A 261,775-nucleotide genomic window follows, 5' to 3' on the forward strand; every position below is an offset into this window, starting at 1 on the left:
ACCCGTCTGGGTGAACATAAAAGGAACTGCGGCCTCGGACATATTGATAAATCAGGGAGGTGATCATGAAATAAAGTTTAGTGAGACGGCCGTCAGAGCAAAGACGTCGCATTATTATTCGCGAATGTACAGAGAGGCCATTGAGATTGCCAAACACTGCGATAATTTTTAAAAGAAAATATGAAGGCATTAATCCGGATAAGATATGGATGTCAACATTGCAGCAACAGCGTGACAATCGATTAGTTTCAGTTGAGAAAGTTGGCAGTATCAGAGATCATAGCACAGCCGACGTGACGTGATTGACAGCAGCGTCCTCTGGATGCCCTATATATACGGCTCTCACTCGTGCTCTCGTTGCAGTTCGCCGATTGTCCTCGGAGGATGCCTTCCGCAGTCGAAGGCGAAACGTCAGGGGAGAGTCTTATACGGACCACAGCATCTCAGCCCGGAAATGTTAAGTGGTGACAACACCTGCCGTGAAAGCCTTCATTCTATGAAAAATATAACTAAATTGCGGATAATAATTGACTTGCCCTCGTAAATACCTAGGAATTAACATTAAGAACAACTTAAACTGGAAAGAACACATGGAAAATGTGAAGGAGGCAACCTAAAGACTACGTTTTATTGGCAGAACACTTGGAACATGTAACAGATCTATTAATGAGACTGCCTACACTATGCTTGTCCGTCCTACTTTGGCGTACTGCTGCGCGGTCTTGGATCCTTACCAGCTAGGATTAATGGTGTGCGTCGAGAAGGTTCAAAGAAGAGCAGCACGGTTTTTATTATCGAGAAATAGGGTAGAGAGTGTCACTGCCTGGATCTGTGGTGGACATAATTAAATCAAAGGTGTTTCTCGTTGCAACGGGATCTTCTCACGAACTCTCTTCCTCCTCCGAATGCGAAAATATTTTGTTGACGCCAGTCTAGATGGGCAGAAATGATCATCATAATAAAATAGGGGAAATCAGAGTTCGCACGGAAAAATACAGGTGTACGTTTTCTCCGCGCGCTGTTCGAGAGTCAAATAACAGAGAATTATTGTGTAGGTGGTTCGATTAACCCTCAGTCAAGCACTTAAGTGTGATTTTTAGAGTATCCGTGTAGATGTAGATATATAGAACCCTTATTTTTCACAATATACGCATTGTTCAGAAACAGCCTGTAACGGTATTCCAGGGAAGGTTGCGCTGAGAAATAATTGTTAAGAAAAAAAATTAGATACGTTGCGCCGTTTCCGAGTTAAATGGCATTGCAGTTAGTGAATCGGGCCGTTTTGCGCACATATTGTAGCGACCCGCCAGATACAATATTAATGTCAGTTGTTTTCGTAGCATAGATAACAGCGTACGGGACTGCTGGGCCTTTGGATTGTGTCTGATCGCTTCTACTGTCCCGTGTCCAACTTTTGTATCGCTCTCTTTTTCGGGTTTAGCCAACCAAACGAAAACATGTTGGATGACGCCATCTCTGGCGGCCTACTTGAATTGCTTGTGCAGCGATCTGACTGCCTAACTTCAATGTTAATTAACTCGATAGCTAGACAAAGTACCTAACTTTTTTTTCTTAACAAATATTTTCAGCATAACCTACCGTGTTAAAACCTCACAGGCTCCTCAGACTGATTGTGGCCACCCTTTATGTAAATGACGTAATACAAATCATCGCCGCGCGTAGTGACTGAACGGTTTGAGGCGCAATGTCACGGTGGAGGTTCGAGTCCTCGCTCGGGCGTGGGTATGTGTGTTGTTCGTAACATAAGTTAGTTTATGTAGTGTGTCAGTCTAGGAACCGGTGACCTCAGTAGTTTGGTCCCTTAGGAATCCACACACATTTGAACATTTGAACATAACATTGAAAGTTCCATGATGATTTCGTGGATGATACTGTTGTGTACAGAGAAGTGGCAGCGCTAGAAAACTGCAGGGAGGCCAGCGGAGGTTCGATGCTTGGTGCAGTGAGCGGCAATTGATACTCAACATAAACAAAAGTAACGCGTTGCTAATAAACAGACTGAAGTGGTGTAGGGGTAGCGTCTTTGATTACTAATCAAAACGTTCTCGGTCCCGAGTTAGAAACCAGCCACCACTTAAATTCTGATTAATAACTAGCATTGGTGGCCCAAAACGTCCGGCATAAAAAGTCGCCCTCATTCTGCCAACGGCCTTGTCAAAGAGGGCGGACAGATGTTCAGGGCACTCTCTCATCCTTGGAGTGGGAAACTGCCCCTAAAGGCGGAAGAATCAGCCATTATCAACGGCATGAGGTTGCAGAAGGCAATGGAAACCACTGCGTTAAAGAAACATTCTGTGTATTGAAAGGTGGCTACACTGAGCCACTGCGCCAGAGATTGCGCCAAAGAGTATTATTAAGCCGCCTCCACAGTGCTTGGAGAGAGCTCGTGGAAGTCAGTGCTTGTCGAGAGCTCGTGGAAGTCAGTGCCTGTTAAGAGCTCGTAGAAGTCAGTGCTTGGAGAGAACTCGTAGTAGTGAGTGCCTGTCGAGGTCTCGTGGTAGTCTGTGCTGAGATGTTGTAGCAGGGAGTGTTTGTTGAGATGTGCTATTAGGCAGTGCTTGCTGAGATGTGATATTGGAGAGTTCTGGTTGAGATATAATGTAAGGATTAGAATGATTTTCATCAATATAAATGAGGTAATTAACTCCGTTTGTTTTTTTTATTTTCAGTGTCCTAAATAATGCGTCATTACAGGTTCAGTCAACAAAGCATCTGGCGTGTGTTCTTGTATTAGAGTGTAATTCTGCTTTCCTTACGCAATTATAGTATTTCTAATTTTCTTTTATCACGTCAGTATAATTGGTATTAAAAAAAATTCTTGTCTTGTTGAAGAAGAACCGTGCCAGATGTACGTTGAGTCACACTCCCACATACAGAACAGTTATACTTGTGCTTTGGTTTAGTAGGTTTTATAGTTGCTGGGGACTTAATTAATTAACTGTGTTTATGAAAATTTTCATTTCATTCTTTGTTGTTGTTCTTTGCAGCCAGATAGCGTAATAATATTAGTCAGGGCCAACCGATTACGAAACAGCGTGATCGGACTTACAGCTACTAAAAACTAAAAATATTTTCAATCTTACATTTAATTAAGCCCCCATGCACGTGGCGACCGCTGCTTCGGATCGTCCCTCGGATTCTTCTGATTGTAAAAATAGTAGATGGTAGTATTGTTGTAGTAATTTGTAGTTAGTAATTGTAGTCTATTTTGCCTGTGTAGATTTGGTAATTGTCATTCTTCTAATGGTATTTTTTTTCTCAGAATTTGATTTGTTGTCTTGTTTACGCGTTTGACAATCTAGTGCAATTATGTCAATTGTTTGTTAATCATGTTTGAGGGAAACATTTCATGTGAATGGTATTGTTGGAGATAAGGAGTCATTGTGTGTAATTTTCGTACAGTGACGAATTTTTTGTATGTTTTGTAAATGATTACGCGATCTATGAAAAAGGCGAAAATGATGAATAGTGAGAATGATGAAATTGTTGACATGGCGAACTCGCCAACACAGGACAACATTATGATGAATAATGAAGTGGAAAACAATTTAATAAGTCGGGAAGATAGTCCGGAACCATTTCAAAATTTTTCTCAATCAGAAAATTCACAGAATACGAGATTAACGATAGAAGATTCTGGAATAGTATCGAGAACAGATAGCTTTACAGCTATGACGAAGGAAACTGGTTTTGCGGGAAATGTTAGGGGTGAAAAGAATTTAGAACAAGCTAGTACGGAGCAGTTGATGAGTGCAATATTAAATTTGGGATCACAGTTACGATCTGAATTAAAAACAGAGATGGTAACTTTGGCAACACGGTTAGACTCACAAATAGGAACAATTAAAACAGAAATGAGAACTTTGAGATCTGAATTAAAAACAGATAGGGGAACAATGGAGCAGTTTCGATTTGAATTTAAAACAGAGATAGGAACAATTAAAACAGAGATGGGAACTTTGGAAACACGGTTAGATTCACGAATAGGGACATGTTTCAAAAATATGAAAGATGAATTAAAGAAAGAAATCAGAGAAGAAGTACAACCAATTTGAATTCTCACAATAATAGATTAATTGCTGTAGAGATTAGACAAAGGGAACAGGATAGAGAACAGGAGGAAAGAGATCGCGTGATAGTACAGAAATTTTCAGAGTTAAATTTACAACGTGCACATGATAAGGAAGAAATATTTGAGAGAATCGAGGAATCCGTACCAAATGACAGATTAAATAACCTAACACAACAGTATGAACAGTTAACTACCAAATGTGTCAATACTGAAACCCGAGTCACGACACTTACGGAAGACGTAAATAAACAGAAAGAACAAATAGGTGACTTATCGGAAAGAGTTGAGGAGATTTCAGATAAATTGACAAACCTTAGTTTACATGGGGACAGAGATTCGGATGATACTGCACCATTGACATTTGCAGAAACCGAAGAGTATCAGAACATAAATAAACATGTTGAAAATCAGGGAAAATTTAATGAACGCGTGAAAAGGGAATTTGAGGCTTTAAAAAAGCAAGTCAAACAAATAGAAGGCGAAATTGTAGGAAAAGACAGTAGAAGAAACTTAGAATCACAGATAGCAGAGGGGTTTGAAGAAAATAATTTGTTTCATTTACGAGAAGCAACAAGAGAGCGCCAGGCGCGTGAATTTAACAATAATCGTCATTGGGTCAGGGACAGGCGCGGCAGGTCTTTGTCGCCACGAGGCGAAAACTTTGACTATAAACACTTTTTGACTGTTCGGAAATTTAAGATCTTTCGTAATTCTAAGAATGAGATACATCCATGTTCATGGTTAGATCAATTTATGTACGCACTCCCGCCAAATTTGCCACTAAGTCACAAACTGGAAATTATGTGCGGCTATTAAAGTCCTCAGGGGATTCACTACTCTAAGTGAATATGTGCCGTAGCGAGCATAGGGCCCAGAGCTGTAGTGGTGCTATTTCTCTTTTAGTTTTCTGTACCGCTGCCTACTCTTTTACTATTCTTTGCATCTGTCAAAACAACTCTTCGACTATCGATCTATCTAGTGAGTAAGTAAACAATAACCGGATTTGACTAATTTACCCAAAAGTGATTTCGGAAATTACCATGTGGAGTTACTGTACCTTCAGCAGCATTCATTCGTAGCTTAAATGAAATTTTACCTGTTTATCTTCGTGACAATATTACTTCATATGTTGACGATATTCTTATTGCTAAACGTTCTTGGAGTGAGCATAACAAAATTTTGGATTCATTATTACGTATTTTTGCACGAGTTGACATTACTGTGAACTTAGAAAAAACTGAATTTGGTCGTTCTCAGGTGAAATTTCTCGGTCACATTATTTCTACAGAAGGTATTCTTCCTGATCCAGAGAAACTAGATGCTATTCAGTCCGCAATGACATTCTTTTTAAACGAAAATCGGTCGACAACTCTGTTTGGTTAGTTTGTATTCCTGATGAGTGGGTTAATAAGCTGATTTGGTATACGCATTTCAGTTATGCACACTTTGGTCCCAGAAAATGCTTTCACAAATTACGAGAAAATTGCTACTTCAGTAATATGGAAAAACGTATTCGATCTGTTCTGGCCAAATGCAAATTATGTCAAAAGGCTAAGCCGCCGACAGTTTCTCACAGAGCACCGTTGTTTCCTATCATTCCAGCGAAATTAAAGGAGATGGCTGCAGTCGGTTTGTTCGGTCCAGTGGTTCGTTCTACTAATGGTTTTGCGTACATTTTCGTAGCAGTGGAGTTGACGTCAAAATATGTGTGTTTTACACCTTTACGCAAAGCAACAGCTCGTTCAGTATCTAACGCTTTCATCAAACATTTTCTTAAAGAAGTTGGTCATGTTGATAAGGTTATATCAGATAATGGATCACAGTTTCGTTCTAAAATTTGGCTTCGTACTCTACAGCGTCGTAAAATTAAACCAATTTTCATTTCACTTTTCCACCCTCAATCTAACGCTTCAGAGAGATGGATGAAGGAAATCAATAAATTGTGTCGTCTTTATTGTCATCAGAATCACAGAACGTGGGATCAGTATCTTCACATTTTTCAAAACATTCTGAATGAACTTCCTAATGATTCAACTTCTTTACCGCCTTTACTGATATTAAAAAACAAAGCACCGACAAATCGCATTTCTGAAATCGTTCCTTTTCCGCCTTCACGGAAACTGCGGCATTCTGAAGTTGTCAACCTGTCTCTACAAAATATTGCATCTGCGGCTGCTAAAAGAGAGAAATCAGCTAAGCGTCCTGGTCGTTCAAAAATCTTGTCAGTTGGTCAAAAGGTGTTAATTAAGTCTCATCGTTTGTCGCACAAAGGAAAAGGCTTGTGTCGCAAATTTTTTCTGCTTTATAACGGTCCATGTAGAATTCGTAAAATTATTCATGATAACACTGTCGAAGTAGAAACTCTTAAATCTCGACGCTCTAAAGGAATACATAATATATCTAACGTTAAAATTTTTGTGGAATGACATACTTGTGAGAAACTAACAGCTACATGTAAACATGCGGAGAGTACAAGGATACCGCGCGCCGCACAAGGCAGTCGTTGACCGCGAACAATTGCTTCCTACGTCACGCGCCTACAGCTGATCGAGCGCTCAGTGCGAATGCACTGACAGCCGTAAACAAATACACAGTTTAATTTCTCCGATTAAATTCAGTATAAAGCTATAGTGACTTGATGAATTATGTTATTAACATTCAGTATTTTCCAGGTTACGGTTCTATAAAATATTTAAGAACTTCAGGTAAATTCTGTGTGTCTCCGACGTTAAGAGGACTTGCTATCGAGAAATTTTCAGGAAGAATGTAATTTCGAAGAAGAAACTAATGCCGGCCGAAGTGGCCGTGCGGTTCAAGGCGCTGCAGTCTGGAACCGCAAGACCGCTACGGTCGCAGGTTCGAATCCTGCCTCGGGCATGGATGTTTGTGATGTCCTTAGGTTAGTTAGGTTTAACTAGTTCTAAGTTCTAGGGGACTAATGACCTCAGCAGTTGAGTCCCATAGTGCTCAGAGCCATTTGAACCATTTGAAGAAACTAATAAACTAAAAAGGTAACTATTAATTGAGTTCATTTTTCAGGTAACATATTTCCACTTAGGTACGTACTTTAGACGTAATTTGCTGCTCGCGATTACGGGATTCATACTTTGTGCTAATTTCATGTTCTATGAATTTACGTGTGAAGCGACGTGCTTGCGTACGTTAACTGATTTTGACAATGATTATTAATGAACAGGATTGTTATTTGTATATATTATGCATCGCTTGGCTGCACTGCTTATTCATTGATTTCATTTTTTTTTTAATTATGTGCCTGCTGTGCTTATTTATTTAAATTATAATTGTAACCTGATTTATTGTGCTGATGTGTTTAGGTATGTAAGTTATACTTTGTGATTTATCTGCTTGCGCCTTCAGGTTTACTTATTAAGATGACATATGAACATTTATTTGCTTATGCTGATATGATGCTAATGACCTGTTTATTACGTTATATATGTTTACTGCTATGCGTATGGATTGCATATTTATACATTTCTGTTTGTTGTCATAACTACTCTTTAATTTGGTGTATAGAAATGCTGATATACTGTGTACGAACATAGAGTTTAGGTCACACTATGGTATTAATTATAGATTGTTCGCTTGGCAGAGCCTCGTTGTAGGATTTGTGCTGCATCCACTTGTTGACATTCTGTTCACTACTGGTATATTTACTCTCTCTTGCTTGTTTTGCTTACGCTAAGTGCCTTATATTTTTAAGATAAGAAAATGAACTGCTATAATTCGACGAACAACGTTGGTACAAGAAACTTCATAGAAGTCACATGAGCTGAGGTTTTATGGAAGCTGTATAAATTTATGCTGATAGGAAGGAAGCTAACGACATGACATAACGAAACTAGGTTTAGACCATTGGCAGTTATTACACTGCATTTTTCGTGAGCAATTGAAATAGGAAGTGACACTTGACACAAGAAATACTCCACATGTTTGCTTCTGTTTGCCATAATTCTTGAAGTGGTGTACACACTGTGAAATATTATTATCATTCACATTCCGTAATCGTACTTAATTACTGAGAGTTATTCGAACTAAGTCTGTTAGAGGTCATGTATGCATTTCTTTGTTTATAATTCATAATGAGTAGAAGATTTGGCTCAGATGGATTACACAGAGGTTGTGTGTTGACAATGTGTCTTCGGATTGTATGGGATGATGAGGTTTGCATTAGGATTTTATCTGTACTTGTTCGAGGAGACTGGCTAGAGGAAAGAGTTGTTATGGAAGTGAAATGAGATTGGTAATAAGGTTTATATGTATCGACGCATTGAAGAGGTATTATTGAGGTATTATTGAGATTGTGTGAAGTTGATGATTATTGGAGTTTTTGTGGATAAGAGGTAAAGTAAGTGAGGAGCATATATTGGCAATAAGGTTTATATGTATCGACGTATTGAAGAGGTATTATTGAGGTATTATTGAGATTGTGTGAAGTTGATGATTATTGGAGTTTTGGTGGATAAGAGGTAAAGTAAGTGAGATGCATATTTTTTTTGTTGGTCTTATGGAACAAGGAGAATGAAGATAGCAGACTAGAACACTAAAGTAGAAGGAAGATAGTCTATACACACTTTGTTAAATCACTAAGCAGTATTTTTTTTTTGAAGAGAGGAAGTATTTGCATATCTTGGCTCACTGACAGTTGTTCAACAACAGTACATTTGATCTGGCTTGGCAAACATTGGTCTTGACATGATGACTATGACGTTGACTTAACTATTATTGACTGTTATACATTGCTGCCACTACTACTTGATACACATGATGAACATCAGATTTTGACAGAATTGCGTTTACACAATTAACACTATACAATTACACAGTAGCACTTAATGTGGATGAAAGATGAATGAGTGTGTTTTGTGTGTTTTTCTTTCCTAATCCTACCCACCTATCTCGTAAATATTATTTTATTTGTTTGTAGTGGCTTGCACTGACACCCATAAATATTATAGGTTTACTGATATTTGAGTATTTGTAATAGTTAATATGAAAATTATCTGACATCATTTGTGTGTTTGTTATGGTTTGTATGTTTAGTGTAAAAGCATTTGTATGTGCATTCAAACTATTGTTCATGCCTGAACTGTCTGATTAGTGAGGGTAAATATTATGAACTGTTACCTGCACTTTTCAACATGATGTGTGACACTTAGAAATGTTTAATTTCTGCTGATGAACTGTGTGATCAGTGATAGTAAATATTATGGACTGTTACTTGTACTTTTTCTACATGATTGGTGACACTTAGGAATGATTAATTTCTGCTGATGAACTGTGTGATCAGGGATAGTGAATATTATGGACTGTTACTTGTACTTTTTCTACATGATTGGTGCCACTAGGACATGTTTAATTTCTGCTGATGAACAGTGTGATCAGGGATAGTGAATATTATGGACTGTTACTTGTACTTTTTCTACATGATTGGTGCCACTAGGACATGTTTAATTTCTGCTGATGAACAGTGTGATCAGGGATAGTGAATATTATGGACTGTTACTTGTACTTTTTCTACATGATTGGTGTCACTAGGACATGTTTAATTTCTGCTGATGAACAGTGTGATCGGTGATAGTGAATATCATGGACTGCTCTCTGGACCTGCTCATCATTGCTAGGTGTAACTGATGAACTACTTGTATGGAAATGATGTCACTTGTTGGTGTCTGTACCTCTTCAACATTACTGGGTGCAACTGATGGACTGCTTCAACTGAAATGATGTCACTTGTTGGTGTCTGCACCTGCTCAACATTGCTGGGTGCAACTGATGGACTGCTTCTGCTGAAATGATGTCACTTGTTGCTGTCTGCACCTACTCAACATTGCTGGGTGCCACTGATGGATTGCTTCTACTGAACTAATGTGACTTGTTGCTGTGTGTACCTCTTCAACATTACTAGGTGCCACTAATGGAACTGCTTCTACTGAAATGAAGTCACTTGTTGCTGTCTGCACCTACTCAACATTGCTGGGTGCCACTGTTAGAACTGTTTCTACTCAAATTATGTTACTTCTTGCTGTCTGCACCTGCTCAACATTGCTGGGTGCAACTGATGGACTGCTTCTACTGAAATGATGTCACTTGTTGGTGTCTGCACCTGCTCTCAACATTGCTGGGTGCAACTGATGGACTGTTTCTGCTGAAATGATGTCACTTGTTGGTGTCTGCACCTGCTCTCAACATTGCTGGGTGCAACTGATGGACTGTTTCTGCTGAAATGATGTCACTTGTTGGTGTTTGCACCTGTTGACCATTGCTGGGCTGGAATTATCAACTATTTGTTTTTTTTTTTTTTTTGAACAATTAAAAGTATTTTATGTGAACATTTGTATAAACTGATTTTTTATGTATTGTGTAAACTATTATGTAAAGCCACATGTATGAAAAGAATTTGTATTGCCTACTGTATTTTATATATTAGGTTATTGAAAGGTCAGTGCAAAGCCAAAATTTTAACTAATTATGTGATATTTAGGTATTAATATTATCCTTTATTTTTGTCTTTTTTTCTGGACGAATTTGGTGGTATTTTCACCACCAATGCTGGCAAAAATACCATCAAATTCTGGCCCGTGGAGGAGGGGCATATGAAAGGTGGCTACACTGAGCCACTGCGCCAGAGATTGCGCCAAAGAGTATTATTAAGCCGCCTCCACAGTGCTTGGAGAGAGCTCGTGGAAGTCAGTGCTTGTCGAGAGCTCGTGGAAGTCAGTGCCTGTTAAGAGCTCGTAGAAGTCAGTGCTTGGAGAGAGCTCGTAGAAGTCAGTGCCTGTCGAGGTCTCGTGGTAGTCTGTGCTGAGATGTTGTAGCAGAGAGTGTTTGTTGAGATGTGCTATTAGGCAGTGCTTGCTGAGATGTGATATTGGAGAGTTCTGGTTGAGATATAATGTAAGGATTAGAATGATTTTCATCAATATAAATGAGGTAATTAACTCCGTTTGTTTTTTTTATTTTCAGTGTCCTAAATAATGCGTCATTACAGGTTCAGTCAACAAAGCATCTGGCGTGTGTTCTTGTATTAGAGTGTAATTCTGCTTTCCTTACGCAATTATAGTATTTCTAATTTTCTTTTATCACGTCAGTATAATTGGTATTAAAAAAAATTCTTGTCTTGTTGAAGAAGAACCGTGCCAGATGTACGTTGAGTCACATCCCCACATACAGAACAGTTATACTTGTGCTTTGGTTTAGTAGGTTTTATAGTTGCTGGGGACTTAATTAATTAACTGTGTTTATGAAAATTTTCATTTCATTCTTTGTTGTTGTTCTTTGCAGTCAGATAGCGTAATAGTATTAGTCAGGGCCAACCGATTACGAAACAGCGTAATCGGACTTACAGCTACTAAAAACTAAAAATATTTTCAATCTTACATTTAATTAAGCCCCCATGCAGTATCCACAGGACATGTGGTCTGTGATTCAAAAAGTGTCATGATAATCTCTCCATTGGCAAAAGATTCCAGAATAGTCCCCCATTCGCATCACCGGGAGGGGAATGCCAACGGGGAGGTGTCCATGAGAAAAAGAATGAATAATCAATGAAAGGATAACGTTATATAAGTCAGGGCGTGGAATGCCCGAAGCTTGAACGTGGTAGAGAAGCGAGAAAATCTGAAAAGGGAAATGCAAAGGCTCAATCTAGATATAGTATGGGTTAGTGAAGTGAAATGGAAAAGACAAGATTTTCTGGTCAGTTGAGTATAGGGTAACATCAACAGCAGCGCAAAATGGTATAAATGGAGTAGGATTCGTTATGAGTAGGAAGGTAGGGCAGAGAGTGTGTTACTGCGAATAGTTCAGTGATAGAGTAGTTCTTACCAGAAGCGACAGCAGGTCAACACTGACAACGATAGTTCAAGTATACATGCAGACGTCACAAGCTGAAGATGAAGAGATAGAGAAAGTATATGAGGATACTGAAAGGGCAATACTGTACGTAAGGGAGATAAAAATCTAATGGTAATGGAATGCAGTTGCAGGGGAAGGAGTAGAAGGAAAGGTTACACGAGGATATCGGCTGGGGGCAAGGAATGACAGAGGAGAAAGACTAATTGAGATCTGTCATTAATTTCACCTGGTAATAGTGAATGTTCAAGAATCACAAGAGCAGGAGGTATACTTCGAAAAGGCCGTGTGATACGCGAAGATTTCAGTTACATTGCGTCATGGTCAGGCAGAGATTCAGAAACCAGATACTGGATTGTTAGGTGTACCCAGGAGCAGATATAAAACACAAATGAACATGTAGTAGAGATGAAGAGTAGGCTGAAATTTAAGACATTAGTCAGGAAGAATCAACAGGCATAGAAGTGGGATACGGAAGTTCTAAAGAACGACGAGATACGCTTGAAGTTCTCTAAGGCTATAGGTACAGCAATAGGGAATAGGTCAGTAGTCAGTACAGTTGAAGAGGAATGGACGTCTCTAAAAAGGGGAATCACAGAAGCTGGAAAGAAAAATATATGTACAAAGAAAGTAACTGCGAAGAAAGCATGGGTGACAGAAGAAATACTCAGCTGAACAATGAAAGAAGAGAGTACAAAAATGTTCAGGGAAATTAAGGAATACAGAAATACAAGCCACTGAGGAATGAAATAAACAGGAAGTGCAGAGAAGCGAAGACGAAATGGCTGCTTGAAATATGTGAAGCAATCGAAAAAGAAGTGAATATCGGAAGGATTGACTCAGTATATAGGAAAGTCGAAAGAACCTTCGGTGAAATAAAAATCAATGGTGGTAACATTAAGAGTACGATGGGAATCCCACTGTTAAATGCAGAGGATAGAGCGAATTGGTGGAAAAAGTACACTGAAGCCATCTACGAGGAAAGATTTATACGATATGATAGAAGAAGGAACAGGAGTTGATTTAGAAGAGAGAGGGAACCCCGTATTAGAATTAAGAGAGCTTTGAAGGACTTACGATCAAATTAGGCAGAAGGGATGGATAACATTCCATCAGAATTTCCAAAATCGTTGAGGGAAGTGGCAACAAAACGACTATTCACGTTTGTGTGTAGAATATATGAGTTTTGTGACATGCAACCTGACTTTCGGAAAAGTGCCATCCGCACAATTCCAAAGACTGCAAGAGGTTACAAGTGTGAGAATTATCGCACAATCAGCATAACAGTTCATGCGTCAAAGTTACTTACTAGAATAATATGCAGCTGAATGGAAAAAAAGAACTGAAGATGTGTTAGATGACGATCCGTATGGCTTCAGGAAATGTAAAGGCGCCAGAGAGACAATTCTGGCGTACCGGTTGATAATGGAAGCAAGACTAAAAAAAATCAAGACACGTTCACAGGATTTGTCGACCTGTCAAAAGAGTTCAACAATGTAAATTGGTACAAGATGTTCGAAATTCTGAGAAAAATAGGGGTAAGCTAGAGGGACAGACGGGTAATACGGGTAACGCATAATATGTAAAAGAGCTAAGAGGGAATAATAAGAGTGGACGACCAAGAACGAAGTGCTCGGAATAAAAAAAGGGTTTAAAACTGGGATGTAGTCTTTCGCCCCTACTGTTCAATCTGTACATCAAAGAAGCAATGGTGGAAATAAAAGAAAGGGTTAGGAGGGGAATTAAAATTCAACGTGAAAGGATATCAATGATACGATTCGCTGATAACATGATCTCTTGAATGGAATGAATAGTCTAATGAGTACAGAATATGGACTGAGAGTAAATCGAAGAAAGACGAAAGTAATGAGAAGTAGCAGAAATGAGAACAACGAGAAACTTAGCATCAGGTTAGATGGCCACGAAGTAGATGAATTTAAGAAATTCTGCTACGTAGACAGCAAAACACCCAATGACTGGCGGAGCAAGGAGGACGTCAAAAGCAGACTGGCACTGGCAAAAAGGGCAGTCCTCGCCAAGATACGCCTACTAGTTTAAACACAGGCCTTGATTTGAGGAGAAAATTTCTAAAAATGTACGTTCGGAGCACAGCATTGTATGGTAGTGAAACATGGATTATGGGTTAAGCGGAATAGAAGAGAATTGAAGCAGTTGAGATGTGGTGCTTCGGACGAATATTGAAAATTAAGTGGACAGAAAGTAAGGAATGAAGAGGTTCTGCGCAGAATCGGAGAGGAAAGGAATATGTGGAAAACACTGACAAGGAGAAGCGACAGGATGATAGGACATCTCTTAAGACATCAGGGAATGACTTCCATGGTACTAGAGGGAGCTGCAGAGGGCAAAAATTGTAGAGGAAGACAGATATTGGAATACATCCAGCAAATAAATTGAGGACGTAGGTTGAAACTGCTACTCTGAGATGAAGAGGTTGGCGCATCACACCAGTCAGAAGACTGAGGACTTAAAAGAAAAACACTGGAAGCAGTTACTTCCGTAGCATAACTAGGCGTATGCGTACGGAGCGATGTGAAGTGCAACGACTACATAAAATTAATTGTGGGGCAGACAGATTCACTGGAAGAATCCTATGAATGTACTCTATCATCAAAGGAAGTACATAGCTTACAAAACACTCGTTCGATCAGTACCAATACTTGAAAATTGCACGTCAATCCTACCTCGTCCGTTCGGGATAGGATTGATAGAGGAAACAGAAAAGATACGTACAAAGAAGAGGAGCACCTTTCCTTACAGGTTGATTTAGTACGCGGCAACGCGTCACGGATACGCTCAGCCAACTTCAGTAGGAGACGCTACAAGAGAGGCGTTCTGTATCACGGAATGCTCTACTGTTAAAATTCCGAGAGCGTACTTTGCTAGAAAAGTCCTCCTGCGTATCTCTCGCGTAAAGACCACGAAGGCAAAGAGATTCGAGCCCACACGGAGACTTAACATCAATCATGAGAACCATACACGACTGGAACAGGAAAAGCAGGAAGTGACACTAGTACACAAAGTACCCTTCGCGACCCACCATAAGGTGGCTTGCGGAGTATAGATGTAGATGCTGATGTAGATGTAAAAAAAAGATCTTAAAATTTAATGATTTAGACCGATGCCTGTGAATTAATTATTCGACAACGACAGGGAGTAATAAGGTGCAGCCTTTATTCTTTGTTGGCACGATTCCCAAATGCCGTGTCTCGCTCAGTATTGTTATTTTTTGATGGAAGTGCGATACATCGCAATTCAAACAAGTGGTGATTTTCTGTTCTAAGTAAATCCCAAGTACATGTAAGAGTTGGAAAAGATGCCACTTCAGGTTATATTATGGATCGAGATGTAATCATAATTTCTGTTCGGACATTATTAAGCCAGACAACTCATTACGGGAAATAATCAAGTTCCATGTGGCTCAGTGTTGGTAAGATTTGAGCAAATTTATTGAGGGAGCCTTACGAATGTTATCTCCTGAGATGTCTCGCAAGATGTCAAGGAGGACATGGAGACGCTTTAACCTCTTGTAAGATACGATAGTACACATACAGACCCATTGGGTCCATACTTTTTATGTTTAAGTAGTACTTCAAAATACAATATACTGTTTAGATTCACGTGTACAGGGACTTCTAGAAAACACTATACGTCTTCGTCCTTCGAAATGCTTTGATGATCTCCTGCTTATCTTCTAGTATTTTTTTTCTATCATGTGCAAGCTATTTTCCACTGCACCTTCAAAAATTCGTCCTATAAACTCTTACCTTTCTCTGCTCGCGAGAACTGTTTCATCGCACGCATCGATTCGCTAAATCACACACCAACCTAAAGACAGTTTTGTCTGTTCTAGTACACCGATTTCAATAAAACTTTACACCAAACTTTTAAATAGCAATAGTAGATCAGCATGCAAACCTTATGTTGATAACTTTAATAGCTACTGAAATATATAAATTTACTTAAAACCCGAAATTTCCAGTCTTCGTAAGAAATCAGTACCCGGTACACCAATATGACGTTGTATATCTGCCACAGAAGAAATTTCTCTAAACACAAACATAAAACAATTTTTAACAATAAATCTATCCTCAAATCGGGAAGCTAACAAACAAAGAACGGCAAAACTCTCAACAGCCGACAAATCTACATGGATCAGAAAGAGCAGAAGGGCAAAAGATTATGTTATGACGCAGTAGTTAAAACAGAAGCTTTTACGCATCTGAAAACATCGGAAATTGCTAAAAGACCCCAAATACGAGCAAGAAAGTAGAATTCTTAGGAAGACTTTAGGACTACAATACGAAAATGGAATCTGGATGAGAAAAGAATCATGGGAGATCATCACGTAACGGGAAACAGTCTCAGTTGCCACAAGGAACTGGCGATTATAATTTTTTGGTCAGCTATATAGAACGGACAACGAAAGGCTCAGAAAAATTCTAAACTTCGCCTTGTTGATGTGAACCCACAACAAGTGGTTAACACGAACTTAATGAAGACCCAAAAGAAATTGTCACTGATGAAGAAATCAGTCGAAATTGAACGGAATTTAAAACCCTGAACAGCAAACACAGTTTACTGAAACTCCTACTCGACAAAATTCAGTATGGACAGATGAATGTTAAAATAAAGACGATGATCAAGTAAAGAGATTTTTCAAGTAAAAGAAGGAACAAGTGCTAAGCCAGATCAGACACGCTCCTTATTTGGACACGACGAATAAAAGAATAATACTTCTGCTAGTTCAATTATTTAGAAACATTCCTTTTCGTTTCGCGTTGTTTTTCCTCAGTAAGAGACAGCTTATGTACTGTCGGAATGTGTAGCTGAGTGAATGAGGAGTGTATGGGAGGATTATGATTAAAATTAGTTTCAAAATGCTGTAAAAAGCGAACCACAGCTCAGAATCACGTCAGATATTATCAAAGAAGGAGGAAACGTTATGGAAACGAGAAGAATTAACAAAAATTTTACCATCAGATGGTGCTGTAAGCGGCAGACTATGCAAAATAAGGCGCGAGGTGGACGGCCGTCCCCAGTGTGCACCTGAGACGCAGGGCACTTCTGTCTCAATGCAGGATCGTGTGCTGCTGCTAAAGCTCCTTTAGAAGAACTGTGAATGTGTGCCAGTAACTCTGCAAAAGTTGCAGACACTCAGAGGTTTGATAAAAGGCGTTGGTCTTACGTCTGCCAAAGTCTGGAGAAAATGATTACGAAATTTGGAAAGAGAGGTTCTTCTGAAGTGCGGTGTGGCAGAGAAAGGAAGACAACTGATCCCAAGGCAGTAGAAGATATGGTCACGACGTCAGAAGACATGGCCACAGCATTGCAGGAGGGGTGAACGATGGTGTTCAAACATGCAGTGCATGGGGAATTGCCCGAACCTTGGACATGCCTGTGAGCACATTGCATAAAATCCTACGAAACATCCTACATCACTAACCATACAAAAATAACCACGTTCTGGAATTGCTTCATGCTGACCTGCCTGTAAGACAAACGTTTGCTCTAGAATTTCTTGCTCGCATGGAAGTGGACAATTAATGACCATGGAACATTCTCTGGGTAGTCAAAGTCTATTTCCATCTCCAAGAACATATCAGTACACAGAATGGCAGAATATGGGCAACGGAAAGTCCGCTCTCAAACCAACCAATAACGCTTCATTCTGAAAAGGTGACTGTGCGATGCGGATTGATAGCATCGTTTACCGTAGGACCATATTTTTTCTAGGAGACGGGTCCTGCGGGTCGTGTTACCTGTACCGTCGCTGATAAACAACGAAAGTCTTCTACATACAATTGGCATTCCACCATTTAACAGTGTGAATGTGTGGGTAGGATCATTTTTATACAAGGTGCATTTTGGAAATGCTAGAATTATCAGCCATAATTTCCCTACAGCCTGGCCGTCCAAATCACCTGACCGCCTTCCGTGCGACTTATCTGAAAGCTGCTGCGTTCAGTTATCCGATTCCAAAGCAGCTGAATCGAAGGCATGTATTTCGCAACGCATTGTAAACGTGACCCCTGAGACATTTCGATCTGTTGTGAAACAAGCTTTCCTCGATTTCAGCTTGTGGAAGAAAACAGTGGACAGCACACTGAATATGTCTTGCACCAGTCTCGCGGTAGTTAAAAACCGATGTCATTGTTGCCTTTTATGCACTTTTCGGCCTCAGAACAGTTAAAAACCGACTTTTCCCATCCGATGTGGTACGATCTTGCCATGGAGGGTGGTCTTACCTGACAGTGCCACAGCTGTTGAATCCCAAACTTGTGTGCTCTTACACATTAAAAAATACAGCTGGTTTAATGTGCTTCCCACACCATAGACGTCGTATTGCGATTCATCCGTCATTTGTAGCCAAACCCGTTTATATTATGATGCTTTCAGCGCCACCTAGTGGGAAAATGTACATTAACTCTTTTTCGTATATAAAACGTTTCCCCCTTCTTTGGTCAATTTTCCATTCAAATTTGACGATGTTCTCGGCAGCGATTGTATTTTTTATTTTTTTTTACACCTTCTTGAAAGTGAAACTGATTATAATCACTCTGTACATGGACAATTAATCTTTACTGTAAGTTATTAAGTATGTCTGAGCATGTACACAGTATTTTTCAATCATGCAACGGATCACGTATACAGTACAGAAAGTCCAGTCGCATTACTGTGACCACCATCTATACTCATTATCAATGTGAAATAAACAGACACGGATGGCAGGTGGCAATATAAGCATTGAAGGGTATATAATGCATGTCGGAAGGACACAATAAATAGTGCAGTCATTGTCGTGATGCGTAAAGGGGACAATTTATCTCACATCCAAAAGTGAATAATCATTGGCTTTCAAGCCAAAAGTGGAAGCATTTCCGAAATGGGTAATGTAAATTGTTCGCAAGCCTCCGTGATAAAAGTATACCATGCATGGCGAAATTATGCTACCCAAAACTGGCGCTGAGACAATTGTGGTACACCACAGGCCATAAATAACAGTGGTGGATGATGACTGCAAAGATGTGTATGGAAGAATAGACGTGCAAGTGTTGAGCAGATGAACCAAGGGGCTACCAACACTGTCTCCTCAACGATCACTCAGTGAATGTTGCTGCATATGGGTCTCTGTGATAGGCACCTGGTTCATGTACCTATGCTGAATCGTGCTCACAGGCGACGATCGCTGGGAATTTGCACACCAACACCGCTGCTGGATACCCACTAAGTGGTGACAGGTGGCCTTTTCAGATGAGTCGTGTTTTATGGGTAACACCATAGCTCTTATGCTGTACTGATTTATTTTGCTTTGGTTTAATGTTATAACATTGAGTATCTGTAAATGTGATTGAATAGATAACACAAAATTGTATACTCTTTTCTTTGCTTAAAACTTTGATGTCATGGTTGGTTCTATGCAAAGTAGTGTATCTGTTATTTAAATTCTTTGTCCCATTTGGAGGGAACAAAACTTACTATATATAATTGTAATTCTGTGTGAATAATTTTTTGTAGAAGTGTCAATATGTTCAAACGTTCTGTTTTATTGAAAATGTTTGTTTACTGTTATGTAAACTGCTGATCCTCACTTAGGGTTCTTAGTTCTTTAGTATATAAAAGGTGTAGTGGTTCCCCTCGGAAACGGAACTGAGTAGCGCGCGCAAATTTTGGTTGGCCTAGGTAGAACGGGTGGAACAACAGTCGGGGACGAGCTACCAAACTGTGCACTGCCATGTAAATGTTGCATTTTGTGCTGGTTCCGAGAGAGGCTTTTTCTGCTACTTTCTAATGCCTCGGATGGATGGATAAATAGCTGTAACGATTCTGGGATTGGTATTCATCATCGCCACCAAGAAGGGCCAGAGTCCAGCAATTCTGTCTGCAAATCCGCCTACCGACATGCAGTTGCCACCACATTGCGCAATCACTATAAAGTAGTACTATAATAATGTACAGTGAAGGATCAGCTTATTGGGCGATTTAGTGTGCACAAATATACGGTAACTTATAACTGAATTATGTACCTACCTTAATTTTTTCCTTATCATAACACCTCTCAGGTTCCTCTACGTTTGAACTAAAGTTATTACCGAGTGTCCCTACTAAAGAACATTAATGACCAGTGTTTTGCTAATCAATGCCTCTTGAACATAGTAAAAAGAGAGTTAAAGTTAATGTGGCAAGAGAGTGAGTGAAAGTAAATGATGCTTACTGTAAATAATTTTCCTATTAAAACTGCTTATTAAAGTGTTGTTGCCAGCTTGAAAATTAAGAGTTCTTAAGACTGAGGCTTATAAAGTTTTGCTTAGTAAATGATCACATTGCTGTCTGTAGTAAATTCTCTAAGGTGCGTCAGTTTCTCGCAATTTTGTCAACATTGTGTCTCACTGTAGTAAAAGTCGTGAATTGCATTTATGGAAGGTTATATACTCGTCTGCTAAGTGTTTGTCTCTCTTGTGTATTGGAAGTGCATATTAATAGTATAACAGGATCCACAGTTTGTCTATCGTGTTAATGCTGGGTAACAAGTAATGGGAAGACCACTATCTATGAAAACATTAATTTCTTTATTCAAAAGACAGTGAGAAGTAACCTGTTGATGAATTCCATATAACCTTCATTCTTAATAGAAAAGTATTTAGTTGAGAGAGACTTACCCTGTGATCAGTTCATAATTTTGCAGTGAACTACATTTATAATTTTATGTCTGCTAGGAAAATGTTTGAACAATAATACTGAACCTATGTCCAATTAATGATTCTGCAGTGAGTATTAATAGTAACGTTATAAAGACCATCCAGTTTGAATAAGCCCTGAAAGTAATAGTGTGTTTCGTTATCTGTTATATTTTTGCAAATTGTTTGTGCTGCTCTAGCTGATAGCTTCAATCTTACCGTAAACGTACGTATGTGTCAGAGTTCATTGCACTCGCGTGTGGCCAAGGATAGGTTGTGTTTGTCCGTTAAAGTTACTCATACCAACCTTCTTAAACGATAACGTTAATCTTTCTCTTGCCTAATTAGTCTGGCGACCGTTTTTCTTATTCTTTAAACAGTATAGCTAGGCAAAAATATTGTTTGTTACTGTTCAAATATTTACGTAATTCTGACTTCTGTTTCCGATAAGCCACCTCCGTTAGGTACAACAAGGTCAACATTACAAAATTCCTTTCAGAGGGTAACATTGCTCTGTTGCTTTATACCATAATTGCTTTAACAAGATAGTTTAATTTCACGACCTGCCTCCAACTTTAAGGTTATGGTATAGCAGTAGCAGACGGTAGTGTTATATATGCTCCATGGGCCTGAAATGTCTGAAAGCAGACAATCTGCAACAAATAACGAAAGGGTCCAGTACGAAGGACGGAGTGTTGGGTTCTGTGGAATATTTTTGTGGCATTTCCTAGGTGATTTCGTCATTCTGCAAGGCACGATGCATCAGCACAAATATACATTATCCTTGTGGACTATTTCCACCCCTACAAGCAGTTTGTTTCATCCCTGGCATGATGCAACCTACCAGCAGGACAATGCAATGTGTCACATCTCGCAGAGCATGTGAATGCTTCGAGAAGCACCAGGATGTGCTTGCTATAATCCCCTGGCTGTCGAACTCCCTGACTTTAAACCCAATCAAGAATCTGTGGGTCCACCTCGACCGAGTTGAGACACTCAAACAAGATACATAGCACAGTTGGCATGGCACTGGAGGTGGTATGGCTGCACATTTCCCATGGTACCTTCCGGAACCTCATTTACCCTCTTGCTGCACGTCTGCTGCACTTGCCCGCGAAAGGCAAAGGTCCGGAATTCGAGTCTTGGTCCGGCACACAGATTTAATCTGCCAGGAAGTTTCATATCAGCGCACACTCCGCTGCTGAGTGAAAATCTCATTCCAAAAATTCAATATATTAGCTAAATTTACGAGCAACATATCATGGAATAGGCACCAAACGCAAAATCATAACGACTTCTATTTTTCATCGCAAACATTTTCGAATTTTGCACAGTACCTTACTTAATTTCAAATATCACAGTAACTATGACCATGGGCACTTTGTCTTGAAACTGACATAAGAAACTTTAAGTAAGGCAGAAACAATTATTTTTCGAATAGTTTCAGCAAAATCGTTTGAGAAAGATTGCAGGTAGTTTGCCTGAGTTCTGTCATCGCAGCAGACTGAAAGTGGGCAGGCAATGTTGGCCTCCCCATCCGAACAAATGAATGAACTCGCCCACCACTTCGGACGAAAACTGGTCACTGTGCATAGCCCACCGCATCCTGCGCAGACTGTAGCTATAAGTATGCAGAACAACGGGCTCATCCTGTAAAATGACAATCACTGCCTTCACACAGTAGCATGTGTGTGTGTGTGTGTGTGTGTGTGTGTGTGTGTGTGTGTGTGTACGCAAATCAGTACGCTGTTTGACATAAATAATGGATACCTTTCAATGTGACGCCATTTTTACACATTATTTTGGTATTATGCTGGTTAAATACAGAGGTATGTATGTGTACATAAATATCTTTGAGAAGTGACGCAACTTGGCGCCATTTTCACGAATCTTTTTTAATATTATGCGGATTAAACACAAAGATATGTATGTGTAAGCAAAAAATGCAACTTGAAATCACTTTTACGCATCATTTTAATATGACGCTGATTACACACACATTATGAATATGGATGTAAATATCACAGAAATAATATAACTTTGACTTTCAAGTGAAGTTACGCAATTTTTTGGTGCATATCTTCATTAGCACCTCTTTTCTACGTCATTTCAAAAATATGGTCTGATTGGCTGGAGAGGAGAGAAAAGAGGTGTGAGATCCAAAGCACAGCTGAACAAGTTGGATTATTTAAAATTTAATTTATTTACTGAAATTACATTCAGACTGGCTGCCTCATATTAGTGTTTCACTGTGATTGGCGGAAGGTATGATGATGATGATATTTGGTTTGCTGGGCACTCAACTGTGTGGTTATCAGCGCCCGTAAAAATTCCCAATCTTTACACTGCCCAGTTTCGCCACCTTCCCGAATGATAAATGATGAGGACAACTCAAACAGGTCCCCAGACAGAAAATCTGTGATCTGGTTGAATAGAGGGAAGGTATTACATTTCCCACTTGTGCAAATGGGCTATTTCAGCCATCTTGGATTTCGATTGGCTGTTTGAGTTTACTTTTAGGGTGTGACTTATTTGAGAGGGAAGGGGGAGCAGTGAGGGGGAAGGTAAGCAACCATAACTTGGTCATTTGTGACACCTCAGATTTCTGTTTATGTCCCACTAACACAACTGGGCTAGTTCTGTCATCTTGGTTATTGACTGGCTGCAGATAGGGAGAAGGGATGGGGCTGTGTCACATGGAAGACAAGGGTATATGGCTTGTCACGGAATAAATAAGGGGAGGAGGAGAGGCTGTCGCTATCTTGGATTTTGAGTTCAATGACCTGGGTTATGTGATGTAAACAAATTAAACCTTTTTGGCTTGCAAACACAGTTAGTCAGTATCAGCATAGATATACTAATTATGTTAAAGACTCGAATTTCACACGATACGAAGAAGTATAGTCGGTGAAACCTAGCAATGTGTTCCATAAGTTTCTGCTTGGTGTCTCGTGCTCTACGATCCATTACTGCGCATCCCTCTCAGGCAGTGGCCGATTCTTGGACTACAGATGTATCGTGTATTGCGTTTGTTGGAACATACTGTACTTCGGTCTTCAGATTCTTCAACATCTCTTCCAGTGGGTAATTTTCTTTTGCACACCATGACTCCAGGAGGAAAAAAATCAAAAAGTTCTTAAGATGCTGGGTGTAGAAGCATTCAAACCTCTGAATACTCTTCTTCGTTCATGACTAGCAAATGGATTCTAATCCTTCTCGCCTTGTGGTGATTTTGATTCTGCCAATATCTCCTCAATGAGAATGATGCAAGGAATTTTCTTTGCTCTAAAGTCTTTATCCATCCTGCAGATCAGATATTAGTCAAGAACAAAAGAGTCAGGCAGCAGCAGCCAGCCAAGACACATGCAGCAACACGGAAGTAACCGATTTTGTGACATACTACAAGTTCCTAATCAGGGGCAAATTATTTAGTTTCATCTGAGCGAATCTCTCCGTGTTAATCTAATGTATTAGACACAACTCTAGCAGTTTCTTCAGTGTCTACAGTAGAGTTGTGCAGAATGTGCCGATAGTCCATTTATCTGCATAGTTAGTTTTCCACGGTCTTTAGTATGGACAGGGATTAAGATTGTTGTGTGCAGATGTGAGCCAAGTTGGTTACACTTCACTCTCAGCTCCAGGCTGTGATGGCTTCGGTTACACAGCTGCTGCTGCTGCAGTGGATGGTCACCACTGTTGTGGGCTGGCTGTGGGGATCCAATGGACGTCCAGCACGTTCTAGTCCTCCAACCAGGCCTCACCGGTGGCCAGCCCAGTTACTGCTCGCACTGAGGTTGACCCCTGTGGTCGAGTGGGAAGTCGCCCCAGTGCATATCAGGCAACGAACGACTTTCCAGGTGGCCACATGTAAAGCCTCCCTGGTTAGTCTGGCAAAGAGGTTAGCAGATGCTTGTGAAGGCATTGCTAAATACGCATATAAAAATTTTTTTCGTGATTTTCTTTAGATTTCCATTCTTTTTCTTTTGTTCATATGGGCATTTCTAATTGTGATTATGTAACATTCTACTGTGGTTTTTAAATGTAAAGACGTAATTGTGATTATTTAGCTTGCCAATGGATAAATATGTTTCTTGCTTTGTACCTGTGGTAAAGTTTGTAAAGTTCTCTTTTGGAATATTATTAATTGTGAAAAATGCAGTCAATAACATTTATAAAGGTTTATGTAATTTACGATAACGATATAACATCTATAGACAGGGGACAGCGATAGTGATATCGAGAGTCGAAAGGTTGTTGTGTAGTAGAGGGGATGGTGGATGGTGTGTCTGTGAAGCGTGCGCGGGAAAATAGTACTGTTTTTTGCGAAAAGCATAAGTAAGTGTATGGACAGTGATACCGAACTATCAGATTGTTAATTCTCTTTACCATTGCGGTATGTAATGCCATCGTCAGCGAACTTTAAGAGCAAATAAACCGGACTGTGAAAGTGCCGCTAACATTACATTGTTGTGGCCGACGCGAACTGTGCTTTTATGCGAATGAACTTTGCTGGTATTGGTTTTGGGTGGTGGAACTGTTGTATATCACATTCTATCAAGCCGTGAAAGTGAAGACTAAATAACTGTGCAATATAAATGGCTTTCAGTGACGTTGTCGAAGTTTGAAATGCGAGAACAGAGTGGACATTGTTTGCGGTGTGCTTCACACACAAGAACAATTCTATGAGCTGTGTATTTGTGGCTAAGACTATATGAATGTGACGAACCGTGTAATTATGGACAATAGCGTCACGGACAGTGCATAAAGTGTAAAAACGAGCGATGTCTACGTCATGTACTTTGAAAGAGAGGACGTGTCAACAACGTTCGTATACTGGCGTCTTGTGGTTTGTTAATCACCACGGGGTTAATGATACAGCTGTGACGGAACTTTATTTGCGTTTCGCCGGAGAAGATTAAGCAGCGGAACTGTCTGTATCCTGCTCTCATCATCGTAACCCGCCGACATCGTGCTGCCTAACGCAACGCTTCGTATGCAACAAAAAGTTAAGGGATTTCGCCGAACGCTATCCCCTGACCTAGAAACTTTCTTTCTCTATTAAAAGTATAAGAATTACAGAGCGGCTAACAGAAGTGGTAAAGGCTGCCAGTCTTCCTTGCAAGATTAAAGCAGAACTGGCCATTTGTAGCATAGACGACAGGACCGATTGCAGACCTGTGGTACAGACCCGAGTGGAGGGTCTGAATCAGGGGCTCAGACGTTTCTGCGACCGTGTAGGCTGCAGATTCCTCGACTTGCGCCAAAGGGTGGTTGGGTTTAGGCTTCCGCTGAATAAGGTCAGGTGTCCACTATACGCAGGAGGCGGCTACACGGGTAGTAGAGGCTGTGTGGCCTGGACTGGGAGGTTTTTTAGGTTAGAGGGTCTCAGGAAAGCACAAGAAGGGCTTCAGCCACAAAGGGTGCAGGCCGAACACAGGAGGAACGTAGATACAGGAGCCATCGGTGTAACAGTTGTAAATTGTCGTAGCTGCGTTGGGAAAGTACCAGAGCTCCAAGTGGTAATAGAAAGCACTGATGCTCAAATCGTTATAGGCACTGAAAGCTGACTAAGCCGGAAATAAGCTCAGCCAAAATTTTTCCGAAGAACCTAACGGTGTTCCGAAAGGATAGGCTAAACACGGTTGGCGGTGGCGTGTTTGTTGCTGTTAGAAGTAGTTTATCTTGTCGCGAAATTGAAGTAGATACCTCCTGTGAGTTACTATGGGCAGAGATCATTGTTGGCAATCTGTATACAATAGTAATTGGACCCTTTTACCGACCTCCCAATTCAAATGATACAGTTCCTGAAAGTTTCAAAGAAAACTTGAGTGATTTCAAACACGTACCCGACTCATACGATTATAGTCGGTGGTGCCTTTAATTTACCCTCGATATTTTGGCGAAAATACATGTTTAATTCCGGAGGTACGCATAAAACGTTATCCGAAACTGTGCTAAACACATTCTCTGAAAATTATTTCGAGCAGTTAGTTTATAAGCCCACGCGAATAGTACACGCTTGTGGAAACACACTTGAACTTTTAGCAACAAATAATTCTTAGTTAATGATGGTTATGATGAGATCCCATACTCCGAGGAGCGTAGGAGACGATGCGGTTAAACCCGCACCGCCGTACTAGGCAAGGTCCTAGCGGAGGTGGTTTTACATTGTCTTCCTCCGACCGTAATGGGAATGAATGATGGTGAAGACGACACAACAACACCCAGTCAGCTCGAGGCAGGGAAAATCTCTGACCCCGCCGGGAACCGAACCCGGAACCCCGTGGGCGGGAAGCGAGAACGCTACCGCTAGACCACAAGCTGCGGACTTGAGTTAATAAGGAGCATCAAAACGAATACAGGGATTAGTGAAGACAGGGTTGTCGTAGCGAGACTGAATATTGTAACCCCGAAATCCTCCAAAAATAAACAAAAAATATGCCTATTCAAAAAAAAGCAGATAAAAATTCACTTGACGCCTTCCTGAGAGACAATCTCCACTCCTTCCAAATTAATAATATAAATGCAGACCAGATGTGGCTTGAATTCAAAGAAGTAGTATTAGTAGCAATTGAGAGATTTATACCAAATAAATTATCAACCGACGGAGCTAGTCCTCCTTGGTACACAGAACGGGTCAGAACACTGTTACAGAAATAACGAAACAAACATGCCAAATTTAAACAGACGCAAAATCCCCTAGATTGACAATCTTTTACAGAAGCTCGAAATTTAGCGCGGACTTCAATGCGAGATGCTTATAATAGTTTCCACAATGAAACTTAGTCTCGAAACCTGGCAGAAAATCCAAAGAGATTCTGGTCGTATGAGAAGTATGTTAGCGGCAAGAAGCAATCAGTGCCTTCTCTGCGCGATAGCAATCTACATCTACATCTACATCCATACTCCGCAACCCACCTGACGGTGTGTGGCTGAGGGTACCTTGAGTACCTCTATCTGTTCTCCCTTCTATTCCAGTCTCGTATTGTTCGTGGAAAGAAGGAATGTCGGTATGCCTCTGTGTGGGCTCTAATCTCTCTGATTTTATCCTCATGGTCTCTTCGCGAGATATACGTAGGAGGGAGCAATATACTGCTTGACTCCTCGGTGAAGGTATGTTCTCGAAACTTCAAGAAACGCCCGTACCGAGCTACTGAGCGCCTCTCCTGCAGAGCCTTCCACTGGAGTTTATCTATCATCTCCGTAACGCATTCGCGATTACTAAATGATCCTGTAACGAAGCGCGCTGCTCTCCGTTGGATCTTCTCTATCTCTTCTATCAACACTATCTGGTACGGATCCCACACTGCTGAGCAGTATTCAAGCAGTGGGCGAACAAGCGTACTGTAACCTACTTCCTTTGTTTCCGGATTGCATTTCCTTAGGATTCTTCCAATGAATCTCAGTCTGGAATCAGCTTTACCGACGATCAACTTTATATGATCATTCCATTTTAAATCACCCCTAATACATACTCCCAGATAATTTATGGAATTAACTGCTTCCAGTTGCTGACCTGCTACATTGTAGCAATGGAGATACTATCGAAGACAGTGCTGCCAAAGCAGAGTTATTAAACACAGCCTTCCGGTATGCCTTCACAAAAGAAGACGGAGTAAATATTCCAGAATTGGAGTCGAGAACAGCTGCCAACATAAGTAACGCACAATTAAACATCCTCGGAGTAGTGAAGCAACTTAAATCACTTAATAATAGCAAGTCTTTTGGTCCACACTGTATGCTAATTAGGTTCCTTCCAAAGTACGCTGATGCATTAGTTTGTTGCACAGGTTCTGCCGGCGGACATACGGAGGAACCTGTGCAGCACACAAGCTCTACCAACTCGGCTGTAAGGATTACCTAAAATCCATAAGAACAACGTTCCACTAAGAGCGATTGTTAGCGCTCCAGGCTCACCGACGTATAAACAGTCAAAACACTTGGCTTCTCTGCTCCAACCGCACATGAGAAAGACTGACACATGCATAAAGGACTCGGGACATTTCCTTGAGAAGCTGAATAAGCTAAAACTTGCACCAAACGACATTGTGGTCGAGCTGCTGCTACGGTCGCAGGTTCGAATCCTGCCTCGGGCATGGATGTGTGTTATGTCCTTAGGTTAGTTAGGTTTAAGTAGTTCTAAGTCTAGGGGACTGATGACCTCGGATGTTAAGTCCCATAGTGCTTAGAGCCATTTGACATTTTGGTCAGCTTTGATATTGTTCCTTTGTTTACGAAAGTGTCACTGTGACACTCTGGACCATATCGGTTCCATTTTTTCCCCACAAGACATCACAAAGCTCTATCATGCATGTCTCATCACGAGCTATTTCACGTGGAATGGCAATTTCTACGAACAGCTGGAAGGCGTCGCCATGGGTAGTCCTCTTAGTCCAGTGGTGGACAATTTCTTCATGAAAGATTTCGAAGCACAGGCACTAGACTTGGGGACTTATAAACCTAAGGTGCAGTACAGATACGACGATGATACTTTCGTTGTGATGAGCCATGGTGAAGAACAGCTCGGTGATTTCCTAAAACATTTGAGCAGCTCCGTGCCAACATAAAATTTACGATGGAAGAAGAAAAGGACAAAAAACTACCATTTCTAGATGTGCTGGTCACAAGAGATGGCAAAAACCTGGGACACAGCCTGTATCGAAAAGCGACGCACACGGACTGGTACCTGCACGATTTATCAAACTACCACCCGAGCCAGAAAAGAGGCAGGATTAATACGCTCGTAACGCGAGCAGGACGAACATGTGAGCCGAACCACCTTAGACGCGAAATGCAACACCTGGAAAGTGTTCTGAGGAGCAATGGGTACTCCACAAATTACATTAGAAGTGTAACAGAGCCAAACACTCGGCGAAGTGAAATGTCGGATACGGCCTTTCTGCCATACCTTCTCAGAATGACGGACAGAATCGGCCGTATATTGCACAAACAAGCCGTAAAGACGATTTTCAAACCGGCAAAGAAGTCCAAAGAGTGCCTTAGATCGGCAAGGGAAAAAAGGGACCCACTTGCAATGTCTGTAATATACCACGCACATGCGGAGAAGTTTATGTCGGAATGGCTGAACGATCAATCGACACCAGGGTCAAAGAACATAAGCGACACTGCAGTTTGGGGTAGGTGGAGAAATCGGCCGTGGCAGAGCACTCGCTGTGTGAGGCCGACCACGCAGGAAAATTCTGCGACACGGAAGTTCTGGCTACAGAGAAGCTATAGAAATACAAAAACACGGGAATAGCTTCAACAAGAAGGAAGAAAGTCATAAGGTAAACGGATCGTGGCTTCCCGTGCTGCAGCGAACGACCGTCACAGGTAGAAAGAGGAGAACCGCACCGGAAATGTCCGCGGAGAATCCCTCTGACGTTGGCGTGCCTGGTACATGTAGTCTGCGCCCGCGAGCTCGGCTCCAGTTCACCACCAGCAATGGATGGTCAAGCTTTGACAATGCCAGCCACTCGTGCTGGCGAAACGTCAGCAAAATCATCAGACGAACTTCGGCCGAAGAACCCGAGACAGAAACCAATAGGCAGTTTATCAAAAAGTGGCCACGAAAGCCTTAAAAGTTTTGTAACAATGGCCCTCTTTCACATTCGGTTTTTTTGTGCTTTTCAAGTTGGTTTGTAGAATCTGTGAGTCTCGAGATGTACCATCATTTTGTTATCAATATTATTCATGCAATCCCGAAGATAGCAAGGGTAGATAAATACAAAAACTGTCGCCCAATTCACGTAAGAGCTCATTCATGCATACCAATTGCTGACAAAAATGATGTCCTGATGAATGGAAAATAAAATTGAGGATTTATTATATGAGGGTCACTTTGTCCTTAGGAAAGGTAAAGGTACCAGAGAGTCATTCCTGACTTTGCCATTAATAATGGAACTAAAACTTAAGACAAATCAAGAAACATTAGAAGGATCTGTCTACTTAGAAAAAGCACTGGACAGTGAATGTTTGAGCGATATGTTCGAAACTCTCAGGAAACTACCTGTAAGCTGTAGTGAAGTACGGATAAAACAATATGTACAAGAACCAAGAGGGAAAAATAAGGATGGGCGACCAGGAACTAAGTGCTCGATTTGGGAAGGGTATAAGACAGGGATGTAGTTTTCGTCCCTACTGTTCAATCGACACAACGAAGAGGCAGTAAAGGAAATAAAGGATATGTTCAGCAGTGGGATTAAAATTCAGGGTGGAAAGGTAACAATGATTAAGACTCACTGATAACATTACTACCTCAGTGAAAGTGAGGAAGAATTCGCTACGGTCGCAGGTTCGAATCCTGCTTCGGGCATGGATGTGTGTGGTGTCCTTAGGTTAGTTAGGTTTAAGTAGTTCTAAGTTCTGGGGGACTGATGACCTCAGATGTTAAGTCCCATAGTGCTCAGAGCCATTTGAACCATTTGAGGAAGAATTACAGGACCTGTTGGCTGGAATGAGCAGCCTGGTGAGCGCCCATTGTGGATTTAGAGTAAACCGAAGGAGGACTACAGTAATGAATAGTAGCAGAAACAATTTAATTTGTTATGGCCTGTCACATAATATACACAATTCACAATTACCGGTTTCTGCCACTGCCGTTTTCAGATCTGTTACAAATAGGAAAGCAGATGCGTAACAACCTATTTTGAATTAGCTAAAGCAATTTCTACAATAGATCTAGTGACACATAAGAAAAATAAAAAATTCTAACATGATTAAGAACCATGCACAGCAGCCATACATACCATAAAAATTATGTATATAACAATATCAATCTGTACATCAAGGTACGTAGTACCGTAAGTGCTGGTAGTGGTCTGGGTGCGTACTGTATTTATACAAATAATTTTGGCCAGTAGAGAGCACTAATGCCAGGGTACGTGAGTAACCAATATCGTAAATTCATTAGTTAAAATGCAGTATGCTTAGTCATTGATTAAAATTATTTCGTATGGCAGAAAGAGCGTCTGGCAACTAAATTTGAACTGACACACAATATAGGGAAATAAAATCAATACTTAAAACATGTAAAAACGTGTAATGAGTAATAATAGGGAGCTCGTAGCCTGCCAAAGAGAGTAACACATAAATGTGTAGATTAAAAGTAACATCACATCTATAGATTGAAAACTTCCGCCGGCCGGTGTGGCCGTGCGGTTCTAAGCGCGTCAGTTTGGAACCGCGTGACCGCTACGGTCGCAGGTTCGAATCCTGCCTCGGGCATGGATGTGTGTGATGTCCTTAGGTTAGTTAGGTTTAAGTTGTTCTAAGTTATAGGGGACTGATGACCTCACTTAGTTAAGTCCCATAGTGCTCAGAGCCATTTGAACCAAAACTTCCAGCGTGACAAAACATTTGACATAACTGTAAGATAATCAATAGGACAATGACAGTTAATTAAAATCTCGATAGTCGTTGACAAATTCGGAGTGGAATCTCTGTGGCGCCGCCTTGTGGCTTCTCTGTAGGCAGTTTTTGTTTTCCTGTGGCGGAGCTGATGGCCGGCGCACACGACCGCACGACGAACTGCTGGGACGTGTGATGCTGCTCAAAACTGGTGTATTTCTGAATATCTCAAAATAAGCATTCAGTTTAAACTCATTCTGTTCATTCAGCAGTAATTCCGGCTGCCTTTTTCCATGTACGTAAATCTCCATGTCCTCCAGTAGGTTCAACAATTGTACTTTCGGCGCCTTACGAAACAACTCCACATTATCGACTACATTTTCCAACAACATGTTTTTCTTTATCCAAATGTCTAGCGAATGCTCTCTTACTTTAGCTATATGTGTGTTCTCTAAGACAAGTTTTGAAGTTCCTTCCCGTCTGACCAACATAACATTACATTCTTAGCGACTGGTCTTGTAGACACCAGATTTTGGTATTTATTGCTATTGTCATCAATTTTGTGGCGTAGCCTATAACCGACTGTACCTTTCGTTTCAAACCCAATTCTTACTTTCGTTTTTCTGAAGGCTTGCTCAATTCTGTCAGAAATTGCACTATTCTCGACATAGCATCAATCACTTGCACTCTGTGGATTTATGGTCTCCTTCTTGTCACGTATTTTTGACTTTATAATAAGCTTAAGTTTTGTTACATCACGGTCCTTATATCCACTCTCCCCCATTACTTATTTAATTACATTTAATTGTTCCGCCCCCCCCCCCCCCCATGAACCATGGACCTTGCCGTTCGTGGGGAGGCTTGCGTGCCTCAGCGATACAGATAGCCGTACCGTAGGTGCAGCCACAACGGAGAAGTATCTGTTGAGAGGCCAGACAAACGTGTGGTTCCTGAAGAGGGGCAGCAGCCTTTTCAGTAGTTGCAAGAGCAACAGTCTGGATGATTGACTGATCTGGCCTTGTAACAATAACCAAAACGGCCTTGCTGTGCTGGTACTGCGAACGGCTGAAAGCAAGGGGAAACTACAGCTGTAATTTTTCCCGAGGGCATGCAGCTTTACTGTATGATTAAATGATGATGGCGTCCTCTTGGGTAAAATATTCCGGAGGTAAAATAGTCCCCCATTCGGATCTCCGGGCGGGGACTACTCAAGAGGATGTCGTTATCAGGAGAAAGAAAACTGGCGTTCTACGGATCGGAGCGTGGAATGTCAGATCCCTTAATCGGGCAGGTAGGTTAGAAAATTTAAAAAGGGAAATGGATAGGTTGAAGTTGGATATAGTGGAAATTAGTGAAGTTCGGTGGCAGGAGGAACAAGATGGCTCTGACCACTATGGGACTCAACTGCTGTGGTCATTAGTCCCCTAGAACTTAGAACTACTTAAACCTAACTAACCTAAGGACACCACACACACACACCCATGCCCGAGGCAGGATTCGAACCTGCGACCGTAGCAGCAGGGCGGCTCCGGACTGGAGCGCCTAGAACCGCACGGCCACCTCGGCCGGCGGAGGAACAAGACTTCTGGTCAGGTGACTACAGGGTTATAAACACAAAATCAAATAAGGGTAATGCAGGAGTAGGTTTAATAATGAATAGGAAAATAGGAATGCGGGTAAGCTACTACAAACAGCATAGTGAACGCATTATTGTGGCCAAGATAGATACGAAGCCCACACCTACTACAGTAGTACAAGTTTATATGCCAACTATCTCTGCAGATGACGAAGAAATTGATGAAATGTATGATGAAATAAAAGAAATTATTCAGATTGTGAAGGGAGACGAAAATTTAATAGTCATGGGTGACTGGAATTCGAGTGTAGGAAAAGGGAGAGAAGGAAACATGGTAGGTGAATATGGATTGGGGCTAAGAAATGAAAGAGGAAGCCGCCTGGTAGAATTTTGCACGGAGCACAACATAATCATAGCTAACACTTGGTTTAAGAATCAAGAAAGAAGGTTGTATACATGGAAGAACCCTGGAGATACTAAAAGGTATCAGATAGATTATATAATGGTAAGACAGAGATTTAGGAACCAGGTTTTAAACTGTAAGACATTTCCAGGGGCAGATGTGGACTCTGACCACAATCTATTGGTTATGACCTGTAGATTAAAACTGAAGAAACTACAAAAAGGTGGGAATTTAAGGAGATGGGACCTGGATAAACTGAAAGAACCAGAGGTTGTACAGAGTTTCAGGGAGAGCATAAGGGAACAATTGACAGGAATGGGAGAAAGAAATACAGTAGAAGAAGAATGGGTAGCTTTGAGGGATCAAGTAGCGAAGGCAGCAGAGGATCAAGTAGGTAAAAAGACGAGGGCTAGTAGAAATCCTTGGGTAACAGAAGAAATATTGAATGTAATTGATGAAAGGAGCAAATATAAAAATGCAGTAAATGAAGCAGGCAAAAAGGAATACAAACGTCTCAAAAATGAGATCGACAGGAAGTGCAAAATGGCTAAGCAGGGATGGCTAGAGGACAAATGTAAGGATGTAGAGGCCTATCTCACTAGGGGTAAGATAGATACTGCCTACAGGAAAATTAAAGAGATCTTTGCAGATAAGAGAACGACTTGTATGAATATCAAGAGCTCAGATGAAAACCCAGTTCTAAGCAAAGAAGGGAAAGCAGAAAGGTGGAAGGAGTATATAGAGGGTATATACAAGGGCGATGTACTTGAAGACAATATTATGGAAATGGAAGAGGATGTAGATGAAGATGAAATGGGAGATATGATACTGCGTGAAGAGTTTGACAGAGCACTGAAAGACCTGAGTCGAAACAAGGCCCCCGGAGTAGACAACATTCCATTGGAACTACTGACGGCCTTGGGAGAGCCAGTCCTGACAAAACTCTACCATCTGGTGAGCAAGATGTATGAAACAGGCGAAATACCCTCAGACTTCAAGAAGAATATAATAATTCCAATCCCAAAGGAAGCAGGTGATGACAGATGTGAAAATTACCGAACTATCAGTTTAATAAGTCACAGCTGCAAAATACTAACACGAATTCTATACAGACGAATGGAAAAACTAGTAGAATCCAACCTCGGGGAAGATCAGTTTGGATTCCGTAGAAACACTGGAACACGTGAGGCAATACTGACCTTAAGACTTATCTTAGAAGAAAGATTAAGGAAAGGCAAACCTACGCTTCTAGTATTTGTAGACTTAGAGAAAGCTTTTGACAATGTTGACTGGAATACTCTCTTTCAAATTCTAAAGGTGGCAGGGGTAAAATACAGGGAGCGAAAGGCTATTTACAATTTGTACAGAAACCAGATGGCAGTTATAAGAGTCGAGGGACATGAAAGGGAAGCAGTGGTTGGGAAGGGAGTAAGACAGGGTTGTAGCCTCTCCCCGATGTTGTTCAATCTGTATATTGAGCAAGCAGTAAAGGAAACAAAAGAAAAATTCGGAGTAGGTATTAAAATTCATGGAGAAGAAATAAAAACTCTGAGGTTCGCCGATGACATTGTAATTCTGTCAGAGACAGCAAAGGACTTGGAAGAGCAGTTGAATGGAATGGACAGTGTCTTGAAAGGAGGATATAAGATGAACATCAACAAAAGCAAAACAAGGATAATGGAATGTAGTCTAATTAAGTCGGGTGATGCTGAGGGAATTAGATTAGGAAATGAGACACTTAAAGTAGTAAAGGAGTTTTGCTATTTGGGGAGCAAAATAACTGATGATGGTCGAAGTAGAGAGGATATAAAATGTAGACTGGCAATGGCAAGGAAAGCGTTTCTGAAGAAGAGAAATTTGTTAACATCGAGTATAGATTTAAGTGTCAGGAAGTCGTTTCTGAAAGTATTTGTATGGAGTGTAGCCATGTGTGAAAGTGAAACATGGACGATAAATAGTTTGGACAAAAAGAGAATAGAAGCTTTCGAAATGTGGTGCTACAGAAGAATGCTGAAGATTAGATTGGTAGATCACATAACTAATGAGGAAGTATTGAATAGGATTGGGCAGAAGAGAAGTTTGTGGCACAACTTGACCAGAAGAAGGGATCGGTTGGTAGGACATGTTCTGAGGCATCAAGGGATCACCAATTTAGTATTGGAGGGCAGCGTGGAGGGTAAAAATCGTAGAGAGAGACCAAGAGATGAATACACTAAGCAGATTCAGAAGGATGTAGGTTGCAGTAGGTACTGGGAGATGAAAAAGCTTGCACAGGATAGAGTAGCATGGAGAGCTGCATCAAACCAGTCTCAGGACTGAAGACCACAACAACAACAACAACAACAATTGTTCCGCTTCATCATTAAGGCTGAGTTATAGTTTTAGCATCCTGTTGATCACGGCTCTGAGGTATGCCTATTTGTGCTTTCTAGAGCTAAAGGATTTTGCATTTATAACCGTGTCGGTAGCCGTTGCCTTCCTAAATATGCTAATTTGTGCAAGACGCTGATTATGCTATATGAAGTAATTTTAATGACTAGGTGTGTTGCATTTTAACTGTTGAATTTACGATGCTAACCACTCATGTACCTAGCATTAGTGTCCTCTACTTCCCCCATTTATTTCTATCAATACAGGACGCACCCGGGCCATTACCAGCACATACCGTAATATGAAGATTGATGCTGCTACTTACGTCAGAATATTTTATGATATGTATGACTGGCATGCATGTTAATCATGTTGATATTTTTTATTCTTCTTATGGATCATTAGGCCTGTTGTAAAAACTGCTCTAGCTAATTCAGCTTGGGTGGTTACACCGCTGCTTTCCTGTTTGTAACAGATCTGAAGATGACAGTGCCCGAAACCGGTTATCGTGATTTATACAGTTAATTGTGCTCAAGACGGATCTTCACAGGCGGTGCCATAACATGATCGTGGACCTATTTGGAGACTTTGTCTTCAGTCGATAGAAATAAGACTAGTGATAAACTCAATATCAAAACCGAGAACCGAGAAGTAGAGGAACTGAAGAAATTCTGCTGCCTTGCAGGCAAATTAACTCATGACGGACGAAGCAAGGGCGACGAAAAAACCAAACTAGCACAGACAAAAAGGACATTCTTGTTCAAATGTAGTCTACTTGTATCAAACATAAGTTTTAATTACAGGAAGAATTTCTGAGAAAGTACGTTTAGAGCATAGCGTTGTTCAAATGGTTCAAATGGCTCTGAGCACTATGCGACTTAACTTCTGAGGTCATCAGTCGCCTAGAACTTAGACCTAAGTAAACCTAACTAACCTAAGGACATCACACACATCCACGCCCGAGGCAGGATTCGAACCTGCGACCGTAGCGGTCGCTCGGCCCCAGACTGTAGCGCCCAGAACCGCACGGCCACTCCGGCCGGCATAGCGTTGTATGGAAGTGAAGCACAGACTTCGTGAAACTGGAAAAGAAGAGGATTGAAGCATTTGAGATGTGGTGCTGCAGAAGAATGTTGAAAATCAGATCGACTGATTACATAAGAAATAAAGTTGTCCATGGACTCAGAGAGCAAAGGAACGTGTGGCAAACACTGGTGAGAAGAAGGGAAAGGATACAAGGACTTGCGTTAAGACACGAGGCAAAAACATCCATAGTAGCAGAGAGATCTGTAAAGAGGAGACAGAGATCGTAACATACCCAGAAAATAACTGAGGACGCTGAATGTAAGTGCAACTCTGGGATGTAGAATATCGCGTAATTTTAAATGATAATAAATGATTGATTGAATAATTCAAGCAACGATAACCATGCCGTTATTCTTATTCACGAAATATTTTTGAAAAATAGAAGTAATGAATCTTATCTCTTTTATCTATGTTAAAAGCCACGGCTGATTTTTCTCAGGGTGCTATCACCAACAATACCATATATATGCCAATGTGAAGACATCCGTCCTACTCACGATGGATTAAAATCCTTTTTAACTATTACGCGATAATATATTTAAACAACTCTTCATTACCTTTTTCTGAGGGGCTGGATGTTCCAGGGTCGCTGCCTATGTGCAATGGCAGCGTAAGCATTTATTGATATTGTTATTAATAAAAACTGTACCTCTGCCCTAATATGAATGGAAAAATATTTCAGGACGCCGTTTTCAGATTATTTAAACTATTCGTTTTATACTTTTAGCATTATATGTCTGTTGGAAGAAGTTATATCATTTTTGTCATAAATGGCGTCGCCACAACAATGAGCCTACACAGGAATGGCCAGGGCAACATTTAATTATTACGTACTGAATCATATACGGGACAGGTACTACCTGGTCGGAAAAATACGCACTACAATTATTAATCTCATATGTATTCAAGAAAATTATATTCCTACTACAAATAATTGTATCAGTTACAGACAGTGAAAATTTAACGTCCGTCTGTGAGGACCGCAGAATCGACAAGACAATGAAACAAAAACCACTCATCCTCCTTCTAAAAAAAACGCAGATAATAATATTTGTGATTCTGATACCACAGATAACTCTTCTCCATTCTTAAGTCTCTGAAATTTGTTTCTACTATTTTTTAACGGAGTCAATGCTGTAAGACGTTGGCACAGCAGAGGAATTAGGGCCAATTAACTAGTCAGAAGACTGATAACACAATAATAACAAATCGAGGCACCAAAGTATTTCTGTTGTGGTCAGCAAAATAACTCAAGCCACTGTCAATATTTAAGGGGCGATTAAAAAGTTTCCGTACAGTCCCGAATCGGTATGCCAACCGGGCAAAATTGCCTCGAACATTGAAGCACCAGGTTGAACATACCCGTTTAGTAAGACACCGTGTCCTGCTCTGCGAAGAAGTCCGTAACTGGTTGCTGCACATCCTCGCCCGACAAGAATCGTCGACCCTTGAAGGACTTTTTTAAAAATGGCTCTGAGCACTATGGGACTTAACATCTGAGGTCATCAGTCCCCTAGAACCTAGAACTACTTAAACCTAACTAACCTAAGGAGATCACACACATCCATGCCCGAGGCAGGATTCGAACCTGCGGCTGCAGCGGTCGCGCGGTTCCAGACTGTAGCGCCTAGAACCGCTCGGCCACAGCGGTCGGCGGGACTTCTTTAAGGGACCGAAGGCGTGAAGATAGCATCGGACCTACAGATCAGAGGCTCGAGTGCCTCCTGCTTGAGTTGGCGAAACGTCTGCGTTACGACATTTGCGAAATGGGAACGTGCGTTATCATGAACTTGGTATACCATTCCGCAACGGTGGTTATCGGCAGCATACTACCCCATACACGCTTTTCATTCTTCGATGCATATCTACCAGTGTTAATCTTGACTTGCTTCTCATGACCATTAAAACATTCTGAGTGCTAAAAGCCTTGTCGCACAGGGTGCTGTTTAGGGCAAAACGGGCGCGTTTGTCTGGGATAACCTGTTCTTCGACGCCACACCCTACGCCATAAGACCAGGCGACCAGCAGAACAGTAACTAGTTGTACAAGCTGCCAGAGAGAGAGAGGGGGGGGGGGGGGGGTAGGCAGGCGATCCGTTGCGTTGCCTGTAGCTCCAAACCGCGCCGGCCAGCAGCCCACAAGTTGGCCTCAATTAAGCCTGGTACGCCGCGTACGACGCAGTTCGCGACACCGTCAAGAGTGTTCACCCGTGTCCTTGATCACTGGAACAAACGTAAGTAAGTCTTCGCCGTGACGACAGTTACTTTTTTTTATTCCTATACTCGTTTTTTGAATACTTTACACTATGGTTAACAGTGAATATCATTTACAGAGCAAAACTACGAGAGCTTCCGAAATATATTAAGTACAGTTATTACGTCTTACCTAGATCTTTTTTCTGGAAGACCACCTTCAAAGCAGTTCCTCTGGGAACGAATACACCTATCCCAACTTTCCTGCCACTTTCGAAATACAGTACGTTACCACCTTGGGTAGTGAATTCCATAAATCGTACATGATGTACAGAAAAAGTGATATTGAAAATTAACAAACGTTTTTAAACGTACAAAAATGAACAAACTATGCTGTAGGGACGTTTTGTGTAAATGTCCGATATTAAATTATATGGTGGACAATGAAAGAGATGTAGATGCAAGCAAGCACACACATGTAAATAGTGTATAAATAACAGCTCACAGTTAGCATCGCTTCGTTAATCTTTATTTTGATCTTGTTGCTCGTATATCGTATCAAACTACTTTCGTTTCATTTGTTATAAAAGTGATTGTTCTTATCTGGACTTACAGATCGGTGTTGTGGTAAATGATCATGGTTATGTATCGAAATACACCGTAAAGCAATGCTGATCGTACGTGTACTCATTTATTAGATAATAACCTCCATTTGCCACTTATTTGAGATTTTCCAGAAATTTAGCACAATTGCCGCAGAGGCGAAAAGGATTATCGCTGACCGCCATTTGATCCACCATTAAGCGGACTTTTTAAATTTCAGTATACTTAAAACCAACAGCGCACTCTAAGGCGCAATCAATGCTTAAAATATGGAATAAATGATACTGACGAATAATTAAACACAAAAACTTCGATAGAATCCCAGAAATTGACGTATGTTGAAAAGGGTAAAACATGCGATTCTGGCTCGACTGTATGAAATTGCGTAAGTAATTGACATTTAATTTCCAATTGCACTGATAGTGAGGAGTGAGACATTTTTCGACATTTTTTGCAAATCATTTTGTTTCCTCAGGTGTAGGTGTGTTTTGTGGTGGATATACACTGAAGACCCAAAGACATGGGTACACCTGCTTAATACCGTGTAGGGCCTCCGCAAACACGCAGAAGTGGCGCAACACGACGTGGCATGGACTCGACTAATGTCTGCAGTAGTGCTGGAGGGACTCACACCATGAGTCATTCAGGGCCGTCCATAAATCTGTAAGAGTACGAGAGGGTGAAGATCTCTTCTGAACAGCACGTTGCAAGGCATCCCAGATACGCTCAATAATGTTCATGTCTGGGGAGTTTGGTGGCCAGCGGAAGTGTTTAAACTCAGAAGAGTGTTCCTGAAACCATTCTGTAGCAATTCTGGACGTGTGGGGTGTCGCACTGTCCTGCTGGAATTGCCCAAGTCCGTCGGAATACACAATGGACATGAATGGATGCAGGTGATCAGGCAGTATGCTTACGTACGTGTCACACGTCAGAGTCGTATCTAGACGTATCAGGGGTCCCATACCACTCCAACTGCACACCCCCCATACCGTTACAGATCCTCCATCAGCTTGAGTATTCGTTAGGTTGTCTCCATACCCATACACGTCCATCCCCTCGATACAATTTGAAACGAGGCTCGTCCGACCAGGCAACATGTTTCTAGTCGTCAACAGGCCAATATCAGTGTTGACAGGCCCAGGCGAAGCGTAAAACTCTGTGTCAAGGCTACACTAATGGTCCTTCGAGTCCGAAAGCCCATATCGATGATGTTATGTTGAATGGGTCGCACACTAACACTTGTTAATGGCCCAGCACTGAAATCTGCAATAATTTGCGGAAGGGTTGCCCTTCTGTCACGATGAGCGATTCTCTTCAGCCGTCGTTGGGCCCGTTCTTGCAGAATCTTTTTCCAGCCGCAGTGATGTCGGAGATTTGATGTTTTACCGGATTCCTGATATTCAATGAAAGTTTAACATCTGTACATACCTTATTACAATAGTGCACTGACAGCTTAATTGATTTGCACTGTTTAAAACATGAGAAATCACAACGCAAAAAAATTTCTAGTCTTAGCAGAACGAAAAAATCGTGTAATGCCCTTTTGCTTAGCAGACGACAATTTGATTTTTGCCACTATGTCCCGCCATTTCCTAATCCACGAAGTGTCTATTGGAACTACGTTCGATGAATTAGAGAGCTACCGTATATCAAATGCATTTTTAGCATTTGCATGAGTAGTGGTACAAACTTCGTATGAGCGCATTTTGTTAGTGTGGGTTGCCTACACCAGGGGCAAGTATGTACTCAGGGGTAAACCTATTGTTCTCCTTTGATTGGCAGGTACTTAACCTATTGTTCTCCTTTGACTGACAGGTACGTAACCTATTGCTCGGCTAAAAGGATCCTTCCTTTTGATTGACAGATACTGAACCAGTTGTTCCCCCACTCCTCCCCCTCCCCCCCGCTGCTACAAGTACCGTATCAGGTCTGAGTGATTAGAATGGCCCCTCTCACTCTTATAAATTTGATTGGATTGACTACTTAATTAAATTGATAAATTAATTAACCCATTCCCATCTGGTAAATACGCTCCCTCTCCCTTTGTACCTCCCCCTCCCTCAGAAAATGGCAGGAAGATCAAATTTAGGTGGGGAAGAAATGGCACTTGGGCTACTTCCATTAACCTAAGAAAATGGTGGGAAGATATGTCACTTGGGCTACCTACACTAACCTAAGTTGTCTGATTGCCACATCTTCCTTGGAATTAGTGATTAGTGGGGAAAGCACTCAGCCTGTGCTGGATAGGATGGATGTAAGTCTTTATTTTGCAGGCAGTCTTTAACCAATTAGAGGCAGTACATCCATCCAATGTGTTTACCACGAGATCTGGAGTCCAACTGACCTAGTACACAGTACCACCACCGAAGGGCACTGTCGTCCTTTCTGTGATGTAATCCAAGATGGCGGTCTGGGGGGAGGGGGGGGGGGGGGAAATGGCGGGAAAATGACTCAGCCTGTGATGGGCTGCTGGAGAGAGGAAGGAGTGTACTTTATTTATTTCGGAACAAGTTATTTAGGGATGGATTTCACATAGTTTATTTATTACACTGGTACAAAACACTCGCTCCGATGTACTTGGGGTCACAATAAATACGGAGGAATGACTATTACATGACTAACTACACTAAATACAAACATAAGTACAAAGAATGAAATCCATGTAAAATATGTAGCTGTGGTGTAGTGGTCATCTATACAGTTCGTGTATACATGTGAAGAAAAGGTCCTGAGTTCGATTCCTGGCAATTGCTATATTTTTAGTGACTCAATTACGAATCTGTATACTAAGTTTTGTGTATACTGTTTACACTGCATCGTTAAGTATATTTTTAAGGTCTTGTCAAAGAACTTGTCTTCACACCTATCCCAGTATGTCACAGACATTTAATTCCTAATAAATTACAATGAACCAAGAAATTTTACAGATATTTCACGTTGCGAACGTAATTCATCAGCAGTCAGTGTTAAGAACAAGCGTTTCAGTTACTCTAAATAGTCTGTAAAAGTAAAGCTTACAAAATTTTTGAAAAGAACGTTTTGTGTAATGATTTGTCTAAAATATGAAATAAAAAATATTAGTGAAACGTTTGGTGCACCTCATTTTCCGTTCATGATTTCGAGCATCTTTCAAAGGCACGTAGAACGTTTCTCTGATCTACTTATTTCTTTTACACAAATAATTTCATAAAATATTTGAGTGATTTCTTCCATTTTTTAATTTCAAGTTTCATTCAGAAAGCATTATCTTACTGACTCCTCGTTTGCCTTCGTGACGTATTTGATTCGAAGGAAGCCTTTTTGACATTTAAATACCGCACCAATGTATCTTTTTGTGTGCAAAATAGCTAGGTCTTGAACAGACGACATTTTTGACACTTCATTTAAAGCAGCTTTCCGTGAAATATTTCAATTTTTCCTCAGCTTATTAATTAACTTGCGTTCATTACCGTGATTACTTTCAAACAGTTAAATATTTTCATGCCAAACTAGACCTCATGCTGGTCACTTTGATACCTCGTTTACCTGTTTCTCTCCCTTTGTTTGCCTTTGAAAATTTGGATAAAACCTCATGGTGTAAGTTACAGAGAGTCTTGTTTTCGCTCTGCTCACGCGTTTACAAAAACGCATCGAGTGTTAATCATATGATAAAATAGTCCTTTCTGCGTGCTGTCATTTCCAAAAATCATCGTTTCGATATCTTGAACCTATTATGAGATACGACGTATTTTACGACTACTTGAGTCCCGAAGCGCAGGAAAAGTTCGGACGCGACGCGAGCGACCCGTCTGCGGATATAACAACCAATATCTCAAGAATGGAGAGAGATATCATTCCGGTCTCAGCTTTAAATACAATTTAGAAGTATTGGTTACATTTCATACGCAATAATGTATGGCCTTAAATGAACTATACGGAAAGTCTACACAATGTGATTTTAGCTCTGCAAATTCTTAAAAATTTCGTGCAGCCATGTACTCAATTTCGTGCAGTCACAGTAACTATGACGAATAACGAAAATTATCATTTAAGGATATCAAGCTATAGGTTGCGGAAGAATCAAATTTTTTCACCGAATATTTTTCTTAAAATCGGATGTTAAGTAATTCATAGCTGCCGTCGAGTCCACTCCACTGCTTTGCCGAGAAGACACGTGCGTGGCTGTCGCTCTGTGTCACGCGTGCCGCAGCGACAAGATTCAAACACGTTTCAATTCAAATGTCGCCAGTTGTAGCGGGAGACAGGCAGCAACACAGATGTCGCTCACATAGGACACCTCCGTAACTACACCTGTGGTTGTTTTGTCGGCTGAAGCTGCCGCTCGCTTCTGTCGCTCACGTAGGACACGGCCTAAAGTTAGTAGTGCCTGATGCTGTAATAACTTTAATGGTGAGAACTATGAAAGACTTCAGGTTCTGGAGAAGTTAGGGGGAAAAATTTGGATAGAACACAGCTAAATGACTGCAGGATCTTAATGAGCTTCGTATACGTGAAGCAGAGTTAGCTGCTCAACAAATGACAAAAGAAGCAAGAAAGAAAAGGAGGAGGCAAGCACTGGGCTGTTATGACAATGAAGTGCATAAAAGATGCAGAAATGTAAGTCTGTATAAGAATTTTAATAAAAAAGTTTTAAACCTCAATATCTCTGAACCACATTTTTTGCAATAAATGACCTGTTTTCTAAAAAGAGTACTGATGGTAGAGACACGAAATTTTCACAGCATGCCAAGTGTTAGATTCAACACATATGGATCTAGAATAATTAAAATATCCTGAGTTGTTTTGTTTCTATGTTCATTTATTTACAAAATTCTGTCAAAAAACTGAGAGTTTGAAAAAAAAATAACATGCCTCACAATACAATTTGAGTAATATTTCTAGTTCAGTGTATCTAGAAAGGTGCATTCAATAATCATGGAAAATGGTAAATTGGTGTCTTCAAAAGTTTCCAAGATAATGGGTCACAAAATTTGATAATTTAACATTAGCGGCATAGGACATACAATGTCTCCCTTGAGAAACAGTTGAATACTACTTTCAAAAATTCTCGAGAGAACAGGCTATGAAGTTTCACAAGTGTGTGTAATACTGAAATGAAAGACCCAGAACTCGACGAGCAGTGTAGCGCTGTTGGTACAACTCTAGACTTTGAAGTGGAGAGCAATGATTCGATTCCCAGGTGGTTTGTATTTTTAAACATAGGTGCATAGTTGATATATATTTTTAAACATAGTTGCATGCTCTACAAGCGTTTCCGCGAGGAGTTAAATACATAAAGACTGAAAAAAAAACATCTCAAGACTTAATTGCTGGTTTGAGTCTACTTTCAGTGATTACTTTTTTAGTTTTTTCCGTTCAGTTAGAATACCTATGTCATATAAATATAAACTAATTGACACATGTCTAATTGCCATTTTTATGAAAAATGCGTGTGTTCTTAGTTCTAATTACATATCACACGTAAAAGTACAATTTTCATTGCATATAAATCCCTAATCACCGATGCTTGCCGGCCGGGGTGGCCAAGCGGTTCTAGGCGCTACAGTCTGGAACCGCGCGACCGCTACGGTCGCAGGTTCGAATCCTGCCTCGGGCATGGATGTGTGTGATGTCCTTAAGTTCGTTAGGTTTAAGTAGTTCTATGTTTTAGGGGACTGATGACCTCAGAAGTTAAGTCTCGTAGTGCTCAGAGCCATTTGAACCATTTTTTGAACCGATGCTTTATATATAAGGTTATTTAAAAGAAAGATAAACATTTCATATTAATTTTTTTCCATATTCCTGTATCCTACACTTAATGCCCATGGAACATGAACCGTTGTTTAAAAATTTACCACAACTGGGAATCGAAGTCCATCCATCTACTACAGAGCCACACCGCCCATTAAAACAGTCAACTTGCTTTATGGTGTCAAACAATATCGGGAACTTTACAATAGAATTGCGTAGGAAACTTTTGAGAGTTGCATCGAACTACTTTAGGTAACTGATATTTAACTCTGAACTTCACTTAATAAAAAATTACTGAACTCTGATTACCGTGTGGGTTCTTTGTCGGTTTCTGACTTAAGGTAAAAAAATATTTGTTTCGATTCAAGGCGTAAACTTGCCGCCATGGCGTCAACTGTACTCCATACGGCGAGAGAAGAGCTCTGACAGTTGACGCAGCCTTGGCGCACGTGCTTTGCGGATCCAAGACGGCCAATCAGATCGTGAGCTATTGTTTACTTTACCATGGCAACGCCTCATTGTTGCCATAGTGCTGGGCGACCGCTGCTTTCAGTCAGTTGCACCATGTGCTATGTTCTGGTTTGCGTGTATGCGTGTCCATTCCGCTACTTCTGTGAGTTTCATGACGTGTGTGTAAGTGGACAAGTGTGAATATGTGGAAAACGGCTGCCTGTAGTACAGAGAAAAGGGCTTTTAAGAAAGGAGCTCCGCTGAAATCCCAAGCACGTGAATTTATACACACATTGCGTGTTTACTTTGAAGGGGAAAGGGACAATGGTGGGCCTTTGATATCAGTGAGTAAAGTGGTTGACAGAGTGGCAGAAGCAATGACCATCTCGACAGCGACAGTGAAAGGAGTCACAAATGATTAAGAGGCTGCCAATCCAGCCGCAAGCCCTCTTACTGTGACGCCTGGAAAGTCAAGGAAGAGATCGTGTCGTGTGACTGAAACAGATAACTTTCACGAAAGTGCTATCAGGCGACATATACGTGTACTACTCAGGAAGGAGTATCCGACACTTTAAAAGTTGATGGCATCATTGTCGGACATTGGTTTGTTCACAGGCAGAACGACAAGTACACTATGTGATCAAAAGAATCCAGACACCTGGCTGAAAACAGGCCTAACTTAAAAGTTCGTGGTGCCCTCCATCGGTAATCCTGGAATTCAGTATGGTCTTGGCCCACCCTTAGCCTTGAACAACTTCCACTATTGCAGGCATACTTTCAGTCAGGTGCTGGAAGGTTCAAATGGCTCTGCGCACTATGGGACTTAACATCTATGGTCATCAGTCCCCTAGAACTTACAACTACTTAAACCTAACTAACCTAAGGACAGTACACAACACCCAGTCATCACGAGGCAGAGAAAATCCCTGACCCCGCCGGGAATCGAACCCGGGAACCCGGGCGTGGGAAGCGAGAACGCTGCCGCACGACCACGAGCTGCGGACTGCTGGAAGGTTTCTTGGGGAATGGCAGCCCATTCTTCACCGAGTGCTGCAGTGAGAAGAGGCATCGATGTAGGTTGGTGAGACCTGGCACGGAATCGACATTCCAAAACATCCCAAAGGTGTTCTATAGGATTCAGATCAGGACTCTGTGTAGGCCAGTCCATTACAGAAATGTTATTGTCGTGTAACCACTCCGCCACAGGCCATGCATTATGAACAGGTGCTCGATCATGTTGAAAGATGCAGTCACCATCTCTGAATTGCTCTTCAACAGTGGGAAGCATGAAGGTGCTTAAAACATCAATGTAGTCCTGTGTTATGATAGTGCCACGCAAAACAACAAGGGGTGCAAAGCCCCCTCCACGAAAAACACGACCACACCATAACACCACCATCTCTGAATTTTACTGTTGGCATCACACACTCTGGCAGATGACGTTCACCAGGCATTCGCCATACTCACACCCTTCCATCGGATTGCCACACTGTTTACCGTGATTTGTCACTCCACACAACGTTTTTCCACTATTCAATCGTCCAATGTTTACGCTCTTTACACCAAGCGAGACGTCGGTTGCATTTGCCGGTGTGATGTGTAGCTTATGAGCAGCTGCTGGACCATGGTATCCAAGTTTTCTCACCTCCCGCCTAAGTGTCATAGTACTTGCAGTGGATCCTCATGCAGTTTGGTATTCCTGTGTGATGGTCTGGAAAGATGTCTGCCTATGACACGTTACGACCCTCTTCAACTGTCGGCGGTCTCTGTCAGTCAACAGGCAAGGTCGGCCTGTACGTGTCCCTTCAAGTTTCCAATTCACTATCACATCAGAAACAGTGGACCTAGGGATGTTTAAGAGTGTGGAAATCTCACAATGTCTAATGACTACCGACGTCGCTGATGTGGAGTACCTGTTTTGAAAAAAATTTGCTTCTGTTGGAAAAAGTTCACAGGACGAAAGGTGTTAATGGAACTCGGATACATTGTAGAATGGAGATGTCGTTTGCTGCGAGAGTTGCTAGCCGTGAATCCGGAAGATTTAACATGGATTTGTTTGCTGCGAGAGTTGCTAGCAGTGAATCCGGAAGATTTAACATGGATTGACGAAACATGGGTCAACGTGCGTCATGTACGTTCCATTGCATGGACATACAACACATACCACGTAAATATGAGTGTGCCAATTGGTAAGGGAGGCAACGAATTATAGTTCATGCTGGCTATATGAACAGTTTTGTGCCCAGTGCTATGATGATGTTTCAATTTAAAAAAAAAAAAAAAAAAAAAAACTGTCGGCTGCCTCAAGGAGATGAATGCAGATACATTCAAAGACTGATTCATTACTCGTTTGCTACCAAACGTCAGTTCTGGTAGTGTTTTTGTAATGCGTTGTACCATTCTGTACAATTAAATAAAGCACCAACGGATGCTGCAAGGAGAGACGAAATAGTCAGCTGTTTGAAAGACAATAAAATAAGCTTTGAACAGAATATGCGGAAAGTGGAACTTCTGGAATTAGTGAAACGATACAAGCCACAGGGACGCATTATGTGGTTGATACATTAGCAGAGAACCACGGCCACAAAGTTATACATCTTCCACCGTACCACTGCAATTACAACGCAACTGAACTCAGCTGGGTTCAAACAAAAGTAGTTGCGAAGCGAAACAAAACCTTTACATTGCGAGATACTGAGGGGCTGGTAAATGAGGCTGTCACACGAATAATGCCAGAAAATTGGAAGAACGTCGTGAACCAAGGGAAAGAGATTACAAGGTCAAACGTAGTAGAAAGTGTAAGAGAAGAATCCGTTCATAACATTGTAATTTCTTTATCAGGCGACGAGGACAGCAGCAGTGAAGATACCGAAGACTGCGTGTGGTTCGTGGCGACAGATGACAAGTCAGATGACGATGATTTTGGGATTTCTGTTCTCCAACAGGAAGAACAGAGGTAATGTCCTTATTCGATATTTTACACGTAACATTTTTGCAATTTGCTTTACCTTCTTAATGTTGAAAATCTGATTGTGTGTAATTCTTAGGCTGGCCCCGGCGGAGGTTCGTGTCCTCCCTCGGGCATGGGTGTGTGTGTTTGTCCTTAGGATAATTTAGGTTAAGTAGTGTATACGCTTAGGGACTGATGACCTTAGAAGTTAAGTCCCATAAGATTTCACACACATTTGAACATTTTCTGATTGTAATTTTTATTTTGGCTGGAACCATAGTTATGGTAATTTTTTCAATGATGTTACCGCCGTTTGACGGTGGTAATTTTTATTTTATTGTTATACGACCCAGAGTTCGGCCCTAGGCCATTTTCAAGTACATTAACTTATTTATATATCAAAAGATATCAGACTGGTATGAAATACAGTGAAATCTGAACTGTATAACAATAAAATAAAAATTGTTGCAGTCAAATGGTTGCAACATCATTAAAGAAATTATTTATGTGTGTGTTTGTGTAAGGTGACAAACACTGGAAGTGCATGTGAAAAATTATTCCATCAAGGAAGACATCGCTCAGCAGAATGTTGCCCCTACAGGAATGCTTCGATGAATGACGCGGTATTGTCACATTCTGAAGGAGCTGAGTGTTGCCGCGGGCCGAAGGGCGGGCCAGGCAGGTCTGTGTAATGTAATAAAATAAAAGAATTATTATTTTGTGACTATTAGTGTAGGTAATGTAATAAAATAAAATATGAGCCGTGACTTATATAAAAAAAGAAACACACATTAATGCAATGGCTCAGCATAAAAGAGAAATAACTAATGCAGGAATATTATTAACAGTGTAATATGTTGTTTAATTTAGCCCGACGTGTATAAGCACTCAGTAACTAGCTCACTTCTCAGGGTAGTTACGTAATCGTCGATAATTAATTGCCCTTTTCTTATTTCCCAACACTACGGATGTGCTTATTGCAGCAGTGAATATTTGCTAAGTCGGTTCGATGAACACTACTGTAATATGTAACTCATCGTGGTTTCTGTTGTGGCGTAACAAGACAGCTACGCCACACTGAAGTAGCCGAAAGGCACGCGTATTCTCACTTTGGCTAAAGAGATCTGAAACAGGACGCTCAATGAATTGCTATAAAGAAAAGTACGTTGCTTTGGGAATACTTAACTTTTAATCCGTCATTGGTTTACAACGTTCTTGATGAGACATTTCATACGATAACTATCAAACTATGTAAGGCTAATGGCGCCTTGCTAGGTCGTAGCCATGGACTGAGCTGAAGGCTATTCTAACTATCTGCTCGGCTAATGAGCGATGCTTTGTTGTGTAGTCGCTAGCAATGTCGTCCGTACAACTGGGGCGAGTGCTATTTCGTATCTCGAGACCTGCCTCGTGGCGGCGCTCGGTCTGCGATCACACAGTGGCGACACGCGGGTTCGACATGTACTAAATGGACCGCGGCCGATTCAAGCCACCAGCTAGCAAGTGTGGTGTCTGGCGGTGACACCACATTCCTCCCCCGCAAATCGGCGAACGGTCGTGTTATAAGGCTTCCGCCCGCTGTGGGGAGGACCCCATGTTGACGCATGCGATGAGGTGGGGAGCCTAACAACAGGCAAGGCTGAGCCACCTGCACCCGGCCATTCGGTCCGAGGGGATCTAGGAAACGCCTGAAAACCTAGTCCAGGGTGCACGTCAACATGCAGTGTATGCGCCCGTAAAGAGAGAGGAGGGGCCGAAGGGTCGACCTCCATTGCATCAGGGTAGCCGACGCACGAAGACGCCATGTGGTCCGGAGCGGGCAAGAGTTCCATGGCGGAGGACAGCTGGTCACAGGAAGCGATCGTCGGCGCGGGACCCAGGGAGGCACTTGGCGGCTGCAGCGAAGCGTCCACTGTGGGCGGCGCCGGCTGGAGGACAGGCGGCGGCGGCGGAGGCGGCAGCGGTGGCGCGTCGCCATGGGGCAAAATGGAAGGCATCATCGGTAACACCTGGGGATGAGGCGAGCCAGTAGATGGGTCCCCAGGGCGCTGACCGGACGGCACCGTCGCTGAAAGCAGACGGGGAGCGGCAGAACCCGTGCGACGACAGAGGCGCAGCTGATTGAGATGCCGACGCACCTCACCAAAGGCCCCCAAAACCAAATACATCGCATGGCCGAGGCAGCGAAGAACGCGCCCTGCGAGCCAACGCCGTGAACCGCGAAAGGTGCGATAGAATACAACGTCGCCTGGAGCCAAAGCAGAAGTCTGCCACGGCACAGGAACCTGATGTGGCGGGTGCAGCAAAGACATCAAGGTTCGATGAGGACGACCGTGGAGCAACTCAGCCAGCGAGCGACCTTCTCGGGGCTGAGAGCGATACGAAGACAAAAAGAGCAACAACGCGTCCTCCCGAGAATGCGACTCTTTCAACTTCAACATCTGTGACTTGAAAGTCCGGACCACTCGTTCTGCGGCACCATTTGACTGAGGCGAAAATGGCGCGGATGTCAGATGTTGAATACCATTGGCCTGGCAGAATGACTGAAATTCTGCGGACATGAACTGAACGGCGCGGATGTCAGATGTTGAATACCATTGGCCTGGCAGAATGACTGAAATTCTGCGGACATGAACTGTGGGCCATTGTCGGAAACAATAGTGTGTGGAAGACCTTCAATGCAAAATATAGCAGACAACGCTTGGATGGTGGCGGAGGACGTCGTGGAAGACATCCGGACAACAAAAGGAAAATTACTGAAGGCATCTACCAGAACCAACCATCGAGCATTCCAGAATGGACCAGCAAAATCGATGTGCAAGCGTTGCCAAGGGGAATTGGCTTTTGGCCATGCAAAGACTTTCCGCGGCGGTGCGGATTGTTGTTCGGCGAGCAAGTTGTTTCGTTCGCACTATACCCCAATGACCTTGGTGAAGAAGTCGTAAGACAGAGGACTGTAACGAACGTGGGACCACGACTCTGGACTGATCATTATCAGAACGCAACAACAAAACACCACGTCGTACAAAAAGTCTCTCCTTGTGAGCAAAAAATCGGCGAACCAACAGATCCTCTATCTGCGACTTTGACAAAGGCCATTGCGTAGCAACAAAACGCAAAACGGTAGCAAGGACCGGGTCAGCAGCTGTGGCTGTAGCTACACGACGAAAATCAATTGGAAACGATTCAACCACTTCATCCGGTTCCGAATCAATGAACATGCAAGCAAGTTCGGAAGAATCGAATGCTTTATCCTCAGCAACAGGCAAACGGGACAACGCATCAGCGTTTCCGTGCTTAGCAGTGGACCGATACAAGATATCGTAACGGTACTGCGAGAGGAAAATAGACCAGTGAATGAATTTCTGCGCTGTACGCGGAGGCACAGGCTTGTTCGGATGAAAAAGCGACGTCAAAGGTTTGTGGTCTGTGATGATGGTAAAGTGACGACCATACAAGAAATCATGGAACTTAGTAACACCAAACACGAGAGCCAAAGCTTCTTTCTCTATCTGTGAATAATTTCTTTGCGCAGACAAGAGCAATTTTGACGCAAAGGCAATAGGGCGATCATGCGAGCCAACTTTGTGCGCAATCACAGCACCGATCCCGAAATCCGATGCATCTACCATCAACAAAAGGGGTTTCTGGGGATCGAATGGCGTAAGGCAAGTATTTGAAAGCAACGCCGATTTCAACTGGCGAAAGGCGCGTTCGCATTCCGTCGTCCAGACGAACTGAACACCCTTACGGCGTAAGCTATGAAGCGGAGCTGAAATGGAAGAGGCATTGGGCAGAAAGCGATGATAATACACTCCTGGAAATGGAAAAAAGAACACATTGACACCGGTGAGTCACACCCACCATACTTGCTCCGGACACAGCAAGAGGGCTGTACAAGCAATGATCACACGCACGGCACAGCGGACACACCAGGAACCGCGGTGTTGGCCGTCGAAAATGGCGCTAGCTGTGCAGCATTTGTGCACCGCCGCCGTCAGTGTCAGCCAGTTTGCCGTGGCATATGGAGCTCCATCGCAGTCTTTAACACTGGTAGCATGCCGCGACAGCGTGGACGTGAACCGTATGTGCAGTTGACGGACTTTGAGGGAGGGCGTATAGTGGGCATGCGGGAGGCCGGGTCGACGTACCGCCGAATTGCTCAACACGTGGGGCGTGAGGTCTCCACAGTACATCGATGTTGTCGCCAGTGGTCGGCGGAAGTTGCACGTGCCCGTCGACCTGGGACCGGACCGCAGCGACGCACGGATGCACGCCAAGACCGTAGGATCCTACGCAGTGCCGTAGGGGACCGCACCGCCACTTCCCAGCAAATTAGGGACACGCTTGCTCCTGGGGTATCGGCGAGGACCATTCGCAACCGTCTCCATGAAGCTGGGCTACGGTCCCGCACACCGTTAGGCCGTCTTCCGCTCACGCCCCAACATCGTGCAGCCCGCCTCCAGTGGTGTCGCGACAGGCGTCAATGGAGGGACGAATGGAGACGTGTCATCTTCAGCGATGAGAGTCGCTTCTGCCCTGGTGCCAATGATGGTCGTATGCGTGTTTGGCGCCGTGCAGGTGAGCGCCACAATCAGGACTGCATACGACCGAGGCACACAGGGCCAACACCCGGCATCATGGTGTGGGGAGCGATCTCCTACACTGGCCGTACACCACTGGTGCTCGTCGAGGGGACACTGAATAGTGCACGGTACATCCAAACCGTCATCGAACCCATCGTTCTACCATTCCTAGACCGGCAAGGGAACTTGCTGTTCCAACAGGACAATGCATGTCCGCATGTATCCCGTGCCACCCAACGTGTCTAGAAGGTGTAAGTCAACTACCCTGGCCAGCAAGATCTCCGGATCTGTCCCCCACTGAGCATGTTTGGGACTGGATGAAGCGTCGTCTCACGCGGTCTGCACGTCCAGCACGAACGCTGGTCCAACTGAGGCGCCAGGTGGAAATGGCATGGCAAGCCGTTCCACAGGACTACATCCAGCATCTCTACGATCGTCTCCATGGGAGAATAGCAGCCTGCATTGCTGCGAAAGGTGGATATACACTGTACTAGTGCCGACATTGTGCATGCTCTGTTGCCTGTGTCTATGTGCCTGTGGTTCTGTCAGTGTGATCATGTGATGTATCTGACCCCAGGAATGTGTCAATAAAGTTTCCCCTTCCTGGGACAATGAATTCATGGTGTTCTTATTTCAATTTCCAGGAGTGTAGTTAATTTTACCCAACACACTCTGTAGCTGCTTCACATTCTGTGGCGAAGGCAAATCTTGTATGGCACGGAGGTACTCTGGACTCGGATGTATGCCTTGGGCATTGATGACATGCCCCAGGTATGGTAAGTCATGAGCAAAAAACACACATTTGTCCTTCTGCAAGCGAAGACCATTTTGTCGCAACACCTGAAATAATGTTCGTAGTTGTGCTAAATGCTCGTCTGCCATCTTTCCGGAGATCACAATATCGTCCAGATAGTTCACAGCAGTAGGGACCGACGCTGAAACAATGCAGGGGCGGATGCACACCCGAATGGCAGTCTTTTGAATCGGTACAAACCAAGATGCGTGTTAACCACCAAGACGCGCTGGGATTCGGCGTCCACTGGGATTTGCAAGTACGCATCTGCTAGGTCCAACTTCGAAAAGTATTTACCCGGGCACAGTTTATCAAAAAGATCTTCCGGGCGGGGTAAGGGAAAAGTTGCAATCACGAGTTGTGGATTCACTGTTGCCTTGATTTACAATAGACAAGTTAAACAACTGAAATAAATCTAAACCAAACAAGTTCACTGCATTAGAAGAACGAAGAACGTAAAATGACACAAGTTTTGTTTGTCCCTTGTATGTTGCAAGAAGGCTGCACTGTCCTAACACAGGAATTTTCTGTCCTGAATATGTAGTTAGCTTAACATTTGCGGAACACAACGGAGGTTTGCCCAGTTGTTTGTACGTGTCGTGATTGTGCAATGAAACTGCAGCTCCGGTATAGAGCTGGAATGGTATGACCTTGCCATTAAAGTCCAAATCTACAAAAAGTTTATTGTCCTGCTGACGACAAGAGCGAATGTTTTGTGCAATTTGAACAGACACTGGTACAGAATCACTCGCTAATTGACGTGATTTCCGGCGACGTCGACGCACACTTTTTGTGGGACGAACACAGTCACTGTTAGAGAAAGTGGCACTGGACGAAGTGGAATTAACGACATGAATGTCCATGGGTGAAGGTTCACGAGCCTGAGTATTCTTGGTTCGATTCCGGCGCGAAGCAAAGGGCCTGGAATGATAAAGAGTGTCTGATTTGAGCTTTTTCTGGCAAACACTTTGAACATGTCCTTTCTTATTACAGAAAAAGCAAATAGCTTGACGTGACGGGCAATTGTCATGCGAATGTCTAGTAGCACACTGCGGGCATGATTTCACTGCATTTGTATGCTGTTGCGGCACACCTGGTTTAGAGCGTGGCGGCAGCTGCGCGGACGTGCGCGAGGGCAGTTTACCGGGCCGCGCAGCGCGCCCGGCGGGCCGGTTAATGTTACACACGGCTGGCGAAGTTTCAAATGAGTCCTGAGCAAAGTCAAGTGTGTCCTGTCTATCTAATATGTCTATCACTTGTTGAAGGGAGGGATTGACGAGTTTCAAAATCTGCTCCCGTATGCGAACATCAGAAACGTTCTGTGCAATTGCATCACGTACCATTGTATCTGAATAAGGGAGTCCACATTCACACTCAAAAGCACAATCCCTTGTAAGGCCTTGCAATGTTGCAACCCACTCCCTATTAGTTTGACCGGCCGTACGTTTTGTACGAAAGAAAGTATACCTTTTTGCAACTACATTAACTGTTTCTTTGAAATAGGCGTCCAATGCCGACAAAATTTCTTCGTAGGACAGAGTTGCTATGTCTCGTCGGGGAAACAATTTCACTATCACACGGTACGTTTGCACCCCTACACACGACAATAAATGAGGCTGCCGCTCGTTACCTTGAATTCTGTAGGCGGCGAGATGAAATCCAAACTGGCGTGACCATTCTGTCCAGGATTCTTGCGCCGCATCAAAACTGCGAAATGGCGGAGCAACGGCATGTTGTGGCTGCGGTAGCGGTGAAGCGGCGGCTGCCGCATCGGTTTGAATGGCACATTGACCCTGGACGAGCTCTCCAAGGGCACCCAATAATGCCTGCGTCTGCTGATTCTGCAAGCGATAAAATTCGGACAGTACATCTGGCGAAGCCATGACACAAGTAAATGTAAGCAATTAGAAAGAACAAGACCCTTTCCGTTGACTCATCACCAACTGTTGTGGCGTAACAAGACAGCTACGCCACACTGAAGTAGCCGAAAGGCACGCGTATTCTCACTTTGGCTAAAGAGAGGTCTGAAACAGGACGCTCAATGAATTGCTATAAAGAAAAGTACGTTGCTTTGGGAATACTTAACTTTTAATCCGTCATTGGTTTACAACGTTCTTGATGAGACATTTCATACGATAACTATCAAACTATGTAAGGCTAATGGCGCCTTGCTAGGTCGTAGCCATGGACTTAGCTGAAGGCTATTCTAACTATCTGCTCGGCTAATGAGCGATGCTTCGTTGTGTAGTCGCTAGCAATGTCGTCCGTACAACTGGGGTGAGTGCTATTTCGTATCTCGAGACCTGCCTCGTGGCGGCGCTCGGTCTGCGATCACACAGTGGCGACACGCGGGTCCGACATGTACTAAATGGACCGCGGCCGATTCAAGCCACCACCTAGCAAGTGTGGTGTCTGGCGGTGACACCACAGTTTCGTCTCAGATCCCCACTATAAGATAGCAAGAGCAGCATCTAAAAATGAAATCCTATCATGGAACTGGAATCCTGTGACCAGACCTTTTCAGCCCGGGATGTTATCTCGTGATATAAAGGAAATCTGTAAATAAAATTGTTAAATTATTAGTAGCTGTGTCCGGTCTCGTGGGATCTGAAATAAAGTTAATTGTCCTAAACAATGGCACGTCTCGTAGATGAGCTAAAAGAAAAAGGTTAAAGATTTTTCTAAGATGGCGCCTAACAATGAAAATTCTTTGTTAAGGCCTATATCTACTTAAGCCATTCTGGGTATCAGACTCACAACAGTTTGACCACGTACACAAATTCTCTTGACAAAATAACCATTATATTTTTCGGGTTTTAAGTACAACTTACAACATCAATCGCCATTGCGAGACAAAGTACAAAGAACAATTTCTACAAGACCAGGTAAACAACTTAAAAAGGAAACTTTCTGCTCAAAGAAGGCGAGTTACGTGGTAGCTCCGGTACTGGCTAAATATTAAAGCCACATTCAGGTGGAGAAGTGGTTAAGGCATGCTTCGTCGTCAAAATTGTTTGTCAAGAGAAGAAAAAGGATTTCTGAAAAATTAGCCTGTCTTGTCAAACTATTACTAAACTTGTGGCCGAGCGGTTCTAGGCGCTTCAGTCTCCAACTGCACGACCGCTACGGTCGCAGTTTCGAATCCTGCCTCGGGCATGGATGTGTGTGATGTCCTTATGTTAGTTAGGTTTAAGTAGTTCTAAGTTCTAGGGGACTGATGACCTCAGATGTTAAGTCCCATAGTGCTCTGAGCCATTTGAACCATTTTTAAACTTGTGGACAATATTGGAAGACAAACTGAAGATAATTTAAAAATACATGTATCCGAGTTAATATTTTATTAACTTGCTTTGGATGAATGCACAGATATGGCGGATAGCGCCCAAGTGGCGATTTATGTCAGAGATGTTGATGACCATTTTAATTAATCAGAAGAATTAGTGGCATTGTATCCACTTAACGATACCACCAAGTCACTAGATTTGTTGGAAGCATCAATATCGACATGAAGTAGCTTTTAGTTAAAACCTAACAACCTATCAGGGCTAACAACGGTTGGTGCTTCAGCAATGGCTGGGAAACACGAAGGTTTAGTTCAGTTGATTAAAAACGGGGTCCGCAAAGTTGGCAATAAGTTGTTGCTAAATTTTCACTGCATTATTCATCAAGAGAATTTATGTGCCAAGTCCCTCAGAATGGATCATGTCACGAAGATAGTTGTCAAAACAGTGAACTTCATTAAGTCGAAAATCAGATCCATGAATTTCCGAAATCTTTGGATTCAGAGCACGATAACGTTTCGTATTATACAGAAGTAAGATGGCCAACGCGTGCAAAAATGTTTAAAAGAGTTTTGATGTCTGTGGCGCAGAGCGCCATATCTTTGGGGATCTTTTTCTTTGGACAGCAAGTCTGGCTTGAACATTCTGCTCGTGATATGTGTAACAGCCATAACTGTCGTACGTACAAGTGTTTGATAAATGTATATTTCATATCGAAGTGAGTTATCTCTTGACTTATCTCCCGTGATAACCACAGTGGTGACCCAGACACCGTCAACATCTCTTCCAGCGTTATTTGTGCTGGTTTTCACAATTCTCTCACATCACGTGCCAGACTGGTTTGTTTACGCCACAGTTCATTTACCTGTGCAAGTGTAATGGGCTGCATTAACTCTGCCAATTACAACCATAAGTGGACAAGTGTAGTACGTCCTTCGAACTTGGTTAAAAGAGAACAGTTACTAATGCCCAGCCCTTTCAATTACCTTCTGTACTATAATGTAGTAGTTCTTTGTATGTATGGTCCAAGTTTCATTGAGCTATGTTACTTGGCAGTGATACAGCATGTGAAAGTTATTTTCATCCTTCAGCTTTGCACATCAACGTCTGCATATAGAGTCAGTAGTGTTATATCTCAAGGAAGAAGTCAAATTATTTAGCTCTGAGAATGAGCATATAGAGAAACTCTGGATAAAGTTTTGAAAAATAGATGACCAAGCTCTGGATCGATACACACAGTTCATGATTGAAGAGTTGGAAGGAAGGAAGGGGTGGGCGGGATCCTTCTGAACATCTAAAGAAACAGTAACTACTGCACAAAAGGTGTAAAACAAAGAATAGAGATGTAGGTTTGCCAGTCAGAAGGGTAACACTTGATATCTTAAATGAGTATTGTATCAGAAGCTTAACAAAAAGTCTGTCACAAAAACCAAGGAAAATCTGCCAAATATAAAGGCACCAAAGTTAATGTCCAGACTGTCAAGGATGATACAGAAATTTAAATAGAAAGTGGTGATGCAAAAGTGCTGAACTATGTTTTCAAAAGCTACCCCATTTAATTCTGACACCATTGCAAATATGAGTGATTCAGATATCAGTGTTGGCAGAGTTGAGAAGCAGCTGAATTTGCTAAAATTTGGCAAAGCCCCTGGGCTGATGGAATCTCTATAAGATTCATTACAGAATTTGTGACTAAGCTTGATCAGAAGCGTGTGGCAAGTAGTTGAAAGATAACATCAGTGTACAAAAAGTGTAGTACAATTGATCCTCATCATTATCATCCAGTATCATTGACATTCACTGATTGTAGAATCTTAGAAAATATTCTGAGTTGAAACATAGTGAGATACCTCAAACAGGAAAAAATCTTGCACTTGTCTAACATGACATACTGAAAGCTGTGGATCAAGACAGTCAGTCAAATGCTTTCTGGAAGAAAAGAATCATTGTATCCAACTGACTGCCACACCAATACTTAGAAATAAAAGTACAAAGGGGGAGGGGGGGGGGGGGGGGGGGCAGGATGGGGGAGTGGAGGATGGTCAAATGAAATTTCTGATTGGTTAAGGATTTATAGGTAGGAACAATGCAGTACTGACAGAGAAAAAAATAACTTCAAGTGCATTGCAGGAAAGTTATTTTCAGAAGTAGAAATGACCTCAGCTCTTCACACAAGCGTGTTGCAACACTTGAAATATTAATCCTCTGGCAGAAAATATTAACAGTAACCTTAGCTTTTTGCAGTTGATGCGGTTATCTATAAAGAAGTAGTATTGTAAAAAAGCTACACAAATGAAGTAAATCTTGATAAGATGATGAAGTGGAGCAATGATTGGAATCTTATTGTACATATACATAAATTTAAAATTGTCTACATCAGTAAATCACAGTTAGAATCCATCAACTCATACAATTATTCGGATGTAACAATTTGTGGGAATATGAAATGGGATGATCAGATTAGCATAGTCATATTGTAAAGGAAGTGGAAAACTTCGATTCAGTGCCTGGATATTGGGTAACCACAGTCAGCCCCCAAAGCTGATGGCTTACAAATTACTTGTGTGCCCAATCTCAGAATAGTTCTCAAGTATACAAGTTCCCATACCAGATAAGTCTTTCACAGATGGACAACACAAATACCCATAAGCATACCATATTTTATGGACTATAAGACACTATGGACTAATTTAAACCAGTTTTTTTAAAAAACAACAATTTTACCATTTTCATTATTAGACTATAAAGCCAGACTAAAAAAATTCTTAGTTTATAAAACCAAACTGACCTTAAAAATCCCTGAAAATCATCATCTGAACTTTCATCTTCTTCTTCTTCTTCTTCCTCTTCAACATGATTATTGCCCTCTTCATGTGTTAGATAGTCTTCGCTACTGAGAGCATTACTTCTGCTGCACTTCTTGAGAGATTTAACAGTAACATCTTCTCAGTTTGATTGTTTTATCCACTGACACACTTGTTTGATTGTAGGTAATTTTAAAACTCCCTTCAGTGTGAATTCATATTGTGTTTCATTCATCAACCATTTGTTCCATTCCTCTCTCATATACACTTTAAATGGTTTGTTTATCATGACAACAAGAATCAATTGCAGTTGTGAAGTAAGTCCTCCAAGAATAACAGCAACCTCTGTATTTCCCTATTTCAATTCCTCTTTCATAGAATTTTCAAATAACTATTGAACTGATCTAGCACAAGAAAAGAACTCTTTTTCAACAAACCACCTTTCCTTCTCTCCCACACTATCTTAATCCATAATTTCATAAGAGACTCATCCACCCAACCCTTGTCATGTATGAGAACATAACCACCTGGTGGTATTTCAGAAGGTTTTGGCATCATTTTGCACTTGAAAATGGTCATTGGATTAAGTTTAGTAGCGTCAGCACAACATGAAAGGACAACAGTATAGTGCATTTTTTCATGTCCACTTGTTTTATTTTTACAGTTTTAACATCTTTAATGGCAATAGTTCTGTTACTCAACTTATAAAATGTCCAAGGAGTTTATTCCATATTTACTATTTTCCTTAGTTCCACACTGGTTTCCTTTTGATACTGAATAATAAAGCGATGGAAAGATAATACTGTCTCTTCATACTCTTGTGGCATTTTCTGAGTTATTTTGGTTTTGGCATGATGCACCTGTATTTTGGAGGCAATTTTCAAAGAAAAAAGTGTGTCTTATAGTCTGTTGGACATGTCCGAAAGAACAGACGCCATTCTGATACAGCAGCCGCTATTAATTAAGACACAAAGGAATTACAGACATTGGCTGCCCATGGGCACTGATTTAAATCAATGGGGAGGGTTGATAATTTGTGCTAAACTGGGATCTGAACCCAGGTCTCCTGCTTACTATGCAGTTGTGCCAACTGTGCCATCTGGACACAGTGGTCATTGCAACTGCATGGACTACCCTAGCACACCTAATGTCAGATCAAAATTCTGAACCTATCCACACACTATGAATGTAGTGCATCTCACCCATTATCCTTATTACTCGAAGCATAAGATTTTGAGCCTGGCGTGCATTCGCACAGAAGAGATTGCCTGTCGTTTTGTACACGCCTGCAGTACTAGGTTACTCAGCTAGTAACAGTAACAATTATTAACTTTTGTTAGTTCTACAGGGCAAGTTACAGTGAGCTTTGTTTCTTGACTTAAGCAACATTTTTATTTTTGCTGTTGTTTAGTATACATTAACAGCTACAACTATCCATGAATTAAGTAAAATTAAGTAATGTAATGAAGTTAAACATTACTTCAACATCTAAAAAAAGGTACATTACTATCATACTCACATCACTCAGGCTTATGCCATCACGGTAAAGCCCAATGGTTATTTCTACAACTGCCTGAGAAAATAATTGAAGCAGTATACAATTACTTAGTCTATTTTCCCATTGGATAGTAAAATAATTAAATGATGGTGCCAGAACATTAATTTTATTTTATATAAAATGTTCAATGAGGAATAGTTTTTCCAATCAAACTTTGGTGATCTTCTCCAGGAGAGTATGGTATGTGAGCTTCTTTATTGAATTCTTGTCGTGGATGCAGTGCCCTTAAGACGTATCTGCTGACCACTGTTAAAAAAGTATTAGATTTGTAATTAGTAAAAGAGCATAAAAAGATAACATGGACATAACTAAAGCATATATATTAACACATACAAGGTGCTGAGCTATGAAAATAAAGATGTAGAGTATTACCTGTAAATAAACTTTACATCAAAACAAAGAACACCACTCTAAGCCACAGACATAGAGACAAGTTCTATTGCAGGCATACTCCAACTTTGCATAATGGCGTGAGCATTAGTGAGCTATCAGTAGGCAATTCAAGTCACTGACAACACTATTCACTATTCACATGGCAAGCATTATACATTGTTAATTTTCAAATAGCTGTTTCTAACAATCCATCGAGAATAAGACACACATTTATATATTTCCCTTCAGAATGGATCCTATCACCTCTAAATATTTTCCTCTAAATGCTAAAGAAGTCTGTTTGAAGATATGAACACGAGGAAAATGTTACATAGAAGCTGTCTTTCCAAAACAGTGAGCTCTTCAGCCACCAAAAGAGAGGAATGTTTCAGAGGAAATGAAATAAATTAAAATTTACTATTTAAAGGAAGGCACAAAGGGCAAGATAAGAAGAATATCAACAGTGGCACATCAATAATAGATGAGATTTGTGATCTTAAAAATATTGGAGTCCTGACCCTTATGGTGTGGGAATGAACAGTATTTCGTAAAAGCTGAGACATGGATGAAAACAATCATACAAAACACGGAAACTTTTTTGCAATAATTAGGAAAACATATTGACAATAGAGATTCAGGCTTACAGGAAACAAATGGCAAGGGAAAATAAAGAATTAACGTAGTGGCCAGGTAAAACAAACAGACTATGGTAAAGAAGAGCATGAGAAATGCATAAAAAAAGATCAGATATGGTATTGAGAAAGAATAAATTGAAATTTAGAGTTCAATCCAATAATCATAAAAATAGAAATATAGTAAAAACAGAAACTGCTCTTGGAAAAGCAAGCAAAAACAAAAATAAAAGAAAGAAAACAGAGTTCTGGTTCAAATGGCTCTGAGCACTATGGGACTTAACATCTGAGGTCATGAGTCCCATAGAACTTAGAACTAGTTAAACCTAACTAACCTAAGGACATCACACACATCCAAGCCTGAGGCAGGATTCGAATCTGCGACCGCAGCGGTCGCGCTGTTTCAGACTGAAGCGCTTAGAACCGCTCGGCCACACCGGCCGGCCAAAATTCTGGTAGAGAACTTTTAAACTTCTAGGTGAAACATAACAAAGCTCTAGATAGAATATTGATGGTTAGAGGGAAGTCATTAACAAAATAATTAGCAGAATAATGAACCATGTATTAATAGAAAAAGGTTGAACAGTAAATCATGAAAATAGAGAAAACAAATTAACAAAAAATTGACAAAGAAGGAAAGTTGAATCACATAAATGACAACAATGCCTATCAGTTAGCAGTCACATAAGAAGAAATAGGAACATCAGTGGATGAAACACTATAACTGGGAATCATCTGCAAATAAAGCAACGCTCGAACAGTCTACACTACAGGCATCACACTAAACTTATGAAAGGAGAACAAAAGACACAGAGTCTCGGAAACAGGCAGTGGCATCATGGGATGCTGTATCCTCTTGGCTTTGTCCATTAAGATATATTGCTGATGGTACGCATACAGATTCGTACAATCTGCCAGACAGAAGGGTTGCATAAGCAACATGGAAAATATGCCTATTGCATGACTCAGTTTGCTATGATTGGAACAGTATACCAGGTGATCAAAAAGTCAGTATAAATTTGAAAACTTAATAAACCACGGAATAATGTAGATAGAGAGGTAAAAATTGACACACATACTTAGAATGACATGGGGTTTTATTAGAACAAAAAAAAACAAAGTTCACAAAATGTCCCACAGATGGCGCTGGACAGCAAAACGTCAGTGACTGCGCATAACAATCGTGTGTAAAAGGAGTTGTAATGAGAGAGAGAATCAGATGCGCCAGCAGTCGCAGCATGTTGACGTTACCTGAAAAGGCGCTTTTAGTGAAGCTGTATTATCAGAATGGGGAATGTACTAGTTCAGCATTACGATCCTATCACCATAGGAAGGGGATTCAAACGGGTAAAGGTCTGTTGACAAATGCAGCTGTGGCGAAGCCACAGGTTGTTTGGACGATAGACTCCATAGTGGCCAACCAACCACAAGGCGTAATGCTGCTGAGGCAGTTCAGGAAGAAATGGAGACTGTAGTGGGTTCGTCTATGCATGAGGAAGTCAGCACTCGTACGAGTTGCACGTTGCACCGGCATTCCATACACTACTGTTTGGTTGGCACTTAGGCGTACCCTCCGATGCTATCCGTACAAAATCCTTTGGCATCATGAACTGTTACCTGGCGATTTAGTGAAGTGGAGGGCATTTGTGGTGTGGGCATTTCAAAAGATGGTGGAAGGAATATTGTTAAAAACTACCATATACACACATCAAAAAAAGTTTTGCATCACCCTGGTTCCCAGAACTCCTGAAGATAGACGTTGACTGTGGATACTGTATCACAGACACAGTCCCTTCGACTGTTCAGAGATGTCACTAAACCCACCCAAACCATGCGTAATCAGTGCCTATTAGATGGAGGGGATCCAACAACCGATCAGTTCCAGTCATTCCACCAGGAAGGAGGTACATCGCTCATGTTGTCTGTAGTTCAATCATGCCTAGATGGTCAACACCGTGGTTTGTTCATGTCCATATTCTTACTTTATGCCAGGAAGGTCTCTCAACAAAGGAAGTGTCCAGGTGTCTCAAAGTGAACCAAAGTGATGTTGTTTGGACATAGAGGAGATACAGAGAGACAGGAACTGTCAATGACGTGCCTCACTCAGGCTGCCCAAGGGCTACTACTGCAGTGGATGACTGGTTCCTATGGATTATGGCTCGGAGAAACCGTGACAGCAACACCACCATGTTGAATAATGCTTTTCATGCAGCCACAGGACGTTGTGTTATGACTTAAACTGTGTGCAATAGGCTGCATGATGCGCAACTTCACTCCCGACATCCATGGCAAGGTCCATATTTGCAACCGTGACACCATTCAGGGTGGTACAGATGGGCCCAACAATATGCCAAATGGACTACTCAGGATTGGCATCACATTCTCTTCACCAGTGAGTGTCACATATGCCTTCAACTGGACAATTACCGGAGACGTGTTTGGAGGCAACCTGGTATGCTGATTGCCTCAGACACACTGTCCAGTGAGTGCAGCAAGGTGGAGGTTCCCTACTGTTTTGGGGTGGCATTATGTGGGGCCGGCACACACTGCTGGTGCTCATGGAAGGTGCCATAATGGCTTTATGATACGTGAACGCCATCCTCCAGCCAATAGCACAACCATATCGGCAGCATGTTGGTGAGGCATTCGTCTTTATGAATGGCAATTTGCACCCTCATCGTGCACATCTTGTGAATGGCTTCCTTCAGGACAATGACATCGCTCAACTAGAGTGTCCAGCATGTTCTCCAGACATAAACCCTATCGAAGATGCCTGGGATAGATTGAAAAGTGCTGTTTATGGATGGTGTGACCCACCAACCACTCTGAGGGATCTACACCAAATCACCATTGAGGAATGGGACAATCTGGACCAACAGTGCCTTGATGAACTTGTGGATAGTATTCCACAATGAATACAGGTATGCATCAATGCAAGAGGAAGTGCTACTGGGTACTAAAGATACTGGTGTGTGCAGCAATCTGGATGACCACCTCTGAAGGTCTTGCTGTATGGTGGTACAACATGCAATGTGTGGTTTTTATGAGCAATAAAAAGGGCAGAAATGATGTTTATGTTGATCTCTATTCCAGTTTTCTGTACAGGTTCTGGAACCCTCAGAACTGAGGTGATGCAAAACTTTTTTGGTGTGTGTATATGGTGCACAAGCATAAGAGGAGGGGTGGTACAGCAGGCAGCATAGGAGAAAGAAACGAAATTCAGTTTGGGGATGCAAAAGAAAAGATATTCAATTTGGAATGGGACTGAAAAAGAAACACTTAGGTAAGAGGCACAGAAGACAAATGAGCTGTTCTGATGGAAGATGGCATTATGCAAACTCCCAATTTCGATCAGTACTGAATATAGTGCACAGCCTATCAGACACCACTATGTGTGTTATGAGAGATCAGTAACGATTCTGTTGATGCCAAGTGAATAGTGGGTCTATGAGCTGACTACCTCAAGTTGTGGGTAAACATTAGGCATGCTTTGCCTGGAAGGAGCAGCTTTGTCTGCAGCAGAATCATGCCGTTTCACCCCTTTTAAATTCATCCGAGTACTATTGTCCATAAAGCAGCCCTTGAGACGGATCTCATTTAAGATTTCATTTTTGTAACTGAGTTTCATTTGTCAGTGAGTGATGAGAATGAACTCCTGAAATTCCATGGATCAGATGAACTGAAGAAATCTTCAGCGTACTATTGTTTCATATGTGTGTGGCCATTTTAGATTTTCAACTTACTGACTCCATATCACTATATCTGGTGTCCAGCAATCAGTTTGAAATAATTCCAATTAAATGTTTGCTGATGGTGCAAGTATGTTAAACAAGAGCCCAAAGTGAATCATGTAAGACACAGTCCAGCGTAAAGGTGAAAAGGCCTAAAACTTGTTAAAAGCAAACAGTTTGTATATGAACTTCACAGGTGCTCATATTATTCAGATTCAGACAGATAAAAATGATCAGTTAGAACCAAACCTGTACATTAATTGACCCTCACTAAACAAAACTCCATGTAGATGTAGATGTAGATAAAATTCCTTGGGGACCATCTAGATAACAAGCTGAAGTGGAAGGAACATAAAGAGAAACTAAACAGGAAATTAAGTTCAGCAAGTTTTGCACTTAAAAGTACTGCTAATTGTGTTGACCTAAGGAGGAGGGTGATGATTTATTTTATGAAATTTCCCTACTGTCCACAGCTGAGAAAAATGTGTGCAGCAGGAATGTTGTTGTAAGTCACGATGTAATGTATGCACTACGGTATGTGCTGCTCTAAAAATATTGTTAATGTAATGTTGAAAAACGGAACACTTGATAATAAAGTTAACAATGAAGTCTCTCAGTAGAGCAATATTTTTCAGACAGCCAACACCACTCACCATAGGCAGCTGTGGGGCAGAAGGGAGTAGGGGGAAGGACTGTGTCCTAACTCCCTGCCTCTCCCAATGTAAAAATTCTTCTGAGCTGTGTAGTGCACTTTTTGTGTTGTTGTTATTACCTTTAAGGCCAATGAAACTGAACATTTTACTTGCTTTATTCAGAAAACGTAAGCAGTAAGAATTATGTGCAAAGTAGATAACCACAGAGGCCTCTTCAGAGATCTTGGAATTATTATACACCCAGCAATTACATATTCCTGTTAATGTTATTTGTAGTTAGTAATAGGAATCAGTTTCATTTTGAGCATGTAATGTAAAACTACAATCCAAGACAGAACACTATGCCCATGTAAACTTTGCATGCTTGTCTATGGTTCAAAGCGTTTATTTGTATGCTGACACAGAGGTCTTCAGCATCGTTGCATCTGACAAAGCAAGAAATTAAGAACTCCCTTAAATCCAAAGGAACCTCAGACAAGCCGTATTACCCATTTCTTCTGTAAATTAACTGATCATCTAGGTTCCTTAACTGACATTCCTCCTGTTAATTTAATGATAAGTAGCAGTACTCAGTGTTGAAAAATATAAAATTCTTTCAGCACATGGGTAACAGTTATTCCATAATGAATATAAACTTCATCACATAGGCATTAAGCTAGAGATGAGTAAGAAACAGCAGCTATACAATATAACCAGAGGAGAAGTAATTTTTATGTTAATTTTAGTATGTTAAACTTAACTTTAGTAACCACAAATAGTTTATAGCAGTTCAATGATAATTAATTTTCAGTGTTCTCTCTAACAATAATGTTGTTAATGTGTACTGTGAGTTGATCCATGAGATTCCCATACAAAAAGTCACATACATTCACTTTTTGAGGTAGGGGCTTATTTATCTGTCACAGATTTAAATGCATTAATTTAAGTTACTAAGAAAATTTAAACTCATTGTTTAAATGATGCATACCTCATGTGTACATGATGTGATCTATTATAAAATGATTTTGTCTCTGCTGCAATGCTTATTTATCAGTTAACTTGTGGCTCTAAATTTCATAAATACACTGCCTGATAAGAAAAGGTAAAGCAGCCGGAAGGGTATGAGGAAATGAAAACTTCATAGGTTGAGAGGCTACCTGATGTTATTTCAGTGATTACAATATTGAATCAAATTCACAAATAACTTGGCAGTATGAGCCCATTTAACAATATGACATTAAACTCTCTCTCTGGCCTGGTTGCATCCACTGATGCAGTTTGTAATACAATATTGAATCAAATTTACAAAGAATTTGACGGTGTGAGCCCTTGTAATAATATGACATTAAACTCTCTCTGGCCTGGTTGCATCCACTGATTCAGTTTGTAAGGGTATCATAGTGCCGTTGTATCCTCTACTGAGGCAAGTTGACCCACACCTGTTAGCTGGTGATTGGCGTCTAGGACATTGGAACTGGTGTTTGATTTGAAGTATGAGCTGGTCCCATACACATTCCATTGGGGGCAGATCGGGGGATCATTGTGGCAATGAGAGTACCTGAACATACAGACCACCCCCACCCCCCCCCCCCCCCAAGGGGCTCGCCAGTCTTTGGCGGTTCGTGATTGGCTGCTATGGGGCCCCAGCCTTTGCAGCATCTTTTCCCTTCCTTACTGCATGTCTGTCCTCTGCTATTCTTTTTCCCCTCCCTTGGGGAACATGTCTGGGGTGTTATTGGGAATGATCTGCATTATCTGTCTCTGATGTAAGAACAGTCTCACCACTGTTTTTTGCTCTCTTTTCCTTTCTTCATTTCCCTTCTCCTATCATTCCTCTGATTTGACATTTGAGGTTCCTCTTTCCTTCTTCCTCCCTATGCACTCCTGGAGGCCGGCCCCTGCGTCGGACGCATAACAGGTGACTGGGTAACGTGTAATTCCCTGGGCCGGGTCGACAGGTAGGGTTCGCACATACCCCCTGGTACAGGCCAGGCCCACGGAGGGGTGATTGCTTGAGCTGCAACCTTCCTAAACTGCTGATTGGTCCCTCTGTCAGGTGCTTTGGAGATGTGACCTGAGGTGTGAACCATCACCTAAGGCAGGTGCACCCCCTTGTGAAGGTGGCCCCAGTAGGAAGGAGAGCGCCATCGGAGACGCTGGCAACTGTGGGAGATTTTCTCACAATGATCCAATCATCCTCACAATCAATGTTTATGAAACATAAACGTAATGAGGCTAATGATTCAAAGAACCTTCCAACATAGTGAGGCTAATGATTCAAAGACCCTACCTGCTGCACCACAGTTCCTCTTGGTCTCACCTGCTGAAGATGGTCAGTCTTTTGCCACGGTTAATCCATTTATTATCCAGAAAGGTTACACTAGGCTGCTCGACAGTCTAACTGAGGCCAAAATCCAGTCTTACCTCTCTGATCAGGATGTCATTGCCATCCATCGGCTGATGAAAAAGGTAGATTCCTCCTTATTGCTCACCCACAATCTTTTTCTCACCTTTGATAGAGTGGTGCTTCCATCCATGATCAAAGCAGGCTATGAAACTATCACAGTCTGGCAATACTTTCTGAACCTGATGCGCTGCTACCAGTGTCATCGTTAGAACCACAGTAGAACATCTTGTCGACACCCAGCCAAATGTGTAACCTGTGGTAGGGACGCACACGAGGGTGACTGTCCTCCTTGTTCTTCCTGCTGTATCAACTGCAATGGCTGCCATGCCACCTCCTCTTGGGATTGTCCCATGTATCTTGATGAGCAGGCTGTCCAAGAGATCCAGGTAAAGGAGAAAGTGCCTTACCCAGTTGCACGCAAGTTATTTGCTAGTTGTAAACCCTGTGTTCTCCCATCTGGCACTTACAGTTCTATTCTTGCTACCTCTCGCTCCATGGAGAACATGGCCACGCAGACATGCAACCTCAAATTCAGCACTGAGGTTGTGAAATCACCCAGTGTCAAGGTAGCATAGCCATCCTCCCCATCCAGCTGTGCAAAAAACCGTCAAACTCTCACCTCAAGGGGCGAAGCCACCAGCTACACAACCGGTAGGCCAGAAAGGACAGGAGTACTCCTGTGAAGACTTTTGGCATCCCTCCAGCCAAACAACAACCGAGTCTTCCTCTAACCAGAAAGGCTCGAAGAAGTTCACCAAAGGCAAACGGTCTTCTCCTTTGCTGGCTCAAAGATCTTCTTCGACGGTGTTGTCATGTGATACTTTAGCCCGGCTGGCCTCCATGTCGCCGGGGTACACCACCAACCATTTTTAAGTGTTGGAGTCCACAGACTGACAGCACAAGCAATCTGATGCTTCTGTGGACCCCATGGACCAGGATCCTCCTGCTTCTGTGCCCTGTAGCAGCCACTCTTCACAGGCTCACTCAGTAGTCACCGAGGAGACACCCCTACATCTCTTCCTCATCATGACTCTCCTCCAATGAAACATTCATGGCCTTCTGTCCCAAAAAGAGGATTTATGGCTGCTTTTGGCGTCACAGTGGCCCCTTGTACTGTGCCCTCAGAAAACAAAATTGTGCCCTCGCAACCGTTTCGAGTTTTCACATTTCTTCCCGGTTCGTTTTGACCTCCCCCCTGAGGTCGGCATTCCATCTCAGGGGTCACAAGGGATGACATTTACAGTCAACCCATCTCCCTGACTACTCATCCTCAGGGTGTTGCAGTTTGCCTTTTTCTTCCCCACCTGACTTTTTCCCTCTGTACCATTTATATCCCTCCATTATTCAATGTCACCAGGGCAGACTTCCTTCAGCTTATTGGGCACCTACCTCCCCCTTTTCTGCTACTCAGTGACTTAAATGCATGCAAAACCCTTTGGGGTTCTCCAAGAACCAATCAGAGAGGTTGCCCTCTTGGCTGATCTTCTTAATCAACTCAACCTCTTCTGCCTTAACACTGGAGCACCCACTTTCCTTTCTGACTCCTCACACACCTATTCCCATCTGCACCTATCCTTCTGCACTGCCCATCTTCATCTTGAGTGGTCCATTCTTTCTGACACCCACTTGAAAGACCATTTCCCATTTGCTATCTATTTGTTGACTCCTACCCTATCTGTGTGCACACCCAAATGGCAGCTTACTCAGGCTGACTGGCAGCTTTATTCCTCCCTGGTGACCTTCAAAGAACAAGATTTACCCAGTTGTGATGACCAGGTGGAATATCTCACAAATGTTATCCTTACTGCTGCAGAACGTTCCATTCCTCACACTTCCTCAATACCATGCTGTGTCCCAGTCCCTTGGTGGACTGAGGCATGCAATGATGCAATTTGCACATGGAGACTTGCTCTCCGCATTTTTAACCATCATCCTACAATGGGGAACTGCATTTATTATAAACAGATGTGTGCAAAGTGTCGTTGCACTCTTTGGGATAGCAAAAAAGCTAGCTGGATTTCATTCACTATTTCTTTTAACAGTTAATCCCTTCCTCTGTCGTGTGGGCCAACCTCTGATGGATCTCTGGGACCAAGATCCATTCGCCAATTCTGGCCTGACAGCAGCAGATGATGTTATCATGGACCCTATTGTTATCTCCAACACCTTGGGCAGCCATTTTGCGGAAATTTTGAGCTCTTCCCACTATCACCCTGTCTTTCTCCATCGGAAGCAAGTGGAGGAGTCTCCAGGGAAACCCTTTTCTTCTCAGAATCAGGAGTGCTACAATATTGCCTTTACTATAAGGAGCTAGATCACGCTCTCGGTTCATTCCGATCATCTGCCCCATGGCTAGATGCTGTCCACATTCAGGTGTTGCAGCAACTTTCTCTTGTGGGCAAGCACTTTCTGCTTAACACGTACAACCACATCTGGGCAGAAGGCACATTTCCTGGACTTCGGCATTAAGCCACCATTATACCCATACCTAAGCCTGGTAAGGACAAGAACCTTCCTTCTAGCTACTGCCCCATCTCTCTCACCAGCTGTGTTTGCAAGGTGATGGAACATATGATTCATACCAGGCTGGTATGGGAGCTTGTGTCTTGCAATTTACTAATGAATGCACAGGGTGGATTTTGAATGCATCATTTTGCAGTTGATCATTTCATTCCTTCGCCCACCTATTTCATCAAGGGTTTTCTGTGGAAATCCCAGAGTGTGGCCATGTTTTTTAATTTGGAGAAGGCCTACGACACCTGTTGGAGAACTGGTATCCTCTGTACTCTTTACACTTGGGGCTTCTGTGGCCACCTGCCCTGTTTTCTTCAGGAATTTTTAAAAGACCGAGTTTTCAAGGTGCATGTGGGCTCGACATCTTTATCCAGGGAAACAGTGTGCCTCAAGGTTCCATTCTGAGCATCGTCCTCTTGGCTATTGCCATTAACCCTACAATGGCCTGTCTCCCACCAGGCATCTCCGGCTTCCTTTTTGTTGACAATTTTGTCATCTATTGCAGTTCTGCACTGACCTGTCACATAGAGTGGCGTCTTCAGTGATGTTGTGATGTTCCTTATTCCTGGAGCATCTACAGTGGCTTCCATTTTTCCACTGACAAAACTGCCAGTTTCTCCCACTAACTTTTCATCTTGGGCCTGTTGCCCTTCCATTCATTGAAACTAAGAAATTCCTGGGGCTCATGCTCAATAGGAAGCACTCTTGGTCCTCCCATGTGTCTTACCTGACAGCCCACTATACATGGTTCCTCAATGTCCTAAATGTCCTCAATGGTACTTCCTGGGGTACCAATTGAACCATCTTCCTCCATTTGTACCGGTTCCTCATCCCTTCGAAACTTGACTATGGGTGCTTTGTTCATGCATCTGCACATCTGTCCCTCTTATGCCATCTCTCAACACTATTCACCATCGTGGCTCATGTTTGGACACTGGCGCTTTTTACACTAGCCCGGTTGAGAGTCTGTATGCTGAAGCTGCTGAAATACAACTGTCCTACCACCATGACTTCCTCCTCAGCAGGTATGCATGCCGTTTGTCTGCCATGTGCGGTCACCCATCCTATGCCTCCTTCTTCAATGATTCCTTTGATTACCAGTATGGGGTGCATCCCTCTTCTCTGTTACCTCCTGGAGTCCACTTTCAGCACTTGCTACGTTGGCTTAACCTACCTGCAATTTTGGCTTCGTGAAGTGGCCCATGTTAACCTTGGCCTTCAATCGTTTCCTAAGGAAACCTCTCCAGCCTTGCTCTATCACCTTCAGTTTCACGACCTTCACATGGAACTTCCTGATGGTACATTTGTATACAATGAAGACCCTCGGACTGACTGCGGGATTGGGTGTGCCTTCGTCATTGGGGCCCATGTCTTTCAATATTGGCTTTTGGCACACTTCTCAGTATTTACAGCCAGGCTCTTCACCCTGTATCAGGCCATGGAGTATGTCTCGCAACACAGGCTTTTCAATTGTGTCCTCTGCTCAGACTCACTCAGCACGCTCCAAAGTCTATGTGCACTGTACACTGCCCATCCCTTAGTGCAATGGGTCCAGGAAAACTGTCACTTGCTCACTCTTGGTGGAGCCACTGTGATGTTTATTTGCAGTCCTCATACCTCCGCCCAGTAGTTCTTATTTTCTCTCTGATGATGTCTGTGTTGCTGTCCATCAGGAGGTGGTGTCCCTTTGGCATCACCAATGGCCCTCCTTTCATGGGAATAAGCTCCAGCTTATTAAGCCTCTCCCAGCAGCTTGGATGACCTCCTCTTGGCCCTCCCACTGGGAGGAGGTCATTTTAACTCGTCCAAGTATTGGGCACTACCTTTCTAGCCATCGTCATTTGATAAGTGGTGCTACCCCACCACTTTGTACACACTGTGCCCATGTTTTAACTGTCTGCCACTTCCTGACAGAATTCCCATTTTTTAATGGTTTAAGTTCCTACATGGGTTTGCCGTCTGAGCTATTGGCCATTTTAGCAAATGACAGGTGGGCTGTCGACCACGTTTTACCTTTCATCTGCCAAAGCAATATGGTGAAAGCCATTTAATTTTCAGTTTTGGACCTCCTGTATGATGTCTTTTTTAGCCCTTTCTCCATGTCCCGGTTTTTATCTGTATTCTCTTATGTCAATTGGGACTGACGTATAGTCGTTTTTTAACACCTCTCTATCTTCGTGTTCTACAGTTTTAACTTGTGCGTGTATGACCCCAGTTGTTTTTTGTGCCCTAAAGCAAACCACAACTAACCAATCATGCAGATAGTCCATAGAGACACTTGCCGTGTGTGAACAAGCACCAATCTTTTGAAAAATGGCACCAAGATAATCTCTAATGAAACGTAGCACATACAAAAACAGGATACACAATTGTGCCATTAGAATTACATCAGTCACTGCCATCCATGACCTGCATTGTACCCAACACATGATGCCAGAGTAACACTGCCAAGCCTTTCCAAAACATTGGAAGAATAGGACACTTCACCAGGTTGTCACCACACTTACGAATTACGTTCATCTGGGTAGTTCAGAACCATGATTCATACCTGAACAAAATGCAGTGCCATTCATGAGCAGTCTACACTTTCCAATCATGGCACCACTCCAAACACAGTCATTTGTGTTGCAGTTTTAATGGCAGTCTGTGCATGAGAAGGTAATTCCATAGTCTGTCTGCTACAAGTTTCTGACCAACGGTGCAGGGTATCGTAGAATGTTGCAGGGACTTCGATATTTGTTCTTGGATAGCTGGTGCAGATTTGAAGGAGTGATGTGCTTGGTGCATAATATGGCGATCCTCTCTTGTGGTGGTCAGATGTGGTTGACCAGAACCTTCACAATGAGTGTGCCTGCCCTCTAGTTCCCATGCAGCTAAACATCAGGCCACACCCACATCCAAATACCCTGCAAATCTGGGTGTTACCTGATTCATTGGGCCAAATTAGGCCCATAGTGAGGCCCCTTTCAGATTGTCAGTTGCTGATAATATTGTGACCTTCACAGTGATCACTCAACATCTGACACTATTCCCACACCTTATGTACCCTATCAGGCCTAGTAACAACATTAAATGCAAACATCATTAATGCTCTCTGGTGGCCATTCTACTTGTATCAGAGAATTGCAGTTGTAAACATTTACATGTCCGCCAATTGTGTGCACATGTATGAAGTTACTTAGACATCTCATCATGTCTTCTGGGTGCTTCACTTTCTTTGTCAAGCAGTGTATTATGTGGCAGCAGTTTCTTATGTGTAATAGCATATTTCTTTCTGATTTGAGTAACTTTAGCTGGCACATGCAGGAATAGCTTTAGACAACGTGGTGATACAGTGCAGGCTTTCACAGGCATTATTTGCATCCTTGGTGAATTTAGTGGTGCAGGCATTAGGTCTAGATGCTAGAGACATCATTAAATCCTATCAAGGCTCAGTCACTAATTTCAAACTCAAACAAGCTTTTTCAAAGTCTGAAACTTTATGACACAGAGTGTTACAGGGAGTCCAACACAGGTTCTCAGGTGGCCAGTGAAGGTGCAGATGTGAAAGGTTTATGATGTGTAGTAACTCTCTCTTGTGGTTGTCAGACATGTTCAGACAGAATCTTGACAATGAGTATACCTGCCCACATATTCTCATACAGTTCAGGCTGCTATCACCTCCAAATGCCCCACAAATCTTGATATTATATGCTCTAATCAGCTGGCCAAATGGAGACTCATGATGATAGCCTTTCAAACTCTATCAGGTGCTGATAATGCTGCCTCCCGAGAATATGCAGCATTTCCATGCCTTTCAGTGATCACTCGACATCTGACAATGTTCATACCCCCTATAGACGCACCAAGTGTGGTGGCACAGTGGTTAGCACACTGGACTCTCATTTGGTAGAATGACGGTTGAAATCCCCGATCCCCGTTGGCCATCCCGATCTGTCTTCTGTGATTTCTGCAAACTGGTCCTCCAAAAAGGCATGGCCAGTTTCCTTCTCCATCCTAGAAACAATCAGAACTTCGGCTCCATTTCTAATGATCTCTTTGTTGACGGTGCATTAAATTCAAATCTTCCTTCCACTTGCTTATACACCCTACCAGGCCAGGTAACAACACTAATGCAGTCTGGTACCCAATCTACCTGTCTCAGAGAACTGCAACACTAATCATTACATACCCGCAGATGGTATGTATGTGTACAGTATGCATTGACATCCAACATGTCTTGTATGTGTTTCACTTGTTTTGGTCAAGCAGTGTATTTGCACATTTTAAATCTTCATCATTTACAGGTTTAATGAAAAGTGAAAATGTACGTAATCATTTCTTCAGTTGAAGATGCTTATTTAAAGTATCACTTCCAGAAATTGTTTGTTTTGCATGTGGCAACACATCTCTGGTGTTCAAAAACTCTTTGGGCCAAGGCGGCCATTATGTTCTGTCTATGTGATACTTTCGATGTGTAATGACGTATGTCTGAAGTGTGACAATAAAAATGTGCTCATTGTTTTAACAAGTGGATCAACGGGTTGTTATTTATAACGATAAGGATCCAAAATCCCACATACATGTGTTGTCTACAACTCTCCTTGTAGAATTGCATATAGTAATTCACCCAGCATTTTCTATTACTCTTTGAACCAGTACATACCTCATGGTTATTGATGAAATGTAAAACTTGCATAACTTCAAGACTGCTGGTCAATGATCTTCGTCTCCTGCCAGCTACGAGCATAGTGGGAGTCGAAGGTACGGAGCCGCCCTGTAAGCTTTGTATCAGTTGCTACAGATGAACATAAAATAAATGGTCAGTATATGAAACATTTGCTGGGCTGCTCAAATTAAAAGAAAAAACAGTGAGACAGAATTGCTGGACATTTACTTGCCTTAAGTAGGCAAAATATGTAGTACTGTTGATAGGCACATACAAAAGTGAAAGTGACACACTATCTAGCTTTGGAAGTAATAGTTCTTTCCTTGGGGATGAGACAGAGAGAGGTTGGGAAGGATCAAAAGGAAAGGCACGTCAGTTAGACATCAAGATGAGAGGAGCCCCTCTGTAATGGATGAGGGTAGGTTTTTCACAATAATAGCAAAGTGTTGATGCATTCAAGGCCTGGGTGACAAGGGGGATGCTTCTGAGTTTTTTGAAAGTGGAATCTGCATTAGATAGAGGTTAGAGAAAGATTCTGCTAAGGAGATTTGTTTGAAAATAAGATATACATTGTAGTTTTGAGAGAGGATAACCTGGAAGAGGTTTATGGTGTAAGTGTTGATGGATTTTGTGGTGGTGTAGATATATTTGCTACAAATGCTTAGGGCTGTAGCATTTGATGGGTGGTAGCTCCCAAAGCATAGCTGTTGTTGCTTGGTTTTATGTGGACTGAGATGTGGATGTGGACTTCAGGTCATGGGGGTCAGTATCAACGAAGGTGCCTTTGGCTTTGGGGAAGGACCAGATGACTGAGTTGGGAAAAGGAACTGAGTTGTTGCAGGAAACAGAGGAGATATCGCTCACCATGAGCCCATGCCACAAAGATATCAGTGATATATCTGTACTAAGGTAGGAAGCTCAACTTTTGTGTATTGAGGAATGCCTCTTCCATGTGGCTCATGAAAGGGCAGGCTCCAAAGTGAAGTAGTTATGGGTAGCCCCATATTTAGATAATGTCACGCCCATGGGCCCAATAACTTTTTTCACTCTCCCCAAAAACAAACTTAGCCTATTTTGAAAAACATTTAGCAACAAAATTATAAACACATTATTTAAAATAAGTAATATATACTACTTACAGAAGAAATCTACAAAAAGGATATATATATAATACTTAAAGAAGAAATCAACAAAAAAAGGATCATATTGTATGAATTTATGGTAAATGAGTATTATATTATCAACAAAGAATGTCATCAGTTCAATGGTGCCTTCTTGCCTTATCAGCAAACACATTTATCACATTTTCAAAATCCAGTGTCACAGTCAGATCATTTTCTATTGCTAATACAGCCAAACAGATCAAATGATCCGGAGTCTGAGAAGTGCACAAGTAGTCCTTAACCCTTCCGAGAACTGAGAAGGATCGTTCAAGCAGAGCAGTTCATTGCTGGTGTGGTCAAATAAATTTGCAGAGCAATTCTGATGTTTGGATAAATATCAAAGAGACATTTCTCTTAACAATTTATTTAAGATTGGTAAAGTAGGACCATTGTCATACCCAGAACTGAAAAGGAAGCTTTGGAGATGGACACATACTGTTCCAAAAGACTCCTCTATACCCCTTGGGTAAACATGCTGCAGCTGTTTTGCAGCATTATAGACTTCAGTATGGTCCATTTCCATCAAACTGGATAAAAAAGAGAACTTTCCGGAAAACTCTTCATAGACACCAAGACAATTATTGAACTCTACGGATAGTCTGTTCAATATAATTAAATAATTGGTCTTCAGTATACCACCTTTAGAGTTGCAAACCACTGTTTCATTTTCTGACTCATCAAAGAACTTATTTTGTTTCTTCACACGTTTCACTTTTGAGAAAGTTCAGAGAACCGCCATTTGAAGCTGACTGCCTAACAATTCTACTGCCACCAACATACATTGCACGTAAGGACCACAGAGATAAGATATGAGAAATTAGAGTTCATACAGAGACATATAGACAGTCATTTTTCCCTCACTCTATTTGCAAGTGGAACAGGAAAGGAAATGTCTAGTAATTGTACAGCGTACCCTCCACTGTGCACTGTATGGAGGCTTGTGGAGTTTCTACGTAGTTGTAGATGTAGAGGTAGATTATTTCTGTGTTTTGGTTTTTATTCATTCTTGAGTACTTCTTTTAGTAAATGTAAAATTTCTTTTTTATGCTGACATGTAGACATGCCTTTCAACACAGTCAAAAAATGTTTTTTTTTTTTTGTTCAATTCTATCACAGTAAAAGAAATAAGTTTATACAGTTCTAAAAATACTAACTATATTTTCAAATCAAGCATGTTTCATAAGTATGTAATACGAGGGAAAATCAAACAATGGGAAATAATGACAATATTATGAAAAGGGTAGACTGCTACTTACCATATAGTGGAGATATTGAGTTGCAGATAGGTACATCTGCAACTCAACATTTCTGTTATATGGTGAGTAGCAATCTATCCTTTTTATAGCATTGTCATTAATAAGGGGCATGGTGGAGCATCGAGTAGTTCCCTGTTTGATATGTCAGAGGAATACAACATTGCAAATGGGGTTTCCAATTAGAAGTTATGAAATACTGGCCTGTCCTACTCTCACAGCATGGAGGTGGAGTCCCACATGCCAATGAATATTCGAGGGCCATTGAGCAGCATGTTGTAAATTATTGTTTATTATTTCTATTCCTTCAATTACAGTGCTACCTGTGGCAAAATGAAGAAAATGCTTCAGACAAAACGTGTAGATTTTGCTGTAGAATCGTAATCTGCAATAAGAAATGGAGGTTCCCATTGAAGATGTCAAAGTTGCCAACTACACATGGGGTGAGGTGGCACTTCGAGTATGGTATTGTTGGATGCCCCCCTCCCAGACAAACAAACTGTAACTATACGTCTTTTTGATCCAATGTGTAGTTTTCAACATATTTCAATGTCTTCAGTTACAATGAACAGCCTGTATAATATCAGTTTAATACATCATGGTAGTTAGTTCATGGGAAAGATGTTGGGGAAGGAGTTGTGATGTAATCAAATGAATGCTACTGCATATGCTCTTTGGTGGAAAATATCATGTTGTAAATGCAGTGTCCTTTTATGAGGTTACCAAAACGAAATAAATGAGAAAATGAATTGTGGTGACATTTTGTTCTAAGGATTAGTTGAACAGCATAAGTTTTTATTTGATGCAGCTATTTATGATGTCCAAGCATTACCTGAGACATGCTCTGTACATTGTGTGGAGGCTCTGTCCCCCTACCCAATAATTTGTGAAGAATATTCCATATCAAAAATACTTTTGAATTTAACTTTCTTTCATGGAAAATTACAACTGTAATTTGTGACCCCACACTAAGTTGGTTGGTTGATTGATTTGGGTGAAGGGGACCAAACAGTGAGGTCATCAGTCCCATCAAATTAGGGAAGGATAGGGAAGAAAGTCAACCATGCCCTTTGAAAGGCCCCATCCCAGCACTAGCCTGAGGCAATTCAGGGAAAACCTAAATCAGAATGGCTGGATGAGGGTTTGAACCATTGTCCTCCTGAATGTGAGTCCAGTGTGCTAACCACTGTGCCACCTCACTCGGTCAACACTGGGTAACATCAACAGTCAGGAGGAGGATGAAAAAGAAAGATGTTTTCATGGGTTCCTTTGTTGTTGTTAAATTTGCATGCAGTGAGTGAAGTGTTTCTTAGCTTGAGTTATAACAATAGACATTGATCAACAAGAAGTGACATTCTTTAGAATGAATAGTGCAGGCAACCAGTTTACCTTTAAAGTTAATAATGATGCTTGGGTGCCAAGGTCTGATATTGTTCAAACTCTGAACAAAGGTTTTCATTTCTTGGCCATGACATTGATGGTATTTCATAGGTTGATATATTTTTGTTAGAATTAAAAATTTTTGTACTTGTTAATGTTGGAAACCAATATTTTCCATAAGAAACAGGTTAAAATGAAACTGTCTTCAACCAGACTTATCCCATCACAATGAATGCTCCATTCCATCACTTGAAGAAATAATTTTAATGTTGTAATAACAGACAGTAATAAAAAAATTAAATATACCAATTTGACTACTGACTCCACTTATCAAGCATAAAAAATTTGATACTCCAGTTAGGTGTAATTTGGCAATATTTTTATACTATGTTACAACAAAAGCAAAATGAGGATAATGGAATGTAGTTGAATTAAGTCGGGTGATGCTGAGGGAATTAGATTTGAAAATGAATCGCTTAAAATAGTAAAGGAGTTTTGCTATTTGGGGAGCAAAATAACTGATGATGGTCGAAGTAGAGAGGATATAAAATGTAGACTGGCAATGGCAAGGAAAGCATTTCCGAAGAAGAGAAATTTGTTAACATCGAGTATAGACTTAAGTGTCAGGAAGTCATTTCTGAAAGTATTTGTATGGAGAGTAGCCATGTATGGAAGTGAAACATGGACGATAAATAGTTTGGACAAGAAGAGAATAGAAGCTTTCGAAATGTGGTGGTACAGAAGAATGCCGAAGATTAGATGGGTAGATCACATAACTAATGAGGAGGTATTGGCGGGGGGTGGGGGGGGGGGCGGGGGGGGACTAGTACAGAATTTCTTGGGAATTGATTTCTATTGATTTCTTGACAACTAATGTTTTTAACCCTAGTGCAGGCTTCAGTGATGTTACCTAATAATTAAGTGGCAGCAGGTATTACAGTTGGCTAGCTTTCAGAGCTGGTGGCTCCTTCTTCTGGCAGAAGGGTTGAAGGGGGAGGAAGAGAGGTGAAGGAAAAAGGGTAGTGAGGTAGAGTTTGGAAAAGTCACCCAGAACTTCATCTAAGGGGTTCAACCCTTCTACAAGGAGGAGGAGTGACTGGCTCAAAAAGCTAGCAGACTGTAGTAGCTTTTATATTCGTGTTCTACTGCCACCGCCAGGTGAGTAGATTTTTTATCTATCCAGTTACTTATATCTTCAAAAGGTATTGCTTATGTTTTCAAAAATTTATTATTTTCGTTGATATACTGGTGATTAAGGCTATTTAATGAAAGCTCATGGAAACAAAGAATATGTAATATTAGTAGGTGATACAACTAACAGTTAGGTCAAGAATCTTAATTGTACAATTGAGAATGATGTCAGGCATATTGCTGTGAATGTTCCTCACATTAGTTTGTCAATCATATCAGTCTGTGAGCGGTATTGTACTTGTGGATGAAGAGTTACGTGGAATACATTAACACCAAGGCTTTAAAAATCACATGGGGGTGAGGGTAATTCACATATGGATGTGTCACATTCACGAAACTACTCTCAAAGTGGGAAAACATGACATGGAGTGCCACAAGGAATGGTACTAGGCTGTGTCATTTCTAACCTACATGAATGCTGTTCCAGTGACTTCAAAAGGTGGTTCAGTAACCATTTGTTTGCTAATGACGCACTTGTACTGATCAAGGGTCCAAATTCAACCATAGCAGGTGTGAGGGTACATAATTTTTCTGAATTAAATTTGAGATTCTTCTTACAAGTATTAAAGGTGCATAGAGTTCTGTATCTTCATCATCTATAAATGAGCAAGCATGTCTGTAGTGAGTGTTGTGTTTAAATCTCACAGAAATGCATCATCTTTACATATCTGATATTCTGTGTCAACTCAACTATTTGTTTTGTAGGAAAGAATAAGCACCTGTATGAAGATTGCAAAAAGAGCAAAGAATCTTATGATAATGCTAACAGGGAAACCAAAAATCTTATCTGTAGGAAAAGAAACGAGAGCATGTCGAAAGACTAGTGAAAAGAGAAGAAAAGTATAAAACTGCAGGGAATGCTAGACATTTTTACAGGTCATTTAGGTTCTTCAGAAAAGGATACATACAACAGATGTATTGCATTAAGGGGAGGTTCTTGTCAAGACTTATGAAAAAATTGACTTTTTTACATAATTTGCGTCCCTGAAGTATATAGATTATGCCTGCAAAAGGTTTTTTTTGTGGAAGTACTTTACAAGTTACAGTGTGTTGAATGTGACCATGTGCCAACTGAAACATGGGCAGTTGTAGGCACTCGATGATTTACTTCAAGAAGAGATTCAACCACTATAAAAATTTTTGTCCAGTGACGATTTGCTTAAAAAAAACTGGTACCAAAACATCTTCACTTTGGATCAACAACTGTTGAAATAGCAGCATATATAGCTGCATGTTTTTTTTTGCGAAGGTTATTCATCTAAAACTTCCTGGCAGATTAAAACTGTGTGCCCAACCGAGACTCGAACTCGGGACCTTTGCCTTTCGCGGGCACACAGTTTTAATCTGCCAGGAAGTTTCATATCAGCACACACTCCGCTGCAGAGTGAAAATCTCATTCTGGTTATTCATCTATTCTGAAGACTATGAGCGTGCTGTGAATCATTGTGGGGACAAGCAGTAAAAACTTCATGGAGTTATCTGACAGGGTAAGGGTGCCACAGAGCTAAGACTGTCTGCTAAAAGAGCTTGGACTGAAAAAATACAGCACCAAGTTCAGAACCAGAGCATGTTTGAGGAAGAGGAATGATGCCCCTATGGTCCTGGGATTGCAGGTTAACCGTAAGTTTTGAAACAATGTTTTTTTCATTAATATTCCAAACTTTAAAGATGTTCTTCTTGAAACAAATGGCATTCGCAACAATACTGATAGCATATTTTTTTATGCTTGACTCTATCGTCAGCATGTTGGTGTTTTACATGTGATGTATGTGCAGTGCTTGCTGGGACATAAGGACATTTGATGATGAGCTCCAACCACCGCACACTACTCAAGGAACACCTCAGGCAAATATTAAAATATTCACTCACTGACTCTTACTCTCCTGGCCCCATAGACCACAGTCAGTTTTTGGCCTCAAAGGGATCTGTCCTTGGCATCTTCTTCCCATGCTCTGGTCTCCCCATCTCAATTTTGGTGCACCTAAAGGTCTTCCCCAGTTTGGTTTCATCTCCAGTGCTTCTCTCAATCTTCATCCCTCCTCTCTCCTAGAGACATACCCGAACCATCTCAGCCTCCTTGTCTTAGCTTCCACAACAGTATCTAGTTCCCTCTTCATGATTATCCATCCTCATAAATTGGTACATTATCTATCACAGGATTTTACTTTCAAAATCCTGTATCTTTCACTCTATGTACTTAACACTTATCTTTCTTCTACATTTCTGTCCCATACAGTGCTACTAGTTTTATTATAGTGTCATATCTCTTTATTGTGATCCTCATGATAAAATGTTGGATGACTGTAGTTTGTTGAATGAATGCGATGCTCTGCATGCAACTCTTATCCTCGTTTTGTGTCATTTTCTCCAACCCTCAGGTGTTTAAACTCTTCAGCTTCTTTAAACATGTGGTCATCAATCTGCATGGTTTCCACACTTTCGTCTTGTAATGTTTTTGTAGTTCCATAAATTTTATTTTCTCATCATTCACCTCTAATCCAACTTCCTTTGCTTCTTGAACATCGTCTTACCAGTATATATTTTTTTATTTCTATGCTAATTACATCCTACCCTCCACTTGTTCTATCCAGTGCTTTCCTATATTATTGCAGTGAACCAGAATGGTGGTCTTCCATCTCCTTGCCTGACTCCTATTTTTACATCAAAAGCCTTGGAATATTCTCCATATGTTTTCACTATCCATTCTGAGACTTCCAGTGTAACTTTTACAAGATCTGTAATCTTCTTTGGTATCCCCAACTTCTGCATTTTCTCCTACAACATTTCTCTGTTTATGCTATCATAGGATTTCTTAAAATCAACAAACAATACTGCCATTTTTTGTTGCATTCCCAATATTTTGATAAGGCTTCTTTCAGTACAAATATATCATTGGTGGTGTACTGATTCTTCATAAATCTTCTTACTTCTAATCTGTTATCTCTTTTAAATATAATTCCAATCTTTCCTTGAGAATCTTTGAGAACTCTTTGTGGGTTGTGCTAATTAATGAGATGCCTGTACAATTTCTGCATTCTTGTTTATTGCCCTTTTTTACAGATTGGTATATGATTACTTCTTTCCACTCAGATCACATTCTTTCTTCATTACAATCATTGGTGAGGAGTTTGTGTACTCATTTAGTAATTGTATCTCCTTCGTTCTTAAGTTGTTCAAATGTTTCCCATCTCCCCTGGAGCTTCATTGTTTTCTAGTTTTCTGATTGTGTCTGTTGTCTCTTTCAGTGTCAGTCGTGCAATTACAGGACCTATGTTCCAATATTTATGTTATTCCTCCATCTTCAACATTTAATGGCTCTTCAAAATATTATGTCCAAATTTTCGTACCTTTTGTTCCTTCCAAAACTGTACTGCCTCTTTTATCTTTAAGTGGAGGTTCTGGTTGAAAGGCACAAAAAATGGGTGAAATTTAGAATTTTTTCATACAAGGATTGTTTTTATTAAAATGGGGTTTTCACTACTTTATTATACATGCATTCATGTATAAAAAACATTTTTTCGTTTCATAACAAATGGGAAAATGGTGGCTGTAGCCCCTGCTGAAGTATGTGCTTTGAGGCATGTCCTGGTTTGTGTGAAGCATTGTACAGACTTGTGGCTATTTCTGAAACACATAAAAATAGAAAAGTCTTAAATTACAATGAATTTGGAGGGACATCACAATCAGCTTTTGAAAAGCAGTTCAGAAAAAAGACAGCTATTTGAAGAACATGTCAATTTCTTGGCATGTTTCCTTAAAAAACATTTAGAGCACTTCACGTTGCGAATGCCATTTGTATGAAAATAGCCAATGCTAGCCATAATGCTAGAGTCTCTCAATTCCTGTAAGTTGATCAGTGGAATAAACACAAGAAGTTTAAGGGATTTGCTCAGCCCATATTTAAATACACTACCGGCCATTAAAATTGCTACACCACAAAGATGGTGTGCTACAGACGCGAAATTTAACCGAAAGGTAGAAGATGCTGTGATATGCAAATGATTAGCTTTTCAGAGCATTCACACAAGGATGGCGCCGGTGGTGACACCTACAATACGCTAACATGAGGAAAGTTTCCAACCGATTTCTCATACACAAACAGCAGTTGACCAGCGTTGCCTGGTGAAACGTTGTTGTGATGCCTCGTGTAAGGAGGAGAAATGCGTTCCATCACGTTTCCGACATTGATAAAGGCCGGATTGTAGCCTATTGAGATTGCAGTTTATCGTATCGTGACACTGCTGCTCGCATTGGTCAAGATCCAATGACTGTTAGCAGAATATGGAATCAGTGGGTACAGGAGGGTAATACGGAATGCCGTGCTGGATCCCAACAGCCTCGTATCACTAGCAGTCGAGATGACAGGCATCTTATCCGCATAGCTGTAATGGATCATGCAGCCATGTCTCAATCTCTGAGTCAACAGATGGGGACATTTGCAAGACAACAAACATCTGCACGAACAGTTCAATGACGTTTGCAGCAGCATGGACTATCAGCTCGGAGACCACGGCTGCGGTTACCTTTAACACTGCATTACAGACAGGAGCGCCTGCGACGGTGTACTCAACGGCAAACCTGGGTGCACGAATGGCAAAATGTCATTTTTTCGGATGAATCCAGGTTCTGTTTACAGCATCATGATGGTCGCATCAGTGTTTGGCGACATTGCAGTGAACACACATTGGAATCGTGTATTTGTCCTCACCATGCTGGCATATCACCTGGTGTGATGGTATGGGTGCCATTGGTTACACATCTCGGTCACCTCTTGTTCGCATTGATGGCACTTTGAGCAGCGGACGTTACATTTTAGATGTGTTACAACCCGTGGCTCTATCCTTCATTCGATCCCTGCAAACCCCTATATTTCAGCAGGATAATGCAAGGAAAGCATTTCTGAAGAAGAGGAATTTGTTAACATCGGGTATAGACGTAAGTGTCAGGAAGTTGTTTCTGAAAGTATTTGTATGGAGTGTAGCCATGTATGGAAGTGAAACATGGACAATAAATAGTTTGGACAAGAAGAGAATAGAAGCTTTCAAGATGTGGTGCTACAGAAGAATGCTGAAGATTAGGTGGGTAGATCACATGACTAATGATGAAGTATTGAATAGAATTGGGGAGAAGAGGAGTTTGTGGCACAACTTGACAAAAAGAAGGGACCGGTTAGTAGGATATGTTCTGAGGCATCAAGGGATCACAAATTTAGCATTGGAGGGCAGCATGGAGGGTAAAAATCGTAGAGGGAGACCAAGAGATGAATACACTATGCAGATTCAGAAGGATGTAGGTTGCAGTAAGTACTGGGAGATGAAGAAGCTTGCACAGGATAGGGTAGCATGGAGAGCTGCATCAAACCAGTCTCAGGACTGAAAAGAAGGAAGGTATTCATGTGATGCTGGCTATAAATTGAAAGGAATAGCATATGCATCATTCATGGTCTAGGGATAGCGTCTCTTAATATCCTCAGTACTGGGTTCAAAACCCATCACCACTAAAATTTTGATTAATAATTAGAATGGGCAGCTGAATACTTCTGGCATAAGAAGTCACCTTCATTCTGCCAACTGCCTTCTCAAAGAGGGTGGCAGAGCAGACTGAGGTTCAAGGCACTTGGCCTCCTTGGGGTGGGAAAATGCCCCTGAAGGCAGAAGAATCAGCAATGATCAACAGCATGAAGATGCATTAAACACACATAATGTATATCCACAAGACAAGTGGCCTGTAACACAAAAAGTGTTGTGATGATCTCTCCATTGGCAAAAGATTCCAGACTAGTCTCCCATTTGGATCTGCAGGAGGGAACTGCCAAGGGGGAGGTGACTCACAAGCTGAAGATGAAGATATAGAGAAAGTTTATGAGGATATTGAAAGGGTAATACAGTAAGAGTCGAGGGACATGAAAGGGAAGCAGTGGTTGGGAAGGGAGTAAGACAGGGTTGTAGCCTCTCCCCGTTGTTGTTGTTCAATCTGTATATTGAGCAAGCAGTAAAGGAAACAAAAAAAATTCGGAGTAGGTATTAAAATTCATGGAGAAGAAATAAAAACTTTGAGGTTCGCCGATGACATTGTAATTCTGTCAGAGACAGCAAAGGACTTGGAAGAGCAGTTGAATGGAATGGACAGTGTCTTGAAAGGAGGATATAAGATGAACATCAACCAAAGCAAAACAAGGATAATGGAATGTAGTCTAATTAAGTTGGGTGATGCTGAGGGAATTAGATTAGGAAATGAGGCACTTAAAGTAGTAAAGGAGTTTTGCTATTTGGGGAGCAAAATAACTGGTGATGGTCGAAGTAGAGAGGATATAAAATGTAGGCTGGCAATGGCAAGGAAAGCGTTTCTGAAGAAGAGAAATTTGTTAACATCCAGTATTGATTTAAGTGTCAGGAAGTCATTTCTGAAAGTATTTGTATGGAGTGTAGCCATGTATGGAAGTGAAACATGAACGATACATAGTTTGGACAAGAAGAGAATAGAAGCTTTCGAAATGTGGTGCTACAGAAGAATGCTGAAGATTAGATGGGTAGATCACATAACTAATGAGGAATTATTGAATAGGATTGGGTAGAAGAGAAGTTTGTGGCACAACTTGACCAGAAGAAGGGATCGGTTGGTAGGACATGTTCTGAGGCATCAAGGGATCACCAATTTAGTATTGGAGGGCAGCGTGGAGGGTAAAAATCGTAGAGGGAGACCAAGAGATGAATACACTAAGCAGATTCAGAAGGATGTAGGTTGCAGTAGGTACTGGGAGATGAAAAAGCTTGCACAGGATAGAGTAGCATGGAGAGCTGCATCAAACCAGTCTCAGGACTGAAGACCACAACAACAACAATACAGTATGTACAGGGAGACGAAAATCTAATAGGCATGGAGGACTGGAATGCAGTTGTAGGGGAAGGTGTAGAAGGAAAGGTTACAAGAGAATATGGGCGTGGGACAAGGAATGAGAGAGGAGAAAGACTACCTCAGTTCTGTCATAAATTTCAGCTAGTAATAGTGAATACTCTGTTCAAGAATCACAAGAGGAGGTGGTACACTTGGAAAAGGTCAGGTGATGCAAGAAGATTTTTTAGTTATATTACATCGTGGTCAGACAGAGATTCCAGAATCAAATACGGGATTATAAGGTGTACTGAGGAGCAGATATATACTAAGATCACAACAATGAAGAGTTGGCTGAAGTTAAAGAAATTAGTCGGGAAGAATACCATGGGTAACAGAAGAAATACTTGAGTTGCTCAATGAAAGAAGGAAATTCAAAAATGTTCAGGGAAATTCAGGAATAAAGAAGGGCAAGTCACTGAGAAATGAAATAAATAGGAAGTGCAGGGAAGCTAAGATGAAATCAGTGCATGAAAAATGTGAAGAAATTGAAAAAGAAATGATTGTCGAAAGGACTGACTCAGCACATAGGAAAATCAAAACAACCTTCAGTGAAATTAAAAGCAAGGATGCAATGGGAATTCTGCAGTTAAATGCAGAGGAGAGAACAGATAGGTGGAAAGACTGTATTGGAGACCTCTATGAGGGCAAAGATTTGTCTGATGTGATAGAAGAATTAACAGAAGTTGATTTAGAAGAGATAGGGGATCCAGTATTATCATTATAATTTAAGAGAGCTTTTGAGGACTTAAGAACAAATAAGACAGAAGGGATAGATAACATTCCATCACAATTTCTAAAATCATTGGGGGAAGTGGCAACAAAATGACTATTCATGTTGGTGTGTAGAATGTATGAGTCTGGTGACATACCATCTGACTTCCAGAAAAATATCATCCATACAATTCTAAAGACTGCAAGAGCTGACAAGTGTGAGAATTATCGCACAATCAGCTTAACAGCTCATGCATCCAAGTTGCTGACAAGAATAGTATGGAATAAGAATGGAAAAGAAAATTGAGCATGTGTTAAATGACTGGTGGACTAGTAAAGAAGAACTGAAAAAATGAGGAAGACTAAGTGTGCAAACTGCAAAATGCCCAAAACTAGAAGATGGTGTATTGAAATGGATTCAAGGACACCATTGAAAGGTCATTGGATTAATACAAAAATGATTCAAATACACACTCGTAAGCTAGCATTACAGTGGAACTTAACAGAATTTAAATGTGGAGTTGGTTGGTGGTACAGGTTTATGAAGTGTCATGGACTTAGCATGGGAACCAAAATCAAAGTATCTCACAAAAAGGCCACAAGAGTATGAAGAGAAAATATTATCTTTCCATCACTTTATTTTTGAACATTGAAAGAAAACCAGGTTGGAACTAAGAAAAATAGTAAATATGGATCAAAGTCTTCTGACATTTGATGTGCTAAGTAAAAGAACTGCTGCCATGAAAGGCACTAAAACTGTAAAGTGGACAAGAAAAAATGCACTACATTGTTGTCTTCCATGTTGAGCTGATAATACTAAGCTTAATCCAACGATCATTTTCAAATGTAAAGCAATGCCAAAATTCCGAAATACTGCGAGGTGGTGTTGTTCACGTACATGACAAGGCAAAATTTATGAGTAATGACATCTTAATAAGACAGTCCAATAACAAATCAAAAGCCATATGGGGTATTGTGAAGACTGAAACAGGAAAAAGATGCAAAGACCAGGATATAATTCTCAAAAACATAGAAAACGTCAATATTAAAAAACAAGATTTGACAAATTACATAAACAATTATTTCATAAATGCAACAACTTCATTAAGCTCAAAATTTACAAACCAAGAAAAACCTGAATTTACAAAAGCTGCTTGTAGCATGAGGATAGATCCAACAGATGTACATGATATGTTCAAAGTAATAAAAAGCTTGAAACCTAAAATGCCAGCAGGAGTAGATGAGGTGCCTGTTATTATATAAACAATGACAGCTGCACAAATCACAAGGCCCTTGGCATTCATAGCACTGTCCATTGCATTCAACTGCTCTTCCAGGTCCTTTGCTGTCTCTGACAGAATTACATTGTCATTGGCAACCCTCAACATTTTTATTTCTTCTCCATGGATTTTAATTCCTACTGCAAATTTTTGCTCAATATACACATTGAATAGCATCAAGGATAGGCTAGAACGCTGTCTCACTCCCTTCTCAATCACTGCTTCCCTTTTGTGCCTCTCGACTCCTATAACCGCCATTTGGTTTCTGCACAAATTGTAAATAGCCTTTCGCTCCACGTATTTTATCCCTGTCACCTTCAGAATTTGAAAGAGAGCATTCCAGTCAAAATTGTCAGAAGCTTTCTCTAAGTCTACAAATGGTATAAAAGTAGGTTTGCCTTTCCTTAACCATCTTCTATGTGAAGGTGTAGGGTCAGTATTGCCTCATGTGTTCCTACATTTCTTTTGTATCAAAACTGATCTTCCCCGAGGTCGGCTCTACCAGTTTGTTCATTCTTCTGTACAGAATTTGTGTTAGAATTTTACAACTATGACTTAGTAAACTGATAGTTTCGTAATTTTCACATCTATCAGTACCTGCTTTCTTTGGAATTGGAATTATTATATTATTGAAGTTCGAGGGTATTTCAGCTGTCTCATACATCTTGCTCACCAGATGGAAGAGTTTTGTCATGGCTGGCTCTCACAAGCCTATCAGTAGTTCTAATGGAATATTGTCTACTCCCACGGCCTTGTTTCGACTTGGGTTTTTCAGTGCTCTGTCAAACTCTTCACACAGTATCATACCTCCCATTTCATCTTAATCTATGTCCTCTTCCATCTCCATAATATTTCCCTCAAGTACATCACCCTTGTATAGACCCTCTATATGTTCGTTCCACCTTTCTGTTTTCCCTTCTTTGCTTAGTACTGGTTTCCCATCTGAGCTTTTGATATTCACACAAGTGGTTCCCTTTTCTCCAAAGGTCTCTTTAATTTTCCTGTAGGCAATATCTATCTTACCCACAATGATATATGCCTCTACATCCTTACATTAAAAAGAAACCATTAATATAAGAATATTGATATTTCAGTAATACTTTATGGGAAAACCCATATCAGGAATTTTATTTGGTTTTGTCATCCAAACCATTTCACAGGCACTGCTCAGATGGTAGATAATCGCCCATATAAATGATTCACAGCTAACAGTTCAAGTCTTAGTCTCACAAAGACCTACTCATTGTTTTAGCTACAGACAAGTGTGTTGGTAAGGATCTTGAAATTCTTACACTCACTTCCACTACATTTTACTTCTTAAGTTTTTTTCAGTTTTTATCTTTTCTCTGATATTAAAAAGCAATTTCAATTGAACTGTGATAAACACAGCCACAATAAAAACCACAAAAATAATCTTCCTGTAGATTTTGCCTTCTTTTCCTGGGTGTAGAAAGAATTTGTGTATTCTTGTGGTAAGGTATTTGATGAACTCGTATCCAACAAAACAATATGAGAATGATAGTTCCTACCAATTCAAAATAAAATTAAAGACACACTTCATTAGCCACTCTTACTACAAATTATCTGGATTCAAGAACTGAAAGTATGTTAGCCACATGGCAATTAGCAGTGTTTACTGTAATGCTGCATCACAAGTAGTAATGTACTGTAAATGATACTCAATATATACAGATGTAGGTAAATATTTCATTTGAAAGGTGCTAGTGTACTCAAGTAAATATTAAACCGACAGTGAAAGATAAGCACTCTGCCTGTCAAAAAAGTGAAGTACCCAGAAGGCAAGGAGGAAATGAAATGAAAGATCTTGGGTTGAGATAGTATGCTATGTTATTTCACTGATTACAAAACTGGGCCAAATTTACAAATAATCCAGCAGTGTGAGCCCACTTATCAGCATTGCATGCACTCTGGCTGGATATGCATACTGATTTGGAGGGAAAGGGTGTCAAAGCTGTTGTATTCCCTCTTTAGGCAAGCTGGGTCACTACTCTTATTACCGGTCCTTGATATTCTGGCACTGAGATGGAGTTGACATTCATGCTGGTCCCATATACGTTCTCTCTGTGACAGATCAGGAGGCCTTCTTAGCCATCAGAGAACCTCAACAGTTTGCAGACAAGTAAAGAGAAACATACCATGCATGGACGAGAATTGTCCTTTTGAGAAATGGCACTCCAATACTGTTGCATGCGGGGTAATGCACGATGTCATAGGATGTCCATGGCACACCATCAGAGTTCCTTCAATCCCTATCAGCTCTGACCTGAAATCATACCAGACAGCTCACACACCATGACACGAGAAGTAACACCACTGTGCCTCTCCAAAACATTTGAAAAACAGGACCTCTCCCCAGGTTACTGCCATACTGATGGTCATCTGACATAGTGCAGATTCATTGCTGAAGACTATGAAGCACTATTCATCAGCAGTCCATACTTCCCAATCATGGCACTAAACACTGCCAATTTTAGTGGTGTTAAAAACAGCCTACACATGAGATGTGCCGCTGGTCTCCAACCAATGGTGTGGGGTGACACAGAATGTTGCAGGTGTCCAGTACTTGCTCTCGGATGGGTTATGGTGAGCTTGGTGCACGTCACGGTAATCTTCCCTTGTGGTAGTCAGACATGGTTGAGCAGAACCTTGACAGTGAGTATACCTGCCTTATTCCCATGCAGTTCAGACCACTACCACCTCCAGATGCCCCACAAATCTGGATATTACATTATTTGACCAGTTGGCTAAATGGAGGCCCTCAAAGAGGCTACTTTCAAACTCTGCCAGTTACTGATAACATTGTCTCCCACAAGCACATTGGATCTCTGCGTCCTCCACAGTGATCACTCAGAATCTGATTCTGTTGACACAACTTATATATCCTACCTGGCTGGTCACAACACTGCACACAAAAATCACTAATGCACTGCGGTAGCCATTCTACTTATTACAGAGAATTGCAATTCCAATCATTTACATACTTTCTGAGTGTGTGCCTGTATGTGTATGTGTATGTGTGTGTGTGTGTGTGTGTGTGTGTGTGTGTGTGTGTGTGTGTGTTCAAAGTTGCGTTGACATCAGACCATGTCTTCTGGGTGCTTCACTTTTTTTATCAGGCAGTGTATTATACTTAGGAGGCAGCACCTTTTTTATAGCAGCACCTTTCTTTCTGATTTAACTACATTTAGTTAGCTTTAGGCAATATAGTGACACAATTCTTTCTTTCAAAGCCTACTTACAAGTTTCAAGAACCAGCTTTAAATTTAAACTCAAGGAATATACTACAACTCCCTACATATCATTCACATAGGGATCATGAGGAGGAGATTAGACTACTTACAGCATGTGTGGATTTAAACAATCATTCTACCCATGCTCCATACTTGTATGGAAGGGGAAAATACCCTAATAATTGCTACAGTGGGATGTACCCCTGCCATACATTTCACAGTGATTTCCAGAGAATAGAAGTAGATGTATACCTTGACTATTTCCACATACCTATGGGTTCTCTCTCTTGACAGATTCTACAGAATGGTTTCCACAAAGGCAAATCTACAGCAGCAACAGCATTAGATCTGGTTACTGGGATAAAGTATAGTTTTGAGAATGAAGGATCTGTAATACTGACACTTTGTGACATTAGTAAGGTGCTTTGCTGCATTCCTCATAAGGCACTCCTAAACAATATCAGTAATTATGGAGTTGCAGGTGCTGTCCTGGCAACCCTCAAATCCTATTTGCGAAATAGAAGGCATATTGTATCAGTCCAAGGAGCACTATCATGTGAACAGAAGTTGGAATACGGTGTGCCACAGGGATGGGTAATGGGCTCCCTCCTATTCCTAAAATTTGAAAGTAATTTGAGCACTCATGGACCAGTACTTGCAGTTCTCAGATGACACAACTCTGTACTTGAAAGATGTTGATGTCAGCAAGGCTCAAGAAGTAGTAGAGCCTTTGTTTGGTGCTACAAAAGAATGGTGTGTTATAAACAAAATGAAAATAAACGAAGAAAAAATGCAAAAATTGTTTTTTAGCCTCAGTGGCAAAAGATACCAAAAAAGTGGAGGAACTGTGAAGGTTCTGGAATTCATGATGGACAGTAAACTCACTTGTCAAGAACACACTGCACATGTATGTGACAAACTGTCATGAGTCATATACCTCCTGAGGAAACAAGCGTGTGTCAATTGATCAGTATCTGCTCACAGTATATTATTCACTGTTCCACAGCCATGTCAGCTATGGCCTGTTACTATGAGGTCACTCTACAGGCTGCAAGAAAATTTTACTACTACTACTACTACACAAAAAAAGGCAATAAGGATCATCACATCAAGCAGGAAAGTGGACCACTGCAAACCCATCATCATACCTCTAGGAGTGATGACAATTTTCAGTCAATATGTCTCCACCTTTCTCATGTATGTGAAAGAAAATCATGAAACATTCACCAACAGGGGTGACATCCACAGTTATACCATGCTCAGTAAGGGAGATATAGACATCCCATGCTGTCAACTATATGACTCAGGACAGTTTTCCAACAGTAGCTATTAAAATATTCAGTCATCTAAATACTAAAATGGTTAAGAATTTTCAACTGTCAGCAGATATTTTAACTCCACCCAATTTTAACTCAGACAATGTGAAATGTCAGCTATCTTTATTGCATCAAAATATTCGAGGACTGAGAAATAAAATTAATGAATTAACTATATGCATAGATGAATTAGAGTCTTCAAACCCAGCTGACATAATCTGCCTCTCTGAACATCATGTGACCACTGGTATAGAACTTTTAAGTGTTACAGGGTTTAGGTTAGCATCTCACTTTTGTAGATCAGAAATGGAGAAAGGAGGAGTTGCCACATTCATCAGGAACTGTCATAAATTTAAGAACATAGACATTCATAAATTTTGCCTAGAACAGCATATGGAAGCATGTGCAACAGAATTAGATTTTCACAAAAAATCTTTCATAATATTAAGTGTATATCGAGCACCTGCAGGTAACTTTAATCTGTTTGTAAACCACCTTGAAGCTGTACTGGCCCATTTAATAACCAAAAACAAAGAAATAGTGGTTGCTGGTGATTTCAATGTAGATTTCCTTAAAGACTCTCCGAATAAGAACTTATTTGAGTTAGTAACACTATCATTCAACTTAATTCCCACAGTAAAGTTCCCCACTAGGATAGCCACTTGCTCACAAACAGCCATTGATAATATCTTTATAGAAAAGTCCAATGAACAAAATTATATTACAAAACCAATAGCCAATGGCCTCTCAGACCATGACATGCAGTTCCTTCTGTTAAATGTTAATACTGAACAGGATATAAAATCTGTTAAATCTGAGCTCAAGAGGGTAATCAGTAAGACAAAAATTGATTATTTTAGGACACTCCTCAGAGACATTCACTGGACTGATGTTTACAGTGCTCATGGCATGAATGAAAAATATAACATTTTTGCTAATAAAGTGCTTACCTTATTTGAACACTGCTTTCCCCCAAAACTTACCAAGGTTAGAGGAAAATCTACAAAGAAGCCATGGATTACTCGAGGAATAAGGGTATCTTGTAAAACAAAAAGAAAACTGTATCTGTCAATCCGAAACATTTCCAATGTTGATGCTATAGCACATTATAAGAAATACTGCAAAATATTAAAGACTGTAATATGGATGTCAAAGCAAATATATTACAAGGAAAAGATAGTCATATCAGATAACAAAATAAAGACAATATGGGATATAGTGAAGGAGGAGACCGGTAGGACCAGACATGAAGAGGAACAAATAGCATTAAGAGTAAATGATACATTGGTGACAGATGTGTATAGTGTTGCAGAACTTTTTAACAAACATTTTATAACTGTTACTGAAAAGATGGGGTTGTCAGGTTCGGTAGATGCTGCTATGGATTACCTTAGACCAGACATTTCAAGTAATTTCCATAATATGAATTTGACCCTCACTACCCCAACAGAAATAATGTCCATCATAAAATCTTTAAAATCAAAAACATCTAGTGGGTATGATGAAATATCAACAAAGTTAATTAAAGAATGTGATTCTGAGCTAAGTAACATATTAAGCTATCTGTGTAACCAGTCGTTTATCAGTGGAATATTTCCTGAATGGCTGAAATATGCTGAAGTTAAGCCACTGTTTAAGAAGGGAGATAAAGAAATAGCATCAAATTTCCGTCCAATTTCACTGTTACCAGCATTCTCAAAAATTTTCGAAAAAGTAATGTACCGTCGTCTTTATAACCATCTTATCTCAAATAACATACTGTCAAAGTCACAGTTTGGATTTCTAAAAGGTTCTGATATTGAGAAGGCTATCTTCACTTACAGTGAAAATGTGCTTCATTCATTAGACAAAAAATTGCAGGCAACTGGTATATTTTGTGATCTATCAAAGGCATTTGACTGTGTAAATCACAATATCCTTTTAAGTAAACTAGAATATTATAGTGTAACAGGAAATGCTGCAAAATGGTTCAAATCTTATATCTCTGGCAGGAAACAAAGGGTGTTATTAGGAAAGAGCTTGATACATGTCTATCAGGCATCATCCAACTGGGAACTAATTACATGTGGGGTCCCACAAGGTTCCATTTTGGGGCCCTTACTTTTTCTTGTGTATATCAATGACCTTTCATCAGTAACATTACCAGATGCCAAGTTTGTTTTGTTTGCCGATGATACAAACATTGCAATAAATAGCAAATCAAGTGTAGTCTTAGAAAGATCAGCCAATAAAATATTTGTGGACATTAATCACTGGTTCCTAGCCAATTCTTTGTCACTAAACTTTGAAAAAACACACTACATGCAGTTCAGAACTTGTAAGGGGTGTCCCAAGAGTATATGTCTAACATATGATGACAAGAAGATAGAAGAAGTGGACAGTGTTAAATTCTTGGGATTACAGCTTGATAATAAATTCAATTGGGAGGAGCACACCACAGAACTGCTGAAGCGTCTTAACAAATCTCTGTTTGCAATGCGAATTTTGTCAGACGTAGGGGATATAAAAATGAAAAAGCTGGCATACTATGCTTACTTTCATTCCATAATGTCATATGGGATTATTTTTTGGGGTAATTCATCAAGCCAAGCTAAAGTTTTCCGGGCACAAAAACGTGCAGTAAGAATTATATGTGGTGTGAACTCAAGAACATCCTGCAGAAGCCTGTTTAGGGAACTAGGGATACTAACTACAGCTTCCCAGTATATTTATTCCTTAATGAAATTTGTCATTAAAAATATATCACTTTTTCAAACCAACAGCTCAATTCATGGAATCAATACTAGAAATAAGAATAATCTTCACAAGAATTTAAAGTCACTTAGTCTTGTACAAAAAGGTGTGCATTATTCAGGAACACACATTTTCAATAACTTGCCAGCAGTCATAAAAAGCTTAACAACCAATGAAATTCAGTTTAAGAGAAGCCTAAAGGATTTATTGGTGGCCAACTCCTTCTACTCCATTGATGAATTTCTTAGTAAAACCAACTGATTTGTATATAAGTACAACATAACTTCTGCACAATTTCAGTGCAGTAATGTGTTCACTGAAAATTTGTGTGTGTGTGTGTGTGTGTGTGTGTGTGTGTGTGTGTGTGTGTGTGTGTAAGTATAATCGAACTTCTGCACCATTTCAGTGCAGTAATGTGTTCATTGTAAATAAGTATTACAGTAGTTGTATTACATGTTTATTACCTTATAAATAAATAAAAAACGTTTTTTATTTTAAATTCAGTGCATTAGTATTTGTAAAATGACTCTTAGTGTTCATTAAAAATGACGATCATTCCACTTGGGACCTGTGGAATGGTACATTAGCTTATTTGTTTTAGTTGTAAATATTTGTCATGTATTGTTGTTTTTCTGACATGTTCCACATCCAGGAGGACCTCCTCACTACGGATCAATTGGAATGAAAGTAAATCTAATCTAATCTAATCTAATCTAATCTAATCTGTCCTTGGACTTGGTGAAATTTCAGGGAAAGATGTCACAAAACCTATGCCAAAAACCACCATACAGTTTAAATGAGTTCTTTCACAGTGAAACAGTAAATTGAACTCCCTAAATAATGAACTGCCACATGAAGTGAAGTGAATAAGTACTTGTTAAAAATTTCTCACTGTTTACGTCTTTTAAGTGTTACACTACACTTATTAAAATTTGTCTTGTATTATTATTATGCTTCTGTTAAATTGTTCTTGTATTATAAATCTTGTATGATCTTAACCTTGTAACACTGATGCTGTCTGGCAAATGATGTAGCTATTATAATAACTGGTAATAGTAAAATGGTAAAGACTGAATAAACTGCCTTGATTTTAGGTATTCTAGAATATGTAAAATTTATCTTAAAAGTATACTAGGAAGTCTTGGGTGGAATATAGACAATGAAAGGAATAAAGGTAACAATTCACCATATAGTTGGGATATTAAATGGCTGACAGCAAATAAACAACAGTGAAGACATTGATTGCTCAGGTTGTGGACAATGGCTCTAGTTGGAGATAATGAAACACACATATACAAAAAGCTACAATGTCCCAGCTGGAGGTAAAATCATGAAAAAAATTTATGATGTCTAAAACTTCATAGAAATAAACTAATGTACTAATTTTGTTCCTTTTTCCCTGTGGAAGAGGCAGACATGCTTGCTTTCAAATACATTCAGTAGAAGTTTTTGGAACATTATGTTCCCTACATCAAACTAAATTTCATCTAATATAATTTTTACAGTCTAGCTAACAAAGGAGCTTTTGTTAATGCTGTAAGTCTTCTTAGCTATAAAGCACTGTACATCTAAGAACTCCAGAATGAATTTTCACCTTGCAGCAGTGTGTGCACTAATTTGAAACCTCGTGGCAGGTTAAAAGTGTATGCTGGACCAGAACTCGAGCATGCAACTTGTCTGCAAAAGGTGAAGATCCAGGTTTGAGTCAAACAGAACAGCACACAGTTTTAATCTGCCAGGAAGTTTCATCCAGCAACTGCTAGCACTTCATCTGATTGTACTAGAGTTATACTGATGTCCGTGTTTGCAATTTAGTAAAACAAGTGCTAAATAAACAGTTGTATGTCATTCATTCTAAAGTGAAACAAAACAGTGCAACTCATCTTATTGGTTATAATGAATAAGTGGCTCCATTCTTCATAATTTTATAATAGTTATTGCACTTCATAGTTTCATTGAGGAACCTAACCTGTACTAGTTTCACAAGAAACACAGCAAATATCAGAAAAGAAATTGACATTAATGTTCCTTCCATAGATGGAAATGCCATTCCTTTCTCAAAGCGTGCTTGTCTTTTCACGCTCCACTGCTGGCCCAGCATGTTTTCTGTAACACACAAAAATGGCTGAATACAGTACAGCATAATGAACTGCCTTCATCTTGTGCATAAAAGTTTTTCTGTCTATAAGACTGTTATGGCATTTGAGCTTATTTGAATAAAAATATGTTGATGTCTGTGAGGAACAAAACAAGTCATATTTAGAGTTTAACTGCTTTAGTTAAATATATCAGTTTTCTACACTTTAATGTGTTTTTCTGATGGCATAATATATCCAGTCATACTCGTTAGTCTTCTGGTGCAATTATGAATCTTAATCTGCTGGTTAATTATCACAGTGGTCATATTCAAGTCGTTTCTCCTGGCTTTCTTACACTTTGTTTTTGTGATTATATGTCAAAAACATGTATTTCACCCAAATATTAGCCAAACATGAGATGAATACAGAAGTTCATTTTACCCTTATATTTATGCCAAATCATTACTATTCTCAAACTGCAAAGGCTTTTTGATAGTATTTTTTGTATTTATGTATTCAAGTGATTATGTAGAATTCTACAGAGGTTACAGGTCACTTTCATCATTAATGTTTTTTTCTGTTTTATTCTTAGAAATATTACCTTTATACCCTGAAAGCGTACATTATTTTACAATGAAATCTAAAGGAAGTCAGTTGCAGAATAAGAAACACCACTTACCTATGTGACTGAGCATTGTATTCTGAAGTCCTTGCAGAAATACTATCTTCTTTTTTGCCTGCTGTGATACACCCAATAATAATGACCTTTGCACTGACTGAAAAACTTCAGTAGGTATATTCCAAATGTCAGAGCTATTTTTGGAATGTTCTTTTTCCTCATAGAAGGCTTTTACATTGTTAAGTTTCATTCCTTTGAAAGCTGTAACACAAGTATTGTAAAACAGTAAACCATTTTAGAATAAAAATTCTTAACTCAAAACTTTAAATTATAGTAAAACCACATGCAGATTCAATTATTTTTAAATACATTGCATAAACACTTAATTATAATCTCAGACTTAATACCATGTTTGCTCTTCTTTGTTGCTTTTTACAGTAGCAGTTCAATATTGCCAAGTTGTAACAATATTCTTCTGTGCTTGAAAATGAACACCACGAATCATGCAATGAAGATATGGGTAAAGAGAGTTATATAAACTTTTTGCACATATTGCTTTGCACAACATGTACTTTATACCAAATCAGATGTGTCTCCAACTTCCATGCTCCTCAATATACACACATCAAAAAGAGTTTTGTATCACCTCGGTTTCGAGAGTTCCAGAACCTGAACAGAAAATTGGAATAGAGATCAACATGCACATCATTTCCGCCCTTTTTATTGCTCATGGAAACCACACATTGCATATTGTACCACCATACGAGACCTTCAGAGGTGGTGGTCCAGGCTGCTGTACACACTAGTACCTCTAATACCCAGTAGCACATCCTCTTACATTGATGCATGCCTGTATTCATCGTGGCATACTATCTGCAAGTTCTTCAAGGCACTGTTGGTCCAGATAGTCCCACTCCTCAACCACGATTCAGCATAGATCCCTCAGAGTGGTTAGTGGATCCCATCGTCCATAAACAGCCCTTTTCAGTCTATCCCAGCCATGTCCGATAGGGTTCAGGTCTGGAGAACATGCAGACCACTAGTTGAGCAATGTTGTTATCCTGAAGAAAGTCATTCATAAGATGTGCATGATGGGGGCATGAATTGTTGTCCATGAAGAAGAATGCCTTGCCAATATGCTGCTGATATGGTTGCACTATTGATCGGTGGATGGCATTCACGTATTGTACAGCCGTTACAGCACCTTCCATGACCACCAGTGGCATATATTGGCCCCACATAATGCCACCCCAAAACACCAGGGAACCTCCACCTTGCTACACTCACATGACAGTGTGCCTAAGGCATTCAGCCTGACCAGCTTGCCTCCAAACACGTCTCCAGCAATTGTCTGGTTGAAGGCATATGCGACACTCATTGGTGAAGAGAACATGATACCAATCCTGAGCAGTCCATTCAGCATATTGTTGGGCCCATCTGTACCATGCTGCATGGTGTCATGGTTGCAAAGATGGATCTCGCCATGGACGTCAGGAGTGAAGTTGCGCATCATGCAGCCTATCGCGCACAGTTTGAGTCATAACATGATGTCCTGTGGCTACACGAAAAGCATTATTCAACATAGTGGCATTGCTGTCAGGGTTCTCTAAGCCATAATCCACAGGTAGCGGTCATCCACTGCAGTAGTAGCCCTAGGGCGGCCTGAACAAGACATGTTGTCAACAGTTCCTGTCTCTCTGTATCTCCTCCATGTCCGAACAACATTGCTTTGGTTCACTCCAAGACACCGGGACACTTCCCTTGTTGAGAGCCCTTCCTGGCACAAAGTAACAATGTGGACATGATTGAACCATGCTATTGACAGTCTAGGCATGGTTGAACTACGGACAACTTGAGCTGTGTACCTCCTTCTGTACCTCCTTCTGTACCTCCTTCCTGGTGGAATGACTGGAACTGATCGGCTGTCGGACCCTCCTCGATCTAATAGGTGCTGCTCATGCATGGTTGTTTACATCATTGGGCAGCTTTAGTGACATCTCTAAACAGTCAAAGGGACTGTGTCTGTGATACAGTATCCACTGTCAACATCTGTCTTCAGGGGTTCTGGGAACTGGGGTAATACAAAACTTTTTTGATGTGTGTAGAAACTTGGTGCACTTGCTGAAAACAAAACATTAATGTTCCTCTCTTTAATCAGAGCAGCAGCAATGACTTAACAGATGCAGTGCATTACGGCACATCAGAACTGTGTGTTATCTCCCAGAATACATTATCCATTGAGGTACCAGATGAATCTTGTTTCTATGTGTGACCACAGCCTTGATGTATTTACTGAAATAAAACATTGTCTGTTTAGGCAAGTAAAATTTTCTGTTATTTGGTGGTAGTGGCCATTTTGACTGTGAAGTCATTATCAAGCACATAGACAGTATCTCTAGACAACATGCTGTAGGAGATGTGGCATGTAAATTGATCAGTATGTCTGCATGTGGAACCACTCGTCAACATTGGCCTGATTTGTTGCAAATACCAACAGGAAGACTGTAAAACATGTGGAAGAATCACATACAACACAAGTACTGTACCTTGTTCTTCCCCATTTCAAAGTCTTTCTGTTCATATTCCATACAGATCATCTCCCAACCGAATTTTTTTTTTAAGGTGGCCAAACTGTCACTGAGGTCAACCATTTTAAGTTCTTGGTACTGACATTAGATGGATGGCTTTCTCAGAAGTATCATGTTAAAGATCTTGTGCAGGAACTGAATGCTGCTGTCATTACTGTAACAGTGAGCTGCACTGTCTCTAACACTGAAATGTAAAGGTTTGTTTAGTTTTCTTACTTGCACTCCATTAATATTGTTATTGCAGGGCAACTCTGTGCACTCGCCAAGATTATTCTTTGTGCAGAAAAGTACAATCAGACTGTTCTGCATATCAGGCCAAGAACTTTATGTAGGCCATTGTTCAGATGTCTCAGAATTCAAACTCTTCCATCTGTACATATATATCCTATCATGGAATTTCCTTTTGACAATAAAAACTCATTCAGAAGAAACTCCAACATTCATTCAGTGAACAACAGATGGACAAATGATATGCACCTGAACAACACTTGTGTAAGAATTGTGCAGAAATGTGTGCATTATTCAACTGGTTTCATTTGCAGTAGTATTCCAGCAGAATGGAAAAAATTGAGTGATAAATCTCAAGCATTCAAATTCAGGTTGAAAGGTTGCCTTGTGCCATGATCTGTACAGAAGTTCCTCGCATTACATGAGAACTTTTCTCTATCATGTGTTAATTAGTCGTATACTTTCAGTATTGTTTGCACATTTTATGGATTCTTTAATCCTGTTGTTATATAGTTTCTAATCCATATTCTGTAAACCATGTACTGATTCGTGCCATGACCAAGTAGTTTTGACTCGCATGGTCCTGCAGAAGCTGACAAATAAGCAAACATGGAAGTCACACCTCTGAGATGGAAATTGGTCTTAATGCATTTCTGAGAGTTTTGCCATCAGTGGATGAAAAAGTGTCAATGGCAGAGACTGTGGACATCACAGATTTTGCAGCTCTTCCTAAGGGTCGGTAACTGTGTCACATAACTGACCAGCTGTGCAAGTTGGTCACCTGGGAAGCTATGAATATGGTAATATAACTGGCTGCAGAGCAGGTGGAAATTTGTTTTTTATTCAGGCAGCTATCTCAAGTAGATAGTCACCTACTACACTACAGCACTGTCTTCTCACCATCACTATCTACTACCACTGTCCTCTCCTTATGACATCACTCTTTTTGGTTGATTTCTGCTGAATTTGTTGTCTTGCCCTATTGTCCACATCTACATCTACATGGATAGTCTGCAAATCACATTTAAGTGGCTGGCAGAGGGTTCATCAAACCACCTTCACAATTCTCTATTATTCCAATCTCATATAGCGCGTGTAAAAAACAAACACGTATATCTTTCGGTGTGAGCTGTGATTTTCCTTATTTTATCATGGTGATCATTTGTCCCTATGTAGTTTGGCATATTTTCACATTCAGAGGATAAAGTTGGTGATTGGAATTTTGTGAGAAGATTCTGCCGCAACGAAAAGCGCCTTTGTTTTAATTATGTCCTCCCCAAATCCTGTATCATTCTATTGACACTCTCTCCCCTATTTAGTGAAAATACAAAACATGCTGCCCTTCTTTGAACTTTTTTGATGTACTCCATTAATCCTATCTGGTAAAGATCCCACACTGCACAGCAGTATTCTAAAAGAGGATGGACAAGCGTAGTGTAGGCAGTCTCCTTAGTAGATCTGTTACATTTTCTAAGTGTCCCGCCAATAAAACAGTCTTTGGTTAGCCTTCCCCACAATATTTTCTATGTGTTCCCTCCAATTTAAGTTGTATGTAATTGTAATTCCTAGATATTTAGTTGAATTTGTGGCCCTTAGATTTGACTGATTTTCATGTAACCGAAGTTTAATGGATTCCTTTTAGCACTCATAAGATGACCTCACACTTTTCACTATTTAGGCTTAATTGCTAATTTTTGCACCATACAGACATCTTTTCTATATCATTTTGCAACTTCTGAGCTTCTGATTACTTTCCTAGTCGATAAATGACAGCGTCATCTGCAAACAACCTAAGCGGCTGCTTATATTGTCTCCCAAATAGTTCATATAGATAAGAAACACCAAAGGGCCTGTAACACTATCTTGTAGAATGCCATAAATCACTTCTGTCTTACTCAAAGACTTTCCATCAATTACTACAAACTGTGACCTCTCTGACAGGAAATCATTAGTCCAGTTACATAAGTGAGACGATATTCCGTAAACACGCAGTTTCACTACAAGCCGCTTATTTGGTACAGTGTAAAAAGCCTTCCAGAAGTCCAGAAATATGGAATCAATTTGAAACACCTTGTCAATAGTGCTCAACACTTCATGTGAGTAATGAGCTAGTTGTTTTTCACAAGCATGACGTTTTCTAAATCTGTGCTGACTGTGTGTCAATAGACCATTTTCTTCGAGTTAATTCATAAAGTTCAAACACAATATATGTTCCAAAATCCTGCTGCATATCGATGTTAATGATATGGACCTGTAATTTAGTGGATTACTCCTTCTAACTTTCTTGAATATTGTATATCTAAAAACAAAGATGATGTAACTTACCAAACGAAGACGCTGGCATGTTGATAGACACACAAACATACACACAAAATTCAAGCTTTCGCAACCAATGGTTGCTTCATCAGGAAAGAGGGAAGGAGAGGGAAAGATGAAAGGATGTGAGTTTTAAGGGAGAGGGTAAGGAGTCATTCCAATCCCGGGAGCGGAAAGACTTACCTTAGGTGGAAAAAAGGACAAGTATACACTCACACACACACACACACATATCCATCTGCACATACACAGACACAAGCAGACATTTGTTAGGCAAATGATGTCAGACGAGGCGGAAGTACAGAGGCAAAGATGTTGTAGAATGACAGGTGAGGTATGAGAGGCGGCAACTTGAAATTAGCGGAGGTTGAGGCTTGGTCGATAACGGGAAGAGAGGCCTGGTGGATAACGGGAAGAGAGGATATACTGAAGGGCAAGTTCCCACCTCCAGAGTTCTGACAGGTTGGTGTTAGTCAGAAGTATCCAGATAACCCTGACGGTGTAACACTGTGCCAAGATGTGCTGGCCATGCACCAAGGCATGTTTAGCCACAGGGTGATCCTCATTACCAACAAACACTGTCTGCCTGTGTCCATTCATGTGAATGGACAGTTTGTTGCTGGTCATTCCCACATAGAAAGCTTCACAGTGTAGGCAGGTCAGCTGGTAAATCATGTGGGTGCTTTCACACGTGGCTCTGCCTTTGATCATGTACACTTTTCAGGTTACAGGACTGGAGCGGGTGGTGGTGGGAGGGTGCATGGGACAGGTTTTACACCAGGGGCAGTTACAAGGGTAGGAGCCAGAGGGTAGGGAAGGTGGTTTGGGAATTTCATAGGGATGAACCAAGAGGTTACGAAGGTTAGGTGGATGGCGGAAAGATACTCTTGGTGGAGTGGGGAGGATTTCATGAAGGAGGGATCTCATTTCAGGGCATGATTTGAGGAAGTCGTATCCCTGCTGGAGAGCCACATTCAGAGTCTGATCCAGTCCCAGAAAGTATCCTGTCACAAGTGGGGCACTTTTGAGGTTCTTCTGTGGGAGGTTCTGGGTTTGAGGGGATGAGGAATTGGCTTTGGTAATTTGCTTCTGTACCAGGTCGGGAGGGTAGTTGTGGGATGCGAAAGCTGTCTTCAGGTTGTTGGTGTAATGGTTCAGGGATTCCGGACTGGAGCAGATTCGTTTGCCACAAAGACCTAGTCTGTAGGGAAGGGATCGTTTGATGTGGAATGGGTGGTAGCTGTCATAATGGAGGTACTGTTGCTTGTTGGTGGGTTTGATGTGGACGGATGTGTGAAGCTGGCCATTGGACAGATGAAAGTCAATGTCAAGGAAAGTGGCATGGGATTTGGAGTAGGACCAGGTGAATCTGATGGAACCAAAAGAGTTGAGGTTGGAGAGGAAATTCTGGAGTTCTTCTTCACTGTGAGTCCAGATCATGAAGATGTCATCAATAAATCTGTACCAAACTTTGGGTTGTTACATCAGTAACACAAAACGAATTGTAAGCTGTAGTATTTCAAAGGTCACAGTTACTGAATGTCACTAGAGGTGTTCTCCAAGGATCTGTACTTGGGCCATTACCATTAATAGTACCTGTAAATGACCTGCTCAGCAATATGCCATGCAAATGTGTGTTTTAAGCAGATGATACAACTGTCATCAGTTCAGGGGGTGACATAAATAAACTGAAGGAGTAAAGTGATGATTTCCTCAGATTATCCAGTATGTGGTTTTAAGCCAGTAAGGTAGCTGTTAACTGCAGAAAAACTGCAAATATTTTTTTCAGCTTATCCAGTGGTGATGTTGAGTCCACTTCTACCAAACCTCTTGGCATACTCCTTACAAAATTAACATGGGAGAGTCTCTTAGACTATACATCTTGAGCTTTCACAAGCTATCTATCTACTGAAAAAATTAAGCACCTCTGTTTCTCAGTATTCATTCCTATTTTGCCTTCTTTCAGTCCAATATAAGTTATGGTATTCTTCTATGGGGTAATTCTTCAGGGTCCAGCAAAATTTTTATTTGGCAGAAGAAAGGAATCAGGAGCTTTTGTGGAATTACCGAAAATAACTTATCATGTAGGTCTTATTTCAAAGAATTACAGATAATGACAGTCCCATCTCTTTTTATATACAGCTGCCTTTTGTACCTAAAAGAAAACTTTAATAGTTACAAAATTAGGAGTCCATTCATAATCATAACACTCATCAAACATTAAAGATAGACATACCTACAACTCAACTTAAAAAACAACAAGACAGTGATGCATTGGAATAAGGCTTTTCCACACACTACCTGTACAGGCACATGATGTTTATCTTAATACCTTTAAAAGTATGGCCCAAAAATGGCTGAAAGACAAAAGCTTTTTTTGCATTGTTAAAGAATCTGAAAACTGTTCAAAAGTAAACCTGATTTACTAAAGTACTATTTGTTTATGGTTATTCCTATGCTTTTTTTGTCTCTTCTGGTATCTTGTCCAACGTATATAATAAATATGCAGGTACTAAATAATGTTCAGATCATATTTTACTATTAACCACATAGAGAAATATTTTGTTCATGCCCTCTGTTCTTTTATTATGTGAAACTTAGTAAGTAACTTAACACTTTTTAATTCCATATTTAACTGTTAAACATGTGGAGAAATCTTTATGTATCAACTGCATTGTTGTATTATGTATGTTCTTTTACAACACGTGATACCATAGTTAGATTTCTTAACATGTCAGTCATACGTTATAAAAGCTCCTGTACATTGCTCATGATGACATTGATTGCATGCAAATGCTTAAAGTTGAATGAATAAATAAATAGATGAACAGATCACAAAAATCTTATTACTTACCTCAGGTTTTGTATCTATCATTTCACCATGTCCTCTTGGAGAAAATTTGATCCATTAAAACTTCAAAATGAATGTGTCACTGAAGAGCAACAAAGCTGATCTGTGAATCAGCTGACTAATCTCTCTGCCAACACAAAAGTAGGATGGGAATGGACTACACTTTGCAACATCATTTTGGAATCAGAAGAAAAGACTATTGACTTCAAAAAATGGAAAACACTAGACAATTTGACAAAATCAGTAAGAGAATTTTAAATACAATAGTGGATATTGACAAAGTGGAGTGGCCTGCATGCCTCAGTGATACAGGTAGCTGTACTACAGGTGCAGCCACAATGGAGGGTATTTATAGTGAGCCAGCATGGCCTCGCTGTGTAGATGCTGTGTATGACTGAAAGGAAGGTGAAATTATAGGTGTTATTTTTTTGTGAAGACATGCAGCTTTACTTTATGGGTTCATCCTCATGGATAAACTATTCTGGAGGTAAAATAGTCCTCCATTCAGATTTCCAAGTGGGTGGGGGAGCTACTCAGGAGGATATTGTCATAAGGACAAAGAAAAGTATCATTCTACTGGTTGGACGATGAAATATTAGCTCCCTTAATTGGACAGGTATGTTGTTGTTGTTGTTGTGGTCTTCAGTCCAGAGACTGGTTTGATGCAGCTCTCCATGCCACTCTATCCCATGCTAGCCTCTTCATCTCCAAGTCACTATTGCAACCTACATCCTTCTGAATCTACTTTGTGTATTCATCTCTTCACCTCCTTCTATGACTATGCGTCCCCCCAATACTAAATTGGTGATCCCTTGGTGCCTCAAAATGTGTCCTACCAACTGATCCATTCTCCTAGTCAAGTTGTGCCACAAATTCCTCTTCTCTCCAATTCTATTCAGTACCTCTTCATTAGTTATGTGATCTACCCATCTAATCTTCAGCATTCTTCTGTTTCGGTTTTGAAAGCTTCTATTCCCTTCTTGTCTAAACTATTTATCATCCATGTTTCACTTCCATACATAGCTACACCACACAAATACTTTAAGAAGGGCTTCCTGACACTTAAATCTATACTCAATGTTAACAAATTTCTCTACTTCAGAAACTCTTTCCTTGCCATAGTGAGTCCACATTTTATATCCTCTCTACTTTCACCATTAGTTTGGTAATTTTCACATCTGTCAGTACCTGCTTTCTTTGGAATTGGAATTATTATATTCTTGAAGTTCGAGGGTATTTCAGCTGTCTCATACATCTTGCTCACCAGATGGAAGAGTTTTGTCATGGCTGGCTCTCCCAAGGCTATCTGTAGCTCTGACGGAATGTTGTCTACTCCCAGGGCCTTTTTTCAACTTAAGTCTTTCAGTGACTTGTCAAACTCTTCACATAGTATCATATTTCCCTTCTTATCTTCATCTATGTCCTCTTCCATTTCGATAATACTGCCCTCAAGTACATCTCCCTTGTATAGACCCTCTATGTACTCCTTCCACCTTTCTGCTTTCCCCTTCTTTGCTTAGGACTGGTTTTCCATCTCAGCACTTGGTATTTGTACAGGTGGTTCTCTTTTCTCCAAAGGTTTCTTTAATTTTCCTTTAGGCAGTATCAATCTTACCCCTAGTGATATATGCTTCTACATCCTTACATTTGTCCTCTAGCTATTACTGCTTAGCCATTTTGCACTTCCTGCTGATCTCATTTTTGAGATGTTTGTATTCCTTTTTGCGTGCTTCATTTACTGCATTTTTATGTTTTCTCCTTTCATCAATTAAATTCAATATCTCTTTTGTTATCCAAGAATTTCTGTTAGCCCTCAACTTTTTACCTATGTGATCCTGTGCTGCCTTCACTATTTCATCTCTCAAAGCTACCCATTTTCTTCTATTGTATTTCCTTCCCTTGTTCTTGTTAATCATTCCCTAGTACTCTCTCTGAAACTCTCTTCAACCTCTGGTTCTTTCAGTTTATCCAGATCCCATCTTCTTAAACTCCCACCTTTTGCAGTTTCTTCAGTTTTAATCTGCAGTTCATAACCAATAAATGGTGGTCACAGTCCACATCTGTCCCTGTAAATGTTTTACAATTTAAAACCTGGTTCCTAAATCTCTGCCTTACCATTATATAATCTATCTGAAACCTTCCAGTGTCTCTAGGCCTGTTCCATGTACACAGCATTCTATCTTGATTCTTAAGCCAACTGTTAGCTATGATTAAGTTATGCTCTGTGTGATATTCAACCAGGTGGCTTCCTCTCTCACTCCTTTCCCCCAGTCCATATCCACCTACTACTTTTCCTTCTCTTCCTTTTCCTACTATCAAATTCCAGTCCCCCGTGACTATTAAATTTTCGTCTCCCTTAACTATCTGAATAATTTCTTTTATCACTTCATATGTTTCTTCAACCTCTTCATCATCTGTGGAACTAGTTGGCATATAAACTTGTACTATTGTGGCAGGTGTGGGCTTTGTGTCTATCTTGGCTACAATAATGCATTCACTATGCTGTTTGTAGTAGCTTATCAGCATTCCTAATTTTTTATTCATTAGTAAAAATACTCCTGCATTACTCGTATTTGATTTTGTTTTTATAACCCTGTATTCACCTGGCCAGAAGTCATAGATATGTTAGATAATTTAAAAAGGGGAACAGAGAGGTTGAAGTGGTATTTACTGAAGTGTAGTGGGAGGAAGAGCCGGTTTGCTACTCAGGTGAGTAAAGGGTAATAAATACAAAATCACATGGGGGTGAAGCAGAAATAGGTCTAACAATGAATAAGAAAACAGGAGTGTGAGTAAGCTCATCTGAGCAACATAGTGAATACATTATCATTGCCAAGGGAGACACGAAGCCAACACCTACCACAACAGTAAAAAATTATGTATCAATTAGTTCATCAGATGAGGAAGAGGTTGAAAGAATGTTTGGTGAGATCAAATAAAATACCAGATAGTTAAGGGAGTTAAAAATGTGACTGTGATGGGAGTCTGGAATTCAGTAGGAGGAAAAGTAACAGAAGGTAAGCTGCCTCATAGAATTTTTCACAAAGCATAGTACAGCCATTGCTAACACTACATTCAAGAATCATGAAATAAAGTTATATATGTGGAAGAGACCTGGAGACACTAGAAGATTTTATATAGATTACATGGTAGAGACTGAGAAACCAGATTTAAATTGCAACTTATTTCCAGTGGCAGATATGGACTCTGAGCATAATTTTTTGGTTATGAGCTGCATATTAAAACTGAAAATATTTGCGAAAGGTAGGAAATGAAGGAGATGTGACCTGGATCAGTGAAATAATTATATGTTGTTGAGAATAATAAAGGGAGTATCAACAGCGACTATCTAAAAGAGCCAAATTTTTCCACCATTGTATTGTACAGTATTGAATTGAACTGGGGACCTAGAAACTTGTCCCTGCCATAGCACCCAGTGGTCCAGAACCCCACAACAGGCTACAGCACTCTACTCACCCCACCGCCACCCCACATGGAACCCAGGATTATTGTGCCATTCGGCCCCCAGTGGACCCCCACCCCCTCCCCCCCTACCCCCCGGGAATGTCTCACACCAGATGAGTGTAACCCCAAATGTTTGCATGGTAGAGTAATTATGGTGTATGCGTATGTGGAGACAGTGTTTGCACAGCAATCGCCGACATAGAGTAACTGAGGCGGAATATGGGGAACCAGCCCACATTCACTGAGGCAGATGAAAAACTGCCTTAAAAACCATCCAGAGATTGGCTGGCACACCGGACCTCGACACTAATCTGCCAGGCGGATTCTTGCCGGGGACCGGAACACCTTCCTGCCCGGAAAGCAGTGCGTTAGACCGCACGGCAAACCAGGCGGGTTGTCCAACATACAACTCAACAATACAAATAAACAGATTGTGGTTTAATATTCCATTGAATCCACAAAGGAGGATGTGCCCAGCAAATACAAGGATGGGGAACAAAATGGGCCACATTAGTTGAAAGAAAATGCCCCATCATCGACCTTAGATGATTTAGGAGAACTATGACAAACCTCAATCTGAATAATTCAGCAGTGATTTCAATATTGCTCCTCCTGAATATGAGTCCCATATCTTGACCACTGTACCATGTAGCTCGTCACACACAACAATAAATGCTGACAGATTTAAATCACTACAGTAGCAGCTGATATGTATGTAGCCATTATTGTAGATCAGACTCAAATGAGACTCAGCTTTAAACATGAAATATTGCCTCTCAGCATGCCAGTATCAGCATTATTGTGTTCATTGCAGTCTAATTTGTTTCTGTTGTCTGTACAATGGGAACTGATCTATGGCAAGTGTGCCACCAGTTGAGTAAATATCTGATGGCATCAAACTGTCTACATAAACGGATCTCCTCCCATTTCAGTGCTCCAGCATTGAGCCAACACTGTGAACAAAGCTGTATGTTCATTTAGTATTGAGTGAACAAGATGATACTAGCACTTGCTTTCTTGTGTACATTTTGTTTGGTGATTTTTTATTGATAAAGTATAGTGTAAGCCTGATTTTTCTAATCAAACAAGAAATAGTATGGTATCATAAAGGAATTGCAGATGTTAGTGAGCGTTGATTTATGAATTGTAATTTGTGGTGCTGTTGCCTTACCCAGGTCTGAAACATTCTCTGGTGATAGAATTTCATAATCACTTTGAAGGTTCTCTTCATCACTGAGCCCTCCGAACAGCCCCTTCTCCACTTTTTGCACATCCTTTGCCATTATAGTCTGATTAAAAGTGTTCTGGAGTGACAGTTGTTCCTCATGCTCCATTTCTGTATTTTCTTCATATAAAATAGGATTAAATGTGGATATTTGTACCCACTCAGCTCCAGAACTCACTAATAGTGCAAAGATGATGGTCTGGTATAACATTTTACCTGTTGTGTACAATAATTTAAATGTTGCATTAAATGTCACAAAAATATTTTTAACTGAATGTTGGAAATAATTTTGTTTATCATTATGAAAGTTAAGGACAATTATGTTACTTACAAACAATACATTTGAATGGCCTTGGGAGAAAGTTCATAACTCAAAAAATAGTTGAAAGCATCACATGTAATTCTCTAATGTCAGATGCAAGAGAAGTATAAAAAATCTCCCACTACAAAAAAGATAAATAATGATTGTTTGCCACTGCATCAAATTCCTTAGAAGTTAACACTCAAAGAAATCCTTTTTTAGACTGGAAGATGGGGAAAGTTAGAGAGTAAATGTTGTACCCTTTAATAGTAATTTAGCTGATGTCAAATCTAACATTAAGAAACCTGTCAGAAGTAGAACAGATTACCTGAGAAGCCTGAAAATATTTCACCAGACTATAAGAAGCCTTTTAAATAAAGTAGAGGAGCTACTGCTTTCTTTTCAAGAAACAGCTGACACTGATGAAGCTATTGCTGATGTACTCTGCCTAACTGAACATCACCTGGAAGCTACAGAAATCAATCAAAGACATTTATATAGTTATAGAATTGTTTCTCACTACTGCAGAACCAGCTTAAGGGAAGGTGGGGTAGCAGTTTATACGCACAATACTCTTAGATCACAAACTGCAGATGTAGCTCAGTACTATAGTGAATAACATTTTGAATGCTGTGCTGTCAAATTAGAACTGGAAACTCAGTTCCTCATAATAATTGCAGTTTACATGGCACCCATGGGAAACATTAAAAAGTTCCTCTCACAGCTAGCATTAGGTCTTACAAAATTTTATAGGAATAACAGTGGCGATTTTAACATTAATTTACTTTCAAATAGTAACAGTCATAAACAACTGGAATCATTCTTCTCAACTTTCAACCATTTCATTCCTTACATGAGTATATGGGCACAACAAGACCTTGATTGATAATCTGTTACTAGGACCCACAAATTACAATGGTGTAAAAACACAAGCTATAATAAATGATCTGTCTGGTCACGATGCTCAATTGACAACCTTAAAACTCAACAGTAGAAAACAGTAAATAATCACACCCAGGTTAAACAGATTAGAATAATAAATATGGAATCTACTAGCTTGTTTAGAAACAGTTCATACTATGAATAATGGGAGAAAATGTACCAGGCAGTTACAATAAATGAGAAATTCAGTTTATTCCTGGACTTCTTTCTCAAACATTTTGAATCCTGCTTCCCCCCAAAGGTAAATTAAAAGAAAATCATTCTGTTATGGAAGGAAAGAGTGGATAACAGCTAGCATCAAAATATCATATGCTAAAAAGAGAGACCTGTATATAGAACACAACATATGTAATCAGGAAGGACAAACAAGTGCATTATGCAGAAAAAATCAGCAAGTCGAATAATAAAGTAAAAACCACACGGAACATCATAAAAAGTGAGACAAATAGGAACATAAAATCTCAACAAGCAGGGGCTCCACAATCCTCTGGTAGTGGTTCAGACAAGAATAATCAAAAAGTTGCAGCCTCAGATTTTAATAACTTTTTTCTCACTGTAGCTGAAACAATAATGAACTACAATAAGCAGTCTCCCACAGAAGCCATAGAGCAACTAAATCAAATGCAAATCACACCAAACACAGCACTTCTTTTCTAAAGCACAACTCCTAAAGAAATTGAAAAAAATCATGTAATTACTTAAAAGCTCTAGATCTTCTGCAGATGATGTAATGTCAAACAGGATTCTAAAATGACTAATCAGTCATGTGTTATGCTATTTATGTAACCAGTCAATGAAAACTGTGACATTTTCAAACAGGATGAAACATGCAATAGTGTTGTTCATCCACAAAAGTGGGGCAAGGAATGCACCATTCAGTTATCAGCCCATGTCTTTGCTGCCAGCGTTCTCAGAGGTGTTTGAGAGAGTAATTTATGATAGTATTTATGGCCATGTGACACAAAGTGGCTTACTGACATCTACAAAGTTTGGTTTTTGTAACGGATTCTCTCCAGAGAGAGCTATATTTAGCCTAAGAGATGAAATTAAATCGCAGAAGGTATCCAATGGAGATCTTTTGTGATCTTGCTAAAGCTTGCTGTGTAGATCATAACACATTGCTAAAAAAGCTGCCACACACTAGCATCAAAGATGAACCTTTGATGTGGCTAGAATCTTACCTGCGGAACAGGAAGCAAAGAGTTATCTTAATGGAGGTAGGTGTAACAGTAAACTCAGACTGGGGAAATGTAAAATCTGGAGTCCTCCAGGGCTCAATCCTTGGGCCACTGATTTTCGTGATCTACATTAATGATCTACCAGTTACAATTAATGACAGAGCAAAAATAGTCGTGTTTTCAGATGATACGAGTATTCTGATCAAGCTTCCAAACTCCATAGTGCTGGATACAGCCCAGACAGTCACTAACCAAGTACACAAATATTTCAAAAACTACAATTATACAGTTTCAGACAGTATATAACACTAAGTTCCTGAAATGGAGATCAACAACCAGAAAATTTATAAAACCACACATAAAAAATTCCTAGCCATCCAGATAGACATCGAGCCAACATAGACAGAGCAAATTGTTCAGCTGGTCAAAAAACTTAGCATAGCGTGTTTTGCCCTGAGAGCTATTTCTCACCTTGTTAACAGAGAAATATTGCATTTGCCATATTTTGCACATTTCCATTCTGTACTCTCCTATGGTATTATCTTCTGGGAAATGCTGCAAGGGTTGAAAGAGTCTTCAAACTACAAAAATGAGCAGTGAAGCTGATATGCGGGGTCTCTAACAGAACACCCTGCAGAGGTCTCTTTAAGACTCTCAGGATATTTACTGTTAAAAATCAATATACACTGAAGGGCCAAAGAAACTGGTACACCTGCCAAATATTGTGTACAGTCCCCGCAAGCATAAGGAAGTGCCACATCATGAAGTGTCATGGATTCCAATAATGTCTGAAGTTGTGCTGGAGGAAACTGACAACATGAATCCACAGGGCTGTCAATAAATCCCTAAGAGTATGAGGGGGTGGAGATGTCTTCTCAACAGCACATTGCAAGGCATCCCAGATATCTTCAATAATGTTCATGTCTGTGGAGTTTGGCGCCCAGCAGAAGTGTTTAAACTCAGAAGAGTGTTCCTGGAGCCACTCTGTAGCAATTCTGGATGTGTGGGATGTCACATTGTCCTGCTGGAATTGCCCAAGTCCAGCGGGATGTGCATTGGATATGAAAGAATGCAGGTGATTAGACAGGATGCTTACGTACGTGTCACATGTCAAAGTCATATCTAGACATATCAGGGGTCTAATATCACTCCAACTGTACGTGCCCCGACACCATTACAGTGCCTCCATCAGCTTGAACAGTTCCCTGCTGACATGAAGGGTCCATGGATTCATGAGGTTGTCTCCATACCTGTACATGTCCATTCACTCAATACAATTTGAAATGAGACTCATCCGACCAGGCAATATGTTTCCAGTCATCAACAGTCCAACGTCAGTGTTGATAGGCGCAGGTGAGGCATAAAGCTTTGTGTCATGCAGTCATTGAGGGTACATGAGGGGGTCTTCGGCTCTGAAAGCCAATATCAATGATGTTTTGTTGAATGGTTCACACAATGACAATTGCTGATGGCCCACCATTGAAATCTGCAGCAATTTGTGGAAGGGTCGCACTTCTGTCATGCTGAATGATTCTCTTCAGTTGTTGTTGATCCATTTCTTGCAGGATCTTTTTCTGGCCACTGCGATGTTGAGGATTTGATGTTTTACTAGATTCCTGATATTCACAGTACACTCATGAAATAGTTGTACGGGAAACTCCCCACCTCTTGCCTACCCAGGAGATGCTCTGTCCCATCACTCATGTGCCAACTATAACAACACATTCAAACTCACTTAAATCTTGATCATCTGCCATTGTAACTGTAGTAACCAACCTAACAACTGTGCTAAACACTTGCTGCCCTATACAGGCATTGCCAACCACAGCGTCATATTCTGCCTGTTTACATATCTCTGTATTTGAATATGCATGCCTATACCAGGTTTTTGGCACTTCAGTGTATATACTCACTGCTGATGTTTGTAGCCAGCAAGAAGGACTTATTCTAGAAAAACTGTGACATTCACAAGCATAACACAAGATGGGAAAAATTTCCACCAAGGCTGTGCAACTCTGACAAACGTCCATACGGGAGTAACTGAGTCAGGAATAAAAGTATATAACAAGCTTCCCATCAGTATAAAACAGGAAACTGATGACACACAGATTTTCAAAAGGAAACTAGAAACAGTCCTCAGACAACAATCTTATTATAAAATGAATGAATTCCTAGAGTAATAAAGCATCCTTTTGAGTAAAAATAGAGGAAAGAAAATATTTACTTACATCTTGAAGACAAAATTGTGTACTTCTAATATAAATTATAGTGATAAAATTTTAATTTATTTATATCATATGGTAAAATGTATACTACCATTTATTCTACACTATTAAGTATTCACTTTAACTTACTTATGAAACGAAGATGAAAATTTTGTATGTTAACATAAATCATAATGAAAAATGTAAATTTCATTATTTATTTACGGCACGGGGATAAAAATGTGTACATCCATTCATTCTGCTATTTTAAGCATTAATGTGAACTTACACCAGTAAAATGCTGCTTGTAATGTTGTCTGCAATCAATCATTCATAGAAAATAAGTATTTGTATGATATATAAAATGCTCACATAATTGTGTCAAACAACGGAAAATCCAGGATGGAATGTATGTAATGCTATTATGAAAGGATAGCTTCTACTCACCATATAGTGGAGATTCTGAGTCACAGATAGGCACAACAAAAAGACAGACACAAAAAAAGCCTTCGGCCAACAAGGCCTTTGTCAAAAATAGATGACAGGCGTGCGCACACACTCACGCAAATGCAACTCATGCACACATGACTGCAGTCTGTGGCAACTGAAGCCACACCGCGAGCAGCAGCAGCAGCAGTGCATGATGGGAGAGGCAACTGGGTGAGGGTAAGGAGGAGGCTGGGGCAGGGAGGGGGAAGGATAGCAGGGTAGGGGTGGGAGACAGTGAAGTGTTATTGGGGAGTGTGCAGGGACGAGGTCAAGGGAGGGTAGGGCAGCTAGGCGTAGTTGGCAGGATAGACAGTGGGCAGGGGAGATGTGGTGGGGTGGGGGAGTGGAAAAGGAGAGAAGTAAAAAGACTGCATGTCTTGGAGGAATAGAGTGCTGTGCAGTGCTGTAATGGGAACAGGGAAGGGGGTGGATGGATGAGGACAATGACTAATGAAAGTAGAGACCAGGAAGTTTATGGGACTGTGGATATATTGCAGGGAGTGTTCCCACCTGCACAGTTCACAAACGCTGGTGTTAGTGGGAAGGATCCATATGGCACAGGATGTGAAGCAGTCATTGACATGAAGAATGTCATGTTGGGTGGCATGCTCAGCAACAGGGTGGCCCAATTGTTTCTTGGCCACAGTTTGTCGGTAGCCATTTATGTGGACAGACACATCTACTACATCTACATGATTAATCCCCATTCACAATAAAGTGCCTGGCAGAGGGTTCAATGAACGGCCTTCAAGCTGTCTGTCTACCATTCCACTCTCGAATGGCAAGTGGGAAAAACGAGCACTTAAACTTTTATATGCGAGCCCTGATTTCTACTAGTTTATCGTGATGATCATTTCTCCCCACGTAGGTGAGTGCCAACAGAATGTTTTCGCTATTGGAGGAGAAAATAGGTAATTGAAATTTGATGAGAAGATCCTGTTGCAACAAAAACGCCTTTGTTTTAATGATTGCCACTCTAATTCACGTATCATGTCTGTGACACTAGCTCTCCTATTTCATGATAGTACAAAATGAGCTGCCCTTCTTTGAACTTTTTCGATCTCATCCAACAGTCCCTCCTGATGTGGATCCCACACCACTCAGCAATACTCCAGAATATGGCAGACAAGTGTGGTGTAAGCAGTCTTTTTAGTAGACCTGTTGCGCCTTCTTAGTGTTCTACTAATGAATTGCAGTCTTTGGTTTGCCCCACAACATTATCTATGTGATCATTCCAATTTAGGTTATTTGCAATTGTAATCCCTAAATAGTTAGTTGAATTTACAGCCTTAAGATTTGTGTGACTTAACACTTAATCAAAATTTAGCGGATTTCTTTTAGTGCTCATGTGAATAACTTCACACTTTCTTTATTCTGGGTCAATTGCCACTTTTTGCACCACACAGTTATCTTATCTAAATCATTTTGCAATTCATTTTTGTCATCTGATAACTTTACAAGATGGTAACAATCTAACATGGCTACTCAGCTTGTGTCCTATGTCAAAATTAGAATTATATATTAACACCTTCAGCTGCTGACGGGTGTTGATATATAACAACGGGGACAGGTGAAAATGTGTGCCCCAACCGGGACTCAAACCCAGGATCTCCTACTTACATGGCAGATGCTCTATCCATCTGAGCCACTGAGGGCACAGAGGATAGTGTGACTGCAGGGACTATCTTACGCATGCCTCCTGCAAGACCCACATTCTCAGCTTATATGTCCACACACTACATTCGTAGTGTCCCTACCCAACACACTCATTACTCATGGAAGACATTCTTACCAAGTCCCATAAGAGTTCGGGTAATATGTGTGCATCTGCGCAGAAGAAGAAGGTCATGGCCGGTAATGCCAGAACTGTATACTTATATGGATATGGTGTGTGTTCTTTCGGACATGTCTGAAAGAACAGACACCATTAATGACCTGCAGCCATCTGGAATGAAATTAGAATTATATATTAATACCTTCAGCTGCTGACGGGCATTTGTATATATCAACGGGAACAGGTGTAAAGGAGTGCTCCGACCAGGACTCAAACTCGGGATCTCCTGCTTACATGGCAAACGCTCTATCCATCTGAACCACTGAGGGCACAGAGGATAGTGCAACTGGAGGGGCTATCTCGCACATGCCTCCTGCAAGACCCAATTCTCACCTTATATGTCCATATACTACATTCGTAGTGTCCCTACCCAACACACTCATTTCTCGTGGAAGACATTCTTACCAAGTCCCGTAAGAGTTAGGGTAATATGCAAGCATCTGCACAGAAGTCATATATACTTATATGTCTCCTATGTTGTTAATATAGATCAGGAACAATAGAGAGCCTATAACACTTCCTTGGGGAATGCCGGATATTACTTCAGTTTTCCTTAATGACTTTCCATCTATTACTACAAACTGTGACCTTTCTTATAGGAAATCATGAATCCAGTCACACAACTTCAAAAATGGTTCAAATGGCTCTGAGCACTATGGGACTCAACTGCTGAGGTCATTAGTCCCCTAGAATTTAGAACTAGTTAAACCTAACTAACCTAAGGACATGACAAACATCCATGCCCGAGGCAGGATTCGAACCTGCGACCGTAGTGGTCTTGCGGTTCCAGACTGCAGCGCCTTTAACCGCACGGCCACTTCGGCCGGCAGTCACACAACTGAGGCAATACTCAATACACATACAGTTTGGTTAGAAGACACTTGTGCAGAAGGTGTCAAAAGCCTTCTGGAAATCTAAAAATGTGGAATCAATCTGACATCACCTGTCAATAGCACTCATTACTTCATGTGTATAAAGAGCTAGTTGTGTTTCACAAGAATGATGTTTTCTGAATCTGTGATGACTATGTGTCAGTAAATAATTTTCTTCTAGGTAATTCATACTGTTTGAACACAGCATACGTTCCAAAACACTACTGCAAATCAACTTTAGTGCAGTGAAGGAACTGCCACTGGTGTGCTTTATGTATGACCAGAAACTTTTTGGGTTTTCTGCCAGATTCCAAAACAGTTTCACTGTGGAAATTATTAAAAGCATCTCTCATTGAAGTATGCCCTATGTTTCAAACTTCTGCAAAACTTTGCCAATCTTGGGGATTTTGTGTTCTTTTAAATTTGGCATGCTTTTTTTGTTGCTTCTGCAACAGCAATCTGACCCATTTTGTGTACCATGTGGGATCAATACCATCACTTATTAATTTATATGGTATATATCTCTCAATTGCTGTCAATACTATCTCTCTAAAATGATTCCACATCTTTTCTATGCTTACATGATCAGATCAGAAGGAGTAGAGACTGTTTCTTAAAAAGGCATTAAGAGCATTTTTATAAGCTTTTTTAAATAGATGTACTTTGAGTTTCTTTTTTATGGTTGTAGGTGTTATGGTATTCAGCCTAGCAGCAACGGCCTTGAGGTCGCTAATCCCTGTATTCGTCATGATACTCATTATTTGGCCAGGATGATTTGTTCCTAAGAGGTCAAGTAAGCTTTTTCAACCATTTGTGCTTCGAGTGGGCTCATGAACCAACTGTTCAAAATAATTTTCGGAAAAAGCATTCAGTACAATTTCAGATGACATCTAATGCTTGCCGCTGGCTTTAAACATATAATTTTTCCAGCATATTGAGGGTAGATTGAAGTCACCACTGACTATAATTGTATGAGTGGGGTACCTACTTGAAATGAGACTCAAGTTTTCTTTGAACTGTTCAGCAACTGTATCTTCTGAGTTGGGGGCTCGGAAAAATGATCAAATTAATAGTTTAGTCCAATTGTCAAGTATAACCTCTACCCACACTATGTCACTACATGGTAAACTACTTCTTACAGCAATAAATACTCCACCACCAGCTGTATTTAATCTATTCTTTCTTAACACTGTTAGGTCATTTGAAAATATTTTGGCTGAACTTATTTTCGGATTTAGCCAGCTTTCTGCACCTATAACTGTTCGAGCTTCAGTGCTTTCTATTAGGGCTTGGACCTCTGGTTCTTTCCCAACACAGCTATGACAATGTACAGCTACAATACTGATCATTTCCACAACTACCTTGCTGTGTTTTACCTTCTCCCTTTTAGACGGACACTTTTTCTGTGTGAAACTTCCTGGCAGATTAAAACTGTGTGCCCAACCGAGACTCGAACTCGGGACCTTTGCCTTTCGCGGGCAAGTGCTCTACCAACTGAGCTACCAAAGCACGACTCACGCCCAGTACTCACAGCTTTACTTCTGCCAGTACCTCGTCTCCTACCTTCCAAACTTTACAGAAGCTCTCCTGCGAGCAGGAGAGCTTCTGTAAAGTTTGGAAGGTAGGAGACGAGGTACTGGCAGAAGTAAAGCTGTGAGTACTGGGCGTGAGTCGTGCTTTGGTAGCTCAGTTGGTAGAGCACTTGCCCGCGAAAGGCAAAGGTCCCGAGTTCGAGTCTCGGTTGGGCACACAGTTTTAATCTGACAGGAAGTTTCATATCAGTGCACACTCAGCTGCAGAGTGAAAATCTCATACTTTTTCTGTGTGTTTCCTGAGACCCTCTAACCTACAAAACTGCCCAGTCCCATCCAAACAGCCCCCGCTGCCCATGTAGCCACTTCATGTGTGTAGTGGACTCCTGACCTATTAAGCAGAACATGGAAACGCACCACCCAATGGCGCAAGCAAAGGAATCTGCAGCTTACATGCTCGCAGAACTGCCTGAGCCTCTGATTCAGACCCTGCAGTTAGCTCTGCACCAAAGGACCGCATTCAGTTCTGTTGATGATGCTGCAGATGGTGAGCTCCACCTTAAACTTGAAAGCAAGACTAGCAGTCTTTACCATTTCTACTAACTGCCCGAAACCAGAGAGAATCTCCTCCAATCCAAACGACACACATCATTGGTACTGACAAGGGCCACTGCCTGCAGTTGTCTGCTCCCTGTACTCTTCATGGCTTCAGAAAGCGCCGTTTCCACATCTAGAATGATTCCCTCCAGTATGTACACAGAATGCACGCTGGCCTCCTTCCCCTCCTTGGCAGCCATGTTCCGAAGGGGTCCCATTACATGCCTAACATTGGAGATCCCAACTACCAGCAAACCCACCCTCTGTGACTGCCCAGACCTTGCGGGTTTCTCCCTTCCATAAGACAAAACAACAAAAGTATCATCAACTTCAAATTCTCCCTACCATGAGGCCAAACGACAAAAGTATCATCAATTTGAATGCCTTTTTAGAACATCCGAACTCAATGCACCGAAACATTCATTTTATGATGGAGGTGGAAGAGGATGGTTGCCTTCCCGTTCTTAACGTTTTGGTTAGGAGGAAGGTTGATGGATCATTGGGACATGCAGTTTACTGGAAATATGGTAACATTGACTTCTATTTACAGGCCGATAGTTGTCACCATCTGGCACAGCGTGAAGGGGTACTTTGTATCTTGATACACAGGGCGTGTAATTTCCAACATTGAGACTTTACCAGCTGAGCTGGCCCATCCTGAAGCTACATTTCATCAGGGTGGTTATAGTGAAAGACAGATTGAATGTGCATTGCACCATCGACCAACTGTGCATCGGATGACTGATGATAATGCTGAGTCAATGCCAAAGTGTACTGCCTTTTTGCCTTATGCAGGAAGCACTTCCAACAAGATTGGTCATATTTTATGGAAATATGATGTGAAATGTATTTTTCAATCTCCATCTAAAATTAGAGCACTTTTGGGTTCTGTTAAGAATGGTCTTGTTTTGTGTAAGGTGGGTATACACCGCATTCCTTGTAGCTGTGGCATGGCATACATTGGTTAGACTATCAGGACTGTGGAGGACGAATGAACTGAGCATAAACAGCATCACAATCTGCTATTGCTGAACATTGTTTGGATACTGGTCACCCTGTGTTAAATAACAATATCGAGATATTGGCATGTGCGTTCAGCTATTGGGACAATGTTATTAAGGAAGCTGTTGAGATTAAATTAGCAAGCAACCTTGTAAACAGGGATGGAGGTTTTTGTTTAAACTCTGCTTGAAATCCTGCTCTCTCCCTTGTCAAAAAACAGAGGGACAGAGTCAATGTTACTGCGCCTGCTATTTTGTAGTCATTAACTATCAATATCTCTGACTTTGTTCATCCTTGGTGGCACTAGTATTCAGTGTGTATTTGTTACCTTTCCTGAATTACTTCAAGAACTGAGGTTTTAAATTTGCTTGTACATCACCTGTCCATTGCAGATTTTGCCTACAAAATAGTGGGGTGTACTCCTGCCGAAATATCGGCAGTCACTGTAAATATTACCTGGCTGAATTCCCATAAGTTGTTTGAAAATTGTATATGCCAGGAGGAACTCAGGTCTCATATCAAATTTGATATTCATAAATTTTGTATTTTTTGTATGGTCACAAAATTTCAACTTATTACTGACCACAAACTGCTCTTACCCTTTCTGGACCTAAGGCGAAACTGCCGTAGCTTAATAGCACATCATCTTCATTGATGGGCACTCTGCTTGAAATTTTTCAGAGTATCTGCTCAACATTCTAACACAGACAGTCTCTCTCACTTCTGGCAGGTCTGAATTCCAAATTTGAAGATTAGGAGAGAGTTTGTTTTTAATCAGAAAGCCAAATGCAGAAATCATTCAGTGAGTTCCCTATAAATTTCCAGGCTATTGCTGCAGCATCTGTGTGTGACCAATTTCTTCAATAGGTCCTGCAATATGTGTGGTTTGGTTGGCTTACAAAGCTCTCTAATGCAGAATCTCCCAGCCTCAATTGCTTGTTTCATTGACACCATCAACTCCAGTTTTGGCAAGATGTTGTACTCCTTATAGAGGATGATGAATGGTGCAGTGTGGTGGCACCATCCTCCCTGCAATATCAGATGCAACTAGCACACTACTTCATCTACTGGGCATGTATGGACAATGATGTGGTATTAGTGATTTGACTCTGTGCCATTTGCCTCACACACTAGTCAGCACCACCCCAATTATTCTCTCCATGGCTAGTCTGATACAGCTGTGAGACCAAGTTCATGCTGACATTGGGCACTTTCTTGTTGTCCATTTGGCTAATCATTGTGAACTCCTTCTCCTACTTCCTGTATGACATCTGCTTCCAGCTAAAAAAAAAAAAAAAAGAAAAAAAAAGAAATATAGAAAGTAACAGCAGCCTCAGTGGGTGTCTGGAGTGGATATTTACACTAAAGAGTGCAGCCTGCTCATACGGTCCCCAGTTTACAGTTACTGATTTCAAAATATTTTCCACCTGCAATGGAATTAAATATGTTATCACACCCTCCTTCTCATCCAGCCTCAAATGGTTGGCAGAATGGTTAATTTGTACATTGAAATGTTGAAATCAGTAGGATCTGCTAAAATAGCCTGCAGTGGTCCCTGGGCTACAAAAAATGCTCTGAAACCTGTACCATCATCATCAGTGGCCCCAGACATCTCTCAGGAGCTTTCCATCATGACACCGCCTAGTTCCTGGTTTTTTCCTCTGTATCATCCCCACCAAATTTACCAAAACCTACGTGCTGGTTCGAGGTGGGAAAAATTTAGTAGACAAATATAAACCCAGTGGCGCTGCTCCAGTGGGGAAGCAGCAAATACCACAAGCCAGTCCCTTGAAATTCTGTAGCAGGCCAATATAAGGTGATCTAGTAGCTGGCTTGATCTCAGTTCCTCATTTGCTGGCTGCTCTCATTTGACACTGCCTGCTAATCTGTTTATCTGGACTGGACTTGTGTTTGGATAGTGACTGTCATAATTTCAGATTTATTGCATGAATAGAGCAATAAGTGTTTTATCTGTACTCCACAACCTGTTATAACATTTCCATATAGTGCTTCTAGTTGATAAGAGTGTGGTTTCCATGACCACAGGATTTATTTTGAATTAATGTTGTGGACTCTTTACAGATAATAATCATGCCTTGTTTGAAGGGACTGTAATTTACTTAGAAGTAGTTAATGGGAAGGAATCAAACTTATTGTTTTTCGGTCAATGATTAGTAATGAATCTTGTGGAAGAATAGAAGTGTTGTTAATTTTTATGTTAGAGATAAGGATCTGGGTGGGAAATGTTATTCTAGTCATAATTTCATGTAACCCTTAACCATTGGCAGAAGAGAACAATTTTGTGTAATGTCAGACTATAATTCGCTGAAAACCTTGAGAGAAATAATGTATATTCTTGTCAAGAATTAATAATGTTGAGAATGTTTTGCTTATAGTGAAGTTATGATGAAATGGATACTGATTTACTATGTGCATGATGTTGCAGTTAAGCAAGAGGTACCAGTAACTGTGAGTTGAACTATTGAGGATTATTTTGAAAGAGCGAAGAGTGTTGTGAGGTGTTCGACTTATAGTGATGTGTTGGATTCTTTGTGGATTATTGTGATGTATTATGGTTAATTTGTAGATGATGATGATGATGACAATTATGATGATGATGATGATGATGATGATGATGATGATGTTATCTATTATTATGTTGCATTGATGAGAATCATATGAGTAATATTGAAGTAAGGAATAGAATATGATGATAAAAACTGTTGTGTTTCTGATAAATGTGCACTACTGTATACCAATGGTATCACTTATCCCAAATAAATCTAGCGAAAGTACCTGCAGTCTAAGAGAAGATTGGGGGAAATAATACACTCCTAAAGACAAAATTTAATCTGTACACTGTATTAAAAATGAAGTATTGCTGTAGACAAGACATTTAACTATCTGGCCTAATCTGGTGACATCGATTTGTTGTAGAATCATGGAACATATTTTGTGTTCAGACATAATGACCTCTCTAGACTCTAAGAAGCTCATCTGCAGAAACGAACACAGTTTTAGGAAACAGCGGTCATTCGAGACACAGATGGCCCTCTTTGTGCACGATACACAACAGGCCATAGATACTGGCTCCCGGGTTGATGCCATATTTCTCAACTTTTGAAAGGCGTCCGACTAGTTCCGCACTGTCACTTGCTCCAAAAATTGTATGCTTACGGTCTATCTGATGATACATGTGGTTGGATAGAAAGTTTTCTAACAGGCAGGAAGCAGTATGTTGTCCTGAATGGGGTGACTTCAACAGAAACAAGTGTAACTTCACGTTTGCCCCAGGGCAGCGTAATAGGTCCGCTGCTTTTTATGATTTACATAAACGATCTGGTTGATGGTATTGACAGTGGCATTAGACTGTTTGCTTATGATGCTGTAGTCTACGAAAGTAGTATCACACAAAAGCTGTGAACAGATCAATGAGGATTTGCAGAAAATAAATGCATGGTGTAATGACTGGCAGTTATCTGTCAATATTAGTAAGTGTAACCTACTGCGTATAACAAGGCAAAAATCCCCATTAATTTACAAGTACAAAATAAATGCCCAGTCTTTGGAAGCAGTAACATCCGTCAAGTATCTGGGTGTGACTATTCGAAATGATCTCAAATGGAATGATCAGATTACACAAATAATGGGTAAGGTGAACTCTAGATTGCGGTTTATTGGTAGAATCCTGAAGCGATGCAGTCCTTCAACAAAGGAAATAGCTTACAATATGTTAGTTCGTCCAGTCTTAGAGTATTGTTCGTCTGTATGGGACAATTACCAGTTGCGTCTGATTCAAGAAATTGAGAAGGTCCAAAGAAAAGTGGCAAGATTAGTGACTGGTACATTTAGCCATCACAAGACTGTTACAAATCTCATAGAAAGTTTGAAGTGGGACACACTTGTAGATAGACGGTGCACTAAATGGAAGGAGCTGCTCACTAAATTCCAAAATCTGATCTTCACTGAGGATGTAGAGCATATATTATTACCACCAACTTTCAAATCACTCAAAGATCGCCATTCAAAGATAAGGCAAATTAGAGCTTGTACTGAGGCGTTCAGACAGTCATTTTTCCCTCAAGCGATCATGAGTGGAACAGAGGGGGAGAAATATGACTTTAGCGTGAATTGTGCCCTCCGCCACACACTGCTTGGTGGCTAGCAGAGTAGATATATAGATGTAGATGTGGAAGATTAAGCAGTATGACAAAAAAAGCCAGGCAAGCTGGAGTTCTATAAATTCTCTCTTCCAGACTCCAGCCATACCATTCAAAATGCCCTTTTTCCATTCTAAAATTCAGTCTTATTAACATTTTCTGAATGCTTATGTGATAATGATAGTCATGAGTGTTTGTTATGTACATACTGCACTCTTCAAAAATTATTACAGAAAACATAAAATGATCTGCATTGTAAATTATGAATGTATGATTACAACCAAGTGAAAAGCCAGGCCTGATGAAACTTACTGTGGTGTTATACGGTATTGTCACCATACCAGGCAGAATGCATCTTGAGACTGGCAGTGAACCATGTGACAGCCTCACAGATTTGTGGCCATCTTGGAGCCACAACTCTAGATGTATGCACACTTAGCACCACCCCTGATCTGGCATAACAAGACACCACAACAAGGCCTGCCCACTGTATCAACAGCCTATGAGTGGAGTCAGCCAAAGCCTCAACAAATTATAGTAGTGTTTCTGTATTACGGTCATTTATGATGAATAGGCTCTGATTAACAGACTCTCTCTCAGAGTTGCTGTTCAAGTTACGTAAAGTTATTGTGTCACTCAGATTATATGTACTTCTCAACATTTCTGCTTTGTGTCTAAGCAGTCACCTATTCCTTGGCACCTGCCTCTGGCTCATCCGACACTGGCTGGTTCAAATGGCTCTGAGCACTATGGGACTTAACAGCTGAGGTCATCAGTCCCCTAGAACTTAGAACTACTTAAACCTAACTAACCTAAGGACATCACACACACCCATGCCTGAGGCAGGATTCGAACCTGCGACCATAGTGGTCGCTCGGTTCCAGACTGAAGTGCCTAGAACCGCTCGGCCACTCCGGCCAACTCCAACACTGGTAACAAGTGTGCACCCAAAGGTGTTTTGGTTCTACTTCTTGTCATAAAACCAGCTGGCAGCAAATTTACTTCTGTTTATCTGTTTTTGCAGATTTGTTATCATCTCCATGTTTTCCATTTCTTTGTTGAATTCTTGTTTCAGACCCTGGCCAGCACCTGCCTGCAGATTAACTATGTTTTCTTGTACTTTCAGAGTGTAACTGTTTTGTGTGTTCTCATATTTCACTTGCTTTTGTGCATTGACCATCGCTAGCCCTCCACAGGACCCATCACTAATGCAGATTATTCAGTTTCAGGTGCAGCAGATGAATAGTTTTTGGAAGTGAGGACAAGGCTGCCTGCTGTGCAGCCCAACCCTGTACCATCACCCCCACCACCCACAGCACCACCGCAGCCAGCAGTGTCTGTTTCCATACCACCATTTCTTGTGGCGGTTATCGACTGCAAGAGTCGACCGCCTCATCTTTGAGAATGAACTTCTTTGAAAACTGTTGATCTCAGTGTATTCCGAACTCTGTATTCGAGTGGATGTGTTTGTACCGACATGATCGAAATAAAGTCAGTCCATTATAAACGAGTGAATACTTAATGTTGGGTTCAATATTACCATACGTAACATCTTGGTCCCCTCACTGGTGACCCCGACGCTCATGAATGCCACTTCTGACGCCAGAAATGTGTACTGGAACATCACCATGGACAAACAATGCAGCAACCATTTGTCAGATTTCTATGTCCATCGACTTCGCATAGTGCCGCATCTGGATGCAGTGTACAGAATTCCTGAGTCTTGTGTGAATTGTGCTTTTTGTTAACTTTTGTCACCTTCTCATACATCGTCAATGTGACCGACAGGGTGTATACGACCTGGGACAACCGGGAGATCTGGGAAAAACCTGGGAATTTTTTCATCCGGGAGAAAACCGGGAAAAACCCACACATTTTTTAGAATTCCAGGAATTTTTCATTGTTTTTGTTTTCAGTTAAATTTTTGTAATTATGACTGGTAAAAACCGATACTCTGATGAAGGATATTACTGTATCCTGCTACTGCAGAATAATACTGCAGAAATAAAACATGAATAAGAGAAAAAACAAAAATAAAGCTTAAATTGCAAAGGATATGTGCTATATACAGCAACAAAGCACAGTGCTCATACAAGCGACTGCCAAACAGCTGAGTAGAACCTTCAACTGCTTCTGGCTACAGAAATGTGGCTGTTGGCTGTGTAAGCAGTCGCAGCAAGCAGCTAGATGCTACCGGGAAAAATTTTACTGCCAGATTCATGCATGCGGAGCAGGCCCAGATATGGGAGGGTGGGGGGCCTTCATATTCTTGAGGGAAAAAAACGTTGTTTCACAAAGTGACTAGCATCCAGTGCACGTTAGTCTATTGATTATTCATATGACTCTGAAACGCGTCCCTGTCGGTTTTTGAACATTTTTTAACACATTCTAAGTTGATATCTGACTGAGTCATAAGTTGATTTGTGAATGCCTGCATAGTATACATGATGTCTCTGTCAGGGGAAAATTTGTCACATGTGGAAACAAACTTTCTTACAGACAAATGCGGCTATATGAGCTGAGCGGTGTTAAGGTTGAACGGATGAATGCCAACCGCTGTCTGATGGTGTGGTTGACTGGGTTTGTGAATGATGAGCATTGTTATAATTACTAGCAAAATCCATAGATTCAGACTACAGGAGTGGAAATAAACGAGTAACAGGTAAGAAAGATTACGTATTCCCTTCTCGGTGTATCCAAGAAAATGAAATTTTGACTGAACATTTTTGGCCAGATCGCTATACTAGTAAGGGCCAGTTGTACAGTCCCCAGCTAGCAGCCACTTTAAGTTATATTCTGGAAGAAGCGCAGAAATCGCGTTGTACGAACGTGTAACAACGCCTAACCAGAGAATAAACCGGGAAACTAAACCGGTGATTCTGGCAGAGTTAGTGAAGTTAACATGCAAATAAGCTTTGACATTGGCAAGAATAGTTACAGAATTAGTGATAACAAGACTGTTTGTTAGAACGGGGAAGGAGAAGAACGGGGACATCACACAAATTATGAAACAATATTACGATTCCAAGTTTGTATAAAAATTTCTTACTACTACTTTTCGATCTCATGCTTGAGAAACTGGAAGGTATGAATGAAGTGAAGTGTGAAACTATCTCCTAACCTAAAGCTTTTTGCTTGTAGTAGGCCTAATAGGCATTTGATATTGGTGCTTTGTGAATTATATTCTGTCGCTACAAAGAAGACCGTTTGTGCCAAAACAGTCTCGTTTATTTGGTGTGTGTACTATTGTTGCAGTATTAGAAAGGCATATTTTGTTTTATCTAGCAGACACTGACAAAATAGAAGTAATCAGATTGGGAAACCACACCAGTCTTGGGTCCTATTTGTATTAACAGCTTTTTCAGTATTAGACAATGACATTTTGATTTTTCATGTAGCAAAACATTTGACGAATTTTGATAAGGTAATAGATTATTTCACAGAAAGGAAAGCATGGCATGTAAATCTGTAGCAAGATTAGAGAGAGAAAAATTCTAGGAGTTAAGGATTGAAGAAATGTGTATTGTCTTGCTTGTCTCATGTCTTTACTGGGATTATGTATCCTATATTTAATTTTAGGTCACACAAAACAGCAAGTTGTTAACTGATAGGCAATAAAGAGTTGAAAAAGGGACAGGATGTCTAACCAGCCGACTGTAAGCAGGAGAGGCACACAGGACATTTTAATTTCCACTGTCCTGAGTATGGTTTGATGGCATCCATTACAAAATATGCACGTTTCAATTCCACAGAGCAAAGTACAGTGAGGTGCGATAGAAGAATGCTGTGTGAGGAGGCGAGACATTGCACGTTGGCACACTTGCGACCAAATAACGTGTCTTGCATTTCCTCAAACACGTATGTTTTATGCATCAGGCTCTTCAGAAAGATGCATGCTGCAAAATGAACATATCTTTGAAAATTCAATTTTTAAAAATTTTTGACGTCCTATCTCAAACGCTCGAGGGAGTGGCGGGGTATTTCTCCGGTTTGGAAAATATCGTAGATCCAGGGCTGATGTGCAGAGCAGTCTGAGTTGTAGTGGGGAAGTGGGTAGTCTCCACGTGACTCGTGTTTACGTTTAGTGATTTTGCTGTTTCCTCTTTGTTTACTGCTCTCACGTCAAACGAAAACAAAACAGATTTGTGTGGCCAGGAGCTATAAACTGAATTAAAATACATTCACATAATTATGGAAGGCTAAAATGTGTTATTAGTTGCAGATTTTATTTTATTTCCACCTTTCTGACTGTGAAGCATTACTTGCCTTGCGGAACAATGATGTTATTTTTGTCAGTTTGCTAAAGAAATTTTCTTTTATTAATATTTTCCGCTGAGGCAGACAATATATTTGAAATTTTTTCAACTTCTAGCATGTATGGCATTATGCCATAATAAAGAAGCAAACATGAGATAACACAGTACTGGTATTCCAAGAAAATTTACATCCCAAAAACCACACTAAAAACCTTAATGTCAGGTCGCGGCCTACTTCACTGGGAATCTGGACATACAAATGTGCACTTTTTAGTATGGGTCACAAAATTCCGATGCTCTTTGAGTATCCTACGATGTCTTGTTTCTTTTATGACATAATGTAAGATCTTTTAATGTTTTACACATATGAACATACGGGCTCCCTACGACCTCGTAGCTGCGGAAGCGCGGTGACGCCTGTCATCTGGTGCTCTCTAGCAATTGCAGAAACGAACCTATTTCTAACAGGTCACAGGAAAGCGGAAGCTCAGTGATGCCTGTCATCTGGCGCACTCTAGCAATTGCAGAAACGAACCTATTTCTAAGAGGTCGCAGGAAAATATTCCGAACGGTGGTTTGAAAAGCGTTACCATAAAAGTAAATTTCCTTCTACACAAGTTGAACTATGTGCAAGAATGTACGATGAATTTCTTAAATCACAGAGTATCTGACTGTCATTTAAAAATCAGCTCTTTGATGAAAAGCCATTTACATGAATTTCGAGCCCAGAAGATCAGAAATTTATGTTGTTACTAAAAATTTTACTGGCACATTTGTGTGATATATCTTAAATTGTAATAGGCGCATAAAAGATCAACATCATATGTGAAAGCTTAGCTTCTCTTGCAGCATTTTAATCTTACAGACCAATATTATATGTGAAAGCCTTGCGTTTTGTGTTGCGGCACTGTGTACATTAATTTAAACGATTAACTTTTCCTGTTCGTGTGCGCGCGCTACTTAACAGTGAAGTTGCTATTGGCTGACAACATGTTCTAAACACTGAATAGCCGCTGTCATCGGCTGGTGAGATCATGTGACATGATCTATGACTGGCTTACAAAAGCATTTTGCAATCTCGATTTCAATGCTTCAGAAAGTAACATGCGGTGTTTGGTGGAATTCGATTTTATACTTTTGTAATATGAAAATATGCAGCGTACATGTTGCTGCACATCAAAGATTTTTCCAAAACGTGTTCTTTCCCCCTGTGTTTCGTTTTCTAAAGTGCTTGGAAATTCTACACCCATGTATAAAACCATAATCATTCAAAGGACTGATAAGTTATACAGTTCCAAGAGAAAGTATATTATCAGTTGACAGGGAAAAAGTATGTTTTCACCCAGGAGAAAGTATACTTTTAACCGGGAAATCCGGGAATTTTTTTTCCTTGTCCGCATATACACCCTGGACCGAGGCACACACATCGTCCGTCGAAACCCGCTCAACACATCGGTAATTTCACTTCCGGACAGTGCAGTGCTCCTCCACTGATTAATTTGACTATTTTGACTTGCTTTTGTGTAATGAATTAACTTTGTGCAGTGCTTCAATACCTCATGCCAAACAATGGATTGCAACAAACGGGGACTATGTTGCAAATCCCAGTTTGCACAAACTCCGAACTACGGCTAAATTGCATGCCTGGTCAAATTCACAGGAACAATTTCATCAAGGACATCCTACCGATCAACGACAATGCAGCAATCACACTGACGACAATGCCAGCTGTTTCTCAGTGCAACACTGGACATGCCACGCCCCCCTCTATGCAGCACCAGAGCCGCACCGACGCTGCTCGACCGCTACCGACAGCGACGTCTCGGCAGCCGCCTCCTGGTTCACTGACCTCGGCCCAGTCAAAACTAACAGCTGCATGACATGCGATCCTGCCACGGCTACTGCACCCGCATCTTGTCAACAACTCGCCGACACTATGCACACTTACCGCCTAGCCGTTCACTACCCGATCACACCCGCAACTTGTTCACCCACCCTAGAAGACGATTTCAGCCGTATCAATGCTTTTTACAGCAGTGAACCTGTTCTCACTCCACCACCACCAAGTACTGAGTTTCACATTCGCGATCGCACACACGATCTCTTCTACTTGAACTGTTACGTCAATACTGTGCTGCCGACCTTGTCTTGTACGCCAGATTATCCTTTGATAGAGACAGATTCTGATTTCGACCCCCATCTTGCTCAGTGATACACAGCAGACTGCTTCACAACATACATTTTCGCCTGAACAACTGCAACAGCTACGTGAGCAAATTGCAACATACAACTTGTTGGTACAAGATCAGTTACACATGCTGCAGCCGACACCGACCGAGCACGAGGTGCAACAAGATGCATTCTTGCCTGAACAACTGCGACAGCTAGGTGAGGAAATTGCAACATACAACCTGTTGGTACAAGATCAGTTACACATGCTGCAGCTGACACCGACCGAGCACGACATGCAATGAGATGCTCCTGTCATTGTTCCGCCTCCAACTGCTGACAATCCTTTGCCATTATTACCAGCTACAAATAATACCCTGACGATCACGCTACATGGATCTATGTCCCAGATGTCATAAGTGTCATCATTACACTGCCTCAAGTGGAAATTCTACGTTACTGATGTGATACAAGCAACTTATTTACGCAACTGCCACCTTTCCTTGGTAGTTCCAGACACTTCGTTTCTGTACCACGGCATAACCAGCTGCATTCCAGTGCTGCTGGCTTTGACACCCTCTTCACTACCTCTGCAATGTACGACCAACACATCTGCTGTTTCTGCTTCGACAAGTGAGCATCTTTCTGCTCCGACACACGACCGTGCAGCAGTTTCGCGCGAGCAGCTTGCAGCCTTATGACTCGAGGACCGCAGCGCTGACAGCGATAGCACACACGCAGCTCCCTTTCCATGGAACTGTGTCACCTCTCCACCACAGACCAGTAGTTCATCTGCTGAACCGACTTCTTCACGTTCACATTACGTCTCATCGCCTTCCTGCTCCGACCACGGTTTCACCGACCACGTCCACTTTACACCACCTCGGCCGCGGTGGTCTAGTGGTTCTAGGCGCGCAGTCCGAATCCTGCCTCGAGCACGGATGTGTGTGATGTTGTTAGGTTAGTTAGGTTTAAGTAGTTCTAAGTTCTAGGGGACTGATGACGACAGAAAGTAAGTCCCATAGTGCTCAGAGCCAATTTTACACCACCTCATGCACAGGGCTCACAGCCATGCCCCCCAACCTTTGATCATGGCTGTTTCACACATCAAAACACCAACACTGTCAACTCCGCTTGGAACACCCTGCCATCTACCGCTGTAACACACTCACCGTCCACGGACTCTGAGGTGACACTTCCGTCTACACCGAAGTCATCCGCCCCCAAGATCAGTCATGTGCAGCTTGCTGTTTTCTCCCCTGCTGTGACATCAAGCACCTCTATAACTCCGTCATTACCACAAGTGTTGCTCATCCGGCATCTCTTACGCTACTGGTTAAGCCATAGCATGCTTGCTCCTTTATGTCATACGACCAATAACAAACTGTTACCAGATATGTTGCACTTACCGCGGTGCTCGCCGGCAAATACTTTGGCAATACATCGCATCGCATCTTTGACGCACTCCGCGCCTTTGATCAGATCAAAACTCTGCTGCGCTGCACGGCCTCAACACGACAATGTTCTCCCCACTGACACATCGCTGCCTTCTGCTTCCACCGTGCCATCAGCAGCATGGCACGGTCAACCTGTGGACACCTTCCACGCCTCCTTCCCTCTGCTGGTTGCATTGTGCTCCGCGCTACCAGTGGGGGCTCTGTGGCAGTTATCGACTGCAAGAGTCGACCGCCTCATCTTTGAGAACGAACTTCTTTGAAAACTGTTGATCTCAGTGTGTTCCGAACTCTGTATTCGAGCGGATGTGTTTGTACCAACATGATCAAAATAATGTCAATTCATTATAAATGAGCAAATACTTAATGTTGGGTTTGATATTACCGTATGTAACATCTCGATCCCCTCAGACTCAACAGAAGATGAATGCCTTGAGTTTCATGCACAGTTTAACAGTCGCCTGCAGGGGCATCACATTGAACGTAGGGACAAGCAACCTTATTTTCTAGCAACAGTTAGAGTGTCCGTCTGCTGGCTTGCTTGCAAACTCTTCCTTGCCATTCATCCTGAAATTGTTCCTTATGCCAAACTAATTGCTGCTCTAGGTCAGTACTGTGATGAACAGATTAAAGTGGCAGCTGTTCTTCATAAATTTTTTATTTAATTTTTTATTTTGCAGAGGCACCCTAATCAAACTCAAAAGCAGTGGCTAGCAGACTTACAAGGGATTACACACCATTGCAAATTTAGGTGTCAATGTGGACACTATTATAGTGATGCCATGACCAAGAGTGCCTGACATACACAAACAGATTCTCAAGTATCCCATCCAAGTTTGCGACACTTTTGGAATTAGAGGAGTTTCAGGACTCGTATGATAGCACAGCAATAGACTGATTCTGCTCCTATTTGTGCAATATAGAGTAGAAGTAAACAGGTTACACCTATACCTCATGCAGAGTAGCACATAAAGGCTCAGCCAGAGCAGAAACATAAACAGACTCAGTGTGCCACGCAGCAAACTAGTGGTATTAAATCTTATCCTCACTGTTTCACAGCTCACAAGCAACAGGCATGCCCTTGCTGTATTGCTAAGTGTTATCATTGTGGCAAACACAGTCAAGTTCAAGCCATTTGTTTGCAGAAATAAAAGTCCAATGTGCATTTTCCATGTTCTCAAAGATCTCTGTGACTGGACGTCAGTACAATTTTTTCCAAGCCATGTCATGATTCAAGTGTTACACAGTGAAAATCAAGTGCAACGCTAAAGAAGTCACAAACTTCTTCTATTAGGCATCAGGCAAATAAATTGTTTGTCACTCTGCAGATTGCCAATCACAAAATATCCATGCAGTTGGACACTGGCGTATCAGTGACATTGTTGAACACGAGTAATTACAAATTGTTAGCCAAGCCCCAGGTACTTAAGTCACAGGCATCTCTTTCTGGTTACTGTGGACATAACATTCCTGTGCTACATATTTGCAAGGTACCTATAAGTTTTCGTGTCATCACAAAAACAGTTTCATTCACAGTGTTGTGCTGATATGAAAGTGAAAATATTTTTGGCACGGATTTATTCGATTTGTTTGGTTTGAAAATTCAAGAAGTGTTCTCTCTGTGAACTCTTTGCTACCTACGGATGGGGTAGCTCGACTTTGTAAAGTATTTAGTGGCATTTATCAAGACAGGCTAGATAAAGCTCATACTTTTTAGGATCACATTACCACGAAAGACAATGTGCAACCATGGTTTTGCCGTGCTCTTACAGTCCCTCACGCTATCAGAGATCAGATGGCATAAGAACACTAATCTTGGCAAAACAATGGTACAATTTTTCCTGTAGCAGTTAGCCATTGGGCATCACCTTTAATAATAATAAAGGATTTCAGGCAATGGTAAATCCACAGACTGTGACCAACTCTTTTGCTTTGCTATGACCTGAGGAACTCATGGACAAACTTGGTGCAGGTTGCTTCTTTTCCAAGACTGATCTCTGTGATGCTTATTTGCTGCTTCCATCTGATGAACAGTCACGACCAGTAATTGATCAACACCCACATGTGGTTATTTAAGTTTCTGAGGTTCCCCTTTTGCATTGCACCTGTGCCTGCAATTTTTCAGTGTTACTATCATACAGTCATTTCCAGTTGTACTCCCAATAAGTGTCTTTCCAATCTCAGGAAATTGTTTCAAGTGCTCTCAGATGCTGGATCAAAGTGTGCCAATACTTGTGTGTGTGTGTGGTGGTCTTCAGTCCTGAGACTGGTTTGATGCAGCTCTCCATGCTACTCTATCCTGTGCAAGCTTCTTCATCTCCCACTACCTACTGCAACCTACATCCTTCTGAATCTGCTTAGTGTATTGATCTCTTGGTCTCCCTCTACGATTTTTACCCTCCACGCTGCCCTCCAACGCTAAATTTGTGATCCCTTGATGCCTCAAAACATGTCCTACCAACCGATCCCTTCTTCTAGTCAAGTTGTGCCACAAACTTCTCTTCTCCCCAATCCTATTCAATACCTCCTCATTAGTTACGTGATCTACCCACCTTATCTTCAGCATTCTTCTGTAGCACCACATTTCAAAAGTTTCTATTCTCTTCTTGTCCAAACTGGTTATCGTCCATGTTTCACTTCCATACATGGCTACACTCCATACAAATACTTTCAGAAACGACTTCCTGACACTTAAATCTATACTCGATGTTAACAAATTTCTCTTCTTCAGAAACGATTTCCTTGCCATTGCCAGTCTACATTTTATATTCTCTCTACTTCGACCATCATCAGTTATTTTACTCCCTAAATAGCAAAACTCCTTTACTACTTTAAGTGTCTCATTTCCTAATCTAATCCCCTCAGCATCACCCGATTTAATTTGACTACATTCCATTATCCTCGTTTTGCTTTTGTTGATGTTCACCTTATATCCTCCTTTCAAGACACTGTCCATTCCGTTCAACTGCTCTTCCAAGTCCTTTGCTGTCTCTGACAGAATTACAATGTCATCGGCGAACCTCAAAGTTTTTACTTCTTCTCCATGTATTTTAATACCTACTCTGAATTTTTCTTTTGTTTCCTTTACTGCTTGCTCAATATACAGATTGAATAACATCGGGGAGAGGCTACAACCCTGTCTCACTCCTTTCCCAACCACTGCTTCCCTTTCATGCTCCTCGACTCTTATAACTGCCATCTGGTTTCTGTACAAATTGTAAATAGCCTTTCGCTCCCTGTATTTTACCCCTGCCACCTTCAGAATTTGAAAGAGAGTATTCCAGTTAACATTGTCAAAAGCTTTCTCTAAGTCTACAAATGCTAGAAACGTAGGTTTGCCTTTTCTTAATCTTTCTTCTAAGATAAGTCGTAAGGTTAGTATTGCCTCACGTGTTGCAACATTTCTACGGAATCCAAACTGATCTTCACCGAGGTCCGCTTCTACCAGTTTTTCCATTCGTCTGTAAAGAATTCGCGTTAGTATTTTGCAGCTGTGACTTATTAAACTGATAGTTCGGTAATTTTCACATCTGCCAACACCTGCTTTCTTTGGGATTGGAATTATTATATTCTTCTTGAAGTCTGTGGGTATTTCGCCTGTCTCATACATCTTGCTCGCCAGATGGTAGAGTTTTGTCATGACTGGCTCTCCCAAGGCCATCAGTAGTTCTAATGGAATGTTGTCTACTCCCGGGGCCTTGTTTCGACTCAGGTCTTTCAGTGCTCTGTCAAACTCTTCACGCAGTATCTTATCTCCCATTTCATCTTCATCTACATCCTCTTCCATTTCCATAATATTGTCCTCAAGTACATCGCCCTTGTATAAACCCTCTATATACTCCTTCCACCTTTCTGCCTTCCCTTCTTTGCTTAGAACTGGGTTGCCATCTGAGCTCTTGATATTCATACATATTCATACCAATACTTACATAGCAGAAAATCCTACTTGATCACTGATCAAAAACCTCTCACCTCATTGTTCAAACCTTCCCAAGCAAGTCTCACCATGCATGTTGAGAAAGTTGCAGTGTTAGTCTCTGCTCCTGTCCACTTTCCAGTACATAATTGTGTACTAGCCAACAGCTAAGCATTAGAATGCAGACACTCTTTCTCATCTTCCAGTTAACACTGATTTGGTGTACAACATCTCAGAGGACTCATGCTTCCATATTGATGCTCAGAATAATGAAACACTTGATGGTTTTCCTCCAATCGCCATCAAATTGCTCAGGAAGTAGCTGCAGATCCTAATCTCAAGGTTCTGTTGTAGTACCTGTGCACCAGTTGGCCACAATCAATTAAGCAGATTAGTGATCAGGTGATATGCAGTTATGTTGCTCTTTGACACAATTTATCTAGCCATCAGGACATTACCCTGTTACACATGGACAACAGTCAAGCTCATGTGCTAAAGCCACATTTGCCTCAGAAAGAAATTCTTCACCTTCTCCATCAAGGGCATGGGGCATTGTGTACACTAAGCAGCTCACATAACACTATTTACATGGTTCAGCATAGACATGCAAACTAAACAATTTATTTCTAAATGTCTGACATGTGCAGAGCACCAGGCTGCTCCACCCAGCACTCCTTGACAGGATCTGCAAACTGATTTTGCAGGTTCCTATTGGAATTCTCATTGGCTTATCATATTAGAAACCGTTAACAAGTTTCTGTTTGTGGTGATCATGCAATCCACCACAACAGCTTGTACTATCAAAACTCTGACGTTGATTTTCTTGTATTGAAGGCATACCTGGGCTGTTAGTTTCTGACAATGGACCTCAGCTCACTTCAGCAGAATTTCCACAGTTTTGTTATGCCAAGAGCATGTGATGGCAGCACCATTTCACCCTCAATCTAACTGAGAAGTAGAACAGTTTGTTCAAACATTAAGCACCAGATGAACAAGTTACACATTTCCCATATGTGGGACTAGGTGTTAGTGCTCTCCCTCTCATCACACCATTCCCGATCACACTGTGGTGAGTAACCAGTGGAATGTTTGCATGGACACTATGGCAGCTTCAGCTGCTGCATCTGCCATAGTGATTGGCCCATGTTCTGCAGAGCTCTAAATTTAAATTTAATGATGTTCATGTTTTTCAGAGTTTTTGGCAAATGCAGGTGCTGGGAACAAGGTGTTATCAAGAAAGTATTTGGATACTCTTTCTACGTATTACAGGATACCACTGCACTTCACAAGTGTCATCAGGATCAGCTTCACTTGTGTGGGTTGTGTGTCCCTGCTATGGGCTTTTCCTTTATAGATTAAGTACCCTGAAGGATCCTGCAGCCTCAGCTCCCTTTGTCTCTCTCTGCTCATGCACTGCCAATGCCACACGAGAAGCCAATGGTTATCAGTGTGTTGTCATTTCCTTCACCACAGTCCTAGTCACAAGGGATCAGCCCCCTCTGCTCTGTCACCTTTGAGTGGGCCACCACGGACTTCCAGTCACTGTTACACCATCACACATGGAAGGAGGTGTTCAGTTCTTGGATGTAGATGCACACCTTGTGGCTGGTTTTTGACTGGTGTTTCTAGCCTTTTGCAAGATGGATATCTGATTACAGACAAGAGCTCACACATTAACTGCAGTTTTGGCTCCTATGAGCTAAGTGGCAGCTGTGCCCAAACCTTGTGCTGTGTCAAAACGCACGGGGTACGTTCGCCCTTACTGGTGCTGAGCATGCTGTGTGATAAATCAATGATAACACCTGGTAGTAATGATAATATACATGTATGATGTGGTAAAACCAAAATCAAATTTTGTTCTAGATGATATAAGGGCGTCTACGGAATAGCAGGTGGTGAGCATGCGTGACTGCAGCGATATACCATATCGCCCGCGCTGTGTCCAGAGATGCCGCCTGAGCGACGCGCAGCAGCCGGCCGCTATTGCAAAGAATTGACAGCATCGACGATTACTGCATTAATTGTTAAAAGTTGGCGTGGTGTTGCGTGTTTGTTCATTTTAAATGGTTCCTATTGTACAACGAAAAGGGTTAGTTAGTTCCCGGACAGACCTCTCACTGACCAAGTGGTGGTAGTGGTGTATATCAGGTCTGATCTTACAGCGTTTCACTGTGTGGTGTAGTGAGGCTACTCAGTTGACACCTAAGTCTTGGGAGAGTGCATGGAATTTTGTTGATTATAGTTGTGGGAACTGTTTCATTCATAAAATTTGCTGGGGTGAGTCCTGCGTGAGCCTGATTTAATTGAGACATTGATTTGTTAGGTGCTGAGTTCTGTGGAATCGGTGTGACCAATATCCCATCTGCATTGTATGTTGAGTGGTCGCGACGTGACCAGTGGTAATTGGGTTGCTTGTCGTTTTTATTGAGGTGGTTTGGGTATTGTGCGTGTGTGTATCGAGAAGGGAAAGCCTCGAACACACGTTGGTAGTTGTATTTTCAAGACCACTAGCTTGCAGCAGACAGCGAATTGGCTCATAGAACGACAAACTGTTTCACTATACGGTGATGGTGTGCACGTATCACTGAGTAGATAAGCGATAGTAAATTGAAGGAACCATTTAACGAGCTACACGTAGCTAAACCAAAACTTGATTCATCAAGGTGACGAGTGGCCGATTTAAATGTTAGGGAACTTAGCAGGTCACATGTGGTCAATGCCTGAAGAGGTCAAGATTTGCTTTTAAATTGTAACTTAAGGTTAGTTGAAAAGTGGTGGTGACATTTAGGATTTTTGTTTGATTTTTTTTATTACTTGTATCCGTATTGTGGGGAATGATAATATATTTGCTGGCACTCGTTCACTGGTGATGACCAATGTGTATTGAGATACCTAGAAGGAAAATAAATCCAATTTTAATGAGGTTAAGGGAAACCTTCTAGTCTATTTAATTGGTATCAAGTGTGAATATATCTATAGAATTTTCGGAAGTGTAAACGAGTGTAATTTAAATATATTTAAACAGTGGAGTCAATATCACGTATAACATGGTTTTTTTAAATGTGCTTGGTAGAAGGTTCTTGAAAGAATGAAATTATAAATAATCTACTGAAAGTAGATCTTCTCAATATTAAAGAAAAGATTTCAATTAAGGGAAAAAGCTTCCTAAATGATGAATAAGTTTAATTGAAGTAATTGAATTATTTACGGAAAGGCCAAAGATTTTGCTACTAACAAAGATTCATTGTTCTATGTTGCATGCAAAGTCTCATCACTTACATATTATTGCTGCGTCGAGTTGGAAAAATATTAAAGGGAGAATCAAAAATGTTTTAATTCCGAACAGTAGTGATGGATGTGTCCATAAACAGAATAATCATTTCAAGACGGTAGACAGATTGGTATTTTAGTATAAGTAATAAAATAGTTCCAAGTTTATCTCAGAGAGTACGTACTGCGTTGTGAAAAGCTCGTTGCGAAAGATAACAATTGCTAGTTGGATGTCGCATTTATCATCACGCAAGATAATCAGGTACTGAAATTAAAGTAATTTGTTGCTCTGACGAGATCAGTATCATAGACAATGAGAGTGGTTCATTAAATAGGCCCATTTATTCACTACTGCTTAACTTCACTAATCATTAGTGTGTGGATATTGTTAAGTGATTATTCGTAGTTCTATCTTGGCTCAGTATGATTTCAGCATCGTGTCTAGGCAGGGTGTTGTTCCCATTATTTGGCAGACAGGCTGTTTGCATGGTCAGCGGTTGAGGTGGTTGCAATATTAATTGCACTAAGGCTGATTTCGTGTTTGATTAGTTCATTGCCAGAGTGATTGCGGCGCGGGCTAGATTCTTGTTGTCAGCAGAGGCTCCTCTCCAACTGGAATCCTCTGCAATTAGATGGTGTTCTGTAGTCTTAACATCTATTTAAAAATAAGTAACTGTACCTAATTAAAGGCGTGGTGGTCGACCGGTGGCCTAAGTACTTTGTGCAACAGGATACTCTGCAATAACGGCATAGAGACGTTGGTACAGTACGATCCCTTGTTGTTGTCAATCAATCTTGGGTACTGCCAGTCACGGACCAGTACATTCAGTGGTGACCCTGCCAGGATGTGCCTAATCTGAGGCCATCCATAATAACAAGAAGCAGTGAGAGGGTACTGAATGACGGAAGTTAGTTAGTCACACGTCGTTGTATTGTCAAAGGTTATTTTGAAGAGGTTTTCATTGCTAGGAGACGGATTAAGTTGTGTTCAGGTTCGCTAACCATATTCAGCAAAGCTGAGCAGAAACCTGATCCTGTCGGTGCTGTCGCTGAACCATCGCCGCAGTGCAGTCATCTCTTCAGCCGAGACATCTCTTCAGCCGAGACGTCGCTTCAGCCGAGACATCGCTTCAGAGGAGACATGGATTCAGCCGAGACATCACTTCAGCCGAGACATCGCTTCAGCTGAGACATCGTGGTGGTGGTACAGTCACAGCCAAGCCGACACTGCAGACTAGCATTGCTTCAGCCGAGACATCGATGCAGGCACAGCATCGAGCCGGAGGAGGCAGTAAAGCATAAAATTTGAGTACCTTTTTATTAATTTTTTGTACTTTTTGGAGGTAGTGATCAGTATAGTGTGTTTGGAGGAACTATAAGACTGTTAGGACATATTGTTATATGTACGCAAAACTGTGGTGTAGAGAGTACTGAGTTTCTTGAAAGGATAATTGCTGACGTAGTTTAGTTCTTTGTAGCAAAATGGATGAAAACTTAAAAGACTATTTGGTGCAAATTTCAGCTGGACAAAGGAAGTTTGGGGAAAGTACGAAGAAAAGTTTAGAGGATATGAATAAAAGTTTAGAGGAGTTCAAAAAGGATGTTAATGAGGGGTGCGAAGAATTAAGGAATGAGGTATTAGATTTGAAGCAAAAGTATCAGGAATTGTCAGTTCTTCCTGGGGAAATGGAAAAGTTGAAAGAGGCTCAACAAATGTCAATGGAATTATTATTAAAAGATGTATCCGATCAAGTTGCAGAAGGACACAGCAAGCTGCAGAAAGAACTAAAAGAAGATATTGACGGTCTTAGTAAGGACCTTGATGGTCTAAGTAAATCTGTTGATTACAAAATCAGTAAGACACAGACTTGGGTAGCAAGTGAGTTAAAGTCAATATCGGCTTCTGTGTCATAAATTAGTGTTACTGATAGAATGAATCGATCCATGGGTGAGCCAGGTTGTAGTCAGCAGGCAGATGTAACTTCAACTCCATGTAGTCGTGAGGCAAATTGGTCACAAGATAGTAGTGCAGTTAGTAGTGCAATTACTGAGTCATTAAATTCACAGGTGAACAATGGACATACCTGTAGAACTGAAACAACTAGTAGTAGTGATTTGGTGGAAGAATTACGATTGGGCATTAAAAATGGTAGTGGTAATTTTCCTAAATTTAAACCCGGGGGATCAGTGCATCCAGTAATATTTTTAAAGTCATTTCAGGGAGCATTGCCTGTGTCGTGGGATAGTAAAAGAAGTATTCATTTTATAGTAAGTCATCTGGAGGAGGATACCTTCCATTGGGCTATGTTGAATTTAGATCGTTTTGATACTGTGGAAGAATTTGTGAGAGCCTTTAAAACTAAATATTGGTCAGAAAACGCTCAGAGGAAGATGAGATTAGAGTTGTTTGGACCACAGGGGTATACAGATAGTTGGGGAGGATACCGTAATTTTGTGGAACATTATTTAAACCAAGCACTCTATTTAGATGAGCCAGTAAATGAGATCCACTTAATTGAAGTGTTGATTACACGTTTACCCGATAAAGATAGAGAACGGTTGGTAGGTGAGCGTTGGACTCAGCCACAACCATTACTTGAGTTCTTAGACCAATTAGATTATTTACATAAATCAAGGGAAAGGAATGATACGCATATTACTAACTGGGAAGATGTAAGAGAGAGTCCGCAAGGACAAGAATGACGCAAAGATAAGTTTAGCAATAATGTAGGTTATAATCATAACAATGGTAGTTCCCATAATTTTAACAAGAATAATCTTGGTTATAGAAATAATAACAGAGACAGGAGGAGTCAGTGGAATGAAAGTGATGTGAACGCTTGAAGAACTAGCCCCGCAAATAACCAAAATGGTAAACAGAGGGTGGAAACAGTAAATAATAGTGGCAATGGTAATAATAATTGTAGTAATTTTGAACAAGTTGGTAATCGTAGGTGTAGTCAGAATCATAATGGAGTGTTAATACAAGAGGTCACCGAGGATAGCCAGCCCATTCCTATGCCAGGTTGTTCTAGGGATCAAATTCAAGGATACAGGAATGTCTTTTTGAAGTACCGGGATGAACAAGCTTTAAATGAGGAACTTCTGATCGAGAAAGAGGATCCAGTGAGTAATGCATCAACTCTGATAGTGAAAGGCAAAGTAGAAGGATTGGAGTTCGAGTTCTTAATGGATATGGGAAGTCAAGTTAGTTTATTATCCAAAGAAGTATGGGAAAGGTATAAACACAAGTGGAAATGCCCAATTTATCCGGTAACTAACGTACACGTAGTGAGACTAACCGGAAACAAAGGGAAGAAGGTAGAAGGAGAAGTGTTACTCACATTCACCATTTCCGGAGTAACGCTACAGCAATCCATGTTAATCGTGTCCGGAATATATTTACCTATATTATTAGGTATGGACTGGTTAGTGGTGAATGGAGTACTATTAGACTTACCCAGAGAAAGGATGATGATAAATGTTAATAACAGTCAATTGTGGGTTAAGTTGAATAAGAGTAGTTCCTGTCTAGAGAGCATGGAGCATTTCAAGATTGGAATATAAGATGGGAAGATACTGTGAAGATAACAGAAGATGAAGAAGCGTCCATGTCGGTAGATGAAAGTAGTACTGGTGATTGGGAAAGTATGGTTAAACAAAAGTGCGAGGAGTCCAGTGGACTGAATGAAAACGAAAAGGGACAGTTAGAAGCGGTCTTAGTATGGAATAAAAGAGTCTTCAACAACAAGCCAGGAGTATTTCAGGGGTATGAATGCAAATTAAAAATTAAGGAGCATATACCGTTCCTTAAAGCTCCATATCCTATAGCTTTAAGTATTCGAGATGCTGTAACTAAGGAAATAAACAGGATGTTAAATTGGGATATTATTGAGCGTTCTGACAGTCCATATAACAATCCCATAGTAGCTGTAAGAAAGCCTAATGGAGACATCAGACTGGTCTTAGATGCTAGAACAGGGAATCAAATCATAGAAATTGAATGAGATCCACCAGTTCCGATGGAAGAAATCTTAGTTAGGTTCAACAATGCGAAATTCTTAAGCTCGATAGATTTGTCTGCAGGATATTGGCAAGTTCCCCTTGCACAAGAGTCACATAAGTACACTGCTTTTTTTGTTTAATGGCAGGTCATATCATTTTAAAGTAGTACACTATGGCCTTAATGTGTCGGTGGCTGAATTTATTAGAGCGCTAGACATGGCATTGGGAAAAGAATTGCTTGACAAGGTGTTTGTATACATTGATAATATTCTAATGATTTTGAAGACTTGGTCAGCTCATGTCAAACTGATTGATGAGGTATTACAAAGGTTGACACAAAGGGGAGTCACGGTTAAGTTTGCGAAAGCACATTTCGGGTGCAGCAAGATTAAGTTTTTAGGGCATAAAATTAGCCACAACGGTTTTAGACCTGACCCTAAGAAACTGAAAGCTATTAGTGAATGTCCACACCCTAGGAACAAGAAACAATTAAAATCATTCCTTGGGTTAGTTGGGTATTACCATCGTTATATCCCGAGTGATGTCATGAATTGTATTAATCTAAATGCCCTGTTAAAACTGAAGGCCCAGTGGTCATGAAGTGAAGACTGTCAATCCGAGTGGTTAGCTATTAAGAAGTCTTTATGTGAAGTGCCCATACTCGAGCATGCCGACTTAAGTAAGGAGTTTTGTTTAGCGGTAGATGCATCTGGCTACGGAATTGGTTGTCACATGTTTCAAGAGCAGGAAGTAGATGGAGTTGTGCAACCAGTGACCTTAGCATTCGCCAGTAGAATGTTAACTGCTTCTGAAAAGAATTATTCTACAACGGAGAAGGAAACTTTAGCCATAGTGTGGGCTGTCAAGAAATTTAGATATCTCCTTTACGGGCATAAAGTAGTAATCTATTCTGATCATAAGGCATTAAAATTTCTGATGACAAGTAAACTGTTGCACGACAGATTGATCCGGTGGGCGTTATTTCTTCAAGAGTATGATGTGGACATTAAGTATGTAAAGGGAACTGACAACAAAGTATCTGACGCCTTGTCACATTTACCCGTTGGGATGGCAGGTCATTTGGATTATGTTGAAACAGGTAGGGAATTTAAGGTACTCCGAGTAAAATTGCTGGAACTCAAAAAGAAATTGAAACAAGTAGTTAAGAATTTGCAAAAGGAACAACCAAAAGACAGTTGGTTAAATTGCATGAGGCAGAGGCTATTGAACGAAAAGGATTTGGTGCCGTGGAAGAAATTTTGAAAGTATCATAAGGATATACTTTTCTTTGCAAATAGCCATGGTTTGTTGAGGTTGCGAGTGTGTATTCCACAAATGTATGCTAGTAAGTTAGTATGGTATATTCACAGACAATATGGTCATTTTGGAACTAATAAGTGCTTGGCACATATACAGAGTTATTACTTCTGCAAAGGTATTAGCAGAGTAATTAGGAAAGAACTACCAAAGTGTAAAGTGTGTTAACAGACTAAAAGGTATAATGAAAAGGTCAAAGTGTTGAGTTTTCCTATTGTACCATCATGTTTATGGGATTTATGTGCTATCAACTTATTTGGCCCATTACCTCGTGGCATTGGAGGAGTAGAGTACGTGCTAGTTATTTTAGAAGTATGGTCGAAGTTAGTGAAGCTTTATTCACTTAAATCAGCTATGAGTAAAGCGGTAATAAGAGTGTTGCGAGAAGATTACTTTCCCAAAGTAGGGAAACCGAAAAGACTTCTGTCAGATAATGGTGCGCAGTTTGCAGCCCATGATTTTAAGGAGTTTATGCAAATGCAGGGGTGCAACATTTGTTATTCGCCCGGTATAGGCCGCAAGCCAACCCATCCGAAAGAGTCATGCATGAGTTAGGAAGGTTAGGGAGAGGGTATTGTAGTAAGAAACATACTAAGTGGCCAGTGTTTTTAAAAGAGTTCGAAAAAGTGTTAAATGATCTACCACACGAAAGTACCGGAGTAGCTCCCCGAGAAGTAGTGGAAGGTAGGAGATATGGAGATGGATTACTAGATCAAACAGAATACCCGCCAAAGAACTCAGATTGGAATAGTAAATTGGAGGAATTTGTAAACAGTAATCTAAAGAGGAATGCGGAGTGGAGGTCCAATCGCCTTAATGTTGAGGTAGTTAATAGCAACTTTCAAGTAGGTGACTTGGTGTTGATACATACACATTGGAAAATCAAAAATAGTAATAAACGTATTAAAAATTCTTTTACCTTTATGACAGACCATTTGTGATTAAGGTAATCACACATCCTACTACAGTGTTATTGAAGGAGGTGGAATCTGATAAGGAGATTGGCAGATATCATTTAAGTGATGTGAAAAGGTATGTGATGCGATGTTCTAAAATAGTTGGACAAAAAGAAGGGATGTTATTAAATAATATGGATAACTTAGATATAAAACCAATTTTCGAGAGTGGCGCACTAGAGGTAAGTCTAGAGAAGTACGTAAATGAGCAGGAAATAAGACTAGGAGATAAGACATACACTTCGTTACCAAATATGCTGGTGGGAGAAGTACAAACATCAAGGATAAGAATGGCCATGAGTCGAGGTATTTATCAATCTCGTAAGTTATTTGTACTCTGCATTAAGAAGTATAAGAATGAAAAGGTTGAAACTAGGAGGAGGCCGAGGGGTCCTTCTTATTTGGACAGAACTTTTGATGAGAAAGAAAAAATGTTAAGGAAAGGGCAAGTTTGAAGTAGAAGCAAGAAGGCCCAGAGCCTACCAAAAGGTATGAGATACTGGTGGGTCATTAGCCACAAGCCGGGATAAATGATGCCACGTGGATTGGGAACTTTGCATCACCCACCCATAGTATAAGTGTTTGATAGTTTGTAAGGTATTTACTATTTGTGCTATATTGCGTACATAGTGTAGTGTTTGTTGTAAGGAGGACTTCTATTCTATTTAGTATATTGTTTTGTAGCTGTAGTGTTAATGAGCATTTTTAGAATAAAATTAAGCATCATGCACGTATTAACATGTATTTGAATGAAGAATAGAATTTCACTGAGGGGGAAGAACTCAGGTTAGGAAGGAAAGGATGAAAGTAGCTAGCAAGTGATCTAGTAAAAACCATTTATTGGAATTGTTTTTCTTACAATTGGCATCATGAGTATGAGAGTTGAAGCTACAACTGACCTGTTTCTTTAACTGGAATATATAATAGGGAATACTTATTATGCAAAAGGTCATTACAACATGATGGGAATAGGACGAGTAACAAGAAAATGCTAAAGTGTATAATTTGCTTCAATATCTCATGCCTCAGTCCAAGCAATGGAATGTAACATGTTTTGGATGTTGTTGGAATTACTCAATCAATCTCTGTTCAGTATATTTGAAAGTAAAAGGTCAATCTGTAAGAGCGGTCACTCAGCAACTAGTAAGGTCGAGGAGAAGGCTCTGTGCTGTGTCAAAATGCACGGGGTACGTTCGCCCTTACTGGTGCTGAGCGTCCTGCATGATAAATCAATGATAACACCTGGTGGTCATGATAATATATGTGTATGATGTGGGAAAAAAAAATCAAATTGTGTTCTAGATGATATGAGAGCATCTACGGAATAGCAGGTGGCGAGCATGCGTGACTACAGTGATATACCATATCACCCTTGCTGCGTCCAGAGATGCGGCCTGAGTGACACGCAGCTGTCGGCCACTATTGCGAAGAATCAAAAGCATGAATGATTATTACATTAATTGTTAAAAGTTGGCATGGCGTTGCGTGTTTGTTTGTTTTAAATGGTTCCTATTGTACTAGGAAAAGGGTTAGTTAGTTCCCGGATAGACCTCTCACCGACCAAGTGGTGGTAGTGGTGTATATCAGGTCTGATCTTATAGCGTTTCACTGCATGGTGTAGTGAGGCTACTCAGTTGACACCTAAGTCTTGGGAGAGTGCACGGAATTTTGTCGATTATAGTTGTGGGAACTGTTTCGTTCATAAAATTTGCTGAGGTGAGTCCCGGGTGAGCCTGATTTAATTGAGAGAATGATTTGTTAGGTGCTGAGTTTTGTGGAATCGCTGTGCCAGAGGTCAAAAGCGTTATATCTGTGGGAAAGAAGATTTTCATCAAGGCACCAAGTCGAGTGAGAGCTATCAAGGCTGCTCACCCTGACTGTCCTCTGTCACCTGAACCAGTCTTGACAAGGTGGGTAACGTGGCTTTCAGCTGCAAAATATTATGCAGACAACAACAGAAAAGTTGAAGTGGTGTGGATGCATATGTAGTTCTGGATAAATTGAATCTTTCATCCAAGTGCACTTGGGTGGCCTTCCAGACCGAATTGAGGAACTTGAGTCTCGTAACATGGAAGTTATGAAGGCAGAGGCTCTCATCGAAGGACTCAGGACACAGAGCAAGAGTTGGCCACGTCCGATCAGTGAGAGACTTAGAAGAAAATTGGATGCAGTTCTTCATAGAATTCCTGGTTGGCCTACAATTCGGAAGATCGCTCAGTTACTGGAAGGAGAGAAACACTCCGGAAATCTAGATGTTTTCACACCGTCTGATGTTGCTGTTGTTAAATTTCTACCTGTAGTATCATGTGATGTTGAACGATCATTTTCAAGATTGAAAATGTTATTATCTGACCACAGGAAAAATTGTCATGTAGAAAGTATGGAAAAAATGTTGGTAGTTCAAACAAACTCTAATTTTTATAATTTACCAAACTTATCGTGTAAGTACCTATGATATATGTCATTTTATTCATTGAATTATAGCCATTATTGAAAATATTTGCTGGTTATTCATCAATTTTCCCAAGTAAGATGCATATTTTAAAGAATTTATCTAAGATAAATGCATAATTAAAGAATTTTAGCTGCATTATTAAAGGCATATACCGGCAGTAAGAGCATATTTTAACTGCATATTGTGAGGAGTTTTGGTGTATATTTCGTGGGTTTTAAGTGCATATTGATCTGAACACTATTGATTATGCATAGTTTAAATTGATTGATTGATTAAAAGTAATGTAATTCAAAAAACGAATAACAGAACCCAATTAAAATATGAGTGTAAGTGGGTAATTTCAAATCATTATCCTGTCTGCCAGACCCGATTTCAAAAAGACTATTTTACTGAAATGAAGTACATTTTTGTTAAAGCTAGGAAATATGCTACAAAGAATTTATATTCTATATTTTATGAATAATCCACTAAAATGTAATATGTTGTTATACTGTATTTACTTATCTAATGGGAAACTTCTCAAAATCTTCAGATGTTGCTTCCAGCTGACCTGCCAGGAAGACAAACATTTGATCTGGAATTTCTTGCTCACATGGAAGCAGACAGAGTATTCTGTGGACAGACAAAACCCATTTCCATCTCCAATGACATGTCAGTACACAGAACTGCAGAATATGAGCAACAGAAAATCTGCTTGCACATTGATCAGTACCACTTCACTCTGCAAAGGTGGCTGTGTGGTGCGGGCCGACCTCATTGCGTATCATAGGGCCGTTTGTTTTCAAGGAGATGGGTCCTTACCAACATCATTCCAACCCTTCAACAGTGTGGATGTGTGGGTAGGGTCATTTTTGTGCTAGATAGCACTCCATAAATTGCACAGCCTGTGAAGCACCTGCTGATGAGACATTTCAGAAATGCTAGAATTATCTGCTGTCATTTCCCTACAGTCTGGCCATCTCGATCACTTGACCTTAATCTGTTTGACATCTGGCTGTGGGATTATCTGAAAGATTTGTTCAGTGCTCCAAGTACGAATTTAGCTGAAATGAAGGCACACACTGTGCAACACATTCTGACCGTGGTCCCCAAGACCCTCTGACCTGTTGTGGTAGCATGCTGTTTCTCAATTTCAGCTTGTGGCAGAAAACAGTGGCCAGTGTATTGAACGTGCCATGCAGCAGCCTCACAACAATTAGAAACCAATGTCATTTTGCTTTTTATGTGGTTTTTGACCTCAGGGCAATTAGAAACCATTTCTCCCATCCAATGTGGTGTGACCTTGTCATGATGGATTTAATAACAGCCCACAGTTGTTGACTGCCATGCTTGTGCAGTCATTCACATTGAACAGTATGAATGATGTAATCTGCATCTCCAACCATAGCCATCGTATTGTGGTTCATTTCTCATTTGTAGCTGAACACATTTATGTTAAGACACTTACAGCCCCATCTGTGCTAGTAAAATTTTCGTTTTTTTCCATGAAGTTTTCCTCTGTATCAATAGTATGCTGTTCAAATTTGATGTCATTCTGAGCAGTGGTTCTCTTTGTACAGAATTTTGAAACCGGAAATCTAATTATAGACACTGTGCAATCATATAATTTGTGGAAAGATGGACAAGTGAGACGTGTTTTTAATTTTCTTTTTGACGTAGAAATTCCCATTTTCCTGCCATTCTTTCCATTTCAAACATTCCTTCCCATACAGCCTTGGCATCCAAGGCAAACGCTTTTGTTTGGATGCAGACTCTTTACAGCAATACACCACCATTCTCACCTCAGCCTTCACTGCACATAATTACCCAACCAGTATAGTTAAAAAGCAGATTTCCTGGGTCATCACACCCATTCCTGGTACTGCTGATGCCTCCACAAAGCAGCTTCGGAGCACACCACTGGTGACTCAGTATTACCCTGGTCTGGAATGTGTTAATCAGCTATTTTGACACAGCCATGACTTCCTAAAATCATGCCCTGAAATGAGATCTATTCTGTCTCAAATGTTGTCCACTACACCTAGAATAGCTTTCCCTCACCCTCCCAATCTCTGCAATATTCTTGTCAGACCCTATGCTCCTTCTGCACCCATCTTTCTACCCAATAGCTCCTACCCCTGTGACTGTCCCCACTACAAGACTTGCCCTATGAACCCTCCTACCACCACCTATAATAGCCCTGTAATTGGCAAAACATATACCACCCAAGGGAGAGCCATTTGCGAAACGACCCACGTCATATACCAGCTATTATGTAAACCTGTTCAGCCTTCTACATCAGCATGACTACCACCAAATTATCAATTAGGATGAATGGGCTTAGGCAGACGGTATATACTGGCAACTCACAATATCCTGTTGCAGAGCATGCTCTACAACATGACGTTCATGACCTCGGCACCTGTTTCACCACATGCGCCATCTGGATTCTTCCCCCAGACACCAGTTTCTCAGAACTCTGCAGTTGGGAACTTTCACAACAACATGTCCTCAGTTCTTGCAACCCAGCTTGCCTTAATTAACGATAATTTCCTCCATCTCAGCTTTTTTTTTTTGCTGTAACTACTCTTTGCTTCACTCCGTTTTAGTTTTCTACAGCTTTATTTGTCTTTCTCATCTATTTTTCAATGCCTCTCCCACTCTGTTATGTACAATGCACTTAGCTTCTCACTCTTTTTAACTCATGCATGATGTTTTAGTAGCAGTCTCAATCTTCCGCATTACCTGGCTTCAACCTTTAAGCTCTCAGGTTTTCAAATCTCATCTGATGCAGTCGCAAACAATCAGTCTTTCTTTCTCATCCTGTACAGGAAGTCTTATCTGACCCATGGATCTGGGTGACACAGCCGAAATCTACCCCTTTCCCTAGGCCGCTCCAGTCCTTTTCAACCCCTCTGCCTGAAGAAGGAGTCACTGGCTCCAAAAGTTTGCCAATCACAACAGTCTTTTATGTGTGTGTTCTGCCTCCACTTAGTGAGTAGATTTAGTGTTTTCTGTGTGGAGAATAAGAGCCAAACTGAGAGATGGTAATAAGTTCTGCTGAATTAAATGAGTCAATGTTCTCTCAAAGAGTTTTCTTGGTGGAGTCAAACAATGGAAAATCCAGGATGGAATGTACAGATTATGAGAAGGATAGTTGCTACTCACCATATAGTAGAAATGCTGAGTCACAGATGGGCACAACAAAAAGACTGTCAGAAAATGAGCTTTTGACCAACAAGGCCTTCATCAGAAATAGACAACACACACACACACACACACACACACACACACACACACACACACACACACACACACACAAACACAATTCACATGTGTCTGGCTGCTGAGGCCAGGCTACAATCAGCAGTGTATGATGGCAAATGCAACCAGGTGGTGGGGGTAAGGAGAAGGCTGGGCAGGCAGGATAGGGGCAGGAGATGGTAAAGTGCTGCTTGTGGGAGCATGCAGGGACAAAGTGGAGAGAGGGCAGGGCAACTATGTGCAGTTGGGAGGTTAGAAAGAAGCGGTTGGGTGGGGGCGGGGGGGGGGGGGGGGGTGAGGGGGAGGGGGGGGGGGGTAGTGGGAAAGGGGAGAATTAAATAAAAACTTTGGGTTGTCAGTGGAATAGAAGGCTGTGTAGTGCTGGAATGGGAACAGGGACGGGGCTACTGGGTAAGGACAGTGACCAATGAAGTTTGAGACCAGAAGGATCATGGGAAAGTAGGACTATCACAAGGAGAGTTCACACTTGTGCAATTCGGAAAAGCTGGTATTGTTGAGAAGGTTCTGGGTGGCACAGGCTGTGAAGTAGTTACTGAAAGTAAGAACATTGTGTTGGGTGGTGTGCTCAGCAGTGGGGTGATCCAACTACTTCTTGGTCACAGATTATCAGTGGGCAGTCATGAGGACAGACAGCTTGTTGGTTTCGTGCCCGTGTAGAATGCAGCACAGCAGTTGCAGCTTAGCTTATAAATCAGATGACTTCAAGATGGCGTTACATATTGGTGTAGTGGTAAATCACTCCAGTTCAAATTATGAAAATAATGGTGTTAAGTGTTATGTATGTGGAGAAAATGTAATGCAGAGACTCCTTATGTGTGAAGAAGCTCAACAGTGGGGTCATTCAATTCTGTTGTCGCACTCAGTTTAAATTACACTGCAATCAATAAAATGTGTTTGTGTAATGATCAGTGCAACACCATTAACAAACTTTTCGTGGCATATGATGCAGGCATTGAACAATGTGTTGTTACAACATTAATGAATGATGTGTGCCGGCTAAAAGCTGAAGTAAACAAACTAAAAAAATGCCTTCTCAGTGGAAAAAACCAAGTCGGCAAACGTAAAAGCAGTGGACACTCACTTTGACCTGCTTTGTAACATGTTCTACACACCTAAAAAGGCTCATCAGGCGAAATTTTCTACAGATAATTTTCATATCAAATTAAGTAATAGATATCAGGTATTATCAGACAGTATTGTAGTGCAAAAAGAGAAAGTCATTGTGAATTCTCACGAATACCTTATGGCAAAAAGTCCCATTGAGAAATATTTAACTCGTTCTGGCAGCAAAAAAAGCACTACTAGAATATATACCAGAAACAAATGTGATGATAAGGTGAACACTTTATTGCCGGGGAAAAAGGACAGGGCTGAAAATTGGAAAGTAAATCAAAAAAATATTTACTTATTCTCAGACAGTCATGGAAGAGGGCTAGCTGAAATACTGAAAGAAAAAATGGAAAAGGTAAATGTTATGGGTCTAGTGAAACCAGGTGTGCCTCTGCATATCATTACAAAAAATATCCACAAATACAAAGACTCGGGTTCAAATAACTCACTTATAATAATAGCTGGAGCAAACAATATTTACAAAAACAAAGCGAAACATGCAATAAGAGATCTGAAGAAAATGCTAGAGTGTGTGCCAGCACTCAAAATAACTATTGTTAGTATTCCTGAGCGACATGACCTAACAAAAACATCTTGTGTAAATAAAGAAATAGAAATTATAAATCGTAAAATTGAGAAAATGTGCAAACTGTTCTGTAACGTTAGCTTTCTTAAAGCTGACAATCTAAGAGAAGACTTCACAACGCGTGGTATGCACGGGAACAGCAGTGGCAAATTTAGACTGTGTGACTTAATACTGGAAGACCTAAATCAATTCAATGAATCACAGTATCCACCAATAGCAGTAAGTACGGTGGAGCCTAATCTAGGATCATAGAGTGGTACAACTGCAGTAACTTCGGATAAATTGAGAAACAATTCAAGTAAAGAAATTGACATAGATGATCTGTCAAGCTCAGTTTCTACTGCATCAACTGTCCTGTCATCAGTGGAAGTGTCATTAACTCCAGCTACAGCAACTACAGCACCGGAAACATTAACATTAACTGCAGCAGGATCAACAACTAGATCACAGTGCTCCATCAAAGCTTCTGTAGTGTCACCAAGGCCTGCAGCAGTCTACAATCAAAAGAATGGAAGTGTCAACGACTCAGTGGAAGTGTCATCAATCAAACAAGTGGAAGTGTCATCAACTTCAGACACATCAACTACAGCACCTGAAACATTAACTCCAGCGGGATCAACAATTAGATCACAGTGTTCCATCAAAACTACTGTAATGTCACCAAGGCCTGCAGCAGTCTACAATCAAAACAGGAGCTTGAGGTCTAGAAAACCTGCTCTACTAAATCAAGATTTTTTATGGTTTTGCAACTAAAAGGGGAAAACCATGACTTAGGTAAGTCAGTCAGAAATGACACTCAGCAAAAGATCAATTATCTAATGAGCATGTGCAAAAACTCATCCATCTTGAAACCTAGCAACTCACTTCCTCAAAAAGTCAATACTAAATGTGACAAACTGTGTATTTTCCATCAAAATATAGGGGGGCTAAGAAGTAAACTAGAACTGTTGACAATGAATATTAGTGACAGTAATACTATTGATAATGCTGATATCCTTTGTTTTACCGAACACCATGTGAAGGAGGGTATCAATATACTGAATCTAGATGGCTATCATATTGCCTCTCACTTTTGAAGAAACGGTGTACAGAAGGGTGGTGTAATTATATATGTAAAAAAGAATATAATGTATAGATCTCTAGAGCTCACAAAATACTGTTTTGATCAGCATTTTGAAGCTTGTCGTATAGAAATTAGCACCAAGACCCTGTCACTCACTGTAGTAACAGTGTATAGGGCCCCATCAGGGAAGAAATGTATGTTCTTTAAGCAACTTGAATCTCTTCTATCCCATATATATTCTTAGGTGACTTTAACACTAACTTTCTAGACTATGATAGTAGTAGAGCTGACCTGCTACATATAATGAACATATATAACCTCACACCCATGGTAGACTTCCCCACAAGGGTTACGAACTATTGTTCAAGTCTTATAGATAATATTTTCATTGATGAGAATAGAAACACCAATGCAAGTCCTAAATGGTCTTTCACGATGGCCAATTGCTAACTATCAATGATATATGCCCACACAAGAAGGACAAAGGCTGCAAAAGGAAATTTGGGGTAATTAATAATGAAAATCTCATGATCTTCAACAGTTATCTTCAACTCATTGACTGGAGTCCAATTTATAGAGCACTGAAAGTCAATGACAAATTTAACCTATTTATAAATGAATTTAGGTGCCACTTTGAAGCTGTCTTCTCTCTAAGAACTGCAAAGAACAAGTACCAGAGCCATACCAGAAAAAAGTGGCTCACAAAAGGAATAAAAACATCATGTAGGACTAAAAGACTGCTTTATGTTTTTCTCAGAAATACTAATGATCCTGAAATAAGAGCTCATTATAAAAGATACTGCAAGATCTTAAATGAAGTTCTGATAAAGGCAAAAAGTATGTTCATCAGATCAGAAATAGATAATTCTGGCAACAAAATAAAAACCATCTGGGGTATTATTAAAAGAGAAACTGGTAGTTACTCAAAAGGTGAAGAAAATATTGAAGTTAGACACAATTGGAATAACATTGATAAAGGTGAAAATGTTGCAAAAATTTTCAACAAGCATTTTTTGACTGCAGCAGATAAAATAGGGTGTAACGGTTCTATAAATCAGGCTCTGAATCTTTTACAAAGAAGTGGACTTAGTGCAACACCCCAGATTAGCCTGCCTCCTGTCACTGTTGAGGAAATTAAGAAGATAATAAGGACCATGAAAAACAAAAACTCAACTGGTATTGGTGATATTTCCATCAAAGTGTTGAAACACATACACATTTTCATTTGTGAAGTCCTGTGCCACATCTTTAATGAATCACTGAGACTAGGAATTGTCCCTGATAGACTTAAATATGCAGTGTTGAAACCATCGTACAAGAAGGGTAACAGAAATGAAGTAACCAATTATCATCCTATTTCACTCTTAACTCGTTTCTCCAAGATTCTCGAGAAACTTGTACACAGATGGATTCTTGAACATCTTAGTAGATACAATATTCTCAATAAAAGTCAATTCGGTTTCCAGAAAAACATCTCAACAGAAGATGCAATATATTCTTTCACCAATGCAATTCTTGAATCAATCAATAATAAAATGTCTCCAACTGGAATTTTTTGTGACCTTTCTAAGGTGTTCGATTGTGTGAACCATGAGATTTTTCTGAGAAAGGCAGAATTTTATGGGTTAACTGGAGAAGCAGGGATGTGGCTTGCCTCCTATTTAAAGGACCAGAAACAGAAAGTCATGGTAAATGACACTAATGGGGAACCAGTGTCCTCTTCTTGGGGCACAATAAACTGTGGAGTCCCACAGGGCTCTATTCTGGGTCCTCTACTTTTCCTTATTTTCATAAATGATCTTCTAATGTGTACAAGGGCTAAGATAAAATTTACTTTGTTTGCCAATGACACAATTCTGGTAGACAATTCAACAAATACTAATCTTGAAATCACTGTAAATGAAATTTTTCAGGAGACCTCTAACTGGTTTACCCCTAATGGATTATCACTAAATTTTGAAAAACCCATACAAGCCAAAATATTGAAGGTGAGATTAATGTTAAATACAATGATGGGAATTTAGCAAGAGTGGAGTCAACAAAGTTCTTGGGTCTACTTCTCAATAGCAATCTAAACTGATCCTTTACACATTCCTTACCTTTATAAACAAACTAAGCTCAGCAATTTACGCTGTCCTTGCGATTGCTTCCTTCAGTGACTTAAATACTTTGAAAGCTGCCTATTTTGGTTATTTTCATGCCCTGATGGCCTATGGAATTATATTCTGGGGAAAGCAGCCAAAGGCAAACAAAATCCTCGTAGCCCAGAAAAGAGTCATTAGGTTTCTGTGTGGTGTCAATTACAGACATTTGTGCAGGAAACTCCTCCAAGAACTGAGGATACTCACAACAGTATCTCAGTACATTTTCTCTCTCATGTGTTTCTTGTGTAAAAACCATTCCCTTTTCTAAATAAACAGCATGTATCATAACTATGACACTAGGGTAAAAAATGATCTACATCTTGAGCAAAATAAGCTAAGTATGGTGCAAAAAGAAGTACACTACTCTTGCATAAAAATATTTACTGCTCTCCCTCAGGCAATAAAAATGTCAGTTACTGATCCACCTACTTTTAAAGATCAACTTAAATAGTATCATCTAAGTAAAACCATTTACTCACTGGACGAATTTATGTATGAAAATATGTAAATTGATTTTGATCTATTGTAAGTCTGTTCAATGTAATTTGCAACTTTTTACAAAAAATAATTCTTGTAAACATTTTTTCTATGTAATATATTATTCATTGTACAACCTATTATTATAAACAAATGTCTCAAATCTATGTAAAAGACATGTTCTACACACAAACAATTTATTGCTAATGGGTCTACAGAACACGAATTACATAAATAAATAAAATAAATAGCCCTGTCTCTGATGGGATAGGTGATGCTGGTCACCAGACTGGAGTAGGTGGTGACGGGAAAATGTATGGGAGAGGTCTTGCATCTAGGTCTATTTCAGGGATATGAGTCGTGAGGCAAGGGTTGGGAGCAGGGGTTGTGTAGGGATGGATGAGGATATTTTGTAGGTTCAGCGGGTGGCAGAATACTACTGTGGGAGGGGTGGGAAGGATAGTGGGTAGAACATTCCTCATTTCAGATCATGATGAGAGGTAGTCAAAACCCTAACAGAAAATGTGATTCAGCAGCTTTATTCTTGGGTGGTACTGAGTCATAAAGGGCATGCTTCTCTGTGGCTGGACGGTGAGACTTTGGGAGGTGGTGTGTGACTGGAGTGATAAGGCGTGGCAGAGCTGTTTTTGTACAAGGTTGGAAGGGTAATTACGGCCCGTGAAGGCCTCAGTGAGACTCTGAGTATATTTTGAGAGGGACTGATCATCATTACACATGCAACAGCCATGGGTGGCTAGGCTGTATAGAAGGTCAGCACTTTCTATCCTGTTCTCCATTCATTCTGGAGGAATGTGGACGAAGTGTCCACACACTTGATCCAGATCACAAAGATGTCCTCTATGAAATGGAACGAGGTGAGATGCTTGCGATTCTGGATGTTTATGAAGGATTCTTCTAGATGGCCAATGAGTAGGCTGGCTAGGGATGGTGCCATGTGGATGCCCAGAGCTGTATCCTGGATTTGTTTGTAGGTAATGCCTTCAAAGGAGAAGTAATTTTGGGTTAGGATGTAGTTGCTCATGATGATTAGGAAGGAGGTTGTAGATTGGAATCCCTTGGGCAGTGGGAAGGGTAGTGTTCAATAGGAGTAAGGCCATGGGCATTAGGAATGTTAGTGTAAAGGGAGGTGGCATTAGCAGTGATGAGCAGGGGACCATGTGGTAAGGGAACTGGAACTGTAGTGTGTTGGTATCTTGTGCATTGTGGGTTGTGGGTAATAGGTAGAAGTTGTTGGTAACGAAAGCAAAGATTCTCTCAGTGGCAGCACAGTAACAGATCTCAATGGAGCATCCTGGATGGTTGGGTTTATGGACTTTAGGAAGGATGTGGAAGGTAGGAGTGTGGTGACTGGTGGGGATGAGGAGTGAGATGGACTCTGAGAAGAGGTTGTGGGATTGGCCTAAAGATTTGAGGAGAGACTGGAGATCCTACTGTATTTATGGAATGAGATCATTGTGGCAGGGTTTGTATGTGGATGAATCTGACAGCTGGATAAGTCCTTATGCCAGGTAATCATTGCAGTCCAAATCAACATTGACACAGCCTTTGTCAGCAGGTAGGATCACAAGATCAAACTGCTTTTTTGGTGGTCGATTCCAGTTATTTCTGCAGATATAAAGTTAGTTTGCATGTTGACGGATTTGTGGAATGATGGCAAGGCAAATTTGAGATTAATAAACTCTGGACAGTTAAGAGGGGGTGATTTGGGGGCAGTGGGGTAGGATCACAGTTGAATGGAGGAGTGAACTGAGTCACGCAGGGTTCAGCATTGGTCTTTGGTTGAGTGTGATTGGTGGAATTGGTGTTGAAAAAATGTTTCCACTGTAGGCACCAGGAGGAGGAGAGAAGATCTTTAACAAGTCCTGCATAATTGAATTTGGGAATGGGGCAAAAAGTGAGGCTTCTGTTAAAGGCTGATAGTGGAGGAAGAAGGAGTTTTTGAGGGTAGGGTAAATGTAATAGTTCTGTGAGACAGGGTTTGTCAGCTATGAGAGGATGTGGGGGAGGTTTGGAGGTTGTTGTACAGGTAGTGGACAGTGGTAGTCCAAGGCAGGAATAAGAAATGAACAGTGTGGAGAGTTTTATGACGTGGTGTTGTACATGTTGCTCTAGCTCCTGGAGGGCAAGAATTTCAGTGTGTGATGTGGAATCCATGAATTTTGGATTGCATAGCAGGAGAATTTTGCAGATGGAGAGATATTGCACTAATGCTTGTGTTTGATTGATATGGTTTTGCAGGACTACGTTGGTGAGGGTTAAGGATAGACAGAATATGAACAGATGGAGGTTGTTGTGGAAGGAAGGGTGGCAGCTGGAGATGGGTAATTTGATGTTAAGGCCAGGTGGAGTGGGATTCCATGAACCAAGCAACAACTCACAAATGGTATGTGGGACTGGGTTCTGGCTAGAGATAAGGAAACTCTTCTGTATTGGTGCAGATGGAAGGATCAAGCATACATAGTGGTGGATAAAAACGCATAAAAGTACATAAATAACGCAGAAATACATCTGAAAAAATTCACAAATATACTCCCAAACACGTAGGAAAAACCACATAAAGGATGAAATGGATGAAGTAAGGGGAAACAAGATTAAATCTGAGGGAGTAGGCCAATAGTGAAATGCAAAAACCGACTGAAATAGGCATCAAGAAACAATGAGATCAAAGAAAAAATAAATAAAAAGATTGTAATTGCCTTGCAGGTCTGAGGGTGGATATGTATGAAGAAGGGGGACAGCAGATGTGACTAGACTATATGAAGTTAGTAGGTACAAACCAGAATAGAGAGGAGAAGTACTGAGGGAAGGGGAGAGGGCTGTAGGATGAGATACAAGTTTGTGCAGCACAGGAAGGTATGTGAAATAACATGCAAAAATATGTGAGAGTGACGCAGGAACAGAGTTCAACTTGAAGGAATAGGATTAATGATATTGGAGGGAGTAATGTAAGACATGAGATGTTGCACCAACAGTCAGCACAGTCTTGTTGCTGCCTCTTGTGTGTGGCCAAGATCGTTGATGTAGTGTGGCTCATAGCAGAGCATGCTCTGAAGTTTGTAAGGTGACAAGAGAAACATAGGAAAGAAGAGGAAGAAGGATGGACATTGAGTATAGTAATGCATTTGAAAATAGTTACAAAGGAAAACACCACTGGGTTACAGGATGGAAGGAAAACCATCAGGCAAAATCAAACAATGGAAAATCTAGGATGGAATGCGCAAACACAACTCACACAAACATGATCGCAGTCTTCAGCTGATGAAGCCAGACTTCAAGCAGCAGTGCATGATTGAGACACAACCGGGTGGTGAAGCAAGGAGGACGCTGGGGCAGGGAAGGGGAAGGACAGCAGGGTAGCATGGGGGACAGTAAAGTGCTGTTTGTGGGAGCACACAGGGATGAGGTAGAGCAAGTGTAGTAGGGCAGCCAGGTGCAGTTGGGAGGTTAGATGGAAGTTGAAGGGGCGCAGAGACAGGGGGGGGGGGGGGGGGGAGCGGGTAGCAGAAAAGGAGAGAAGTAAAAAGAGTATGGGTTCATTTGTGGAACACAGGGCTGTGCAGTGCTGGAATTGGAACAGGGAAGGGGCAATATAGGCAAGGACCCTGACTAACGAAGGTTGAGGCCAGGAGGGTTACGGGAACACAAGATGTGTTGGATGGAGAGTTCCCACCTGCACAATTCAGAAAAGCTGGTGTTGGTAAGAAGGGTCCAGATGGCACAGGCTGTGAAGCAGCCATTGAAATGAAGAATGTCGTGCTGGGTAGTGTGCTCAGCAACAGGGTGGTCCACCTGTTATTTGGCCACAGTTTGTCGGTGGCCATTCACGCAGACTGAGAGCTTGTTGGTTGTCACGCCCATGTTGAATGCAGTGGTTGCTGATTGGCTTGTAGATCACATGACTAATTTCACAGGTAGCCCAACCTTTGATGGTATAGGTGATGCTTGTGACTGGTCTAGAGTAGGTGGTGGTGGGAGGCTGTATGGGATAGGCCTTGCATCTAGATCTATTACAGGGATGTGAGCCATGAGGTGAGGAGTTGGGAGCAGGGACTGTATAGTGATGGAGAAGGATATTGTGTAGGTTTGGTTCACAGTGGAAGGAGTGGAAATGATAGTGAATAGGACATTCCTCATTTCAGGGCACAACGAGAAGTAATCGAAACCATGGTGGAGAATGTGATTCAGTTGTTCCAAACTGGGTGGCACTGAGTCACGAGGGGAATGCTCCTCTGTGGCCTAATGGTGGGACTTCCGGAGGTGGTAGGTGATTGGAGAGATTAGGCATGGGAAATCTGTTTTTGTACAAGTATGGGAGGGTAATTATGATCTGTGAAGGCCTCACTGAAAGCATCAGTATATTTTGTGAGGGACTGATCACTATAGATGTAACAGCCATAGGTGGCTAGGCTCCTGCCTTGGGCTACCACTGTTGCAACAACAACCTTCAAATCTACCCCACATCCCCTTATAGCTGACAAACCCTGTCTTGCATACCTACTACATTTACCCCACCCTCACAAACTTTCTCCCAACAACATACAAAATCAAGAACCTAAACAGACCCAAAATGCAGTCACAAAACTTTCCCGCAGAAGTATCAGTCCATTACAAAGGCCTCATCTTTTGCCCTACTACCAAATTCAATCATGCATGATTTATTAAAGACCTTCTCTCCTTAGCTCAGTTCCTACAATGGAAATACTTTTTTTGCCACCAACCCTGTTGTTGTGGTCTTCAGTCCTGAGACTGGTTTGATGCAGCTCTCCATGCTACTCTATCCTGTGCAAGCTTCTTCATCTCCCAGTACTTACTACAACCTACATCCTTCTGAATCTGCTTAGTGTATTCATCTCTTGGTCTCCCTCTACAATTTTTACCCTCCATGCTACCCACCAATGCTAAATTTGTGATCCCCTGATGCCTCAAAACATGTCCTACCAACCGGTCCCTTCTTTTTGTCAAGTTGTGCCACAAACTCCTCTTCTCACCAATTCTATTTAATACCTCCTCATTAGTCATCTGATCTACCCATTTAATCTTCAGCATTCTTCTGTAGCACCACATTTCTAAAGCTTCTATTCTCTTCTTGTCCAAACTATTTATTGTCCATGTTTCACTTCCATACATGGCTACACTCCATACAAATACTTTCAGAAACGATTTCCTGACACTTAAATCTATACTCGATGTTAACAAATTTCTCTTCTTCAGAAATGATTTCCTTGCCATTGCCAGTCTACATTTTATATCCTCTCTACTTTGACCATCAACAGTTATTTTACTCCCTAAATAGCAAAACTCCTTTACTTCTTTAAGTGTCTCATTTCCTAATCTAATTCCCCAAGCATCACCCGATTTAATTTGACTACATTCCATTATCCTCATTTTGCTTTTGTTGATGTTCATCTTATATCCTCCTTTCATGACACTGTCCATTCCGTTCAACTGCTCTTCCAAGTCCTGTGTTGTCTCTGACAGAATTACAATGTCATCGGTAAACCTCGACGTTTTTATTTCTTCTCCATGGACTTTAATACCTACTCCGAATTTTTCTTTTGTTTCCTTTGCTGCTTGCTCAATATATAGATTGAATAACATCAGGGAGAGGCTACAACCCTGTCTCACTCCCTTCCCAACCACTGCTTCCCTTTCATGCTCCTCGACTCTTATAACTGCCATCTGGTTTCTGTACAAATTGTAAATAGCCTGCCACCTTCAGAGTTTGAAAGAGAGTATTCCAGTTAACATTGTCAAAAGCTTTCTCTAAGTCTACAAATGCTAGAAATGTAGGTTTGCCTTTTCTTAATCTTTCTTCTAAGGTAAGTCGTAAGGTTAGTATTGCCTCACGTGTTCCAACATTTCTACGGAATCCAAACTGATCTTCCCTGAGGTCCGCTTCTACTAGTTTTTCCATTCGTCTGTAAAGAATTTGCATTAGTATTTTGCAGCTGTGACATTGAACTGATAGTTCGGTAGTTTTCACATCTGTCAACACCTGCTTTCTTTGGGATTGGAATTATTATATCCTTCTTGAAGTCTGAGGGTATTTCGCCTGTCTCATACATCTTGCTCACCAGATGGTAGAGTTTTGTCATGACTGGCTCTCCCAAGGCTGTCAGTAGTTCTAATGGAATGTTGTCTATTCCCGGGGCCTTGTTTCGACTCAGGTCTTTCAGTGCTCTGTCAAACTCTTCACGCAGTATCTTATCTCCCATTTCTTCTTCATCTACATCCTCTCCCATTTCCATAATATTGTCCTCAACTACATCACCCTCGTATAAACCCTCTCTATACTCCTTCCACCTTTCTGCCTTCCCTTCTTTGCTTAGAACTAGGTTTCCATCTGAGCTTTTGATATTCATACAAGTGGTTCTCTTCTCTCCAAAGGTCTCTTTAATTTTCCTGTAGGCAGTATCTATCTTACCCCTAGTGAGATAAACCTCTACATCCTTACATTTGTCCTCTATCCATCCCTGCTTAGCCATTTTGCACTTCCTGTCGATCTCATTTTTGAGACGTTTGTATTCCTTTTTGCCTACTTCATTTACTGCATTTTTATATTTTCTCCTTTCATCAATTAAATTCAATATTTCTTCTGTTACGCAAGGATTTCTACTAGCCCTCGTCTTTTTACCTACTTGATCGTCTGCTGCCTTCACTACTTAATCCCTCAGAGCTACCCATTCAGCTTCTACTGTATTTCTTTCCCCCATTCCTGTCAATTGTTCCCTTATACTCTCCCTGAAACTCTCTACAACCTCTGGTTTAGTCAGTTTATCCAGGTGCCATCTCCTTAAATTAGCACCTTTTTGTAGTTTCTTCAGTTTTAATCTACAGTTCATAACCAATAGATTGTGGTCAGAGTCCACATCTTCCCCTGGAAATGGCTTACAATTTAAGACCTGGTTCCTAAATCTCTGTCTTACCATTATATAATCTATCTGATACCTTTTAGTATCTCCAGGATTCTTCCATGTACACAACCTTCTTTTATGATTCTTGAACCAAATGTTAGCTATGGTTCAGTTATGCTCTGTGCAAAATTCTACCAAAATTCTTCCTCTTTCATTTCTTCCACCCAAATATTCACCTACTATGTTTCCTTCTCTCCCTTTTCCTACTGACGAATTCCAGTCACCCATGACTATTAGATTTTCGTCTCCCTTCACTACCTGAATAATTTCTTTTATCTCATCATACATTTCATCAATTTCTTCATCATCTGCAGAGCTAGTTGGCATATAAACTTGTACTACTGTAGTAGGCATGGGCTTTGTGTCTATCTTGGCCACAATGATGCGCTCACTATTTTATTTATTTATTGTATTTTTTTTTTTTTTTGCATGGAGACACCAACTGGTGTCTTTTGCAAACGTCATAGCATTTTTTTAAGAGTTTAGTACAGACATATATACATATCTGATTACATATACATGATACAAATGTACCATTGTACCTAATAAGGCACAATACTGGGTGTTACATCGTACCTATTACAAATATTCAGATTTTACACAACTGTATATATGTTAATATAATAGAGAGAAACATTCCACGTGGGAAAAATATATTTAAAAACAAAGATGATGTGACTTACCATACGAAAGTGCTGGCAGGTCGATAGAAACACAAACAGACACATACATACACACAAAATTCAAGCTTTCGCAACAAACTGTTGCCTCATCGGGAAAGAGGGAAGGAGAGGGAAAGACGAAAGGAAGTGGGTTTTAAGGGAGAGGGTATGGAGTCATTCCAATCCCAGGAGCGGAAAGACTTACCTTAGGGGGAAAAAAAGGACGGGTATACACTCGCGCACACACACACATATCCATCCACACATATACAGACACCAGCAGACATATTTAAAGACAAAGAGTTTGGGCAGAGATGTCAGTCAAGGCGGAAGTGCAGAGGCAAAGATGATGTTGAATGACAGGTGAGGTATGAGTGGCGGGAACTTGAAATTAGCGGAGATTGAGGCCTGGTGGGTAACGGGAAGAGAGGATATATTGAAAAGTAAGTTCCCATCTACAGAGTTCGGATAGGTTGGTGTTGGTAGGAAGTATCCAGATAACCCGGACTGTGTAACACTGTGCCAAGATGTGCTGGCCGTGCACCAAGGCATGTTTAGCCACAGGCTGATCCTCATTACCAACAAACACTGTCTGCCTGTGTCCATTCAAGCGAATGGACAGTTTGTTGCTGGTCATTGCCACATAGAATGCATCACAGTGTAGGCAGCTCAGTTGGTGAATCACGTGGGTGCTTTCACATGTGGCTCTGCCTTTGATCGTGTACACCTTCTGGGTTACAGGACTGGAGTAGGTGGTGGTGGGAGGGTGCATGGGACAGGTTTTACACCAGGGGCGGTTACAAGGATAGGAGACAGAGAGGTTACATTCCCTCCGCAAACATGCCTTCGCCCTAGCCAGAATTGAATCATATGCCTATCATTTAGCAAGTCACATCATCTTTGTTTTGAGATATATAAGATGATGAAACTTACCAAACAAAAGCGCTGGCAGGTCGATAGACACACAAACAAACACAAACATACACACAAAATTCTAGCTTTCGCAACCTATGGTTGCCTCGTCAGGAAAGAGGGAAGGAGAAGGAAAGACAAAAGGATATGGGTTTTAAGGGAGAGGGTAAGGAGTCATTCCAATCCCGGGAGCGGAAAGACTTACCTTAGGGGGAAAAAAGGACAGGTATACACTCGCACACACACACATATCCATCCACACATACACAGACACAAGCAGACATTTGTAAAGGCAAAGAGTTTGGGCAGAGATGTCAGTCGGGGCGGATGTACAGAGGCAGAGATGAAGTTGAAAGACAGGTGAGGTATGAGCGGCGGCAAATTGAAATTAGAAATTAGCGGAGATTGAGGCCTGGCGGATAGCGAGAAGAAAGGATATGCTGAAGGGCAAGTTCCCATCTCCGGAGTTCTGACAGGTTGGTGTTAGTGGGAAGTATCCAGATAACCCGGACGGTGTAACACTGTGCCAAGATGTGCTGGCCGTGCACCAAGGCATGTTTAGCCACAGGGTGATCCTCATTACCAACAAACACTGTCTGCCTGTGTCCATTCATGCGAATGGACAGTTTGTTGCTGGTCATTCCCACATAGAACGCTTCACAGTGTAGGCAGGTCAGTTGGTAAATCACGTGGGTGCTTTCACACGTGGCTCTGCCTTTGATCGTGTACACCTTCCGGGTTACAGGACTGGAATAGGTGGTGGTGGGAGGGTGCATGGGACAGGTTTTACACCGGGGGCGGTTACAGGGGTAGGAGCCAGAGGGTAGGGAAGGTGGTTTGGGGATTTCATAGGGATGAACTAAGAGGTTACGAAGGTTAGGTGGACGGCGGAAAGACACTCTTGGTGGAGTGGGGAGGATTTCATGAAGGATGGATCTCATTTCAGGGCAGGATTTGAGGAAGTCGTATCCCTGCTGGAGAGCCACATTCAGAATCTGATCCAGTCCCGGAAAGTATCCCGTCACAAGTGGGGCACTTTTGGGGTTCTTCTGTGGAAGGTTCCGGGTTTGAGGAGATGAGGATGTGGCTCTGGTTATTTGCTTCTGTACCAGGTCGGGAGGGTAGTTACGGGATGCAAAAGCTGTTTTCAGGTTGTTGGTGTAATGGTTCAAGGATTCCGGACTGGAGCAGATTCGTTTGCCACGAAGACCAAGGCTATAGGGAAGGGACCGTTTGATGTGGAATGGGTGGCAGCTGTCATAATGGAGGTACTGTTGCTTGTTGGTGGGTTTAATGTGGACGGACGTGTGAAGCTGGCCATTGGACAGGTGGAGGTCAACGTCAAGGAAAGTGGCATGGGATTTGGAGTAGGACCAGGTGAATCTGATGGAACCAAAGGAGTTAAGATTGGAGAGGAAATTCTGGAGTTCTTCTTCACTGTGAGTCCAGATCACGAAAATGTCATCAATAAATCTGTACCAAACTTCGGGTTGGCAGGCCTGGGTAACCAGGAAGGCTTCCTCTAAGCGACCCATGAATAGGTTGGCATACAAGGGGGCCATCCTGGTACCCATGGCTGTTCCCTTTAATTGTTGGTATGTCTGGCCTTCAAAAGTGAAGAAGTTGTGGGTCAGGATGAAGCTGGCTAAGGTAATGAGGAAAGAGGTTTTAGGTAGGGCGGCAGGCGATCGGCGTGAAAGGAAGTGCTCCATCGCAGCGAGGCCCTGGACATGCGGAATATTTGTGTATAAGGAAGTGGCATCAATGGTTACAAGGATGGTTTCCGGGGGTAACAGACTGGGTAGGGATTCCAGGCGTTTGAGAAAGTGGTTGGTGTCTTTGATGAAGGATGGGAGACTGCATGTAATGGGTTGAAGGTGTTGATCTACGTAGGCAGAGATGCGTTCGGTGGGGGCTTGGTAACCAGCTACAATGGGACGGCCGGGATGATTGGGTTTGTGAATTTTGGGAAGAAGGTAGAAGGTAGGGGTGCGGGGTGTTGGTGGGGTCAGGAGGTTGATGGAGTCGGGTGAAAGGTTTTGTAGGGGGCCTAAGGTTCTGAGGATTCCTTGAAGCTCCGCCTGGACATCAGGAATGGGATTGCCTTGGCAAACTTTGTAAGTAGTGTTGTCTGAAAGCTGACGCAGTCCCTCAGCCACATACTCCCGACGATCAAGTACCACAGTTGTGGAACCCTTGTCCGCCGGAAGAATGACGATGGATCGGTCAGCCTTCAGATCACGGATAGCCTGGGCTTCAGCAGTGGTGATGTTGGGAGTAGGATTAAGGTTTTTTAAGAAGGATTGAGAGGCAAGGCTGGAAGTCAGAAATTCCTGGAAGGTTAGGAGAGGGTGATTTTGAGGAAGAGGAGGTGGGTCCCGCTGTGACGGAGGACGGAACTGTTCCAGGCATGGTTCAATTTGGATAGTGTCTTGGGGAATTGGATCATTAGGAGTAGGATTAGGATCATTTTTCTTCGTGGCAAAGTGATATTTCCAGCAGAGAGTACGGGTGTAGGACAGTAAATCTTTGACGAGGGCTGTTTGGTTAAATCTGGGAGTGGGGCTGAAGGTGAGGCCTTTGGATAGGACAGAGGTTTCGGATTGGGAGAGAGGTTTGGAGGAAAGGTTAACTACTGAATTGGGGTGTTGTGGTTCCAGATTGCGTTGATTGGAATTTTGAGGTTTTGGAGGGAGTGGAGCTGGAAGTGGGAGATTGAGTAGATGGGAGAGACTGGGTTTGTGTGCAATGAGAGGAGGTTGAGGTTTGCTGGAAAGGTTGTGAAGGGTGAGTGAGTTGCCTTTCCGGAGGTGGGAAACCAGGAGATTGGATAGTTTTTTAAGGTGGAGGGTGGCATGCTGTTCTAATTTGCGGTTGGCCTGTAGGAGGATGCTCTGAACAACAGGTGTGGATGTGGCAGAGGAAAGATTGAGGATTTTTATAAAGGATAGGAGTTGATGGGCGTGTTGATTGGCTGAGTGGATGTGTAGGTGAAGGATTAGGTGGGTGAGGGCAATGGATTGTTTGGTTTGGAACTGGTATAGGGACTGATGGAAAGAAGGGTTGCAGCCAGAGATGGGAACTTTAAGTGTGAGGCCTTTGGGGGTGATGCCAAATGTCAGACAAGCCTGAGAAAATAAAATATGGGAGTGTAATCTGGCTAGGGCGAAGGCATGTTTGCGGAGGGAATGTAAATAAAACTTAATGGGGTCGTTGTGAAGGTGTTGTGAGGGTGACATGGTACTAGAAGGTGGAAAGTGGAACACGAGGCTGAAATGAAAATGAAAATAAATACACTCCTGGAAATGGAAAAAAGAACACACTGACACCGGTGTGTCAGACCCACCATACTTGCTCCGGACACTGCGAGAGGGCTGTACAAGCAATGATCACACGCACGGCACAGCGGACACACCAGGGACCGCAGTGTTGGCCGTCGAATGGCGCTAGCTGCGCAGCATTTGTGCACCGCCGCCGTCAGTGTCAGCCAGTTTGCCGTGGCATACGGAGCTCCATCGCAGTCTTTAACACTGGTAGCATGCCGCGACAGCGTGGACGTGAACCGTATGTGCAGTTGACGGACTTTGAGCGAGGGCGTATAGTGGGCATGCGGGAGGCCGGGTGGACGTACCGCCGAATTGCTCAACACGTGGGGCGTGAGGTCTCCACAGTACATTGATGTTGTCGCCAGTGGTCGGCGGAAGGTGCACGTGCCCGTCGACCTGGGACCGGACCGCAGCGACGCACGGATGCACGCCAAGACCGTAGGATCCTACGCAGTGCCGTAGGGGACCGCACCGCCACTTCCCAGCAAATTAGGGACACTGTTGCTCCTGGGGTATCGGCGAGGACCATTCGCAACCGTCTCCATGAAGCTGGGCTACGGTCCCGCACACCGTTAGGCCGTCTTCCGCTCACGCCCCAACATCGTGCAGCCCGCCTCCAATGGTGTCGCGACAGGCGTGAATGGAGGGACGAATGGAGACGTGTCGTCTTCAGCGATGAGAGTCGCTTCTGCCTTGGTGCCAATGATGGTCGTATGCATGTTTGGCGCCGTGCAGGTGAGCGCCACAATCAGGACTGCATACGACCGAGGCACACAGGGCCAACACCCGGCATCATGGTGTGGGGAGCGATCTCCTACACTGGCCGTACACCACTGGTGATCGTCGAGGGGACACTGAATAGTGCACGGTACATCCAAACCGTCATCGAACCCATCGTTCTACCATTCCTAGACCGGCAAGGGAACTTGCTGTTCCAACAGGACAACGCACGTCCGCATGTATCCCGTGCCACCCAACGTGCTCTAGAAGGTGTAAGTCAACTACCCTGGCCAGCAAGATCTCCGGATCTGTCCCCCATTGAGCATGTTTGGGACTGGATGAAGCGTCGTCTCACGCGGTCTGCACGTCCAGCACGAACGCTGGTCCAACTGAGGCGCCAGGTGGAAATGGCATGGCAAGTCGTTCCACAGGACTACATCCAGCATCCCTACGATCGTCTCCATGGGAGAATAGCAGCCTGCATTGCTGCGAAAGGTGGATATACACTGTACTAGTGCCAACATTGTGCATGCTCTGTTGCCTGTGTCTATGTGCCTGTGGTTCTGTCAGTGTGATCATGTGATGTATCTGACCCCAGGAATGTGTCAATAAAGTTTCCCCTTCCTGGGACAATGAATTCACGGTGTTCTTATTTCAATTTCCAGGAGTGTATGAAAAAATATATGGGGAGAGATAAAGTTAAAATTAGAAAGCAAATGGAGATCTGGTGTGAAAAAAGGCGAAAAAGGGTTGGTTAGGGCTGGGCTATGTTAATCCTGTGGTGAACTTGTGTAGGTAGATAATGATGTGCATAAAGGTTAGGTGGTTGTGTTGCCGCCAAAACACGTTAAAGGGTGGAGAAATTCGGGAAAATTTCGAAAAAACTACGTGAGGATGTATTAAAAGGAGTGGTTTGGTGGTGGCAGATTATGGAAATGAAGCTAACAATTGTTTGATGAAGAAATAATGACGTTAAAACCTGTGGGAAGCGGCTAAAAATGATCGGTGATGTGAGAAAAACGGAAATGGAAATAAAGCAAAAGTTATTAAAACTGCCGAAAGGGTTGTTTAATAGCTAAAAGGAACTGTTTGTGGACTGGAAACGGTGGATTTTATAGCAGCAAAGCGGGAAAAAAAAAAATTATTTTTTTTTTTTTTTTTTTTTTTTTTTTTTTTTTTTTTTTTTTATGGTTTCGAAGTGATTTACGTATTATTATGTATTATTGAGTGTATATCGACGGGATAAAATTGTATACTGGATTACGGTAAAAAAGGGAGAAGGTGAATAGAAAGTGAAACTGCTGGCAAAAACAGAAGGAGGAAATAAGACGACAGTAAAGACTTCGAAATGTAACAGTGACAATAACAATAACGATAACAATAACAAACGTGATTGTTGGCTTCAAATTAATGATATGAATATAATAGAGGGAAACATTCCACGTGGGAAAAATATATCTAAAAAGAAAGATGATGAAACTTACCAAACAAAAGCGCTGGCAGGTCGATAGACACACAAACAAACACAAACATACACACAAAATTCTAGCTTTCGCAACCTATGGTTGCCTCGTCAGGAAAGAGGGAAGGAGAAGGAAAGACAAAAGGATATGGGTTTTAAGGGAGAGGGTAAGGAGTCATTCCAATCCCGGGAGCGGAAAGACTTACCTTAGGGGGAAAAAAGGACAGGTATACACTCGCACACACACACATATCCATCCACACATACACAGACACAAGCAGACATTTGTAAAGGCAAAGAGTTTGGGCAGAGATGTCAGTCGGGGCGGATGTACAGAGGCAGAGATGAAGTTGAAAGACAGGTGAGGTATGAGCGGCGGCAAATTGAAATTAGAAATTAGCGGAGATTGAGGCCTGGCGGATAGCGAGAAGAAAGGATATGCTGAAGGGCAAGTTCCCATCTCCGGAGTTCTGACAGGTTGGTGTTAGTGGGAAGTATCCAGATAACCCGGACGGTGTAACACTGTGCCAAGATGTGCTGGCCGTGCACCAAGGCATGTTTAGCCACAGGGTGATCCTCATTACCAACAAACACTGTCTGCCTGTGTCCATTCATGCGAATGGACAGTTTGTTGCTGGTCATTCCCACATAGAACGCTTCACAGTGTAGGCAGGTCAGTTGGTAAATCACGTGGGTGCTTTCACACGTGGCTCTGCCTTTGATCGTGTACACCTTCCGGGTTACAGGACTGGAATAGGTGGTGGTGGGAGGGTGCATGGGACAGGTTTTACACCGGGGGCGGTTACAGGGGTAGGAGCCAGAGGGTAGGGAAGGTGGTTTGGGGATTTCATAGGGATGAACTAAGAGGTTACGAAGGTTAGGTGGACGGCGGAAAGACACTCTTGGTGGAGTGGGGAGGATTTCATGAAGGATGGATCTCATTTCAGGGCAGGATTTGAGGAAGTCGTATCCCTGCTGGAGAGCCACATTCAGAATCTGATCCAGTCCCGGAAAGTATCCCGTCACAAGTGGGGCACTTTTGGGGTTCTTCTGTGGAAGGTTCCGGGTTTGAGGAGATGAGGATGTGGCTCTGGTTATTTGCTTCTGTACCAGGTCGGGAGGGTAGTTACGGGATGCAAAAGCTGTTTTCAGGTTGTTGGTGTAATGGTTCAAGGATTCCGGACTGGAGCAGATTCGTTTGCCACGAAGACCAAGGCTATAGGGAAGGGACCGTTTGATGTGGAATGGGTGGCAGCTGTCATAATGGAGGTACTGTTGCTTGTTGGTGGGTTTAATGTGGACGGACGTGTGAAGCTGGCCATTGGACAGGTGGAGGTCAACGTCAAGGAAAGTGGCATGGGATTTGGAGTAGGACCAGGTGAATCTGATGGAACCAAAGGAGTTAAGATTGGAGAGGAAATTCTGGAGTTCTTCTTCACTGTGAGTCCAGATCACGAAAATGTCATCAATAAATCTGTACCAAACTTCGGGTTGGCAGGCCTGGGTAACCAGGAAGGCTTCCTCTAAGCGACCCATGAATAGGTTGGCATACAAGGGGGCCATCCTGGTACCCATGGCTGTTCCCTTTAATTGTTGGTATGTCTGGCCTTCAAAAGTGAAGAAGTTGTGGGTCAGGATGAAGCTGGCTAAGGCAATGAGGAAAGAGGTTTTAGGTAGGGCGGCAGGCGATCGGCGTGAAAGGAAGTGCTCCATCGCAGCGAGGCCCTGGACATGCGGAATATTTGTGTATAAGGAAGTGGCATCAATGGTTACAAGGATGGTTTCCGGGGGTAACAGACTGGGTAGGGATTCCAGGCGTTTGAGAAAGTGGTTGGTGTCTTTGATGAAGGATGGGAGACTGCATGTAATGGGTTGAAGGTGTTGATCTACGTAGGCAGAGATGCGTTCGGTGGGGGCTTGGTAACCAGCTACAATGGGACGGCCGGGATGATTGGGTTTGTGAATTTTGGGAAGAAGGTAGAAGGTAGGGGTGCGGGGTGTTGGTGGGGTCAGGAGGTTGATGGAGTCGGGTGAAAGGTTTTGTAGGGGGCCTAAGGTTCTGAGGATTCCTTGAAGCTCCGCCTGGACATCAGGAATGGGATTGCCTTGGCAAACTTTGTAAGTAGTGTTGTCTGAAAGCTGACGCAGTCCCTCAGCCACATACTCCCGACGATCAAGTACCACAGTTGTGGAACCCTTGTCCGCCGGAAGAATGACGATGGATCGGTCAGCCTTCAGATCACGGATAGCCTGGGCTTCAGCAGTGGTGATGTTGGGAGTAGGATTAAGGTTTTTTAAGAAGGATTGAGAGGCAAGGCTGGAAGTCAGAAATTCCTGGAAGGTTAGGAGAGGGTGATTTTGAGGAAGAGGAGGTGGGTCCCGCTGTGACGGAGGACGGAACTGTTCCAGGCATGGTTCAATTTGGATAGTGTCTTGGGGAATTGGATCATTAGGAGTAGGATTAGGATCATTTTTCTTCGTGGCAAAGTGATATTTCCAGCAGAGAGTACGGGTGTAGGACAGTAAATCTTTGACGAGGGCTGTTTGGTTAAATCTGGGAGTGGGGCTGAAGGTGAGGCCTTTGGATAGGACAGAGGTTTCGGATTGGGAGAGAGGTTTGGAGGAAAGGTTAACTACTGAATTGGGGTGTTGTGGTTCCAGATTGCGTTGATTGGAATTTTGAGGTTTTGGAGGGAGTGGAGCTGGAAGTGGGAGATTGAGTAGATGGGAGAGACTGGGTTTGTGTGCAATGAGAGGAGGTTGAGGTTTGCTGGAAAGGTTGTGAAGGGTGAGTGAGTTGCCTTTCCGGAGGTGGGAAACCAGGAGATTGGATAGTTTTTTAAGGTGGAGGGTGGCATGCTGTTCTAATTTGCGGTTGGCCTGTAGGAGGATGCTCTGAACAACAGGTGTGGATGTGGCAGAGGAAAGATTGAGGATTTTTATAAAGGATAGGAGTTGATGGGCGTGTTGATTGGCTGAGTGGATGTGTAGGTGAAGGATTAGGTGGGTGAGGGCAATGGATTGTTTGGTTTGGAACTGGTATAGGGACTGATGGAAAGAAGGGTTGCAGCCAGAGATGGGAACTTTAAGTGTGAGGCCTTTGGGGGTGATGCCAAATGTCAGACAAGCCTGAGAAAATAAAATATGGGAGTGTAATCTGGCTAGGGCGAAGGCATGTTTGCGGAGGGAATGTAAATAAAACTTAATGGGGTCGTTGTGAAGGTGTTGTGAGGGTGACATGGTACTAGAAGGTGGAAAGTGGAACACGAGGCTGAAATGAAAATGAAAATAAATACACTCCTGGAAATGGAAAAAAGAACACACTGACACCGGTGTGTCAGACCCACCATACTTGCTCCGGACACTGCGAGAGGGCTGTACAAGCAATGATCACACGCACGGCACAGCGGACACACCAGGGACCGCAGTGTTGGCCGTCGAATGGCGCTAGCTGCGCAGCATTTGTGCACCGCCGCCGTCAGTGTCAGCCAGTTTGCCGTGGCATACGGAGCTCCATCGCAGTCTTTAACACTGGTAGCATGCCGCGACAGCGTGGACGTGAACCGTATGTGCAGTTGACGGACTTTGAGCGAGGGCGTATAGTGGGCATGCGGGAGGCCGGGTGGACGTACCGCCGAATTGCTCAACACGTGGGGCGTGAGGTCTCCACAGTACATTGATGTTGTCGCCAGTGGTCGGCGGAAGGTGCACGTGCCCGTCGACCTGGGACCGGACCGCAGCGACGCACGGATGCACGCCAAGACCGTAGGATCCTACGCAGTGCCGTAGGGGACCGCACCGCCACTTCCCAGCAAATTAGGGACACTGTTGCTCCTGGGGTATCGGCGAGGACCATTCGCAACCGTCTCCATGAAGCTGGGCTACGGTCCCGCACACCGTTAGGCCGTCTTCCGCTCACGCCCCAACATCGTGCAGCCCGCCTCCAATGGTGTCGCGACAGGCGTGAATGGAGGGACGAATGGAGACGTGTCGTCTTCAGCGATGAGAGTCGCTTCTGCCTTGGTGCCAATGATGGTCGTATGCATGTTTGGCGCCGTGCAGGTGAGCGCCACAATCAGGACTGCATACGACCGAGGCACACAGGGCCAACACCCGGCATCATGGTGTGGGGAGCGATCTCCTACACTGGCCGTACACCACTGGTGATCGTCGAGGGGACACTGAATAGTGCACGGTACATCCAAACCGTCATCGAACCCATCGTTCTACCATTCCTAGACCGGCAAGGGAACTTGCTGTTCCAACAGGACAACGCACGTCCGCATGTATCCCGTGCCACCCAACGTGCTCTAGAAGGTGTAAGTCAACTACCCTGGCCAGCAAGATCTCCGGATCTGTCCCCCATTGAGCATGTTTGGGACTGGATGAAGCGTCGTCTCACGCGGTCTGCACGTCCAGCACGAACGCTGGTCCAACTGAGGCGCCAGGTGGAAATGGCATGGCAAGTCGTTCCACAGGACTACATCCAGCATCCCTACGATCGTCTCCATGGGAGAATAGCAGCCTGCATTGCTGCGAAAGGTGGATATACACTGTACTAGTGCCAACATTGTGCATGCTCTGTTGCCTGTGTCTATGTGCCTGTGGTTCTGTCAGTGTGATCATGTGATGTATCTGACCCCAGGAATGTGTCAATAAAGTTTCCCCTTCCTGGGACAATGAATTCACGGTGTTCTTATTTCAATTTCCAGGAGTGTATGAAAAAATATATGGGGAGAGATAAAGTTAAAATTAGAAAGCAAATGGAGATCTGGTGTGAAAAAAGGCGAAAAAGGGTTGGTTAGGGCTGGGCTATGTTAATCCTGTGGTGAACTTGTGTAGGTAGATAATGATGTGCATAAAGGTTAGGTGGTTGTGTTGCCGCCAAAACACGTTAAAGGGTGGAGAAATTCGGGAAAATTTCGAAAAAACTACGTGAGGATGTATTAAAAGGAGTGGTTTGGTGGTGGCAGATTATGGAAATGAAGCTAACAATTGTTTGATGAAGAAATAATGACGTTAAAACCTGTGGGAAGCGGCTAAAAATGATCGGTGATGTGAGAAAAACGGAAATGGAAATAAAGCAAAAGTTATTAAAACTGCCGAAAGGGTTGTTTAATAGCTAAAAGGAACTGTTTGTGGACTGGAAACGGTGGATTTTATAGCAGCAAAGCGGGAAAAAAAAAAATTATTTTTTTTTTTTTTTTTTTTTTTTTTTTTTTTTTTTTTTTTTTTTATGGTTTCGAAGTGATTTACGTATTATTATGTATTATTGAGTGTATATCGACGGGATAAAATTGTATACTGGATTACGGTAAAAAAGGGAGAAGGTGAATAGAAAGTGAAACTGCTGGCAAAAACAGAAGGAGGAAATAAGACGACAGTAAAGACTTCGAAATGTAACAGTGACAATAACAATAACGATAACAATAACAAACGTGATTGTTGGCTTCAAATTAATGATATGAATATAATAGAGGGAAACATTCCACGTGGGAAAAATATATCTAAAAAGAAAGATGATGAAACTTACCAAACAAAAGCGCTGGCAGGTCGATAGACACACAAACAAACACAAACATACACACAAAATTCTAGCTTTCGCAACCTATGGTTGCCTCGTCAGGAAAGAGGGAAGGAGAAGGAAAGACAAAAGGATATGGGTTTTAAGGGAGAGGGTAAGGAGTCATTCCAATCCCGGGAGCGGAAAGACTTACCTTAGGGGGAAAAAAGGACAGGTATACACTCGCACACACACACATATCCATCCACACATACACAGACACAAGCAGACATTTGTAAAGGCAAAGAGTTTGGGCAGAGATGTCAGTCGGGGCGGATGTACAGAGGCAGAGATGAAGTTGAAAGACAGGTGAGGTATGAGCGGCGGCAAATTGAAATTAGAAATTAGCGGAGATTGAGGCCTGGCGGATAGCGAGAAGAAAGGATATGCTGAAGGGCAAGTTCCCATCTCCGGAGTTCTGACAGGTTGGTGTTAGTGGGAAGTATCCAGATAACCCGGACGGTGTAACACTGTGCCAAGATGTGCTGGCCGTGCACCAAGGCATGTTTAGCCACAGGGTGATCCTCATTACCAACAAACACTGTCTGCCTGTGTCCATTCATGCGAATGGACAGTTTGTTGCTGGTCATTCCCACATAGAACGCTTCACAGTGTAGGCAGGTCAGTTGGTAAATCACGTGGGTGCTTTCACACGTGGCTCTGCCTTTGATCGTGTACACCTTCCGGGTTACAGGACTGGAATAGGTGGTGGTGGGAGGGTGCATGGGACAGGTTTTACACCGGGGGCGGTTACAGGGGTAGGAGCCAGAGGGTAGGGAAGGTGGTTTGGGGATTTCATAGGGATGAACTAAGAGGTTACGAAGGTTAGGTGGACGGCGGAAAGACACTCTTGGTGGAGTGGGGAGGATTTCATGAAGGATGGATCTCATTTCAGGGCAGGATTTGAGGAAGTCGTATCCCTGCTGGAGAGCCACATTCAGAATCTGATCCAGTCCCGGAAAGTATCCCGTCACAAGTGGGGCACTTTTGGGGTTCTTCTGTGGAAGGTTCCGGGTTTGAGGAGATGAGGATGTGGCTCTGGTTATTTGCTTCTGTACCAGGTCGGGAGGGTAGTTACGGGATGCAAAAGCTGTTTTCAGGTTGTTGGTGTAATGGTTCAAGGATTCCGGACTGGAGCAGATTCGTTTGCCACGAAGACCAAGGCTATAGGGAAGGGACCGTTTGATGTGGAATGGGTGGCAGCTGTCATAATGGAGGTACTGTTGCTTGTTGGTGGGTTTAATGTGGACGGACGTGTGAAGCTGGCCATTGGACAGGTGGAGGTCAACGTCAAGGAAAGATTGAGGATTTTTATAAAGGATAGGAGTTGATGGGCGTGTTGATTGGCTGAGTGGATGTGTAGGTGAAGGATTAGGTGGGTGAGGGCAATGGATTGCTCCTATCCTTTATAAAAATCCTCAATCTTTCCTCTCCCACATCCACACCTGTTGTTCAGAGCATCCTCCTACAGGCCAACCGCAAATTAGAACAGCATGCCACCCTCCACCTTAAAAAACTATCCAATCTCCTGGTTTCCCACCTCCGGAAAGGCAACTCACTCACCCTTCACAACCTTTCCAGCAAACCTCAACCTCCTCTCATTGCACACAAACCCAGTCTCTCCCATCTACTCAATCTCCCACTTCCAGCTCCACTCCCTCCAAAACCTCAAAATTCCAATCAACGCAATCTGGAACCACAACACCCCAATTCAGTAGTTAACCTTTCCTCCAAACCTCTCTCCCAATCCGAAACCTCTGTCCTATCCAAAGGCCTCACCTTCAGCCCCACTCCCAGATTTAACCAAACAGCCCTCGTCAAAGATTTACTGTCCTACACCCGTACTCTCTGCTGGAAATATCACTTTGCCACGAAGAAAAATGATCCTAATCCTACTCCTAATGATCCAATTCCCCAAGACACTATCCAAATTGAACCATGCCTGGAACAGTTCCGTCCTCCGTCACAGCGGGACCCACCTCCTCTTCCTCAAAATCACCCTCTCCTAACCTTCCAGGAATTTCTGACTTCCAGCCTTGCCTCTCAATCCTTCTTAAAAAACCTTAATCCTACTCCCAACATCACCACTGCTGAAGCCCAGGCTATCCGTGATCTGAAGGCTGACCGATCCATCGTCATTCTTCCGGCGGACAAGGGTTCCACAACTGTGGTACTTGATCGTCGGGAGTATGTGGCTGAGGGACTGCGTCAGCTTTCAGACAACACTACTTACAAAGTTTGCCAAGGCAATCCCATTCCTGATGTCCAGGCGGAGCTTCAAGGAATCCTCAGAACCTTAGGCCCCCTACAAAACCTTTCACCCGACTCCATCAACCTCCTGACCCCACCAACACCCCGCACCCCTACCTTCTACCTTCTTCCCAAAATTCACAAACCCAATCATCCCGGCCGTCCCATTGTAGCTGGTTACCAAGCCCCCACCGAACGCATCTCTGCCTACGTAGATCAACACCTTCAACCCATTACATGCAGTCTCCCATCCTTCATCAAAGACACCAACCACTTTCTCAAACGCCTGGAATCCCTACCCAGTCTGTTACCCCCGGAAACCATCCTTGTAACCATTGATGCCACTTCCTTATACACAAATATTCCGCATGTCCAGGGCCTCGCTGCGATGGAGCACTTCCTTTCACGCCGATCGCCTGCTGCCCTACCTAAAACCTCTTTCCTCATTACCTTAGCCAGCTTCATCCTGACCCACAACTTCTTCACTTTTGAAGGCCAGACATACCAACAATTAAAGGGAACAGCCATGGGTACCAGGATGGCCCCCTCGTATGCCAACCTATTCATGGGTCGCTTAGAGGAAGCCTTCCTGGTTACCCAGGCCTGCCAACCCGAAGTTTGGTACAGATTTATTGATGACATTTTCGTGATCTGGACTCACAGTGAAGAAGAACTCCAGAATTTCCTCTCCAATCTTAACTCCTTTGGTTCCATCAGATTCACCTGGTCCTACTCCAAATCCCATGCCACTTTCCTTGACGTTGACCTCCACCTGTCCAATGGCCAGCTTCACACGTCCGTCCACATTAAACCCACCAACAAGCAACAGTACCTCCATTATGACAGCTGCCACCCATTCCACATCAAACGGTCCCTTCCCTACAGCCTTGGTCTTCGTGGCAAACGAATCTGCTCCAGTCCGGAATCCTTGAACCATTACACCAACAACCTGAAAACAGCTTTTGCATCCCGTAACTACCCTCCCGACCTGGTACAGAAGCAAATAACCAGAGCCACATCCTCATCTCCTCAAACCCGGAACCTTCCACAGAAGAACCCCAAAAGTGCCCCACTTGTGACGGGATACTTTCCGGGACTGGATCAGATTCTGAATGTGGCTCTCCAGCAGGGATACGACTTCCTCAAATCCTGCCCTGAAATGAGATCCATCCTTCATGAAATCCTCCCCACTCCACCAAGAGTGTCTTTCCGCCGTCCACCTAACCTTCGTAACCTCTTAGTTCATCCCTATGAAATCCCCAAACCACCTTCCCTACCCTCTGGCTCCTACCCCTGTAACCGCCCCCGGTGTAAAACCTGTCCCATGCACCCTCCCACCACCACCTATTCCAGTCCTGTAACCCGGAAGGTGTACACGATCAAAGGCAGAGCCACGTGTGAAAGCACCCACGTGATTTACCAACTGACCTGCCTACACTGTGAAGCGTTCTATGTGGGAATGACCAGCAACAAACTGTCCATTCGCATGAATGGACACAGGCAGACAGTGTTTGTTGGTAATGAGGATCACCCTGTGGCTAAACATGCCTTGGTGCACGGCCAGCACATCTTGGCACAGTGTTACACCGTCCGGGTTATCTGGATACTTCCCACTAACACCAACCTGTCAGAACTCCGGAGATGGGAACTTGCCCTTCAGCATATCCTTTCTTCTCGCTATCCGCCAGGCCTCAATCTCCGCTAATTTCTAATTTCAATTTGCCGCCGCTCATACCTCACCTGTCTTTCAACTTCATCTCTGCCTCTGTACATCCGCCCCGACTGACATCTCTGCCCAAACTCTTTGCCTTTACAAATGTCTGCTTGTGTCTGTGTATGTGTGGATGGATATGTGTGTGTGTGCGAGTGTATACCTGTCCTTTTTTCCCCCTAAGGTAAGTCTTTCCGCTCCCGGGATTGGAATGACTCCTTACCCTCTCCCTTAAAACCCATATCCTTTTGTCTTTCCTTCTCCTTCCCTCTTTCCTGACGAGGCAACCATAGGTTGCGAAAGCTAGAATTTTGTGTGTATGTTTGTGTTTGTTTGTGTGTCTATCGACCTGCCAGCGCTTTTGTTTGGTAAGTTTCATCATCTTTCTTTTTAGATATATTTTTCCCACGTGGAATGTTTCCCTCTATTATATTCATATCATTAATTTGAAGCCAACAATCACGTTTGTTATTGTTATCGTTATTGTTATTGTCACTGTTACATTTCGAAGTCTTTACTGTCGTCTTATTTCCTCCTTCTGTTTTTGCCAGCAGTTTCACTTTCTATTCACCTTCTCCCTTTTTTACCGTAATCCAGTATACAATTTTATCCCGTCGATATACACTCAATAATACGTAATAATACGTAAATCACTTCGAAACCATAACAAAAAAAAAAAAAAAAAAAAAAAAATTTTTTTCCCGCTTTGCTGCTATAAAATCCACCGTTTCCAGTCCACAAACAGTTCCTTTTAGCTATTAAACAACCCTTTCGGCAGTTTTAATAACTTTTGCTTTATTTCCATTTCCGTTTTTCTCACATCACCGATCATTTTTAGCCGCTTCCCACAGGTTTTAACGTCATTATTTCTTCATCAAACAATTGTTAGCTTCATTTCCATAATCTGCCACCACCAAACCACTCCTTTTAATACATCCTCACGTAGTTTTTTCGAAATTTTCCCGAATTTCTCCACCCTTTCACGTGTTTTGGCGGCAACACAACCACCTAACCTTTATGCACATCATTATCTACCTACACAAGTTCACCACAGGATTAACATAGCCCAGCCCTAACCAACCCTTTTTCGCCTTTTTTCACACCAGATCTCCATTTGCTTTCTAATTTTACCTTTATCTCTCCCCATATATTTTTTCATATTTATTTTCATTTTCATTTCAGCCTCGTGTTCCACTTTCCACCTTCTAGTACCATGTCACCCTCACAACACCTTCACAACGACCCCATTAAGTTTTATTTACATTCCCTCCGCAAACATGCCTTCGCCCTAGCCAGATTACACTCCCATATTTTATTTTCTCAGGCTTGTCTGACATTTGGCATCACCCCCAAAGGCCTCACACTTAAAGTTCCCATCTCTGGCTGCAACCCTTCTTTCCATCAGTCCCTATACCAGTTCCAAACCAAACAATCCATTGCCCTCACCCACCTAATCCTTCACCTACACATCCACTCAGCCAATCAACACGCCCATCAACTCCTATCCTTTATAAAAATCCTCAATCTTTCCTCTGCCACATCCACACCTGTTGTTCAGAGCATCCTCCTACAGGCCAACCGCAAATTAGAACAGCATGCCACCCTCCACCTTAAAAAACTATCCAATCTCCTGGTTTCCCACCTCCGGAAAGGCAACTCACTCACCCTTCACAACCTTTCCAGCAAACCTCAACCTCCTCTCATTGCACACAAACCCAGTCTCTCCCATCTACTCAATCTCCCACTTCCAGCTCCACTCCCTCCAAAACCTCAAAATTCCAATCAACGCAATCTGGAACCACAACACCCCAATTCAGTAGTTAACCTTTCCTCCAAACCTCTCTCCCAATCCGAAACCTCTGTCCTATCCAAAGGCCTCACCTTCAGCCCCACTCCCAGATTTAACCAAACAGCCCTCGTCAAAGATTTACTGTCCTACACCCGTACTCTCTGCTGGAAATATCACTTTGCCACGAAGAAAAATGATCCTAATCCTACTCCTAATGATCCAATTCCCCAAGACACTATCCAAATTGAACCATGCCTGGAACAGTTCCGTCCTCCGTCACAGCGGGACCCACCTCCTCTTCCTCAAAATCACCCTCTCCTAACCTTCCAGGAATTTCTGACTTCCAGCCTTGCCTCTCAATCCTTCTTAAAAAACCTTAATCCTACTCCCAACATCACCACTGCTGAAGCCCAGGCTATCCGTGATCTGAAGGCTGACCGATCCATCGTCATTCTTCCGGCGGACAAGGGTTCCACAACTGTGGTACTTGATCGTCGGGAGTATGTGGCTGAGGGACTGCGTCAGCTTTCAGACAACACTACTTACAAAGTTTGCCAAGGCAATCCCATTCCTGATGTCCAGGCGGAGCTTCAAGGAATCCTCAGAACCTTAGGCCCCCTACAAAACCTTTCACCCGACTCCATCAACCTCCTGACCCCACCAACACCCCGCACCCCTACCTTCTACCTTTTTCCCAAAATTCACAAACCCAATCATCCCGGCCGTCCCATTGTAGCTGGTTACCAAGCCCCCACCGAACGCATCTCTGCCTACGTAGATCAACACCTTCAACCCATTACATGCAGTCTCCCATCCTTCATCAAAGACACCAACCACTTTCTCAAACGCCTGGAATCCCTACCCAGTCTGTTACCCCCGGAAACCATCCTTGTAACCATTGATGCCACTTCCTTATACACAAATATTCCGCATGTCCAGGGCCTCGCTGCGATGGAGCACTTCCTTTCACGCCGATCACCTGCCGCCCTACCTAAAACCTCTTTCCTCATTACCTTAGCCAGCTTCATCCTGACCCACAACTTCTTCACTTTTGAAGGCCAGACATACCAACAATTAAAGGGAACAGCCATGGGTACCAGGATGGCCCCCTCGTATGCCAACCTATTCATGGGTCGCTTAGAGGAAGCCTTCCTGGTTACCCAGGCCTGCCAACCCGAAGTTTGGTACAGATTTATTGATGACATTTTCGTGATCTGGACTCACAGTGAAGAAGAACTCCAGAATTTCCTCTCCAATCTTAACTCCTTTGGTTCCATCAGATTCACCTGGTCCTACTCCAAATCCCATGCCACTTTCCTTGACGTTGACCTCCACCTGTCCAATGGCCAGCTTCACACGTCCGTCCACATTAAACCCACCAACAAGCAACAGTACCTCCATTATGACAGCTGCCACCTATTCCACATCAAACGGTCCCTTCCCTACATCCTTGGTCTTCGTGGCAAACGAATCTGCTCCAGTCCGGAATCCTTGAACCATTACACCAACAACCTGAAAACAGCTTGTGCATCCCGTAACTACCCTCCCGACCTGGTACAGAAGCAAATAACCAGAGCCACATCCTCATCTCCTCAAACCCGGAACCTTCCACAGAAGAACCCCAAAAGTGCCCCACTTGTGACGGGATACTTTCCGGGACTGGATCAGATTCTGAATGTGGCTCTCCAGCAGGGATACGACTTCCTCAAATCCTGCCCTGAAATGAGATCCATCCTTCATGAAATCCTCCCCACTCCACCAAGAGTGTCTTTCCGCCGTCCACCTAACCTTCGTAACCTCTTAGTTCATCCCTATGAAATCCCCAAACCACCTTCCCTACCCTCTGGCTCCTACCCCTGTAACCGCCCCCGGTGTAAAACCTGTCCCATGCACCCTCCCACCACCACCTATTCCAGTCCTGTAACCCGGAAGGTGTACACGATCAAAGGCAGAGCCACGTGTGAAAGCACCCACGTGATTTACCAACTGACCTGCCTACACTGTGAAGCGTTCTATGTGGGAATGACCAGCAATAAACTGTCCATTCGCATGAATGGACACAGGCAGACAGTGTTTGTTCGTAATGAGGATCACCCTGTGGCTAAACATGCCTTGGTGCACGGCCAGCACATCTTGGCACAGTGTTACACCGTCCGGGTTATCTGGATACTTCCCACTAACACCAACCTGTCAGAACTCCGGAGATGGGAACTTGCCCTTCAGCATATCCTTTCTTCTCGCTATCCGCCAGGCCTCAATCTCCGCTAATTTCTAATTTCAATTTGCCGCCGCTCATACCTCACCTGTCTTTCAACTTCATCTCTGCCTCTGTACATCCGCCCCGACTGACATCTCTGCCCAAACTCTTTGCCTTTACAAATGTCTGCTTGTGTCTGTGTATGTGTGGATGGATATGTGTGTGTGTGCGAGTGTATACCTGTCCTTTTTTCCCCCTAAGGTAAGTCTTTCCGCTCCCGGGATTGGAATGACTCCTTACCCTCTCCCTTAAAACCCATATCCTTTTGTCTTTCCTTCTCCTTCCCTCTTTCCTGACGAGGCAACCATAGGTTGCGAAAGCTAGAATTTTGTGTGTATGTCTGTGTTTGTTTGTGTGTCTATCGACCTGCCAGCGCTTTTGTTTGGTAAGTTTCATCACCTTTCTTTTTAGATATATTTTTCCCACGTGGAATGTTTCCCTCTATTATATATATATATATATATATATATATATATATATATATATATATATATATATATATATATATATATAAAGATGATGTGACTTACCAAATGAAAGTGCTGGCAGGTCGACAGACACAAACAAACACAAACATACACACAAAATTCAAGCTTTCGCAACAAACTGTTGCCTCATCAGGAAAGAGGGAAGGAGAGGGAAAGACGAAAGGAAGTGGGTTTTAAGGGAGAGGGTAAGGAGTCATTCCAATCCCGGGAGCGGAAAGACTTACCTTAGGGGGAAAAAAGGACGGGTATACACTCGCACACACACACATATCCATCCACACATATGTGTATGTGTGGATGGATATGTGCGTGTGTGCGAGTGTATACCTGTCCTTTTTTCCCCCTAAGGTAAGTCTTTCCGCTCCCGGGATTGGAATGACTCCTTACCCTCTCCCTTAAAACCCACTTCCTTTCGTCTTTCCCTCTCCTTCCCTCTTTCCTGATGAGGCAACAGTTTGTTGCGAAAGCTTGAATTTTGTGTGTATGTTTGTGTTTGTTTGTGTGTCTATCGACCTGCCAGCGCTTTTGTTCGGTAAGTCACCTCATCTTTGTTTTTTTATATATATATATATATATATATATATATATATATATATATATATATATATATATATATATATGAGAGCATGACTACTGTTTGTATGATGAGTGGGAGTAAGCTAAAGAAGCGACACATTTGAAGAAGAAAGCATCTGCTTAGATTTCAGACTGGAAGGATTATTGACTAGAAAATTTATGTTGAAATGTATAAAGAAAATTTTTCTTTAAGATAAAAATGCGAAATTTTGCCTTCAGATGATGCGGCTACACCCAAATCTAATCATGGAGAGATGAAGTATTAATTCAAAAACAATGTGACTGGCTCCAGGTTTCTTCCTCATGGTAAAATAATGTATTAATTCAGCAGAAACAATCAGTATGACTACCGTAAAATTAGATTACTGCATATCTTCTACAGGTCTCTTTAAGAATCTTCGAATTCTTACACTCACTCCACACTACATTTACTCCTTAATGGTTTCTGTTCCTGATAATAGAAATCAATTTAAGTTGAACTGTGATTTGCACAATAAATACAAGCCACAAAAATAATTTTCATGTAAATATCACTCCTCTTCTATGGATTAAAAAATCTCCCATCTAACATAAAGCAAACAACTGGGATCCATACCCGTTCCAAAGCAAATTCAAATCGTATGTCACTAGTTACTCTTTCTGTGATGACAGAAGCAGGGCACCACAATGATTCAGAATTCCGACATTTATCTACATCTACATCCATACTCCGCAAGCTACCTGACGGTGTGTGGCGGAGGGTACCCTGAGTACCTCTATCGGTTCTCCCTTCTATTCCAGTCTTGTATTGTTCATGGAAAGAAGGATTGTCGGTATGCTTATGTGGGCTCTAATCTCTCTGATTTTAGCCTCATGGTCTCTTCGTGAGATATTCATAGGAGGGAGCAATATACTGCTTGACTCTTCGGTGAAGGTATGTTCTCGAAACTTTAACAAAAGCCCGTACCGTGCTACTGAGCATCTCTCCTGCAGAGTCTTCCACTGGAGTTTATCTATCATCTCCGTAACACTTTCGCGATTACTATATGATCCTGTAACGAAGCGCACTGCTCTCCGTTGGACCTTCTCTATCTCTTCTATCAACCCTATCTGGTACGGATCCCACACTGCTGAGCAGTATTCAAGCAGTGGGCGAACAAGCGTACTGTAACCTACTTCCTTTGTTTTCGGATTGCATTTCCTTAGGATTCTTCCAATGAATCTCAGTCTGGCATCTGCTTTACCGACGATCAACTTTATATGATCACTCCATTTTAAATCACTCCTAATGCGCACTCCCAGATAATTTATGGAATTAACTGCTTCCAGTTGCTGACCTGCTATTTTGTAGCTAAATGATAAGGGATCTATCTTTCTATGTATTCACAGCACATTACACTTGTCTACATTGAGACTCAATTGCCATTCTCTGCACCATGCGTCAATTCGCTGCAGATCCTCCTGCATTTCAGTACAATTTTCCATTGTTACAACCTCTCGATACACCACAGCATCATCTGCAAAAAGCCTCAGTGAACTTCCGATGTCATCCACCAGGTCATTTATGTATATTGTGAATAGCAATGGTCCTATGACACTCCCCTGCGGCACACCTGAAATCACTCTTACTTCGGAAGACTTCTCTCCATTGAGAATGACATGCTGCGTTCTGTTACCTAGGAACTCCTCAATCCAATCACACAATTGGTCTGATAGTCCATATGCTCTTACTTTGTTCATTAAACGACTGTGGGGAACTGTATCAAACGCCTTGCGGAAGTCAACAAACACGGCATCTACCTGTGAACCCGTGTCTATGGCCCTCTGAGTCTCGTGGACGAATAGTGCGAGCTGGGTTTCACACGACTGTCTTTTTCGAAACCCATGCTGATTCCTACAGAGTAGATTTCTATTCTCCAGAAAAGTCATTATACTCGAACATAATACGTGTTCCAAAATTCTACAACTGATCGACGTTAGAGATATAGGTCTATAGTTCTGCACATCTGTTCGACGTCCCTTCTTGAAAACGGGGATGACCTGTGCCCTTTTCCAATCCTTTGGAACGCTACGCTCTTCCAGAGACCTACGGTACACCGCTGCAAGAAGGGGGGGCAAGTTCCTTCGTGTACTCTGTGTAAAATTGAACTGGTATCCCATCAGGTCCAGCGGCCTTTCCTCTTTTGAGCGATTTTAATTGTTTCTCTATCCATCTGTCGTCTATTTCGATATCTACCATTTTGTCATCTGTGCGACAATCTAGAGAAGGAACTACAGTGCAGTCTTCCTCTGTGAAACAGCTTTGGAAAAAGACATTAAGTATTTCGACCTTTAGTCTGTCATCCTCTGTTTCAGTACCATTTTGGTCACAGAGTGTCTGGACATTTTGTTTTGATCCACCTACTCCTTTGACATAAGACCAAAATTTCTTAGGATTTTCTGCCAAGTCAGTACATAGAACTTTACTTTCGAATTCATTGAACGCCTCTCACATAGCCCTCCTCACTCTACATTTCGCTTCGCATAATTTTTGTTTGTCTGCAAGGCTTTGGCTATGTTTATATTTGCTGTGAAGTTCCCTTTGCTTCCGCAGCAGTTCTCTAACTCGGTTGTTGTACCACGGTGGCTCTTTTCCATCTCTTACAATCTGGCTTGGCACATACTCATCTAATGCATATTGTACAATGGCTTTGAACTTTGTCCACTGATCCTCAACACTATCTGTACTTGAGACAAAACTTTTGTGTTGAGCCGTCAGGTACTCTGTAATCTGCTTTTTGTCACTTTTGCTAAACAGAAAAATCTTCCTACCTTTTTTAATATTTATATTTATGGCTGAAATCATCGATGCCGTAACTGCTTTATGATTGCTGATTCCCTGTTCCGCGTTAACTGTTTCAAATAGTTCGGGTCTGTTTGTCACCAGAAGGTCTAAGATGTTATCGCCACGAGTCGGTTCTCTGTTTAACTGCTCAAGGTAGTTTTCAGATAAAGCACTTTAAAAAATTTCACTGGATTCTTTGTCCCTGCCACCCGTTATGAACGTTTGAATCTCCCAGTCTATATCCAGCAAATTAAAATCTCCACCCAGAACTATAACATGGTGGGGAAATCTACTCGAAATATTTTCCAAATTATCCTTCAGGTGCTCAGCCACAACATCTGCTGAGCCAGGGGTCCTATAGAGACATCCAATTACCATGTCTGAGCCTGCCTTAACCGTGACCTTCACCCAAATCATTTCACATTTCATCCTGCAAGCAGTGCCTATGAGATGCCACTTTCCAGCAACAGAGACTTTAGCGCCAATGACAGTTGTAATCATGCACAGAATAGTGGGTAAGCTTTAAAAGGTGAAGTACTCCACGAAGATTTCCCTGCCGTGTTCACCTCTTCCGCTATCGACAGCTTACTGTATTCACTTGCCTATCTACATAAATGACTGGGCATTAGTATTGCAACACCATGAGACAGATTGCAACAAAGGCTAAATGTGCAAGAACTGTACTACGTACCTGGATATGCAAATTATTAGTATTTTAACACAACTGCAACAAGTAGATAGGAGTAACACCCTATATGTTCTGTATATAACAAAAGATTAGACAGTGAGTTCCCCATTCATAAATCACAACTGAATGTTGATTTTTTTTTCTTCAGAGATCATGTTTGCCTTGTGTTACAAGGAGAAACATTTATTAGCATGTGTCAGAATTTGACAACAGCAGGATGGTGGTCTATTGAGACTGTGGTTTACTGTTTCACAATATTGGTGATCCCATGACTGTCATGCAAATGGAATCAGTGGGTTCAGGGGCACCATACCCAATGCTACACAGGATCTCAACGGCCTCAACAAGACTAGCAAACAAGAGGACATATAAATTATTCATTCATCTGTGCAGGATCATTCCATCAAACCACGTACCTTGAGTTAGAAATAGACTTGACTGTAGCGAGATAAACAAATACACTGACAGAGTAAAGACATCTGAAGCACCAGAGAATGCCAACGTAGTGACCACTGTTGGAGCTTCCCTCAACGTGGCAGCACAGAAAGGCACTCAGACAGTAGCACACCCATGAACAACACTGGATACAGGAACAGCACCATGCCTTCTTTCCAATTGAGAGCCAGTTCTGCACACAACATTGTGATGGATGCATCCACGTGTGGAATCTCTGAGGTGAATCGACATTGCCAGATTGCGTTCAGCATTATCATAAGGTCCCAGAATCTAGCATGATGGCATTGGGTGTTACTGGGATCCCTGCGTTGAAGCAGCATTGTGTGATGTACCCATATTCACCATCGAAGCACAATTTGGCACTGCTATTGTTTAAAAAAAAGCTGTACCATGACTTTACACCTTCTACAAATTATGTAAATATCTATATTCAAGAATCAAAATGTTGTGTTGGATACATGCCAAGTAATGCTGTTTAATGCAAGCCACATGACAAATAGTGGGGTATTGTAAACAGGACTTGTATTTACACATCTTCGTAACTATTTTCTTTGTAAAGTATCAATGAGATCATGTAAATTATAAACAAACAAGCAGCTACTTAATGTAACCAAGAAAGCAGCACATTTGTCTAAAGTAACAGCTTTCTTTCTAATTTACTTGGTTAAACTTAGTTGGCATATGCAATACAGCATAGAGATTAAATTTCAATTTTTTGTTCGACTTTAGTTAATGTATATCTTGACTTGTTCCAAAGCCTTGAAGGTTCTCCAACTTGAAAGAATCTACAGAACTCTACAATGAATAAATGAAAGAATAAATGAGTGTATGGACCAATGAGGGATCTTATAACTTACTAATTTTGCCAAGACTTCCAGCAGCCCCTGTAAAATGAGTATTACTGCTCAAGAACACACCGGCACCTCTCTCAACAATTTTCACTCGCCTCATATCTCTAGAACATTGTTATTAAATTCCTATTACACACACCTTGTCAGTTAAAACTATTCTTGTGCAAATTCAACCCCCTTCAGGCCTCAATTGCCATTTACTCAGTCAAAAATATGTTAAACAAATGCACTCATAAGGAAAGGTCTATGGACTTATTCATACTGTTTTGGCATTTCATGTATAGAAAAAATTGCTCACAAAAATGTATTTACTTCAAAACAGACCAAGCTAGAACATCCCATTTTTCTCTTATTATGCCTGTACTAATAATTATTTTCTTCTTTTTTTACTCATTTTTAACTTTTTATTAAAGTATCTGTTAAATACTTGTATAATATGTACTTTAATTCATTATTCTTTTTTGCTCAAATTGTGTTCATTATAAGTTACTAACAACTGAAATCTTTACTACAGCATGTGATAGGGAACTTTGACTAAGCTAATCAGTGAGATTAGATATGTTGACACCACTCATTAGAAAGACCGACATCCAGACTTTATAGTAACATTCTTTGGTTTCCCTGAAACTATTTAACTTCAGAGATAACTATAATCAAAATTTGAATACATCCAAAAAAAGGATTTAAAAAAAGGATTCCTTCATCATCTGCATTTTTCTAAACTACTTCATATTTTGCAACCCGAATTAACATCTAACATATAACTCATCCAAATCGGAAAAATCTAATGTAGCCATTTTGCAATGTGAAATGTAGTCTACGAAACTACAATGTATCCTTACACCAGTCTATATAAGACCAACCATCACCTCAAAACAGTCAGTCCCAGGTAAGCTAGTACACGAGCAACATCTCTGTTGGTATCTGCAATAATGTTATAAAGTCTGACTGGCAAGCAATGATGCAATAAAATCTGTGCATCAAATTCTTAACATCACATGATTTTTTATTTTGTATCTTTGTGAATCTCTTTGGTCAAATTTCAGTTTGCACCTTTGACCATAGATACTAATAGACCAGGCAAACAGTGCAGCAGCTATACACTTGCCATAGTTGCAATGTAGAATCAAAATGCCTATTGAGTGCAGTTATCTTAACACTACCGGCCACAATTCAGTTCTCTCATCTACACCTACCATTTGTCCTGTCTTTCTCAATGATAACAGAAAGTGTTGGGGGAAGTGAGGAACCAAGCTCTGCCCAACACATAATGAGATGAACATAAATATGGAAACACCAAAAACATGATGCGTTATCATGCCTAATGTGGTGTAAGAAACCTGTCGGCATTCAAAACAGCTGCTAGTCATCTCAGAATAGATAAATACAGGTCTGTATTTTTTTCAAAGGAAACTTATACCATTTTTCCTGCTCAGACACAATAATGGAGATGGATAGCAATCATGCACCCATCTCTCCAAAGCAGACCACACATGCTCTGTATTATTGAGATCTTACAGGCTGTGGTGGCCTGGGGAGTTGCAACAATTCGTCCTCATGCTCACAAAACCAATCTGGGATGATGCAAGCTGTGCTAATTGGGGCTCTGTTATCTTGGAACACGGCATCACCATTGGGGAACAAACACTGTATAATGAGAGCAACCAAAATGGCCACCTGCTAAAATGATCAACCAAAATGGCCACATAATCCTTGGTGGTATTGTGGCCTTTCAGAGTAACCAAACCAAGGGGCTATGGAATATCACAATATGGCTGGCCAAATCGTCATGGAACCTCCATCATAACTCAGTCCTGAAATGCAAACTTGGCCAAAATTTGGGAACAGCGTGAAACAAGACTAACAGGACTCATCTGACCCAATGACTTTCTTCTGTTGCTCCATATTGCAAGTTTTATGGTTTCAGCACCACATTTTTCTGTTACACACATTTGCATCACTGACGAGTGATTTTGGAATTCCAGCTTGCCCGGCAATTCCCTGATTATTGAGCTCCCTTTATGGTGTGGTTTTGGGAAGGTTTGTGAGTGTGACATTTAGTTCTGCAATGACTTTTGCACCTGCTGTCCTCTTATTTTTGTCACATTCCTCTTTAATGATCCTCTGTCATGATCACTCAACATCAAGATCACGCAACACTAACTTTCATCCGTGTTGTGACTTAGCAGACAATGATTTTCCACTTTCCCTGTATGTGGTAAATTTTTGATGCAGTGCCTCTTGAAACATGAAATATGTTGGCTCCCTTGGCTATGGTAGGTCCCACCCTACGAGCACCAATGGTACACCCATGTTTGAATTTACTTAGCTCTAACATAATGCATATACAATTACATAGAATACTGTTCTCATCAAAACACACACCTGAAAAGTATTGAGGACACTGCACAGATGCCATTCATGATCAAATACAACAGTGAAACCTGTAGACTTAGCCAGTATCTGCATTTCTCGTGGTGTTTCCATATTTTGTCCATTGCCTGTAGGCCTACTGTAGGAAGAGTAGTGGTATGGGGAGAATAAGTGCTGACACGAGACATTGACTAGTTAAATGCTACTCAGGGCAGTGTTAGATCACTAAGATTGGCAGAGGTCAGATTCAAATCACTAGAGCCACCATGTCTTCTGATTTTTACCAGTTCGGAAGTAGGAAGCAAAGTGATCAAGAAAAATCGATCAAGTAGTAAATACAGTGTTAGATTTTGGTAGATTTGTTACCAGTGGGTTTAAAATACATGCAAGTATTATGTAGATGCTTCACGGACTAGAATGGGAATTCCTGGAGGGAAGCCAACCTTTTCAAGGGACACTGTTGAGAAAATTTAGAGAACCAGCATCTGAAGTTGACTGCAGAATGATTCTACTGCAATCAACATATGTTTCACATAAAGACCATGAATATAAGATACAAGAAATTAGGGCTCATACAGAGCCATACAGACATTAATTTTTCCCTTGGTCTATTTGCGAGTCGAAGAGGAAAGGAAATGACTAGTAGCGGTAAAGGATACCTTACATCAAGCATCTCATAGTGGCTTGCGTGTATGTAGATGTAGACAGTGTTCATCACTATCTCTCGTATGTAACAGGAGTTGCACCCCAAAAGAGTGGGTTGATTTTATGTTTTTCAGACTTTGCTGCTAAATTGCACATCTTCCGACATTCCATAGACGCCATCATACCAGGCTAATGCGGGGGCTATGCCTACAAATAGGCCATGGATTAAATAATAACCCTTTGCTTTTTGGTGCACCAATAGCAGCTGTGTTTGCAGAATAAGTTATTGCGTTCAGTACGTTTATGCAAAGCGCAAAATTCTTCTGATGTAACATAATAATCTTATGATTTTTCTTAGCAATGGAACACAGCCTGATAACAATGGCTGACCTGTCCTCTTAACTCACTGTTTGTCATAACTCATTATTTGTCAAATGAAGTAAATTGATATATTGCATCCCTATTATTGATTGCTGAGTTACTGTTTTCATTGTGGTTTTAATTCTAGCATTTAATAGTTCCACATTTCATTATTCTATTTCGTTTTTCTTCAGCACATTCCTTATGACATACGACATTGCATCACTGTCACCCTGTCAAACTGAATAGCAATCAAATAAATAAAAATATAGAATACCTTGTCCTGTTTAATACACTCACGGTGGAGATGCTCCTAATTACCTACCATATGGGATCCCATAGTGTGGTCCTTTTCTTGTGCTAGCACCAGATTTGGAACCAAAAGGGCCTTGAGAAAAAGGCAACTCACTTTGTGGAACAAGTTTCGTGCAACTAGTTTTGAATCAGTGTAGACACAATGACACAAGTGTATACTTCATTGTTTTGTAATTTTGTGACTCGAACTCTCTTTCTATTACACAAGCTGAGACACATTATCAGTAAAAATCTGCTAATCTCCACATACTGAGCTTTTTTAAATTCACAACTGCAATATGGGGTACTTCTTTGGGGTAACTCATTGGGTTCAAGTACCATCTTCAAGTGGCAAAAGAAAGCAGTTAGTTGCATTTTAGGACTAGCACCAAGACAAAGTTGCAAAAATCATTTTAAAGAGCTAAAGATAATGACACTACTTAGTAGATCTGATGTGGATGTTCATAATACTCAAAATAATAGTAACACAGACCTACCATACACAAGGCTGACATTAACACAAAAGTACCATAAACACCTTAGCTTGAAATTTTATAACAAACTCTCAAAGGCTATGAGCAAACTACCGATGAATAACTTAAAGCAAACAATAGAAGCGTGGCTCAAATGTACGCCATATTACTCACTTGATGAGTTTCTAAACAGTGACACAAACGAGACATGCTACATGAAACAAAAAACTGCCGTATGAATTATAGCTATATGTTTGTGACAGTAATGTACCAACAATGACTTTTTACATGGATACGTAAGATGTACCATAAATATATCTTGATACTATTGTATATTTAACTGTTATGATGTATTATTATTATTCTTTCTTTTCTTAGACGTTATGTCTGGTCAAAAATGGAAAGTGACGCGGACCTTGATCAAGCGTCACTTCCTTTTAACTGTACAGTATATGTTACATTGCATTTAGGAACTTTCGGGTAATTGAACATGTACCAATAATTACAGATTTCTGTAGTTGTATATATAAGTTTGGATGTAGCTGTATTGCGTTGATGTACTGGTGGATATTGTGTGGTATGACTCCTGTAGTTGATAGTATAATTGGTATAATGTCAACTTTATCCTGATGCCACATGTCCTTGACTTCCTCAGCCAGTTGGATGTATTTTTCAATATTTTCTCCTGTTTTCTTCCGTATATTTATTGTATTGGGTATGGATATTTCGATTAGTTGTGTTAATTTCTTCTTTTTATTGGTGAGTATGATGTCAGGTTTGTTATGTGGTGTTGTTTTATCTGTTATAATGATTCTGTTCCAGTATAATTTGTATTCATCATTCTCCAGTACATTTTGTGGTGCATACTTGTATGTGGGAACATGTTGTTTTATTAGTTTATGTTGTATGGCAAGTTGTTGACGTATTATTTTTGCTACATTGTCATGTCTTCTGGTGTATTCTGTATTTTCTAGTATTGTACATCCGCTTGTGATGTGATCTACTGTCTCTATTTGTTGTTTGCAAAGTCTGCATTTATCTGTTGTGGTGTTGGGATATTTAATAATATGCTTCCTGTAATATCTGGTGTTTATTGTTTGATCCTGTATTGCAATCATGAATCCTTCTGTCTCACTGTATATATTGCCTTTTGTTAGCCATGTGTTGGATGCGTCTTGATCAATATGTGGCTGTGTTAGATGATACGGGTGCTTGCCATGTAGTGTTTTCTTTCTCCAATTTACTTTCTTCGTATCTGTTGATGTTATGTGATCTAAAGGGTTGTAGGAGTGGTTATGAAATTGCAGTGGTGTAGCCAATGTATTTATTATTATTATTATTATTATTATTATTATTACTGTGGATGAATAATTGTTGTATTATCAATATTACTTTAGCATGCATATCTGCTTGCCCTGCATAGGCACAATTGTGTACAATAATAATTACTGTGATTTTTAAAAAAATTTATTGAACACACTGACGATACCAATTGTATGGAAAACATACTGAAAGGCAAATAAAGATTCTATTATGTTCTATTCTATACATTTTCAGTCAATCAGTAATATTCTTACAAATAATGAAGCACTATCTGTAAAACTACATGGTGTCCAGCTCGTTAATCAGTGAAAATGGAGTTAATTTACAGGTAAATTAATCAAGAAAGTCAGTTCAGTATCTTTTGAAATCAGAAGTATCTTTCAGATAGTCACACTTCTTGCAGACGTCTCTCTAGGGATCCAGTAACTTTCGTATCACTTTCCAGTAGGTGTATATCTTAATGTTTCAGTTTAATTGTTAGTAACAAGCATTTTATAGTACAGACACATAATTTTCACTTCGATTTTGCCTCCTTATGAGGGCTTCAGATGGAGTTCTGTATTCTTGTTCAAAGGCTTTCAACAAACTTCTATCATGTTGGGCATCCCTACACCTTAATTCTTCTAAACATAGCAACGTGCATTGTAAAAAGTAATCAGCTGCTATAAATGGAGACAGCTTCTGCTGCTATAAATGGAGACAGCTTCTGCTGCATCAGAATTGTCATGATTAACAAATAATCACATATGCTCTCTCTCTCTCTCTCTCTCTCTCTCTCTCTCTCTCTCTCTCTCTCTCTCTCTCTCTGTGTGTGTGTGTGTGTGTGTGTGTGTGTGTGTGTGTGTGTGTGTGTGTATGTGTGTGTGTGTAGAATAAACTATTAGTGTAAGTCATCCAAGATTATATAAATTATTTTATCCTGAAATATCATGAGTAGGCTGCTTCATAAGTAATTTTAATTCATAACTAATTAACACTGTTCCGCAATATTGTAAGTGAACTACTTGTAGGGTTAATTGTTCATTTTTGAGGGAGAGTGATTTTTCTACCACATTTCATAAAACAGTGGGAACAGCACCTGAACTAAGAAAGTAGACGGTGTGATTCAGAACACACATATATTTGTGGTATAAACAAAACCGACAGTATCTATAATTTAAATGTTTCACTGATTTTTTGAGATATATATTATTGGGAGATTAAGTCAATTCTGTAAGTTCCAATGTGTAACATATAAGATAATTCCAAATTAAACAAAACTTCATTCAGTTATACACCCTTCTTCGTCAGTTATCAAAATACCAAAGTCAAGAGCTTCTTGTGACTAGAGAGTATTGCAGAATACTTTCGCAGTTCTGCTGTGCATGAGTTCCTTGCTAAAGTTCACAACATAATTTTTAAACTCATTGTAAAATAAGGCCACATTTTAAGTAATAATATGTACCATACTTACACAATATTATTGCTTTAAAAAGAAAATGTCTTTAAATTGTGCAGGGGAAAGGAGGGAAATGTGCTTTTCATTTCTAATCTTACCTTAACAGCACCAAGCAAAGAAGTAGATGCAGCCAGTGTGTCTTGTACAACTGAGAAGAAGATTCCTTGCATTACACAAGGACATTAACCTTGTCACTGTCTGGTGACAGTGGCGGAAAATTGTCAGCTTCATGCTCTAGTGCTCACAAAACGAGTAAGTTGCTAAGTCTTTTTTAAAGAGATACCATGTAATTTACTGCACTCATTATTATTTATGGTACTGTACTGCTCAGTTTGTAGTAATGTTGTTTACAATTGAAAGCAAACTGCATTTAGACATTTAACAAAATTATCTGTTAACATTATGAGTTAATTTTAACAAAGTAATTTGTTAATATTATGAATTCACATGTGGAATGAACTGCATGCAGAAAAAAATGTAACAGCAAACTACTCTAAGCTCTACACATAACTTAATCTAAAGTTTTCAAAAACGCTTTTCCAAATATGTATCTAATTTTTTCTGAAAAGTTGGATTAAGCATTGTGAAGCTTAGAGAAGTTTCATATTACATTGTGAGACAGAGGTATAAAGTGTAAACAAACAGAAATCTGGGATTTTGTAGAACAGGAAACCATTAGGGAATGCATCACGTTTATAAGATTGATATTAAAATATTCAAATGAAGTTCATTAGCAAATGCACAAATAGACAAGTAGAAGTTGAAAAAAATTATGAATCACCCAATCATGTTCACACATTTCCAGCATGTACTGTTTGATTTCAAGGACAAGAAAACACACACAGAAAACTTGTATACTTACACTGCAAGCCACCTGCAAGCTCACTGATATAAAATGCTGCAAATGGCTTACCTTTTTATGAAGAAATATACAAATATTTGAACAAAACTGGTTTCATCATAGAAGACTTCTGTTGTATACATGTGTGTATAAATAGTTTCAAGTTAAATCTAAAAACAAAGATGATGTGACTTACCAAACAAAAGCGCTGGCAGGTCAACAGACACACAAACAAACACAAACATACACACAAAATTCAAGCTTTCGCAACCAACAGTTGCTTCATCAGGAAAGAGGGAAGGAGAGGGAAAGACGAAAGGATGTGAGTTTTAAGTTAATTATTAATTAGTTAAATAATAAATACTGTCTCATGTAAGTAATATCAAGTGTAAGATAGAGAGAGAGAGAAAGAGAGAGAAAGGTATTTTTAAGTTACTTCACTCACAATGTTAAAAAATATACTGACAGCTTAATGGAAAAGTTTTCAATGTTAAAAAAATAAGAAAAGACCAATAAAGAAGAATACGTGATAATTCAAGATAGACATTAACAAAGGGAAGCAGTTGTTAGAGATTGTGTTACTAATTTAGTAATGGTATAAAATTAAATGGAATAAAATCAGTAAACCGACATAAACTGTTTGTACTTACTCAGGCTAATTTGATATAGTTTATTAGGAAATTTCCTGTTTTGCAAAATGCTTATGTTTCCACAGTTTATTAAACAGCTGCTGTTTATCTCCTGTTTGCCAATAATTCAATATCTACAAGACCAAAGTTATTTGCATGCCACAAGAATAAAAACTGAAAAGTCCTTGATATTTATACTTGTCTACAGCTAATAACATCTTCAACAATCAATTTAGTCAATGAGATAATTTTAAGAGTAATATCAAACCAGTCTGTGTTGGGGTAAAATTTTATTTTTTCTTAAATACATATACCTACAGCACTGTAAGTCTTGTTTTCCTCTAACACAAGTACGGCAAAATTGAACAAAAGCGAGGATAAGGAGTGTATAATGTGTGTGATTAAAGTGGCTTGTCCTAGAAAGAGAGAGCTCTACATAATTCACAGAACAAGCAATATTCAGGATTTGTAACTGCATTAGCACCAGTATTTCATCCTCCACTCTGTCATTAAAATAGCAAATCTCATATACTATGTCTAAAAAATAATACTCTAAGAATAAGACAAAAATATTTGGAACATTGTTAAAGAACAGACAAAACTTAGCATCCAATTGAAGTTTAACCACAGAAAAAAGCTCTAGCAAAAATGGTGACTTTTCAAATCATTGACCACCAAGTTCAATGATTACATCCACACAGTGGCTGCAAACACTGCACCAGAAACAACCATAAACAGAAACGTTACATTTAATTGTGCAGACACTGCATGTGCTCCCAACAGGCATTAGTTTCAAAGATATAACCTGTAAGAGGATTACAGGTCACTTAAAGGCTGAAATTCTGCTGGTTATGATGGTGTTTCTAGCAAAATATTACAATCTTGTGCTCACTCTGTAACATTACTCTTAAACAATCATTGTAATCAACCAATGACTTGCAGCATATTTTCTGATAGACTTACATGTGCTGTGGTAATACCCATCTACAAAAGTGGAGATAAGCAAATCTCCTCTAATCACAGACCCATATGACTTCTTCAGGTCTTCTCAAACGTGTTTGAGAAAGTGTCCTATGATAAAATACTGATTCATTTACGTGAGCAAGACTTGTTAACCACCTGTCAGTTTGGTTTTTGTAAGAGATTCTCCATATAGAGAGCAACCCAAAGTGTTACAAATGAAATTCTAGTAAAACTAAACAAGGAAAATCGTCCTGTTTGTGTATTCTGTGACATTGCAGAAGTGTTTGATTTTATGGACCACAAAATTCTGTTCAGCAGACTAAATTGTTATGGCATTAATGGCATCCCTCTTGTATCAGGGAAAACTTATCTCCATGACAGAAAGTGTCGTAACATTTTAGAACAGAAAACAATATTATGAGGTTGTCAATGGCATGACCAATGATCATCCAGTACACATGTCGTATATTGTTTGTTGTTTTGTTCTTCAATCTGAAGACTGGTTTGATGCAGCTCTCCATGCCACTCTATCCTGTGCAAGCCTCATCATCTCTGAGTAACTACTGCATCCTACATCCTTCTGAATGTGCTTACTGTATTTATCTCTTGGCTTCTGTCTACAATTTTTATCTCCCACACTTACTTCCAACACTAAATTGGTGATCCTGTGATGTCTCAGAATGTGTCTTATCAACTGATCCCTTGTTCTAATCAGATTGTGCTACAAATTTCTTTTTGCCCCAATTCTGTTCGGTACCTCCTCATTAGTTACATGATCCACCCACCTAATCTTCAGAATTCTTCTGTAGTATCACCACATTTCAAAAGATTCTACTGTCTTCATGCCTAAACAGTTTATAATCCATGTTTCATTTCCATGCATGGCTACACTCCATACAAATACTTTCAGAAAAGACTTGTTAAGGCTTAAAATTATAATTGATGTTTACGAATTTCTTCTCTTCATGAACATTTTTCTTCCCATCACCAGTCTACATTTTATATCCCCTCTGAATCAGCCATCATCAGTTATTCTGCTGCCCAAATAACAAAACTCATCTGCTACTTTAACTGTCTAATTTCCTAATCTAATTTCTTTGCCATCACCTGATTTAATCTGACTACATTCCATTATCCTTGTTTTCTTTTTGTCAATGTTCATCTTATATCCTGCTTTCAGCACAGTGTACATTCCACTCAACTTCTGTTACAAGTCCTTTGCTGTCTCTAACAGAATGAAAATGTCACTGGCAAACCTCAAAGCTTTTTTTTCTTTTCCCTGAACTTTAATATTCCAAAATTTTCTTTCATTTCCTTTTCTGCTTTCTCAGTGTACGAACTGAATAACACTGATGACAGGCTACAACCCTGTCTCACTTCTTTCTCAACCAGTGCTTCTCTTTCATGCCTCTTGAATCTTATAACTGCCATCTGGTTACTGTTCAAGTTGTAAATAGCCTTTTGCTCCCTGTATTTTACCCTTGCTACCTTCAGAATTTGTAAGAGAGCATTCCAGACAACACTGCCAAGAGCTTTCTCTAAGTCTACAATTGTTAAAGAAATCTATAAATGTTAATAAATTCTACAAATATTATAACTGTAGGTTTAATCTATCTCATGATATAAATTGCAGGGTCAGTATTGCCTCATATGTGCCTATATTTCTCCAGAATCAAAACTGATCTCCCCTGAGGTCAGCTTCTACCAGTTTTTTCATTCATGTTAGTATTTTGCAACCATGATTTGTTAAACTGATCGTTCGGAAATATTCACAGCTGTCAGCGCTTGCTTTCTTTGTAATTGGAATTGTTACATTCTTCTTAAAGTCTGGGGGTGTTTCCCAAATCTCAGACATCTGGCACACCAGAGGGAAGTGTTTTATCTTGGTTGGCTCTCCTAAGGCTGTCAGTAAGTCTGACAGAATGTCGTTTACGCATACAGCCTTGTTTCGACTTAGGTCTTTCAATGCTCTGTCAAATTTTTCTTGCAGCATGAGATCTCTCATCTCATCTTCTTCTACATCCTCTTCCATTTCTATGATATTGCCTTCAGGTGCACCTCCCTTGCATAGATCTTCTGTACACCCCTTCCATCTTCCAGCTTTCCCTTCTTTGCTTAGAACTGGTTTTCCATGTAAGATCTTCATATATCTGCTTCTCTTTCCACCAAAGGCCTCTTTAATTTTCCTGGCAGTACCAGTTGTACCACACTGAGGTGGGCCAATCCTGTTTCCTCTTATACCACTGCTGACATTGGTATAATTTTTTTCTTTTTTGATCCTGTTTTGGTTATAGCACTTAGGCAATAATTACACAAGATAACTAGTTTCTTATTCACACTTTATTTCATTGAAGTTTGTTATTCAGTGGATAGTTTTCAGACTACTAATGATAATGGTACACTTGGTTCTCCTAGAAATATTTTATTTAAAACAATATTCATGATGAGAAATTCATACAAAACATGTGGAGGTAAAATTTTCAGTGTGAAAATAGTCATTTGTTTCTAATTTAGGTTCGTTCATTTGAGAACACCTTTGGGATGTTTTGGAACACTGACTTCATGCCATGCCTCACCAACCAACATCGATACCTCACCTCATTGCAGCACCTGTGAGGAATGGGCTGCCATTCACCAAGAAATTTTCCAGAACATGATTGAACATATGCCTGCAAGAGTGGAAGCTGTCATCAAGGCTAAGAGTGGGCCAACACCATATTGAATTCCAGCACTACTGATGGAGATCACCACGAACTTGTAGGTCGTTTTCAGCCAGGTGTCTGGATACTTTTGATTACATAGTGTATGTAGCCTATGATCATATTAAAGGTTATTAAATTGTCCTGTAAAAATTTGATGTAAATTGCTCAAGAACTTTTCAATACTTTTGCTATCAATATTTCCTCTTTATATATTACTCGCTTAATGCTCACTGCTTCACTTGCATAGACTGTGTGGTCTACACAGATTTTTTTCCTTAAATGAATTTTTATGTTGTTTGCAGTATCTTCTAAAATTTGCATGCCGATTAAGGTAACAAAAGCATGGTCTTTTCTGAGTGTACTTCTGCCCAGGAAGTGATTCGGTTAGATAGAGTCAGAGGTCTTTATTAATACTGCCTTTATAGTTCTTGTAGTGATATTTCCATAGAACATTTCACCTCTAACACATATTAGTTTAGAGGTTAAATAGAAATTTTCATAGATTTAGTTGTAAAAATTTTAATATAATGAAATACTTTCAAAAAGATTTTCATCCCCTACTTCATCCTCTTAGGGGTGGAATTTTGAACAATTAGTTCCTAAATTATGCTTACAGTATAAGATAAACACCCTTTCCAAATTTCAAGTTTCTATCCCTAGCAGGTTTGGGATGGGCAATGATGAGTCAGTGACTTAAAAAATGCTTTCATAGTGAAGTATTTCCATCAGAACTTTAATCCCTTATTTCATCCCCTTTGGGGTTGAATTTTCCAAAAACAGTGAAGCATGTAATTTTTTTATTTCTTATCGAGAAGTCAATTAAAGATTTTAACAATGGAAAATCCAGGATGGACTGTAATAACACACACACACACACACACACAGATATGCGTGCGTGCATGCACGCAAATGCAACTCACGAAACCTTTAGCAGTTCTTTAATAATGATTTGTTTTCAAACAGAACTTTCACCCACTATTTAAACCCACTGAAAAGATGAATGAAATAGTTATTAGTGTTAGTGGTGTTGAGAAACAGCTGAAATTGTAAAAACTGAACAAAGCTCCAGAGCCCAATATAATCCCTGTGAGATTCTATACTTAATTTGCAACTGAGTTAGCTCCTCTTCTAACTATAATCTATCATAGATCCCTTGAACAAAAAACCGTGCTCAGTTCTTGGTACAGGTCACACCTGTCTACAAGAAGGATAGTAAAAGTGGTCCACAAAACTACCATCTAGTATCCTTGACATTGATTTGATGTAGAGTCTTAGAAAATATTCTAAGCTCAAATGTAATGAGGTGTCTTGAACAGAATGACCTCCTCATTGCTAACCAGCATGGATTTTGAAAACGTCGATCATGTGAAATCCAACTCACACTTTTCTCACATGACATACTGAAAGCTTTGGAACAAGGCAGTCAGGTAGATACAGTATTTCTTGATTTCTGAAGAACATTTGACTCAGTAACACACCCACTCTTATTGTCAAAAGTATGATCATACGTAGTTAAGGAAGTCCAATCCAAATGCAGATTTGATTTCTGCCAAGTATTAACTGAGTGTAAGCTGCTTATTCTTTGAAATAAACTAATACTGTTAACAAGAAATGACAGTAAGGAATATATATATTGAGAGGCCATTGTCAAAATACCCAAATTCGTGAACAGGGGTCGACAAGAGGTTCGTGAACTTACACCACTTATTACCCAAACTGCCCATTTCTGAGCCAAAAATATCCTTTTAGAATAGGAAGACTTACCCCAAAATATAATATCATATGACATAAGCAAATGAAAATAATAAAAGTAGACTAATTTTTGTGTCGAATGATCACTCACTTCAGATACCCTTCGAATAGTAAAAATGGCAGCATTAAGTCTGTGAACAAGATCCTGAATGTGAGCTTTCCATGACAGTTTACTATCTATCTGAACACTTAGAAATTTGAACTGTTCAGTTTCACTAATCATACGCCCATTCTGTGAAATCAAAACGTCAGGTTTTTTTGAATTGTGTGTTAGAAACTGTAAAAACTGAGTCTTACTGAGTTTTAGCTTTAGTTTACTTTCTACAAGCCATGAACTTAGGTCATGAAATGCACTATTTGAAACTGAGTCAATGTTGCACACAACATCCTTTACTACCAAGCTAGTGTCATCAGCAAACATAAATATTCTAGAGTTACCCATAATACTAGAGAGCATATCATTTATATAAATAAGGAACAGAAGAGGTCCCAGCACTGCAGCACTGATTCCTGGGGCATCCCCCACTTGTCCATACCCCGCTCAGACCCCACATCACAGCCATTCTCAACATTGTGCATAATGACCTTTTGCTTTCTGTTGCTAAAGCAAGAGGTGAACCAATTGTGAGCCACTCCCCATATTCCATAATGGTCCAATTTCTGGAGCAATATTTTGTGATCAACATAATCAAATGCCTTAGTTAAATCAAAAAATATGCCTAGCATTTGAAGCCTTTTGTTTAACCCGTCCAGTATCTCACAGAAAAAAGAGAATATAGAATTTTCAGTTGTTAAATGACTTCTAACGTCGAACTGTACATTTGATAGCAAATCATGTGACATAAAATGTTCAATTATCCTTACATAAATAGCCGTTTCAATAACTTCAGCAAACACTGATGGCATAGAAATAGGTCTAAAATCATCTACATTTTCCCTTTCTTCCTTTTTACAAAGCAGCTTTACTAATGAGTACGTTAATCATTACATGTACTGTTCTTGGGCAAAACGTCGGATATTTTGTCAGCGCAACTGGCCGACATCTTCACACATTGCTAAGGCAGGACCAGGGCCCCTATTTATGCCAGTCTTAGGCAGGAAGTGCGCATGCGTGGAGGTGCCAAATTCGATGGCCAACAGCGACGATATCAACCGATAGCTGGAAGGACAGTAACGCCACCTACAGGATGATGAACCAAAGACTTTGGCGCATGTGCAGAGGCTGCCACTGCTGCTCTGCGCTGCCATCGGTCACCCCAGCGACCTCTGTCGGAAGCCGCAAGCGCGGAGGCTGCTGCTGTTACTCTGCGCTGTCATCGGCCGCCCCAGTGACCTCTGTCGGAAGCCGCAAGCAAAAATGCGCGTCTACGTAGGCGCCTTGATTATCCTCCCGTTGTCAACAGAATATTTATGTTGTTGGCTAATCTTCTTCCATCTTATGACCAATAGTACTCCTCTCTGCTTGAAGCGACTTCAATATGGCCAGTGCTGGATCCCAAGCTGTACTAAGCTGAAAGCCCGTGTCTCTGTTTACAAGATTCGTCGAGCTACGTATTTCCACTGCTTCCCTAATAACACTGTCCCAGTACGAACTCGTCGATGCAAGAATTTTTGTATATTGATAATTCATAGAATGGCCTGTACTGAGACAATGCTTGGCCACTGCAGACTTTTCTGGTTGCTCCAGACAAGTGTAGTGTTGGTGTTCAGTGCATCTCTCTTCTACAGCGCGACAAGTTTGTCCAATGTACGACATGCCGCAGCTACAAGGAATCTCATAAACACCGGGTCTTCTTAGGCCAAGGCTGTCCTTAGATGAGCCCAAGAGATCTCTGAGTTTTGCCGGTGGACGAAAGACACATTTAACTTTATGCTCCTTCAATAATCTTCCTATTTTTGAAGAGACACAGCCAATGTTTGGCAAGATGACCATTCCCCTTTGTTCTTCGCCTTCTTCCACTTCCTCACGTTGGGTAAGCCGCTTCGGTTGTAAGGCATGGCGAATCTCCCGTTTGGAGTATGCATTTTGTTGGAAAATGGTACACAGATGGAGTAGCTCATTGGATAGTCTGTCTGAGTCTGATATGGCTCATGCTCTGTCGACCAACGTCCTCAGTACGCCACTTCGTTGCGAAGGATGGTGACAGCTGGTGGCCTGTAAGTATAAGTCCATGTGCATTGGTTTACGGTACACTGCGTGACCTAATGTCCCATCTTTTTTTCTCCGTACCAAACACGCCCAGGAGTGGAAGTTCGCCGTTTTTCTCCATCTGCATCGTGAACTTGATGTTGGGATGAAGTGAGTTAAGATGCTCAAGAAAAACATTCAGCGATGCAATGCCGTGAGGCCAGATAACAAAGGGTGGCAGTGCTCCATTGCAGCGAGGCCCTGGATGTGCAGGATATTTGTGTAAAGGGAAGTAGCATCAATGGTTACAAGGACCCTGCCACCCTACCTAAAACCTCTTTCCTCATTACCTTAGCCAGCTTCATCCTACCCACAACTTCTTCACTTTTGAAGGCCAGACACACCAGCAATTAAAGGGAACAGCCGTGGGTACCAGGATGGCCCCCTCGTATGCCAACCAATTTATGGGTGGCTTAGAGGAAGCCTTCTTGGTTATCCAGCCCTGCCAAACCAAAGTTTGGTACAGATTTATTGATGACATCTTCATGATCTGGACTCACAGTGAAGAACAACTCCAGAATTTCCTCGCCAACCTCAACTCCTTTGGTTCCATCAGATTCACCTAGTCCTACTCCAATTCCCATAGCACTTTCCTTGACGTTGACCTCCATCTGTCCAATGGCCAGCTTCACACATCCATCCACATCAAACCCAGCAACAAGCAACAGTACCTCCATTATGACAGCTGCCACCCATTCCATATCAAATGGTCCCTTCCCTATAGCCTAGGCCTTTGTGGCAAACGAATCTGCTCCAGTCCCGAATCCCTGAACCATTACACCAACAACCTGAAAACAGCTTTCGCATCCCGCAACTACCCTCTCGACCTGGTGCAGAAGTAAATAACCAGAGCCACTTCCTCATCACCTCAAACCCAGAACCTCTCACAGAAGAACCCCTAAAGTGCCCCACTTGTGACAGGATACTTCCCAGGACTGGATCAGACTCTGAATGCGGCTCTCCAACAGGGATACGACTTCCTCATATCCTGCCCCGAAATGAGATCCATCTTTCATGAAATCCTCCCCACTCCACCAAGAGTGTCTTTCCGCCGTCCACCTAACCTTCGTAACCTCTTGGTTCATCCCTATGAAATCCCCAAACCACCTTCCCTACCCTCTGGCTCCTACCCTTGTAACTGCCCCCGGTGTAAAACTGTCCCACACACCCTCCCACCACCACCTACTCCAGTCCTGTAACCCGGAAGGTGTACACGGTCAACAGCAGAGCCACGTGTGAAAGCACCCACGTGATTTACCAACTGAACTGCCTACACTGTGACCCTTTCTATGTGGGAATGACCAGCAACAAACTGTCCATTCGCATGAATGGACACAGGCAGACAGTGTTTGTTGGTAATGCGGATCACCCTGTGGCTAAACATGCCTTGGTGCACGGCCAACACATCTTGGCACGGTGTTACATGGCCCAGATTATCTGGATACTTCCCACTAACACCAACCTATCAGAACTCCAGAGATGGGTTGGTTCAAATGGCTCTGAGCACTATGGGACTTAACATCTGCAGTCATCAGTCCCCTAGAACTTAGAACTACTTAAACCTAACTAACCTAAGGACATCACATACATCCAGGCCCGAGGCAGGATTCGAACCTGCGACCGTAGCAGTCGCGCGGTTCCAGACTGAGCGCCAGAACCGCTAGACCACCGCGGCCGGCCCCGGAGATGGGAACTTGCCCTTCAATATATCCTCTCTTCCCGTTATCCACCAGGCCTCAACCTTCGCTAATTTCAAGTTGCCGCCACTCATACCTCACCTGTCATTCAACAACATCTTTGCCTCTGCACTTCCGCCTCGACTGACATCTCTGCCCAAACTCATTGCCTTTAAATATGTCTGCTTGTGTCTGTATATGTGGGGATGGATATGTGTGTGTGTGTGTGTGTGCGCGAATGTATACCTGTCCTTTTTTCCCCCTAAGGTAAGTCTTTCCACTCCCGGGATTGGAATGACTTCTTACCCTCTTCCTTAAAATCCACATCCTTTCGTCTTTCCCTCTCCTTCCCTCTTTCCTGACGAAGCAACTGTTGGTTGCGAAAGCTTGAAATTTTGTGTGTGTGTTTGTGTGTTTTTTTATTATGTCTATCTACCAGTGCTTTCCCGTTTCATAAGTCATGGAATCTTTGTTTTTAATATATTTTTCCCATGTTGAATGTATATATATATATATATATATATATATATATATATATATATATATATATATATATTAAAAAAAACAAAGATGATGTGACTTACCAAACGAAAGCGCTGGCACGTTGATAGACACACAAACAAACACAAACATACACACAAAATTCAAGCTTTCGCAACAAACCGTTGCCTCATCAGGAAAGAAGGAAGGAGAGGGAAAGACGAAAGGATGTGGGTTTTAAGGGAGAGGGTAAGAAGTCATTCCAATCCCGGGAGTGGAAAAACTTACCTTAGGGGGAAAAAAGGACGGGTATACACTCGCGCACACACACACATATCCATCCACACATATACAGACACAAGCAGACATTTGTAAAGGCAAAGAGTTTGGGCAGAGATGTCAGTCGAGGCGGAAGTGCGGAGGCAAAGATGTTGTTGAATGACAGGTGAGGTATGATTGGCGGCAACTTGAAATTAGCGGAGATTGAGGCCTGGTGCCTAACGGGAAGAGAGGATATATTGAAGGGCACGTTCCCATCTCCGGAGTTCAGATAGGTTGGTGTTAGTGGGAAGTATCCAGATAACCCGGACTGTGTAACACAGTGCCAAGATGTGCTGACTGTGCACCAAGGCATGTTTAGCCACAGGTTGATCCTCATTACCAACAAACACTGTCTGCCTGTGTCCATTCATGCAAATGGACAGTTTGTTGCTGGTCATTCCCACATAGAATGCGTCACAATGTAGGCAGGTCAGTTGGTAAATCACGTGGGTGCTTTCACATGTGGCTCTGCCTTTGATCGTGTTCACCTTCCGGGTTACAGGACTGGAGTAGGTGGTGGTGGGAGGGTGCATGGGACAGGTTTTACACCGGGGGCGGGTACAAGGGTGGAGCCAGAGGGTAGTGAAGGTGGTTTGGGGTTTTCATAGGGATGAACCAAGAGGTTACAAAGGTTAGGTGGATGACGGAAAGACACTCTTGGTGGAGTGGGGAGGATTTCATGAAAGATGGATCTCATTTCGGGGCAGGATTTGAGGAAGTCGTATCCCTGCTGGAGAGCCACATTCAGAGTCTGATCCAGTCCCGGAAAGTATCCTGTCACAAGTGGGGCACTTTTGTGGTTCTTCTGTGGAGGTTCTGGGTTGAGGGGATGAGGAAGTGGCTCTGGTTATTTGCTTCTATACCAGGTCGGGAGGGTAGTTGCGGGATGTGAAAGCTGTTTTCAAGTTGTTGGTGTAATGGTTCGGGGATTCCCGACTGGAGCAGATTCGTTTGCCACGAAGACCTAGGCTATAGGGAAGGGACCGTTTGATGTGGAATGGGTGGCAGCTGTCATAATGGAGGTACTGTTGCTTGTTGGTGGGTTTGATGTGGACGGACGTGTGAAGCTGGCCATTGGACAGATGGAGGTCAACGTCAAGGAAAGGGGCATGGGATTTGGAGTAGGACCAGGTGAATCTGATGGAACCAAAGGAGTTGAGGTTGGAGAGGAAATTCTGGAGTTGTTCTTCACTGTGAGTCCAGATCATGAAGATGTCATCAATAAATCTGTACCAAACTTTGGGCTGGCAGGCCTGGGTAACCAAGAAGGCTTCCTCTAAGCCACCCATGAATAGGTTGGCATACGAGGGGGCCATCCTGGTACACATGGCTGTTCCCTTTAATTGTTGGTATGTTTGGCCTTCAAAAGTGAAGAAGTTGTGGGTCAGGATGAAGCTGGCTAAGGTAATGAGGAAAGAGGTTTTAGGTAGGGTGGCAGGTGATCAGCGTGAAAGGAAGTGCTCCATCGCAGTGAGGCCCTGGACGTGCAGAATATTTGTGTATAAGGAAGTGGCATCAATGGTTACAAGGATGGTTTCTGGGGGTAACAGATTGGGTAAGAATTCCAGGCGTTGGAGAAAGTGGTTGGTGTCTTTGATGAAGGATGGAAGACTGCAAATAATGGGTTGAAGGTGTTGATCTATGTAGGCATAGATATGTTCTGTGGGGGCTTGGTAACCAGCTACAATGGGGCGGCCGGGATGATTGGGTTTGTGAATTTTAGGAAGAAGGTAGAAGGTTGGGGTGTGGGGGGTCGGTGGGGTCAGGAGGTTGATGGAGTCAGGTGAAAGGTTTTGTAGGGGGCCTAAGGTTCTGAGGATTCCTTGAAGCTCTGCCTGGACATCAGGAATGGGATTACCTTGGCAAACTTTGTATGTGGTGTTGTCTGAAAGCTGACGCAGTCCCTCAGCCACATATTCCCGACGATCAAGAACCACGGTAGTGGAACCCTTGTCCGCCGGAAGAATGACGATGGATCGGTCAGCCTTCAGATCACGGATTGCCTGGGCTTCAGCAGTGGTGATGTTGGGAGTAGGATTAAGGTTTTTTAAGAAGGATTGAGAGGCCAGGCTGGAAGTCAGAAATTCCTGGAAGGTTTGGAGAGGGTGATTTTGAGGAAGAGGAGGTGGGTCTTACTTTGACGGAGGACGGAACTGTTCCAGGCAGGGTTCAATTTGGATAGTGTCTTGGGAAGTTGGATCATTAAGAGCAGGATTAGGATCATTTTTCTTCATGGCAAAGTGATATTTCCAGCAGAGAGTATGAGTGTAGGACAGTAAATCTTTGACAAGGGCTGTTTGTTTGAATCTGGGAGTGGGGCTGAAGGTGAGGCCTTGTAACTGCCCCCTGGTGTAAAACCTGTCCCATGCATCCTCCCACCACCACCTACTCCAGTCCTGTAACCCGGAAGGTGTACACAATCAAAGGCAGAGCCACGTGTGAAGCACCCACGTGATTTACCAACTGACCTGCCTACACTGTGACGCATTCTATGTGGGAATGACCAGCAACAAACTGTCCATTTGCATGAATGGACACAGGCAGACAGTGTTTGTTGGTAATGCGGATCACCCTGTGGCTAAACATGCCTTTGTGCACAGCCAGCACATCTTGGCATGGTGCTACACCATCCGGGTTATCTGGATACTTCCCACTAACACCAACCATCCGAACTCCGGAGATGGGAACTTGCCCTTCAATATGTCCTCTCCTCTCATTATCCACCAGGCCTCAATCTCCGCTAATTTCAAGTTGCCACCACTCATACCTCAACTGTCATTCAACAACATCTTTGCCTCTGCACTGCTGCCTCGACTGACATCTCTGCCCAAACTCTTTGCCTTTACAAATGTCTGCTTGTGTCTGTATATGTGTGGATGGATATGTGTGTGTTTGCGAGTGTATACCTGTCCTTTTTTCCCCCTAAGGTAAGTCTTTCCGCTCCCAGGATTGGAATGACTCCTTACCCTCTCCGTTAAAACCCACATCCTTTTGTCTTTCCCTCTCCTTCCCTCTTTCCTGATGAGGCAACAGTTTGTTGCGAAAGCTTGAATTTTGTGTTAAAAATACACAGCCTATATCCATCTGAATGTTCATTAGAATATCAAGTAAAAATTTTTAGTTAATTGGTCAAGCCCTTTTTGAGATTTTTGTGACAACATGGCACTCCAGCAGGTATATACTCTGAAGTGGCAAAGAAACTGGTCTAGGCATGCATATTCAAATACAAATATGTAAACAGGCAGAATATGGTGCTATTGTTAGCAATGCCTACATAATACAACAAGTCTGGCACAATTGTTAGATCAGTTAGTGCTGCTACAAACAAGTTATCAAGATTTAAGTGAGTTTGAACGCGGTATTATAGTTGGCGCACAAGCGATGGGACACAGCATCTCCAAGGTAGCAGTGAGGTGGGGATTTTCCCATACAACCAATTCATGAGTGTATCATGAATATCAGGAATTGGTAAATGTTGATGACTGGAAACATGTTGCCTGGTCAGATGAGTTTCATTTCAAATTGTATTCAGCAAGTGGATGTGTATGGATATGGAGACAACCTCATGAATCCGTGGATCTTGCATGTCAGCAGGGGACTCTTCAAGCTGATGGAGGTTCTGTAATGCTGTGGGGCATGTGCAGTTGGATCCCTGATCTTTCTAGATACAACTCTGACAGGTGAGTCGTATGTAAGCATCGTGTCTGATCACCTGCATTCATTCAAGTCCATAGTGCATTCCGTTGGACTTGGGCAATTTCCAGGACAATGTGACATGCCACATGTGCAGAACTACTACAGAGTGGCTCCAGGAACACTCTTCTGAGTTTAAACACTTCCGCTGGACACCAAACTCTCCATACACGAACATTTATGAGCATATCCGGGATGCCTTGCAACATTGCCCCCTCTTACTCTTACAGATTTATGTGCAGCCCTGCAGGATTCCTGGTGTCAGTTCCCTCCAGCACTACTTCAGACAATAGTTGAGACCATGCTGCTTCATGTTGTGACACTTCTGCATGCTCGCAGGGGCCCTACTTGATATTAGGACTGTGTACCAGTTTCTTTGGACATATTCAAATGCAATGTTGAGCCAAAATTTTAAAGCAATCAGTGAAGAACTTCCAAAGTTTAAGATTTTGGACAAATGAACATTTACTTACAAACCTTTATCATGACTCAATCTATTAGTGAAAACTATCAAAATCCCTGCAGCAGTTCCTGAGATTCACCTTCACATGCAGACAGGAAAATGCAGTAGGGGACTTATCTTCTTCACAGCTCAGGCAATATGCATGCAATATTTATAAACTGCACACAGAAACTTTTCTCCTGACACATTCTTTTTATTTTCTAAAACTGTATCCAAACCACTGTTGTAGTTCACATACAGACAGAAAAACGTGTTGGGAAACTAATTTATAAGATGTAGTGATATTTCCATTCCTTATTGTCATGGCATTATCTTCCGGGGCAGTGCATCTGAAGTAAATAAGGTATTAGTCCAGCAGAAGTAAGAATATTAAGTAAAATAGATAACTGTAACTCTCACAGAAGCTTTTCTAGGTTCGCAGCATTCTTACACTCTCTTCCCGATACAGCTACTCCTTAATTGTTTTTGTTGGTGATAGTAAAAACATGCCCAGTTACAATAAAAATACAAAAATAATTTTTGTGTATACATTGTCTTCTTGTCCTGGGTTCAGAATGAAGATGTAGTGATATTTTCATTCCTTACTTGTTGGTGAGCTGTTCAATAAGTTGCCATCAAACATAAAGCAAGGAATTGGAAATCCCTACCAGTTCAAAAGAAAATTAGAAGTGTACATTTATCAGAATATTTAGAGTCAAGGACTGAAAAGTTCTGTCAGCTACAGGGCAAGTACAATGTTTGTTATAAAGTTCTGTAAGTAATATTGTACTACAAATAAGATGCAGTATTTGTAGATATAAAAATATTTTCTTTGAAAAATGTGATTGTAATCAAGCAATGGAAAATCCAGGATAGAATATGACAGTATTATGAAAAGAATAGTTGATACTCACCATACAGCAGAGATGCTGAGTCACAGTCATGTGTGTGCAAGTTGCATTGGCATGCACGTGTGTTTTGTGTGTATGTGTGTGTCAGCACCTCCATTGTATGGTGAGTAGCAACTAAGCGTTTCACAATATTGCCATCATAATCAATAAATATTAAGCCACTAACAGCAGACAAAAAGCAGTTATATAGTAAAACTGAGGAGACAGCAGCTTTTTTTCCAAAGTAGCTGCTTTGTTAATGCAGTTAAAACTGTTGAGACGATCACAAAATAAACTAAGGAGTTATTGCAGTAGCTAGTTACCACAATAAAACTTTGAACTAAGGAATGAACTGAGTAATAAAATTGGTGTTTCTAAGTATAAGTAAGGCATCTGAGTGACTAAAATAATAAAATCAAAATTCAAACAGTGAATCAAAATTTGAATTAAGTAGTGAATTAAAAGATTCAAAAAGTGGGCTGTGTAGTGAAATTGATAAAAACAATGTTAAAATTGATGAAATAGTCCATGGGTATGCTGCCAGTTCATAGTGTGCAACGGGCACTGTGAACTGGTGGTACACGCCCGTGGATCAACAAATACATCAGGAGAAACTGAAGAGTCACAATATTAAATGTGATGACAGACTTTTACAAGACATGAGTAAATTAAAATCTGCACTGCTAAACAACAATGTTTAGGTGGATGAGGTCAGGGACAAAATTAATAGATTAAAATCCGCTGAATTCTTAGATGGACCTAACTGTGAAAATTATAAAAGTAGAATGAAACCTTGTGAGTGTAACTGAAGAAACTGCGAAGAACTATGAAATACTTACTACACTCAAGAAGCAGGACAATCAAATTTTTAAACCTGAAATAACTAAAACTAAACAGAACTTTGTGGAGACAATTGAAATCTCAGAGTGCAAAACAAATATTCAGATTCCTGTAACTAACACTCAAACTGGCATGTCATTTTTCTTGAAATGAGTGGGCATGTGGTGCAATTCTTACAAATGTCATCTTCATCTACACCCTCTTCCACTTCCATAATATTGCCCTCAAGTACATTGCCCTTGTTGAGAACCTCCTTCCACCTCTCTGCTTTCACTTCTTTGCTTAGAACTAGTTTTCCATTTGAGCTCTTGATATTCATACAGGTGGTTCTCTTTTCTCCAAAGGTGTCTTTAACTTTCCTATACACATTATCTATCTTACCCCTAGTGATATATGCCTCTACATTCTTACATTTGTCCTCTAGCCATCCCTGCTTATCCATTTTCACTTCCTATTGATCTCATTTTTGAGACTTTTGTATTCCCTTTTGCCTGCTTCATTTACTGCATTTTTATATGGTCTCCTTTCATCAATTAAATTCAGTATCTCTTCCGTTACCCAAGGATTTCTACTAGCCCACTCAGTTAAACAGTTTCTAAAATATGTTGACAAGCTGGACAGAGCTTAGAGAGAAATGAGAGACAGAATTTCAATCAGGTTGTATTTGCTGGCTATCATCAGCATATCAGCATTGGGAGTGGGGTGGGGGAGGGGGTGGGGGGAGGGGGTGGGGGAGCATGGGGTGGGTGGAACCAAAATTATATTGAGGGAAATCGTGGAAAAAGATACTTAGAAAATTACAATAATGAATATCAGAAAGATAGAAACAGAAAAGATTTTCACTGTATTGAAGAATAGGAATGGGAATAGAGAACTTAAAAAGAGAGACAGACCATGGGAAGGAAATAATAGATCACAATATAATAGAGGAAATTTTCAGGAAACTGATAGTTGTCCCATTGGTAGCTTGCCACTTTGAGGCGAGAAATACAGGGTGTCCGAAAAGTCTTTCCCTGATTACATAAATTGATAACTCAGGCTAGAAGTAAGATACAAATATGAAACTTGTGTCAAATTGTTTACAATTATCAAAGTTTTTTTTCTGTTTTAGGTTCGCAGTACATAAGTAGTGGATGAGGTGCAGTACCCAAGAAGCTATGTTAACCAATCAGGAGAAGGCACAGTGTGTCCTGTGGTATCATGAGACATGATCACCAACCACGGTGCAGAGACACTTCCAGACAACATTTGGAAGGAATCCACCTTATGTCAAGAGCATTAAAGGCTGGTATGAGAAGTTCAAGAACACATCATTGGTTGCTGACCTTCTGAGGTCTGGTCAACCAAGAACCTCAGCAGACAGGGTGGAAGCTGTAAGGCAGTCTTTTCTGTGAAGTCTGAAGAAATCAGTGCGCAGGGGCTCACGTGAATTACAGATGCCAAAAAGCTCTCTCCATGACATTTTACACAAACGTTTATTGCTTTGTGCATACAAAGTGCAAATCGTTCAGGCCTTGTTGCCCAATGACAGTACACGTTGATATGATTTTGCGGTTGAAATGCTATCACGTATTGAGGACGATGATGGTTATGTCAGACGAATTGCCTTTTCTGACGAAGCGACCTTTTTTGTCAGTGGAGTAGTGAATTGACATAATTTGCGCATTTGGGGTTCACAACCCCCTGGCAAGGTCATGGAGTGCACCAGAGGCAGTCCAAAGGTGAATGTTTGGTGCGCACTATTGCACAATCAAATTATCGGGCCATTCTTCTTCGCTGAGGCTACCGTCACATCTGCAGTGTATCTGGACATGTTGCAACTGTATGCTGTTCCTCAGCTGCTTCAGTATCACCACAATGTCTTGTTTGTTGTATTGGATTTTGATTTAGGGTAACAATACCTGCCAAGCTTCTCAGTTTTGGCTATTGATAACTTGATACCAATGTCTGATTTTAATTTGTACAGCACCGAAGATGATCACTATGTGATCGAAAATCGATTCTGCTATCAATAAAACATCAATATTATGACCAACGCTGACCTTCCTTTTAATTTAACATATACGTTCGTTGTGCACACAGCACTCCATGGAGTCGCCAATCAACTCTCTTATTGTTGTTTTGATGAGATATTGGGGAGGGAGTATGACTAGTTCTTGATTCTACAATATTATGAGAAGGAAAGTTGCTACTCATCATAAACCTTACTGCAAGCAGCAGTAACAGTGCATGATAGGAGTGGCAACTGGGTGGGGGAAAGGAGGAGGCTGGGGCGGGGAAGTCCTCCTAACATTCAGACAACTTTTTTTAGAAAGAGAAACTGAAAACCCTGCAAATACTGATGAATTAGTGCATAAATCTGAGGACATTAAATTCATGACTAGCCTGAACTTTAACTCTGTATGCTGTCAAACTGCTCATGAACCAAGTTATAGAAAGTAATTGCTTTTTTGTATGGGGGTAGGTGCTTTTAACACTGTGTTGAGCCTTTTGGACTGAATGTTCCTGGTGCTGAATTTATACTTTTATTGGATTTTGGTTTAGGGTAACAATACCTGCCAATTTAACTATGTGTGTTAATGACATTCGAGTTAGTGTGAGAAATTTGGAATAACATTTTTTGATATTAAAGGAAGTAACTAAAAAAACTAAGGGAGGAGGTATGTCTCTCAAGTTAGAAAAATGTGTGTTTGTTGTGTGACAACTTCAATTCTGGGGATAACAGTTCAGAGGGTGGAATTTTGCCTGACAGTTATAAAGTCAAGACCATTGCAAAATTTCCTGCCCCAAAAACAAAGAAACAACTAACATCATTTTTTAGATTATGTGGTTTTTTACTAAAAATTTATCAGTATGCAGGTGTTAAATGCACATTGTATGAAGAATATGTTAAAGAAAAACACCATATGCATGTGAAATAATAGTTTCCAAGAGGTTTTTAAGGAGGTAAAGAAACACATTTGTGCGAGTACAATTTTACACACACGAGACTTCACATAACCATTTTATCTTATAATTGACAGTTATGAGATGGGAGTGGATGCACATCTTTTCCAGGAAAGGATTATGGATGGGGCACAAGTTCATAGTTTTTGCCAGCAGAACCTTATTTATACATTTACATAAAAGGAACTTTTGGCTATTCATTGGGCATTTAAAAATTACTTATTGGGTCACAAAATCATTGTCACTTCTGATTACAAGTCTTTGAGTTATGTAAAAAAGTGCTAACTGTATCACAGCAGAATAAGTAGGGCATTATTTCTTCAACAACATGATTACACAAATAAATACATAAAAGAAAAGGAAAACTTAATTCTCGATGCAGTGTCAGCGCTATCAATGGGGAATGAATTTGAATATAGCAGTGTGCAATGTAAGAAAGTACATAAGGTAATACATTTAAAAGGGATTAAGGAGAATAAGGAAATAAGAAACATTTGCTGTGAGATAAGGAGAAACCAAAACAATGGCCATAATTGATGACTAGCAAAGAGTTTCTTAGGTAAAAGGGGGAAGAAAAAGTTATGCAGTACTACAGTGTTAATAAAATAATACTTTTTAGAAGAACTAGGATTGACTGTGACAACTGAATGTTATGTAAGACAGAGTTGTTAATTTATGTATTAATAAAAGGTGCACATAAAAGTTTCAGTCATGGTGGTACTTGAAAATGGATTCAGAAAATTCAGTGAAGTGTATATTTCTGTAACAGTGGTTTTCAAAACTTTTGTGCCCATGGCTCCTTTGACATGAAAATAAAGAACCACAGTTCTTTCTGACATGAAGTGTGAGGTAAATAAACTTAAGTTTCAAAAAAATGAATAAGAGCAATTATTTCCTTATTAACTGCTAACATAATGCATTTTAGTAAACTTTTAATGATATTACATCTAATTCTTCCAATGAATGCAATGGGAAGGATGAACTTCCATTTACATCATCAGTTCCTCAAATCTTGGCCCAGGATTGGAAATTACAACTTGCATTTGTTTTTCCACATTAATCCATCATCTATTGATTGTGTTGATGATTGCCAATACTGAAAGACCTACCTCACACAAGGAGGATGTTGCAAAAAGATCCAGATTCATAGGGTCTTCTTACCTACTTGCAAGTGTGAACAGCAGAGAAAATGTAACATACAACTTTTTCTTACACAGAGCAGTTTATTTCTAAAGGCTGAAATTATGTTGTTGTAGAATGTTAATTTCATTGCCTTGAAGGGATATAGTAATTAATGGAGTTTTTCAAATATGACACAATGACATGCCAGCTTCAAAACAAAGTCACTGTCTATGGAATTCCCGGAAATCCAATTTTTCTCTCGTGAACAAGGTAAGAGTAAAGTTCATTCCTCAGTTCATACACCCTTTTCAACACATTCTCACATTAAAGCCAGTGAGAGTTACTGTAATAAGTTAGGGAAACGTGCTCAGTCCCCCTATCACCACACATTTGTTGAAAACATCTTGACTTAAATGGGCAGTTTTTAATGAAACTTTACACGTTGATCACATACTGATTGAAGAACCTCATTAAGTATAGGTTTCATTGTTTTCTATTCCCATGCTCCTTGGAGAATAAAATAGTGTATACATATACCATGATAAACTTCATGAATCAGAGCCTGCAATCTTATATAACAACCATTCATACTATGTGACCTACCTACACTATTTTCCCAATTAATGTTGTTTTCTTCCATAAAATAGTGTAGTATTTTAAAGAGGACTCCGCTTTTGTCCACACTGGTGACCACACAATTAATGTCAACACCTGCTACAGATTGCTCAGTGAACTTCAACTTATCGCCTAAGCACCCACAACAGAAAATTTGTAATCCTTTAACTTTTGAGTTAAATTATTGATGCTATTTGGTCCAAAAACACCAGTAATTAATGCTTCACATTTTGTTTTACCACAATTGATTTTATGTTGAAATGTCAAATCAGGAACTGGCCGAGATGATATTTTCACATTGTAGTCATTGCTGGAATAGCTAAGATAATGCCCAACTGTGTGAACTGCGAATGTAAGCTCAGACACAGTTATCTGAAATGAAAAAAGCACTCTTGAGGGTGCCTTTTTACAGTTACCCAAATAGGCCTTTTATTGCCCTGAAAGTTAGAAATGTTGAAATTAGCATGCACCTACTACATATCTTTCTGCTTCAACAGAGTCCACCTAGTGGAGACCGTTCATCAGGATGGTTAGTAACAATGTTAAGCATCTGCTTTTCTGGATAACACTGTTAAAATTATGCCTAGCATTGGTTACACTGCTGTGTGAAATGGAAAATCCCTCTCCAGCTTTCCCAACACAAAGTACAGCTTACTTTCCATGCATTTCCTGGAGCTGGTCAAAATTCAGGGAATTCTTTTTCCCAGGCTGAACAATACACTTGCTGTCTTCTATTCTGGGGTGTGCTGGTTTGAATATCTAATTTATTTTTTGTGGGGTTTGTCACACTCCCATCCATTTCAAACACTATTTCCACAAAAAAAATGATTAGATTTTCAGAGCATTCACACAAGGTTGGCGCCGGTGGCGACACCTACAACATGCTGACATGAGGAAAGTTTCCAACCGATTTCTCATACACAAACAGCAGTTGACCAGCGTTGCCTGGTGAAATGTTGTTGTGATGCCTCGTGTAAGGAGGAGAAATGTGTACCATCACGTTTCCGACTTTGATAAAGGTCGGATTGTAGCCTATTGCAGTTGCAGTTTATCGTATCGCGACATTGGTGCTCGCGTTGGTCGAGATCCAACGACTGTTAGCAGAATATGGAATCAGTGGGTTCAGGAGGGTAATACGAACTGCCGTGCTGGATCCAATGGCCTCGTATCACTAGCAGTCGAAATGACAGGCATCTTATCTGCATGGCTGTAACGGATCGTGCAGCCACATCTCGATCCCTCAGTCAACAGATGGGGATGTTTGCAAGACAACAACCATCTGCACGAACAGTTCAATGACATTTGCAGCAGCATGGACTACCAGTTCAGAGACCATGGCTGCAGTTACCCTTGACGCTGCATCACAGACAGGAGCGCCTGTGATGGTGTACTCAACGACGAACCTGGTTGCACGAATGGCAAAACGTTATTTTTTCAGGTGAATTCAGGTTCTGTTTACAGCATCATGATGGACAAATCCATGTGTGGTGACATCGCGAACGTACATTGGAAGCGTGTATTCGTCATCGCCATACTAGCGTATCACCCGGCATGATGGTACGGGGTGCCCTTGGTTACACGTCTCGGTCACCTTTTGTTCGCATTGACAGCATTTTGAACAGTAGATGTTACATTTCAGATGTGTTACAACCTGTGGCTCTACCCTTCATTTGATCCCTGTGAAACCCTACATTTCAGCAGGATAATGCACGACCACACGTTGCAGGTCCTGTACAGGCCTTTCTGGATACAGAAAATGTTTAACTGGTGCCCTGGCCACCACATTCTCCAGATCTTTCACCAATTGAAAAGATCTGGTCAATGGTGGCCGAGCAACTGGCTTGTCACAATACGTCAGTCACTACTCTTGATGAAAGGTGGTATCATGCTGAAGCTGCATGGGCAGCTGTACCTGTACACGCCATCCAAGCTCTGTTGGACTCAATGCCCAGGCATATCAATGCCGTTATTATGGCCAGAGGTGGTTGTTCTGGGTACTGATTTCTCAGGATCTATGCACCCACATTGCATGAAAATGTAATCATATGTCAGTTCTAGTATAATATATTTGTCCAATGTTTATCATCTGCATTTCTTCTTGGTGTAGCAATTTTAATGGCCAGTAGTGTACATTTTGGTTTGTGATAAAGTATTGAACTTACTCCAAAAAGGGATGGAAGTATGTGGCTTCTTGCATGGAGTTGGAAGCACACAACCCAGTTCTGCTTCTGACATCGCATCCATCTCCACTACCACCACACATGTTCCCTAGTGTAAAAACCATAATCTGCATTGTAAAGTCTGATACTGGAAGACTAAAAAATATACGTAATTATGCCTCACATTCAAAATCAGGACATTTGGCTTACAGCTAAAAGTTTGCACTGTACCCAGAACAAAATGAAAAAAATTGTATTGTTCTGGCTAAAACCATATGTCTGGCAACACTATTCCACACAGACATGAGGACCATCTCTAACTTGTTTTTGTAACACCACAGAATTTTGGCACTGTGATAAGCGAGGGCAAATGTCAGCTATGGAAAACCAAAGTTACCTTCCTTGGTCATTTTATTAACAGTGATGGCATACAGCATACAAGGCAAGACATGGAGCTCAACCACAAGCTGCCACAGTCACAAGCTACCAAGAGTTAGTTAAATTTCATGAAATGATAAACTTTTATTGTTGGTACTACCTCATGCAGCTACCATTCAGGCAACATTAATAAACACTCTGGTAGCCAAGCACACATCAAGCAACTGAGACCTTGTATGGGCCCTGCAGATGCAATGAGCATTTGACCAAAATAAAGGCTGTCTCTCTCAGGCTATGATGTTTGCACACCCACTTCCCACTACCCCTCTGTCAGTCACTTCTGGTGTGAGTGACTCTACAATCAGCAGGGTGCTTTAGCAGGTGATATCTGGTGTATAGCAACTGAGGTGCCCTGCTAAACCTGCAGGACAGGACAGGTAGTTTAGGGTGTGGAAAGGGGCCAAAATACGTGGCTGTCAGTTACACTCAAACATACAACCTTCTATTTGATCAAACATTACAAGAGCCAAGAAAAATTAAAAAAAAAACAGCTTCAGTTTTGGAACTTAATTAGCAACTGAATGCACCATACAATCTCATGCCTTAAGGGCAAGACCATTTTAATTTAAAAACAGCTGAAAGCCAATAACTTAAAGCTCAACCAAAATCAGCAATTGAAAAAGCAAAACCTTATCTTAAAATAGTTCCTTAGTTCTTTAATTAGGCTGAAGATCCAAAGAATCTGAGACTTTAAGAGCAAACAACTTACATTCAAAATCGGCCAAAGGCCCAACACTTAAGGCTCAATGACATTAATTTTAAAAATTCCAAAGGCTTTACGTAAAACAGTTCTTAAATTAGGCTGAAGGTCAAAACCATCTAACACCTTAAGAGCAGAACAACTTTAATTCAAAATCGGCTGAAGGCCCAAACCACCTGGCACCTTAAGGACAAAATGACATTAAACTAAAAATCGGCTAGAAGCCATACAAGTACAAACAACAAGAACAAACAAGAAAAGGCAGTACACCCAAGGGCGCTCAGAAGTTCTGAGGATTAGCCTGGAATTCAAACCATAACGCTCATTTAGATGAGACAGGCAGTCAGGCAAACCATTGTTGATCCGACGACAACCCAACTGACAGACAGTCAATGGACCAACCGACAAGATAACCTCTGCTTCACCCGACTAGCACACAACAGGGAGTTCGATGGAACAACGTAGAAGGTATTGGCACCCACAACCACTTATACGTTGAGCTGTTAGACTTCACACCATGCTGGACAGCGACAATGTGATGAGGAAAGTACACTGCCTGAATTTACATCAACAGCCAGGGAAGGTAACCGGAATGTTAAGAGCCACAAGGCAGAAGATTCCGCTGGTGCACTCCAATTCAAATAACCAAGTACAGTTAAACTCCACCGAAGGGTGGCTAAAATTTGCCAACTTGAAAACATGCGTTGTTGCTTGCGGGAATATCCCAACAGCCGACAATGAACTCCAAATGACACAATGTGAACAGTCGTGACTTGCTGGTAGATTAAGTAAAAACTCAACTTTCATGTCCAGGATCGGTGAGCCATGAACCTCGTAGCAATAGGAACAGCACCACACACTCTGACACTGCATAGAGGCCACCAGGGGGCCTGGCATAACTACATGCCATGGAGATTTGCTCGCTGCTCCACAGTAGCTGACCAACTTCCCAGGCCCGGACCCAATACACGTAGGCTGATGAGATGACCAACCAAATGACCAACCAACGGTCATCCTGCTGCAATCTCCCTCTGTCAGACATTTCATGTGTGTCACCAGGAGTCAGCTAGGATTGGCACTCCGCCAACCAACTTCACTGCTGCTGCATCCCGACTGCACGTATGGTCTGTCCCGAACTGACTGCCAGACAAACGACGACCTGGAAAATACTATCGGTTGCTCCAGAGATGGTATGACAGTGCACTTATTGATACATGCTGCTGCTGCCACTTATGGGCAAGTAAGGCAGGAAGTTAGTGATGCCAGTAAATGGAATAAGAAAACGAGGTGACAGTACCGTAACAGAAGATGGCAGACAATAAATAGGATAAATGTGAATTGTGCATGGTTCAACCTCCCCCCCTCAAACATGAACCCGGGGGTGACATAGTAAAATGAAATTGACTGGTAGCTCCTTAATGAAAGCAAGACAATGGACAGGAGAAAGCCGCAAGCGAGACGTTCACTTGGACCCGTCCATACAGAGGGAACACACCCACTGGCTAACGACATCCCTGCACCAGGAATGGACCGACCTAAGTCACGCAACATGACTAATTCAAGTCTCATCACTAGGTGAAAAGCAAAAGCAAGACACCTGCTCGAAACCAACTAGACAGAGGAAACATGCTGACAGGCAACCCGACATCCCTGCACTGAAGAAGGTACCGAGCTAAGTCTCAGAAGAAGACAAGTAAAAAAAACAGCTTCAGTTTTGTAACTTAATTTGGGGCTGAATGCACCACACAATCTAATGCCTTAAGGGCAAGACCACTTTAATTTAAAAATGGCTGAAAGCCAATAATTTAAAGCTCAACCAAAATCAGAAATTTAAAAGGCAAAGCCTTATCTTAAAACAGTGCTTTAATTAGGCGAAGGCCCAAAGAATCTGAGACTTTAAGAGCAAACAAATTAAATTCAAAATCGGCCAAAGGCCCAACACTTAAGACTCAATAACATTACTTTTAAAAATGTGAAAGGCTTTATGTAAAACAGTTCTTAAATTAGGCTGAAGGTGCAAACCATCTGGCACATTAAGGGCAAAATTACCTTAATCTAAAAATCATCTAGAAGCCATAAAAGAACAAACAAGAAAAGGCAGCACACCCAAGGGCACTCAGAAGTTCCAAGGGTTGGCCTGGAATTCAAACACTAGCACTCACTTAGGTGAGACTGGCAATCAGCCCAACCATTGTCGATCCAACGACAACCCAACCAACAGACAGTCAACGGATGCACTGACAAAATAACCTCAGCTTCACCCGACCAGCACACAACAGGACGTTCAATTGAACAACATAGAAGGTACTGGTGCCCACAACCAATTATACATTGAGCTGTCAGACTGGCAATCAGCCCAACCATTGTCGATCCAACGACAACCCAACCAACAGACAGTCAACGGATGCACTGACAAAATAACCTCAGCTTCACCCGACCAGCACACAACAGGACATTCAATGGAACAACATAGAAGGTATTGGTGCCCACAACCAATTATACATTGAGCTGTCAGTCTTCACACCATGCTGGACAGCAACAACATGATGAGGAAAATACACTGCCTGAATTTACGTCAATGGCCAGGGCAGGTAACCGGAATGTTAATGACCAAAAGGAAGATGATTGCACTGGTGCACTCCAATTCAAATAACCAAGTACAGTTAAACTCCACCGGAGGGTGGCTAAAATTTGCCAACTTGAAAACAAGTGTTGTTGCTCGCAGGAATATCCCAACAGCATACAACGAACTCCAAATGACACAATGTGAACAGTTGTGACTTGCTGGTGGATTAAGTCAAAACTCAACATTCATGTCCAGGATCGGTGAGCCACGAACCTCCTAGCAATGGGAACAGCACCCCACACTCCGACACTGCATAAAGACCGCCAGCGGGCCCGGCCAACTTATGCAGCGCGGAGATTTGCTCGCTGCTCCATGCCAACCGATCAACTGCCCAGGCCTGGAAACAGTGAAAGGACCAAATATATGTCGGCCAATGAGATGACCAACCAAACTACCAACCAAAGGTTGTCCTGGTCCAGTCTCCCTCCGTCTGACAGTTCATGTGTGTCGCCAGCAGTCGACGAGCACTAGCTGTCGGCACCTCATCGGTGCTCCATTCCCCAACTTCACTGCTGCTGCATCCCGACTGCACTGCTAGTCCATCCCAAACTGACCAACAGACATACAACAACCTGGAAAATACTATCGGTCACTCCAGAGATGGTATGACAGTGCACTTATCGATTCGCGGTACTGCTGCTGCTCACGGGCAATTAAGGCAGGAAGTTTGTGATGCCAGTAAATGGAATAACAAAACGAGGTGGCAGTACCGTAATAGAAGATGACAAACAATAAATGAGATAAACGAGAGCCGTGCATGGCTCAGCAACCACTGTATTTTTTCTCCATGAAACTGACTGATTCTCAACACAAGTGGTCAGCATGTAGCAAGCTTTTCATGGTGTATGAAGAGGTGCACCATTTTGAAGGTGATATTGAAGACTGACCACTTATCATCTACACTGTTCATTGACCATTGGCAGACTCCATGCTTGACCTGGAAAAAGACTGCTGCCACATGGTTTTTGACATCTGCATTATCTTGCTCAATTTTTCACCAATGTCTGATATCTTTCTGGTGCACACAACATGTCACAGTTTTTTTCTTATGACAAAAATCAAACAATGGAAAATCCATGATGGAATGTAACAGTACCAGAGAAGGAAAGTTGCTACTCACCATATAGCGGAGATACTGAGCCACAATAGGCACAATAAAAAGATTCACACAATTATAGCTTTCGGCCATTAAGGCCTTTGTCAGCAGTAGACACACATACACACACGCACACATACACTCACACAAGCACAACTTGCACACACATCTGCAGTCTCAAGAGAGCTGAAACTACTTTGCAAACAGCAGCACCAGTGCATGATGGGAGTGGCAACTGGGTGGGGGTAAGGAGGAGGCTGGGGTGGGGAGGGGGAGGGATAGTATGGTGGGAGTGGCGGACAGTGAAGTGTTGCAGTTTAGACGGAGGGTAGGAGAGAAGGTGTGAAGGGGGGAGTGGGTAAGTAGCGGAAAGGAGAGAAATAAAAATAAAAATAAAATAAATTAAAAAACTGGGCATGGTGGTGAAATGATGGCTGTGTAGTGCTAAAATAGGAACAGGGAGGTGGCTGGATGGGTGAGGACAGTGACTATGAAGGTTCAGGCCAGGAGGGTTACAGGAACATAGGATGTATTGCAGGGAAAGTTCCCACCTGTGCAATTCAGAAAAGCTGGTGTTGGTGGAAAGGATCCATATGGCACAGGCTGTGAAGCAGTCATTGAGATGAGGAATATCATGTTTGGCAGCGTGTTCAGCAACAGGGTGGTCTACTTGTTTTTTGGCCACAATTTGTCGGTGGCCGTTCATGCGGACGGACAGCTTGTTGGTTGTCATGCCTACATAGAATGCAGCACAGTGTTTGCAGCTTGCTTGAAGACCACATGACTAGTTTCACAGGTAGCCCTGCCTTTGGTGGGATAGGTGATGTTAGTGACCAGACTGGAGTAGGTGGTGGTAGGAGGATGTATGGGACAGGTCTTGCATCTAGGTCTATTACAGGGGTATGAGCCATGAGGTAAGGGATTCGGAGCAGGGGTTGTGTAAGGATGGACGAGTATATTGTGTAGGTTCGGTGGATGGTGGAATACCACGGTAGAAGGGGTGGGAAGGATAGTGGGTAGGACATTCCTCATTTCAGGGTACGACGCGAGGTAATCGAAACCCTAGCAGAGAATGTAATTCAGTTGCTCCAGTCCCGGATGGTACTGAGTTAAGAGGGGAATGCTCCTCTGTGGCTGGACTGTGGAACTTTAGGAGGTGGTGGAATACTGGAAAGATAAGGCACGGGAGATTTGTTTTTGTACAAGGATGGGAGGATAATTACGGTCAGTGAAGGCTTCAGTGAGACCCTCGCTATACTTAAAGAGGGACTGCTCGTCACTGCAGATGCGACGACCACGGGTGGCTAGGCTGTACGGAAGGGACTTCTTGGTATGAAACGGGTGGCAGCTGTCGAAGTGGAGGTACTGCTGGTGGTTAGTAGGTTTGATATGGATTGAGGTACTGATGTAGCCATCTCTGAGGCGGAGGTCAACATCTAGGAAGGTGGCTTGTTGGGTTGAGTAGAACCAGGTGAAGCAAATGGGGGAGAAGTCGTTGAGGTTCTGGAGGAATGTGGATAGGGTGTCCTCACCTTCAATCCATATAGCAAAGATGTCATCAGTGAATCTGAACCAGGTGAGGGGTTTAGCATTTTGGGTTTTTAGGAAGGATTCCTCTAGATGGCACATGAAGAGGTTAGCATAGGATGGTGCCACGCGGGTGCCCATAGCCCTACTGCAGATTTGTTTGTAGGTGATGCCTTCAAAGGAGAAGTAATTGTACGTGAGGATATAGTTGGTCACGGAGACTAGGAAGGAGGTGTTGGTTTGGAACCCATAGGGCATCTGGAAAGGTAGTGTTCGATAGCAGTAAGGCCATGGGCATTAGGAATGTTAGTGTACAGGGAGGTGGCATCAATAGTGGCGAGCAGGGCACTGTGTGGTACAGGGAGAGGAACTGTGGAGAGTCGGTCGAGGAAATGGTTGGTATCTTTTATATAGGAGGATAGGTTCCGGGTAATAGGTTGAAGGTGTTGGTCATTGAGAGCAGAGATTCTCCTGTGTGGTTGGGTTTATGGACTTTAGGAAGCGCGTAGAAGGTGGGAGTGTGGGGAGTGGTAGGGGTAAGTAGAGAGATGGACTCTGTGGAGAGGTTCTGGGATGGGTCACTGTCCACACCTATCCAGCCCCCTCCCTGTTCCCATTCCAGCACTACACAGCCGTCATTTCACCGCCACACCCAGTCTTTTAATTTCTTTTATTTTTATTTTTATTTCTCTCCTTTCCGCTACTTACCCCCTCCTCCCTCCGCACCTTCTCCTCTACCCTCCATCTAAACTGGAACACTTCACTGTCCACCACTCGCACCATACTATCCCTCCCCCTCCACGCCCCAGCCTCCTCCTTACCCCCACCCAGTCGCCACTCCCATCATGCACTGGTGCTGCTGCTCACGGTGTAGTTTCAGCTCTCTGAGACTGCAGATGTGTGTGCAACTTGTGCTTGTGTGAGTGTGTGTGTGCATGTGTGTAGGTGTGTCTACTGCTGACAAAGGCCTTAATGGCCAAAAGCTATGACTGTGTGAATCTTTTTATTGTGCCTATTGTGGCTCAGCATCTCCACTATATGGTGAGTAGCAACTTTCCTTCTTTTTCTTATGGATCACTCTCACTGGGTAATGACTAACACAGGCTGGCAAAGGCACAACTACAGGGCACACAATTACTTGACATGCTTGGCAGCACCACAGATGACTTACAAGAAACAGGGATGATTTTCACAGAGACTCCCACAAAGGAGCACACTACCAAAAAAGTGTAAACTACCAACCCAAAATACTTTTTAGTGCATTTCCTTCTACAATAAAGAAAGTTAAGGAATTTCATAAATTCAAGGTAGATCTTAAACAATTTTTACTAACACATAGTTTTTATAACATTGAAGAATATCTGACTACGGAAAAGTAATATTATTTATATATACTGATATAAAATATTTGTATTTACTATCCAAGTTTTTGAAACAAATTAAAGATAAGAAACTATATTGTAATTGACTACATCCATACAATGTATATTGTTAACAGATGAATAAAAAGATTGATTGATTGCTTGATCATGAGTTTGCAAGTCTGTGCTCTTAAGGGGACATGCTCGTGAAAATGACCAAAAATTTGAAAAAAAATTTCTTGGTCTATAGAAAAGAGCATGTCATGCTGATTTCAAAAATGTATGTATGGAAGTGAAACGTGGATGATAAATAGTTTAGACAAGAAGAGAACAGAAGCGTTCGAAATGTGGTGCTACAGAAGAATGCTGAAGATTAGATGGGTAGACCACATAACTAATGAGGAGGTATTGAATAGAATTGGGGAGAAGAGGAGTTTGTGGCCAACTTGACCAGAAGAAGGGATCGGTTCGTAGGACATGTTCTGAGGCATCAAGAGATCACCAATTTAGTACTGGAGGGCAGCATGGAGGGTAAAAATCATAGAGGGAGACCAAGAGATGAATACACTAAGCAGATTCAGAAGGATGCAGGCTGCAGTAGGTACTGGGAGATGAAGAAGCTTGCACAGGACACAGTAGCATGGAGAGCTGCATCAAACCAGTCTCAGGACTGAAGACCACAACAACAACAACAACAACAACAACATATTTTATGGGCATTATCATTTCCCGTTTGTTCTAAAATTGAGGGTGAACGTAATGTTTGCACAGGGGCCACGCCCATCTGTCAGTCTGAAGTGCATCCGAATACGTGATGCATTATTTACTTCTTCTGTTTTTTCCTCCTTTAGTTATGGATCGTTAACACAGGTGTATTCTACAAGACAATGACTCCTGGCACCAAAGTACAGGCATGTCTAGAAGGCTATGGTTCAAATGTAAACAAATATCTGAAAATATATGATTTCAGAATTAATACGCTTGTGGTTTTGTAGTTATTGTGTGTTGTTTTGTCTCTGTGTGTGTGATTCCTGTACTACGAATGCCGAGAGTAAAGAAATTTAGCCCCAAACGAAAGTTTCATGGCAACCAGTTCCATACACAACCGAATAAAACACATCAGTTGCTTCAAAAGTTGCCCCTAGAAAATGTGTCTACAGGCAGTGCTTCTAGACATAAACTTTCACTTTCTGAATGTCATAAGCACAATCCTAGTAGTATTGTGAGCAGCAATAACGACAGAAATGTTATTGTGAACCTAAATATGCTCTCAAGACTTTTGAAGAGTGTTGTGAAATGTAAGTACTGCAATTGTGAAGATAGTATTGATGTTTCTGAGGACATTTCAGCAAGGAAGTGTCCTTCAAGTTGGTTACAGATTGCCTGTAACTCGTGTAAGTTGCACAGTGATACTATGACATTGTCAGTAACTGATAGTCGACATTACAGTGTAAATATTCAGCTTGCTTATGTAATGCGATGTATTGGAAGTGGAAGGAGAGCTGCCCAGACTTTTTGTGCAGTGATGGATTTGCCTCCACCTCCACTGAAGTTTGACAGATACAATAAATTAATACATAATGCTTTATGTGGTGTAAGTGAACATTCAATGAAAAGAGCAGCAGAAGAAGCAGTAGCCATGTCTGAGAATACAGACGTTGTAGCAGCATTTGATGGATCTTGGCAGAAGAGAGGGCATACTTCTCTGAAAGGGGTTTTAACTGTCACATTTATTGAAACTGGTAAGATACTAGGTTATGAATGTCTAACAAAGCACTGCCAGGGTTGTTCAAGTAAATTTATTGGCACCCATGTTTGTGAAAATATCTTTGACGGCCTAGGTGGAAACATGGAAACGAAAGGAGTTCTAAACATTTTTAGAAGATCAGAGGTCAGTTGTGTTGTGAGGTATGTAGGCTACCTTGGGGATGGAGACTGTGAAGGACACACTACTATCGTTAATGACAGACCATATGGGAACACTCTGATAGAAAGGCTTGAATGTGTTGGGCATTTACAAAAAAGAATGGGACCCTGGCTGAGAAATTTATGTAAAGACTTCATTGGAAAAAAACGTCAGACAGAAAACACGTAGGTGGTCCAGGTCATATTTCAAAAAGTGAAATTGATTCTTTGACTCAATATTATGGGCCATCAATAAGGAGAAATGTAGGAGATTTGGAGAACATGAGATGAGCTGTTTGGGCAACATGGTTTCACAGAGTGTCAACAGATGAAACCCCACAGCATGGTTTGTGCCCAAAAGGGGAAGTGCAAGTACCAGTTGAGCAATGCTACAGGCATACAATATACCCACAAGCATTCGTTACCATTTGCTGTAATGGAGACAATTAAGCCTACATATAGGGATCAGACAAATAAAAATCTACTTAGGAAATGTATACATGGTCTCTCTCAGAATGCAAATTAAAGCTTCGACAGCTGTATATGGGAGAGAGTACCCAAAACTGTATTTTTTGGGCCCACAGTGCTGAAGATTGGTGTAATGGGTGCAATAACAACATTTAATGATGGTGCAATTTCAAGGATCAATATTATGAAGAAATTGAACATCCAGACGGGAAGGAATATGGCTTTAGCTCTAACTGCTATTGATAAGCAGCGGGTAACCAAAGTAGAGACAGCTGCAGAATCTGCTACCAATGAGTCAAGGATAAAGAAAAGAATGAAGAGAAAGAGTATGGAGGATAAAGAAACAGGAGGACACCTGGAGTATACAGCTGAAATGTTCTAAATGAGCATAGTGGTAAGTTAATAAATATGAAAATCATCTTTAGCAATTTACCGAAAACTTGAATTTTCATCATTCAGGTACATTTTTCTCCTAAATGATTGAAGTTAAACTCACAAAAATTGGTACAGATATTTAGAATGACCTCCTCTACTTCCCTTGCCTACTATTTCCTGAAAAATTTATAACATGATGACGATGTTGGTGATATTTGAGCTACGTTTTTAAATATTTTTGTTGTAGTAAAATAAATTATTTGTCTTTTTCACATATCAGCATCAGGGAAGGAACTGGAGGCATAAAACACTTATGTGAATGTTGTTTGTACTCTGACTCTTTTTCCAAGCTGTGCAGTCAGTGATTCCAAAAAGAATGGTACTGCAGTGAGATAGTGATCTGTTCTTAATACTATTATAAATATTGTTGTCAGTGCCGAAATATAACAAATATCTCAATGACTTTTTGGGAAATGCTTTGATTAATGACCCTAATTGTGTGTAAGAATTTTGATTTATCTCTCATTTATGGATCACTTGCACTATGAGGGTGAAGATAATGCTAAAAATACAGCCTCTTCAGGGACATGTCCCCTTAACCACTCAGCTATCACCCTTAACTGACATCTGTTGTTTGAATTTTCCTTGTGATTGTGATTTTTATTGGTCCGTTAAATTACCTTTCATACAGATATGTACTTGTAACATAGGACAGGTAATTATGCTTACAATGTAGATAATATGAAATACAAAAATATATCAAATAGCTTACACATTAAATATTATATAGGAGCTTTCACAGCATATATATAATATTACATCATACACAATGACTTATGATGCAGTTTATTCATAATATTACATGGTACAAAATGACTTATGATACATGATACATACAAAAAAATAATAATTTTATGAGATACAACTAGATTATATTATACATCAGTGGTTCATAATTATAGTTAATTTCTTTAAGACTGATTTCTGTTGCTAGGTCTTTTTATGATGTGCAAGGTTTATCACTCACAGGATGAACTTTTGATCACTGTTTACTAATGTAGTCAGCTACACTATAAAATTCTCCTTGTATCAGAAATGTTTTCAGAGTTGGGGGGAATGTTTTCTCAGTTTTGATGTCTTGTAATTCCCTTGGCATTGCTTGTATTAACTAAATGCCAGAGTATTTGGGTCCTTTTTCAAAAATCTTAAGTCTATGTGGAATGCACCGCAGTTGTTTTCTGTTCCTTGTGTTGTGCGTATGAACAGTCTCATTAGTGTCCAGTTTTGTGTGATCTCATAATGCACTCACAATGGTCTTGAATATATACAATGATGGAAACTTTAGAATGTTTAGTTCTTTGAAACAGCTTTTACACAATTCTTTTTGCTTCTTTTTCAATATAATTTGAATAGCTTGCTCCTGTAATGTGAATATTCTCTTCATTCCTGTGATAGTTGAGTTGCCCCATACTGTGATGCTACATCACATGTTTGGTTTATAAAGTCCATGATAGACAATGCACAAGAGGTCTTGTTGAGTATACTGAGCCAGTTGTTTCATTATAAATATCACTGAGCTTAGCTTACTGGAAACAGTATTTATCTGCTGTTTCCAATTTAGTTCACCGTCTATTGTAATGCCCAAAAACTTAACTGAAGCTACTTCTTCCAGTCATTTTTCATCTAAGAAAACATCCATATGTTCTTCTTTTTACCAAGCGAGGTGGCGCAGTGGTTAGACACTGGACTCGCATTCAGGAGGACGATGGTACAATCCCGCATCCGGCCATCCTGATTTAGGTTTTCCGTGATTTCCCTAAATCGCTCCAGGCAAATTCCGGGATGGTTCCTTTGAAAGGGCACAGCCAACTTCCTTCCCTAATCTGATGAGACCGATGACCTCACTGTCTGGTCTCCTTCCCCAAACAACCCAACCCAACCCTCTTCTTTTTGTATATTTTTGAAGCTCATGTACACAGTTTTTTTTTCAGATAAATAGTGCTGTACTACTGACTATTATGAATGTACTTTGCTCAAGTGCCTCCAAATGGTTGGAAACATTTAGCACAGTCATATCATCTGCATAAAGTATTTTGATTTCATTTTCACATGTTTGTATATTACTCACAAATAAATTTAAGAGAACAGATCCTTGAGGTACACCATGCTTAATGCTTCTAACTTCTGATCTGCCTAAGTTATTAATGACTACATATTGCCTCCTGTTACTTAGATATGATGTTATCCAGTTTGCTGCATGTCCACAAATACCAGTATTTTCTAGTTTCTTTACTAGGACTGTATGATCAACTGTGTCAAATGCCCTGGATAGATCAAGAAAAACTCCAGAAACTACCATCTGTTCCAAGGCCTGTACAATTGATTCTGTTAATGATTCAATTGCTGTTGCCGTTGATTTCCCTTTCTGATATCCGTGCTGTGCTGGAGTAATTACATTATATTTTTTCAAATAAGCAGTTGGCCTGCTTAACATGAGAATTTCTAATATTTTGGAGAAGCCTGATACTAAAGATACTGACCTGTAGTTGTTAGGCTCATCATGCTTTCCCTTTTTGTATATAGGTACTTCTTTAACTAATTAGAGTTTACCTGGAAATACTCCTCCTTGGAAAGAGCAGTTGGCAATATCCAGTAGTGGTGTAATTATTTCTACTGCCACCTGCTTGATTATGTAGTTTGGCACTTCATCATGTCCAGCAGACTTTTTTGCTTTTACCTTTTTCATAACATTTGTCCATTCCTTTTCCAGACGCTTGTTTCAGGAACATTGAGTGGCTTGGCTTATCTGTCACAATAGTTTGGTAAGTTCCCTTGCTATTATTTCCATGCTTTAGTTTTTTTATTTCATCTGTGTAGTTATTATTCAGGATGTTGGCAATTTTTGTTTTATGTGTGATGATTGATGATTTTGTTATTTACTGTCATAGTTTCTAATTCATTTGTTTTCTGTGAGTATTTTTTCTTGCCCCTCTCAGAGTTAATTATATTCCAAACTGCTCTCATTTTATTTGTTGATTTTGAAATAGTCTCATTAATTTATTTTGCTTTTTCTTGTCATATCAACTGTCTGTATTTCTTCTGGTGCTGCCTGTAGGTTTCAATATTTTTTCTCTGTTTCATTTCTCTCAAGGCAGCTCTCTGTTCTATTATTTCCTTCATGATACACTGCTTATTTTTGAGATTTTTTTCTTTTTCTCTTGGTTTTTGGAAATGCTAAACTGAAGTAATGGGTTATGGTGTCTTGGAAAGCATTATATTTTTCATCTGTGTCCATCCACTGATCTTTTCATAACATCACTTTGAAGATGTTGATATTTTGTTGGCTGATAAGCCTAACATCTCTTTCTACACTATTGTCTTCCAGTTCAGATTTCCATATACTTCACAAAGCTGTCCAAAATGATCAGAAATTGCTGTTTTTAGAACCTTTGTTGTATATGCATTGCTATCTATACTAGTGATAATATTGTCAATAACTGACTCAGTTTCCAAAGTCACTCTTGTTGGTTCCATAATAGTCACCTTCACATTGTATTGTAGTAGCAGCTCCTCAAATTTTTGCTTCCTCTGTTTCTCTCTTCCTATATCAGTGTTAAAATCGCCACACATTACACAATCTTTCATTTTGTTTTTTTTCTAGTAGCATGGACATTCTCTTGAGGAAATCTTTAGAGAGTATTTTCCTTTTCCTATGGCCCAATCAGGCAAAATATTGTAGGAAACTGAAAGGGGCATTTATCTACTTCTATTAACATAGTTTGAACCACATCAGTGAGCCTCATCCCACGTGCACCTGTTGTTAGATTTACATTTGGAGAAGATCTACCTAACTCTTTAAATCTCACTTTCAACTGCTAAGATCTACTGGAAAAGGGTCTCTTTAGCAGATGATCGACAGAAAACACTTTGATACTAAAAGAAGGTGGCATTTTCCACTTTTTCTGAACTGGTTTTATTTGTCCGTGGTTAGTTTCAGTCCTCTAGGCCCATGTCAAGTGATTTTGGGGTTCTGCAATAGAAAACTATGCATTACATGGAATGGTAGTATAATACCTATGTAAATGTCAAGCTGCCAAACTAACACGATAGCATAAGTCTATGCCTCCACCGTACGTTAGATGCAATTTCAAAGAAAAATACTGACCTGCTGCAGTGAGCAACGTAGTACTGATCATGCCAGAAGGAATGATGTCACAACAGAGCACACACAGTCGAAAACAGACAATTCTATCTCTTCTCTGACCATCATTTCAGCATTTGATATTGATTTCTAGTTATTGTGGAGAGGGTACTATGAAACATGTTGTTGTCCATTTTATTTGCATACCAGCATGTATTCAAAGAGAAATGGTGTAATTTTAGCTCACATTTGAAGAGAAATGGTGTGATTGTAGTGTGATTTCCAACTCACATTAGAGGAGAAATGGCATAATTTTAGTCTGATATTTACAGTGTGCTGTAGCACATTAGCACATGATAACCAGGCACCACTGGGTATACCTAAAATAGTTGATTCTGATAAAGGGACACAGTTGAGTTCAAAAACTTGCAAAAACTTTGTAAAAGGGAGAGGAAATAGATCAAATGTTAATTTTGATATCCCATCCATCCCACAATCCTGAAAATGGCATATGAGGGAAATTGGGAGACTGTGTAGATCCTATTGCAGCAAAAACCATTCATATTGGGTGAGTATGTTAAAAGTTTTGAAGAACTTTCAAGTAATTTACAACACACTCCTACTGGTTTCTCAAGTTATGAAATACTGTATGATAAAAACATGACAACATTATAATGGAATCAATAGAATATCTTGCTTACAAAAGTCTTGCACCACAGGAGAGAGATGAGACTGTTAATCAAAGTATGGAAAAACAAGGACAAATCAGTAAGCTGTGGCATGACAAGAAATTAAAAGTAACACAATTCAGAGTAGATGATTTATTTCTTCTCGAACCTAATGAAAAGTCAGAATCTATCTGTAGTGAGCTTAAAATATTCTTTGGCATTTATATCGGGTCTTCCAAAGTGCTTGAGAACCCACATCCAGATGCTTATAAGTTGATGTATCCAACACCAAGAAAACTTTTTGGTTTAAGAAATGTCATGATGTTTCGCCAACAACAGAGAGAGAGAGAGAGAGAGAGAGAGAAGAGAGCTGTGGTAGAAGAAGCAGTGTTATCTAATTACAGTTGTCAAATTTGATAATTATAATATAGCAAACAATTACTGTAGAAAATTGAATATAAGATGTCGTATGGCAATCTATCTTAACCAGTCACTCAGCTGCTCTGTTATTAGAATGGATGAAGCTTTTTTGTATGAAGAATGTAACTTCTGTGCCGCTGGTATAGTTGCTGACAGTTGTAAATTAGTAGTAATACCCTTGTACAAATCACCTAAGGGTATCATCATGGTATTTTTACAAAAATTGAACAATATGTTAGAAGCATTTACAGAGACTAGATGGCTGCACTATGTGACTATTACATCAGAACAGGTGGTGATCTGAATGCAAATTTTGATACAACATACCAGGTGGCTATAATTGAAGTGCAGCAACTGACAGGGGTCCACTGTGCACTGTAATTATCGTATGGCAGTGAAATTTTGTGGATATGCTAATGCATTAATGTGGAACCAATTACTGCTAGAAAAAAAATTAGTTCCAGTTTTGACCACAAGGTGCAAATCTGGTGCTGTACACTTATTATTAACATAGTGCCTTTCCCATTTTTTGACCTTTTCGCCCGCACCACTTTCATAATCCATTACATACAGAAACATTTCTGTATGTCTCTTGCATTCACAGGGCAGATCTGCACTTGTTGACCAAAACTGGAAGATAATTATAGTCCACATTGGACCTCTGAGAGTAGCTGCACTTTAATTATAACCAACCAGTATAAATATCGAATCTCTGAGCTGAAAAATCTTCTAAGATAGTGCAATTTACACTATACCAATAATAGGCCCACAAGTGATCAGGTATATCTTGACAATATTTTTGTCAATTTTAAGACTATGTAAAAATAAGTTGATGTGACAGTATTTTCATTTTCACATCATAAATTGGCATCTTTAAATTATATGAGTAGGTTCCATCTTGTTAAAGAGTAATATAACGATGCCTGTCCCAAAAGTTGTGATCACCAGGCCTGTCACTGATGATGAAATTGTTAGATTTTGTAAGTCCCTTGCTGAGAAAGACTCATTTGGCTGGTGTTATAATGACATACACTATACTTTAAGTAATGATTTGTTCACAAAGATAATATTTTGATAGGTCTTTTAAAGCATTTTGACACAATTTGACGACAGCATTGCCATAAAGAAATTCAAAATAATTGACAAAGGCTTCAACATGAATGTTCCAACTACACAAAATCCACGTTGTTCTAAACAACTGATAAATTTGAAAAATCAACTAATGCTGTTGTACAATATATGTAACAGTCTGAAGATGGACCATGTCAGATAAGCCTGCATTAAATGTAGGAATGAGTATAAAAAAGCCACTAAGGAAACCCAAAAAAGCACATCATTTCATCAAAAAAATTGATAAGTGCCCCAAATACTTCAACTATTTTATTTATTAAATCAGTTGGAGAAGTAGGAAATTCTATTATCACATCTGATATCAGTTAATCTGAGTTAATTTCAAACAATGTTTGTAGATCATCAATAAATACAAATATGTTTACATACTCCAAAGTCTCATTTAGTTTCATCTTAACAATAGGAAACCAGTTGAAATCATAAGACAATGTACATACATACAAATGATATATCTTGCAACTTACTAAGGAGAGTGATAGATTGTAATGTGTACTACTTAACATATTGTATAAACAAGTGTATACCTGTAGTATCTTTTCCTGATGAGTTGAAAGTGTCTAGGGTCACATTCCAGGACACAAAGAGGAAGATATGGACTCACCTTCGAGTTATAGGCCAATTTCTGTAGTCCCAGCTTTTTCTAAATTACCGGATGTAATTTACCAACAGTTATTTGTTTACTTTGAAAAATCTGGGAATAATTAGTGGTTCGCAATATGGTTTTAGAAAAAAATTGTCAACTGTTGTTGCTGTAGACTACATGGTTGAATACTTACATCAAGTGTTCAAGGATAAATGATACGCTAAAGTCACTTTTTGTGATCTAAGCAAAGCTTTTGGCTTTATAGGACGTACACCACATCTAGAAAAAATGGAATTCTATGGCATTAGAAATAACAGCCACAAACTATTAAAATATTATCTACAGTATCACAAACAAGTCGTCTACGTTGATGAAGAAATGTCCAGTATAGGTAGTTGCTCCACAGGAATCAGTACTAAGTGTTTTCCTGTTCCTAATAATGATCAATGGGCTGCCATCATTTACTAAGTCCAAAGCAGTGCTGTAGGCAGACAATACAACTTTCCTTCACAGTAGTAATGATTTCAGTAACCTTCAAAGATGTGTTACAAAGGCAATGGATCAAGCATCCTATTGGTTTCAAGAAAATGGGTTCTTGCTGAATGAAAACAAAACACTGCCACTGGGTTTAGTCTAAAACACAAGTTCCCATCAGATGATCCAAGTTATATTAAGTTTTCAGGGGTATATTTCAATAACAAATTATCTTGGGGTAAAATTGTACAATATACAGTGTGTCCCATTTATCTTGATCACCCTCAATAACTGTTAGCCCAGATGCAAATTACAAAATGTTTCAAACAAATGTTCTTTAGCCGTCAGGGGACATGAATCTGCATGACTGCCTTTGTTGTAGCTTTGTTTTTTACAAAGATATGAGCAGTGGTATGACTTTTTAAAATGGCACCCTGTATTTTTTATTCGGTAATTCATTTCCTCTCCTAAAGACCTACTCAGAAATGTATCACAGTGTACCATTCACTGAAACACAACGTTATTAATTACATAACACAACATTGACGATGAGGCTCCCAGTGCTTATTGCCAGGTACTCAGGGTAATGGAACACGTCCAAGTGCTGGCATTGACAGACGCTAAATGTAAACATAAGTAGAATGCACACCCATCATTTCGTCAACCTCGTCAGTTGAAGAGTTGTGTGGGTAGAATGTACACCAACAAAGAGAAGGTAGAAATGCTACTCATCTATGGGGAATGTAAGTTAGCAAACAGTAATTGCAATACAGTTTTCTTATGTACGGGTACATTTAGTACAGTAGTTTAGTCCTCTTAAATACTGTTGTGTAGAGTATGCATACAGTAAAGGCTGTACTTCCTACAAACTAGGCTGTCCTTCCTACAAACTGCACTGACATAACGTTTCTTTTATTGTTGTTGTTGAAGGTAGGCAAAATGCTATGCAGGCAGAGAAACACCTTGTTGTGATGCTTCAGGAAACGAGAAGTTCCAACCCATGACAACGCAGTCATCGTAGCACTCGCACAGACGAAGCTGCTGAAGTTACTGTTCTCTCTTCTGTTGCTATGAATCCACATGCGAGCACATGACAGCTTGAACACAAGATTGGAATTCCTAAAACCAGTGTACACCATATTCTTACATGTCACCGGTTCCATTCTTACCATGTACACCTACATCAAGAATTGCATGGGAATGATTTCCAGAATCGTGTACAGTTCTGTCAGTGGGCACAGCAGCAAATCCTCGCCAACCTGAACTTCTTCTCCAATGTTCTGTTAACCGATGAATGTTCTTTCTCAAATACAGGACAAATAAATACAAGGAACATGCACTATTGTTCCAGCGACAACCCACGATGGCTTAGACGGGTGGAATATCAGTGTCAATGGAAAGTTAACATCTGGTGTGGGATGTCTGGTACTACAATTATTGGTCTTTATATCATCAATGGTAGTCTAAACGGAACAGTGTATGCCAACTTCCTCAGATGCATTCTTCCTCTTCTTCTGAACGAAGTGCCGCTAAGAACCAGAATGCTTATGTGGTATCAACACGATGAGTGTCCAGCACATAATGTCTTGCATGCACGTCGTGTTCTGAACCGAAGGTATCCTGAGAGATGGATTGGTCAAGGAGGAACAGTTACTTGGCCTGCTAGGTCTCCTGGTTTAAATCCTCTGGACTTTTTTCTTTGGGGATGTGCTAAAGACATTGTCTATTGCGATATTCCAACAACTCCAGAGGACATGCAGGAACGTATCATGCTTGCTTGTAATTCTCTTCAGCAGGCAACACTGGAAGCAGTAGATAATGTTTTCATTCAACGAGTGCACCAGTGTATCGGTGTCCAGGGTCACCACTTTGAGCACCTATGAATATTCTACTCACTCCTGGGCAATGCTACAGGAGAGTCAAAGTCAATTTTGTGTTATGTTTTCACTTGTTTTCTGACAACACCAGCAAGTGGATGAGTTTGTGATCCTGGACTCAAAGTCAGTGTTGTTTTATGTAATTAATTACATACAGTGTTACAGTGAATGGTGCACTGTGATACATTTTTGAATAGGTCTTTAGGAGAGGAAATGAATTACCGAATACACAATAGAGGGTGACATTTAAAAGAGTCATTCCGCTGCTCATATCTTTGTAAGAAACAAAGCTACAACGAAGGCAATCATGCTGATTGATGTCCCCCTGATGACCAAAGAACATTTGCTTGAAACATTTTGTAATTTGCATCTGGACAAACAGTTATTTAGGGTAGTCAAGATAAATGGGACACCCCGTATGAGGGGCGACCAAAACGCTTCTGTTTGGTGGTGCTGAGGCACCATACGTGCAACGTAGCACGACTCTGAGGCAGGTATATAAACACAAACATGTAAGTAAGGGATTAGTGTGGCATTCATGTCTTTCTGTCATAAGTGCAGTAAATATGGGAACTTTAACTATGCTGGCGTTATTATCAAATGCATCCAAACAGCACCAACGTGCTGTTGTTCTTTTCTTGGCTGCTGAAGGACAAACAGCAGTAGTCATCCACTAGAGAAAGAAGAATGTGTCTGGAGCACCAAGTCTGTTGAAATCCAACATTGTAGAATGATGTGCCAAGTTCCGTATTGGTCACGATTCGACACAAAACGCTGGTCGATCTGGGAGGCCAGTCTCATACGTGGCTGTTTGCCTGAAGTACCTGAGGCATTTCAGTGTTGAAGGCAACATGTTCTTTGAGTGTACTGTTGCACATGATAGAAGCTGATGTGACAAAGCCTGCTGCATCATGGTAGTTAACACACGTCCCCCTGTCACAAATGTCGTAACGCAGAAGTGTCACCAGGTCAAGTGGGAGACACTCGAGCATCCACCCTGCAGTCCTGATCCCTCCCCATGTGATTATCATGCCTTTGGTCCCTTAAAAAATGCCTTGAAGGGTCAATGGTTCCTTTTGGACAAGAATGTACAGCAGGTACTTACGGACTTCTTCGAGCAGCAGGACACAGTGTTTCGTCACATGGCTATCTTGATATGATTTCCTCAACGCTCATAGTGATTTTGTCTGATGTGCACACCAGTTCTGGACTTTACAGCCTTCAAATGAAAACTTTTTGATCATCCCTTATATTAGGAGTAAGTTCTCAAGAGGAATTTATTTGTTAAGGCGACTTACGAATTGTATACCAGAAATACACACTCCTGGAAATGGAAAAAAGAACACATTGACACCGGTGTGTCAGACCCACCATACTTGCTCCGGACACTGCGAGAGGGCTGTACAAGCAATGATCACACGCACGGCACAGCGGACACACCAGGAACCGCGGTGTTGGCCGTCGAATGGCGCTAGCTGTGCAGCATTTGTGCACCGCCGCTGTCAGTGTCAGCCAGTTTGCCATGGCATACGGAGCTCCATCGCAGTCTTTAACACTGGTAGAATGCCGCGACAGCGTGGGCGTGAACCGTATGTGCAGTTGACGGACTTTGAGCGAGGGCGTATAGTGGGCATGCGGGAGGCCGGGTGGACGTACCGCCGAATTGCTCAACACGTGGGGCGTGAGGTCTCCACAGTACATCGATGTTGTCGCCAGTGGTCGGCGGAAGGTGCACGTGCCCGTCGACCTGGGACCGGACCGCAGCGACGCACGGATGCACGCCAAGACCGTAGGATCCTACGCAGTGCCGTAGGGGACCGCACCGCCACTTCCCAGCAAATTAGGGACACTGTTGCTCCTGGGGTATTGGCGAGGACCATTCGCAACCGTCTCCATGAAGCTGGGCTACGGTCCCGCACACCGTTAGGCCGTCTTCCGCTCACGCCCCAACATCGTGCAGCCCGCCTCCAATGGTGTCGCGACAGGCGTGAATGGAGGGACGAATGGAGACGTGTCGTCTTCAGCGATGAGAGTCGCTTCTGCCTTGGTGCCAATGATGGTCGTATGCGTGTTTGGCGCCGTGCAGGTGAGCGCCACAATCAGGACTGCATACGACCGAGGCACACAGGGCCAACACCCGACATCATGGTGTGGGGAGCGATCTCCTACACTGGCCGTACACCACTGGTGATCGTCGAGGGGACACTGAATAGTGCACGGTACATCCAAACCGTCATCGAACCCATCGTTCTACCATTCCTAGACCGGCAAGGGAACTTGCTGTTCCAACAGGACAATGCACGTCCGCATGTATCCCGTGCCACCCACCGTACTCTAGAAGGTATAAGTCAACTACCCTGGCCAGCAAGATCTCCGGATCTGTCCCCCATTGAGCATGTTTGGGACTGGATGAAGCGTCGTCTCACGCGGTCTGCACGTCTAGCACGAACGCTGGTCCAACTGAGGCGCCAGGTGGAAATGGCATGGCAAGCCGTTCCACAGGACTACATCCAGCATCTCTACGATCGTCTCCATGGGAGAATAGCAGCCTGCATTGCTGCGAAAGGTGGATATACACTGTACTAGTGCCGACATTGTGCATGCTCTGTTGCCTGTGTCTATGTGCCTGTGGTTCTGTCAGTGTGATCATGTGATGTATCTGACCCCAGGAATGTGTCAATAAAGTTTCCCCTTCCTGGGACAATGAATTCACGGTGTTCTTATTTCAATTTCCAGGAGTGTATGTTAGAACGTCCTATTTTTCATTCTTCCAAAGCATAATAACATAAGGTATTTTATGGGGAAGCTCTATACTGCGGAAGAAAGCTGCTAAGGTAATTGCTGGTTCTTCATACAAGGTTACTCTGTAAACTATTGTTCTGTGAACAAAAAATCATTTTTAATGTATATGAAGAAGTTACTGGGAGCAAAATCCAGAGAAAATATATATTGTTACAACACAAGAAGTAATAGGTACCTTTATATACCATACCACAGACTGTCAAAATCACTTAATAACTCATGGGCTACAAATTATTTAAAAAGCTTCCACAATCTGTACAAGAGTTGCCAGAACAAGTATTCAGGCAAATACTGCATGACTGTTAGTTGCCCACTCATTCTACAATACTCACCACATAGCACAGATGCTGAGTCACAGATAAGCACAACAAAAAGACTGTCGCAGATAAAGTTTTCGGGCCAGACACACACACACACACACACACACACACACACACACACACACACACACACACACACACACACATATAAGGGAATTTATCACATATAATATAAAACTGTAGTGCAATAGGAAACTTGTTCTTTCTTTTAAATTACTAATTGTTTTGTATCAACCAAAATTAGCAATTCTTGAAAATATGATGTAATTGCATAGATAAAAAAATCAACTCACCTAGCCAGTGGCTGGAGGACATACATATGAAAGGTATTACAAATGAGTTGACTAGCACAAGGTAGACAACTGATGACTATTTGAACAAGATTGATGACAAAGAAGACTGACAATCCCATGTGGCCATCATTCCTTCTTATGTAATCCTCTTGTCAGCCTTTGTTGTCATCTATTTGCTCAAATTATGTTTTATACCTTATGCATTTGTCCACTCGTTTGTAAGACCTTTTATATGAGTGTTCTCCTGCCACCGCTTGGTGAGTAGACATTATATCTATCGATTACATTATAACTGTTTTGAATTATGTGTGTGATGATGTGTATTGCTGTAATGGCCTGATGACAATAAAATCATTATCAGTGTCATCATCATCATGTGATATGCATGCAACACATATGTAACTTATGAAAGCATGCTGACACAAAATGCTATCAGCTCTAAATTATTGACATTACAACTTCAATATAAATTCAGTTGGGCAAACCACAGTCCAACACACCATAACTAATCTTTATCTACTGTATGAAGAATATGCATATGAACAATAAAAAGGAATGGTGGACTTTGCTTACTCACATTCCATAATGTCAAACTGTATCATAGTACAGAGTACCTACACAAGATAACATTTTCAAAATACATAATTTGTGGAGTGAATCAAAAGAGTCCTGCATTCTTTGACTCATTCTCTCATGTTCCATAAATTGGACCATGGGGAAGAACCACCTGGGTAGTGGGATAAATCAACTTATACATCAACAGGCAAAAGCAGCTACTGTGTGCTAGTTCTACATCTACATCTACATCTACATGGTTACTCTGCAATTCACACTTAAGTGCCTGGCACAGTGTTCATCGAACCATTTTCATACTACGTCTCTACCATTCCACTCTCGAATGGCGCGTGGGAAAAAGGAACACCTAAATCATTCCATTCAAGCTCCAATTTCTCTTATTTTATTATGATGATCATTTCTCCCAACATAAGTGGGTGTCAACAAAATATTTTCGCATTCGGAAGAGAAAGTTCATGATTGAAATTTTGTAAATAGATCTTGCCGCAAAGAAAACCACCTATGTTTCAGTGACTGCCACCCCAACCCACATATCATATCAGTGACCCTCTCACCCCTATTTTGCGACAACATGAAATGAGGTGCCCTTCTTTGCACTTTTTCGATGTCCTCCGTCAATCCTACCTGGTAAGGATCCCATACCATGCAGCAATATTCCAGCAGAGGACAGACAAGTGTAATGTAGATTGTCTCTTTAGTGTGTTTGTCGCATCTTCTAAGTGTTCTGCCAACAAAGCGCAGTCTTTGTTTCGCTTTCCCCACAATATTATCTATGTGGTCTTTCCAATCTAAGTTGCTCATAATTGTAATTCCTAGGTATTCAGTCAAATTGACAGCCCTTAGATTTGTGCATTTTATGGTGTACCCAAAATTTATCGGATTTCCTTTAGTACCCATGCGGATGGCCTTGCACTTTTCATTTTTAGTGCTAATTGCCACTTTTTGCACCATACAGAAATTGTCTCTAGATCATTTTCTAATTGGAATTGATCATCTGATGATTTTACTAGACGGTAAATTACAGCATCATCTGCAAACAACCTAAGGGGGCTGCACAGATTATCACTTAGATCATTAGTATAAATCAGGAACAGCAGAGGGCCTATGACACTACCTTGCAGAACGCCAGATATCACTTCTGTTCTACTCGATGATTTACCTTATATCACTATGAACTGTGAGCCCTCTGAGAGGAAATAACGAATCCAGTCACACAACTGAGATGATACTCCATATGCATGCAATCTGATTAATAGTCGCTTGTGAGAAACGCTATCAAAAGCATTCTGGAAATCCAGGAATATAGAATCGATCTGAGATCCCTTGTCGACAGCACTCATTACTTGATGGAAATAAAGAGTTAGCTGTGTTGCACAAGAACGATATTTTCTGAATCTGTGTTGGTTATGTATCAAAAAGTAATTTTCTTCAAGCTGATTCATAATGTTCCAGAACAGTATATGCTCCAAAATCCTACTGCAAACTGAGGTCAGTGATATGGGTCTGTAATTCAGTGGGTTACTCCTATTTCCTTTCTTGAATATTGGTGTGACCTGTGCTACTTTGCAGTCTTTAGGAACAGACCTTTCATCAAGTGAGCAGTTGTATATGATTGCTAAGAAAGGTGCTATTGTGTCTGCATACTCTGAAAGGAACCTGATTGGTATACCATCTGGATTGGATGACTTGCCTTTCTTAAGTGATTTGAGTTGTTTCGCAACACCTAAGATATCTACTTTTATGTCACTCATGCTAACAGCTCTTCTGGTTTCGAATTCTGGAATATTTACATCGTCTTCTTTCGTGAAGGAATTACAGAAAACTGTATTTAGTAACTCCGCTTTACTGGCACCGTCATCGGTAACATTTCCATCACTATCGCGCAGTGACGGTGTCGACCATTTTTTGCCACTGGTGTACTTTACATATGACCAGAATCTCTTTGGGTTTTCTACCACATTTTGAGACAATATTTCATTGGGGAAACTATTAAAAGCATCTCGCATTGACGTCCGCACTAAATTTCGAGCTTCCGTGAAACTTAGTGTCTTGGGGAATTTGCGTTCTTCTGAATTTGGCATTTTTTTCTGTAAAAATACTTAAAACAAGGGAAAGGCAACCGCTCACCTGTAGCATACTGATGCATGGCACACAGAAACATGTAACAGGAAATGGTATTCACACTGCCTTTCAAAACTCTTACACTTTCTCTAGTAAAAGTATACACTTTCACACACAGATATACTCAAACACAGACCCCACTGTTACAGCAAGAAAAATTATACTAATAACTAATGATGACCAATCGTACTCTACCAATATTGATAATTATGGGAATTACTTAAATGTCACTTTACATAGGAATACACATATTGAATTAGAAACAAACAGTGGAAGGAGTAAAGGTAACAACCCACTGACCAAACTATAATCTCTCCATAATGTATATTCCATGCAGTGGTTTCAGTTATTATCACCACCTGCCGCTCATCAAACTACTAAGCTGTTTCCAGAATGAATTTCCACTCTGCACTGGAGTAAAAGTGCAGTTACAGTGTCAGTGCCTGTTGTGTGCAACTGTTGGTAATTGTGTGCGAAATAACTCATGGGAAGTTGACATGGCAAATCACGAGTGACATGTAGGTCTTGTTCGTAAATAAAGATAGCTGGTATTTTGTCATGTAAGGTTAGAAATTAACCACATTGTCTGAATTTTTGGCAAAACTGGAAATAAGACATACAAATATGTTATAGCAACAGCAAATGTATATCTAGGCTATGTTACACATCAGTCTACAACAGCAATCTTTCTTTCATGTGAAGATCCATTGGCTTCACCATCTCACAAGCAAATTATCACATTCCAAACTAACCTAGATCTCAAGCTAAGCTACAATCATTCTGTCACCACAGCCATGTTTTTTATTTCCAAATTCGTTGGGTTTGCCAACTCACAACCAAATTGTCACCTCAGGCTTTGCTACAGTTCAGTCAGTCAGTACATCTTGGTTCTCCCAGTCACCAAAAAAATAAGAAAATCAGTAAGTGACCTTAAAATTCAAAATAATCAGATAACAAATGTAATAAAATACAAAAAAAAATAAACAAATATTCTAGTGCTCTCCATCTTAAACGTGGTCCAGCCACATTAATGTGACCCTGCTTACGTTTGATGTCAATATCAATGACCACTCATAAATGGCATGTGGCAACACCTGCAGTGGAGGGTATATAAAGTATATCAGAGGGACGCAGTGAACAGACCAATCATTATCATAATGCAGAAATGGAGTGACTTTTCTGAGGCTAAAAAGTGCATGATCATCAGCTTTTGGGTGAAGGATTGAAGCATTTCCAAAATGGCTGTGTTTGCCTATTGTTTGCGTGCCACTGTGGTTAAAGTGTACTGTGCATGCCAAAATGATACTACTCAAAACCAGCCCCGAGGCAACTGTGGTATACCACAGACCATAGATGACGGCTGCAAGCATGTATGGGTGAACAGACAAGCAACAGTTGAACAATTGACCACCCAGATGAACAAAGGGACTACCAACAGTGTCTCCTCAATGACTGTTCCACGAACATTGCTGCGTATAGGCCTCTGAAGCAGCACCTTGTTCACGCACCCGAGCTGGCAACTGTTCATCAACAATGAAGGCTGGAATTTGCACACCAATACTGCAACTGGACATTCACAGAGAAGCAAAATGTGGAATTTTCAGATGACTCACATTTTATACTCCATTAGACAGATGGCCATGGGCATATACACAGTGAAACATCTCAAAGCAAACACTCTGTATGCATTATGGTCTGGTGAATACTTTCACTGCATTCTGTGGGTGATCTCATTATTCTGAATGGCTCAGTGGATCAACACAGGTATGCATCTACCCTTGGGGACCATGATCACCCCTACATGCAGTTTGTGTTTCTTCAGCACAATAGCATCTAACAATAGAACAAGACAACATGTCACAGAGCTCGCAGTGTGCGTGCATGGTTCAAAGAGCACTAGGTTGAGTTTACCATACTGCCCTGACCACCAAACTCTCCAGATTTAAACCCAATCCAGAATCTGTGGGACCACTCAATTGGGCCTTTCACTCCATGGATCGTCAACTGAGAAACCAATCGCAGCTGGCCACAGCAATGGATTTGACATAGCTCCACAACCCTGTTGGTATCTTCCAAAAACTCATTGACTGTCTTCCTCCACATCTCCCAGCAATCTGTGTTGCAAAAGGTGGTTATTCAGGCTTTCGACAAGTGCTCACGTTAATGTGACTGGACACTAACTTCAAAAAGAATGCTTATATAACTTTATAGTGGCAAAGTCACAATCTGTTTAACGTAGACATTAGAGTTAACTGAAATTTATATCTCAGAACACAAATATTCTGATAAATCATACAAGAATTGGCTGATAAAGTATTCTTTTAGTTTTTTTCCAACATGTTGACTCCCATGAGACCAAAAAGGGGATACAGCAGAAATTGACACTGCGTGCCCAATTCACTCTGTTTAGTACAATATGTAATACCGTGCATTAATTTGTATTTCTTGATTCGGCTAACCCCGGTGCATAGGAAATCATGTCCGATAGCTTGTCCGACATTTTGAATTTATTTTTTGCAATTTTATCTTCACCAGAGCTTTTATTACTAATTCTCTAAAATTTCAACCTGACACTACAACCACTATAAAGTTGACTGCCAATTTATATTTTGGTGTGAACAGTGAAAAAATTTGCTGTATCATACAATACGAGCATAAAGCAGAAATTTTGAGTCACAGACAGGCACAACAAAAAGAGAAAAGGGGAGGGAGGGGGAGAGAGAGAGAGAGAGAGAGAGAGAGAGAGAGAGAGAGAGAGAGAGAGAGAGAGAGAGAGAGAGAGAGAGTTGTCTATTTCGGCCAAATATTGTCATTATTCCATCCTAGACTTGAATATGAATGTAAACAGTCTTAGCACAGGTGGATCCAGTACCATCAACCAGTGGTGTGGCAATACAGTATAATATAAAAAAAATGACTGGTTTCACTGGTGAAGAATTACTGAAGATGTTGGGAGAATGAGGTTTTCATGGCAGTGATCCTGTATTACTGGAATTTTCTGACAAAGAAGGTGCATTTGTGGACACAACTAATAGAGATGTCAGTGCCAATGACAACAGTTGTGTTGGTAATAGTAATGGTAATGGACTGCAAGGGTTCTTCAGCAAATGGGACTGTAAAAAGCCAAAACTCCATCCAAAGCTGAACTCGTAACACGTCACCAACCTGAGATCACATTCATTGGCCCCATTCATCCGCAGTATATGTTTCATCAACAAGCTACTTGTGACTGTGGTTGTGAATATTACAAACATGCCATCTAAAGACATAAGGTACTAGAGTAGAGCTTGTGGTTACCAGTGAACACACAGCATCAGTCTCTGGTCTGTTTACCAATGGCCTCATAGAAGTCAGTGGATTAAATATCTGAGGATTTTCAGTTGCCTACTTGACATCTGTTTGTAAAATTTTGCATCTGAATATAAAACCTTATTCTGTATGGATTTTTTTTATTTATAGTATTGTGGTTGTTAACTGCACAATTAACAATTATTTCCCTCTTTGTTATTAATCACAAGTACCATTAGTTAACATATGTACTGGTACATGGGTTCAAGAACCTCTAGATCTTTAGTGAAGCTTCAGCAAGATGGTCTGTTGTCGACTTTATATAAGATTCTTATGGCACACTGCCTAAGACTACAGAATAAATACTTACTTGACCTTACCAGTACTGAGTCAGAAGACTGTGAAACAGCACAGTATAGAGAAAGAAAGTAATCCAGTTGATGTAGATGTAGAAGAAACATTCCTAAGTGCAAACCAGGCAGACCTTTTTGGTTAATTCAACCCCATGCTTGTGCCACCTCACTTTATTATACATGTGGATTTAAAAGAACTTCATGCATCAAGCCTCATCCAGTGTATGCCCAATTATCTCTACCTCCGGTACTTCCAAAACATTTTTATCTTTATTTTTTAGTGGTGTAATGTAAGTGGTCACAATGTTAAAGGTTAAGATGTTGGCTGTGAACCAGTTGTAAACGCGCTGTGTGATTCTCCTGGGTGTACCTAGTATGGATTTGTTTGCTCCCTTTATCAGTGTAGTTAATATCAAATGTCGCAGTTCTTGAAGATTACTCAATGTCCCACATAAATACATATGTAGGACAAGAACATGAGTATACAAAGCATGTAAACTTCTGAGACACTGTATTTAATGTTTCTCCACATCTCAGTTTCTATTTTGTGTTGTTGAGATATGATTCCATCCACATAAGGTGATTCCGTACCATTTTAGATCCCCAGTCAATTTCTGTACTCTAAACAATTAATTACCTAAGCTAGTTTACAGAAAAAGCCATCAGGTATTGTCTTTCTTGTTAGCTCTACTGGAATATATTCTGCTATTCGAGGGGTAATTCTCAGAAAGATAGTTACGTATTCGGTTGTAAGCTACCTTCTCAAAAATTTTCGGTAACATGCGAAGGAGGGAGAGGTATTAATAATTAGGGACTGGTTGCTTATCTTTAATTTTATTCAGGAGTGTTAGCACCCTATACTTCCATCCTTCAGGAAATAAACCTCAACTCATTGATGTGTTATATAGGTAACTAAAGGAGAACTCTACCAACTCAATATAAGATTCTGGTACTTTGGTTGATATATCATAATAGCTCAACTGAGAGTCCCCTAAAACCTCCTTCACTTATCAAGATAGTCCCAGACAACCAAACTCTCAACCTCCATTAGAAGAAGAAAAACGATCATTCAGTCCCTGAAGAATAACAAAGTACCAGGAGAAGACACTATAGCTGCAGAACTGCGGAAGCAGGCTGGAGACGAAGCAATCAACAAGTTGACAGAGATCCTACGGAACATTTGGGACACAGATGTCACCAGATGACTGGATGTCCACTCTGATCCACCCCTTACACAAGAAGGGTGATTTGACTGACATCAACAATTATAGAGGGATCCCATTGATATCAGTCACCTATAATATCTTATCTAAGGCATTACTAAGCAGAGCCAAATCCAGTTGGACCCAAAGCTTGGAGATTGTCAGGGAGGTTTTAGAAAAGGACGTTCTTGTGCTGAACAGATCCTTAACTTGAAGTCAGTATTAAGTCAAATTAAACTAGAGAATGAACAATACATAGATACTTTCGCTGACTTCAAGAAAGCATATGATTCAATTGACAGACATACTCTTATGAGAATTTTGCAGGAAATGGGCCTGGACCAGAAAACCCACAGCCTTTTCCAAAATACACTGAGTAACACTAGATCATGGGTAAAGTTCAGGGGAAGCTTTGAGATAAGGACAGGGAGATGGACTTTCACCTCTTCTCTTCAACTTTGTACTGGACAAAATGATGAGAGAGCGGCAAAAACAAATGGACGTACAAAACATACCAAGTGGTATTTACGTGGGTCACAAACAGCAGGGACTAGGAGTAGACTGTTTAGCTTTCGCAGATGATCCGGCACTTACAGCAATCTCAGTTGAAGTAGCAGTAAAGCAGCTCAATATGCTCAGACTCCAGGCTGCCCGGAACAAGGTCAAATTGAGAAAGTTGACAGATCCAAGTATCTACGAGAGTGGTTGGAATGCAATGTATCCGAAGAAACAACACTAACAACTCGGATTAATAAGTTACAATTAGCATATCGATTAACCAAGAACATCTATAATAAGAAATGCCTATCTCGCAATTCCAAACTAAAACACTACCAAACAGTTTTCCACCCTGAAGCCCTATATGCCTCAGAATGCTAGAATCTGAACAGGAAAGTCTTGACAGATAAACTAGAGATTCAGGAGAGGAAAAACCTGAGAAAAATTCTGGGACCGGTCAAAACAGATGGTGAGCACAGAAGACAATCAAACCAGGAGCTATACAGTCATACTGACAAAATTACAGATGTAGCCAGGAAGAGACGTCTCGCTTTCTACGGACATATCACAAGGATGGACCAAACAAGACTAACCAACCAACTTCTCAGCTACTGGAAGAGCAGGAAGACCATGACACCATGGCTGATAGAAGTCAAGAAAGACATCCAGGAACTGATCATAACTGAAAGTGACATTAGAAATTGAGTACTTCTCAGAAAGATACTAAAAGAAAAGAGGTTTCAGGGCAGATCACCACATAAAAAGACCGGCGCCCTTTGGACAAAGGAGAGAAAGGAGAAAAATAGGCACAGAATGTGGGATTACTGGGCAGACATCAAGTCCCTCTCCAGGCTGAAAAGTTGAATATTGTGGTCCTTAACTGGCCCATTCGAAATAAGATGATGAAGAAGAAGAAGAAGAATAGCTGGATGAGTTGGCACTATTCAGTAATGTAATTGCTCCATAGAATTTCAGGTATGCAGTCAAGTAAATTTCATTTCTTTTAATATTTTGGCTATATATCATTTAGCCATCTACAGTGAGAGCTGAAAGACTGAAGCTTCAGCACTTCTTCTGTCCTTTTAAACTTCAGGACCACATCACTGTGCAGGCTGCCACAGATACGCAAGCATTAGAGATGTTAGTCAGCAGCAAAGCAGAAAATTATGCATGAATTAGATCTGTGGCTACAAAGTTGATCTGCACTGTGATGTCTATCACTGTGAGCTGCAGTGTGGTGATGTGTTTGTAAGTTTGTTATGGAAAGTGGCAGATTCCATTACTTATCCAAGCTTAAGGTGCTATCTCTGTTAATTAAATTCATCGCCACACAAATAGCAGCCCCCATCTGTGCCAGATAATGGGTGTACTCAGAACACACATCATTTCTTGTGAAAGCAATCTGCAAGATGAGCACCTACACTTACTGGAAGTTTTTGAAGCCATTAGGTATTTTCCACACCAGATTCATAAGACATTGCAAATGAAATTAAATGAAATGATCTTATGGCATTGTTAGCCAGGAGGCCCGATGCGGGGGTGTTAGGCGCATGTCCAAGAGGACACGGTATGAAGTAGCCAAGGCGTGGTGGTCACTTCAGAACATAGCTGCAATGGAATAGGACAAGGAACTATGATACCAGAAGAGATCTTGCAGTCAAACAGTCCTTTTTAGTTGATGCCACTTTGGTGACTTGCGAGTCAATGATGATGAAATGATGATGATGGACACAAAACCCACTCATCTCGAGGCAGAGAAAATACCTGACCCTGCCAGGAATCGAGCCCGGGACCCCGTGTGTGGGAAGTGAGAACGCTACCGCAAGACCACAAGCAGTGGACAGGCATTGCAAATGAAACCAAAGGTTGCCATTAGAAAAGCAGAAGACTGGGAAGAACAAAATTTTCACTCTGCAGCCAAGTGTGTGCTGATATGAAACTTCCTGGCACATTAAAACTGTGCGCTGGACCAAGACTCAACTCGGGATCTTTGCCTTTCACGGGCAAGTGCTCTACCGTCTGAGCTAGTCAAGCACGACCTACGACCTGTCCTCACAGCTTCACTTCCACCAGCACCTTGTCTCCTACCTTCCAAACTTCACAGAAGCTCTCCTGCGAAACTTCCAGAACTAGCACTACTGGAAGACAAGATATTGCGGAGACACGGCTTTGCCACAACCTGGGGGATGTTTCCAGGATGAAATTTTGACTCTGCAGTGGAGTGTGCGCTGGTACTGGCAGAGTAAAGCTGTCACAATGGGTCATGAGTCATGCTTGGGTAGTTCAGAAAGGCCCGCAAAAGGCGAAGGTCCCGAGATTGAGTCTCGGTCCATCACTCAGTTTTAACCTGTCGCGAAGTTTCAAGACCAGGAAGATTTAAATCCTTGGTTCTCCTGCCAATGTGGGAAGACCATTCTCAAAGCCAAGAAGGATCCTCCGCAGGCACAAAATAAAAGTAATTTTTCATTCTCCACCAAAGATAGTAGCACTCTTGGGTTCCACTAAAGAGGATTTGATGATCCAGAAGGCCGTTGTTTCCAGTATCCCTTGTGAATGTGACCTCTCATACATTGGACAGATGACTCTTACAATCCATGAAATATATATGGAACACCACAGGTACACCCGGCTCTAGCAGCCCAATAAATTGCCTGCAGCAGAGCACTGTATTGATACTGGTCACTGTGATGTACAAAAACACTGATTTTAGCACTTACTACATCTTTTTCGGACTCAGTGGTGAAACAAGCAATTAGAATTCACTTGGTGACAAATTAAGTTAATAGATATAGCAGCTACAGCTTTGACAAATCATGGAATCTTGAGTTTTCTGTAACAAACTTACAAAGACATCACCACAGTACCGCTCCCTTGATACATTGACACCCAACATGTAGCCACAGGTCGAATGCATGCATATTATATTCCTTTGCAGCAGGTCAATATCCCTGCTGCTTGTTTATCTGTGGTTGCATGTGCAGTGGGGTGGTCCCCAAGTTTAAAAGGCCAGAGTGAGTGCTGGAGCATTAGTCTTTCAGCTCACTCTGAAAATAGCTGAAGGACATACAACCAAAGTATTAGAAGAAAAAGTGGAATTTATGTGGCTGCACACTCAAAATCTAATGGAGCGGTCATTGTCCTGTGAAAATATGAAGAAGCACAGTAGACCAATTATTTAGCAAAACTGATGTCTCTTCATAGAGTATGTAATCCCTATCTAAGTAAGGCTAATGGATCTGTTTCAGTGGTGTATTTTTGTATGTGTTTTTCGATTACTGATAGCAAGAAATTGAATTTAGTGCCAAACAATTTGAATTTACCAGCTTTTGTTTCACTGAAACTGTTATCAGGGAGCAAATGCTGCAAATTTCATTTGCTTTGTTCTTTAATCTCTGAATTTTTTTGTCCATAGTTAACAACTTTTGATGACATTGTGAAGACAATTTGCGGTAATGCTTGCAATGACCTTTCATTCCTTAATGAGAGCATACCCTTCATGTTAAATACAACTCCATATTCCTGAGATTAGATACCTTGGTTTCAAGTAGTAACTATCATTTCTCTTGGTGACCACAGTAAATGTCCCTGATCACTGGAAAATGAAACCTTGATTCATAATGTTAGTTAAGACAGTATTTTTAGAAAAGAATCAAATTTCTCAAACAATGTGTATCCTCCTCATTGTTCAGCCTATAAACTCTCTCTGAATAGTTCAACTGAGTTAACAATTAGCATTTTATGAAATTGTACTTCTTCCCTCTTAGCATAAGTCGACTGAGGTCATTTGATCACCATGGTCAAATACCATTTACAGTGGGGCACACACACTTCTATTTGATGAAAGTTTGTTGGATTCAGAAATAAATTCTTAATTGCAGTTGCGTGTTCTGCTGTGGGTGACAAACCAAAGCTGGTCACCAGGAATTTGTTCTAACAATATCCATCCTACAGTACAGAGCTCACAAAATGCATAACGTGGATTACAGTGTTCATCAATGTAACGTAATTGCTAATTTTTGTCTAAAATTATGCATTATTTAGGTACACTTACTGCCAATAATTTGACAGGAAACAAAGTTTACAGCAATGGAAATTCCAGGGCAGAAATAAAAAAAAAAAAATAAAGATATGCAAAAACTACTCACTTGCAGCTGAATGCTGCATTGTGCTCACATACTTTTGTAGTTTAAAGGAGCTGGTGCTGTGGAGAAGTATCCAAATCACCCAAGTGCTGAAAGAGTTGTTGTTGTTGTTGTTGTTGTTGTTGTTGTTGTGTGGAGGTAACAATGTAATAACGTTTTTGACTCGCCAGAGATTGGGGGTGGTCATTTGTGCCAAGAAACAGCTAGTTACGTATCACAGTGACATAGAACACTGCAAAATAACTGCAGCACATTTTATGTATGGCGTGTAAAAAGTCACATCACCATCCTTGGTACAATGGTAGATCTTCACAACTGGACTGCAGTAGTTAGTGGTGGGTGGCTGCATG

General features: G+C 41.2%; 1 protein-coding gene and 1 long non-coding RNA gene across 2 annotated transcripts; one reads left to right on the forward strand and one right to left on the reverse strand.

The window, feature by feature from the left end:
- The first annotated feature begins 39,577 nt into the window (after nucleotides 1-39,577).
- On the forward strand, nucleotides 39,578-130,470 carry LOC124619701. The gene is made up of 3 exons (XR_006980112.1): nucleotides 39,578-39,681; nucleotides 49,265-49,379; nucleotides 130,208-130,470. It is a non-coding gene; the product is annotated as an uncharacterized LOC124619701 (long non-coding RNA).
- On the reverse strand, nucleotides 62,311-201,915 carry LOC124619700. Its single transcript, XM_047146257.1, has 6 exons — nucleotides 201,880-201,915; nucleotides 113,820-114,089; nucleotides 101,261-101,461; nucleotides 100,473-100,609; nucleotides 77,329-77,460; nucleotides 62,311-62,641 (listed from the first exon to the last, which is right to left on the reverse strand). The coding sequence occupies exons 2-6, from the start codon at nucleotides 114,082-114,084 to the stop codon at nucleotides 62,621-62,623; spliced, it is 756 nt and encodes a 251-aa protein (XP_047002213.1). The 5' UTR covers nucleotides 114,085-114,089; nucleotides 201,880-201,915; the 3' UTR covers nucleotides 62,311-62,620.
- Between the last annotated feature and the right edge of the window lie 59,860 nt (nucleotides 201,916-261,775).

This window comes from Schistocerca americana, chromosome 6 (genome assembly GCF_021461395.2).
Source record: "Schistocerca americana isolate TAMUIC-IGC-003095 chromosome 6, iqSchAmer2.1, whole genome shotgun sequence".
Lineage (NCBI taxonomy): Eukaryota > Metazoa > Arthropoda > Insecta > Orthoptera > Acrididae > Schistocerca > Schistocerca americana.

Coding starts and splice junctions, on each gene's coding strand:
- LOC124619700 (XM_047146257.1), bottom strand. CDS start 114,084: ATGTTATACCAGACCATCATCTTTGCACTATTAGTGAGTTCTGGAGCT. Junction 101,462..113,819: donor AGAGAATGTTTCAGACCTGG/GTAAGGCAACAG, acceptor CTTGTGTTACAG/CTTTCAAAGGAATGAAACTT. Junction 100,610..101,260: donor TACAATGCTCAGTCACATAG/GTAAGTGGTGTT, acceptor TGTGTGTTACAG/AAAACATGCTGGGCCAGCAG.